Raw genomic sequence first — 288,358 nt, 5'->3', positions numbered from 1 at the left:
TCAAATACTTATTTCATGCAACAAAATGAAAATTAATTATTTAAAAATCATACAATGTGATTTTCTGGATTTTTTATTCTGCCTGATAGTTGGAGTGTATGTATGATAAAAACTACAGACCTCTGCATTCTTTGTAGATTGAAAAACTTGTAAAATCAGCAGTGTATCCAATACTGTATTTATTTTCCTCACTATATGTAACCATCTATCTATCCATCTATCCTTGTCGCCAGTGACTCGCCCACCCCAGGGCTATGGGACACCCGGTGCCGGGCCGGACTAGTCCGGTGGTAGTCAGTGGTGGCTGGGCCCGGCTCCGTGGCCCTGGTGGGTGTCAGTTGAATATGTGGCGGATGACTTTAAGTTTGTGTTCGTGACGCCACCTGTGGTCTGCGGCTATTAAGCCGCCGCTGCTGTGTGAGGCCACCGGGATGATGTTATAGCAGCAATGGTGGTACTGCTCCCCACAGGTGGAGCAATGCCCGGGGCACAGTTGGTGCTTGTGGAAGTCTATGGTGCTGTGTGACTAACACGGTGCAGGGCCGACAAGCAATGAAAGAAACAGGCACAAACAGTAGTCTCTTTACCTTCTCCTCTTTTACTCGGCAGAAACTTAGTCCAGGGAGACCGTCACAGATGGTAAAGATGGTCCGGCCGGCCTGGAAGTGCCTGGGGTGATCTTTGGCCAGTTGAGTATGAGGCCTACTCCTTAATCTTTCTCTGCTGTTTTAGGACACTGCACTTTAGGTTTGCAATTGCCCTCTTGCTGCTGGGACTTGTTGTTCGTCCCCTTTTCTGTGTGGTAGACTGCGCAGGCCCTCTCTGGTGCTTCTCTGCTGGAGCCCACACCAGACCCTTGGGATGCAGTTGTACCTTCAGATTGCTTCTGGGCCAGGGGCTTGCAGCTCTCCTGCCCTCCGGATTCAGCTACCAGGGATGGATTTTATGCCCTGGCAACTACAGACTCCGATGTCCGAGTCTCTGCTGTGCCTCTCTGCTCCCCTTGCTTCACTGGGCCAAGCTATCCAAGCTCTAGGCCCCAGTTTCACAAGGCAGCACTACCCTGCGTCTGCACTCTTTCACTCCTGTGTCCAGACTAACCACTACTTCCTCCCTTCAGCCAGACTTAAGGAATCCTCCCTGAAGTTCCAGGTTCAGAGCTCCCTCTGCTGGCCGGAGGGAGAATTGTGTTGAGTGTTAACTTACTGGCCAATAGATCTCCCAATTACCTCCAGGCTCAGCATTAACCCTTTGGGAGGGCAATGCTGTTGTGGCGACCAGGTCCTGGGGCGCCACACTCCCCCTTAGTTAAATTCAGTACTCCCGGACTGTAGAAACAAACATGACATGTTAGAACATTTCATCCCATTATGGGAGGCGCAAATACTTTAACGTTACAAACTTAAACATTACTATAAGAGTCCAGTGTGGCTCCCTGCCGGGTGTCAAAAGTACTCTTTAGCTTGGCCAGTATCTGGGCTGCTGTCCCTTTATCTGTATCAGGCCAGGACTTCGCTTCACGCTGGGCTGCGCCGGCTAGCTGTCCCATTATATGCCCACCTTCTGGCTCTCAGTCAGCGGATACACCCGGAATAAGCTGTGCAGGCTTTCTCTGAAGTCACTCAAGGTATGGGACTCCCCGGAGTACTGCGGCAGCCATTCTGCTCCCGGTATGTACGGCATTGTGATCGGCATTACCGGCGCTACAGCGGTGGCCGGGGCGACGGCGACTGGGACTGCTTCGGCCGGTGCTGCGGCGCCTTGGGCGATGGCAGCCACCTGCTCTCCCTCTGAGTCGGACATCTTCCTCCCCCTTAGTGAACCTCACCAGACTCCGTTCACTTTTCAAATTTCCTTCTGGGTCGCGCGGGGTTAACAGCGCTCTGCTCTGATGGCGCGCTCCCTTCGCGCTCTTTTTCAGGCACGCCCCCCTTCTTCCTGCGCTCGGCGAGGCTAATGGCGGCGGCGGTTTACAGACAGTACACAGTCTTTTAAGCACAATTCCTGCAGGCGCACAGTACCCGGTGTGACCGGGCACGAAATCCTGTTCGTGACGCCAAAAGTTGACTCGCCCACCCCAGGGCTATGGGACACCCGGTGCCGGGCCGGACTAGTCCGGTGGTAGTCAGTGGTGGCTGGGCCCGGCTCCGTGGCCCTGGTGGGTGTCAGTTGAATATGTGGCGGATGACTTTAAGTTTGTGTTCGTGACGCCACCTGTGGTCTGCGGCTATTAAGCCGCCGCTGCTGTGTGAGGCCACCGGGATGATGTTATAGCAGCAATGGTGGTACTGCTCCCCACAGGTGGAGCAATGCCCGGGGCACAGTTGGTGCTTGTGGAAGTCTATGGTGCTGTGTGACTAACACGGTGCAGGGCCGACAAGCAATGAAAGAAACAGGCACAAACAGTAGTCTCTTTACCTTCTCCTCTTTTACTCGGCAGAAACTTAGTCCAGGGAGACCGTCACAGATGGTAAAGATGGTCCGGCCGGCCTGGAAGTGCCTGGGGTGATCTTTGGCCAGTTGAGTATGAGGCCTACTCCTTAATCTTTCTCTGCTGTTTTAGGACACTGCACTTTAGGTTTGCAATTGCCCTCTTGCTGCTGGGACTTGTTGTTCGTCCCCTTTTCTGTGTGGTAGACTGCGCAGGCCCTCTCTGGTGCTTCTCTGCTGGAGCCCACACCAGACCCTTGGGATGCAGTTGTACCTTCAGATTGCTTCTGGGCCAGGGGCTTGCAGCTCTCCTGCCCTCCGGATTCAGCTACCAGGGATGGATTTTATGCCCTGGCAACTACAGACTCCGATGTCCGAGTCTCTGCTGTGCCTCTCTGCTCCCCTTGCTTCACTGGGCCAAGCTATCCAAGCTCTAGGCCCCAGTTTCACAAGGCAGCACTACCCTGCGTCTGCACTCTTTCACTCCTGTGTCCAGACTAACCACTACTTCCTCCCTTCAGCCAGACTTAAGGAATCCTCCCTGAAGTTCCAGGTTCAGAGCTCCCTCTGCTGGCCGGAGGGAGAATTGTGTTGAGTGTTAACTTACTGGCCAATAGATCTCCCAATTACCTCCAGGCTCAGCATTAACCCTTTGGGAGGGCAATGCTGTTGTGGCGACCAGGTCCTGGGGCGCCACACCAGTATGTGTGAGAAAGAACAGCACACGTACTGGAAACACGGACGTGTGAAGGGGGCTGAGGGTGGGAGCATATCAATGGGAACATGAAACTGATCTGGGTCTGAATGCAGAAACACATTGTTAAAAACCATTGTTATTGTATATAAGAAGATTACAGACTAAATCCCGCTTTACACGCTGCAATGTATCTTACAATGTGTCGGCGGGGTCACGTCGTAAGTGACGCACATCTGGCATCGTAAGGTACATTGCAGGGTGTGACAGGTACGTGCGATTGCGATTGAACAGTAAAACGTTCATCGCATACACATCGTACCTGTCTCTAGAATCGCACGTCAGATTGTTCATCGTACCCGGGGTAGCACACATTGCAGTGTGTGACACCCCGGGAACGATGAACAGATCTTACCATCGTCCTGCGGCTCCCGGCCCACAATGCGGAAGGGAGGAAGTGGGCGGGATGTTTGCGTCCTGCTCAGCTCCGCCCCTCCGCTTCTATTGGCCGGCTGCCTCGTGACGTCGATGTGACGCCGAATGTCCCTCCCACTCCAGGAAGTGGACGTTCGCCGCCCACAGCGAGGTCGTATGGAAGGTAAGTACGAGTGACGGGGGTTGATCGTTTGTGCGGCACGTTCAACAAATTGAATGTGCCGCACATACAATGGGGGCGTTGCAAATCGCATACGAAATTGCATGCAAAATTGCAACGTGTAAAGCAGGCTTAAAGATCCCATCATTTATAACACATGGACAGCAACGTAAAAGCAAACCCCAACAGACGTCCTGTCATTTCTGCTCCTCAGACCACCACCCAAAGTAGGATGAACTATATACAATACGGACCCCAAACTACCGTAGTGCGATCAAAGAATAGAAGTCCAGAAAAATCATAAGAATGTAACAAAATCCTGACCTAAATAATCTGCATTATTAAGCACCAGACTCAGAGGCTCCTGTTTTTGGGGGTGAAGTGCTCGCACACAGGGACCCTCTCTGAGCAGACCACAACTGTTAACTGCAGACAGACGGCAGACAGTGACAAGGGGTAAATAGAGACAGGCGGCAGAGAGAGACAGGCAGCAAAGAGAGACAGGCGGCAGACAGAGACAGGCGGCAGACAGAGACAAGGGGTAAATAGAGACAGGCGGCAGAGAGACAGGCAGCAGAGCGAGACAGGCGGCAGACAGAGACAAGTGGTAAATAGAGACCGGCGGCAGAGAGAGACAGGCGGCAGAGAGAGACAAGTGGTAAATAGAGACAGGCGGCAGAGAGAGACAGGCAGCAGAGAGAGACAGGCGGCAGAGAGAGACAAGTGGTAAATAGAGACAGGCGGCAGAGAGAGACAGGCGGCAGAGAGACAGGCGGCAGAGAGAGACAGGCGGCAGAGAGAGACAAGTGGTAAATAGAGACAGGCGGCAGAGAGACAGGCGGCAGAGAGAGACAGGCGGCAGAGAGAGACAAGTGGTAAATAGAGACAGGCGGCAGAGAGAGACAGGCGGCAGAGAGAGACAAGTGGTAAATAGAGACAGGCGGCAGAGAGACAGGCGGCAGAGAGAGACAGGCGGCAGAGAGAGACAAGTGGTAAATAGAGACAGGCGGCAGAGAGAGACAGGCGGCAGAGAGAGACAAGGGGTAAATAGAGACAGGCGGCAGAGAGACAGGCAGCAGAGCGAGACAGGCGGCAGACAGAGACAAGTGGTAAATAGAGACCGGCGGCAGAGAGAGACAGGCGGCAGAGAGAGACAAGTGGTAAATAGAGACAGGCGGCAGAGAGAGACAGGCAGCAGAGAGAGACAGGCGGCAGAGAGAGACAAGTGGTAAATAGAGACAGGCGGCAGAGAGAGACAGGCGGCAGAGAGAGACAGGCAGCAGAGAGACAGGCAGCAGAGAGAGACAAGTGGTAAATAGAGACCGGCGGCAGACATGCGACATACAGAGACAGGCTATAGACAGAGATAATCTGCAGACAGAGACAGGCGGCAGAGAGACAGGCGGCAGAGAGAGACAGGCGGCAGAGAGAGACAAGTGGTAAATAGAGACAGGCGGCAGAGAGACAGGCGGCAGAGAGAGACAGGTGGCAGAGAGAGACAAGTGGTAAATAGAGACAGGCGGCAGAGAGACAGGCGGCAGAGAGAGACAGGCGGCAGAGAGAGACAAGTGGTAAATAGAGACAGGCGGCAGAGAGACAGGCGGCAGAGAGAGACAGGCAGCAGAGAGACAGGCAGCAGAGAGAGACAAGTGGTAAATAGAGACCGGCGGCAGACATGCGACATACAGAGACAGGCTATAGACAGAGATAATCTGCAGACAGAGACAGAAGGCAGGCAGGGCGGCAGGCAGATAGACAGGAGACAGACTAACAGGCTGTAGACAGAGACAGGAGGCAGACAGACTGACAGAGGCGGCAGACAGATAGACAGGCTGCAGCCGGCGCGTCCCCGTTACCCGGCTGTGTGGGGACGCGCGGCCGTGGTTGCCATGGGGATCGTACAGCAGTGAGAAGCCGGCGGCTGGTAACAACATGCCGGAGAGAGCCTCGGTGACTGTGCGGTTCGGTCCGTATATGAACGGCGCTGGTATAGTGCAGCACGGCGTGTCACGGCTGCAGGGGCTGCGAGGTAGGTGGCGAGCAAACCGCAGGACTCCATGTGCTGGAAGCTATAGAAGGAAGAGTCCGGACTGCAGCGGGCGGCAGTGACACCAGACAGGTTATGGGTGCACACAGGTCAGGCGGCTTTAGTGCAGTTTGGCCTTAAAGGGGATGTCCACTACTTAGATAACCTCTTTTCAATCACTATGATCCAACCTTATAAAATAAGGCTAAAAAAATAATAGTTTCCCCCACTAACATTTGCGGTAACGTATTATGCTTGGTTCCAGTATCACTTTCTATAGTGTATGTGAGGACTCACTTTTTGCAGCACAATTTAGCAATGAAGCAGGACAAACAATTTCTATCCATGCAGTTTTCTTCTTCTCAGTCGCTCTATAAGTGACACCTGCACTTTACAATGAAACCTGTCTGCACCTTTCCTCCATACAGCGGATCACATGGCATTACAGGCTGCGCCAAGAGAAATGATCCCTTTCCTCCTTTGTGTAGTGATCGATGTGCCAGGTATGGGAGATCTACTATAGAGTCATATACAGATTAGGCTGAGAGACCACCGGTGAGTGTCCATGTACTGACCTGACCTCCAATGTCGCCCCTGTGCACTTCCAGCCTGATTTACAGTGCTGGACAAAAGTATTGGCGCCCCTGCAATTCTGTCAGAGAATACTCAGTTTCTTCCTGAAAATGATTGCAATCACAAATTCTTTGGCATTATTATCTTCATTTATTTTGCTTGCAATGAAAAAACACAAAAGAGAATGAAACAAAAATCAAATCATTGATCATTTCACACAAAACTCCAAAAATGGGCCAGACAAAAGTATCGGCACCCTTAAGGCTACTTTACACACTGCGATATCGGTCCCGATATCGCTAGTGTGGGTACCCGCCCCCATCTGTTGCGCGACACGGGCATATCGCTGCCCGTGCCGCACAACATCGCCCAGAGCCGTCACACATACTTACCTGTCCGGCGACGTCGCTGTGACCGGCGAACCGCCTCCTTTCTAAGGGGGCGGTCCGTGCGGCGTCACAGCGACGTCACTGAAACGTCACTGAACCGCCGCCCAATCGCAGCGGAGGGGCGGAGATGAGCGGGACGTAACATCCCGCCCACCTCCTTCCTTCCGCATAGCGGCCGGGAGGCAGGTAGGGAGAGCTTCCTCGCTCCTGCGGCGTCACACGCAGCGATGTGTGCTGCCGCAGGAACGACGAACAACCTCGTTACTGCTGAAGTAACGATAATTGGGAATGGACCCCCGTGTCGCCGATTAGCGATTTTGCACTGTTTTGCAACGATGCAAAATCGCTTATCGGTGTCACACGCAACGGCATCGCTAATGCGGCCGGATGTGCGTCACAAAATCCGTGACCCCAACGACTCCGCATTAGCGATGTCGCAGCGTGTAAAGCCCGCTTTAGCCTAAAGCCTGCTTTACACGCTGCAATTAATCGTGTGATCGCACCCGCCCCCATCGTTTGTGCGGTAAGGGCAATTTGTTGCCCGTGTCGCACAATGTTGTAACCCCCCGTCACACGTACTTACCTCCCAAACGACCTCGCTGTGGGCGCCGAACATCCACTTCCGGAAGGGGGAGGGACGTTCGGCGTCACAGCGACGTCACACAGCGGCTGGCCAATAGAAGTGGAGGAGCGGAGATGAGCGGGACGTAAACATCCCGCCCACCTCCTTCCTTCTCCATTGCCGGCGGGACGCAGGTAAGCTGTGTTCATCGTTCCCGGGGTGTCACACGGAGCGATGTGTGCTGCCATGGGAACGATGAACAACCTGAGCACAGAAGGACGTTCGATATTTTGAAAATGAGCGACGTGTCAACAAGCAACGATAAGGTGAGTATTGTTGCTCGTTCACACTCGCTCGTAGCTGTCACACGCTACGATATGTCAAATGATGCCGGATGTGCGTCACTTACGACGTGACCCCGACGACATATCGTATGATATATCGTAGCGTGTAAAGCCCGCTTAATACTTAGTTGCACAACCTTTAGCCAAAATAACTGCGAACAACCGCTTTTGGTAACCATCAATGAGTTTCTTACAATGCTCTGCTGGAATTTTAGACCATTCTTCTTTGGCAAACTGCTCCAGGTCCCTGAGATTTGAAGGGTGCCTTCTCCAAACTGCCATTTTGAGATCTCTCCACAGGTGTTCTATGGGATTCAGGTCTGGAATCATTGCTGGCCACTTTAGTAGTCTCCAGAGCTTTCTCTCAAACCATTTTCTAGTGCATTTTGAAGTGTGTTTTGGGTCATTGTCCTGCTGGAAGACCCATGACCTCTGAAGAAGACCCAGCTTTCTCACACTGGGCCCTATATTATGCTGCAAAATTTGTTGGTAGTCTTCAGACTTCATAATGCCATGCACACGATCAAGCAGTCTAGTGCCAGAGGCAGCAAAGCAACCCCAAAACATCAGGGAACCTCCGCCATGTTTGACTGTAGGGACCGTGTTCTTTTCTTTGAATGCCTCTTTTTTTTCCTGTAAACTCTATGTTGATGGCTTTTCCCAAAAAGCTCTACTTGTGTCTCATCTGACCAGAGAACATTCTTCCAAAACATTTAAGGCTTTCTCAGGTAAGTTTTGGCAAACTCCAGCCTGTCTTTTTTTATGTCTCGGGGTAAGAAGTGGGGTCTTCCTGGGTATCCTACCATACAGTCCCTTTTCATTCAGACGCTGACTGATAGTACGGGTTGACACTGTTGTACCCTCGGACTGCAGGGCAGCTTGCACTTGTTTGGATGTTAGTCGAGGTTCTTTATCCACCATCCGCACAATCTTGCGTTGAACTCTCTCGTCAATTTTTCTTTTCCTTCCACATCTAGGGAGGTTAGCCACAGTGCCATGGGCTTTAAACGTCTTGATGACATTGCGCACCGTAGACACAGGAACTTTCAGGTCTTTGGAGATGGACTTGTAGCCTTGAGATTGCTCATGCTTCCTCACAATTTGGATTCTCAAGTCCTCAGACAGTTCTTTGGTCTTCTTTCTTTTCTCCATGCTCAATGTGGTACACACAAGGACACAGGACAGAGGTTGAGTCAACTTTAATCCATGTCAACTGGCTGCAAGTGTGATTTAGTTATTGCCAACACCTGTTAGGTGCCACAGGTAAGTTACAGGTGCTGTTAATTACACAAATTAGAGAAGCATCACATGATTTTTCAAACAGTGCCAATACTTTTGTCCACCCCCTTTTTTATGCTTGCTGTGGAATTATATCCAATTTGGCTTTATGACAATTTTTTTTTTTCATTGAAGACAAATTAAATGAAGATAATAATACCAAAGAAATTGTGATTGCAATCATTTTCAAAAAGAAACTGAGTATTATCTGACAGCATTGCAGGGGTGCCAATACTTTTGGCCAGCACTGTACATGTGGCTTTTATACTAGAGTTTCCATGACTGGCATATCAGATCTCCACAATAAAGGATTTATTTCAATTTTAGGTACAAATGCTTAGAGTCATTCTCTTCTTTCTTTGATTGTGACCAGCATCTGGAAGTCACTGTGCGTCATAAGGTCGCATCATTTAACTTGCATCCTTATAATTTTCCGTAACCATAGGCATAACTAGAGTTTGATGGGCCCCGGTGCAAAGTTCAGACCTGGCCCCCCCACTCCATGTACACCGACACTTACGGTACAGGGTAATGACACTGACACTTACTGTACAGGATAATGACACTGACACTTACGGTACAGGATAATGACACTGACACTTGGCTCTTACCCACAGCACCCAGGTTTCCGATGATCTGAAATCCCTCTATCAGCACCCAGCTTTCCTATGTTCTGATATCCATCTTGTCCTCGGCACCCAGCTTCCCCATGCTCTGCTATACATATTTCCCTCAGCACCCAGCTTGCCCCTATCAGAGCATGGGAAAGCTGGGTGCTGAGAGAAGATGTATAGGAGAGCATGGGAAAGCTGGGTGCTGAGGGAAAGAGCCTTTTTCCCCTCAGCACAAAACGTTCCCATCCCATGCTTGTATCTTTGTCCCCCCTTGTATATAGTGCTCCAAATACTATAATGGCCCTCACATAGCCTTCTATATAGTATAAAGGATACTACATAACCCTTCATATATTAGAATGCACCTCCATAGTCCTCCATGTATTATAATGCATTTCCCATAGTTCTCCATGTATTATAATTCACACCATAGTCCTCCATATATTATACTGCACCACATAGTTCTCCATATATTATAATGCACCCCCATAATATTCTATGTATAAAGTAGCCCGCATAGCCCTCCAATTATTATAATGAATTTCTCATAGTTCTCCATGTATTATAATTCACCCCATAGTTCTCCATATATTATAATTCACTCCATCGTTCTCCATATATTATAATTCACCCCATAGTTCTCCATATATTATACTGCACCACATAGTCCTCCATGTTTTATAATGCACCCCCATAGTCCATGTATAAGGTAGGCTCCATAGTCCTCCATATATTATAATGTAGCCCCCATAGTCCTATATGTATTATAACGCAACCCCATTCATATTTTATTATGCAGCCCCATACTCCTCCATGTATAATGCACCCCTATATTCCATGTATAAGGTGACCTTCATTTTGTATTATGCAGCCCCATAGACCTCCATGTATAATGCAGCCCCATAGACCTCCATGTATAATACACCCCTAGTCCATTTATAAGATGTCCTTCATGTTTATTATGCAGACCTCCATGTATAATAATGCAGCCAGTCTCCCCAGGCCTCCATCTATAATAACGCAGCCAGCCTCCTCAGGCCTCAATGTATAATATAGCAGCCAGCCTCTCCAGGCCTTCATGTATAATAATGCAGCCAGCCTCTCCAGGCCTCATCTATAATAATGCAGCCAGCTTCCCCAGGCCTCCATCTATAATAATGCAGCCAGCCTCCCCAGGCTTCCATGTATAATAAAGCAGCCAGCCTCTCCAGGCCTCCATGTATAATAATGCACCCAGCCTCTCCAGGTCTCATCTATAATAATGCAGCCAGCTTCCCCAGGCCTCCATCTATAATAATGCAGCCAGCCTCCCCAGGCTTCCATGTATAATAAAGCAGCCAGCCTCTCCAGGCCTCCATGTATAATAATGCAGCCAGCCTCCCCAGGCCTCCATGTATAATAATGTAGCCAGCCTCCCCAGGCCTCCATGTATAATAATGCACCCAGCCTCTCTAGGCCTCCAAATATAATAATGCAGTTAGCCTCCCCAGGCCCCCATCTATAATAATGCAGCCAGCCTCCCCATGCCTCCACGTATAATATAGTAGCCAACCTCTCCAAGCCTCCATTTATAATAATGCACCCAGCCTCTCCAGGCCTCCATCTATAATAATGCATCCAGCCTCTCCAGGCCTCCATGTATAATATAGCAGCTAGCCTCTCTAGGCCTCCATGTATAATATAACAGTGAGCCTCTCCAAGCCTCCATGTATAATATAGCAGCCAGCCTCTCCAAGCCTCCATGTCTAATATAGCAGCCAGCCTCTCCAGGCCTCCTTGTATAATATAGCAGCTAACCTCTCCAGGCCTCCATGTACAGTATAATGCAACCTCCCCAGGCCTCTGGCCACCGTGTACTCACTAATTTATATAAAAAAACAAAAACAACAAGTACTCACCTCTCTCCTCCTTCCACCGCTGGTCTGTCCTCACGTCTCCTCGTTCCACCGCTGCTGTCCTCACCGCTCTCCTCTTCCACCACCGCTGCTTGTCCTCACCTGTGTCCTCCTTTTCCCCGCTGCTGCGGTCGATGTCCTCCTGTCCTGTGCTCTGTGCACTCAACACAGCAGTCGCACAGGAGTGACGTCACCGCGCAGGCACAGGGGGAGAATGATGATGCATTCAGCGGCGCCAGCCACTCTATGCCTCATTTTTACTATGTGCGGTGACGGGGGAGGGGGCGCAGTGATGGGGGAAATGGCGCGGTGACATGGGGAGGGGGGTCCGGTGCCGCCGACACCGGGCAGGTGGGCCCGGTGTCGGCGGCAGCGGGTCATATAGTGCCCGCGTGGCCTGTGACAGATCAGCGCAGCTCCTCTCTCACTGACAGGAGCTGGCTGCTGATCTGCCGGGCGGCCGCGGGCCCCTAACCTCCCCGGCTCGGTAGTTACACCCCTGGCCGCAAATATCCAGAAGTAAAAATCACTGCAGTGGATGGAAACAGCATGGGGAAGATGCCCGGACACATCTCTGACTCCTACATCACTGCTGGGAACAATGTTGCCAGAGTATTACATCACTTTTACAGACTGAAAATAAAACATACAAAACTGAAGATAAAATTGATGTTAAAGGAAAAAATGTTAAACATTTGTATAATTCTGTATAATGACTTGTATGTAAGGCAAAACTACAGACAGAAAAAAAAACACCTTCTCCACCCCTTAATAGCTGTCACACGCTCGCCGCTGGGAGATGGTACTTGCTGCTAGCTGAAAGTGGTCCTAATGGACCACAAGGGAACCCTGGGTCTTCCCTAACATGGGGTAGAGGACTGGGACTGAGGCAGCTGACCCCCAGGACAGGGGCGGACACAGGAGCCGGCGGGACACAGTCTCAAGTGCAGACGTGGACCAACAGGATGGCTCAAGGCAGGTAGATCAGGCTGGATGGACAAGGAGAGTGTCAGGCAGGGCAGGATGGACAGGCAGAGTCCAGGTATAGGCAAGACGGGACGGACAGAGTATGTAGTACCAACAGGGCAGGTAGAGTCCAGGTATGGGCAGAATGGGACTTGTACCAGGTGCTAACAGGCAGGACAAGCTGGTAGCCAGGTATGGGCAGGACCCAGGAGCCAACAGGCTGAACGGGCTGGGAACCAGGTACGAGACAAGGCAGGCTGGACCCAGGAGCCAACAGGCTGAATGGGCTGGGAACCAGGTATGGGACAGGACAGGCTGGACCCAGGAGCTAAAGGACTGAACAGGCTGGGAACCAGGTACGGGCAGGACATGCTGGACCAAGTAGCCAACAGGCTGAATGGGCTGGGAACCAGGTACAGGACAGGACCAGGACACAGGACTGGATACAGGACAGGACTGGACCAGACTGGACAGTTGACCTGACAACTGACTAGACAGAATGAACTGACTAACAGGAAATATGGTGTTGAACAGGCAACTCCCTTAGTAGGACATTGCCCTAAATACCCAGTGCCTCTCAGCGATAAGCTGAGAGACACTTCCTGGAAGTGGCGTACTGGCCCTGTAAAAGAGGGGTAGCAGCGCATGCGCACTCCTTAGGAGCACTCCTGGACAAGCTGTGACGCGCGGACAGACTTTGAGAGGCAGGGGAGGACAAACCACGTGGAGGACAGGCAGAGATGGCGGTCATCGTGGGGGTAAATGGCCGTGGCGGTGAATGACAGCGCATCCTTGCTTGCAAGGGACACAGTGTTACAGTACCCCCCCCCTCTTACGCCCCCTCTTCCTTAGCGCTGAAGAAGGTCCTTGAAGTCGATGGTAACTGGCAGGCAGGCGGAAATCAGGACAGGCTAGCAAGAAAAAGTCAAATCAAAGTTAATACTAGCTGGCAGGCAGGCGGAAATCAGTGCAGTCTGGCAAGCAAAGTCAAATAAAAGTTACCGGAAGCCGAAAAACAGGCAGAAATCAGGACAGTCAGGAAGGATGGAGTCACCCGGTTCCAAGGCAAACCTAGAATAAACAGACAAGACAAAACAATAAAGGATATTTTCCAATTGCGTTTCTCCTACAGGATCAGGAATGAGGCATCTGGGTTCAGACAGGAGTATTCCACCTATGCACGACACCAATCAAGGCTTCATAGGGCATCAGATAGGAGTTTGGAGATGTTCCACTGGTTCAGTAACGAGGCGACCAAGTTCGGATTGGACGACACCGATGAAGGCATGAGAAGGCATCGGATGGAGGTATCCATGCACGACACCGTCAAAGGCTTCAAAGGGCATCGGATACCAGTTTGGCGTTGCACCACCAGGATCAGATTGGACCAAGACCAGGATTCAGGAACAGGATCAGATTGGAGCATTCCACCTATGCACAACACCAATTAAGGCTTCAGAAGGCATCGGATAGGAGTATGGAGATGCACCACGGGTTCAGGAACAGGATTAGATTCAGACTGGAGCATTCCACCTACGCACGACACCAATAAAGGCATCAGAGGGTGTCAGATAGGAGTCTGGAGATGCACCACAGGTTTAGGAACAGGATCAGATTCAGGAGCAGGATTCCAGAAAACAAAAGGCCTCTTGAAAGATGGAGCCAAGCGGACAGGTTTCTTCAGACAAGGAACTTCCATGTCAAAGTTCAGGCTGGAGCAAAAAATCGGAGTCAGCGGAGTCCATGGCCTGCTCAAACTGTCACACACTCGCCGCTGGGGGATGGTACTTGCAGAGAGCTGAAAGTGGACCCACTGGACCATAGGGGAACCCCTGGTCTACCCTAAAGTGGGGTAGAGGATCGGGACTGTGCAGCTGACCCCCAGGACATGGGCGGTCACAGGAGCAGGCAGGACAGAGTCCCAAGTGCAGACGGGGACCAACAGGGTGGCTCAAGGCAGGTAGTACAGGCTGGACGGACAAGCAAAGTGTCAAGCACAGCAGGGCAGGACCGACAGGCAGGGTCCAGGTACAGGGAGGAAAGGACGGACAGATTCTCTACTACCAACAGAGTCCAGGTACGGGCAGGACAGGACTGGAAGAGTCTGTAGCACCAACAGGGCAGAGTCCAGGTACGGGCAGGATAGGACTGGTATCAGGTGCCAACAGGCAGGACGGGCTGGTAGCCAGATACAGGCAGGACTCAGGAGCCAACAGGCTGAATGGTTTGGAAACCAGGTACGAGACAGGATTGGCTGGACTCAGGAGCCAACCGGCTGAACTGGCTGGGAACCAGGTTTGGACAGGACAGGCTGGACCCAGGAGGCAACAGGCTGAACGGGCTGGGAACCAGGTATGAAAACAGTCGAGACAGAACAAACTGACTAACAGGAACTATGGTGTTGAACAGGCAACTCCCCTAGTGGGAGATTGCCCTAAATAACCAGTGACTCTCAGCGATAGGCTGAGAGACACTTCCTGGTAGTGGCGTACTGGCCCTTCAAGAGAGGGGCAGCGGCATGAGCGCGCACACTCCTTAGGGACTCTAGAAGGCAGGGGAGGGGAAACCACATGGAGAAGAGGCAGAGGCGTTGGGCAGCATGGAGGGACACGGCTGCAGCGGTGAGTGACAGTGCATCCTTGCACAAGAGCAAGGAGCGCAGGGATGCAGCTTTACAATAGCTGGACTAACCGTATTTCACTGACTATAGTAGATGGTATAGTAGTGAGGGAAATAAAACTACACCCTTCGGTAGTCACTGGCAGGGGCGTAACTACCGCGGTCGCAGAGGTCGCCATTGCAACCGGGCCCAGCAGCTTAGGAGCCCGCTCTACAGACCATGCGGCCGCTATATGTACCGTTGCCGCCGCCACTGACACTTAGCCCCCATGCCCCCGTGACATCGGCGGCGGCACCGGGCCCATGACCGGTGTCATCGGCAGCGGCACTGGCCCCCTCCCCTGTCATCGCGCACAGCAATGATGAAGCATGGAGCGGCGCTCCATGCTCCATCATTCTCCCCCTGTGCGCGGTGCCGTCACTGGGCTGAGAGCACAGAGCGCAGGACGGGAGGACAGTGACCGGAGCAGTAGGGGAACGGAGGACAGAGGTGAGGACAAAGCAGTAGTGAAACAAACGAGGTGAGTAATTTTTTTTTTTTTTTTTAATCGGTGAGTACACGGTGGCCAGAGGCCTGGGGGTGCTGCATTATACACAGGGAGGCCTGGGGGTGCTGCATTATACACAGTGAGCCCTGGGGGAGGCTGCATTATACACAGTGAGGCCTGGGGGAGGCTGCATTATACACAGGGAGGCCTGGGGGAGGTTGCATTATACACAGGGAGGCCTGGGGGAGGCTGTATTATACACAGGGAAGCCTGGGGGAGGCTGCATTATACACAGGGAAGCCTGGGGGAGACTGCATTATACACAGGGAGGCCTGGGGGAGGCTGCATTATACACAGGGAGGCCTGGGGGAGGCTGCATTATACACAGGGAGGCCTTGAGGAGGCTGCATTATACACAGGGAGGCCTGGGGGAGGCTGTGTTATACACAGGGAGGCCTGGGGGAGACTGCATTATACACAGGGAGGCCTGGGGGAGGCTGCATTATACACAGGGAGGCTGCATTATACACAGGGAGGTAGAGGTACAGGTGATGGTCTCTGACCACGTGGTGACTATCAGACTAATGAAAGATATGACTTCAGGTATGGACTGAATACTAATATTGCTAGTGTAGTGAAGGGTCACAACCTGTTTACTTAGCATACTATATATGTCTGAGGGGTATCTATGTGTGGCCTTGATTTATGCATGGTAACATTCTGGAAATAATAGTTTGAATATTATATGCACATGTATTGAATGGTATCCATTTGTAGCCCTCATGTAACCTGTGGTTATTATACTTACATCCCATTATACTCAGTCCCACTACCTGGACTGCAGTAGGTTACTGAGTGTCTGTGCATGGAGATATTCAGGCATGTTTGTACTTATCTTTCAGGCATTAATTTCTCTGCAAGTTCTTGTAATTTAGTCAGTACCGGTATCTAATGAATAAATGTACTATTGTTGGTCTGCCCAGAGATCGCTACCTTATGAATTGTAGTGCGGCTATACTATCTTTCCCCTATTCTTCACTAAACTGTTGTCCTATTGTCAAATGTAATTAATTAATATGGTTATGCACTTTGCTTATGAATAAAAATAATTTTCACTTTTGAAAGCAATTCTAGATTCCTGTATCATTATTGTAGGTAGTATATTATACACAGGGAGGCCTGGGGGAGGCTGCATTATACACAGGGAGGCCTGGGGGAGGGTGCATTATATACAGTGAGGCCTGGGGAGAGGCTGCATTGTACACAGGGAGGCCTGGGGGGCTGCATTATACACAGGGAGGCCTGGGGGAGGCTGTATTATACACAGGGAGGCCTGGGGGAGGCTGCATTATACACAGGGAGGCCTGGGGTGGCTGCATTATACACAGGGACGCCTGAGGGTGCTGCATTATACACAGGGAGGCCTGGGGGAGGCTGCATTATACACAGGAAAGGCCTGGGGGAGGCTGCATTATACACAGGGAGGCCTGGGGGGCTGCATTATACACACGGAGGCCTGGGGGGGCCTGCATTATACACAGGGAGGCCTGGGGTAGGCTGCATTATACGCAGGGAGGCCTAGGAGAGGCTACATTATACACAGGGAGACCTGGGGGAGGCTGCATTAAACACAGAAAGGCCTGGGGGAGGCAGCATTATACACAGGGATGCCTGGGGGGGCTGCATTATACACACGAAGGCCTGGGGGAGGCTGTATTATACACAGGGAGGCCTGGGGTAGGCTGCATTATACGCAGGGAGGCCTAGGAGAGGCTACATTATACACAGGGAGACCTGGGGGAGGCTGCATTATACACAGAAAGGCCTGGGGGAGGCTGCATTATACACAGGGATGCCTGGGGGGGCTGCATTATACACAGGGAGGCCTGGGGGAGGCTGCATTATACACAGAAAGGCCTGGGGGAGGCTGCATTATACACAGGGATGCCTGGGGGGCTGTATTATACACAGAGAGGCCTGGGGGAGGATGCATTATACACAGGGCGACCTGGTAGATGCTGCATTATACACAGGGAGGCCTGGGGTGGCTGCATTATACAAAATGAAGGACACCTTATACATGGACTATAGAGGTGCATTTACATGGAGGAGTATGGGGCTGCATAATACAATATGAAGGTTTATGGGACTGCATTATAATACATATAGGACTATGCGGGCTACATTATAATATATGGAGGACTATGGAGGCTACCTTATATATGGACTATGGGGGTGCATTATAAAACATTGAGGACTATGTGGTGCAGTGTAATATATGGAGAACTATGGGGTGAATAATAATACATGGAGAACTATGGGAAATGCATTATAATACATGGAGGACTATGGGGGTGCATTCTATTTATATATAGGGTTATGTGGGACCCTTTATACTATGTGGGGGCCATTATAGTATTTGAAGAACTATATACGAGGGGGAACAAAGATACAAGCATGGGATGCAAACGTTTTGTGCTGAGGGAAAAAGGCTCTTTCCCTCAGCACCCAGCTTTTGCCATGCTCTGATATGGGAAAGCTGGTTGCTGAGGGAAAGATGCATAGCAGAGCATGGGAAAGCTGGGTGCCGAGGACAAGATGGATATCAGAACATAGGAGAGCTGGGTGCCAATGACAAGATGCATATCAGAACATAGGAAAGCTGGGTGCTGATAGAGGGATTTTAGATCATGGGAAACCTGGGTGCTGGGGGTAAGAGCCAAGTGTCAGCATGATTATAATGTACCACAAATGTCAGTGTCATCCCGTATCCCAAGTGTCAGTGTACGTGGAGGGGGGGCCGTTTACGAACTTTGCACCGGGGCCCATCATTCTCTAGTTACGCCACTGGTCACTGGTAAATGTAACCTACCTTATCTAAGCATGTGGGGTGTGTGACATGGTCAGGGACATCCTGTTTAATTTATGAAGGAGAGACTCCGAAACTCACAAAGCCTATGCGAACAATGCAGAACTGGCAAAAATGAAAAGGAAGAGGGACTCCGATACACCCTATATTAGACATAAAGGAGGACCTCATACACATTCTGTTAAAACTGTTAGGCAGTGGGACTCCTAGACTCATAAAGCCTATCCATTAAGTGCAAGGACTGCCAAAAATGAAACGGAGGGACTGCAATACATCCTGAAAGACACGTAGAGGAGGGCCCCAGAATTTTTTTTTCACATATTTAAGGAGTAGGAATCCTGGTTGTGGCGAGCAGGAGTGGACCACAGGGGGGACAGAGGCTTAAGCCCCTTCTGGGTATATGCCAGAGCCTTTGATAGTGACAATGGGCTTGGCTGCTGGTAGACACCAGGTGCCACTCCCAGGGAAATGTCCATGACTGTGGCAGCTGACACCAAGGGCAGGGAGGAGCTCAGGGATGGACTGGTAGAGTTACTAGTGCAGGCAAGACAGGTGATGCGGACTGGACAAGCTAAGGCAGGCAGGCACGGAGGGTGTGGCAGGTATAGACAGGTTTGAGAAGGCAGCACAGGGACAGGTAACAGAAACAGGATACATGGACCTGACAACTAGCTAGGAAGTGGTGAACTGACTAAACTAAACACATTGCGCAGGCATCTCCTCTAAGGGTAGGATGCCTTAAGTATCTAGTGCCTCTAAGGCAGGAGGGGTAACCTCCAGCCTGCGGACTGTATGTGGCTCCCAATGACGTTTTCTGCGGTCCCCGGGCAGATTCACGAAGCCACAGTGCTTGGGCCAGCCGCGGCGTCTTGCTGGCTGCTGGCCCTTTAAATCCACATGTGCACTGCAAGGACGCACATTCAGCGTTCGCTACTGAACGCTGCATGCGTATATCATTGGGTCCTCACGCTGGCCAGTGTGCTCAAAACCTTTGTGGGTGGGGGCAATGAGGAAGGAAGGAGCAATGTACCTGCGGCTGCTGGCAATGAGGAAGGAAGGAGGTGGGAAGATTGTCACAGCCGCTCATCTCCACCCCTCCGCTTCTATTGGGCGGCCGCTTAGTGACGCCGCTGTGACGCCGAACGAACCTCCCCCTTAGAAAGGAAGCGGTTCGCCGGTCACAGCGACGTCGCTAGGCAGGTAAGTACGTATGACGGGTGTAAGCGATGTTTTGCGCCACAGGCAGCGATTTGCCCGTGACGCACAACTGACGGGGGCGGGTGCTTTCACCAGCGACATCGCTAGCGATGTCGCTGTGTGTAAAGCCCACTTTAATGTTTGGGACACCACCTGTGGGTTGCGGTTAGTAATGGAGAACCGCTGCTGCTTAACGTGGGTACTCCCAGGGATGGTAGTAGTGGCAGCTATGGTGGTAGGCCCTCCGCAGGTAGGGCTGTGCCTGGGAGATGTATGGTGTATAATGATGGAGACCACACCAGGTTAACTTTAACAGTCTCTACTCACATGGACCCTTGGCTTGCTGGTTCCAGTCCCAGGTGTATCAGTGCCAATGTAGTGATCCAGGTTGCTCTATCCCCGGCACTCTAGATTGAGTCCCCATAGCGTGGAACGTTTGGGAACCCCGACTGTCCCTTTTGGGGTACAGTCTCATTCTCCTTCGGGGAGGTAAGTGTCCGAACCCCGATCCTAGTTTACTGCTGATGCCCCCGCATTATTTGGTTCGATGAACTCTGTGAAGGTGTCCTCACTGTGCAGGTATTTGCAAAACCGTTTGAAAATTGACATTTGATCTAGGGCCCTGTGCCCCGTGCGTGCTCAGGTCCCAGCAGTATCTCGGTACCCGTCCTGGTGACTTCTCTCCTGTGCCCCCGGGGTCACGGTTACACGGACCCAGCTCAGGCACGTCCGCACACCTCTCCTGTGTGCTCCCCTCTTCTCGACTGCTCTTTGACTCTCTAACCTCTCCCACCAGGCTGGCTATACTCAGGGACTCGTTCCCTTAGCGACCATCCCCTTACACGGTTAACCCTTTATGCCCAGTGTGAAGAGGAGAACTAGAATATAAGATGTGTGTTGGTGGAATCAGCACTGCTACTCCAGGTCCCAGGGGGTAGGCCCTGCATCTCCTAGAGGATGCAGTTCCTCGTAGTGCCCTGAAGTTCTCAGCGGCGCTACGTTCCCCCTTGGTTAAACACAGCACGTCCTCAGGCTGTAACAAGAAGAGTTTTTATTTAACCGAAAGAAAGAAGTAAAATGTTACTGCATTTTAACAGTCTTCCCACGCAGGGGAGGCAATACACTTGAATGTTGCAATGAGCAATCCCCCACATCAACCCACCACCCAAAAAGGTCCTGGTTCCCCAAAACCCTTGAGGAGGCAGGCCACCGATCCCATTGGTGCCCAGGTCTGGGCCTTCTCTATCCCAGACCTTTCCTCCAACCTTCCTCTCAGTGGTGGTGGGATTAATGTCCTGATGTTGCAGAGGACTACTCTGGTAGGCACCTTAGGTGCAACTATATACAAAGAGCACAAGTTCGTGCTGCCTGCTACCAGTCCTGAAGCCATGGTCCATTTTTAATAACAATATTAACTGGTGGAAAATCAGGTTACTTTCCCGGAATGATTCAGCATTTTTCAAACATTTTTAAATGACTAGCAGCAATAACAATTATATCGTCAACATTAACAACTGTATATTTCACTTAGGGTTTTACTTTCTGTACCTAAGTGGGGGTTGGCCAAAATTGCTACGGACTGACCTGCATAACTCTGGGCCTTCATCTAACCCCTGTTGTGTTCTGATGTCTAAAGCAGCTGTTTCCCTACTATTTGCAGGTGGACTAGGCAGTTGTCTACGTGTTTTTCGTAAGCCTACTGGTGTATAGTCTGCAAGTTCTTCTGGAACTGGTTCCTCCTCCACTTGTGGAAATGTAAGGACTGGCACAATGACAGCTCCATTATACTGAGGCCAGTTTTCTGGAAAGTCTCCTAAGGTAGTACTGATCACCTTTTCCTTCTTTTCTTCGATTTGAGGTGGATCTGGTACATCTTCTCTTAGTTTCAGTGGTTTTGGATATTTCTTCAAGTGGTCACGTGAGACAGTAGATGTGGTTCTTCCCTGATCCTTGCTGATTAGGCAGGTCTTCTGGTTATCAAGATTTGAAGGTAGTACAACATAAGGTTCTTTTTCCCAGTGGTCATCAAGTTTGTGGAGTCTTCTTTTTCTTTTGAGAACTGTTTCTCCAGGCGTGAGAGGATTAGCTTGTGCTTTCTTGTTGAAGTCTTTTTCTTGTTTCTCTCGACTGCGGTTCAAGTTCTGCTCAACATAGTCTTGAATTTTTCTATATTGGGCTTGACAGTGAGCGTCCCAGTCTTCACTTGATGGGCTGATTTCTGGAATTTCGACCTCCATTTCGAGAGCTACTGGTAGCCTCCCAGGTCTCGCTCTCAAGAGGTATGCAGGGGTGCACTTTGTGGAACTTAATGGGATGTTGTTATGCATATCCACCAAATCAGGTAACTTCTCAGGCCACAAGTTTCTCTCCTCTAGTGGCAGGGTTTTCAGCAGATTGATGACAAGGTGGTTCATCTTCTCACACATCCCATTTGTTTGTGCATGGTAGGGTGTAGTACGTATCTTCTTGCACCCATACAGATTACAGAATTCTTTGAAGATGTCAGCTTCGAAAGCAGGGCCTCTGTCTGTCAACACTTGTTCTGGGTATCCAGGAGGTCTGCAAAAATGGGCTTGGAAGGCTTTGGCTGCGGTTCTTGCTGTTAAGTCTTTGAAAGGTACCACCACCAGGAATCTGGAGTAGTGATCCACTATTGTCAGAGCATAGGTGTAACCTGTTCTACTGGGTGCCAGCTTGACGTGATCCAGGGCAACAATTTCCAAGGGTTGCTTGGTGACTATGGACTGAAGCGGTGCCTTTTGACGGTTACTATCCTGTCTTCTCAGGGTACTGGGACCACAACTTCTGCACCATTTTTCTATGGTGGCTCTCATGTCAATCCAATTGAACCAATCACACAGTGAGGCTCCCAGCTTCTTCCAGCCAAAGTGGTGAGGTTTCGGCATGGCTTTCCCCGATGAAGATACAATCGACCTCTGTCTTTCCACATTTCTGAGTCTCTCGTGGGGCTCCAGGACCCAGATGTGAGCCTGGTTGGACTATCAGCTCTTTGATCAGCTTGATGGCAGGATCATCGTCTTGCATCTCTCTCCACCCGTGGTGAGGCAGGGGATCTAATGTGGCTTCTTGCCGCATGCTGTAGGGTTGATGGTCTCCTAAGTCACTAGGGCGGTGAAAGGCTGGCAACTCAATTTCTTCTAGTTCGTCTTCATCTGTCCCTTCATCAGACAGGTGAGGCATCCTGGATAATGCATCTGCATTGGCATTCTTGTGACCAGCTCCTTACTTGATGGTGAAGTTGTAATTCGCCAGTCTTGCCACCCAGCGTTGCTCCAGGGCACCCAGCTTTGCAGTTTCCAAATGGGACAGAGGATTGTTGTCAGTGTACACAGTGAATTTGGCGGTTGCCAGGTAGTGCTTGAACCTTCCAGCCACTGCCCAGACCAGTGCCAGGAACTCCAGCTTGAATGAGCTGTAATTTTCGGGATTCCTCTCAGTAGGACGGAGCTTCCTGCTTGCGTAGGCAATCACTCTTTCTTTGCCACTCTGTACTTGGGATAGTACAGCTCCCAATCCCACGTTACTGGCAGGTATTCAGGACACGCCAGAATCTCATCTCCTGTCAGGGCCACCTTCATCTGTATAAAGGAGTTCTCTTCCTCTTCACCCCCATGTGAATGGTGAGCTAGGAGTCTTGCCTTTCTGGGTCTGGCCTACCAAGAGCTCTTGCAAGGGTGCAACCATCTTTGTATACCCCTTCAGAAACCTCTGGTAGTACCCCACTAGGCCCAGGAACTGACGCACTTCCTTGACGGTAGTTGGTCTAGGCCAGTTCTTGATAGCTGTTATTTTTTCAGGGTCGGGGGCAACTCCCTCAGCGCTGACCACATGTCCCAGGTACTGGACCTTATTCTTCAGTAGATGACATGTGGACGGCTTTAGCTTGATCCCATACTTTGCCAAGGCTTCAAATACTTCTGCCAGGTGCTCCAGATGTTCTTCGTAAGTTTTTGAATACACGATCACATCATCAAGGTATAGCAGGATGGTCTCGAAGTTGCGATGGCCCAGGCAACATTCCATCAGCCTCGGGAACGTTCCTGGGGCGTTGCACAATCCAAACAGCATGCTGTTGAATTCACACAGGCCTATGGGAGTGGCGAAGGCAGTATTCTCCTGATCTTCTTCAGCAACTGAGACCTGCCAGTAGCCACTGGTTAAGTCTAGGGTAGAGAAATAGTTAGCAGCCTTCAATGCAGCCAGCAATTCTTCAAAACGGGGCAATGCATAGGCATCTTTATGAGTGATCTTGTTGATCTGTGTATAGTCCACACACATCCTCATGGTGCCATCTTTCTTCTTAACCACAACCAGTGGAGCTGCCCAGGGGCTGCAACTATCTCGGATGACCCCTGCCTCCTTCATGTTCCTCAACATTTCCTTGGCACATTGATAGTGTGTGGGTGGTATAGGCTTGTATCTCTCCTTGATGAGTGAATGGTTGGCTGTGGGTATGTGATGTTGTACCCCTTTTATTCTCCCAAAGTCTAGTGGATGTTTGCTGAAGACCTTCTCTTACTCTTGCACTACCCAGTAGACTCTCTGTTTATGATCTGAAGGTGTAGAGTCAGTACCTACATGCAGTTCTTGGCACCAACCCTCTAGCTGACCCTGGGGCTTGTCATGTTCTGTTTGCTCCCGTGAGATTGTGGATTCTGCTGCCTGGATAGACTCCTCAGTGACAATAATTTGGCAATGGTGGCATACCTGGGCAATTTGGTCTCTTCATCACCATAATTCAACACTCGCACGGGCACCCTCCCCTTACGGAAATCCACTACCCCCCTACCTGTCAAAACAGTGGGCCAATGCTCAGAATGTAGTGGCTCTACTACCGCCTGGTAGTCCTGTCAGCTAAGGCCTATGGCCACCCGACATCATATCATCATTTCTTTTCTCGGGTATATTACAAGATGACCAGCATCTATGACCCTTACACTGCCAATTTCACCACATGACAAGTTTACCTGTTGTCTTTGCAGGAGGGCTCGGATCTCTCTTTGCAGAACCCTCTGCTGCCCAGCGCCTGCAGTCTCAGCAATCTGTTGGAGCAAAAACAACACTTCTCCCAAGCAATTTTCAGTGTGCCCAGAATCATTTTAGGATTTTTATCACTAGCATCATTTTCTACAACAATCAGTCCTTGTTTTGCGGTTAAGAATGGAGAACCACCGCTGCTCAACGTGTGTACTCCCAAAGATGGTGGTAGGCCCTCCGCAGGTAGGGCTGTGCCTGGGAGATGTATGGTGTATGATGATGGAGACTACACCAGGTTAACTTTAACAGTCTCTACTCACATGGACCCTCGGCTTGCTGGTTCCGGTCCCAGGAGTATCAGTGCCAATGTAGTGACCCAGGTTGCTTTATCACCGGCACTCTCTGTACATTGAGTCCCCGTAGCATGGAGCGTTTGGGAAGCCCGACTGTACCTTTTGGGGTACAGTCTCCTCTGTACGGCGGGCAGTGCAGACCCTTAGGGGAGGTAAGTGTCCGAACCCCGATCCTAGTTTATTGCTCATGCTCCCGGGTTATTTGGTTCGATGAAGTCCGTGAAGGTGTCCTCACCGTGCAGGTATTTGCCAAACCATTTGAAACTTGACATTTGACCTAGGGCCCTGTGCACTGTGCGTGCTCAGGTCCCAGCGGTATCTCGGTACCCATCCTGGCGATCTCTCTGCTGTGCGCCGCGGTCACCGTTACACGGACCCAGCTCAGGCACGTCTGCACACCTCTCCTGTGTGCTCCCCTCTTCTCGACTGCTCTCTGACCCCTCCCACCAGGCTGGGTATACCCAGGGACTCGTTCCCATGGTGATCATCCCCTTACATGGTTAACCCTTTATGCCCAGTGTCGAGAGGAGAATTAGGATTTTAGATGTGTGTTGGTGGAATCGCCACTGCTACTCCAGGTCCCAGGGGGTAGGTACTGCATCCCCTAGAGGATGCAGTTCCTTGTAGTGCCCTGAGGTTCTCAGGGGCGCTACACAGAAACCCCCCCAGGTAGAAAGATAAGGTGCAAGAGTGAAATGAAAATTATTGCACTGTACCCAAAAAGCAGCAATGTTACACAAAAAGATCAATGTAAACAATATGTAATCAAGCTACACCAAAGTAATATCCTGCAGTAATTGACCTTAGGGCTATAATAACATAAGCTTCAAATGTAAACAAGCCATACCAGGGTACTACCGTGCACCAAATATAAACAATCACTATTGAGGTGCTGATGTGCAATGGTAAATAGTAAAGTCAGTGGAGCATTCTAACCAAACGGCCCCTGCTGTCAATTATAACTGGTATTACCTTATACTAGGCGGGGAGAGCACAACATGCCAACACATTACCCCAAAAATACCACTCTCTTCCTTCAATTTTCTGTTTTATTCTAAATGGCATTGTCTGTTTTTTCTGTGTGTAACCATCATTCAATGGAGAAAATAGGATCTGTGTCACATGGACGCTGCAAGTGCACAGTTTACTCTGTGTTTAAAAGCTGCCCTGCCTATATTTACTGTGGCCCGCCTAGATTTTCATTATTTATTTTATTTGCTTATTTGGTGTTATTCATTTTGTCAGTGCTTTACATCAGCATAATTGTGACAGTTGGGGCTTCTAATCTAAATTCCCTATCAATATGTCTTACAAGTTTGAGAAGAAACCAGAATGTTGGAAAAACCTGAGGAGAGCATAGATTTCTTGCAGATGTTGTCCTTTATGGGATTGAACCTAGGACCCTAATGCTGCAAGGCTTCATAGCAGACTCTGACCATTGTCCCACACTTAGGAGGGTGAATAACACAAGTCTATTCTTGCTATTTGAGACTAGAGATGAGCGAACACGTGGACGTTCAATTCGGCGAGTTCAGCTGAACTCTAGGCAAAGTTCTGTACTGGACCCAGGCTTGACCTGCACCCCGATTGAAGTCACTACTTGGGCAGTTCGGGTCTCCTCCCACATGCAACCAGCCATAAACAAATGACTTCCAGGGGCGGGTAGGTGAGATTTTTCCCTTTTTTTTTTGCTGCACACTCTAGCCAATAATGCTGTTGTTACTCCAGGGCGAGATGTTCTAACAATGCAAGTGGCTCACACTGGGTTCAGCACCAAGTGAACCTGAGCACAGTGATGCTTGCGCAAGTGGTTTGCATACGTAAAGCACCCGAACTATGTTTTATTTATAAAGTGAGTCTTTGGTTGGAACACCGAACTTCTGGTTAGCTTATCTCTAATTGAGACCAATGTAGTATGTGGTTATTAAACTGCAGCTTGTGCTGTTTCCGGGCATATACTGTTTGTGTGCTGTTGTGGTGTCCTGAGAGATGGAGCGTTGATTCTATAAATCAGGGGTGGGGAACCTTTTTAATGCCGAGGGCCATTTGGAATTTTCTACCAACCTTCGGGGGCCGCACAAAACTATCAACTTAAAATTACCCTGCTATACTTAGTCAAACAATTAACTCATCATGGCGGCTGAAGCTTCTTGTTTTTGGTGCGGCTATATTATTCAATATTGATCTTATTGCTTCTCACAACTGTTTTGCCACGTTTGTGTCAGCTGGGACTGCTGTAAATACATCACAGGAGATGCTGAGGGCATATACATCACAGGAGATGCTGAGGGCATATACATCACAGGAGATGCTGAGGGCATATACATCACAGGAGATGCTGAGGGCATATACATCACAGGAGATGCTGAGGGCATATACATCACAGGAGATGCTGAGGGCATATACATCACTGGGGAGGGCTGGAAGGAATATACATTGCTGGGAGGACTAGACATCACTGGGGAGGGCTGGGAGGACTAGACATCACTGGGGAGGGCTAGGAGGACTAGACATCACTGGGGAGGGCTGGGAGGACTAGACATCACTGTGGAGGGCTGGGAGGACTAGACATCACTGGGGAGGGCTGGGAGGACTAGACATCACTGGGGAGGGCTAGGAGGACTAGACATCACTGGGGAGGGCTGGGAGGACTAGACATCACTGTGGAGGGCTGGGAGGACTAGACATCACTGGGGAGGGCTGGGAGGACTAGACATCACTGTGGAGGGCTGGGAGGACTAGACATCACTGTGGAGGACTGGGAGGACTAGACATCACTGGGGAGGGCTGGGAGGACTAGACATCACTGGGGAGGGCTGGGAGGACTAGACATCACTGGGGAGGGCTGGGAAGACTAGACATCACTGGGGAGGGCTGGGAAGACTAGACATCACTGGGAAGGGCTGGGAGGACTAGACATCACTGGGGAGGGCTGGGAGGACTAGACATCACTGGGGAGGGCTTGGAGGACTAGACATCACTGGGGAGGGCTTGGAGGACTAGACATCACTGGGGAGGGCTGGGAGGACTAGACATCACTGGGGAGGGCTGCGAGGACTAGACATCACTGTGGAGGGCTGCGAGGACTAGACATCACTGGGGAGGGCTGCGAGGACTAGACATCACTGGGGAGGGCTGCGAGGACTAGACATCACTGGGGAGGGCTGCGAGGACTAGACATCACTGGGGAGGGCTGGGAGGACTAGACATCACTGGGGAGGGCTGGGAGGACTAGACATCACTGGGGAGGGCTGCGAGGACTAGACATCACTGGGGAGGGCTGGGAGGACTAGACATCACTGTGGAGGACTGGGAGGACTAGACATCACTGGGGAGGGCTGCGAGGACTAGACATCACTGGGGAGGGCTGGGAGGACTAGACATCACTGGGGAGGGCTGGGAGGACTAGACATCACTGGGGAGGGCTGCGAGGACTAGACATCACTGGGGAGGGCTGCGAGGACTAGACATCACTGGGGAGGGCTGCGAGGACTAGACATCACTGGGGAGGACTGCGAGGACTAGACATCACTGGGGAGGATTATATATCACTGGGGAGGATTATATATCACTGGGGAGGATTATATATCACTGGGGAGGATTATATATCACTGGGGAGGATTATATATCACTGGGGAGGATTATATATCACTTGGGAGGGCTGGGAGAAATATAAGGACATTGCTAGGGGTTCTGACATACCAGGGGGGCACAGGCAGCAGTGTGGAGGCCGCAGGGGCATAGGCAGCAGTGTGGAGGCGACAGGGGCACAGGCTGCCGTGGGGAGGCCACAGGGGGACAGGCTGCCGTGGGGAGGCCACAGGGGGACAGGCTGCCGTGGGGGAGAGTGAGGAGCACAGGCTGCCGTGGGGGAGAGTGAGGAGGATGAGACGCTGCACGGAGCACAGGCTGCAGTGGGGATGTGCAGGGGCACACACAGGCATGGGAGCACAAACACACCTGTCGGACGCTGAGGTAGTAGCTTCTCTTCTGTGGAAAAAGAGCGAGTTGAGCGCTTACTCCACCCACAAAGTACGTCCTCACGCTAGCATGAGGACGTAAGCCATACAGGGTTTAAAGGGCCAGCAGCAAGCAAGACGCTGCTGCCTCCCGAGCTCTGTGGACTGTGGAATGTGCCCGGGGGCCGCAGAAAAGGTCATGGCGGGCCGCATACGGCCCGCGGGCTGGAGGTTCCCCACCCCTGCTATAAATGATAGTATCTAGCTCTAGGCATTCAGCTCCTGGTGTAAACTCCTGGTAAGGAGCACGTCCTGGTTTCTCTTTCTGATTTCACTGCTGACTAAACATTTGTTTGCCCAAAATATCCTAATGATTCCATTATCAAAATTCTTCAAACCATGTAGTTCAATAATTTGGGGATATTCATTCAACTTGCTGCCGGTCTTGCTGATTTTGGCTTTGATGACCACAGCATGACCTAGCATGTTGTTATCAGTCATTCTCTTTTAGGCTATGTGCGCACGTTGCGTAAATTCATGCAGTTACGCTGCGCTTTGCAGCGCAGCGTAACTGCATGCGTCCTGCGTCCCCTGCACAGTCTATGGAGATTGTGCAGGGGCCGTGCGCACGTGGCGTCTCAGAGCGCAGCGCTTCGGCTACTGCCGAAGCGCTGCGCAAAAAGAAGTGACATGTCACTTCTTTCCTGCGCTTTGCCGGCAGCTCCTGCTCTGTCTATGGCAGGAGCTGCAGGCAGAGCGCATGGAATCGGCGCTCACTACGGACATTTCTGCAGCGATCTAAAGCGCACATGTGCTCTTCAGATCGCTGCAGAAATTTCTGCAGGGCTAGTACGCAACGTGCGCACATAGCCTTAGTTTGTAAAAATATATACGGTATGTTTTTTTATGTATACTTTCTGTCTCATTTTAACCAATAACCCTTTTGAATTTGGGATATCCTTTATAAAATGATTTAACGATCATCAGCAAAGTGAATATTCATTTATGAAGCATAAATATTTGTTCCAGATTCCATTCATAGTAAAAAAGAAATTGGACCCTAAGTGTATTTAATTACAATTTATGAAAGAATTATGTGGTGAGTCTCAGAGGGCATCATAGTTATGGTTAATCTAATGCAATGAGTACAAGGTAAAATATTTGAATTGCTACATGTAATTTGAAACTACATAATTGACATAATTAACATTGACATTGTCTAAACATACAGAACACATAAAGGAAAAAAGGCAAGTTCGAAGCATTGATTCTGTAATTTAAAGAGGACCTTGGCTTTCACCAGTGCTAGTATATTAAACTGGCCGCATGATGGAACGGTGGCTGCAGAGGTGAATAACATTTTTTGGGGTAATTTCTCGTCTCTATTGTGGAGATATTAGCTTATAAAGCTGAGAGAGTCTAATTTTCACTAAGGCCAAGAGGTATTCAGCAGAAATTAGTCTTTGGGAGCATTGACTTTTTCCCCTTCTTGACGTTGTTCAATCATAAGCAGAAGCTCATGCAGGGAAAAAGTTGAACACACATCCAATAATTCGAAGACCCGCTTTTACTGGGTAAGTCATTTAAAGTTAACCTGTCATTTCCCAAACACTATTAGCCTGCAGATAAGTGGTTAATTTGCCGTTTAAAGAGAACATATCACCAGATTTGTCCCCTGTAAGCTGCAGCCACCACCAATAAGTTCATATATAGCATTTTAGATTACTGTATATAAGTGCCCAGGCTGCTTTGTATAACATAAAAACATCTTTTATTATACTGTCATGGGTGTGTCACAGGTGACAGACAGTCCTGTGGTGTCCGGCTATAGAAGATCACAGCGTTTGGCTGCACAAACTACTCCCTGACCTTCTATCATTCCTGCTTGGTTTTCATCATTTTCCCTTTAGGACCCTGGGGTTTTGCTCAGCCTGTCAGCTGCTGTTCATCAGTACTTTCCTTATTTATATACACCATTACTTCCCATTACTCGGTGCTGGTGATATTTGATAAATCTTTATCAAGTCTTCAGTACAAGTAGAAGATCAGAGCTGTATCCTGAGCAAGCAATCTGCTCTAAGCTATGGTTGGAGTGTGTTCTTCCCTTTGAGCATTGTTGCCTGCTCATGACTGTTCAGCATTTTATAGAACACACCCCACTTGAACACACCCCATTGAAAGCTGTCTGCTATACCCACTTAAGCTGCTTTCACACATCCGGCTGTAGCAGTGCGGCACAATCCGGCGCTGCTGAAAAAACGAAACCGTTTTTTTTGCCGCCGGTTTCGTTTTTTTCCAGCATTGGTGCCGCATTGTGCCGCATGGGCTTGCATTCCATCTGTTTTTTGCCGCATGCGGCAGATTTAGCCGATGCGGCAGCCGGATGGAATGTTCCCTGGCACGTTTTTTGCTCCGGCAAAAAAAAACACATCGCGCCGCATCAAGCCAATGCGGCGCATTTTTCAATGCATCCCTATGGACGCCGGATGCGGCGTGATGTGGCAAACACCGCATCCGGCCGCCGCATGCGATTTTGTCCACTGCGCATGCTCAGTAGCATGCCACAAGCGGCAAAAACCGGACGGGACGCTTGTAAAAAGCTTATGCAAAGGATGCGGTGTTTTCACCGCATCCGTTGCATAGGTTTCACAGCCGGATTGAGCCGCACCGGATGTGTGAAAGCAGCCTTACACTTAACTTTAACTCATTAGATACCAAATATTTCATTACTCAACAAAGAGGCGTATTAAGAAAAAAAAAACCTTTATATTCCGCTCTGCAGCCACTATTACATTACCGTACCAGGTTCAACATGAAAAATGTGGTGAAATGTCTTCTTTAAATTCAGTGAACACCAAATGTGGGCATACTCAGGGTTGTCAGTTTATCACTTTTAGACATTACTACTGTACTTTACTCTACCTTTCTGTTGAGTGTTGACAGCATGTGTCTACTGCAGTCATTCCTAGAAGGGGTGGAGGACCCTTTTAGCTCAATATACATTTTTGATTTATCCTCCTGTCTGCTTTTCTAGCTAAATAGTATTTGAAATGTCTGTATACCTGGCCTTAGTTGTTTACCATGGGGAGCTTGTATCAGACACTGTCTGCTTTATTGCAGCTGTGTATGTTTTACTCCTAAAATTCTGCCGTTTTTCATTGGAAACCTGATTTGAAAGGATGGTCAGGGATTATGTGTCACCAATCACTGGTCTAAGGCAGGCTTTTCACGCTGCGACATCGGTAACAATGTGTTACCGATGCTGCAGCGATAGTCCCGCCCCCGTCGCACGTGCAATATCTAGTGAAAGCTGCCGTAGCGATTATTATCGCTACGGCAGTTTCACACACACATACCTGCCGTGCGACGTCCCTCTGGCCGGCGACCCGCCTCCTTCCTAAGGGGGCGGGTCGTGCGGCGTCACAGCGACGTCACACGGCAGGCGGCCAATTGAAGTGGAGGGGCAGAGATGAGCAGGATGTAAACATCCCGCCTACCTCCGTCCTTCTCATTGCAGCCGGGAGGCAGGTAAGGTGATGTTCCTCGCTCCTGCGGCTTTACACACAGAGATGTGTGCTGCCGCAGGAGCGAGGAACAACATCGCACCTGTCGCTGCACCGGCATTATGGAAATGTCAGAGGCTGCAGCGATGATACGATAACGACGCTTTTGCGCTCGTTCATCATATGAAAAAGGCTTTACACGTTGCGATATCGACTGCGACGCCGGATGCGCGTCACTTTCGATTTGACCCCATCGACATCGCACGTGCAATGTCGCAATGTGCAAAGCCGCCCTAAGGCTGGTCGCAGTTTACTTCTCCTTACCCTGCTTTCCTATATTAACAATACTCATTCTATACACAGACACAGGGAGAGATCTGTCAGTTTACGTGAGCAGGAGGCAGAGAACCACCATAGCCCTGCCGTGCTCTAGGTATCCAAGATGCATAGTCCCCAGCTGACTTAAAGTCAAAGTTAATTTGCTATGAAATCTGCAGTGTTTCAGAATAAAACATATATGGCGGCAATACCGCAGCCGGTATCTGATATGTGCGGCAGTGGTTCAGGCTGTATGAATCTACTGTTAGGGTCCCTTTAAGTCATCAAGCCAGTGTTACGGTTTCTAGAACCAGGTTCCATCGCCATTATTGTATGTTCTCTAATAGGAAGCATGTTCTGGAAATGTATGGAAAATTACCTTAATGAGAAGACTAGCTGAGACACAGTCTGTACAATTTACTTTACAAGTGATACTAAAAATTCTGCAATCATAATTTCACAGTTTGCGCTGACTTTGAAGAGCTAATTAAACGATAAGGAGTGGACACGTGCCAGTATTACAAAGGAACAAAGAGTAATTAGGCAAATTAGAAAGCCATTTTTCCTTTTTTTATTCTGTTATTATTGCTGATTAACAGCAGGCATTTTTCTTCTGTTTATTTACCTAACACTTATTAAAAGACTGATGCAGCACAGATACAGAAGTGTACAAGGTACAAGTTATTATATTGCAATACACTTAATATCATCTGTTTAGGGTGTATAGACTCGAGGGGGGAGGCACCTTTCAGTGAACTGCAAAAAAACAGTTTTTACATTGGCCGTTCAATTACATAGCTACAGACCATTGCAAATGCAATCACAGGCTGTAACTTAACAGTGAACGTTTATGTTTTCATACAATTTTGTTTGTTTTTTTATACAACTTAGATTAAAAATGTTATGCTTATTACACACTTTCTATCACACCCAGTGTATATACAGAGAAGTGGGCTGGCCTTCTGGATAAAATAAGTAGTCCGCTAATCCCCTTCACTCATTGCTCTGGTCACATGCAGAGAAATCTGTGTCCTGTCTCATGCACAGGCCAAGATGCATGATGACAATGTTACCGAGTGTTAGGGGTACCTGGTTTCTATGGAATCTGTCAGAAGGTTTTTTCTACCTCATCTGAGAACAGCATGATGTAGGAAAAGAGACTCTGAAACCAATGATGTATCACTTAGTTTACTTGGTGAAGCAGTTGTGAAACAATCAGTTTTTAGATTTAGCATCCAACAGAGCTGAGAAAGCTTATGTCACGTTATGTGACAGATTGGGAGGGTGACTGAACGGGAGGCCCCTGCGCTTACCCTCAAGCTAAGGGGTACCTTAGGCTATCCCTCAACCCAGAGGTACACTTGAAGGTAGCAAGGTCTGAGCCCCAAGCCTATTCCTGTCTCCTGTTCTATCCCTAATGGTATGAGCCTCTCCACACCCACCACCCAAGAGGTGGGGACAGGACAGAAGCTTCCAGATCCCACCAACAAGTAAAGACAGGGGGTATAACAGAAATGCATGCACAACAGCAACCAACAATAGGGGACTACGAATGTTGAACAGGAACAACAAAGGATAAAGGAAGGTGACAATACAACAAGTAACTTCTACTCAACCAAACAGCAGATGACAGCAGCAGCTCCCAGAACACATCCTTCCACCTTCAGACCAAGCTTCAGCTTGATCCCTGAATAACCGGCGCCCTCTGTTGGAAGAAGAGGGCTTTTATCCAGGCCGGAAGTGGTAATCAGTGGGAACAGCTGATAACCACTGTGGAGTCTGCTGCTGCAACACAAACTGACATTAACTCTATATGTGCCAAAGGAAAGAAAAAACATATTTAAACAACATTGTCTCAGAAGGCAAAGAAACAATGGCCCTGAGCCTGTCACAAGACACACAGCTAACCCCACCCACATCAGGCTTTCTATGTACAATGTCTATAGACAGTGAGCTGCTTATCACAGGAGGGGATGGAGACAGAGTAGGTCTCATGGGCTGATGTAGCTCATGTAGTCCAAGCAATGATAAGGTTCTGTTGCTACAACAGTCTTAGCAAGTAAACAGCACAGAGCTTGATAGGAGACACATCTCTCAATTCTGTATTTTTTACACTACAGCATGTTGTCTTCAGATTACATAGCAAAAACCTGCTGACAAATTCCATTTAATAAGTAATAGGTTTATTTAAGGTTAATTTCTGAATGGGGGTTTTCAAGTAAAAATAAAGTGCCTCACCTGTATATTTTAGTTGCAGAATGGCAAGCTGAGGATTGCTTATCCCCATGTCTGTATAACTGAATGTTAAATTAGGGTTAAATGGGATTTCCACTTATTTCCTTGACGACTATCAATGTGTGATCCGATTCCCCATGTTTATCCCCATTAAAATTTAAAAAGATGATACTCACCTCCCATGCCAGCATGGTTCCAGTGGTGATGGCGTTCACATTCCTGGGGCTCACATGAGGTTGTGCCATCACACGAGCCCCATGCACAATTACTGCCTTCTTCTATCTCCCCATATTCGGACGTATAAGTTAATCAACAGGAAATGATAGCTATAGCCGACCACTCACTTCCTCTTAATTGCTCATACATTCGAATGCGGGGAGACAGAAGCAGGCAGTGATTGGGTGCGAGGCTCGCGTGATGTCACTCGCAATTTGAAAAAATTTGTGAACACAATTTATGCACGCCTCTAAGGACTTGATCCAACAGTTAACAGATATGGAGATTGAGGCCACACATCCAGGGAAATTAACCTTTTATGAACCCCATGCAATGTTTCAGATCCAGTGAGCTTTGCTTGAGTTATGCTTGAGAAAAGAACACTGGAGCTGAAACATCACACAAGGTTCATAAAAGGTTAATTTCATTGGATGTGTTGCCTCACTCTACATATCCATAGAAAATGTCAATTCTGAAAGGAAACTAAAGTTTTTTGACAAATCTGGTACGGTGTACTCATTTATATGATGTATACATTATATATTGCAGCAGTTCTTGCATACGATGGACACAAAGTTTTCTTAGAAGAAATACCAGATCGGGACCATGTGGAACTTATGGTAAACGGAGAGATTGTATTTCACTGTAATATCAAGGAACTTGATTTTGGTAAGAATAGTAGGATATTTCCTTTCAAGTAATATTTTACCAACCTTTTAGCCAGATCATATATTGATATCAATCTGTCCTTGGGTTTTTTCTATATTAGTCTAAGAGCAGCATAGTGTAGGCATTGAGACCATGATTCCAGGTATGTGTCCCTTATAAGGCTGCATGCTGTAGTTTCAATACAATCAGTATTTTATCAGCAGGAGATCATTACTGCAAGACTAAGGTTTACTTCTCACATAGCGAGATCGCTGCTGAGTCACAGGTTTTGTGATGTACCAGTGACCTCATCAGCGATCTCGCTGTGTGTGACACTAAGCAGCGACCTGGCCCCTGCGGTGAAATCGCTAATCGTTACACACTGTTCTGGTTAATTTTTTGCTCGTTGGTCTCCCGCTGTGCAGCACACATCGGCGTGTTGGATGGCGGGAGACCAACGAGCACCGACTTTGTGTAAGCAGCGTGCGCTGGTAACCAGGGTAAATATCGGGTAACTAAACAAAGCGCTTTGCTTGGTTATCTGATATTTACCTTGGTTACCAGCGTACACTGCTTACAGGTTGCCAGTGCTGGCTCCCTGCACACGTAGCCAGGGTACACATCGGGGTACTAAGCAAAGCGCTTTGCTTAGTTACCCGATATTTACCCTGGCTACGTGTGCAGGGAGCCAGCTCTAAGCGGTGTACGCTGGTAACCAAGGTAAATATCGGGTAGCTAAGCAAAGCGCTTTGCTAAGTAACCCGATGTGTACCCTGGCTACGTGTGCAGGGAGCCAGCGCTAAGTGGTGTACGCTGGTAACCAAGGTAAATATCGGGTAACCAAGCAAAGCGCTTTGCTTAGTTACCCAATAGTTACTCTGGTTACCAAGCGCAGAGTCGCTGGTGGCTGGTCGCTGTTGAGATCTGCCTGATTGACAACTCACCAGGGACCATGTAGCGACGCACCAGCGATCCTGACCAGGTCGTATCGTGGTCGGAATCGCTGGTACATCGTTTAGAGAGACAGTACCCTTAGTGTCATGTGCAGGGCAGCCAGGCTAATCTGTGTAACTCTGTCCCCACCACTGATTGGCAGCATGCTTACAATGCACAGTTTTCTCAAGAAATTGCCAACTAGTGGTGTGGTCATAGTATATAGAGCTCAGCAATTTAAGCACTCCTACATCTACAGTGCCTTGCGAAAGTATTCGGCTCCTTTGAATTTTTCAACCTTTTCCCACATTTCAGGCTTCAAACATAAAGATAAAAATTTTTAATGTTCTGGTGAAGAATCAACAACAAGTGGGACACAATTTTGAAGTTGAACGAAATTTATTGCTTATTTTAAACTTTTATAAAAAAAATAATAAACTGAAAATTGGGGCGTTTAATATTATTCGGCCCCTTTAAGTTAATACTTTGTAGCGCCTTCTTTTGCTGCGATTACAGCTGCAAGTCGCTTGGGGTATGTGTCTATCAGTTTTGCACATCGAGAGACTGAAATTCTTGCCCGTTCTTCCTTTGCGAATAGCTCGAGCTGAGTGAGGTTGGACGGAGAGTGTTTGTGAACAGCAGTTTTCAGCTCTTTCCGCAGATTCTCGATTGGATTCAGGTCTGGACTGTGACTTGGCCATTCTAACACCTGGATATGTTTTATTTGTGAACCATGCCATTGTAGATTTTGCTTTATGTTTTGGATCATTGTCTTGTTGAAAGACAAATCTCCGTCCCAGTCTCAGGTCTTTTCCAGACTCCAATAGGTTTTCTTCAAGAATGGTCCTGTATTTGGCTCCATCCATCTTCCCATCAATTTTAACTATTTCCCTGTCCCTGCTGAAGAACAGCAGGCCCAAACCATGATGCTGCCACCACCATGTTTGACAGTGGGGATGGTGTGTTCAGGGTGATGAGCTGTGTTGCTTTTATGCCAAACATATCGTTTGGCATTGTGCCCAAAAAGTTTGATTTTGGTTTCATCTGACCAGAGCACCTTCTTCCACATGTTTGGTGTGTATCCCCGGTGGCTTGTGGCAAACTTTAAATGACATTTTTTACGGATATCTTTGAGAAATGGCTTTCTTCTTGCCACTCTTCCATAAAGGTCAGATTTGTGCAGTGTACGACTGAATGTTGTCCTATAGACAGACTCTTCCACCTCAGCTGTAGATCTCTGCAGTTCATCCAGAATGATCATGGGCCTCTTGGCTGCATCTCTGATCAGTCTTCTCCTTGTTTGAGATGACATTTTTGAGTAGATTTGCAGTGGTATGATACTCCTTCCATTCCAATATGATCGCTTGCACAGTGCTTCTTGGGATGTTTAAAGTTTTTTAAATCCTTTTGTAACTAAATCCAGCTTTAAACTTCTCCACAACAGTATCACGGACCTGCTTGTTGTGTTCCTTGGTCTTCATGATGCTATCTGGGCTTTAAACAGAACACTGAGACTATCACAGAGCAGGTGCATTTATACGGAGACTTGATTACACACAGGTGGCTTATATTTATCATTATCAGTCATTTAGGACAACATTGGATCATTCAGAGATCCTCAATGAACTTCTGGAATGAGTTTGCTGCACTGAAAGTAAAGGGGCCAAATAATATGGCACGCCCCAATTTCAGTTTCTTTTTTCTTACAAAAGTTTAAAATAAGCAATACATTTCATTCAATTTCTCAATTGTGTTCCACTTGTTGTAGCGTCATCACCTTAACAATAAAAATGTTATCTTTATGTTTGAAGCCTGGAATGTGGGAAAAGGTTTAAAAATTCAAGGGGGCCTAATACTTTTGCAAGGCACTGTACAGCATAGAAAACAAAGATCCTAGCAAAACTGCACCAAGCTGTTGTAGCGCAGCATCCCTTCCTCCTAGCCGTCCTGCCCGCAGGGACGCTTACTCACTGTCATGGCCTGGCATCCCCACGCTCCTCCACGTAGGTGCTTTCCCCTCCTGGTACTGAGCACGCAGCACAGGGCCCCTGAGAGTGCTCCTAGGGTATACGCCTTCTTTTAAAGCGCCAGCGCAACATTTCCCTTGAGTACTTCTCAGCCTATCGCTGAAAGGCACTAAGGCTCGCTCCCACTAGGGGAGGGGCTTGATCAAAAATCATGTTCAGTTAGTCATTCTGTGCCCTAGCCAGCTAGTTGTCATGTTCCCTTGTCTGTCCTGTCCTGCTTGTACCTGGTTCCAGCCCATTCTGCCCTGCTGGCACCTGTTTTGTGGATTTATACCTGGGTATGTTGTGGTAACAAAAAAAATAAAATAAAGGATTTTTCTCTGTGTGTGTGTTTCTTTCTTTTGACTTATAGGATTAGTGATGGGGATGGTCTCATAGACCTCTACCCATCACTAATTTTGGACTCAGTGACATCTGTGTTTTTAACCCCTATTACCCTGATTGCCACCGCATTAGGGCAATCGGGAAGAGCCCAAGTAAAGCGCCGGGATTGTTGCATCTAATGGATGCGACAATTCCGGGGCGGCTCAGGCTGCTATTCTTATACTGGGGAGGTCCCAATAAACTAACAAAACCTCAAAAAAGTGTTTTTTTCTCTTTTTTGATAGGGGTAAATAGACAATTTAAACCACAACAAACAACCCCTTAATTTCTTTATAAAAAAGTATAAATTTTATTCAGACTAAATCAACAAAGTGAAGGTTAAAAACCAATCTGTTGGTACATAGCTTATGGTCAGAGGAGAGTCCTTGGGCACCTTCCCTATTCTCCCCCTTCCTAATAGTGGGGGTCGGCACCCTAATAAATATTGTTTTGGTGCCCCCACTCCACGTTGACTGATCCTAATTGACCCTTTACTGTTCACTAGTACGTGCTGCTATTCTCAGTGGGGGGCCTTACCAAAATTACAGTGGTTCTCATTCATGCCTCTCACCATACAGTTATGATGGTATCAGTAAAGCCAATATTCCATTGTATTCCATCCAGGGTACAAAATTACTCAAATTCTTTAGGGTGCAGTCATATTACTATGTCACAATTTCATCAATAATTCATCAATATGCCAGCATAATAGCTCATCCTTTGCCGCCTTAGGCGGTTCTCTGCCCGACGCGTTTCCCCTCCAGGACTTTCAATCAGATGGAGGTTCCTCAGGGGCTGTCAAAACACTTGGAATCATATATATGGTGGACTGCAACAACAATATGTCCTTGTTAGTATAAAGCCCGATCAGAGTCTACTTATGTCTCAGTGATCCCTGCATTCCCAGACCAGTTAGTACTCACATTATATCCAGACAAAACTGGGACTTAAAACCATCCTTCAATGAGGAATCCTTAGTTGCTGAAATACATATTAAAGAGAAAAAGATGTTCTAAAATATCCCTACAATCTCCAAGGGATATTATTTAATCCCTCATAGTACTCACTTATGTGTAAGAGGCTTTATGGGAGCTGGTAGGCATCTGCCTGTAAGGCCAAGATAGAATAGTGCCTACTTATTAAATCCAACTACTAAGTATCATTGCTCCTCCAATGTGGAGTTCCTGGTCACTAGAATACATACAAACACATGGGTTTCTTTAGTATCCCTTTTTACATCATAAAGACCATCCATTTCCCCATAAAGTATAGTACTTACTTGTTGATGTTACTGTGTAGTTTAGTTGGACATCTGCCTATGTGGCAGGGGATGAACGCCTGCTGATTCTGGTCATTCATGGGGTTTAAATATCCCTCCATCTACCTGTCATTTCCGGTCCCACCTCCAAAGCAAATCTCCTATTCCCCCCTCATCCAATCGGGTGATTGATGCTCCGGGTGACAGATCATGTCATATCCGACCTGTCCATTCAGTTCTGCCGGAATATGGCGATACGTCATTTCCGGTTCTCAGGCTGCTCCTGTAATGCTTCTGTATCGTCACTTCCACTCCCAAAATGCAGTGAGGGAGTGGTGTGGGCGGGACCTCTCGGGACGTAACCAATGGTCAGGGGCGTTATCATACATCCCTTCCAGCCCGTATGTCTCATATTTAGTATAGAGTGTGGCAATATGTCACTCTCCATCATGGTAAGAGCTAGTGTCCCAGCAGATCCTCCGATCTGTCAATTTTAATTGTGCAGGAGTAGCGATACGTCATTTCCGGTTCACAATGTTTCTATGTGGGGAATGATAGATCGTCACTCCCTCTCCCAGCATGCATTAGGGGAGTAGTGTGAGAGGGACCTTCCAAAGCGTATCTAGAGGCCAGGGGCATCACCATCTACCCCCTCCAGCCCATATATATACAGAGTGTAATGATATGTCATTTTTTATGAGGGTCAAAGCTAGCGTTCCAGCAGGGGACGATGCTATGCGTCATCATATATCCCCACCGGCCCATATACATATAGAGTGTGGTGATGTGTCATTTTTTATCAGGGTCAGAGCTATCATTCCAGCAGGGGACGATGCTATGCATCACATCGGATCCCCACTGTCCTATGCAGACACCTATCTTATTTAGTCACAGGGGTGTTCTTTACACATTTTATCGATCTCCATACTGACACAGTTACATCACCCGACAGTGACGGGGGAAATCCTCATCAGTTATATGCCTAAGCTTTTTGATCCTAGGGCTCAGGGTATCCCCTTGCTCTACACCCACCAGTGGCCAGTCACTCCACCCCTAAGGAGGAGCCAAAGTCACCATCTATTAGTATATTCATGACACAGTAACCAAACACATAAAGTGATATCGTACCAGGGAAGGATTTTTTGAGGGATGACATTTACAGTGGAGAAAAATCAGGCCTATCGTGTATCTAGAAGTCCCAAGATGTCCCAGAAGTATAGGAGGTCCCAATAACCATGAGAATACCAGCCACGAGCTTTCGGCTTTGTATTGGCTGGGTATCAAAATGAGAGAGACCACTCATCGTTTTTTAAATTATTTATTTGTTTAAATAATTTAAAAAAAAAAAAAAAACCCGCATGTAGTTCCTCTTATTTTGATACACAGCCAAGATAGGCCGCAGCTGGGGGCGTCACCCTGTAGCCGTGGCTTTATCTGTGCTGGTATCCGTATACAGGGGGGACCCTACGCCTTTTTTTTAAATTTATTTATTTTACACAGTAAAAGGGTGCATGCCCATGATCAGGGTTCACAGTGTTTTGGACGCAGCATGTTTCAGCTGCATTCAGAATGTACAGTACAAGCACAGTGGATGGTATTTCTGGAAATCCCATGCCCACTGTGTGTATACTGCCCACAGCATAAACTGACCTGCGGTGCGGCTTTCCGACCCGCAAGCATGTCAATTCTTTGCTGCAGAGTCGCAAGCATTCTCCACAGGAAGAGCAAAAGAGAGAAACCACAACTGCCCGAGCCCGGATCATGGGCACGAGCAGCTGTAGTCTTCTGTGGAGGAGACTCGCGGCCCTGCAGGTCAGGATCCTCCACGTCCTGGACACAGCAGGTACTGATCATGTGCACATACCCTTAGGCCGCAAACAGCACCTGTGATGATTGCAGCCAATCTCATGCGCTGTTAGAGAGGGTGGAGGCATGGTCTACTGGCAGCCAATCAGAGCCGTTGGTGGTTGGGGAAAGCAGTGAATATGTATGACCATTGATGAGCGGTCCCATAAGTAGCGTTAAATTGATCCTGCTTTAACCCTTTTGGGGTTTTTTTTTAATTATCCGGGTGGCCAAACCCAAACTGTAACACAGACTTCCCATAGAAGTCTGTGTCCAGGACCTGAATATCTGCTGTTCAGTACGGACGTCGAGCTTTACAGTTCAGGTTTGCTCATCACTATTCATAACAGGATAAAACAACCATTTCTGTGGCAACACTTATATATAAGACTGGATTACATTATTGAAGTTGAGTAAAGCATTAGCTAACAAAAGAGCTACTCAGTAGTAAGTATTGCCATATACAGATTCACCCTACATACTAACTCCTGCAGAAATGTAAACAATTTTTGCTTGATGGTTAATCTATATCATTATGCTTGTGTTACAGGAGGTGATGGCAAATTGGACCCACTTTGTGAAGAAGCAAGACATGCTGTGCTAAAGGCATATTAATAAATGTTACATTGCCTTGAACTATTATAGCTTCCAATTATACTTATCCCACACATTTAATATAAAATACGTAATATGTAAAAGGGAAACTAAGCAAAATTGTAACTTAAATTAGATGGTAATATAAGTATTGGTAATTAAAACATGCAGCATAATAGTACCTAAAACCTTTCATCTATACAATAAACAGTCAAATGTAGATTTTACCAATTGTATGTTGGGTCATTCCGTGTCAAGTGGACCAGTGGTCCCCACTCGACGTTCTCCGATTTTGCTGAAAATTTATAAGGATGTACATGTATGTTTGAAAAGAGGTTCTGTAAATTTTTAGGGCCAGATCTCAAATATATTGGGCACTGTTGACCTTTCACTGGAGGCCCCCCCCCAAGCCTGCGGCTTCAGCGAAGAGAATTTTGCAAACTTTGGCACATAGCCATTAGAGTTCTATACTGGCTATGATGCTGAAATTTGGCATACTAGCTCAACTTTTGCTGCTAAACGCGATAAAATTATTACCGGCTATGACAAAACAATATTTCGGCCGCAATTTTGTGTCAAAGTAGCTTGCAAAACGCCTCGCATAAAATTTATGCCAAACTTTGCCCATATATAACTCAAGACCAAAAACCAATAGGAACTGGTGCTTTACCCTGTACAACAAACATCTTCATGACTTTGCATTGCTGCAATATCACGGTCAAAGCGTATGTATTTGTGGAAATATTCACACCCACATATGATGAAAAACTTAAAAAAAACGAATTTTACCTATTTTTAGGTCAAATTTCCCAAAAAGGGTACCCCTAAAATTTATTAATTCTGTTATCATTTGAAAGAGCACATTTTTCTCTACAAGGATCATTGGGGGTTTTTTTGGAGTCTCTCCATTTAAGAAAAGAAAAATGCCACTGAACAGGGTATTATTTATTAATACGCAATGAATGCTAACTGCACTATTCAAACCCTTGCGTTGGTCCATGGTGGTTATACCACAACCAATTCCCTAAGAATTGGTATTATAATCCTATTAAGAATTGTAATAATGCTATCTTTTGAGAATTGGCAGCCCCATCGCCTAGGAGCCATGGCCGATAGCCGTGCAAGGCAAGTCGCGGGTGGTCTCTTTATCGCAGGTTCCAAAGCCTGAGGGTGGGTGTCTTTGCCTAGGATCCCAAGCCTAATATTGGGTATCTTTTGTTGGTTCCCAAGCCATAATGTTCAGTCTAAGTAAGTGGTCTGGAATTGTTGCTGAATTTGCAATGAAAGATGAAGGGTCATTTGACACCCTTGAAATGCGAATCTTTTTGTCATCAATTGGCACAAACTGGTGATTTTCTCTTGTTCCAGCAATTGTATGTCCATCTTTGAACCTTTCTTCTTGAACTACCCGTATTTCGTCAATTTTTTCTTTTGGAACAAAAAAAAACTTGATTCCATGCAGTTGCTCGTTGCAAAAGTTGAATAAATCCACCGGGGTCAGTATTTGGTTTTCAGTTGGGCGTTGAAGACTGGCACGAGCTGCCAACCTCTTTGCTGTCCCTCCAATCCCATCACAGGGCGACTTTCCATGACTGGTACCAAAAAAATTCCATTCAGCGCTGATATTGAAATCAGCATTGTGGTGGCACAAGTTGAGAAAATTTTTGAAATTTTTGTACTGGGCTGCAGATCCATCACTGAAGTAGTGGATATGATGAATCCCATTGATGAGAGTCTTGAGATACTCCACAATTACTGTTAAGAAAGTGTGGACTGCAACAAGGGTGTCAAATGACCCTTCATCTTTCATTGCAAATTCAGCAACAATTCCAGACCACTTACTTAGCGAAATGAGAAACTGTGGAAAAGAGAAGCGCAATAGGGTCTTACCCGAGTAATGTTTAAGGTGAAATAATGAATATCACTCACCCAGAGAGTTGTGACAGTCACAACTACTATGCAGGCAGAAAAATCCCGGCCAAAGGCAGCAGCACCCAAAATGGCTGATAACAGAGAATGGTGAAGTAGGGCTTGCACGGCCGCGCCAGTGACCACTGGCGCGGCCGTGCAAGCCCTACTTCACCATTCTCTGTTATCAGACCACTTACTTAGACTGAACATTATGGCTTGGGAACCAACAAAAGATACTCAATATTAGGCTTGGGATCCTAGGCAAAGACACCCACCCTCAGGCTTTGGAACCTGCGATAAAGAGACCACCCGCGACTTGCCTTGCACGGCTATCGGCCATGGCTCCTAGGCGATGGGGCTGCCAATTCTCGAAAGACAGCATTATTACAATTCTTAATAGGATTATAATACCAATTCTTAGGGAATTGGTTGTGGTATAACCACCATGGACCAACGCAAGGGTTTGAATAGTGCAGTTAGCATTCATTGCGTATTTGTCACGCTCCCCGGGTCCCCTGCCTCGCTCCCCGGCTCCCCTGCCACGCTCCCCGGCTCCCCTGCCTCGCTCCCCGGCTCCCCTGCCTCGCTCCCCGGCTCCTCTGTCCGGCGTCCCCCGCTCCACAGCCTCCAGGCCCCATCACCTGCGGTCCCCAGGCGGCCCGGTCCCCGCTCCCGGAGCCCGTCGGCAGCTCTGCTCCAGCCCGGCTCTCCTGCCTCCTGTTCACCGCTCCCTGCTCTGGCTTCTGGCACCTGGGCCTCGCGCATGCGCATTAGGGCGCGCGCGCGGTCATTGACCCTCTCTTAAAGGGCCAGTGTCCTCCAACAGGATATTGAAGAATCAGGTACAGGGTATATAGGGAGATCCTTTCCAAGTGGGCGGGGCCTGTTCTTCGTGTTTTGCTAAGCTAGGAGTCAGGTCTCCTTGTGTTTTTGTGGTATACTTACCTATCTCTCTCCTAGAGCCGCTCCTGCCTCGCTAACCGGTTCTGACGATACCCGAACCCCGAACGGTGACTGTCTGCCATCCTGTCAAGTTCATACCATCTCCGATCCCTGTGGTGACCCGTCTTCTCGCTCCGTTGGTTCCGGACTCTGCCTGACGTCATCTCGGCCTCCGAACCTGAGCTCCGTCACCCGGACTACCTTCAGTGACTCCGTGGTCCCAGGGACTTCTACGCTCCTCTGAACGGACTGTCCTGCTACCTGTAGTGCTCCGGCTACCGGGCACCTTGCCCTCGGTGAGGTGTTCAGCCCAGTGGATCCACCTCCTGGGCCTGCCTTTCCACCTGGCCCTAACAGTATTAATAAATAACACCATGTTCAGTGGCATTTTTCTTTTCTTAAATGGAGAGACTCCAAAAATAACCCCAATGATCCTTGTAGAGAAAAATGTGCTCTTTCAAATGATAACAGAATTAATATATTTTAGGGGTACCCTTTTTGGAAAATTTGACCTAAAAATAGGTAAAATTCGTTTTTTTTAAGTTTTTCATCATATGTGGGTGTGAATATTTCCATAAATACATATGCTTTGACCGTGATATTGCAGCAATGCAAAGTCATGAAGATGTTTGTTGTACAGGGTAAAGCACCAGTTCCTATTGGTTTTTGGTCTTGAGTTATATATGGGCAAAGTTTGGCATAAATTTTATGCGAGGCGTTTTGCAAGCTACTTTGACACAAAATTGCGGCCGAAATATTGTTTTGTCATAGCCGGTAATAATTTTATTGCGTTTAGCAGCAAAAGTTGAGCTAGTATGCCAAATTTCAGCATCATAGCCAGTATAGAACTCTAATGGCTATGTGCCAAAGTTTTCAAAATCCTCTTAGCTGAAGCCGCAGGCTTGGGGGGGGGCCTCCAGTGAAAGGTCAACAGTGCCCAATATATTTGAGATCTGGCCCTAAAAATTTACAGAACCTCTTTTCAAACATACATGTACATCCTTATACATTTTCAGCAAAATCGGAGAACGTCGAGTGGGGACGATTTTTAAAACTGGTCCACTTGACACGGAATGACCCTGTTTAATTATCTTTACCATGTAAATTCTGTACAATTAAATCATTAAACTTGCTGACTTCTCTGCCTGTGTAATATTGTGACGTAGAAAAGGACTAAATGAGTTCTAGAAAAGAGCCAGTCATCCAGCCTCCTCCATAGGGAGCGGTCTAGTGCCGACACTGGAAGCTTACTCGTGTTAAATGCTAGCAAGTGTTGTTCAAGAAGCAGAACCTTGTTCTTCATCTTCAGCCTTCTCCAATCTGCTTTAGTAGAAATGTACTACCATATGTTAAGTTTATAGAAATGGAAACAAATGTTTTTTCAACTAGATGTAAAATAAGCAATTTTACTACTTAACACAAGCAACAGCGGTAAAAACGTTATAGGCCAATTCTTGAACATCCATCTCCATATTTCACAATACAAACTGCACATATTACTAAATAGATCTGTTGGGGTTTTTTTTTTGTAAGGATGCTGTATTTAGTATGAAAATATAGGTCTGAACTGCTGTATTCAATCCTTGGTGAAAGTTTAGCTGATTCTGTGCCCACCTCACCTGATTGACAGCTCCTCTTGAGGCGAGCGTCACACAATACCATCTATCGTGCGATCGCACGAGCGATTGTACCCGCCCCCGTCGTTTGTGCGTCACTGGCAAATCGCTGCTCGTGTCGCACAAAGTCGTTAAACCCCCATCACACGTACTTACCTGCTGAGCGATGTCGCTGTGGGCGGCGAACATCCACTTCCTGAAGGGGGTGGGTTGTTCGGCGATACAGCGACATCACACAGCGGCCACCCAATAGAACCGGAGGGGCGGAGGTGAGCGGGACGTAACATCCCGCCCACCAGCATTGCTGGCGGAACGCAGGTAAGCTGTGTTTATCGTTCCCGGGGTGTCACACGGAGCGATGTGTGCTGCCCCGGGTACGATGAACAATCTGCGCAAATAAGATGAAACGATTTTTTAAAAATGAGCGACGTGTACACAATACATGAGTTACAACCGATTAAGAGTCGCTTTTAGGTGTCACACGAGACGACGTCGTGAACGATGCCGGATGTGCGTCACGAAAACCGTGATCCTGACGACATATCGCACGATAGATCGTCTCGTGTGACGCCCGCATAACTCCTCTCACACTGCTCCACACAAGCTGCAGTCAGGCTGGGTTGGGTGAAGATTGAAGTCACTTGAACTCATGAGCTATTTTATTCTATAGCTGAACTTGTACACTTCTCATCAATTTCAAAATTATAGAGCCATTCAGACATACAATATTTTTCGGATTATAAGACGTACTTTCTTCCAAAAAATTTGGCAGTAGAGTGGAGGGTGCGTCTTATAGTCTGCATGAGCCTGGCTCGCCGTGGGCGGCCCGTGGCGGCCGTGGAGCGAACACACTGAGCACCCCAGCGTCTGACTTACTGGGGCGATCACGTGTGTCTGCTATTAAAAAAAAATGAATGTTCACTGCTCCAAAATGCCCATATTCCTGGGCGTGAATGTTCATTTTGGATTAGCCAGCAGCTAATGTCAACGTGTGACCGGGGTTGCATGGCAGTAACGTCATGCGCATGGATTGTACACTGATGCCATCTATGTGCTGTATGTGATTTTCATGGACTCATAAACTTGTATTGGAACTTTTTGTCCTTGAAGTCGGTAACAGATGAGTCCCTGTGACTTTTGCATGGACACACAATCTGCAAAAACAAAGCACAGACATAGACTATAGTGGGCACATGTTCTATGAAAAATATTGGATAGAACACGTACGTGTAACACAGATGTATAACAGAGGCCTTATAAAATTTTACAGGAACGTTTCAGTGCAGTAAATTTGGAGGTGATATGTATGATATAAATATTTATAAAGGTTTAACACCTTATTGCAGCTGCACGCACTGTTCAGCAATGTGGATAGCAACTGATTTAAATCATGCCTACACACAAACAAATGTATCAAGACACAAGAAGATTTACTACGCCTTTTTCTTCTGAAATCGTAGCTGTCCTGATTGTGCGGTAAGGGCATAATTAACATTGTTTCAGCAGTACAACACATTATAAAGCACATTTTCTTCAGAGTAATTTACAATTTGTCAGCAAGTAACACAAAGTATTATTAAACATATTCTTCACATTTCTTTTTTCCAGCAGGAAAATGTAAGTTTTCGGCCATGTAATCTTTCATGCTGGTGATTATTTAAAGCCTCCACAAAGTAATTACCCTATAAAAACGTGTTGATGTGACAAGGTTTCTCCTACCACGTATTACAGATTATTTCAAACAGCGGTATATAACAAATAATTTCACTACAAACTTTTCATGATAAAACAAAAACACATTATTAGAAGGGTTTGAGATTAATCCTTCACTGCAATTCTTTTCGCTGTACTTCTTCGTAGTTTATGAGATTCTTGAAAAACTGATTGCAAATGAAAGGGACATTTGGGAGCTCATTTTATCTGCAGTGGGTACGTCAGGAGAAATACAGTATTAGGCCATATTAACACATCCATACATCCATAATATTAGTGGTACCGGTGTCATCAGTGTTTTGAATCAGTATGTCATCAGTTTATGGTCAATCTTTCTGTTTTTACTATCACTGTGTCAGCAGAGTATTTCACAGATGGATCATTAACTGAATAAATTACAAAGTTTTCTCCTATACTTTTCAATGTTAAACACATACAGGCAGGGTCGGACTGGGCGGTCTGGGGCCCACCAGGCGAATTGACTCCAGCGGCCCACCCTACAGCTAAATATAAACACCCATTAGCGTTATCCCCATTATTGTGTTGCTTTGACTGCACATTTATATTGTGCACCATAGCTGGGATTTACAATTATAGTAGTTTGCAGTAATGGGGTCTTTGGACAAAGGAGAAATACCACACACTGTGACCAGACCACATATTACCACCAAACAGTAACCAAATACAACCACATATAAGAGAGAAATACCGCCACACCATGACCAGACCGCAAAGTGACCGAATACAACCACATACAAGGGAGAAATACCGTGACACTAAAACCACACCACATAATGACCAAATAATACCACACACGAGACAAATATCAGTACAACATGACCAGACCACATATTACTACCACAAAAGGACATATAATACTACAATAATGATCATGAATAAAAACTACAATGCTAAAAACACTAATATTATCATCAGTGCCATAATGCACAGGAGCTCTGTATATAGTGTATATGTAATACAGTGCTCACCAGTGACATTATACACAGGAGCTGTGTATACAGTGTATAGTATGTGTGTGTACATGTAATACATTGACTTACCAGTAACATCTCTAGTTGAAGTTATTCATCTTCGCTTTTTCTCTTCATCCGACACTGACCACTTCCTGCCATGACGCGACTCTGCAGAAAATAACAGTCACCTATAGCTGATTACTCCCCGAGCACATTCCTCACTATTTCCCTAATTTCTACACTGTCAAACTCTTGTTCCCCCATTGGCGACAGTATCCTCAAAAGTAACTTATATTTCATCAGTAATAATGTCCCCTAATTTGCCCCTACAGTAATTATGCCCCACATGAAACCATAAACTAATAATGTATGTCCCTCATTCTGGCCCCATATAGTAATTATGTCCCTGATCCTGGCCCCTTTTATGAAATAATGTCTGTGGAAACAAGTGGAATGAGAAGGGGTTGTTAATTGCTTCCTGCACAAAATATCCCCCCCCACACTGCTCCTCTCCAAAATAGCCCCACAAAGTGCCCCTTTCCATAATATCCCCCCAAAATTTGCCCTTTCTATAATATCTCCCACATACTACATCCCTGTATAAATTTCCCACCCCCACTCCTCATTATACTATGCTGCCTTCCACCATCTCCTTCCTAGATGCCTCATAATGTCCCCCATTGCCCTATAATGTCCCAATTTCTTTCATAACATCCCCCACTGACCTATAATGTCACAATTTACTTCATAATGTCCCCCACTGCCCTATTATGTCCCCCACTACCCTGTTATGTCCCTCACTTCCCTATAATGCCCCCCACTGGCCTATAATGTCCCCCACTGCCCTATAATGTCCCAATTTGCTTCATAATTTCCCCCACTGCTCTATAATGTCCCAATTTGCTTTGTAATATCCCCCACTGCCCTATAATGTCCCCCACTGCCCTATAATACCCCCCACTGACCCATTATGTCCCCCTCTGCCCCATTTTGTCCCCCACTGCCCCATTATGTCCCCCACTGCCCTATTATGTCCTCATTGCCCTATTATGTCACCAACTGCCCTATTATGTCCCCAATTGCCCTATTATGTCCCCCACTGCCTTATGTCCCCCCACTGCCCTATTATGTCCCCTACTGCCCTACAATGTCCCAATTTGCTTCATAACATCACCCACTGCCCTATAATGTCCCCTACTACCCTATAATGTCCCCCACTGCACTATAATATCCCCCACTGCCCCATTATGTCCCCCACTGCCCCATTATACCCCCACTGACGCATTATGTCCCCCACTGACCTATTATGTCCCCCCACTGACCCATTTTGTCCCCCACTGCCCCATTATGTCCCCCACTGCCCTATTATGTCCCCCACTGCCCTATTATGTCCCCAACTGCCCTATTATGTCCCCCACTGCCTTATTATGTCCCCCACTGCCCTATTATGTCCCCCACTGCTCTATAATGTCCCAATTTATTTCATAACATCCCCCACTGCCCTATAATGTCCCCCACTACCCTATAATGTCCCCCACTGCCCTATAATATCCCCCACTGCCCCATTATGTCCCCCACTGACCCATTATGTCCAACACTGCCCCATTATGTCCCTTTTGCCCTATTATGCCCCCCCACTGCCCTATTATGTCCCCAACTGCCCTATTATGTCCCCCACTGCCCTATTATGTCCCCTACTGCCCTATAATATCCCCCACTAACCCATAATATGCTCCATAAAGTCCCTCACCGCTTCTTAATGCCCCTTGTAAAATAAAACCGCTCCTCCCCCACCAAAGCCCGTCATGTAAAATTATTGTACATGTCCTCTATGGCTCCTCTGGAGTGCTTACCTGTTCCTGCGCTTCCTCCTCTTCATCTCTGCAGCTATGGCCCCGGTGATGACGGCATGTCGGTGTGGGCCTGCGGAGCTCTTCAGTCTCGGTCCTGTTGCGTCCTCCTCCTCTGCAGCCCTGGACTCAGTGATGATGGTGCATCGCGGGGCTGAGCAGCGTTGCTCTGCCTCCTGTCGCTGGCCGCACTGTACAAATGTATGCGCGCCTGAAAGACGCACATACATTTGAATAGCGGCACGGTCTCCAGGTCCTGCACACCTCATCTGTGCAGGCCTGGGGAGTTCTGCAGTGCAGCGTTAGGACCTTTGGTGAGTCACATGACACACACTAAAGGTCCTTCTGCAATTGAAAGGCTGGGGGCCCCTCAGAGCGTGGGTGTCCTGGATGAGCTGCCCAGTCTGCCCACCAATAAACACCGGCCCTGAAAAATAGGTGGCCCTGCAGCCCTGTACAGCCGCCCCGCACTATATAAGGCACGGGGGCCCACTGAGTCTGCGGGGCCTGCCGGGGGATTCCCGGCTACCCCCGTGGGCAAGTCCGACCCTGCATAAAGGACATGGATGGCACACAGATGCCGTCCGTGTGCTGTATGTGTTTTTCATGGACCCATAGACTTGTATTGGCCCTTGTCATCCGTGACACCAAAAAAAAACCCTGACATAATTGTGCGTATTTTACATGGACACCATGGTACAGGTAAAAACATGGACATGTTATTAGCACTATAGGTTATAAAAGATACGTGTTGTATCCATAAAAAAAAACTGCTGCAATCTGAACGTGGCAAATGAACATCTGAATGAGGCCTTAAATTCATTTGACGGGCATCTATTCATCATATGGGTTTACCAAACTGAGAGCCGCTGCTTGTTAGTGGCTCTCTGCTCTGGCTTGTAGAAAGTCTTAAGCCCCAATTCATTAAGACTGGCATTTCAATTGCCAGTCTTAAGCGGGCTTTACACACTGCGATATCGGTCCCGATATCGCTAGTGTGGGTACTCGCCCCGATCTGTTGCGCGACACGGGCAAATCGCTGCCCGTGCCGCACAACATCGCCCAGACCCGTCACACATACTTACCTGCCCGGCGACGTCGCTGTGACCGGTGAACCGCCTCCTTTCTAAGGGGGCGGTACGTGCGGCGTCACAGCGACGTCACTGAGCGGCCGCCCAATAGCAGTGGAGGGGCGGAGCTGAGCGGGACGTAACATCCCGCCCACCTCCTTCCTTCCGCATAGCGGCCGGGAGGCAGGTAAGGAGAGCTTCCTCGTTCCTGCGGTGTCACACGGAGCGATGTGTGCTGCCGCAGGAACGAGGAACAACCTCGTTACTGCTGCAGTAACGATTTTTGAGAATGGACCCCCATGTCACCGATGAGTGATTTTGCACGGTTTTGCAACAATGCAAAATCATCGGTGTCACATGCAACGACATCACTAATGCGGCCGGATGTGCGTCACCAATTCTGTGACCCCAACGAGTTCGCATTAGCGATGTCGTAGCGTGTAAAGCCCCCTTTAATGTTGGGCCTATAGGAATAAGACAAGACTAATTCATTAAGATACACACATCACTTAATCAGTGACGTGTACCTTGCCAGAGTAACGTTTTTGGTGTAAGGAATGCTTACTGCACTTTTAATTAATGTCAGGGCTCATTCAGCCCTTGTTACTCCCCATCTTGACCCATTTTGGCAGTGCTGCCAAAAACTGGCATGAAAGTACTAAAAGGCGCAAAATTTTTGCACAACTTTTTGTTACGCAAAAATAATTGTAACAATTGAAGATGTTTTAAACCAGAAACCTGGTGTAAACACTGTGATGAATCCGGGCCTATGTGTTTTATGTGTATATATATTTATCGGTAAATTGGTTTTCAATAGTTTTAACATTTTGAGAAATTAAGCTATTATGAGTTCTACGTAAGGATACTTAACTCCTTAATAGCCCTTCAAATGCCTTTTTACAATGAGCAACTTATCTTCAAGAAGACTCAGGGAGAGGAACAGTAACAAACGTTTCTTCAGATAAATACAAGCCGACTGCTTGTATCCAAGGTCTGTATAGGAATATAACTCTATCACTAGCAAACACCAAGGGGAAATATGGGTATTTAAGGACACAAAGGGAAGTGATGATGATTAACAGCTGAAAGATGAGGATATCTGCAGGTTCCTAAAATGAAATGGATTAAGTGCTATGGAATTAATAGCACTATATAAATGAATAAATTATTATTATTATTATTATTATTATTATTATTAACCCCAAGCAGAGAAAATACATAGGATACCATTTAGACCATAACAGGAAGAATAGAATGTCTGGGAGCAGTTTGTGTAGCCAAACGCTTCAAGATTCTACAACCGGACAACCGTGATACACTCGTGACAGTGAGCCCACGGAAATCAGACTGCACTCGGATGTCATCCAAGTGCAGCCTGATTATTTTTATGCACCCATAGACTTGAATAGGTATGCACCACCTGATTTGCATTGCCTCTCGCTATATGCTACCTTTTTTTTCTCATGCTGAACCTTCATGAGTGCCGATCGGCACTGTTCCACTGTATCACATTGGACTGAGTGCTGGTGGTGTCAGTGACAAGTCTGATGTACTACAATATACCGTATACAATATTGCGGTGTAGTACAACAGCAATCATACCTTTGAAAGTATAAGTCTGATATTGGAACACAGTAATAAAAAAAAAGTTAATGAAAATTTGTAAGGTAAACGAAAGCATGAAAACAATCACCATTAAAAGCATGGTTTGCCATTACTCCTTCCCGCAAATGGATGCACTGGTACATCCTAGAGATTATTTCCTCATGAACAGACGGATACCACTGAACATAGGCCAGACGAAGTCCAGAATAACTATGTTGTCTCAATATTGTGCATGGATTCATCGGAGGTATCATCTGAATCACTTCACTCGAAGATTCAGATGTAAACCCCAAAATAGCTCAGCATAGAGCAAAGGATAAATGTGATCCAAAATGTCGTTTAAAAATGTTCCCAATAATAGCTTCAACTCATTCTACGAAAACAAAAAACAACTTTCACTTAAGTCCATCATCTGGCAATGGAAATATAGGGGGCTTCCACATTACTGGTAACCCAAAGTCTCTGGAACAGCGTCACGGCTTCCCCTAAAAAGATGTTCAGCAAAATCTGTTCTCCTAAATGCAAATGACCACCCCCATTCTGAGACCAACAATGTGCCTAAACACCATCTAGTATTCAAATGTTTTGCATTTCTGGCTTGAGGAGAACCCGCTTAAATTTACTAGGTCTGTGTCTCCAGGAGCACAAGTTGGGCACATTCTATGTGCACTAAAATGGCAGATTTGCAGTTTTCACTCAGCAACATCCATTGCTGCTGGTTTCTGGAAAACACTCATGGAGTCAAAATAGTCACTACACCTGTGGATAAATTCACAGACAAGTGTAATTTCCAAAATGGGGATACTTGAGTGGGAATTCTGCTCTTCTGGTGCTTAGGGGCTCTGTATGTGGTGTCCGCAAATGACTCTAAGAAAATCTGTGCTCTAATGGTCTAATAGCGCTCCTTCACTCCCTCTCAAGTTTTTCCGTGTGGCTAAGCAATACTGTACAGCCATATATGGGGTATTGCCATGCTTAGCAGAAATTCTGTGACACATCTTGGTGCCAATGTTATCCATTTTCCCATGTGAAAATGCAAAATCTGGGGCTAGAACTAAATTTTTGTGGTAAAAATGTAATTATTTTTTGTTCCATGTCAAATGGTAGAACATTCTGTGACACACCTATGGTGTCAATATAATCACTGCACCCCTAAGTGAATTTATTGAGAGATGTATTTTGTAAAATGGGGTCACTTATGGGGGGACTTCTGTCATTCTGGCACCTGAGAGCCTAGGCCAATATTATATGGGACCCACATACCATAATAGCAAAATCTGCAAAATAATGTGGCACTCCTTCCTACTGTGCTTAAAAAGTAGTTCCTAAATTACATGTAGGATATTGGCGCATTCAGGAGAAATTGCAAAACAAACTGTGAGTTTCATTTTTTTCTATTAGCGATTATAAAAATGTAAAATTTTGAGCTAGCAACATTTCCATGTTAAAAGTGTAACTATTCTTTTTCACCACCACATGGTATAAAATTCTGTGAGGCACATGTGGTCTTTTAGACCTTTACTGGCCAGCCACGCTGTGGAGTAGTTGGATGCATATAATGGAGCATTGTCCTGCATGAAAATCATGTTTTTCTTGAACTATACTGACTTGTTCCTGTACCAATGCTTGAAGAAGTTGTCTTGCAGAAACTGGCAGTAGGTCTGGGAGTTGAGCTTCACTCCATCCTCAACCCGAAAAGTTCCAACAAGTTCATCTTTGATGATACCAGCCCATACCAGTACCCCACCTCCACCTTGCTGGCGTCTCAGTTGAAGTGGAGCTCTCTGCCCTTTAGTGATCCAGCCTCTGGCCCATCCATCTGGCCCATCAAGAGTCACTCTCATTTCATCAGTCCATAAAACCTTTGAAAAATCAGCCTTAAGATATTTCTTGGCCCAGTCTTGACGTTTTATGTTATGTTTCTTGTTAAAAGATGGTCGTTTTTCAGCCTTCCTTACCTTGGCCATGTCCCTGAGTATGGCACACCTTGTGATTTTTGATACTCCAGTAACGTTGAAGCTCTGAAATATGGCCAAACTGGTGGCAAATGGCATCTTGGCAGCTTCACACTTGATTTTCCTCAATTCATGGGCAGTTATTTTGCGCCTTTTTTGCCCAACACACTTCTTGCAACCCTGTTGGCTATTTGCCATGAAACGCTTGATTGTTTCGTGATCACACTTCAAAAGTTTGGCAATTTCAAGACTGCTACATCCTTCTGCAAGACATCTCACAATTTTGGACTTTTCAGAGCCCATCAAATATCTCTTCTGACCCATTTTGCCAAAGGAAAGGAAGTTGCCTAGTAATTAAGCACACCTTATATAGGGTGTTGATGTCATTACACCACACCCCTCCTCATTACAGAGATGCACATCACCTGATTAACTTAATTGATAGTTGGTTCTCAAGCCAATACAGCTTGGAGTAGGACAACATGTATAGAAATTATCATGTGATCAAAATACTAATTTGCCTAACAATTCTGCACACAGTGTACATTAAATGGATGTACCATATTTTTCGGACTATAAGGCGCATCGGTCCATAAGATGCACCTGAGTTTTGCAGGAGGATAATAGGAAAATATTTTCAAAAAATGTGGTCATGATGTACTATTATGGGTGGGATCTGCTGCTGACACTGTGATGGGTATAATGTTCACCAATTCTGTACTAAGGTCTCCAATCCTGGTATATACAATTGAAACCAGAGGTTTACATGCATTATCTAAAAAGACACATATGCATGTTTTTCTCACTATCTTGGGTCAAATGTTTTGGATATCCTTCCACAAGCTTCTCACAATAGTAGGTAGGAATTTGGGCCCATTTCTCTTGACAGAACTGGTGTAACTGAGCTATGTTTGTAAGTTGCCTTGCTCGTACTTGCCTTTTTCAGCTTTGCCCATAAATTTTTAATAGGTTTGAGATCAGGTCTTTCTGATGGACACTCCAACACATTGACTTTGTTATCTGTAAGCCACTTTGTAACAAGTTTGACAGTATGCTTTGGGTCATCGTCCATTTGGAAGACCTATTTCCGCCCAAGCTTTAAGTTCCTGGCTGATGTCTTGAGATGTTGCTTCAATATTGCCCCATAATCTTCTTTCCTCATGATGCAATATATTTTGTGAACTGCACTAGCTCCTCCAGCGGCAAACCAGCCTCACATCATGGTTCTTAGGCTTCAAAACTTCTCCCTTTCCCCTCCAAATGTAACGATGGTCATTATGGCCAAACAGTTCAATTTTAGTTTCGTCAAACCACAGGACATGTCTCCAAAAATTAAGGTCTTTGTTCCTGTGTGGATTTTCAAACATTAATCTGGCTTTTTTTATATTTCTTTTGGAGTAATGGCTTCTTCCTGGCAGAGTGGTCTTTCAGCCCATGTTAATACAGTACTTGGTTCATTGTGGATAATGACACAATCTTACCAACTTCCGCCAGCATCTTTACAAGGTCTTTTGCTTTTGTTCTTGGGTTGATATGTACGTCTGACCAAAGCACGTTCATCTCTCGTACACAGAACCCGTCTCTTTCCTGAACGGCATGATAGCTGGACATTCCCATCATGTTTGTGCTTGCGTACAATTCTTTGTACAGATGAACGAGGCACCTACAGGTATCTGAAATTGCACCCAAGGATGAACCAGACTTGTACATGTCCACAACCCTCTTCCTGAGATCTTGGCTGATTTATTTTTGACTTTCCCATGATACTACACAAAGAAGCAGTGTGTTTCAGGTGTGCATTATAATACATCCACACGTGTGTCTCTAATTAACTTAGATGTTGCCCATAAACCTATCACAAGCTTTCAAAGACATCACATCATCATATGGGCTGTCCCATATTGTTTAAAGGCATAGTACTCTTTGTGTATGTAAACTTTTGACTTTGCAGAAAGTAATAAAAATGACTTAAAACATTTTCTCTCATTATTCTGGCACTTGGCAAATATAAATAATTTTGGCAATGCTAATTGACCTAAAATGGGAAAGGTTGATTCTGATTTCATGTCAGATAGTGAGAAAAAAACATGCATATGGGTTGTTTTAGATAATGTATGTAAACTTCTGATTTCAACTGTATGTGGTCAATCCTGATATATAAGTCCACCATCCTGTGCCCATCTTAGTGTAGGTGTCTGATGACTTAAGGCTGCTTTACACCAGACAATCTATCGTGCGATAGATCGTCGGGGTCACGGATTTTGTGACGCACATCTGGCATCGCTGGCGATGCCGGCCTGTGTGACACCTCCTAGCGACGCAGTATCGCTCACAAATCGTGAGTCGGGTACTGCTCGCTAGGTTCCATAATATCGTTTAATTTAGTTGACCATCGTTTCCGTGGTAGCACACGCCACCCCGAGTGACACCACGGGAACGATGAGCAGCTCACCTGCCTCCCGCGGCCGCCGCCGGCTCTATGTGGAAGGAAGGAGGTGGGCGGGATGTTTACGTCCCGCTCATCTCCGCCCCTCCGCTCCTATTGGCCGGCGGCCGTGTGACGTCGCTGTGATGCCGAACGTCCCTCCCACTCCAGGAAGTGGACGTTCGCCGCCCACAGCGAGGTCGCATGAGAGGTAAGTATGTGTGACGGGGGTTACTAACTTTGTGCGACACGGGCAGCGATTTGCCCGTGAAATCGCACAATTGGTCGTACCGTGTAAAGCAGGCTTTATACCGCATGGCAATCAGCATAACAAAAAGAAATCCTGAACTGCTTCTTCTGAGCCTTGCCATGTGCCCAAACAGAAGTTTCCAACCACATATAGAGAATTGCTGCATTCGGGAGAAGCTGCATAACTAAGTGTTGTGTCCATTGCATCCCAACCCCACTTGTCAAAATGAAAGATTTGGTGCTCATATAATATGTTAAATGAAAAATATGTAATTTTTTTATTTTTACGACCCAATTCTTGAAAAGTCTTTCAAAATGCTCAACCTCTATATGATGTTAATGATAAGGTATAATTTCCAAAATTAGATAATTTGTGGTGGGATTCTACTGTTCTGGCACCAATGAAATTCTGCAAGTGGTGATCACAACCTATTCCAGCAAAATCCGCTTTCCAAAATTCATATAGCACTACTTTCCTTCCAAGCCCTCACAGGTGCTCAAAAAGTAATGTTTGATCACATTTGTGATTTTGCCGTACTTGGGAGATATTGTAAAACAAACTATGTTGTCCATTTTTTCCTACTACCCCTGGAGAAAATGAAAAATTTGGGGCTAACACAACATTTTACTGAAAATATTTTTTTCAAAATTGTGTTAATTCTTGTGAAGCACCTGAAGGGTTAATAAACTTTCTGACAGCAGTTTGAATACTTTTAGGGGTGTAGTTTTTAAAATGGTATTACTAGTATAGATTTTCAAATATATAGGCTTTTCAAAGTCACTTCAAGATTGAATACATTAAAACATACGTTTTCTACATTCCCTTAACCTCTTCACAACACATGACGTACGATCATGGATCGTGTCAAGTTATTCCTTGCCGGCTGCCACTGCTCTGATTTGAACAGCTGATATGTGCGGCTATCAGGCACGAGTGGATTTGCTACCCACTCGTGCCTGTTAACCCCTTATAGTGCGCTGTGAAAATGTCACAGCGCGTTACATGCCAGCTGCGGTAAACATTCACTTATCTGGCGCCATCAGAAGTCACGTGATGTGATCATGTGGCTCCGATGGTTGTCATGGTAGCACAGGGTCATGTGATGACTCCTGTAGCTATCATGAGTCAGGTCCTCTCACAGCTGGCAGAGCGCTGGGTATGAGAGAAGAGCAGCTTTTCTGGAAATCAGAGCAATGCTGCTCTGATTTACAGAAAAGAATGAGCGATCAGGCTGCTGATTCTTTTAGTCCCCTAGGGGGGCTAGTAAAATTAAAAAAGTTAAAAAATTGAAAAAAAATTGAAAAAAATTTAAAAAACATAAAAGTTCAAATCACCCATCATTTGCCCCACTGAAAATTAAAGGGTTAAAAAAATAAAAAAAATATACACATATTTGGTATCGCCACGTTCAGAAATGCCCAATTGATCAAAATATAAAATCAATTAATCTGATCAGTAAATGGCAAAAAAAATCCAAATGCCAAAATTACAATTTTTGGTACCCACATATTTTGCGCAAGATGCGATAACAGGCGATCAAGACATCTGCGCAAAAATGGTACCATTAAAAACGCCAACTCAAGACGCAAGCAAGCCATTACTGAGCCATAGATCTCCAAAAATAAGAACGCTATGGATCGCGAAAAATGATGCAAAAAGTGCGACTTTTTTTGGACAAACTTGTGATTTTTTTTAACCCCTTAGATAAAAGTAAACCTATACATGTTTGGTGTCTACAAACTTGTATCGACCTGAGGCATCACACTGACACATCAGTTATACCATATAGTGAACACGTGAATAAAATATCCCAAAAACAATCAGATAGTCGCACTATTTTAAAAAAAATTCGTACTTGGAATTTTTTTTGCTGTTTTCCAGTACACTATATGGCAAAACTAATGGTTTTATTCAACAGTACAACTCATCCTGCAAAAAATAAGCCCTTATGTGCCAAGATTAACAGAAAAATAAAAAAGTTATGGCTCTAAGATGAAGGAGAGGGAAAAAAAACGGAAAAAGGGAAAGTCGCCTGGGGTGAAGGGGTTAAAGAAATCAAAAATAGCTGCTAAACGTTTAAGGCTAGGTGCTCTCTGGATATGTGTTCCTAGCCTACAGTATATGTTAGGAGTTTTTCTCGACATCTACAGTAATGTTGACTTAGGTGACCATTAGCCAGATGGAGGCCAAAAGTGTATTATTTCACCCTCTGTCTGGTTGGTATTCCATCAAGGGTGTGCCCACTGTTGGTGTCATATGTCCTGCATCTCCATGCAGACGTGACGCTGAGAGCCCTTGTTCAAGACTTGTTTATGGGCCCTTGTCTAGTAAAGGTTTTTTTTCCATCTTTTTTCTTATGTCAGAAGGCTTGTGCTGGGGAAAAACAAGAAAATCAGTGTTATGCATGTGCCCCTTCTCCAGTGATGCCTCAATGCTGCTGCGCCTGGTCTTTGTTTACAAACTGCAGCATTGACCACTGACTACTACAGCAAATAACTATGCTCAGCAGTTTCTGCTATCTACTTCAGCATGACTACTTAGTCCAGTGATTACTTCATTGCTGTGGATTTTAAACAGGGTGTCCAAGCTGCGGCCTCTAATAATCCATTATCAAAAATCTTACTAATGCCAAGATTTTAAATATAGTTTATTTTATTTAAAGCTGCGCCGTTCTGGCAAGCTGTACAGGGCATGCACACACTGCTTTGCATACAGAGCTGAGTATGGTGTGGTGGTCTGTGTAGCTCTTCTTCCTGCTTGACTAGTACTCCCCTCACTTCGCTGGCCTAAATTGAATCCTGGTGTGACGAATCAGGAGAACCAATGGGAGCTCCTAGATGGCAGTTAGTGGAGATGTGGAACAAACTAAAAACAAATGAAACAAGTCAAGTAGATGAAATTGGAGGGGAAGTAACCTGAAAGAGGCAGGAATCAGGAGAGAGGCTGCTTAGGCTGTGAGCTACCTAGAGGGTGGGAAGGCAAAAGAAAGGTGAGGCTACAAGTGACAAACAGCCCCAATCACTCCCTTTGTTGTAACCTCACTCTTAGGGGCACTTTGCACACTACGACATCGCAGGTGCGATGTCGGCGGGGTCATGTCGAAAGTGAAGCACTTCCGGTGTCGCTCTCGACATCGTAGTGTGTAAATCCTAGATGATACGATTAACGAGCGCAAAATCATCGTAATCGTATCATTGGTGTAGTGTCTGGGAATTCCATAATTATGTGACTGCGACAGGTACGATGTTGTTCCTCGTTCCTGCGGCAGCACACATCGCTGTGTGTGAAGCCGCAGGAGCGAGGAACATCTCCTACCTGCGTCACCGTGTCTAACGCCGGCTATGCGGAAGGACAGAGGTGGGCGGGATCTTTACGTCCCGCTCATCTCCGCCCCTCCGCTTCAATAGGCCGCCTGCCGTGTGACGTCGCTAGGACGCTGCATGACCCGCCCCCTTAATAAGGAGGCGGGTCGCCGGCCAGATCGACGTCGCAAGGCAGGTGAGTCCATGTAAAGCTGCCGTAGCGATAATGTTTGCTACGGCTGCTATCACAAGATATCGCTGCTGCGACGGGGGCGGGGACTATCGCACTGGCATCGCAAGCATCGGCTTGCGATGTTGTTGTGTGCAAAGTGCCCCTTAGGTTCTTGCAGAAAAACTGTCAAACTGGAGGATTTTATGGCATGCCCAAACTGGGCCTGTTGTGGGCAGGGGGTATATTTAGTTACAAAAGTTCCTTATTCCCAACAGGGACTCTTGTGAGACCCTACATACACAGTGTCAGATGTGGTGGGATAGTTACTCCCTAGGCCGCCTGTCATAAAAATACAAAATCTGCACTGATAATGCCAGTTCTGCATCATTAGTGCAGTTTTTAAGTGAAGAATAACCTTTGCTGACATCATGGTCACGTGACCCAAGGTCCTTACTTGGCCCAATACAGCTCTTTTAATGTGGTCCAGATCGCTATAGCCGAAAAGTGTGCATATCTCTGATTTTATTATTTTTTCCCTAATGCAATCCTTTAGGCATAAAAATGTTAACTGGAAAATCCCTTTTAGTAACATATGTTATAAAACATATTCTGTTTGAACACATCAGAAAATCATGCATACACACATCAACTGAGCACCTCACACTGCACACCGCACACAACCATAGAGAATTACACATAAGCACTACACACAATAAGAGTATATAGCACAAACACATTGCACAATACACAACCACAGTGCACATCACACACTACACATAAGCACACTGCACACAACCACAAAGCACGTCACATAAGCACATCGTACACTACACATGACCACAGAGCACGTCACACAAGCACTCCACAAATACTACATCACTGAAGTAAATTGCACGGTTCACGCAAGTGCAGGACACACAGAACCTATACACTACTCACAAAAAGTTAAAGATATTTGGCTTTTGGGTGCAACTTCAGGATGATCCTAAAATGCACAGTAACCTTTTCAGGCAAACTTATTGTGGCCTTCTTTAAACTTTTGAATGCACATGTCCAACTGTTCAATGTTTCACTACTTTTTGCAGAACTTGCTGTTTTCTAACAAGGAGTTTGATAGATCAAGCGTTTCTAAACACGGCAATACCAAACATGTGGGGGGGGTTTTAACCCTTTAATTTTCAATGGGCCGAACGGGGATGATTTGAACTTTTATTTTTTTTTAATTTTTAAAAGGTTTCTTAACTTTTTTTTATTTTACTAGTACCCCTAGGGAACTATAAGAATCAGCAGCCTGATCGCTCTTCCATTTCTCCAGATCACAGCTACACAGCTGAGATGTGCAGAAACACTGCTCTCCTCTCACACACAGAAGTCTGCTGGCAGTGACTCATGATAACTACAGGAGTCATCACATGACTCTGCTACCATGGCAACACCGGAAGTCACATGATCATATTATGTGACTTCCGATGCTGCTGGGTAATTTAATGCTTACCACAGCATGCTGTTACATCTCGCTGTCAGATTTTGACAGCGAGATGTAAGGGGTTAATAGGCACAGGTGGAGCGTGATTCCATTCACGCCTGGCAGCTGTTGAAATCAGTTGACATGTGAGCAGATCGCCACAGACTGCCCACGGCAGGCAGCAGGGATTAACCTCACAAGATCCATGACGTACCAAGTATGTCATGTGTCGTGAAGAGGTTAATGGCAACCATCACAAAAGGAGTTTGATCTGTGAATCTTCCAATAAATTTCAGAATTCAAAAATTAAAATGATGCTCAGATTTTGACATCATGACTAGAGTTGAGCGCGGTTCGTGGTTCTCCAGTTCGCGGTTCGAGTGATTTTGGGGGTGTTCAAGTTAGAACTCGAACTCGAGCTTTTTGGTAAAAGTTCGGCAGTTCGAGTTACGTTCGAGAACGGTTCTATCAGCAAAAGCTTTTTACAGCTACAGTGTGCAGGGAGCCATCGCTGGCAGCCTGCGGTAAGCTAGTAACCAAGATAAATATCAGGTATCCAAGCAAAGTGCTTTGTTTAGTAACCCTATATTTATCCTAGTTAGTTGTGCAGGGAGCCGACACTTCCCCGCTGGGCTCCGCCCCCTCCTGCACTCGGCATGTACACACACACACACACACACACACACTCACAATCACCTGTCCCCAGCCATGCAGTCCCCGGCACTGACGTCCTCAGCGCACATGGCTCCACTAGGCTCCACCCACTTCGCACTTTGCCGTCCGCACACATGGCCCCGCTAGGCTCAACCCACTTGCACTCCGCAGACATTACCCCGCTTGGCTCCGCCCAGCTGGCACTCTGCACACATTACCCCGCTTGGCTACACCCACCTGGGACTTTGGACACATTACTCCGCTTGGCTCCACCCACCTGGGACTCTGCACACATTACCCCACTTGGCTCCGCCCATCTAGCACTCTGCACACATTACCCCGCTTGGCTCCACCCACCTGGGACTCTGCACACATTACCCCGCTTGGCTCCGCCCACCTGGCACTCTGCACATATTACCCCGCTTGGCTCCGCCCACCTGGCACTCCGCACACATGGCCTTGTTCGGCTCCGCCCACCTTGCACTCCGCACACATGGCCCCGCTCGGCTTACCTGCGGTGATGAAGTCCTGCCCTCCCGACCTCAGCGCTGTCACTGTCCTCCATGGCCGCCGCTTGTCACATCTCCTCTCGCTGCCGACCAGAGACTGTGACTAGTGGTGATGTCACAGGCTCCCGCGATACTTGGCTGTGAAGGTCATTGAAGTCAGTGACAGCTCTGCTATCAGCAGTGCAGGAGATCGTCATCCGCAGGTAATGTACCTCGCTCCTGACTTGTCATGCCCTGCAGTGACCTGGGCTGACCTATTGATGTTAGCTCAGGTCACTGCATTGTTCTCCCAGCCAATGGGGAACATTCTGTTCTTCATTGACTGGGACAGTGTGGATCGTCATGGGAACCCCTTGGATTACAGCAAACCTGGATTTGTTTTTCTTTCTAATAAATTGGTGAAAGAGGGAATGTTTTGGGCAGTGTTTTTTCAAATAAAAATGTGTTTGTCGTCTATTTTTTTTTTTATTACTGACTGGGTTGGTGATGTCGGGTATCTGATGGACGCCTGACCTCACGAACCCCAGGGCTTGATGCCAGGTGACATTACACATCTGGTATTAACCCCGTTTGCCACCGCACCAGGGCACGGGATGAGCTGGGGCGAAGCACCAGGATTGGCGCATCTAATGGATGCGCCACTTCTGGGGCGGCTGCGGCCTGCTATTTTTAGGCGGAGGAGAGACCAATAACCATGGACCTCCCTAGTCTGAGAATATCAGATCCCAGCTGTACGCTTTACCTTGGCTGGTGATCCAATTTTGAGGGGACCCCACGTGTTTTTTTTTAATTATTTATTTCATTTAAAATAACATCGTGGGGTACCCTCAGTTTTGGATTACCAGCCAAGGTGGAGCTGCCAGCTGTGGTCTGCAGGCTGCAGCCATCTGCTTTACCCTAGCTGGCTACAAAAATAGGGGGAACCCCACGTAATTTTTTTCATTTTTTTGGCTAAATACAAGGCTAAGCACCCCTTAGCGCCACATGAAAGGCACCAAAGGGTGCAAAATTACAAAATGCAGGAGAGTGGGACATTATGTGTCTTTCTACCATTATAATGAGAGAAAAGACTGATATGAAGTGTACAAGCAAAAGAAAATCACCAGAGCGCTCTACGCTGTGAAAAGCAGTCGAAAATGGCACTGGAGTGAACATGTGAATGCCTCATATAGGTTGAAGCTATGGATCTGTACCGCCCTGGGGGCTCGGCTGCTCTCCACCGAGCCGCTCGGATCCAGGCTCGGGTTGTCGGTGGCTCGAGCGCCTCTGGACTGGGGGCCACGTCGCTCTGGAAAGGGGGGGTGTTTGGTTGTTTGGTTTGGGGTGGACCGGTTTCACAGCCGGAGCCGTGGTGACCGGTAACAGTTCGTGACGCCACCCACGGGTCGTGGTGAGGTGATGGGCACCACCACTGCGGTGAGGGTGCGGGGGCTCGTCCGGGATCGGTGGTGGGTCGCAGCTTGGTCGGTAGGGGGTTTGTTGGTCCCGGGGACAGGTGGCAGGAGCGGGGGGTTGCAGGACGCAGGGGCTCGCTTGCGATGCGGTGCCTGATGGCACTGGTGTACTCACGATTAAACCACACAGAGTCAATGGTAAACCAAGTTCAGTGTAGATCGGTGCCCGCAGCCGGCTGCGTGTGTCCCCAGTGAGGTTGGTGATGTTGCCTTTCTCCTGCACCTTTAAATTTGCTATAGTGACTCCTATGCTTCAGCAACGGTAGTCCGCTCCCTGGCTTTTGGGTACCGGAGGAGCCCTTTTGCCCGCAGGCGCTGGCCCTTTGGATCTCTTGCCCTTGGCGGTGGCTCTTATCCGGAATTGGTGGGCTGTTGCCATCTATCGGGATTTTGGGTGGGAATGAACCCCTGAGGTCCAGACCGCAATCAGTAGATTTGTCTGAGCCCGGTTGCTTCTGGTCTAGAACGGGGTCTGAGTACCCTGCCTGGTGCTCCAGTTGACTTGTTAGCTCCCCGGTTCGGGTCCGAAGGGTCACCACCCTCTTCTCGATCCCTACGGTTCCGCAGTTCAGTCCCTGACTGGACTCCTGCAGACGGCCACCACCGCTGACTCTCAGCTCGCCACTTTTACTCCTCTCACTACTCCTCTTCCTACTCGACTCACTTGTCCTTTCCCTGCCTCAGGCCAGCAGACTCCTCGGAGGGCGTGCCTATCCGCCTGGCTCCGCCCACCTGGTGTGCCTGGCTAGACCTGAGGGAGGCGGTCAGGACTTGTTGGCTGCTGGTGCCTCACTGGGGTGGGGGTGTGTGTGGTGTTGTGTTGTTACCTGTGACCCCTGGGGTCCAGGGCGTCACAGATCCTGGGTAAATTTATGTATTTTCCCTACTTCAATTTTTTTGCAGTACACAAACAAACGGAAGGCACACGGATGACATACGGACCGTATATGGAACAGAAACAGATGCCACACGGATGCACCCGTAAAAAAAACGAACCGTTTTTTGCGGACCGCAAAAACGGATCGGTTGTGTGAATGAAGCGTTATTCTGGTCTGCCGTTTATAAACAGCAGGCAGAAAAAAGTGAATAGCGCCCCCCAGCGTCAGAAAATCTCCGGGTTTTCAGGGGGTAGCTGAGACCCTGGAGGTCATGATTTAGGCCGGTTTTTCCGGTCCCCGCTCACGTGATCACCGGTATACACCGTATACCGATGATCACGTTACAGTAAATGACAGCGTCGGTAAAAAATTATTTATCTCCCATCTGGCATGAACAAACATGATAAATCTCCTCCCCGGTACCCTCCGGTCCCCCGGTGTCGCCAAAGTGCCCCCCTGACCCCCTCCCAGAAATCCAAGATGGCCACGCGCACAGCATTCACCCTACTCCTCTGATTTCTGTTGCATATACCATGACACATGCGACAGAAAACTCCTCCCCAAGCCCTGCCAGGTCACCCCCTATAACCCCACCTGTGTTCCCCGGTGTCCCACGGTACCTGTGTCCCACGGTACCTGTGCAGCGTTGATCCCCCGCGGCCCCCTCCTTCACAATAGACGCTGCCGCATGCACAGAGCGGCTGTCAGCTCAGCTTCCTGTGTTCAGACACAGTGAGTGGTGGTTATGCATCTGTAAGCTAAATGGGCGGCACGGTGGCTCAGTGGTTAGCACTGCAGTCTGAGGTCCTGGTTTCAATTCCCACCAAGGACACCATCTGCAAGGAGTTTGTATGTTCTCCCCGTGTTTGCGTGGGTTTCCTCCGGGTTCTCCGGTTTCCTCCCACACTCCAAAGACATACAGATAGGGAAATTAGATTGTGAGCCCCAATGGGGACACTGTTCCCAATGTATGTAAAGCGTTATGGAATTAATAGCGCTATATAAATGAATAAATTATTATTACTGCAATGCCCTGCTCATGAGGTAAGGAACATAGTTGATCAGGAGAGCTATACTACATTTCCAAATGGAGGTATGTGCTATTTCTGTTGCCCTGCTGAACGACTACCAAACATGAGAGTCCGTTATATGCCCCAAGAAAACACATCTAAATAGCGAGCTCTGTTGTTTAGTATTCATTCAGCTGGATAACTGGACTTAAAGGGGTATTCCATCTCCAAGATCCTATCCCCAATATATAGTAGGTTGAATAGCAGTAATATCAGCAAATACCAATATTTGGAAATGTAGAATAGTTCTCCTCATTAGGCATGCCCTTACCTCATAAGCAGGGCATTGCAGCTTTGGTAGCAACCGTTACGACATGGACTATGCTGCTGTGGACCCGGGGAGAGTGGGTGCAGATTCATTGCACCCACACTCCTCACATGGAGGGTCCGCACTCCTAGAAAATGGGAGATACGTTCCCTGAGCGTGTCCCCCCATATTCTAGATGGTCCAGAGTCATCGTGGGACCCCCTTATTTTTTTTCCTTACAATAAATTGGTGAAAGAGGGAATGTTTTGGGGAGTGTTTTTTCAAATAAATTTTTTTTGTCTATTTTTTTGTTAGTACTGACAGCTTGTGATGTCGGGTATCTGACAGATGCCATGAGATCACAAATTACTGGGCTTGATGTCAGGTGACCTTACAGCTAGTATCAACCCCATTTATTACCCCGTTTGCCACTGCCACTGCACCAGGGCACGGGATGAGCTGGAGTGAAGCGCCAGGATTGGCGCATCTAGTGGATGCACCACTTCTGGGGCGCCTGCGGCCTGCTATTTTTAGGCTGTGAAGGGTAAATAACTATGGACCTTCCTACCCTGAGAATACCAGACCACAGCTGTCCGCTTTACCTTGGCTGGTGATCCAATTTGGGGGGGGACCCTACTTTTTTATTGGAATTATTATTATTTATAAAATAATTATAAAAAGAGCCTGGGGTGACCTCCACATTGGATCACCAACCACGGTAAAGCTGCCAGCTGTGGTTTTCAGGCTACAGCCGTCTGCTTTACCCTAGCTGGCTATCATAAATGGGGGGACCCCACGTCATTTTTTTTAAACTATTTTTTTAAATAAAAAAAATTAATGGGCTTCCCTGTATTTTAATTGCCAGCCAAGGTAACGCCAGGCAGATGGGGGTGGCATCCCGTAGCTGTCTGCTTTATCTGCGCTGAGAATCAAAAATACCGCGGGGCGCTACGTCATTTTTTTAATGATTTATTTTTACAGCACTGTCATGTCAGGCAATCAAAATACAGGGAAGCCCTTTTTTTTTTTTTTTAGTTATTTAAATAAATAATGAAAAAAAAAATATATGGGCTCCCGCGGCATTTTTTTATATTGCTAGCTATGGGTACGGCTGTCCCCAACCCCCAGCTGCCTATTTGTACCCGGCTGGGAACTAAAAATATAGGGAAGCCCTTTTTTTAATTATTTCATGAATTTCATGAAATAATTAAAAAACAAATGACGTGGGCTTCGCCATATTTTTGTGTCCAGCCAGGTACAACTAGGCAGCTGGGGATTGGTGTCCGCAGCACAGGTTAGCCCGAGGTTTCTGGGTGCCTCTGCTGCGAATTGCAGTCCGCAGCTGCCCCAGAAAATGGCGCTCTCATAGAAGCGCCATCATCTGGCGCTGTATCCCACTCTTCCAACAGCCCTGGTGACGGTGGCTTGCTGGGTAATAAGGGTTAATACTGGCTTTGTATTACTAGCTAGTATTAAGCCAGAGATTCTTAATGTCAGGCAAGTTTGACCCGGCCATTAACAATCTCCAATAAAGGGTTAAAAAAAGACACCACACACAGTTAAAATACTTTAATAGAAATAAATACACAGACACATTAGAGACTCCATGTGTATTACTCCCTCTCACCCCTCCACGATCCATGGTCTTCTGTCTTCTTTCTTCTTCAACACATTCAGCTCTGCTACATCAGCAGCGGTGCATGTGAGAAAGGACGCTGCTTCCCATGCATCCTGAGTGATCAGAGGCTCCATGCTGAATAGCGGTGACGTCACCACTGACAGGCGCGTTGCTATAGCAACAGTAATCTCCGTTAGGGACCGGCTGTATCAGCCGGTCACTAACGGAACGGGGAAGCAGAATGGGGAGACAACCATGTGCCAGAGCATGTCGCCGGTACACGGCGATACACAAATGATCACCGCGTACTGGGAGATGCACTGACAGGACCTAGGACTGGACATGACGTCTAGCCATGTGACCAGTCTGTAGCCAATGAGATAACAGACACGTGACTGGTCACATGCTATTTTGACGACGTCACAAAGGTCCTGTCAGTGCTGCTGGTTACCGGGTGGACGCAGCGATTATCGGGAGGAATAGCGGCAGGAGACAGAGTGCAGGACGCATCCCAGGGACCGGTGAGTGTTATGGCAATGTTTATTAACTGTATGTGTACATTTATAATGTGTTTTTATGTGTTTGTGATTGCCTCCCATTGTTTCCTATGGGTTCGAGTGGTTCGCCGAACTGGTTCGCCGAACCGAACTCGAACGAGACCTCCGTTCGGCGAACCAAGCTCGAGCCGAATCGCGACCGGTTTGCTCATCTCTAATCATGACACCAAGACAACATATAACAATTGATCAACAGAACCTTGCCATATGGAGACTTCAAGCAAGATGTTCTCAGATGGAAGTGGCCACTGAGCTTAGAGTGTCACCGACCGGTCATAAGCAGGTTGCAACAGAGATACATAGAGTCTGGAAGAGTCACAGAATGGCATAGAAGTGGACGTGCTTTGGCCACATCCCACACTGATAACCACTTCATTGTGAACAATGCCTTTCAGAATCAGGTGATGAATGCCATTCAACTCCAGGCACATTTAAGGGAGGTGAGAGGTACTCAAGTTTCACATCAGACCATTCAAACCCATCTACATCAGCATGGTCTTCATACTAGACAACCTGCAAGGATACCTGACCACACCACCAGGCAAATTTCTTCATCATCTTGCTGGATGAGGAACCAGTGGGCCTCAGTGTTGTTCACTGATGAAAGTCAATACACTCTGACCAGAAATGATGGCCACCAACGATGTTGGAGACGTCAAAGAGAGCACTTTGCATCAGCCACTGCTGTCACCAGATGAGCCTTTGGTAGTAGTGGTATTACATTATGGGCAGGTGTGTCTAGTCAATACAGAACTGCTCTACAGCTTCTAAATGGTACAGTGACAAGCCCCTACTACTTGAATAACATAATCCAGTCATTATGCCTCTGCATGAACAACACAGGCCTAATTTTATCTTCGTGGATGACAATGCTCAAGGTCGCATTAGGGAACAGCTGCTGGAGACTAGGAAACTTCACATGGCGTGACCTGCACTTTCTCCAGACCTGAATGCCATAGAAAACCTATGGGATCAGCTGAGTCGCTGTGTAGAGGCTCATAACTCTGCACCCCAAAAAAATCAATGACCTGAGGGCGGCTCTCCAAGAAGAGTGGGATGCCAAACCTCAGCAGACCGTAACTCAACTTGTGAACAGCATGAGAGGAAGCTATACCACCACTGTTTTTGTTTCAATAAATTGTTTGAGAAGAGGAAATCCCCATTGCATGCTTCTAGTTAAATGCCCTGCTTTAATGATAAAATATCACTGTAGTTTGAACTTTTTAGGTTTTCCATAAATTTCACCGAAAGGCAAATAACCCTAACGTTTTGTGAGTAGTGTACATAAGACAAGCTGAAACACAACATGTGCATAATTAGTGACATACACTGTGTGCAGAATTATTAGGCAAATGAGTATTTTGATCACAATATTTTTTATACATGTTGTCCTACTCTAAGCTGTATAGGCTTGAGAGCCAACTACCAATTAAGTAAATCAGGTGATGTGCATCTCTGTAATGAGCAGGGGTGTGGTGCAATGACATCAACACCCTATATAAGGTGTGCTTAATTATTAGGTAACTTCCTTTCCTTTGGCAAAATGGGTCAGAAGAGAGATTTGATGGGCTCTGAAAAGTCCACAATTGGGAGATGTTTTGCAGAGGGATGCAGCAGTCTTGAAATTGCCAAACTTTTGAAGCGTGACCGAACAATCAAGCGTTTCATGGCAAATAGCCAACAGGGTCGCAAGAAGCGTGTTGGGCAAAAAAGGCGGAAAGTAACTGCCCATGAATTGAGGAAAATCAAGCTTGAAGCTGCCAAGATGCCATTTGCCACCAGTTTGGCCATATTTCAGAGCTGCAACGTTACTGGAGTATCAAAAAGCACAAGGTGTGCCATACTCAGGAACTTGGTCAAGGTAAGGAAGGCTGAAAACCGACCACCTTTAAGCAAGAAACATAAGCTAAAATGTCAAGACTGGGCCAAGAAATATCTTACGACTGATTTTTCAAAGGTTTTATGGACTGATGAAATGAGGGTGACTCATGATGGGCCAGAGGCTGGATCAGTAAAGGGCAGAGAGCTCCACTCTGACTCAGACGCCAGCAAGGTGGAGGTGGGGTACTGGTATGGGCTGGTATCATCAAAGATGAACTTGTGGGACCTTTTCGGGTTGAGGATGGAGTGAAGCTCAACTCCCAGACCTACTGCCAGTTTCTGGAAGACAACTTCTTCAAGCAGTGGTACAGGAAGAAGTCGGTATCATTCAAGAAAAACATGATTTTCATGCAGGACAATGCTCCATCACATGCATCCAACTACTCCACAACGTGGCTGGCCGGTAAAAGTCTAAAAGATGAAAAAAAATTACATGGACCCCCTTGTTCACCTGATCTGAACCCCATAGAGAATCTGTGGTCCCTCATAAAATGTGAGATCTACAGGGAGGGAAAACAGTACACCTCTCGGAACAGTGTCTGGTAGACTGTGGTGGCTGCTGCACACAATGTTGATCATAAACAGATCAAGCAACTGACAGAATCTATGGATGGTAGGCTGTTGAGTGTCATCATAAAGAAAGGTGGTGATATTGGTCACTAATTTTTTGGGGTTTTGTTTTTGCATGTCAGAAATGTTTATTTCTACATTTTGTGCAGTTATATTGGTTTACCTGGTGAAAATAAACAAGTGAGATGGTAATATATTTGTTTTTTATTAAGTTGCCTAATAATTCTGCACAGTAATAGTTACCTGCACAAACAGATATCCTCCTAAGATAGCCAAATCTAAAAAAAAACCACTCCAACTTCGAAAAATATTAAAGTTTGATATTTATGAGTATTTTGGGTTGATTGAGAACATACAGTGCCTACAAGTAGTATTCAACCCCCTGCAGATTTAGCAGGTTTACACATTCGGAATTAACTTGGCATTGTGACATTTGGACTGTAGATCAGCCTGGAAGTGTGAAATGCACTGCAGCAAAAAAGAATGTTATTTCTTTTTTTATTTTTTTTTTTAAATTGTGAAAAGTTTATTCAGAGGGTCATTTATTATTCAACCCCTCAAACCACAAGAATTCTGTTTGGTTCCCCTAAAGTATTAAGAAGTATTTCAGGCACAAAGAACAATGAGCTTCACATGTTTGAATTAATTATCTCTTTTTCCAGCCTTTTCTGACTAATTAAGACCCTCCCCAAACTTGTGAACAGCACTCATACTTGGTCAACATGGGAAAGACAAAGGAGCATTCCAAGGCCATCAGAGACAAGATCGTGGAGGGTCACAAGGCTGGCAAGGGGTACAAAACCCTTTCCAAGGAGTTGGGCCTACCTGTCTCCACTGTTGGGAGCATCATCCGGAAGTGGAAGGCTTATGGAACTACTGTTAGCCTTCCACGGCCTGGACAGCCTTTGAACGTTTCCACCCGTGCCGAGGCCAGGCTTGTCCGAAGAGTCAAGGATAACCCAAGGACAACAAGGAAGGAGCTCCGGGAAGATCTCATGGCAGTGGGGACATTGGTTTCAGTCAATACCATAAGTAACGTACTCCACCGCAATGGTCTCCGTTCCAGACGAGCCCGTAAGGTACCTTTACTTTCAAAGCGTCATGTCAAGGCTCATCTACAGTTTGCTCATGATCACTTGGAGGACTCTGAGACAGACTGGTTCAAGGTTCTATGGTCTGATGAGACCAAGATCGAGATCTTTGGTGCCAACCACACACGTGACGTTTGGAGACTGGATGGCACTGCATACGACCCCAAGAATACCATCCCTACAGTCAAGCATGGTGGTGGCAGCATCATGCTGTGGGGCTGTTTCTCAGCCAAGGGGCCTGGCCATCTGGTCCGCATCCATGGGAAGATGGATAGCACGGCCTACCTGGAGATTTTGGCCAAGAACCTCCGCTCCTCCATCAAGGATCTTAAGATGGGTCATCATTTCATCTTCCAACAAGACAACGACCCAAAGCACACAGCCAAGAAAACCAAGGCCTGGTTCAAGAGGGAAAAAATCAAGGTGTTGCAGTGGCCTAGTCAGTCTCCTGACCTTAACCCAATTGAAAACTTGTGGAAGGAGCTCAAGATTAGAGTCCACATGAGACACCCAAAGAACCTAGATAACTTGGAGAAGATCTGCATGGAGGAGTGGGCCAAGATAACTCCAGAGACCTGTGCCGGCCTGATCAGGTCTTATAAAAGACGATTATTAGCTGTAATTGCAAACAAGGGTTATTCCACAAAATATTAAACCTAGGGGTTGAATAATAATTGACCCACACTTTTATGTTGAAAATTTATTAAAATTTAACTGAGCAACATAACTTGTTGGTTTGTAAGATTTATGCATCTGTTAATAAATCCTGCTCTTGTTTGAAGTTTGCAGGCTCTAACTTATTTGCATCTTATCAAACCTGCTAAATCTGCAGGGGGTTGAATACTACTTGTAGGCACTGTAGTTGTTGATCAATAATAAAAAAAATCCTCTACAATACCACTTGCCTAATAATTCTGCACCCGGTGTACAAACCACAACATACACATGTCAGTCACACAGGCACACAGTTGGGAATTCTTTTTACTTCCAGAGATCATCACCAACATTAAAAATCAGAAGATCCAAAGATCTAGCCAACAAGTACACCACTCCCTTTATAATACTCAATTGACTATAGAGTGTCTCAAGCACCTCAAAACTCGATCAAGTACCAAAGCACGTTCGCCCATCACTAATACAAACATTACAGCATGAGATCACAAATAATTCTTTCTTTGAGGTAAAACCTTTTTAAAAAAAAATAGGAAGGGAAATGTTTTACCTCGCAAAAAGAATCGGCTATGATCAGACTATGTCCCTATATGGTTAAACATGGCTATTACACAGTTCACAGTCGGGGCACTTTTATGAGATTATCGCAGCACGGGAACATTTTTTTTAAACACATCCAGTTGTGGAACGTATTGTTATTCTAAGGTCTGTGGATTAAACTTAACTGTGTGGGAAAACCCCTTTAATAGACCAATGAAGCAGAGTGAGGCGGTACATCAGAAAAGATTTGATGATATGGCAGATCTGACAAGACCAGGAAAATGACTGTAGGAATAGTGTAAGGCCCAGCAGGGTTAATTGTAGAGCAGAGTCTTGTGATGTAGTAAAGTTGATTAGATCAGGTGATGCACAGACGCAATGTAGCAATGCCCAGCAATGTAGTAGAGTTTAGTGGGATAGGAGACTTAATGTAGAGATTCCCAGCCATATAGCACAGTAGGGCATTGTAGCATATTCAAGTGGTGCAGAAGGGCTAAGTATGCCAGATGGCACTTTTGGAGAGATCAGTGGAACAGTGGTATGCAAAGTAATGGTGGTGACACCAAAGGAGCGTGCCAGATCATTTTGGGAACCTAATGCACAGAGCAAAAGAAGAGTCAGGAGATGAGTGGGGCAGATTGTACTGGAACTGGGACAGGTGAATAACAGATGTTCTTGTCTTAGTATCTATAGCCCTCAGAACACATTTTCTAGAAAGATTCATAGAAATGGTGAATACATTGATGACCTTCTACGAATCTGGTTGGGAAACATTGCATCGGTGCACCTAACGTACAGTATACTGGAAGTATACGGGAGCTATTCCTAACGTATACTGTAACTTTCCAACAGGCCCCCATTCACCAGATGAAGGCCAATAGTGTGTCTTTTTAGCCTATGTGTCTAGCCGACATACTGCTTATTTAGCTGTGTAGGAAAGCGCATCAGACTCTACAGAGGAATACTGCAAAGACATGTATCCCATTTGGTATGGGTTTCTTTACAATTGGTCCTTATGGTAGATGGATGCCTCAACAGCATTCATCCTTACTGACTGAACCCACTGTTGGACATATATTTCCTTACAATCCTAACAATGGCCACAACTGTAGTGCGAACTCAGCTTAAATGTCAGTCGCTGCAGTGTTCCTTGAATTAACAGTAATCTATACTCAACGTTGTAATCTTTGTTTTACCTATTTTTATTTTATACACATCTCATTTTCAAATCTATATTTCATGAGAGAATGTGGAAATTAGACAACTAAAAATAAAACCCATACAATTAAAAAAATGTCAGGACATAATATTCTTCATGACCAGAAATGATACCCCAAAAACTCAACACCAGTTGGGAAAATGATTAGCAATGATTTTGTTTGATCAGAAGTTGGAAACATCAGTTATTTATCTGCAACAGGATATTCTACGTAAATATTATCTGAAAGTGGGCATCAGTGAGGGTTCCTGTGGTGGAGCTCCAGCAAACACAAAGTTAGCTCTATCCCATTCATGCACTGAAAGTTATATTCTAGGGTAAGAAAGTGGAGGCATGTGAGGGAGAGAGCTTTTATTTTATTTTTATTTTTTAAACACCTTTGGAAAGCTTTTAAGATGCCTTTTTTTGCAGAAATTACCCACCAGGAGCAGTTTCACAATTCTGCTATGGAAATGGAAAGCGAATAGTATATGTGGGTCAATAATACTGTCTTCAGTGGCACATAAAATCAATTCAACAACTTTTTGGTAAAAGCAAATTTGTGGTGCATCCAAACAGCAAATTATGTCAATAAGGCTGGGGCCACAGGGGGATTACTGCGATCCCCTCGCATAACACTCGGCTCACGCTGGCAGTAGAGCAGAGCAGAGTGTCATGCGAGTGTCTCTGCGACTGAGGTCCGACCGTGCGAGCGGACCTCAGCTGCGGGGGACGGGCTGGCACTGAGGAGGAGAGGGATTTATCTCCCTATCTTCTCCGTAGCTGGCTATTGCCATTCTCGCACTGCACTTGCGCTACACCGGTGTACCGCGAGTGCAGTGCGATTTTTCACTCGCCCCATACACTTTAATGGGTGCGAGAGAAAGAGTCTCGCATTATAGTCGCAGCATGCTACGATTGTTTTCTCGGTCCGATTAGGGCTGAGAAAATAATCGCTCATGTGTGCTGACACACATGGTAATATTGGTCTGAGTGGAATGCGATTTTTTTATCGCACTCCACTCGCACCGATATTCATGTCGTGTTGCTTAGGATTTTTGAGCAGAGTACTAAATTGGAGATTTTACTTTTCTTTGGGTTAGGATGAACCCAAGAGAGCACAATCGCATACGTAGATCCACAGTCAGCGACAATCCAAGGCACAGCTGCTCCCAAAAGTTTATTATGTAATAAAAGGCATCAATGAGGCATAAAAACGGCCTTTGTCAAGAAAATATAACATGAAAATAAAATAGGTAATACCTTAACACGGGATTGAAGAACTAGAAAGAATAATGCTCCTAGCAGACAAGAGAAAGCGAGATTGTAAGCTGAAATAAAATGATTATTTTGTCAGATGAACATACAGTATAAAGCTATGCATCATTATACGACCGCTTGTGTTAGTACGTAAATGTAATTAGAAAGAGAAAAACAAAACAATTCTACTAATTACTGTTGTGCACTAGTACATTAGCCCCATTATACATTTCTAGCTCAACATTAAAACAAATAATCTAATATGAAGCAGCGGGTAATAGCTTTCTTCAAAACGTAAGAAGTTCAAATACAAAGCAGCAATAGTGATGATGTCAGATCAGTCACTGGTAACTTACAATATCATTTTTCTAGTCTACAAATGTACACTGACCATTAGATTACCCAGGCTTTGACGGCACATTATTTTCTTAGGATATTGTTATCAAATACATGTAACTTGGACATTGTACAGCAACAAAGGGAAATTACAGATTTTGACTAAGACAAGCCTACGTAGCAAAAAACTATTGCATCAATTAATTAACTTAGTAGCTACCCATTAAGATTAAAGCAGCTGGTTAAAGGGGTTGTCCAGGACTTTAACATTGATGGTCTATCCTTAGGATAGCTCATCAATGTCTGATTGCTGGAGATGCGACACCCGACATTCCTATCAATCTGCTGTTCCAGTACCAGATCTACTCAGTGGCTGAGCATCAACTGTATAGAGGCCGCGGATGGGTTCTGCACATTGGCCTCCTATTGTTTCAAATTGGGGCGGATATCCAGTATCCAACCATGGCCACTATACATTTGATGGAGCTGTGCAGCTCCTTAACTGAGTAGTTACAGCCGGTGCTGGTATCCCTACAGCTGATTGTCGGGGAGCCGAGTGTCGCAACCCAACCAATCAGATATTGATGAGCTATCCTAAGGGTAGGCCATCAGTATTAAAGTCCCGAACAATCCGTTGGGCTACATGCACACATTAAGTATTTGGTGAGTTTTTTTTATCTCAGCATTTATCTCAAAATCAAGAGTGGGAAAAAAATGGAAAAGTGGAGCTAGTCTTTCTATTACACTTTTCCTCTGATTGTTCTACTCCTGGTTTTGGCTTATAAATACTAAGGTAAGAAACTCACCAAATACTCAACATCTGCCCGTGGCCTAAAAGTAATCCATTTCCACATCATACAGTATTACGTGCCTGCATCAGCCAGCCTTGTATTCAAGGTGTTTCACTTCAGAGGAATGCTCCGGTTTCTAAAACATTTAGGGGAATGGGTGACCCTTTTTTTGCTTCTTACCGATTATTTAGGAAGGCTGCTCTCATCAATGGGACTGTATATAATTTTTATTGCTGACCTTAATTGTTTTACACTTATCTGACTTGCGGTTCCTGTGGGTTTATGAAACTATACAAACATTTATATTGTTGGGAAGCATAAATCCGTGCCAGGGACAGCTTCTGTTAGGCCTAGCAAGTGAGGTTATTTCTCTTTTACAGTGCCTTGCGAAAGTATTCGGCCCCCTTGAATTTTTCAAACTTTTCCCACATTTCAGGCTTCAAACAAAGATAAAAATGTTAATATGGGACACAATTGTGAAGTTGAATGAAATTTATTGCTTATGTTAAACTTTTATAAAAAATAATAAACTGAAAACTGGGACGTGCAATATTATTCGTTCCCTTTACGTTAAAACTATGTAGCGCCACCTTTTGCTGCAATAACAGATGCAAGTAACTTGGGGTATGTCTCTATCAGTTTTGCACATTGAGAGACTGAAATTCTTGCCCATTCTTCCTTTACAAACAGGTAGTGCTGAGTGAGGTTGGATGGAGAGTGTTTGTGAACAGCAGTTTTCAGCTCTTTCCACAGATTCTCGATTGCATTCGGGTCTGGACTTTGACTTGGCCATTCTAACACTTGGAAACGTTTATTTGTGAATCATTCCATTGTAGATTTTGCTTTATGTTTTGGATCATTGTCTTGTTGAAAGACAAATCTCCGTCCCAGTCTCAGGTCTTTTGCAGACTCCAACAGGTTTTCTTCAAGAATGGTCCTGTATTTGGCCCCATCCATCTTCCCATCAATTTTAACCATCTTCCCTGTCCCTGCTAAAGAAAAGCAGGCCCAAACCATGATGCTGCTACCACCATGTTTGACAGTGGGGATGGTGTGTTCAGGGTGATGGGCTGTGTTCCTTTTACACCAAACATACCGTTTGGCATTGTGCCCAAAAAGTTCGAGTTTGGTTTCATCTGACCAGAGCACCTTCTTCCACATGTTTGGTGTGTCTCCTAAGTGGCTTGTGGCAAACTTTAAACAACAGTTTTTATGGATACCTTTGAGAAATGGCTTTCTTCTTGCCACTCTTTCATAAAGGCCAGATTTGTGCAGTGTACGACTGATTGTTGTCTTATTGACAGACTCTCCCACCTCAGCTGTAGATCTCTGCAGTTCATCCAGAGTGATCATGGGCTTCTTGGCTGCATTTCTGATCAGTCTTCTCCTGGTTTGAGATGAAATTTTTGAGGGACAGCCGGGTCTTGGTAAATTTGCAATGGTATGATACTCCTTCCATTTCAATATGATCACTTGCACAGTGCTTCTTGGGGTGTGTCAAGTTGTTGAAATCTTTTTGTAACCAAATCCGGCTTTAAACGTCTCCACAACAGTATCACGGACCTGCCTGTTGTGTTCCTTAGTCTTCATGATGCTCTCTGTGCTTTAAATAGAACACTGAGACTATCACATAGCAGGTGCATTTATACGGACACTTGATTACACACAGGTGGATTATATTTATCATCATCATCAGTCATTTAGGAAAACATTGGATCATTCAGAGATTCTCAATGAATTTCTGGAGTGCGTTTGCTGCACTGAAAGTAAAGGGGCCGAATAATATTGCACGCCCCAATCTTTAGTTTATTATTTTTTTACAAAAGTTTAAAATAAGCAATATATTTCGTTCAACTTCACAATTGTGTCCCACTTGTTGTTGATTCATTATCATAAAATTTATTTTTTTTATCTTTATATTTGAAGCCTGAAATGTGGGAAAAGGTTGAAAAAGTGTGCAAAGCAGTAAAAGGTGGCTACTTTGAAGAACCTAGAATATAAGACATATCAGTTGTTTCACACTTTTAATTCATAGTTTTGATGCCTTCAATGTGAATCTACAATTTTCAGTCATGAAAATAAAGAAAACTCTTTGAATGAGGTGTGTCCAAACATTTGGTCTGTACTGTATATATCCTTACTGAATATTGCTGTAAATATGGCATGGAGAGCAATCTGGCCTAAACCTTGGTCAGGTGACTTTCTATAAATGCTCTGCCTTTTCAACCAGGTAGCTTGTGTGGATCAGAGTAAAAGTCACTACAATCTAAGAAAAATAAAAAAAAAGGTCAGCATTACCAGAAAACATCAAAAAACTAAAGCTAATTTCAAACAACGTTTTTATGTGGTTTCTAAAGCAGATCCGCTTTTAAATCCACATCAAGAAATGATTAAAGAGCATACAAAGCATTTTTTTTATGTGGATTTTTAAGCGGATATGCTTCAAAAGCCATTTCTAAAAAGCTCTGGGTGAACCTAAGCTAAGGCAAGTCCTTCATTCTGGATGGAAGATACTCAGGAGGTGACAGAAGTAGATTCAAAAAGGTCTCTGGAAAATCAGGAGCTCCACCACAACCAGAATCTAGTCATGTTTCTCAACTGCAGTAATGGAGACTTCTGGCTACAAGAACATGATCCATTGCTGTACTGTACCAAAATATTTTGAAAAAAAAATAAATCTTGGAGTTTCCAGTCCTGCTCTTGCCAATGTGATATGGTTCCTCAAGCATGACCTTCAGAAAGTGTACCTTTCAGGTATTAATGCAAGATCTCAGGGTATTTTCTTGCTCTTAACCTTTGGTGAGACGATATTTTAAGGTTTTAAAAACGGATTTTTGTGTACTCACCGTAAAATCGTTTTCTCTTAGCCATCATTGGGGGACACAGGACCATGGGTGTTATGCTGCCTATCCATAGGAGGACACTAAGTAGATGCAAAAGCATAGCTCCTCCTCTGCAGTATACACCCCCAGGCCAGGCAGCCTCAGTTTTAGTACACAAGCAGTAGGAGAACAAAACCAGTAAAAACTTCTCAACAGAGGAACAAGAGAAAAGAAGAGTCATAACCAAATAAGGTACTGAGAGAACCAAGGCCCAACAGGGCAACAGGGTGGGTGCTGTGTCCCCCAATGATGGCTAAGAGAAAACGATTTTACGGTGAGTACACAAAAATCCGTTTTTCTCTGACGCCTCATTGGGGGACACAGGACCATGGGACGTCCTAAAGCAGTCCATGGGTGGGAAAAGTAAAAAACAAGATAACGCAACCCAAGGACTAGGAACCAGTCCCAGACAGCCTGGAGCGCCTACTGAGAGAGGTGCTCTACTGCCGTTTGCAGAATTTTCCTACCCAGATTTGCCTCAGCTGAAAACTGGGTAGGGACTCTGTAATGCTTTGAAAAAGTATGTAGGCTAGACCAGGTCGCAGCCTTACACACCTGTTCCACTGAAGCCTGATGCCGAATGGCCCATGAAGCGCCAACTGCTCACGTGGAATGAGCCCGCAGCCCACTAGGAATGGGCTTGAGTTGCAAGCGGTAGACTTCCTGGATCGCAGAGCGAATCCAGCGAGCCAGAGTTGCCTTTGAAGCTGCCTGTCCCTTCTTAGGCCCCTCAGGAATGACGAACAAAGAGTCCGTTTTCCTAAAGGGGGCTGTCCTGGATATGTAATATCTGAGAGCTCTGACGAGGTCCAACAAATGCAGAGACCTTTCCACCCTATGAACTGGGTGTGGACGAAAGGAAGGCAGAACAATGTCCTCGTTCAAATGAAATGGGGTAGGAACCTTTAGAAGAAAATCCAGAAGGGGGCGTAGAACCACCTTGTCCTGGTGAAAGAGCAGAAAAGGATCGCGGCAAGAGAGTGCTGCCAGCTCCGAAACCCGTCTGATGGACGTAATTGCCACCAGGAATGTTACCTTCCAGGACAGAAGAGCAAGGGAGGATTCCTTGAGAGGTTCAAAGGGAGACTTCTGGAGACCGTCCAGAACGAGATTGAGGTCCCATGGGTCCAGCGGCCGTTTGTACGGGGGAACTAGATGGGAAACGCACTGGAGGAAGGTCTTGACTTGCGGGTTTTTGAGCCAGGCGGCATTGGTAGAAGATTGAGAGCGCTGAGACCTGCCCTTTAAGGGAACTGAGAGCCAACCCTGCTTGCAAGCCAGACTGTACAAAGTCGAGAATTCTAGGGATGGCCAGAGGAATAGGCTGGACGTTAGTTTCTCTGCACCATGAAAGGAAGATGTTCCACGTACGGTGGTAAATGTGGGATGAAGCAGGCTTTCGGGCGCTGATCATGGTGGAAAAAAATGCGGGGGAGAATCCCGCTCTTGTTAATATCCAGGTCTCAATGGCCATGCCGTCAGCTTCAGGGCTCTGGAGTTCTGATGGGAAATGGGCCCTTGGGTCAGCAAGACTGGGATGTCTGGAAGGCGCCGCAGTACGTTTGCGAGCATTTGTACAAATTCGGCGTACCAGGCACGCCTGGGCCAGTCCGGTGCTATCAGTATCACCGGGACTCCCTCTGCCTTGATCTTCCTGATTACCCGCGGCAGCAGGGGTAGAGGTGGAAATATGTAAGGCAGGCGGGAGTGGTGCCAGGAGCAGACTAGAGCATCCGCGCCGATGGACTGTGGGTCGCATGACCTGGCTATGAACGCGGGTACCTTTGCGTTCAACCTTGAGGCCATTAGATCCACGTCTGGTGTGCCCCAGCGAGTGCAGATGTGTAGAAACACTTCTGGGTGGAGAGACCATTCTCCGGCGGCCAGGCCTTGGCGACTTAGAAAGTCTGCTGCCCAGTTCTCTACCCCCAGTATGTGTACCGCTGATATCACTGACCTCGTCGTATGGGCCCAACTGAGGATCTTGTGGGCCTCGAGATAAGCCGCTTTGCCCCCCTGCCGATTGATATAGGTTACAGCTGTCGCATTGTCCGATTGGACTCGAATCTGACGACCCGCTACCAGAGGGCAGAACGCCCTGAGCGCGAGGAAGATCATGAGGATTTCCAGGATGTTTATGGGTAGGGAAGATTCCTGGGGCGTCCAACGTCCTTGAGCAGTGTGATGCCGGTACACTGCTCCGTTGGCCAGGACCAGCCAGTTCACTGGGAGAAAAGATCTCCCCTTTGATAGGGATGAGGACCGAAGCCACCAGCGGAGTGCATACCTGACTGAAGGTGTCAGGTGAAGATGTTTGTCCATGGAGAAGGGGCTCTTGTCCCAGGCAGCTACAAGGACTAGCTGCAGTGGGCGGAGGTGCAGTTGAGCAAAAATGTACTGCCTCCATAGCCGCCACCATCCTGCCGAGCACCTTCATGCTGAATCGAATGGAGCGAGACGGAGGACGTAGAAGGCAGCGTACCGCTTGTCAAAGAGTGATCGCCTTGTCCTGAGGGAGATAGATCAAGCCCCAATGGGTGTCCAGGGACATGCCAAGGAAGGTGATGGATCGTGCTGGGACCGGGGATGATTTGCCTAGAATCAGTAGCCACCCTAAGCGGGATAGGGTGTCCAAGGTGATCTGTATGCTGGTTGAGCAGTCGCGTAAGGAGGGGCCTTGATGAGGAAGTCGTCCAAGGGAGAACGACTAGTCCCCCAGCGTGAAGGATGCTCATGGTGGCCGCCATGACTTTGTGGTGCGGTGGCAATGCCGAAGGGTAGGGCTACGAATTGAAAATGGGAGTCCTGAACTGCGAAGCGGAGGAACTTTTGGTGATCTGGAGCGATGGGTATGTGCAGGTACGCGTCCTTGATATCTATGGAGGCAAGGAACTCCCCTTCGACCATGGATGCAATAATGGACCTTAGGGACTCCATTCTGAATCTCTGTACGTGCACATGTTTGTTCAGGTGTTTGAGGTCCAGGATGGGTCGAACTGACCCCATCCTTTTTGGGGACCACAAAGAGGCTGGAATAAAAACACCTGAACTTCTCGTTGTCCGGGACGGGTATTATCACTCCTGCTGTTTGGAGCGAGTGGATTGCTGAGAAAAAGGCCTCGCGTCGTTTTCGAGTCTTTGGGGGGTTTGAGAGAAGGAACCGACTCGGGGGTCTGGTCCGAAATTCTATGTGGTAACCGGAAGACACAAGGTCTTGCACCCATTTGTCGTCTGAGGCGGCAGCCCAGATGTGTTGAAAAGAGCCGCAGTCGACCCTCTTACAATGAGTGTGTCTTCCGGGGCGCCAAAGGAGTCATGAGGGGGGGAAACGTCGTGGACGAGTCTCCCTAGTCCTGGACTGTTTCGGTCTAGGCTGCCATGACGAAGTGGGTTTCGGGGAGAGCTGAGAAGGTTGGTCCCTGCGTAGTCCCGCGGCTAGTGGCAGGGGCAGAGCGGGATGTCGACCAACCAAATGAGTTCCGAAAGGAGCGGAACGAGGACTGTGGACGTCTGGTGAAGGTTGTCCTGGGCTTCAGCTGGGGAAGGGAGGTACTTTTTCCTCCCGTGGCGTCAGAAATGAGCTTGTCCAGACGTTCGCCAAACAATCGGTCTGGAAAAAAAGGGAAGGCCCGTGAGAGACTTCTTGGAAGCAGAGTCCGCTCACCATTGTCGGAGCCAGAGAGCTCTATGGATGGCTATGGTATTTGAGGTGGCAAAAGCTGCGCAGGTAGCAGCATCAATGGAGGCCTGCATGAGGTACTCCGCCGCAGCGGCAATTTGAGCTGTTACCTCTGTGACGGAATGAGGGAACTGGGATTCCTCAAGCGAAGTGTTAAGGGATTCTGCCCAGACCGAGATCGCCTTTGCAACCCACACAGAGGCAAAGGAGGGCGAGAGGGCGGAACCCGCAGCCTCAAAGGCAGAGCGGGCGAGGTGCTCCACCTGTCTGTCGGGTTCTTGATGGAGGAACCATCGGGTGACGACAGGAGCGTTTTTGTGGCAAGGCGGGAGACCGGGGGGGTCGACCGAGGACAGATCAGCCCAGCCCTTAGGGGCAGGTGGGGCAAAAGGGTACCGGGAGTCCATGAGTTTATGGTTACCGAAGCGCCTGTCAGGCTTCTCCCTTTGCTTTGTGAGGATATCCTGAAACTCTGGGTGATCAGCGAAAACCTTTTGGGGTTTCCTTGCCCTCTTAAAGGAGACCACATGGTCAGTGGTAGTGCATGGGGGATCCTCCACATGCAGAGCTTGGTTGATTGCTGCTATAAGGGAGTCTATTGCAGTTTGATCATCTGGGAAGGGTGAAACCAAGGAATCATCCTGGTACAAACAGCATTCTCCCTCCTCTATCTCTTCAGAAGCCGTAAAGCGTGTGGGAGAGCCTGCCCTGTGTGCTCCCGAGAGAGAGCCCGCTGGAGACACCCGGCTGTGTGCTCTTTTCCTGATCCCTGCAACCGGTGAAGCATGTGCCCGGATTACCTCAGAAGGATCCTCCATAGGGGTATCCTCAGGCTGCGTTCCGTCCAGGGACCCAGAAGGGTGTGGAGGACGCCATTGCATAGCCAGCACCAGGTTCTGTGACAGTTTTTCCATGGATTGGGACAGAAACTGTGCCCATTCCGGTGGGCTGGGAGCCCTAGGCTCTGGGCTGACGGTTGCGGCTGTGGTGGCAGGGGTACTAACAAAGGGGGGATTGCTCGTCACCACCTGAATTATTAGACAAATCATGTGCCATGTACCTATCAAATCACCTGAACACACACAATATGGCACAAAAAGGCACCAGACTTATGAATAATAAATAATTAATATGGAATAGACCTTGATGTGTGCAAAAAATACAATATTTATTTATTTATAAAGGGTGGCAAAACACTCACAATTTTAAAATCATTTAAAATCAGACAAACACTAAACACTGCCTCCAACATGGGACATATGAATTGCATAGACAAGCATATTGAGGGTAAACACAACAATACTGCCCCCTATCTGGGTATTCTTATACAAAATCAAGTATATACTCCATCTATGCTGAAAATGTGCTTGTATTGCATCAAGTTGTTACTGGATATCCTGAGACTGTCACCAAATGGTATATAATAAAGGCTAAACTAGCCAAAAATAAAAAAAAATAACAATGAGCCCAAACAGTCACTAAGGAAGGTTACCAAAAACTGCAATACAAGGTCCCGGAGTCACAGTGTGAGAGCCCCTCACCGGAGCTGCAGAAGACACCGCCGCTCCTCTCAGCTCCATGCAGCAACTGAGATGAGTATCGCGATCAGCTGAGCCGTCACTGAGGTTACCCGCTGTCACTGTTGGAGGATCCAGCGGTGGCCGCGGGTAACCTCATTGACAGCTCAGCTGATCGCGATACTCACCTCAGTTGCTGCATGGAGCTGACAGGAGCGGCGGTGTCTTCTGCAGCTCCGGTCACCTTCATGCAGCAGAGCTGGAAGCGACGCTGGACCATCCTGGATTATGCCGGACATGGAGGGCTTTTTGGGGCTTATTAAATTGGTGAACCAGGGAATTTGTTAGTGTTTTTTATTTCTAATAAAGGATTTTTTCGGGTGTGTGTGTTTATTTACTGTAACTTACAGATTAATCATGGAAGGTATCTCGTGGAGACGCCTGACATGATTAATCTAGGATTTAGTGGCAGCTATAGGCTGCCATTAACTCCTTATTACCCCGATTTGCCAACGCACCAGGGCAAATCGGGAAGAGCCGGGTACAGTCCCAGAACTGTCGCATCTAATGTATGCAGCAATTCTGGGCGGCTGCTGACTGATATTGTTAGGCAGGGGGGCTCCCCATAACGTGGAGCTCCCCATCCTGAGAATACCAGCCTTCAGCCGTATGGCTTTATCTGGCTGGTATTAAAATTGGGGGGGACTGCACGCCGTTTTTTTAAATTATTTAATTATTTATTTCACTGCACAGTATAGACCCGCCCACCGGCTGCTGTGATTGGGTGCAGTGAGACACCTGTCACTCAGCATGGAGGCGTGTCTCACTGCAACCAATCATAGGCGCCTGTGGGCGGGTAAAGCAGGGAATACGAGATTGTTTAATGAGCGGCCGGCTTTTTCAAAATAGTAAAAGCCGCCGCAGCAGTGTGAACGCCGTGCAGCGCCGCGCCGGGGATCGGTGAGTATGAGAGAGGGCTGCTAACTTCACTCACTCAGGGGATTAGCGGTCACCGGTGAGCCCTTCACAGGTGGCCGCTAATCAGGACGCAGCACAGACAGAGCCGCAGCATGACAATGAAGTCGGGTGAAGTTCACCCGAGTTCATTCTGATCGTGCGGCTCTTTCTGTGTCTGCTGTCATCTGCCATTCAGCTCTGCTACATGGCTGTCTGTGTCTGCTGTCAGCGGCCATGTAGCAGAGCTGAATGGCAGATGACATAGTAAAAAATACGCATTACACACGCATTACACACGCTAGTAAAATCATTAATTTATTCAGAAAAAGCATCGCACTTGCGTTGCACTTGGACCTAACGTGAACTAAAATCAGCCGAGTTTTTTTCAGCCCAGTCGGACCGATTTTACTCGCATAGATGTGTTTACAGCCTTAGGCAGACTCCACAGCCCATCCACTCCAACACTGAGAAGGCGGACAAAAGCCTTCTTGGACTAAAAGGTGACCCATATGGTCAGGATGTAACGCCGGATGGCAACATCCACCAGATCAATAATTCTTCAGCTATTATAGTATCTGATTCATTTGTACCTCTCACAAATCCCGCCTGATTGGGATTTAGATTGATCAGATTTTCTACCTACTATTCATATCTTCAAAAGGGTTGTGAATCTCCCATCTTCTTTAAGAGCACATTCCATAAGATCAGTTTTTACCTCCTTGGTTGAAAAAAGTAACAGTCTACTTACAAAACATTTGTAGTGCAGCTTTTTGGTCATCCCTGCACACCTTTATTCAACATTATAGGCTTGATAATTTATCCTTTGAAATCTCAACCTTCGACACAGAAGTGTTAAATGCTGTCTCTTAGAATTGCCACCTTTAATTATTTTGCTATCCTGTTGACACAGGATAAAAAAGGAAAGCTAAAAAATTTTCTTTACTTTTTAATCTGAAGGTAGCACCAGTTTTCGTCCAATATAACAACAGCCAATATAACCTGTTTGCATCTATATTTGGCTATTTTATTCCCATATGAGTGTAACTAAAGAGGATCTGTCATGAAATCTAACAATATAATCTGTATGTATCATGAAATAGATCACCTAGCCCTGATGAAGATGATGTACTTTGCAAATCCAATCTCAGAATAACTCTACAAGTTATTCTGCAAGCTTGGAATAAGTCTAGCTATACACTTAATAAAATAAACCATGGAGCACACAATTCTCTTTAATGCACAATTCTCTTCAGAAAATAATATTCAACTTTTATGTATAAATCTTCACTGATAAAGTACAAATATAACATTCAGCATCATAATCACAATCCTGCAGTAAATCAGTAAATCCAGATATGAGGTTCACGAGTTATTTAGTCCAAGCTCTGGCCAGCAGAGATGGTGCACAGCGTCCATGCGTACTGCGACGTTTCAAGGACCTACCATTTCTCAGGCATACTAGAAGCTGCAGTCTACACAGCGGTACAGTAACAAAAGGCCCAGCAGCACTGTCCATGTGTAAATTTGGATATCACCTACTGCAAGAATCAAGTTCATTGAGAGTAAGTCTGAATAAAGGGCACTTTACACGCAGCGATATTGCTATTGATATCACTAGCGAGCGTACCCGCCCCCGTCGGTTGTGCGTAACGGGCAAATCGCTGCCCGTGGCGCACATCGCTTACACCCGTCACACTATACTTACCTGCCTAGCGATGTCGCTGTGGCCGGCGAACCGCCTCCTTTCTAAGGGGGAGGTTCGTGCGGCGTCACAGCGACGTCACTAAGCGGCCGCCCAATAGAAGCGAAGGGGCGGAGATGAGCGGGCGGACACATCCCGCCCACCTCCTTCCTTCCTCATTGCCGGTGGCCGCAGGTACGGTGATGTTCCTCGTTCAAACAACCTGCGTCCTGCAACAGCAACAATAATTGGGAATAGAACGACGCGTCAGCGATCAACGATAAGGTAAGTAATTTTGATTGTTAACAGTCGTTTGCGCGTTTCACACGCAACAACGTCGCGAACGAGGCCGGATGAGCGTCACGAATTCCGTGACCCCAACGACATCTCGTTAGCGATATCGTTGCGTGTAAAGCGGCCTTTAGTGTGTATCTATTGCAGAATATGGTAGATTTGCACAGATTACAGGAAGCTTTTGGTTGTCAATTAGCATCATCCCCTTTAAAGGATTTCAATATTTGCCAGGAAAATGGGAATACGGTAAATGTTTTTAAAGAATGGAGTCTATAAATATTGCACTGCAAGTAGTGTTTAATAGCTATGACTCTGTGACACAGAGTTGCACACAATTTTTTAATTGACAGATCTGCCTTAAGTGTCAAGGATCATCCTGTTATTGCTCAGCTGGTGAGGTGGTTTTTCTAATCCATAGATCAGGGTGACTACCACAGACTGGAAACAATGAGGCAGCGGAGCACGTCTTGCGGTACAGTACATGATTCAGAGAGGACTAGGACAGCGGGGTATGCAGTCGACAAGAGGAGAAGGAGACATCAGAAGAAACTGAGCCAGGTGTGTGGTTATACACAGAAACATTAGATGTTTGGTCAATCTGGGGCTTGGAGCAGACAAATGGTTGACAGCAGCACAGCAGTGATGAATTGGCAAACGGTATACTTGCTTACAAAGATTAGACACTTGCAGGAGGATTTTGTGAACAGCATCAGTAATAGCAGAGAAGAGTTTATCATCAGAAATCTGTAGTAGCATAGTTGAGAGTACGGTAGCACCAGAACTCACAGGTGTGAGCTAGGAAGGAGTTACAGATGGCCACATAGCAAGGTGGAGTTTTCTGAAGAATTGATTAGACATGAGACAAACTCCTGTAGTACACATGGCAAATGAATGCTATACACAAGGCTCAGCCTTGAAAAGCATTTGGTAATTATGTCAAAGGTGTTTGGCAAGACCACTCCGAGTTACTGTACTACACTGGCAGAGTGGAAACCAGTCCAAGAAAAAGAAACCAAAATCCAGAACTGGAGTTAGTATAGGGGAGTAACTCCCAATTGGCAGCTACTTAAATTGTGTTTAGGTAATATATAATATAAATGTTTGATAGGTTAAGGTCCCATTGTTTAAGCTCAGGACTGGGTCTCATGCATTTCTATCAAACAAAAGAAAGTTTAAGCACTTTCTATTATTTGCATAACACAACACGAATAACAAAACCCTATTTCCTTTTTCTGGTTTATACAGGGTAATGCTTACTAGGTCTTCTAAATTACAACTGACAAACAGTAAAACAGTGCCCATAGTGACCAATCAGAGCTTAGTTTTCATTTTACCAGAGTAGTTTAAGAAATGAATGAGTCCCAATGTGTCACCAAACCAAGAATTATGGTAGTGGAGGCCTAAGTACATACAGGCAGATTTACATTAAAGTGAACCTGTCATCAGAAATTTAGCTATAAAGCTAAAAGTTCCCCCCTCTGCAGCTCCTGGGCTGCATTCTAGGAAGCTTCCTATAGTTTTTGTGGCCCCTTTTATACCAAAATAAATACTTTATAAACTTGTACCTTTTCGTATGCAAATTTCGTAAATCTTCCATGGGGATGGGCTGCCTGATGTCCCTTGCTGTTCCTCCTGCCGATTTACGCCGCCCCCGAACGCTGAATTTCAAACCTCAGGACGCCGCCCCTGGGCGCCCGTGGTCCCGCGCATGCGCTGTGCGACTGTAGCGGTGCCGTGCACTGTGTGCACGTGTGACCGCTGGTGACGCTTTGCGCGGGCACGAGGTTATGGGCGGCGCTGTGAGTGTCATCAGCAAGTGCCGCCCATAACCTCGTACCCGCACTTTCCCCTATTCCTCCAGCGTTCTGCGCAAACGGTCGCTGGCCAGATGACCGGACGTCACCTCCTTCCCATCCTGCTGAGCAGCAGGAAATAGATGGGAGGAGCGGACGGAGCAGGAGAGCATAGGTTACGGGGAGACACGGCGAGCATCTGAGCGACGTACACAGTAAAAAAAACATGTAAAATCAGTCACACATTGTCTTCTGCAACGTCAAAAGCACTAAACGTTATTTTTTTTTTGTCTCCAACTCGCTGACTCTCCCTCTGTGTCTATATCTCTACCTTCACAGTCTTTTTTTTTTCTGTTTTTCTCACTCCGTTTGACTCTTTGTATTTGTCTATTTCTCTTTATATATCCCTCTCTTTCTCTCTATCCCTCTATATTTCTATTTCTTTCTCTGTCTTTTTCTCTCTCTGTTTCACTGTTTGCATTTCTCTGTTTATTTCTCTCTCTTTCTCTATCCCTCTCTCTCTATCCCTCTCTCTTTTTCTTTCCCCCTCTTTTTCCCCCTCTTCCCCCCCTCTTTCCCCCCCTCTCCCCCCCTCTTTCACGCCCTCTCCCCCCCTCTTCCCCCCCCCCTCTTTTCTCCCCCCTCTTTTTCCCCTTTCTTTCTCTATCCACCTTTTTTCCCCACTCTTTTTTCCCCTCTCATTTTTTTCCATATCACTCTGTTGCACTCTTTGCATTTCTCTGTTTATTTCTCCTCTTTCACTCTATTTCTCTCTCTTTCTATTTCTCTCTATCCTTCTCTCTCTTTTTTTCTCTTTCTCTATCCCTCTCTAACACCTCTCTTTTTACCTCTCTTTATCACTCTGTTTCACTATTTGCATTTATTTCTATGTCTATTTCTCTCTCTCTTTTTCTCTCTATCCCTCTCTCTCTATCCCTCTCTTTTTCTCTCTATCCCTCTATTTTGCTATCTTACTCTATCCCTCTCTTTCTATTTCTCTTTCTTTTTCTCTCACTCCATTTCACTCTTTGTATTTCACTGTCTATTTCTCTTTCTCTGTCTTTCAATCTATCCCTCTCTTTCTATATTTTTTTTCTTTCTTTGTCCCTCTCTATATATATCCCTCTATCTCTCTCTCATTCTGGTTTTCTCTCTCTTTTTCTCTCTTTCTCACTCTGTTTCACTCTTTGTATTTATGTCTGTTTATTTCGTTCTCAATCTATTCGTCTGTTTCGTGCAATTTCTCTTTCTCTCTTTTTTCCTGTCTCTTTTTTTCTTTCTTTCTCTTTTTCTCTCTCCCTCTGTTTCACTCTGTTTGTATTTCTTTGTTTTTTTCTCTCTCTCTGTCTATCCCTCGCTTTCTGTATATCTTGCCCTTTATATGTCTGTCTCTCTCTTTGTCTCTATTTCTCTCTTTATCTCACTATTTTCTCTTTATTTATTTCTCTGTCACTTTCTTTGTCTCTCTCTCTCTTTTCCCCTCTCTCTGTCTCTCTCTATTTCTATATCTATTTCTATCTCTCTTTCTCTCTGTGCATCTCTCTATCTCAATGTTTCTGTGTGTGTCTCTCTGTGTGTCTCTTTCTCTCTATCATTTTATCTGTCCATTGACGGCAAAGTAGTGGAAGGCAAGTTTGTTACATTGCAAGCAGAAGAGAAGAACAGAAGAGAAGAAAAGAGAAAAGTAAAATAAAAATAAATACACAACTATAAGCACATATACGCCAAGAAATAGAATATTAATGTTATGGCACATCTCTCCTTTTTGTTATATCTATCCTTCAGATTTATCCCTCTCTATTAAATCTCTACACCGATATGTCTCTCTACCTCTGTCTATATCTCTCACTCCCGATATATGTCTCTGTTACCTTCTATATTTCTTTCTTTCTCTGTCGCACTCTGTCTTTCTCCCTCTCTATACATTTTTAAATTCATGTCTCTTTTTCTCTTTCTCTATTACTCTCGCTCTTTCTCTCTGTCACTCTCTTTGTCTCTTTCTCCATCTCTCTGTCTATATCTCTCTCTGTCTCTATTTCTCTTTCTCTGTCGCTCTCTATTTCTTTCTCTCTGTCGCTCTGTCTCTTTCTCCCTCTCTTTTTATATTCCTGTCTCTCTATTTATCTCTTTTCCTATATCCCTCCTCTCTATTTCTCTTTCTTTCTCTCTCTGTCTCTTTCAGCCTCTCTATCTCTGTCTACATCTTTCTCTCTTTCTCTATTTTTCTCTCACTATTTCTCTCTATTTCTCTCTCTTTGTCTCGCTCTCTCTCTTTCTGTCTCTTTCTCTATTTTTCTCTCACTATTTCTCTCTATTTCTCTCTCTTTGTCGCGCTCTCTCTATTTCTGACTCTCTTTCTCTGTCGCTCTCTTTTTCTCTCGCTCTCTTTCTATATTTCTCTGTCTATCACTATTTCTCTCTTTCTATTTCACTTTCTCTATGTCGCTCTATCTTTCTCTCTTTCTGTTTTTCTCTCTCTGTCTCTCTGTCTCTGTCTCTGTGTCTGTCTCTCTTTCTCTCTATAATTTTATCTGTATATTGACGGCAAAGTAGCGGAAGGCAAGTTTGTTACATTGCAAGCAGAAGACAAGAACAGAAGAGAAGAAAAGAGAAAAGTAAAAGAAAAATAAATACACAACTATAAGCACATATACACCAAGAAATAATAAAATATTAATGTTATTGCACATCTCTCCTTTTTGTTAGATCTATCCTTCATATTTATCCCTCTCTATTAACCTGTATCTACACCGATATGTCTCTCTACATCTGTCTATATTTCTCGCTCTCTATATATGTCTCTGTTACCTTCTATATTTCTTTCTATCTTTCTCTCTCTGTTGCGCTCTCTTTCTCCCTCTCTATCTATCTTTATATTCATGTCTCTTTTTCTCTCTTTCTTTCTCTCTATCTTTCTCTATTTCTCTTTCTCTATTTCTCTGTCGCTCTTTCTCTATCGCTCTCTCTCTTTCTCTCGCTTCTTGTCTCTCTGTCTGTCTCTCTTTCTCCCTCTCTCTCTCCGTCTCAATTTATCTCTCTCTTTCTCTCTCTTTTTCTCTGTCTCTCACTATTTCTCTCTCTCTCTCTATTTCTCTTTCTCCATCTTTCTTTATCTTTGTTGCTCTCTCTCTATTTCTTTCTCTATCGCTCTCTGTCGCTTTCTCCCTCTCTTTGTATATTCATTTCTCTTTCTCTCTATTGCTCTCTCTCTTTCTCTCGCTCCTCTCTCTGTCTATCTTTCTCTCTTTTTCTCTGTCGCTCACTATTTCTCTTTCTTTCTCTTTGTCAATCTTTCTTTATCTTTGTCGCTCTTTCTATTTCCCTCTCTCTATTTATCTCACTCTCTCTCTCTCTTTCTACCTCGATCTCTTTTTATATTGATTTCTCTTTCTCTATCTTTCTCTCTTTTCGCGCATTTTGATAGAAACCAAAGTAAAGGCATAAGGCTGGTATTCTCACACTGGGGAGCCCCACGTTATGGGGAGCCACCCACCCTGATAATTTCAGCCATCAGGCGCACGGAATTGCCGCATCCATTAGATGCGACAGTCCTGGGACTTTACCAGGCTCATCCCCAATTGCCCTGTTGCGGTGGCAAGAACGGAAATAAGGAGTTAATGGAAGTAGACCATAGCTGCCATCAAGTCCTAGGTTAATCATGGCAGGCGTCTTCCCGAGATAACTTTCATGATTAACCTGTAAGTTACATAAAATAAAAACACACATCCCAAGAAAAACTTCATTTTGAGTAAAAAACAAAAACAAATCCAACCCTCTTTAACCACTTTATTAACAACCAAAAACCCTGCCAGGTCTGGCGTAATCCACACGACGTTACACGACGCTCTCAGCTATGTTACATGAAGCTGACAGGAGCGTTCACACACCATACCACTCTGTCAGCTTCACGCAGCAACTTAAGTGAGCCGCACGATCAACGTTGACGTCAGTCACGTGACACGCGTCCACTGCTTCATCCTCCAACTGTGACAGCAAGTCGCCCGAGTGACTTAAGTGAGCTGCGCGATTGGCGATGATGTCACAGTTGAGTTGCGGTTTCGGGTGGAGGACTCCAGCTGGCCTCGGGTAAGCTGAGCAACGGCATCGCTGATCACGCTGCTCACTTATGGGGATCTGCGGCCAGCGTTGATTATTTTACGGGTGACCGATAATCAGGACGCGACACACAAACTGAGCTTGGGGATGACAATGAAGTCGGGTGAAGTTCATCCCAGTTCATTCTCATCGCGTGACTCTGTCTGCTGTCAGCGGGCATGTAGCAGAGCTCAATGCCGTCGGACCGCACTGTCAAAAATGATAGCAAAATGCATGCACAACGTATGCAAAATGTTTCCAAAATGCATGCATTTTAAATACATTTGTTTTTTTTAAAACGCAGTGTTTACAGTTCTGATAGTACGTTATTTTTCGCCCTGCTCAGAACGTAAGGTGCCCACATACCCTAAGGGGTACTTTACACGTTGCGACATCAATAGCATTTGCTATCGATGTCCAGCGCGATAGCACCCGCCCCCATCGTACATGCAATTTCTTGTGATTGCTGCCGTAGCAAAAAAAACTATCGCTACGGCACCATCACACGCACATACCTGGTCGGCGAAGACGCTGTGACTGCCGACAAATACCTCCTTCAAGGGGGAGATGCGTTTGGCGTCACATCAACGTCACCGCGATGTCCCTAGGCGGCCGCCCAATAGAAGTGGAGGGGAGGATATGAAAGGGACATTACATCCCGCCCACCTCGTTCCTTCCGCATTGATGGTGGATGCAGGTAAGGAGATGTTTGTCGTTACTGCGGTGTCACACACAGCGATGTGTGACACCGCAGGAGCGCCAAACAACATCATATCTCCTGATGTAGCGACATTATTGAAATGTACGACGTTACACAGATCAGCGATTTTGAACGCTTCTGTGCTCGTTCATCATCGAACTTAGGATTTACACCTTGCTATGTCGCTACCGGTGCCGGATGTGCCTCACTAACGCCGTGACCCCGACGATATATCGGTAGGGATGGCGCAACATGTAAAGTAGCCCTAAAGCCCGCTTTACACGATACGATATCGCTACAGCGATGTCGTTGGGGTCACGCAATTTGTGACGCACATCCGTCCGCTTTAGCGATCTCGTTGTGTGTGACTCCTGTGAGCAATTTTGAATCTTCGCAAAAAAATTCAATATCGCTCATCGGTGACATGGGGGTCCTCTGCCAATTATCGTTTCTATGGCTTGGGCGAAGTTGTTCCTTGTTCCTGCGGCAGCACACATCGCTACGTGTGATGACGCAGAAACGAGGAACCTCACCTTACCTGCGTCCCGCCAGCAATGATGAAGGAAGATTGTTGGGTGGGATGTTCGTCCCGCTCATCTCCGCCCCTCCGCTTTGATTTGGCGGCTGCTTCGTGACGTCGCGGTGACGCCGATCGAAGCGTCCCCTTAGAAAGGAGGCGGTTCGACAGTCATAGCGACGTCGCTAGGCAGGTATGTGCGTGTGACGCTGCCGTAGCGATATTGTTCACTACGGCAGCGATCACAACATATCGGCCTTACGATGGGGGAGGATGCTATCACGCTACACATCGCTAGCATCTGCTAGCGATGTCGCAGCGTGTAAAGCGGCCTTAACTCTCTGTTTCTGTGTGTCTCTCTCTGTCCCTCTATCTCTATATCTAGCTCTTTCTCTGTCTGTATCTCTCTCTTTATTTGTTTGTCTTTATATCGATCTCATAATATATGTCTCTCTCTATATCTAACTCTTTTTATATGTATTTCTCTACATCTATCTTTCTCTATATCTCTCTTTATCTATCTGTTCATAACTAACTATCTCACTCGCTCTATTTATCTCTGTATAGCTATCGTTTTATCTGCCTATAGCTGAGAAATGACCAGAACACAAGCTTAGAAAATACCAGCATAACATAGGAATAGTTAAAAGTAAACTATAAATAAATACAAAAGGTATTATCACATATACGTAAGACACCCTAAAAACATAATTATTTTTAACCATCTGTTTAATTTTGTGATATCCCTTGTAAAAAGTTTTTGATATTTTTTTTTTAATAAATAATTGATATATCCATTCTAAGTTTAAAATATTTTTTTTCATTCTATAATTGTAGAAATAGAATGGCTAACATTCGAAAGGATGACATACAGAACGTGGCAAGTAGTCATTACCGGACCCGTTGTAGTTTTTTTTGGTTGTGTTTAGGCAAACTTTGGATTAAAGGCCATGTCTCATTAAGCAACATCGATAGCAACATCGCTGCTGAGGCACGATTTTTGCTGTGTGTGACATCCAACAACAACCTGGCCCCTGCTGTGAGGTCGCCGGTTGTTGCTGAATGTCCTGGAGCATTTTTTAGTTGTTGCTCTCCCGCTGTGAAGCACACATCGCTGTGTGTGACAGCAAGAGAGCAACAACTGAATGTGCAGGCAGCAGGGAGCTGGCTTCTTCGGTCGCTGGTAACCAAGGTAAACATCGGGTAACCATCCTGGTTACCCGATATTTACCTTGGTTACTAGCGTCCGCCGCTCTCACGCTGCCTGTGCTGGCTGCCTGCTCCCTGCACACGTATAGCCGTAGTACACATCTGGTAATTAACCTGATGTGTACTCTGGCTAGGAGTGCAGAGAGCCAGCGCTAAGCAGTGTGCTCTTACGCTACCAGTGCCGGCTCCCTGTTCTCTGCACAAGTAGCTGGAGTACACATCGGGTAATTAACCCGATGTGTACTCTGGCTAGGAGTGCAGGGAGCAGAGACCCGGCACTGGCAGCGTTAGAGCGGCGGACATTAGTAACTAAGGTAAATATCGGGTAACCAAGATAAGTGCTATCCTTGGTTACCCAATATTTACCTTAGTTACCAAGCGCAGCATCGCTTCCACGCGTCGCTGCTGGCTGGGGGCTGGTCACTGGTCGCTGGTGAGATCTGCCTGTTTGACAGCTCACCAGCGACCATGTAACGACGCTGCAGCGATCCTGATAAGGTGAGGTCGACCGTCGTGATCGCTGCTGCGTCGCTATGTGTGACCGTAGCTTAACTTTCTTTATTGAACCAGACTCCATATGAACTATATCTGTGATCCCAATTCATACGTAACATTCCGCCCACCTCCTTCCTTCCTCATTGCCGGCGGCCGCAGGTAAGGTGAGGTTCCTCGTTCCTGCGTTGTCACACATAGCGATGTGTGCTGGCGCTGGAACGATGAACAACATCGTACATTCACCAACGAACATTGAGAATAGGGGGGCATGTCAACGATGAGTGAATTTGAACTTTTTGTCTACGATTCAAAATAGCTCATAGGTGTCACACGCAACGACATTGCTAAAGCGGCCGGATGTGAGTCGCAAATTCCGTGACCCCAACGAGATCGCTTTAGCGATGTCGTAGCGTGTAAAGCGGCAAATACTTTCTTACATTGTGGAAATGGAATTCAGTTATGATTGGTTTCAGGTTTGCCTGTAATTTCAATGTAACGTGAGAACCATGAAATAATTGTGATATTGATGGCACTGTACCAGCAGCGGACGTGAGTTTAGGCTTTTTTTTTTTTTTAAGTGTATCAACTAGTGTTATGAGATGGGGTTGTTCCTACATTGTCCAATTATACTGTGATCTTATTAAAAATTAAATTATATTATTCTCATTTACAAATGCATACTGGTAGACAAATATTGTTATTCTAATTTGTTTAAAAAAATAATATATATATTTCACTACAATAATTAAAATTACATTTATCATAGGTACAGGAAGAACATGTAATTACCGATGTTGACGACCTAATGATTCAAATTTCAAGTAGAGCAGATAATGAGTTGGTGGTGGAAACAAACTACAACGTTTTGGGCTGTATAGTTGATGATCACTATTACAATCTACAGGTAGTTTTACTTGTAAAGTTTATTTGACTTTGTTAGGTAACAAAATTTCAAACAAGAGTCTGCTTCATTATACCTTTTAACAATTTTCATCTAAATCACTTTGATTTAAGTTTTATTTAATTTACAACAACTAAACAAATCAGCGTAAACATAAATTACAAGACGTTAAGCCAGATAATTTTTAGTGTTTGTTTGTTCTTTCTAGTTCAAATTTTCATTGACGGAATTATTATTGCTGACCTGAATCACTGAATTAGGGTTGTTGTCTCGTACAAATTTAGTCACCCAAACACCCATGGGTTCCATGATCACACAGTGGTCATTGGGAAAACATGTAGTTGTGAAAATTATAATGTAATTGTATTAGGAGGTGTGTCAACGGACCCAACACCAAGCGGACAAGCTTAGTTGTTATGGAGACCTTGCTTTGATTATTTAACAGTACTAAATCTTATTAATTTTTTTAACTTTTTTATGATTTTTAAGAGTTTATTTGAGGATGTGCAAGATCAAGACAATGATACCTCGCCCACTAATACTCATTCTACTAATGATGTGACTGATCCAGTCATACTGTATGTTCAACGGCGCAAAGCAACACTCATGATTCTGACAGTGATGATGAGGTACTTAATTAAAAAATTATTTACGAGACGGGCGGAGCTAGCCGATGGCACACTGAGACGCTGTAAGAAGGAGCTCCCACACACCAGTGGTGAATTCTCACACTTCAAAGGCACTCACCGGGTCCAGGAACAGTAATGGCACGCAGGAGAGGACGGGCGACGAGTGTACAGACTCCAGAGGGGGAAGGTACAGATATCACCCGCTTTTTCAGGACCTCAGCCTCCCAGCCTGATACCTCTGCTCTCTCCAACATGGCGCTGGCAGACACTGAGGCAGGAGATAAAGCTCAGCAAACATGCAGTGGAGCGACCTCATTGTCTCCTCACATAACAGCAGCCAGCTCAGCTATAAACATAGATAAGGCACAGCAGGACACTACAGAAGGGAGTGTTGAAAACCCCCTGTCCCAGCCACAAAAGCGACTGCCAGATGAACTGCAGGCAGAGCAGGGCCCCAGCTCTGTGATACAGCAGACCCCAGCAGCCATGGGAAGCAGATCTGTGACACCCGGTGAGGAGCCTGTAATACCACAACAACAGCACACATCACCTAAAGAACAAAGATCCCCCACCTCCACCCGCAGAAACAAGGGAGATAAGAATAAATCAGACCAGACACAGGAGCAAGAAGAAGATTGGGATTGGAAAGCACATATCAGATCAATTCCAACCAGGCAGGAAATGGACTCTTTGCTGGGGAAATTGAGGGAATCCCATAAGCAAGACATGGCTGCTATACAGTCAGAGATCAAACAAATTGGCCAGCGTGTAGCAGCTACAGAAGAGGTGCAGGAACAGGTATTTTCCCATATAGAATCACATCAACAAGTCCTATCAGAGCACACAGCCCAGATACAGGACATTCTGACCCACTTAGACGATATTGAAAACAGACATCGCCGTAATAACTTAAGGATTAGAGGCCTCACAGAAGCAGTGGCACCACCACAGCTGGATGAATGGGCACAAAAATTCTTTACCCGTCTCCTCCAACGTGACCCAGAACAACGCATAGAACTGGACCGCATCCACAGATCCCGAGGCCCCAAATCTCCTGATCCGGCCAGACCAAGAGATGTGATATGTCGGGTCCACTTCTATAAAGAAAAGGAGGCCATACTACAAAGATGCAGAGAGAAAGGAGCGGGTACATATAAAGGGACACCTCTGATTGTCCTACCAGACCTAGCACGGAGGACACTGCAACTACGCAAGGCCTTAAGACCACTACTCCAATCCCTCAAAGATAAGGATGTTCCATATCGCTGGGGATATCCGTTCCAACTCACAACAAAGAAAAATGGGAAGTCGGCGGTCTTCCGGTCCTTGGGAGACCTCCCCGACTTCCTAGGGACTTTTGAACTGCCTATGATCAGCCTGCCAGATTGGCCAACCCCGGGAGGCCCTGCACCCTTACCACCAAGAGAGCACTGGCGACAAGTCCAGAAGAGAAGGGGTGGAGGATCCCCCCGTGATATACACCGCTGAATATCGCTGACCATCCAAAGAAAAGGACAAAAACTTCTTGGAAAACCAGGAGGCGAGATATAAATTGATTGTATTGGACTGCTTACCTGTTCATAGAGCGTCATGTATCAGTATCTTCTCTCCTCACGCTTACTTTCCTAGTCCCCCCTTTGTTTTGTTTTTTTTCTTCTTTTCTTCTCTTTCCTTCTCTCTCTCCCTACTCCCCTCCACTCGCCCCCTCTCCCCTCCCCTTATACCTCTTCCTTCGTATCATTCCCACCTTGCGTCTTCCTCTTCACACACCTTCTATGAGCGCACTACTTCCTACAAACTAACTCTACTCAACCCATCTTCCCTCCCCAGCACACATACTTACAAAGGACACATGCCCTACACTAATTTCTACCCCCTTCCTCTGCTCCCCTCTTAGACATGCTCTCTACATACACCCCTCCATACACCTCCTACACTCCGTCCTCCCACTTCTCCCCACGTCCTCCCCCCTGGTCCTTTGCCCTACACCACTTCATATTTTTTTTTTGTATTGTCTCACTCAATCTGTTGCTCCCCCTTTCATTCTTTACATCTGGATCTGATACTGAGCTCTGGTTTAATGGCATTTTATATTGAGTTGATAGCCTCGTGTTCTCCTGCCGATGTGCGATCCATACCCAAAACACACCAAGTAATTGGGGGTGTGGGGGAGGGGAATGGAAAAGTGATTAATCACTACTAGACTGTATACGTTGATTGTTATTCATATTACTTGTGGGCGTTCGCCGCAGAGGGGAGTTCCTGAAAGACCGTAGGCTTTCCCGCACCTCTATTAGGGACGTGGCAGAGTGCCACATTAGACAATAGTCTACCAGTAGATACCTAAGATCAGTAGGCACCCTAGTCCTACTTAGCTTATCTAATTTTACCTTTCACCACTATCTTATCTCTGCTCTTTCTCTTCTCCCCTTGGTTTTCCCTATACTCTGCCTACCCTTTTCTGTGATGTCGCACTTCACCTTTTGCACTTACAATACTAAAGGCTTAAATAAACCCGAAAAGAGAAGTCAGATCCTATATCGCCTGCACAGGAAGGGAGTTAAAATAGCCCTATTTCAAGAGACACACTTCATAGCCTCCAACACTCCCAACTGTAAAACCAAGAATTACCCGACATGGTTCCATGGCCCACACCCCAACAAGAAGGCATGTGGGGTTTCCATTGCTTTTCACAAGACATTCCAGCCAACAGTTCTCGACACGCTCACTAGCCCGGAGGGACGCTGGCTATTTCTTAAAATATCTTTCCTGAATAATACTTATACAATCGCTAACATCTATTTCCCAAATCAGGACCAGGTATCCTTTGGAGTGGAGACTCTGGAGAAGCTGGCAGAGTTTGCGGGTGGCACCTGTATCATCTTGGGAGGAGACTTCAACCTTGTGCTGGATCCAGCCATGGATTCGTCCTCTGGTAGGTCTGCAATCCCTTCCTCGGCACTACGCAGATTAAAACGAGAACTAACATCCCTTAAACTAGTCGATCTTTGGAGGGTCTTACATCCCGGAGTCAGAGACTACAGTTTTCATTCCACAGTTCATAATAGCTACACCAGACTAGACCACATTTTCATATCCCACGACCTGCTAGACAAATCCCCGGGTTGTTCAATGGATGTTTTTCTCTGATCGGACCACGCACCAGTATATGGGGAAATTGGGGTGAGAGATATGGGGGGGGGTGGGACACACATGGAGACTGAACGACAACCTGCTCAAGAATGAGCAATGCCTGGAGGATATTCATAAAACCATTGCAAACTTCAAAATAGATCATATGGCAGATCCCACACCTGCCCCGGTCAAATGGGAAGCGTTGAAATGTATGATCAGGGGGGTCTGCATATCCCATGGATCCAGAATTAAAAAAGAAAGTGCAAGGGAACTAAAAGAACTGTTAGCACAACTAGGCCATAAAGAAACGATAAACAAAACCAAATCCAGTGACACCATTAAAACGGAAATTTCTACTATCCGCCACCAAATATTATCTATCCTTGACCGAAAATCACTGTGTATCAGAGATAAATTTCGTAGGAATATCTTTGAGTTTGGAGATAAAAGTGGACGATTGTTAGCCAGGACCCTTCACCCCAGACAGGCACAAACCCCAATATTAGCGTTAAACTCACAGACAGGTATCCAGATACATTCCACCCCTGACATATTAGAAGAATTCAGAAACTACTATACAAAACTTTATAACATCCCATCCCCACATACCCCATCACCTGATGCGAGACATCGCGACATTTGGGAATACTTAAACAAATATGCCCCAGACCCCCTTGAAGATGCGGTAGCTGAAGACATAGACGAGGATTTCTCAGACACAGAGCTAAGCGATGCCATTAAAACCCTTAAAGTGGGTAAAAGCCCTGGTCCTGATGGGTTCACCCCCCGGTTTTACAAAATATGTGGAGGCGCCTGCAGCCCTATAATGCTGAAAGCCTTCAATTCCATAACCAACACATGCCAGTTCCCTAAACAGACACTCCAAGCCCGAATAACTGTAATCCCCAAGCCTGGCAGGGACCCACTGACCTGCTCTAATTACAGACCTATCTCACTAATAAATGTGGATATTAAATTGTACTCTAAAATGATAGCCCTGAGACTAGGCCCCCTCATACCCAAACTAATCCACAAAAAGACCAGGTGGGATTTGTCCCAGGGAGGGAGGCACGGGACAACACTATTAGAACCCTGTCCCTAGTGGCCCAGGCACGTCAGCGTCAAATCCCAATGTGCCTCTTGACAGTAGATGCTGAAAAGGCATTTGACAGAGTCCATTGGTTTTTTTTAGAAGCCACGATGCAGGCAATCGGCGTCCGTTCGCGCTTACTACAATGGATAAAAGCATTATATCACGAACCAACGGCACAAGTGGGCGTGAACGGACGCCTGTCAGCTCCATTTAATATTAGAAACGGTACCAGACAGGGATGCCCCCTATCGCCATACCTATACATCCTGGTAATGTAATCCCTAGCAAATGCACTCAGGGAAAATCCTTCGATAAAAGGGATACAGATAGGACAAACATCTCATAAATTAGCACTATTTGCGGACGATCTCTTGATATATGTGACACAGCCGAAGACTAGTTTGCCCAACATACTGCAGGAGTTTGAGATCTTTGGCAGACTCTCCAATTTTAAAGTAAACCTACAAAAAACAGAGATCTTAAATGTATCGCTACCATCCGTAGAAGAGAATACTCTCAAACCCGCCTTCCCCTTTAAGTGGGCCAGCAATTACATTAAATATCTGGGGATCAGGGTTTCTCCCAACCACCAAGATCTATATAATTACAATTTCCCAGACCTTTTAAAAAATATCCACAAAGACCTCATAGCATGGCATAACCTCCCCATTTCCTGGTTCGGCAGGGTCAATACAATTAAAATGGATGTCCTACCTAAAATACTATACCTGTTTCAAACTATCCCACTGAACCTAGGAGAAAATGTCTTCCTCAAGTTAAAGAAGATGATCAGCAATTTTATATGGCGTGGCACCAAACCCCGACTGAAATACTCAATGCTGATTAAATCTCGCTGGGACGGAGGGGCGGGGCTCCCGGATCTTAAAGCTTATCATGCAGCAGCGGTGGGTGGTTGCATATTGGATCTCCTGCACAGTAAAGACAGAAAATTGTGGGTGGAGATTGAATGTGACCTATGCCCGAATATGGCACACGGAATCTTCTGGTTGTCATCTAGAACTAACCTTGGGACCCTGGGAGTTTCCCCGATCCTCTTGTCCCTAGCTACAGCGTGGAGGACAGCCAATAGACGATATAGATTGACAGGAGAACCGGGTCCTATGACGCCTCTGGTGGGCAACCCCGCGTTTCAATGCTGGTTTCACGAACCTCATCCCAGACTGATTTCAACGCCAATGGGAAGGATTCCACGAGTTAAAGACGTAATTACCCAACAGGGATGCAAACCACTGATATCCCTGCTTGGAGACCGGCCACGGTAACCAGGCTACTGGTTCCAATATCTACAACTACGTAGTTTCATAGATTCTCTGGCTCCGGGATCTGAGATACATAGGGATCTGACTCCATTTGAAAAACTATGCTTCCTTAGAGAAACACCCCCTCACATAGTCTCAATAATCTACAACATAGCAGTGCCCGAGGGGGATGGAGGAGACGACTTGCCTGACTACGTTAGACATTGGCAAACAGAATTGTGCCAGACTTTTCCCAAGGCACAATGGTGTAAGTCATTTAACCTAACACATAAATCCACCATTTCTTGTAGAATGCAGGAACTCAATTATAAAATCCTCTCACGGTGGTATAGGACACCCGCCAGACTACATAAAATGTTCCCAGAGGTATCTGACGCCTGTTGGAGGTGCAAGACCTCAGTGGGCACAATGCTACATATCTGGTGGACCTGCCCAGGGATACAGGGTCTTTGGAAAGATGTCTTTGCTCTCTATAACCATTTACATCACACGGAAGTGACACCCTCACCGGAAGTGGCCCTCTTATCAATGTATACAGGGGCAGTCTCCAAGGCGAAGAAAGGCTTGCTCTCGTACTTTATGATTTCAATGAGGCAAATCATACCGAGGCATTGGAGATCCCCCTGTACATTGAGGAGAGCAGACTGGGTAGAGGCTATGGATGGCCTGCGGCGTCTGGAGGAGTTGAGAGCGTTTGACGAAGGGAAAGACTCCTTGTGTTTCTCGGTTTGGTACCCGTGGCTTCAGTATAGAGAAACACAGCAATTTCAAACCTGGTTACTCACAGGCGCTCTATCACAATAAATATTCAAGAAGCCGGGATGGGCTCCCGAACACAGAAGTTGGGCGGCATCACAATACAGACCTTCTCTCCTCCCCCCCATTTCCTCATGTCTTCCCCTCCTTCCCTTTTTCTCTACCTATCTTTCTCTACCTCTCTCTATATCTCTTTCTCACCTAATTGATATACATAGGGTCATGTTTTCATACCTATTGAACCAGACTATACAGAAGGAAGTTGCCTTTAACACTTTACACGGAATAAATATAAAGATAGAAGATTATTACATGTTAAAATTAAGATGTTCTATAGGATGTTATACAGATTTTACCTTCCACATGATTTGCGATACATTTCATAGTACCATACGTTTTACGAGACTTAAAGACATAGGTTATTTTATAATCTTCATATGCTGTAACATTGGGTAACATGAAAGACCCTTATACATTTCTTATCTTCTGTTATATGAAAACTTTTGAAATAATAAAGAAATATTAAACGAAAAAATTATTTACAATAGCAATATTTATAGTTACATTTACATAATCGCTGTGATTTCTCAAAGAAATTCAACGCCTTCATATTTTGTTATCTTTCCACCAACATCCACCCTATCATCATGGGTGACTTTAATATCACCATTGTCAATTCACACTCACCTTTCACAAAATGTATAACACTCACTTCCTTATTCGGCCTCACCGAATGTTCCTCCACAGCAGTCAGAGAGATAGCTTGACCTCATCTTCACTCGGCTATGTTCCCCATCCAACCTATCAAAATCAAAACTACTACTGTCTCTCCCAAACCTACTAACTTTATATTCACCCTCTTCTACAAGTACAGAACAACGCCACCACAAACATTCATACCAACGCAAACCTGACAAATACCTCAAAATAAGTTGCCTTTATCAGACCCTTGTCACTCTTGCAGACACTGCTTCTTCACTATATTGAGATGCTGCTGTGTCTTTATAGAACAGCACACTCTCTGCAGCTCTTGAATCGTCCACCACCCTTACAGCAAACAAAACACACACGCTAAACATGTAACCTTGGTACACGAGCCAGAGTAAAGAACTGAGACGTGTTTCATGTATTGCTGATCGCAGAGAGAAAAGCACTTCATCACATACAAACACAGTATCTCGTCTATCTACATCACAGACGTTGCGCTACCTTTCATCTCATCAGACCTAGCCTACGTCACTTTCAGTGACTCAAACTCTAACACCACTTGATCATCTCTCACCCTGCTGCTGTGCCCCAGCACATTGTCCATGAATAGAAAGACAAATGTAAATTAAAACCATTTATGACATATCGTAGTGCATATGTTATATTTCAAAACACAAGAACAATGTTATTTCATTATTTATTATGTTTCTACTGATTATAGCTAGAAATAATCAAACTATGTAATATTTTTAATACAAACATTGTATGCTGAACAAAACTAAAATAAATTTAAATAACATTAACAGTTCGGTAGATATTATCTATAACAATTAACTCTTCATATTTATTTATCCACAGATGAAAACACTTCTTTCCCAATTAAAAATAAAATTTGGTGGCGACAATGCAAATGAAGAGTGCTTTCCATCCAACCCTTTGCGTATTGATAATGCTAAATTTATAGAATTCAATGAAGATCATGATGAGAAACGAATTGGAATAATAGATTGGTGCAAATGTGGAAAATGTATAGCAATGCCAACAGTTATAGAATCTATATGCTGTAAAGAAGTGGATAATGTTGAGCCATACATGGATAACTTGGCTTGTATTACGGAGCACGATTTTTTTTTTACTTTCTGTGAGCGAGAGGAAACGGTTCACATACTTCAAAGGATAGAGGGTCTGAATATAGGTCCTTCTACAACCAAGGAACAAAATTGGTAATATTTTTAAACTAATTACATTTCAGATAAAATGCCTTACGTAACAATAGTAGATTTAATAAGATACCAAAGGGAGAAAAAGAAGTGTGCATATAGGAGGGATACACCAAATTTGTATATTTGTATCCCTCCTTTATGCACACTTCTTTTTCTCCCTTTGGTATATAATGTAAAAAGTGTGCTGAGGTGAACCCATCTACTGGTATTGGGTAAAAATATCCCTGCAGGTGGTGCCCTCCCCCCCCCTTTTTCTCAGATTTAATAAGAAATACATTGTACAGATCAATTTACAAACGTTACAGTAGATTTTAGAAAGGTATTTGTGGAGTCTACCTGAGGCAGTCAGGGCCAAACATGCAACATTATGTAATGCATCACTGGTGCAGCATAAGGTGCTACTCTAGTTTTAAAAAACTGCAATCTGGTTAGATTTTCTCTGTAAATAATTAATTAATATTGATGAATTCAACAAGCATGCAAGGGCAGACTCCATGCTTCATACTCCATTGCTTCGCCATTGGTAACAAAATCATAAAAACATTAGGATTCACTAATTTTTAATGAAATGATTATTTAGAAAATGTGAAAAAAAAAATGTCGAACTAATACAAAAGTTTTATGTAATACAAGAATGAGTTAAGGTGGCTTTACACGCTACAAGATCGCTAAAGCGATCTTGTTGGGGGTCACGGGATTTGTGTCGAACATCCGTCCACTGTAGCAATGTTGTTGTGTGTGACCCCTATTGAGCGATTGAGAATTGTCGCAAAAACGTTCAAAATAGCTTATCAGTGACATGCCCCCCTCTTCACAATTATCGTTGCTGCTGCAGTTGCCGCTGGAACGGCAAACATCTCCTTACCTGCGTCCACCGTAAAAGGATGAAGTAAGGAGGTGGGCGGCATGTACTGGCCGCTCATCACCTCCCCTCGTTTTCTATTGGGCGGTGGTTCAGTGACGTTGCTGTGACGCTGAACGAACCGCACCTTTAGAAAGGAGGCGGATCACATTTCACAGTGACGTAGCTGCACAGGTATGTGCGTGTGACGCTGCCATAGCAATAATGTTTGCTACGGCAGCGATTACCACATATAGTGCCACCGACGGGGGCGGGTACTATCGCACAAGACATTGATAGCCGATGCTAGCAATGTCACAGCGTGTAAAGCGCTTTAATCATAACCTGCTTTTTCAGCCAGCTTTTTCACATCTTACACAAAAAGTATCAAAGTTAATTTATATTTAAATTTTTTGTTACAGTAAATCACGGAAGACTTCATATAGAAGCTTCACAGGTTGGATACATGGCCCTCTAGGCCGAGGCAACAGACGACCAATACCATCGTGTGTAGTCAACAAAGTCCGTGAAGCTTTTCCAGATGCTGATGATTCTTACATGGGATTTAAGGCAACTAATGAGAAACCAGCGGAATTCCTGTGTTTAGAGTGAATTTGTTTCCGATGTTTTTTGAATACTTATAGTTATATAAAATCTAAATTTTGTGTATTTTAATTGATCGATTATTTAATTTTTGTTGAACAGGAATGCATACATGTATTACAAAAATCAGATATGATTAGATAACAGTTCGTTATTTTTCTTGTTACTGATGTAAGCAGATAACAGTATTTTAGATTTCTTAGAACATCTAATTTAAAACAAACAACTACCGCTGATTTGCGTTTATTTTATTTTGTACATTTATGTGCACTATTTAAAAATGTTTTTTTGTGCCTTAATTATTTTTTTTTACAATAAATATGTTTTAAAGTATCAAAACTCATCATTATTTCATTACACTACATCGTGCAATAAAATCAATATTCAATATACAGTGGTACCTCGCTTAACGAGTAACCCACATAACGAGATTTTCGCTATACAAGCAAAGCTTTCTGTAAATTTGTAACCCGCTTTACGAGAAAGCTTTGCTGTATGAGCGAAATTCTCACCGCACACACTTCCGGTTTCGTCCATCCACCACACTCTGACCCGCACTTGCAGTCCACACAAGCACACACATGTACGCACAAACACACACGCATGCACGCACATACAGTATTATGCTCACCTTACCTTCCGTTCCACCGGCGGTCTCATGGATCTTGTAGTTCCCGGGTACATGGCGACGTCCTCGCGGCGAACTACAAGACCCAGGAGGCCGGCGGTGGAAAGGAAGGTAAGGTGAGCATATAACATAGTGTACCTTACGTTTCATCGCCGGCCTCCTGGGTGCTGTAGTGCGCCGCTCTGCTCCGTTCCACGCTGGGATTCTGCCTCCATAGCGACGAGGGAGGAACTTCCTGTCACCGCTGCTGAATGGCAGAGCGCTGGCCAATCAGAGGCAAGCAGCTCTGCCTTGACGTCAGCGCTCTAGCAGGGAAGTTCCTGCCTCCTCGTTATGGAAACGCGATACACAGCCCGGCCCTGTACCAGAGAACAGCAAGTCCCAGGAGACCGGCGATGGAGCGGAAGGTAAGGTGAGCATGTAATATGTGCGTGTGCATGCGTGCATGTGTGTTTGTGTGTGTTAGTGTGTGTTTGTGCATGTGTGGAATGACAGAATAGGGGACCAGGAGGGACATTTAACCCGTTGTGGAACGGATCGTCAGCACTGCAATGATTTCCTATGGGAAATCTTGCTTTGCTGAACTAGTACCTTGTTTAACAAGCACAGTCCCAGAACGGATTGTTCTCGTTAAGCAAGGTACTACTGTATATAGATATTACAAATGAAATTTGTAGCCAATCTGTCCACATGGTTTCCACAAATAATGTTGACGCCCTCGTAACACTCTTGGTTAATGGATAATATAATATATCTGTCATCAAAGTTATAGGCATAATGCCAAAAATACATTTTACTTTACTCATGAAGGTACAATAGGCGCTGTAAACTTGATCTGGCACCCCTCACAGTTCTTGTCAATCACAGTCTTCTTAACCTGCTTTGAGTGTATCCTGCTGGTCACTTCATCTAAACATTATATAACAACTTGATTACCGTATTTTTAGCTTTATAAGACGCACCTGATTCTAAGACGCACACCCAAATTTGGTGAAGGAATAGAGTTTTTTTTTTTTAATAAATGGGGTCTGTCCATGCCAGTGTCCGTCTAACAAATCATTTAGGGTATATGTCTCTTATAGCCCCCCATCCTAAAATTATCCCCCTTAATCTGGATATGGCCACCTTATATTGAATAGCCCCCTTGTGCTGGCACACGTCCCCCAGTGATGCAACATGTCCCCTATGGCTGGCACACATCACCTTGTGTTAGATATCGCCCCATGCTGCTGCTTTTAGTAAAATAAACTCCTTACCTTCTCCAGCACTGTGCTCCCTCGTGTCCCCCTCCTTGGTGTTGAGCTCCGGCCTCCTGCATTTCATGGTTCTCGGCCGGTCATGTGATCGGCACTGCAGAGTGACATCTCTGCGTGCATGATCACAGCACCAGGAGGGAGACTGGGGAGACACGCTGGAGGGGGTAAGTAAAGATTTTTTTTTTTTATTTTACTATGGGCAGTAGCATGGGGGCCATACGTAACACAGGGGAGGCATGTGCGATCAAAAGGAAGCACAGGCACATATAATATGCGCTGCTGCCCCCGCCCATCGGCGCGGTGCGATTTCAGCACCACGGTGATGGACAGCGGCTGTGCATATTATATGAGCGGGAGCAGGAGATCAAAGGCTTCCTCCCGCAGCTTCACAAGCCTCTACCAGCCCCCCCCAGCACCGCTCCATAGCTGGCCCCACCTCCCCTGCACCCTGCAGTATATAATCCGTATATTTGCTTTAAAAGACGCACCCCCTACTTTTCCACAAAATTTGGGGGAACAAAAGTGCGTCTTATAAAGCGAAAAATACGGTAAGTTTAGGCGTAAAGGCCCCATCACACACCAAGATAAATCTTTGGCAGATCTGTGGTTGCAGTTAAATCATGGACATATTGTTCCATTTGTACACAGCCACAAACCTGGCACTGATTGGCCACAATTTCCCTGCAACCACAGATCTGCCGAAGATTTATCTCTGTGTGACAGGGCCTTAAGTCTCTCTTCTGTGATTTAATTTTGAGTGTTACACTGTTCTGGCGTCTTGGTGGCGTTACACAACTATTATTTTTATTATTAATTACACGTATTAATAGTTTTTGTTTATTGCGTGGTGGCGTGTAAGAAATTTTGCTTTTGGAATGGTGCACTGTGAGACCACAACGGTGAAAAGAAGGGGTTGTAGGCTACATTCCCATTAGCTTTCTCCATTGGCCGTGCCTTTGGTGACAGCGGTAAGGGTATCTATGGCATGTTTCCTATGCTCCGGGGTGTATAATGAATGGCTGGATGAGGAAGATATTTTCAGTGTTGACGCCACCTGTGTTGTTGGGCCAGGTTGAAGTCCGCCGGTTCCGATTTTCTTATCAGCTTGTCTGATGGCAGGGCTGCATCAATGGATGTTATCGCTCCCCACTCAGTTCAAGGCTCAATATCGCACACAAAGTACTGTCCATGATTGTGGTGGACTTTGGTCATGCCCTGTTGTCTACAGTGTATTGTAGTGTGTTTCATCGAGCCTCAGGGTTGTTCTATATTGTAAACTGTAATGTTTTTTTTTAGAGCCAGACATTACGTAAGTTACCCATCAAAGGACTCTGCACAGTTAATTAGCGGCGTTCACGGTACACCAATGTAGCTCACCTGCACGGACCGGGTAGAAAACGGTTCTCCCACAGAGCTCCAAAGCGCACGTCAGAACAGCTCGACTGCCTGATTCTGAATCCCTGTTACTATTGTCATTTGTGGGGTACACTCTAGTACCCAAGATGGATCCCTTGACCTGACAAGGTACCTGCGACCATTGAACAGGGAAACACGTAACTGGCAGCGTCAAGTACGCACCTGTATCCACTATGTGTAGTGGCCCACAGGCATATATGGAACCGGTACAAGAACATGAACAGGGGCTGCTTTACTGAATTGTCTGTGTTGGGTGTGAGAGGGCCGAACAACAAACAACCGTATACCAGGGTTTTGCGCTGCACACTAAGTTGCATGGTCTTCCTGTGCAGACCATGAGCCTCTGGGGCGTCACAGCAAGATGATGTACTGTATATGTTCGCCCATGATAGCAGTGTAGATGTAATCTATGTAACAATTTATCCATCTCCTCAAATAGTTGTGACATGGACAGTACAGGGTGTCGGGAACAGTTGTCACATGGATGTGACCACCTGACATCTCCTTTGTATATTGTGTGCCATATATTACGGGGCTAATTGATGTGCTCAGACAAATAGACATCCCATATTAAAAAGTGTGTAATTCAACCGTTCGCTAAATTAAATAATAAAGTTTTAAAAAAAAACATGTTATGATCACCCCACATTTATATAACTTGGTATAACATTGTTTATTCTCTATACTAATATCAAACAAAATTAGAATTACTTGTGATGGAGGTACTTAGTAATCTTGCGATTCAAGGTAGCAACAGGAAAAATTTTCATTAATTAGTCAAAAAAGGTGTATTCCAAAAAAACCCCCCCGTACTTACAAAAATTCCTTTGAGTTTTCAGGGCACTGAACATGTAGATAGTATAGTACCGACGACACAGCAGACACTTTGCCCAGGAGGCCTTATAAACTGAACATACTGGCCATGTGCAAAAACCAAATTAAAACATTGTAACATTAGCCATCAACCATGGTAAGGCTGCTTTCACACCTCCGTTTTTTGCAATGCGGCACAATCCTGCACTTTGCAGGAAAAACTGAACCGGTTTTTTTTTGCTGCCGGTTGCGTTTTTCCTGCATAGACTTTAATTAGTGCCGCATTGTGCCGCATGGGCTTGCGTTCCGTCCGTTTTTTGCCGAATGCGGCAGATTTAGCCGATGTGGTGGCCGGATGGAACGTTGCCTGGCACGTTTTTTTTGAGCGGCAAAAAAAAAAAAAGCATCGCGCCGCATCCGGCCGATGCGGTGCATTTTCCAAGGCATCCCTATGGATGCCGGATGCGGCGCGATGCGTCAAAAAACGCATTCGGCCGCCGCATGCGGTTTTTGCCACTGCGCATGCTCAGTAGCATGCCGCAACCGGCAAACAACGGACGGGCCGCATTTAAAAAACATATGCAAAGGATGCAGTGTTTTCACCGCATCCGTTGCATAGGTTGCACAGCCGGATTGAGCCGCACCGCTCAAACCGGATGTGTGAAAGCAGCCTAAAGCGGGCTTTACACGCTACGACATCGCTAATGCGGAGTCGTTGGGGTCACGGAATTCGTGACGCACATCCGGCCGCATTAGCGATGCCGTTGCGTGTGACATCGATTAGCGATTTTGCATCGTTGCAAAACAGTGAAAAATCGCTAATCGGCGACACTGGGGTCCATTCCCAATTATCGTTACTTCAGCAGTAACGAGGTTGTTCCTCGTTCCTGCGGCATCACACATCGCTGCGTGTGACGCCGCAGGAGCGAGGAACGTCTCCCTACCTGCCTCCCGGCCGCTATGCAGAAGGAAGGAGGTGGGCGGGATGTTACGTCCCGCTCATCTCCGCCCCTCCGCTGCGATTGGGCGGCGGTTCAGTGACGTCGCTGTGACGTCGCACGGACCGCCCCCTTAGAAAGGAGGCGGTTCGCCGGTCACAGCGACGTCGCCGGACAGGTAAGTATGTGTGACGGCTCTGGGCGATGTTGTGCGGCACGGGCAGCGATATGCCCGTGTCGTGCAACAGATGGGGGCGGGTACGCACACTAGCGATATCGGGACCGATATCGCAGTGTGTAAAGTAGCCTTTAGGGGTATTTTTATATCCGACCCACCCATCTCTCCAACTATCTGTAAACATAGCCCTTTCAATGCCCAAAAGGCAACTTAAGAAAATATTTTACCCTTATAAGGTATGGTCTCCACCGGTAAGCGCTTATATACAGCATTCTGTCTTAGTGTTTAAAAAAATTGAGGTCAAGCGGTATAACATGCAATGACATTTTATTATTATACTCATCTGCGGGGCGGTAGAATATGTTAGGCGGATTTATTCTGTGTCGTGGGCCTCCTATCATATGTAAATTGAAATACTCCTTTACAGACATATATGGATGACGTGTGCAATGTCATACAAACAGAGTGTGGAACTGTGCAACAATTTCGCTGTTTGATCTGGCCTTATGAGTGAAAAGCAAAGTACTGTAATGCAAAAGTGCATGAAAAGGTGGGAGACAAGATCAATAAAATACATTGATCACACGTTAGCAGGGCAGATGATAATTGCATTCCTGTGCATCATGCGCACTAAGTCCTCGGTGTCAATGACGTGGGATGCCTCATCTGACTCACAGCTGCATTTGTATAAATTGGTAGACTGAGCTATATGTTGATGAGTAATATTATACACATTTCTGACTCAATAATTAAACTAAAGAGAAATAAATTAAAAAACATGAAAACAAAGCTTACACATAATTCTTTACACACAATACTATAGTTTGCTATACATACATTGATGGAATTGTAATTGAGTTACAATTAATAGTATCTGTTAAAGGAACATATCAGTTAAACTTATTTGAGAATCGGCAGATTCGTTGTTTTTTAATGTCCTCTTTTTGGGGCCGCTCTTTGTTGCTGATGTTAGGTGGAAGACTTGGAGCTCTGGAGATCCAATGTGAAGATATTTCTCCTTTGATAAGCTTCAGAACATTGACTGACATTTCTTCCATGAATTCCACACTGACTTTTTCTAAAACATCACGAACAATCCATCGTGATCTTCCTTTTGGAAACACTACTTTTGTGCGGTTTGTGCCAATTGGCTCTGTATTTTTTTTCACTACTTTCACAGTGGCAATTGGTCTCCCAACATTAAAATTGTGCGTCAAGGCTACAAGTTTTGTTCTAGCCTCCATGGAATCGATACCAAAATGTATTCGCTTTGTACGATATTTCAAGGCGAGGCTGTGGAAGTTTTCTAGAGCACCAGTGTGGCAGTTATGCACTAAGTGCGGTAAGTCCTTCAGTACTTGTGGACTGGAAACAATATTCTCAATTTTAGTGAAAGGTGGAGTTTCTTGTTTGAGCCACAATATCTTTTCACTTTCAGAGTCTTCAAACAATGGACCATGAGTGCATTGGTGGTACAAGGTGCCTTCCCATTGATGTTGATTGGTTATATGGTGTAAGCATGACAACCACTTCTCCTTTAGTAAGTCAACATTATTGTCACATGTTTTTATGGACCACCAGAAATGTAGAGCAATTTTGTCAATCCATGGAGTTATTTTCTTGCATAATGTAAAATGGCTGGCTTTGTTTAGTTTTTTTTTAATTGATTTTGCGTAGTGCCAAATGTCAAATTGGTGGTTTATGTTTGCATATTCTTGACCCATTTTCTTGCGTATGCCCACATGCCCATCTGATGCAAAGATCTTTATTTTAAGCCCTGAGTTAATCAATGTGTCCATGCAAATACCGAAACCGTGTTTTTCCATCGCAGCTGATGAGGTACATTGTGTTTTCTGCACTACTTCAAAGTCAATGATTTTTTCGGTGAGTCTGTCCATGATGGTGTACACACAGTATTTCGCACTGTGCCCAGGGCTATCACATTGTCCATCACCGGAAACTGCAATTTTTTTAAATCTAATTTGCTGGTACAGTTTTTCCTGTTCTTGCTTCCATGCAATATCTATTGCTGGGAACAAAAAGTTATTTTGATTCCTGTAGTAAGATTTTTCCGCTATAGTTAACAATCACAAAATTTGACATAGTTCACTGACTTTTTGGTAATTTAGTCCACTAAAAAGAATGGCAGAAGCCATCAACATGTTTCCTGCTGCATAACTACCAATTTTGGGTTGAGATTCAAAAATGGTGAACTTGTGACCGAGGCGGCACTTTCCAACAACTCTAATGCAACTGCCATCTACAATCTTCTGTACAGAGTGAACTAAGTATTTGCATCCCAGTTCATGCTGACATTGCACTTTGTTAATTAGCTGATCCAAACACGATTCAAACACCAAAAACTTCCTTTCCTTCACTGTTTGATTTAGAGATGGTGCAGTCAGCAGAAAGGACAGGTTCTCCGTCAGCAACACTTAAAGATGACAAACCAAAGAGATCAGATTCATTTGCAGTTGGCAACTCAGGAACATAATGTGAATGTTCTTCTTTACTAATATTTTGGTCCATTTCTTGTGAGCATTATTCGGAAAATGAAAGAATAGTTGGGGTACGATGAGTTAATGGTGAGATTGGTTTTAACCCATCAAAAAATTGTTTTTCAAATGAAAGCCATTTTACTTTTGGATGTTGTCAGATTTGGTCTTTTCTTCATAGGTGAATTGCAATCATTTGATTCATGTGGGGTTGAAACTAATTGCTGTTGATCACACCTGTTAGGAGTGGTAGGATGAACAATTCTTTCTTCCGCCATCTGATATTCGCTCTCTTCACTTACTGTGTAGCTTATCGATGAATTTTGCATTGTAAAGTCAGTTTGTATTCCAATACTAAAAAGGAATAGGACCCTGCTTCACCATATAGGTGCTCAGGAGAAAAAAGGGGAGAATAATAAAGAGAGAACTCCGGCACACTACCTCAATGTTGTCAGACACGAAAAGGTTTCTTTTTGTATATATTATTTTATTTTTGAAAAAAGGAATTCATGCATAATGATGTCCAAAATTAACGTTTCAACCATATTATGGTCTTCATCAAAAGGACCATCTAAATACAAGTGTAGATACAAATTAATACATAAATAAACAGTAGATGGACAAAAATTATATGTTGTCAATACAAGATTTCAGGTTTGATTGGGGTGGGAGAGGAAGAGATCCATTAGGAGATGTGATCATTGTTAATAGAACATAGGAGGTGTGTCTTGACCAGAACACCATCACCCTGACACAGATTTAGAGGTGCCCGTATAGTGAGGATAATAGTCTATGGAGTGCAACGGATGAAGCTAACATTACCTGTGATAACCAGGCAAGGTGAGCTGTTACTAGGCGATGCGATGCGGCGAGTACCAAGGAGAATATAAAGTCTATGAAGGTAAAAGACAGAGATAGGTCTAAACAACTGAATATATAAGTGCAAATTATTAGTCTGTATGAGCCTAATACTGATACCTTAGAGCTATTGATCGCAAGTATATGTAAGACCGCTATATTGGTATAGCCCAGTCATATTCTATACTCAGGTATAGCCACAGTTTTATCTACATGGAGAAAAAGACACAATAAACCAATGGATCCATAAACTTGGTCATAATGTAAAGGGGACCACTCACATATAATCGTCCTGTTATTGGGTCTGATTATGCAGTGGAAAAGGGGCAATACTTTGCTCCAGTATCCTATAATAAAATATATAGTATACTGTGACTGAAGTAATCGTGTGTCCGAGGATATTGTAGCCATATGGTGAGACCTACCTATACAGTATAGCAGAGTAGTGTCTGTATCCAGGTTTAAACTCGTGCCTGTATACTATAATAATGTTGCGATAGTATATCCTTTAAGTAATATTTACTGCATTATACAGGGATACATGCTACTGTGTATACACACGGGTAAGGAGTTTCTAGTATAAAAAGAGAGTCACAATGAGGATACTTAACTTAATCATTAGAATATAGGGATCAAAACATAGATGATAGACCTGCTCAGGTTCCTAAGTAGTTAATGGATATCACCTAATGGGTGCCGGACTATCTAGAAAAGATAGAGGGAGGACATAAGTAAAGTCATAGCTAAACAGCCGCAAGGCATCACCCTGTAACTCACCTGAACCTGTGTGGTAAGGCAATAGGACCTGCTCCCTCTGCATGGCGGTGATAAATGCCAGACAGAGGGGGTTTATAAAGGGAGACCTATGTAGATTACTTCCTGTGATCGTAATGAGGAAGTGAGGGGGTGGAACGCTGTGACGCTTGCGTTTCAGAAGTCATGTGACCCTCCGATACGTCACTTCCGGTTTCGTGTGATCGTCCGATACGTCACTTCCGGTTTCCATTCGCCGGTGTCAGATGCCCATAGTGAAGAGAGGAAGACCAGGTGGTGTGTCACAGGGATGACGCTAGTGTAGGGGGCGTCCCTAATCCAAAATGGGTGGATAGTTAATGACGTTCCTATGACTGTAAGCTTCTGTGTATATGGGCAACATTTAACAGGGATAGTGCCCTAAATCTGTGTCAGGGTGATGGTGTCCTGGTCAAGACACACCTCCTATGTTCTATTAACAATGATCACATCTCCTAATGGATCTCTTCCTCTCCCACCCCAATCTAACCTGAAATCTTGTATTGACAACATATAATTTTTGTCCATCTGCTGTTTATTTATGTATTAATTTGTATCTACACTTGTATTTAGATGGTCCTTTTGATGAAGACTATAATATGGTTGAAACGTTAATTTTGGACATCATTATGCATGAATTCCTTTTTTCAAAAATAAAATAATATATACAAAAAGAAACCTTTTCGTGTCTGACTACATTGAGGTATTGTGCCGGAGTTCTCTCTTCATTATTGTATTCCAATACTGACATATCTTGTGCTGGTGGCTTCAGAACAGTGTTGATTTTCAGTCATGGTTAAATTATCCATTTGAATTGCTCCCGCAACTTCAGAACGTGGAAGTGGTCTCTTCCTTCTGCGACCCCCTTTTTTTTTTCAAATTTTCATTTATTACACATTCTCCGTCTGGTACGCAATTAAATATTGAAGGTGTTGCGTTTGGTCGCAATATTCTTCGTCCTACATTCTGAATATAGCAATCAGAAGCAAAGTGGCAAGAACATAAACGATAGTTTGTTTTTACCCGCATCAATACTAATTTCTGAACTAATTCATCAATAGTGGAATATTCTTGAGCCATTGCTAGAAGCCAATCCTTAATTCTGTTGACATCTTTGGGAAAGGGGTGGAATATGACATCAGAGCTATGACTCAATTGGCCACTGCTGCTCAAGCAGTCCTTTAGTAAGTGGGCATAATATTTGAAAACCGTTTCCTGAATTTTTTTTGGAAAGAAAAAAAAAAATAGGTTTCTATATAATTATTTCTTTAGCACTGACTAAATTTCTTTAAAGGAAATCTTGTAGCAAATTGGTCAACTATAAACTGTGCTCGATATATACAGCATTGTATAATAATGTATATAAGATCCCATGACAATCTGATTGAAATAACCAAAAAGATTGAGTATAGTCAGTTGAGGTGTCAGCCCGTTAGGCTGTGCATCACTAATGCCGTGTCGTAGAACTACACTGTACAGCATTTTTCATCAGCCTTTTTAGATACGTATGGATGAAGCGACCTACGTAATCCACCCAGGCAGACATTATGGTCCTGCGGAGATGCACGCTGGAGTGCCCTTCTGATGGCAGATCGCATTACTGCAGTGCGCATTTTTTTTTAAAAATAGGATAAACAGCGCCATCGCAAAGTGAAAGCCTGTGTGGATGATGTAGGATTCGTCATCCGCAGTGTCCTTTGCAGAAGGACGCCAAATGCAGCACTGAGCAGGCGTTGGACTGAGAGCAGAGTACAAGAAAACTTTTGTTTTGGTGTAACGATTTTTTGGGGCTATTATATACAGTATTCAAGGATGCCATAAATAAGGTTTCAATGATTATGGTGGCGGTCGCGCCGTCCCCCATGATCACCGCACACACCGACACTACTGGGCCCCATCACCACACCAACACACACACTGAGTGACTTCAGCGCTGATAGCGCAACTCACTTCAGTTGCTGCGTGAAGATGACAAACAGCGGTCATGGTCTGTTAACGCTCTCTGTCAGCTGCATGTAGCAGAGCTGGATGCGTTGTGGGACGTAATGTGTATTATGCCGGAACTGGTCTGGTGTTTGTGTAGTAATACATTTTTTTAAATAGGGTTTTTTTTGTTTTTTAATTCAAATAAAGGATTTTTCCGGTGTATGTGTTAATTTACTTTCACTTACAGGTTAATCATTGGGGGTGTCTCATAGTCACCTGCCATGATTAATCTAGGACTTTGTGGCAGCTATGGGCTGCCATTAACTCATTATTATCACGATTGCCATTGCACCAGGGAAATTCATGATGAGCCGGGTATAGTCACGTGACTGTCGCATCTAATGGATGCGGCAATTCAGGGCGGCTGCGGTCTGAAATTTTGAGGCTGGGTGGCTACCCATAATGTGGGGCTCCCCATACTGAGAATACTAGCCTTCAGCCGTATGGCTTTACTTTGGCAGTTATCCAAGTTGGGGGTGACCGCACGTGTTTTCTTTCAATTATTTATTTATTGTATGGCACGTTATTGCGCCACCCACCGTCGGCTGGGATTGGTTGTAGTGAGACAGCTGTCACTCTGCGTGAGGGCAACTCAGACTGAAACCAATCATATGCGACGTTGGACGGGGGGAAGCGTTGATTACTCGATCAAATACTGAGCGGACGGCATTTTCAAAATACAAGCCGCCAGACCAGTGTGACTGCTGTGCATCGCCGCGCCGACAATTGATGAGTATGACAAAGGGGAGAGAGGGGGGAAAGAGGGGAGAGAGGGGAGAGATACAGAGATAGAGAGAGTGATTGATGTAAAGAGTAGATCTAAAAAAAAAAAAAAGGAGATAAAAGATGTGCAATCAAACTATTGTTTTGTTATATTTCCTATATCTGCTTATAATACTGCATTTATTTATAAATAAATAGAAATAGAGAGCAAAAAAGAAAAAGTGAAATAGAAAGAGAAATAGTAATAAACAGAGCAAAATATAGAGAGAGAGATAGAAATAAATATATAGACAGAAAGAGATAGATAGAGAGCGCGACAAAGAGAAATAGAAATAGTCAGAGACAGAAAGAAATATAGAAAGAGAAAGAATGACGGAGAGAGAGAAATAGAGATAGAGAGAGAGGGTGAAAGAGATACAGAGAGAGAGAGGGAGAAAGAGAAACAGAGAGAAAGAGTGAGAGAAAAAGAGAGCGAGATAAAGATAGAAAGACAGAGAGAGACAGACAGACAGAGACAGAGAGAGAGAGACACACAGAGAGACACAAACACAAAGAGAGGCACAAACAGAGAGGCACAAACACAGAGAGAGGCACACAGAGAGAGGCACACAGAGACATATAGACAGAGACACACACAGAGACACACAGACAGACACAGAGAGAGACACACAGACACACAGAGACAGACATAGAGAGACACACATATAGAGAGACAGAGACACAGAGACAGAGAGAGAGAGAGAGAGAGACAGACAGACAAAGAGAGAGAGAGACACAGAGAGACACACACACACAGACAGAGAGACCGAGAGACAGACATAGAGAGACAGACACACACATAGAGAGACAGACACACAGAGACAGAGACCCAGAGAGACAGACATAGAGAGACAGAGACACACAGAGAGACAGACACACAGAGACAGAGACACCTAGAGAGACAGACATAGAGAGACAGAGACACACAGACAGACATAGAGAGACAGAGACACACATAGAGAGACACACAGAGAGACAGACACACAGAGACAGAGACACAGAGAGACAGACATTGAGAGACACAGACACACAGAGAGACACAGAGACACACACAGATACACACACAGAGACACACAGAGACAGACACACAGACAGATAGAGCGCCAAAGAGAAAGTGAAATAGAAAGAAATAGTGATAGCCATAGATAAATATAGAAATAGAGAAAGAGAGAGCGAGAGAAAGACAGAGAGTGACAAAGAGAAAGAGAGAAAGAGTGAGATAGTGAGAGAAAAATAGAGAAAGAGCGAGAAAGATATAGACAGCGATAGAGAGGGAGAAAGAAAGAGATAGACAGAGAAAGAGAGAGGAGGGATATGAATATAAAAAGAGGGAGGGAGAAAGAGACACAGAGTGACAGAGAGAAAGAAATACAGACAGAGAGAGCGACAGAGAAAGAGAAATAGAGCCAGGGAGAGATATAGACAGATAGAGAGGGAAAGAGACAGAGAGAGCGAGAGAAATAGAGATAGAGAGAAAGAGAGAGAAAATAAGAGACCTGAATTTAAAAATAGATAGAGAGGGAGAAAGAGTGCAACAGAGAGAGAAAGATAGAAAGAAATATAGAAGGTAACAGAGACATATATAGAGAGCGAGCGATATAGACAGAGGTAGAGAGACATATCGGTGTAGAGATTTAATAGAGAGGGATAAATCTGAAGGATAGATATAACAAAAAGGAGAGATGTGCCATAACATTAATATTCTATTTCTTGGCGTATATGTGCTTATAGTTGTTTATTTATTTTTATTTTACTTTTCTCTTTTCTTCTCTTCTGTTCTTCTCTTCTGCTTGCAATGTAACAAACTTGCCTTCCGCTACTTTGCCGTCAATAGACAGATAAAATGATAAAGAGAGACACAGAGAGACACACACAGAAACATTGAGATAGAGAGATACACAGAGAGAAAGAGAGAGAAATAGAGATACAAATAGAGAGAGACAGAGAGAGGGGAAAAGAGAGACAAAGAGCGACAGAGAAAGAAATAGAGAAAATAGTGAGATAAAGAGAGAAATAGAGACAAAGAGAGAGACAAAGAAAGGGAAATATTTACAGAAAGCGAGGGATAGACAGAAAGAGAAAAAGAGAGAAAAAGACAAAGACATACAAAGAGAGTGAAACGGAGAGAGAAAAAGAGAAAGAAAAAAAAGAGAAAGAGAAATAGCACAAAACAGAGGGATAGATCGAGAAAGAGATAAATAGACATAAATATAAAGAGTGAAACAGAGAGAGAAAGAGAGTAAAAGAGAAAATGAGAAAGTGATAGAGTAATAGAGAGAAAGATAGAGAGAGAGAGAGGGATAGAGAAAGAGCAAAAAATATAGAGAGGGATAGAGAGAAAGACAAAGAAAGAGAAATATACACAGTAATACAAAGTGAAACGGAGTGAGAAAAAGAAAGAAAAAGAAAGAGAAATACAGAGAGAGAGGGATAGAGTAAGATAGAGAAAAAGAGGGATAGAGAGAGAAAGAGGGATAAAGAGAAATAGAGAGCGGGAGAAAGAGATAGAAATAAAGAGATACACAGGGAAAGAGAGGCATAGAGAGAGAGAGAAATAGACATAGAAAAAAATCCAAATAGTGAAACAGAGTGATAAAGAGAGAGAAAGAGTGATAGAGAGAAAAATAGTGAGAGAGAGAGGGGAAAAAAAGAGGGAAAAAGAGGGAGAAAGAGGGGAAAAAAAGAGAGGGAAAAAGAGGGGAAAAAAAGAGAGGGAAAAAGAGAGGGAACAAGAGAGGGGAAAAAAAAGGGAAAAAGAGAGGGAGAAAGAGGGGAAAATAGGGGGGGGGAGAGGGGGAGAAAGGGGGATAGAGAAAGACAAAAAAGAGAAGGAGAGAGAAATAGAGAGAAAAAGGAGAGATAGAGAAATAAACAGAGAAATGCAAAGAGTTAAACCGAGTGATAAAAAAAAAAAAAGACAGAAAAAGAGAAAGAAATAGAGAGAAATACAGGGATAGAGAGGGATAGAGTAAGATAAAGAGGGATAGAGAGAGAGAGGGATAGAGAGAGAGAAAGAGGGATAGAGAGAGAGAGAAAGAGGGATAGAGAGAGAAAGAGGGATAGAGAGAGGGAGAAAGAGAGGGATAGAGAGAGAAAGAGAGGGATAGAGAGAGAAAGAGAGGTATAGAGAGAGAGGGGGATAGAGGAGAAATAGAGAGCGGGAGAGAGATAGAAATAAAGAGCGGGAGAGAGATAGAAATAAAGAGATAGACAGGGATAGAGAGGCATAGAGAGATAGACATAGAAAGAAATGCAAATAGTGAAACAGAGTGATAAAGAGAGAAAAATAGCGAAAGACCGAGGGAAATAAGAGGGAAAAAGAGAGGGAGAAAGGGGGGGGGGGGAAGAGAGGGAAAAAAAAAAGAGGGAAAAAGAGGGGGAAATAGGAGGGGAAAAAAAGGTGGAAAAAATAGGGGGGAAAAGAGGGGGATAAAGAAAGAGGGGGGAAAAAAGAGGGGGAAAGAAAAAGAGAGGGAAAGAAAAAGAGGGATAGAGAGAGAGGGATAGAGAAAGAGATAGAGAAAAATAATAGAGAAAGAGAGAGAAATAAACAGAGAAATGCAAACAGTGAAACAGAGAGAGAAAAAGACAGAGAAAGAAATAGAAATATAGAGGGATAGAGAGAAAGAGAGGGATATATAAAGAGAAATAGACAAATACAAAGAGTCAAACGGAGTGAGCAAAACAGAAAAAAAAAAAAGTGTGAAGGTAGAGATATAGACACAGAGGGAGAGTCAGCGAGTTGGAGACAAAAAAAAAATAACGTTTAGTGCTTTTGACGTTGCAGAAGACAATGTGTGACTGATTTTACATGTTTTTGTTTTGCTGTGTACGTCGCTCAGATGCTCGCCGTGTCTCCCCGTAACCTATGCTCTCCTGCTCCGTCCGCTCCTCCCATCTATTTCCTGCTGCTGAGCAGGATGGGAAGGAGGTGACGTCCGGTCATCTGGCCAGCGAGCGTTTGCGCAGAACGCTGGAGGAATAGGGGAAAGTGCGGGTACGAGGTTATGGGCGGGACTTGCTGACACTCACAGTCACACGTGCACACAGTGCACGGCACCGCTACAGTCGCACAGCGCATGCGCGGGACCACGGGCGGCGTCCTGAGGTTTGAAATTCAGCGTTCGGGGGCGGCGAAAATCGGCCGGAGGAACAGCAAGGGACATCAGGCAGCCCGCCCCCATGGAAGATTTACGAAATTTGCATACGAAAAGGTACAAGTTTATAAAGTATTTATTTTGGTATAAAAGGGGCCACAAAAACTATAGGAAGCTTGCTAGAATGCAGCCCAGGAGCTGCAGAGGGGGAAACGTTTAGGTTTAAAGCTAAATTACTGATGACAGGTTCCCTTTAAGGGTGTGCACACATTATATTCTGCAGACCAGTGTTGGCAGGTATTTTTACGTATTTTTTCCTATTTATTTGAATAGATGAAAAACGCTTACTATAATATGCTACAGGTTTGAAGAAACAAAAACAAAAAACACTTTGATGGTTCAAATCTGTAGGTAAAAAATAAGCATATATGTGAGATTTCAGAAAGGCCATTCACTTTGTGGATTACTGTAAACGTTTTACCCTTTTAGAATATGTGAAAAAACTCACTGTGTAAACAAACCCTAACACTGGACTGTATTGCTTGTCAATTTCTTGACATTCATGTTTCAGGAGAAATAGGTGCACTGGAGTAACAGAACTTGTGGTTGGTGCTTTAAAAAAAAAAAAAAAAGGTGAATAAAATTTGTCAACCCATACGTCACTTGAAGTCATATTGAGTGTGAAATGTGCAAGAGATAAAATAGGGGGACAAACAATGTGGAATATAAGCAATTGGCTTTTGTATAGCCATTTTAACCTATTTTTACACATCATATCTGATGATGCACGGTTCTTTTTAAACAGATGAGCCAATTTGCAGACTAGGTATCGACGTGCAAAAAATTTCCAACAAACACCCAGCTTAAAGATCTAAAAATCAGCATGTAGTGAATGGATATGGTACATGGATTGCGGGTCCAATATTCTCTGGAGAAAGGGTTTACAGATGTGTAAATGAATATATTTGAGAAATTCTATGCACAGGTATCTGATCACACACAAGAGTATTGTTTATTAATGAACAGAACCAAGTTCCTGATGGAGGCCCTATAGAGATCTGCACAATATGGCAACAGAAGTAAGTCAAAACTGGACATGTAAGCGGGAAGACTGAACAACTACTTCAGAATGGCTGAGCAGTTACAAGTATGATCCCAGCTGTTTGTCAGTATTCCAAAGCAAAACTTCACAGCTTCTATTCCTCTAGTGAGATTTTTTGTAAAATTGTTTTTTTTTTGCAAATATAAGTTATTATATATATATATATATATATATATATATATATATATATATATATATATATATATATATATATATATATATATATATTTTTTTTTTTTTTTACAGTGTTCATTGTGTGGTAAAAATGTCATGTTAACTTTAGTCATTTAGTTCAATTAGAGATATCAAGTTTCTTTTGTTTCTTTGTAAGTTGTCCTAATTTTGCGCTATAGAACGTTTTCTGTCACCAGAGCTATTTTTCTGTCAGCCAGTTTATAGCTGGATGAGTTCACATTTTTATTGGCGACAATCTGGCATACAACATTCTGGCATTTTTACCAAATTCTCAGGCATGTACTGAGCAAACACATGAAAATTACAGAATTATGGCAAGACCCAGGGAATTCTCCTTCATTTACAAGTATGTTTTCAACCAAGAGGTCGGTTTTCAAAAAATAAATCCAATCTAGACAACAGCAGTTTGAAATAGATCTAGATTTTATTAACTGAAAAACATTTGATATAAGGATTAATATTAAAAAAAAGATGAACTTTCTGCCCGAATAGGCACTTATACGTTTTACAAGTTATATAGAATGTCTACTATAAAGTACAGAACTGTCGTCATTGAGCTGATCAGTTAACAGATTGGATGTAGTAAACCGTCTATCAACATCCAAAAGCCATATCACATACACTAGGCTACCAATATCTAGAATTCAACAGAATAAGTAAATGTCCAGTGCAAATATACTGATCAGGTTTTTAATATTTAGCTTTTTTCTCATTAGAATGACCCAACACCTAGTGTAACGCTCATATTTCATATACATAACCAATTAATGGTATGGGGGTGGGCAGTGTCGATGACATTATGACCCCACACACCTGCCTAGAAAAGTTTATGCCTCTAAAAGGACCTGTCGGAGGTCCATGCCACTGAACAAATATCCAAAAATCCTGCATTTAAAGAGAAAAGCAGGCTTGTTAAAATGTGAACTAAAGAAATAAAAAGGAGCAAATAAATGACACCTGTATGGTTTGATACAGCAAGAATCAAACTAAATGTCTTCTTTAGGGCATAGTGGTATTCACATCCTAAATTACTATAATACTGGAATATTACTAGTGATTTAATGTATTAAAAGGTCATTCCTTCAAAACATTGCAGATTGAAAGCACTATCCAAAAATCTTCGTAGCTCCACATGATGGGTGTTTTTATTGCCTGTGGCGGGTGCAGCAGCTGGGTCACGACCCACGTACCTAGAAATAGAGATTGCATTAAAATCAAAGATTGAAATGATATTCAGCTACTAAAATTATTTTATTGACACGTTCGACAAAAATTAAACTCGAGAAATGATCCTTTTAATTCCTCCATTTACAAAAGACATAAAAACCCATCTTACCTTTATATATGTTGTAAAACTTGAATAAACAAGTGGCATTTATGCTGCTAAGATATACCTGTCCTCCTATAACTCAACCTATAAAAATGCCTTTAAAGAGAAGTCTACAAGCCAGTTTGACACTTAAGTTCTGTTTTCAAGCCAGTTTTACCCATCTGTGCCAAAACAGGCAAGCTGGGGCAGGACGGTGGGGGTGCAACACCACAACTCATTTAAAGGCCACTTTATACACAGCGACATCGCTAGCGATGTTGCTGGTGAAAGCACCCGCCCCTGTCGGTTGTGCGTCACGGGCAAATCGCTGCCCGTGGCGCACAACATAGTTAGTCCCTGTCACACATACTTACCTGCCTAGCGACGTCGCTGTGGCCGGCGAACTGCCTCCATTCTAAGGGGGAGGTTCGTTCGGCGTCACTAAGTGGCCGCCCAATAGAAGCGGAGGGGCGGAGATGAGCGGCTGGAACATCCTGCCCACCTCCTTCATTCCTCATTGCCTAGCGGTGTCACATATAACGATGTGTGCTGCCGCAGAAACGACAAACAACCTGCGTCCTGCAACAGCAATGATATTTGAGATTAGAACTACATGTCAACGATCAACGATATGGTGAGTAATTTTGATCGTTAGCGGTCGTTCGTGCGTTTCACACGCAACGACGTCGCTAACAAGGCCGGATGTGCATCATGAATTCCGTGACCCCAACGACATCTCGTTAGCGATGTCATTGCGTGTAAAGCCCCCTTAAGTCATGAGAGAAGATCCTTACGGTATAAATCTAACGCCAGTATAATTGGAATAAGGTTTATGGTGTGGTACCCACCACACTTCAGACGTGTCAGATTCATTTAGAGGTGTGCGCCGCTCAAGAAATCAGAAGTGTCAGAGTCCACAAGGTCCCCTCATCAAGATTGTGATTTTTATGCCAGTCTTGGTGTATTGGACCTTAGTGTAGATGAGAGGTTCTGCTACAACAGCATGATACATGGTTTAATAATAGAACCTTCAAAAAATGGTAAAAAGCAGCTAGAATTATCTAAACCCATTGGGAAGGGTTAATAACTCACACAAATTATACTCCTATCTCTACACCACAACAACCCTTTAAAGTAAGAGACAGGATTTTGTAATTTTTGTAAGCCTCACAAAGAAAAAAAACCAAAAAAAAACCAAAGTGTTTTTGTTTTTCCCCAATCAGGTTATGGTAACTGCACAGTGGTAATGTAAGGATTCTAGCAGTGATCTATAGTCTGTAGCGGGGTGGGGGTCCCCCAGGACGACAAAGAGGTAGTGACCCAAAACAGTCCGATCCAAACAGCTTTATTGTCCTCGCTGTACAGGTAAAGTCATCCGGAACACAGCCGGGTTGTGCACCGTCCATACGGGTCCCCGTCACACAGGCACCCCTTGCCGTAGGAGACGGTCTTACCATACCCCGTTCTGCTCTTCCCGGGGGGTCCACAGACCTGTGTTATAGTTCCACACAGGTCTGAACTCTCAACAGCTTCCTGCTCTGCAGCTTACAAAAACAACTCTGCCCCACCCAGGCCTTTTCAAAGAGCTTTTAAACGAGAACTGTGGCCATGAGCCACCTGAATAACCCGGCCTGGAGGTTACTGGACTGACCATTATGTAGGGCTCTAATATATTTCTGTACACATTCTGGGAGATACGTACCGTCCGTCACATATCCATGGCCCAACTATCTCACATAACCCCCCCACCTCCGTTCAAATCCGAGGGGATGAACGGATGCTCCCAAACAGGCCGCCCGAGACAGGGCATCGGCATTGCCCTGGGACGAACCGGCCCGATGTTCTACCGTAAAACTGAAATTCTGAAGGGACAGGAACCAGCGGGTGACCCGGGCATTCCGTTCCTTCGCATTTCTCATCCAGACGAGGGGCGCGTGGTCCGTTATCAACCGAAACGGTCGCCCGAGCAAATAATAGCGCAGGGACTCCAAGGCCCATTTAATAGCCAAGCACTCCTTCTCCACTACGCTATAATTCTTTTCTGCCGGGGTAAGTTTCCGGCTCAAATAGGTAACCGGATGCTCAGTTCCGTTCACCTCTTGCGAGAGTACGGCCCCCAGACCCACCTCGGAGGCATCTGTTTGCACCAGGAAAGTGTTACCGAAATCGGGGCTAATGAGGACCGGTTGACCACACAAGGCCGTCTTCATGGACTGAAACGCTTCCTCAGCCTGAGGGGTCCAGCGTACCATAGCCGCCTTCTTACCCTTCATCAGCTCGGTCAAAGCCGCTGTTCTCCCGGCAAAGTCTGGTATAACCCGCCGGTAATACCCGACAATGCCGAGGAACGCTCTCACCTGTTTAGTGGACACTGGTCTTGGCCACTTTTGGATGGCCTCTATTTTATTTACTTGAGACTTGATCACCCCGCGGCCAATCACGTACCCCAAATAGCGGGCTTCCTCATGACCGATTGCACATTTTTTTGGGTTTGCGGTCAATCCTGCCGCCCGCAGGGAGTTAATGACAGCCTGGACCTGGGACAAGTGGGCCTGCCAATCGGTACTGAAGATGATGATGTCATCTAGATAGGCGGATGCGTACTTCTGATGGGGTTCCAACACTATGTCCATCAGTCTTTGGAAAGTAGCCGGGGCTCCATGTAAACCGAAAGGCAAGACAACATAGTGATAGAGCCCCTCTGGTGTAATAAAGACCGTTTTTTCCTTGGCTGACTGTCAGCGGCACCTGCCAATAGCCTTTGGTAAAGTCAAGCGTCGTGAAATATTGAGCCTTTCCCAACCGCTCAATAAGTTTGTCCACCCGGGGCATAGGGTAAAGGTCGAACTTGGAAACCTCATTCAATCTCCGGAAGTCATTGCAGAAACGTAGCGACCCATCGGGTTTTGGAATCAGCACAATGGGACTAGCCCAATCACTCTTTGATTCCTCGATCACCCCTAGGGTAAGCATCTGTTTCACCTCTGCTGCAATGGCTTGTCTCCGAGCCTCGGGCACCTGGTACGGTTTCATATGCACCTTTACCCGAGGCTCGGTGACCATGTCATGTTGGATAACCGAAGTACGGCCGGGCAACTCGGAAAACACATCCGAGTTCTGCTGTACTAACTTCAGAACTTCACGACGCTGCGGTTTAGTGAGGGTGTCACCTAAGTGTACCCCCCCTTCGGTTCCCAGGATGGGTGGCACTACAGGTTCCCCACAGGGCCCCACCGGTGTTACTCCCGTCACCATATAGTCACGGTCTTTCCAGGCTTTAAGCAAGTTAACATGATACAATTGTTCTGGCTTCCTCCTCCCCGGCTGGTATATTCGGTAGTTCACCTCCCCCACCTTTTCCCGAACCTCATACGGCCCCTGCCATTTGGCCAACAGTTTACTCTCGGCAGTGGGCACCAAAACCAAGACCCGATCCCCTACATTAAAAGATCTGATGGTGGCTCGAGTGTTATAAGTGCGCCTTTGTGCCCCTTGTTAAATGTTCTTTTACAATAGGCAAAACCGCTGCAATGCGGTCCTGCATTAGAGCCACATGTTCAATCACACTTTTATATGGGGTAGGCTCCTGTTCCCATGTTTCCTTGGCTACGTCCAGCAAGCCCCTAGGGTGTCTGCCATAAAGCAACTCGAATGGTGAAAAACCCGTAGACGCCTGCGGCACCTCTCGGAGCGCAAACATAAGATAGGGCAACAGCATGTCCCAGTCCCTCCCGTCCTTGGCAACCACTTTTTTTTAGCATGGACTTCAGGGTTTTGTTGCACCGCTCGACCAGCCCATCGGTTTACGGATGATACACCAATGTGCGCAGGTGCTTTATTTTCAACAGTTTACATAATTCTTTTGTCACCTTGGACATAAACGGGGTCCCCTGGTCAGTAAGGATCTCCTTTGGTAACCCAAGACGACAAAACATGGCAAATAACTCTCGAGCAATAAGCTTCGCGGAGGTATGGCGCAGCGGAATGGCCTCTGGATAGCGTGTGGCGTAATCCACAACCACCAAAATGTGTTGGTGACTGCGTACCGATTTTACCAGGGGCCCTACCAGATCCATTGCAATCCGTTCAAAAGGTTCCTCAATAATTGGAAGAGGCACCAATGGACTCCGGAAACTCGCAATGGGCGAGGTCAGTTGGCAGTCCGGGCAGCATTCACAGAATTTCCGTACATCTGCGTACACTCCTGGCCAAAAAAACCTCTGTAAAATACGCTCTTGTGTCTTGGTAACCCCTAAGTGTCCCCCGAGTGGGTGGGTGTGAGCCATGTTAAGCACGGCCTGACGATGGGATTGTGGCACGACCAGTTGTTCTACTATCTCTTCCCTGCTTTTGTCTATTCGGTAGAGTAAATCATTATAAACCGCCATGCGGGGAAAGACAACTTCTGCCCCTGGTTGTTGGGCCACCCCATTCACCTCTTTTACATTCCCCCACGCCTGGGAGAGGGTAGGATCCCTTAGCTGTGCCGTCCCAAAGGCCTCCCGGGACGTTTCCAGCTCCAGGATCGCTACAGTCTCTTCACTTTCTCCTGCCAACACCTCTAGTGGACCCCTGTCAGGTTCTCCCCCTGTCAAAAGGTTGGCGATCCCTAGAGCAGGTATCCCCGACTCGGGATCATCGGGTTCCGCACCCAGATTCATTTTTGCCTGGGAAAAAGTATTATTTCTCTCCCACAGGTACCAAAACAACGGAAAATCCCTTCCCATCACTACCCCGTATGGTAGAGTCTTCACCACTCCTACCACATGCGTCACGTCTCCACACAGAGTGGAGAGGTATACTTCGGCTGTTGGATATTTGCGGAGCTCCCCATGTATACACACAATCCCAACCTCCCTCTCCGTGGACTCCGACCCCGCAATCAGCGCCCCATGAACGAGGGTCACTATACTGCCCGAGTCCAAAAGGGCCTCTGCCCGATGTCCATTAACATACACATGACAGAGAGGAGGTTCAAGAATAGGGCGTGCAGCATACACCGTATAAGCATACATTGACAGGGCAATAAGGGGCGATATGGCCGGGCCCTTGACATCTCCAGCACTTCATAGCGGTGGCCCCATCAGTTTTTGTTACTATTCTTGGGGGAACTGGTCTTTTGCCTCTCTCAGGGTGGGTTGCCCCCTCGATATGGGCTTGGTTTTTGTTGTTCACCAGCGCCGTACGTGTCTCTCGGCCAGGGTCCAATGGCCGCCGGGCCTGACGCACTGGGGCAGAATCTCGTATAAAGTCCTGTGTGGCGGTATATTGTTCAACTAAACTCACCACCTGGTCCAGGTTACCTGGGTCTCCTTGCCCCACCCAACGTTGAATAGCGACTGGCAGAGTCCGCACCAACCGGTCGACCACCACCCTTTCCACCATCTGGGCTGGAGACAACACCTCCGGCTGTAACCACTTTTTAACCAGTTGTAGTAAGTCATATGCCTGAGACCTGGCTGGACAGGTCTCCACATAGGCCCATGAAAAGACTCGCTGAGCCCTCACGTAGGTATTGACCCCCAGACGTGCAAGGATCTCACCTTTCAATTTCTTGTAGTCCAAGGCATCCTCCCGGCTGAGGTCGAAGTAGGCTTTCTGGGCGTACCCTTTCAGAAACGGAGCCACCACTTCCGCCCACTGGTGTGCCGGCAGTTTTTCCTGCTCCGCTGTGCGTTCAAAAACCGTAAGGAAAACCTCCACGTCATCCTCCCGGCTTAGTTTCCGCAGGGCAGAGCGGACCCTGTCCCGGGGCACCCGTCGGTCGGAGTCAGTTGCTGCCGGTGTCTCACGCAGGGCCGCAATCTGCTGCCGTAGCAATGCATTCGCCTCTTGTTGTTGTCGCTGGGTCTCCTGATGCTGCCGCCGGGATTCCTGATGCTGCCGCTGGGATTCCTGGTGCTGCCGCTGGGACAGACCCAATTGCTCCTGTTGCTTTTGCTGAATTGTTACCAACTGCCGCAGAAGCTCCTCCATGTTATCAGCCGGTTTATACTGTAGTGTAGCCAGCCTAATTATGGACATGCAGAGCAGTCACAGTCTTCAGCTGGTAGTCAGGCCTGCTTCCCGTGGTGCAGCGGTGGGGTATGCCTCAACGCTCCATGCCCGCATTTTCCACCATAATGTAGCGGGGTGGGGGTCCCCCAGGACGACAAAGAGGCAGTGACCCAAAAGAGTCCGATCCAAACAGCTTTATTGTCCTCGCTGTATAGGTAAAGTAATCCGGAACACAGCCGGGTTGTGCACCGTCCATACGGGTCCCCGTCACACAGGCACCCCTTGCCGTAGGAGACGGTCTTACGATACCCCATTCTGCTCTTCCCGGGGGGTCCACAGACCTGTGTTATAGTTCCACACAGGTCTGAACTCTCAACAGCTTCCTGCTCTGCAGCTTACAAAAACAACTCTGCCCCACCCAGGCCTTTACAAAGAGCTTTTAAACGAGAACTGTGGCCATGAGCCACCTGCATAACCCGGCCTGGAGGTTACTGGACTGACCATTATGTAGGGCTCTAATATGTTTCTGTACGCATTCTGGGAGATACGTACCGTCCTTCACATATCCATGGCCCCACTATCTCACAAGTCCTAGAATAACAATCTGTGTCGAATAAGTGAAAATTCTTACTATGGTTTGCAAGTGTTTAACCAAGTAAAAAGTGTTATTATCATATACAATACATACCATATTGGTCTAGTATGATTCAAAATGGTGAGGAACCGAGGTTGGATGTAATCATAGTAACCCATATTTTTGTGCTCTTCTTGACACCACACCAATTCTGCTTTGTGATATTTCTCAACTTCTTGATTCACCAAATCAAATGGAAAGGGAGCTATCTGCAATATAAAAGTTAAAGAAATAAACATTAAAAGGAGTGTTTTAATCTTCTGTCTTGAAAATTGACAAGTCAGACCAGTGGCAGGGCTGCACCACTGGTCTGACGAGAGTGCTCTCCCATGCAGCCAGCAGATTCAAGGGGACTGAGGCTGACCGGATCCACTGATCAGGCCAGCTTCCGAAAGGTGCTTGCAGGCGCACTTCTAAAGCCTAGAACCTGCAAGTTGAGTGCGCTCCACTAGCCACTCAGACTACAGGTTGGCCAATAACCTCGGGAATGAGCTGTAAATGTTCATATGATCTCGAGAACAAAGAGGATTTTTAATAAGCAATAAATTGCAACATTGTTTGTTACACTCACTTTGTAATATAAGCAATTTAAGAACGTGAGACAACTACTTTAAATTAGACTGCACACTGCCATCTCCAGCACTTCCATAGATAATGAATGGTGCGGTGAGGCACATACTGTACCTCCATTCAGCAGGGCACTGCAAGATCCCCGTTCTCAGGATCAGTAGGGGTCCCAGTGGTGGGAACCCCCAGCAATAAAAAAAGTTATCAATCATCCTATGTAGGTGATAATTTTCCAACTTGCTACAAACATTTTAAGGGTATATTACCATGTGGCAGATTGCCATATGCACATGAATGAAACAATCAGAAATCCATGTGAAGCATAGACACCCGCAGTTAAATGAATAGAATGAAATCAGCTACATTTGAGTTTATGGTCAGATACATTGCATGACTCGACATCTATCCAGGCCATGCAGCTTTACACACGTGGCTAACCAACAAAGATCTCTCTCAGGGTTAGGAGCTCTCCTACAATTCCCTACTACTGTATTTAGGACAAAGGACAGTAACACAATCTGAACCACATCAAATATGACACGCAGACATCTTATAACTTCTCTTCAAACTATTTTTTCCATAGGTTACCATTGCATCCGCTTCCCTTTACTGTTCCTCTATTTTTTTTTTCTAATTTTTAGCTCTTTCATAAGTATATCTTTGCTGACAGGCCATCCACCTAATAAAAAATTAAGTTTCTGATTTGCGTATTCCTGACTTGTAGCTAATCGGGGTCGATACATCCAGTACGTAATTGTATTAGCATGACAGGAGAAATATCCCATTTTCTTGTCACATGTGGCCCAATAATTCATTTGTAACAAATCTTGCTGTCAAAATATTCTGTGCCAAACAGATTAAGGCCGAGAAATATGTTACCTGCTCCAGCCTTGTGATTGCTACTTGGCTTTCCAACTGTTTTTGATGTCTTTCCTTGACAAGCTCATAATAAACCTTCCCGGTGCAGAAAATGACCCGTCTCACATTCTGAGGATTCTGACAAGCTGTTCCACTTTCAGGAATCACACGGCGGAAGACGGTGCCTTCACATTAAATAATGAAACTAATAGTTAATGCTCCAGAATAAGCAAACATATCGGCACATTGGAAAACAGAGTAAAAGCAGCGTCATGTCCGACAATAAGCAGAGTATACGGCATTTTCCGTGTAGACACTCGCGCTGCTCCCCACAGTGGAGATCTTTTTGTTAACTATATGCTGCATGGAAGAGTCAAAAATTTGTTCAAATTAATAGGACCTAAACCACTTTTATTGGAAACTCTTCCATTAATACTTTAACACTTTTAAGGACTAGGGAAGTTTTCAATTTTGCACTTTCATTTTTGGAAACAATACAATTCCGCCATTACTTTTTTTTTTTTACACCATTAATTGTGTGGTAAAAATTACCTGGACATATAATTGTTTAGGTCCGTCCAATTACGCAGAACCCAAACATGCATCAATTTTTTTTATTCATTTAAGTGATGAAAAAAATTAAGAATATTGTAAAAGAAAATGTTTTTCTTTGCTTTTTGTTATAATTTTACAAGACCCCCAATATACAGGGTGGTCCATAAGTATGGATACACCCTGATAAAATGGAAGTGGTTGCTGATATCACCTTACCGTTTGTGGCATATTAGTACATGGGAAAGGCAAAACATTTGAGGCCGGGTGATGCCCATGGCAGCCATATGCAAAGCCACCATTTTGAATAACAACTTTACTTTTTCAATGGGAAGGAGGTCATGTGACATCCAACACAGACAATTGCACAAGAAAAACAATGGTGTGCTCATTTTTAATGTAGCTTTATTCATTATTGAGTTATTGACACGTTTGTGACATGGAGCAACGACAGAAACCCACTAAAGGATGTGCACACAGTGCTGCCCATTGTGTTGAATTGTCAACGCGATTCTCTTCTCCCACTCTTGACCCATGAGAGCAATACTGCAGATCCAGGATCCAGAATGTGGGGCACCTGAAACAACAGATAAAGGAGGCCTGTGGTAGCATTTCTTCTGCGTGAGTGAGAGAAGAGATGCGCGTTGACAACTAAACACAATGGGCAGCACTTTGAGCATCCTTTAGTGGGTTACGGTCATTGCTCCATGTCACAAACATGTAAATAACTCGATAATGTTCCCATTGAAGAAAATAAAGTTGAATTCAAAATGGCGGCATTGCAGATGGCCGCCATGGGCGTCACCCGGCCTCAAATGTTTTGCCCCTCCCATGTACTAATATGCCACAAACGTTAAAGGTGATATCAGCAACCACTTCCATTTTATCAAGGTGTATCTATACTTATGGCCCACCCTGTATATACACTTTTCTGTTGATAAGACTGATTAACTGAGTACGGCGAATAAAATGGAGAGAGTGGTATGCGATTATTTTAAAAATAAAAAAAAAATATCGCATTACACTCGGACCAATGTTACTCTATGGAGTCGTTCCTATGAGCGATTTTTTTTCTCAGCCTTAATCGGACAGAGAGAACAATCACAGCATGCTGCGAGTGGAATCCGATTCGTTTTCTCTCACACCCATACAAGTCTATGTATGGGTGGGAGAGAAACATCACACAGCACTCGCATGACATCTGAGTTCAGTGCGATAATCACATCAGCTAATAATTGAGGAGATATGGAGATTAGTCCCTTCCTCTTCTCCACAGCTGTGATCCGATTGCAGGATCACATTACAGTATAATGACACTCTGCTTACACTCGCAACAAAGCGGGAGCCGAGGGTCACTAGCATAACCAGTAGTGTAGCTACCAGGGGGCCCCGGGCCCCGCACTCAGGGGGGCCCACCTGTAGCTGCGGTACAGAAGGCAAAAGTAGTTAATAAATCCAGCATTTGCTGGAGGGGGTTGGGCGTTGTGAGGGCACATAGATTAGGCTGCAGTAAAGGTACCGTCACACTAAGCAACTTACCAGCGATCCCAACAACGATAGGGATCGCTGGTAAGTTGCTAGGAGGTTGCTGGTGAGATGTCACACTGCGACGCTCCAGCGATCCCACCAGCAACCTGACCTGGCAGGGATCGCTGGAGCGTCACTACACGAGTTGCTGGTGAGCTCACCAGCAACCAGTGACAAGCCCCCAGCGCCACGTGGAAGATGCTGCGCTTGGTAACTAAGGTAAATATCGGTAACCAACCCGATATTTACCTTGGTTACCACCGCACGGAGCTACACGTGCAGAGAGCAGGGAGCAGCGCACACTGAGCGCTGGCTCCTTGCTCTCCTAGCTACAGCACACATCGGGTTAATTACCCGATGTATGCTGCAGCTAAATGTGCACAGAGCAGGGAGCAGCGCACACCGCTTAGCGCTGGCTCCCTGCTCTCCTACTTACAGCACACATCGGGTTAATTACCCGATGTGTGCTGCAGCTACATGTGCACAGAGCAGGGAGCAGCGCACAATGCTTAGCGCTGGCTCCCTGCTCTCCTACTTACAGCACACATCGGGTTAATTACCTGATGTGTGCTGCAGCTACATGTGCACAGAGCAGGGAGCAGCGCACAATGCTTAGCACTGGCTCCCTGCTCTCCTACTTACAGCACACATCGGGTTAATTAACCCGATGTGTCCTGCAGCTACATGTGCACAGAGCAGGAGCCGGCACTGACAGTGAGAGCGGCGGAGGCTGGTAACGAAGGTAAATATCGGGTAACCAAGGACAGGGCTTCTTGGTTACCCGATGTTTACATTGGTTACCAGCCTCCGCAGAAGCCGGCTCCTGCTGCCTGCACATTTAGTTGTTGCTGTCTCGCTGTCACACACAGCGATCTGTGCTTCACAGCGGGACAGCAACAACTAAAAAATGGCCCAGGACATTCAGCAACAACCAACGAACTCACAGCAGGGGCCAGGTTGTTGCTGGATGTCACACACAGCAACATCGCTAGCAACGTCACAAAAGTTGTTCGTTAGCAGCGATGTTGCTAGCGATGTTGCTTAGTGTGACGGGGCCTTAAGAGAGCAGGATAAATTAAAGCAAAGGGCTGATGATTGCTGTTTCACCTGTCAGCAGAGGGCTGCTGTGGGAGGCTCCTCCAATCGAAATGCAGATTTCTCTCACACAGGAATCTTAAAGGAGAATGGCAGCGTTAAGGAGGAAGCTCTGCGCCTGCAGTCAGCATCTGCAGGTCAGTGACATGTGCGATTGCCAGACAGAAGAGTACAGCAGCTCTGCACACACACTGCATGCTGTGCTTCTGGTGAATGGAGGTCAGGGCAGGAAACTCAGGACAACACTTCTCTTGGAGGGGGAGGGCAGGAGACTCAGGACAGCTCTTCTCTGGGGAGGTGATTGTTTTATGTGAACACTGGAGAACTTCTGTCCTGTTCTCCATTTCATATCTGTGATATAATCCCCCTCCCTCTCTGTGCAGTGCAAACGGCTTCAGGATCCTGAAAGTCAGAAATATTGTGACCCCTGACCTGTGTCTGGACCTGACAGGGGGGGAGAGGGAGTTCAGAGATTTGCACGTCTGTGACATTGCCTCTCTGTCCCATTAATCCGGCCTATCACTTTGTCCTGTCAGCTCCTCCGGCTCATGGACTGTGCAGTATCTGTATACAGATACCTGCTGCACGGTGCTGCTGTCCTGACACTGTACTGAACTGTAACCATAGGACAATACTACCAGTCATAGTGACCCCTATGAAAACCTTAAAGGGGTTTTTCCACTTTCAGTTAATCTTCGTGTAAGAGTGCACTTCAGTATGTAATTATCTATATATACAGTGCCTACAAGTAGTATTCAACCCCCTGCAGATTTAGCAGGTTTGATAAGATGCAAATAAGTTAGAGCCTGCAAACTTCAAACAAGAGCAGGATTTATTAACAGATGCATAAATCTTACAAACCAACAAGTTATGTTGTTCAGTTAAATTTTAATAAATTTTCAACATAAAAGTGTGGGTCAATTATTATTCAACCCCTAGGTTTAATATTTTGTGGAATAACCCTTGTTTGCAATGACAGCTAATAATCGTCTTTTATAAGACCTGATCAGGCTGGCACAGGTCTCTGGAGTTATCTTGGCCCACTCCTCCATGCAGATCTTCTCCAAATTATCTAGGTTCTTTGGGTGTCTCATGTGGACTTTAATCTTGAGCTCCTTCCACAAGTTTTCAATTGGGTCAGGAGACTGACTAGGCCACTGCAACATCTTGATTTTTTCCCTCTTGAACCAGGCCTTGGTTTTCTTGGCTGTGTGCTTTGGGTCGTTGTCTTGTTGGAAGATGAAATGACGACCCATCTTAAGATCCTTGATGGAGGAGCGGAGGTTCTTGGCCAAAATCTCCAGGTAGGCCATGCTATCCATCTTCCCATGGATGCGGACCAGATGGCCAGGCCCCTTGGCTGAGAAACAGCCCCACAGCATGATGCTGCCACCACCATGCTTGACTGTAGGGATGGTATTCTTGGGGTCGTATGCAGTGCCATCCAGTCTCCAAACGTCACGTGTATGGTTGGCACCAAAGATGTCGATCTTGGTCTCATCAGACCAGAGAACCTTGAACCAGTATGTCTCAGAGTTCTCCAAGTGATCATGAGCAAACTGTAGACGAGCCTTGACATGACGCTTTGAAAGTAAAGGTACCTTACGGGCTCGTCTGGAACGGAGACCATTGCGGTGGAGTACGTTACTTATGGTATTGACTGAAACCAATGTCCCCACTGCCATGAGATCTCCCCGGAGCTCCTTCCTTGTTGTCCTTGGGTTAGCCTTGACTCTTCGGACAAGCCTGGCCTCGGCACGGGTGGAAACTTTCAAAGGCTGTCCAGGCCACGGAAGGCTAACAGTAGTTCCATAAGCCTTCCACTTCCGGATGATGCTCCCAACAGTGGAGACAGGTAGGCCCAACTCCTTGGAAAGAGTTTTGTACCCCTTGCCAGCCTTGTGACCCTCCACGATCTTGTCTCTGATGGCCTTGGAATGCTCCTTTGTCTTTCCCATGTTGACCAAGTATGAGTGCTGTTCACAAGTTTGGGGAGGGTCTTAATTAGTCAGAAAAGGCCGGAAAAAGAGATAATTAATCCAAACATGTGAAGCTCATTGTTCTTTGTGGCTGAAATACTTCTTAATACTTTAGGGGAACCAAACAGAATTCTGGTGGATTGAGGGGTTGAATAATAAATGACCCTCTGAATAAACTTTTCACAATTTAAAAAAATAAAAAAAAAAAAAAAAAAGAAATAACATTCTTTTTTGCTGCAGTGCATTTCACACTTCCAGGCTGATCTACAGTCCAAATGTCACAATGCCAAGTTAATTCTGAATGTGTAAACCTGCTAAATCTGCAGGGGGTTGAATACTACTTGTAGGCACTGTATATATAATTGCCTTATTCTGTCTGTCTTGCTACAAAATTGTGTCGTTACAGTGACATTGTGTCCTTACAGTGACAACCGTTGGATTGGCCGCTGGGCTCAGCCTGGCTCCGCCCCCCCACACGGATTGGTCGCTTGGCTCGCCCTGGCCCCACCTCCCGCATGGATTGGCCGTTTGACCAGGCCCCGCCCCCCACACACTATGTCACGCCCCACACGCGGTGCCGCCAGGCCACTCCCCCACACGCGGTGCCCGCTAGGCCATGCCCTTCCCCTCTCCGCACGCGATGCCCGCTCGGCCACGCCCCCCGCACACTATGCCCGCTCGGCCATGCCCCCCGCACACTATGCCCGCTCGGCCACGCCCCCCACGCACATTGGGCACCTGTACACCTCCCCCCCAGGACAACTCCTCCCATTATACTCCTCTTTCGCCAGGACTAGTCCTCCCATTATATTCCTCCTATTATAATCCTCCTATTATACTCCTCTCTGAGGGGTTCGCAGCAAGGGGGATGGAGCACGATGGGGGGTGCAGCATGGGGGATGGAGCACGATGGGGGGTGCCCAGAATGGGGGATGGAGCACGATGGGGGTCTGCAGTATGGGGGATGGAGCATGATGGGGGTGTACACCTCCCCCCAAAACACATGCACCACACACACACACACACACATACACACACACACTAGGAACCAAAAACACCCCCCTACACAGACACCCACAGACAGCGCCGCACACACACAACACACAAACACTGCAGCACACACAAATATACACACATACCGCGCAACACACACACATTGCACAAAACATACCTCCCCCCCAAAAACACACACGCACACAAACTGCGCAACACACACAGCACCACACACACACAACGCTGCAGACACACAGCGCTCCACATACACTGCAACACACACAACGCGACACACAAACAACACTGCTCTCACACACCCCCACACCCAGAACATTTACAGTGCCCTACACAAACACTTGGCAACTACACACAACAACATCTATATAACAAAAATCATACATTAACTACACAATAAATTCTAGAATACCCGATGCGTTAGAATCGGGCCACCTTCTAGTATATATATATATATATATATATATATATATATATATATATATATATATATATATATATATATATATATATATATATATATATATATATATATCAACTATCAATACAAGACACCAACGGCACAGTCTAGCCAGTAGACGCAGGGATGGGGAGGACAGCATGGTTTCTATATATTTTTATTTATTTATATATATAATATTTTATGTATGTATGTATATGTGTATATATATATATATATATATATATATATATATATATATATATATATATATATATACATACACACACATATACATACATACATAAAATATTATATATATAAATAAATAAAAATATATAGAAACCATGCTGTCCTCCCCATCCCTGCGTCTACTGGCTAGACTGTGCCGTTGGTGTCTTGTATTGATAGTTTCGCTGATGTCACGTGACAGTGCAGCAGCCAGTGAGCTCTGCCAGTGTAGAGTGACCACTTCGCTCAGAGCTGCTGAGCTCACCGATTGGCTGCTGTATTGTCCTCGTGATCACTGAAAAACACAGTCACTGCCAGACTCATCAGTTGTTTCCCAGTCTGTACCTCACATGGATAAATCTGTAAGGATAAAATTACATGAGTTATTACACCTCATCATGTGGATGGTGGTCTGTATGGGGCACTAAGGGTCACTCTAGCGGAGTGTGTGCTGGGTGTGCAGCTCAATAAGTGGGGACAGCATTAGACGTTACACAGATCCTCACTGTACACACCCAGCTTTTCTGCTTGCTGCCATCTTCTGAGGCCTCATTCTGATGTCAATTTTTCTCATCTGAGTTTTATCCGTGTTTCTCACAGATAGAACTTGTACCTATGAGAGTCTACGGGGCTGATCACAGATAGAATTTGTTCCTATGAGAGTCTAAGGGGCTGATCACAGGTCCGTGTAATTTTGAAGACTTCGTGGTTCACACAAAATCACAGAGGCTTGTCTGATTTTGATCCAAATAATGTAATAAATAAAGTCTATAAATCCGTGAAGAAATTAAACAGCACTGGGATGCCATCTGTCTGCTGTCTGTTTTTTAAAAGAGTGATAGTAGAACCTGGAGAAATCTCCTCCCATATTTTTTTTTTCTTTCAGCCAAGAAAAAAAACTGCTGAAACTGATAGCAAAAATTGACACGGATCAAACTGATGAAACGCGGACTGTTATTTGTGTACACGAAGACTTACAGACATGTGAATGAGCCCTTTATTAGGCCGGGTTAACACCAGTGTATTTTCGTCCTAGGTGCTGTCTGTGAAAAACTAGAGCTCACTGACAGCACACGGAGTAATGTTATTCAGTGGGGCCCTGCAGATGAGCATTTTTTATTTTTTTTTTAATCTGTGTGAGAAAAATCCCAGCATGCACTTGTTTCTTCTGTATGTCAGGTCAGATTCGCTTATTCGAGTCTAAGGCCGGGGTCAGACGAGCGCATAGCATTAGATACGAGAGCTGATGACACTAGGCTGAGGAAAAACTCGCAGATCAGACTTGCAATATCGACGCACATTGGGTCAAGTGCAAAGCGAGATTTTCTCATTTCTCACTCGTAAGATATAAACTCTAATGTAAGCAAGCCCTAAGGCTGTGTAGAAAAAGGGGATCCCATACAGAACATCCATATAGCATGCATTTTATTATGGATACACTGCAACTCTTTATATGGTGTTCTAAATTATAATATCAGTGTTGGGCTTTTATGCAGAGATTTATTTTCAGTAACATCGCAGTCATCTGCTCGGGTTCCTCTGTACCCACAATTGGGCTCCACCATCGTAGTTGTAATCAGGGTTAGTGGTTAGGGGCCCACTCAGATTTTTTTTGCCCCCCCTCCCCCACCACCACACAGAGCTGAACCCACAGCTACGCCTCTGAGCATAACGCATCCGATACTCTCGCAACAGATGCTAAATGGCTGTGTGTCCATAGCCTAAGGTCCTTTTTTTCCCACTGACGTTTTTTATTGATCCCAATTTCATTCACATATACAATGGTTTGGTTACTATGTTTTGTTTTTACGTAGGTGAGGTGAATAAAGAAAACCACAGTTCTGGATTATTTTTTTTTTTGTGGTGGTTACTGTATGGCTTAAAAGGGAACCTGTCACCCCTTTTTTGGATATAAGCTGCGGCCACCACCACCGGACTCTTATATACAGCATTCTAACATGCTTGTATATAAGAGCCCAGGGGTATACCATAAAAACCACTTTATAATACTTGCCTAACAGTCGCTCAGTTGGCCATATGGGCGTCTCCGTTCTCCGGTGCCGGCGCCAGCTCTTTCGGCCATCTTCGTCCTCCTTCTCTAGCCGTGGTGCATGACACGTCCGACGTCATCCACACTCACCGGCATTCAGGTCCTGAGCAGGGCAGATCAAAGTATTGTAGTGCACCTGTGCAGGATCGGCGAGTGTGTATGACGTAGACGCGTCACATAGGCTTCAGAAAGAGGACGAAGATGGCTGAAAGAGGCGTCGCCAGCACCGGAGAACGGAGACGCCCATCCGAGCAACCGTTCGGTAAGTATTATAAAGTGTTTTTTATGTTAACACAGCAGCCTGGGCTCTTATATACAGCATGTTAGAATGCTGTATATAACATCTCGGTGGTGGTGGCCGCACCTTATACGTCAAAACACTGGTGACAGGATCCCTTTAATTCCATATTTTTATAGATCACACATTTTTACAAATGAGGCAGTGCCAAATATGTATTTATTTTCCTTTTAGTTTTAACAGGGGAAAAGGAAAATTTGAGTTGTTTTTTTATATTTTTAAAAACTTTTTTCTTCCTTTTTAAAAAAAAACCAAAAAAAAACACCTTTTCAAGACTACAAAAATATGAAAATCATAACTTAGAAAATATCCCCACATTTTCTCTTTCACCACACCCAGATCCACTGGAGTACTGTAAAAATTGCATAGTCCATTTTCTTCTTATTTTTTAGTTCCCTTAGGGGACATGAAGCTGTGATCATTTGAGCACTTGTAGCAGAGTATTGTACTTGTACTTGCATACCAGAGTATTGCAGTATGTACTGAAAATCTTGGTTTATGGATTGCAGTCTATGGGCTCGCTCACACGAGTGTATAACATAGACGAGTGCTATCTGATGTTTTATCGGATAGCATTCACTCCAATGTTATTCTATGGGGCAGTACCAATTAGCGCTTCTTTTGTCATACCGTTCCGGCATGAGACAGAAATAGCACCATGCTGCAATTGGCAGCGTCTCTCAGATGACACACATCCATACAACTCTATGGGTGCATGTGAAACATCTGACTGCAATCGGATGTCATCTGAGTGCAGGGCGATGTACGCAGAGACAGGCAATGGAGATGATGGAGAGATTAAGCGCTCCATCTTCTCTGCACCTGTGCTCTGATTCTCGCATGCTAAAGACTCTGAGCACAGTAAAATGACACCCAGCCGAGTGTCATTAGTATATCGCATCTGACTCTTTTGCATGAGAGAATCATCGGATGCTATAAGCTTGTGTGACCCCGGGGTATGGCTGAGCTTAACAATAGGACCAAGATGACAATGACAGACGGGGACTTCGGCAGGCCCCTGGCTGTCCTAATAACCAATCTGTTTCCCGGGATCGTTTGTGCCTATGGAAGCCAATGTGCGTGACTACTGGTACAAGTAACATTTATATACTGCTGTCAGAGATTAATAGTGTTTAAATAGTTAACAGTCACAGCCAAAGCTCAGCTCTAGCCATGGCTGTTAGAGACAGAAGGCGGATATGTATATAGTGGGCATCAGCTGCTTATCAGCTCCTGACCCCCTCCACACATGCGGACTCCTTCCCAGGATGTTAATTCACATCCTAATACAGGAAGCGATCAGTTTATTAGATGGAAATGATCCATTTAACTTTTTCAATTAAGAATTTTTTTTAATTTTTTTTTTTATTATTTGCTTATGCATCCACATGGAAAAGTTTATGCTACACACCGATCTGAATCTCAATGCAGTTTAACCCCGAAACGTAAGTGGTTAGACAGAAGGGGCATCCCTCTTTCATGCGGTCATGGCAGTCTGCTTGGAAAAGACCATTTAATGCTTAATTGCATTTTTTTTTCAATACATTATGTGGAATCCAGAAAAATCAAAGTTCTCCAATAAAAACAAGCCTTTACAAAGCTAAACGGACAGAAATTAAAAAAAATAAAAACAAAGAAAAAGTAGTATGGCTCTTTTGAAAGCACGCATGGAGGTGTGGTTGGGAAGAAAAAAAAAACAGTTCATGAAGGACGACAAAAAAAAATAAATGGCTGTGATATTTTGCGGTAGAGCAGATGGATATTTATAGCACAGAAACAGGTAAAGTTCAGACAGACTGAACTGCAGACGCACCTGAAGGACTGGGGTTACTGGGAACAGAGCACTTATTCCTATTTATCTTTTATGGTAATATTTTTAGCTGCAGATTATTAAAAATGTTAACTTTTTACCAACCGGTTTTCATTTCTTGAAAACTTGATTTCGCCTCTGGATGCCTCAGCAAAGACTTTGGTGTAAAAACAATGAGCTGAAAATAGAATTCATAATATTGATGATCACTAAACACTTCTACAATTATCTTCTGATCGTTAATCACAGATTGTACAATTACCGGCTTGCGAAAGGGCAGTAAAATTTGGCGCCTGAGGACATGAAAGTAGCTGGCAGGTGTGGAACAGTTCACCACAATCCAATTGCAGTCATACAGTTGGGTCACCTCATAATCCTTGGTAAATACCTACCAAAAGAAACCAAAAGCAAATAACTACTTACTGTAAATGCCTATACACAGACACATTTAATGGAATAGGTTTCTCTAAGGTAATACCTGCCTGCGCCTCAATTTTACATTAGACTGAATAACAGCACGTAGAAGTAAAATGATAAAGATATATTTCATTATACAACAACCAAAGTTATATTAGAAAAGTACCGAGCAAACACAATGTAACAAAGCCTAAAAATAATGAAATTTGGAGGTTGGTACAATCAGAAAGTGAGGTCACATTGGAATACAGAATAGCAATGGACAAATCAACTTACAGGATAAGCATCACAGTCATCATTGCTCATCTGCAGGAACCTTTCGGGTCTGGCTGAAGAATGCTCTGGCCCCTGGTAATAGTATTAAGCAGAAGCGTTTAAGAATGCTTGTCTCAGAATCACATTATTGAAAGCAAGGGAAAAGCAGCAGCATTAAAGGTTCCTAGGAAGCAATTTATTCTGGTGCAATAGGATATGTCCCTCAAGAAATATGAACTACCAGCTGGAAAGGGTAGCCAAGGTTATCATTAGAAAAAATGAAACTCAATTTGTATACCATGGAAATTCACTAGACTGGTTAATACATTGGAGAATCACTTTAGGATGAATCATATGTACTCAAGTGACATTAATGTATTGAGAGGTGAGAAGAGAACATGAAGGGTAATATATGCACTGGTCGTAATGAAAGAAATGTAACACGCATTTACAAAATACTTTAATGCAAATCTGATGTCTAGTGGTCAATGAAAGGCCAGTGATATGGAGAGAGTAGGCGAGTGCACTAGTGTGCATAGCTTTCATAACCAGAGGGTGTCTTATCAGGACAATGCGTGCATGACAAAGCCTCATCTGCATTTTGCAGTGGTTTCTATTCCAAGGGGCCAGCTTGAAAAGGCAAATGGTGTAAAGGGTGTTGAACGCGGTAGCCACGTACTGGGATCAGTATGATTTATCATGGCAATACTGTAATTACCTGTATACTGTATCTGTAGTGGCTTGTATGCCTCATTTAGGTGTTAACAGCAATTGCACTTTGTATTCAATCTTTACAAAATCCCTTATGCCACATGCACACACTGAGTATTTGGTCATTTTTTTCTCTCAGTATCTGTAAGCCACAACCAGGAGTGGATCAATCAGAGTAAAAGTATAATAGAAACTTGTGTTTTTTCTGTGTGACATGCTGTACTTTATGTTAGTGATAATTTTGGTTGATATTGGAATAAAATTGTTGAAATTGTCTGGAATAAATAGTGGACGCCATGTTGCTTCTGCAGAGCCCTTCATGCGCTAAATAGTGGAAACACTCCACAAGTCACCCCATTTTGGAAACTACACCCCTCAAGGAATTTATTTATTTATTTTAATCAAAATGTTTTTATTGAGTTATAAACATAGCAGTATAACAAGCACCAGATCCAAATAGTTCAGTGGCATGTGTGGAAACGAAAGAACATATGCAATTAACATCCGAGAAGAGCATTTACATCAGATCTGGTTGCAGATGAAACCCCCCCTTTATCTCTACCAGTGTGTCCCAACCCCAACATCCCCCCACCCTCATTTTGGAATGCCGTACAATAAAAGCACATACAGGTATACGCCAATACTTGCAATAATTAAATTGAGTGAAATTGTCATTTATTTCCCCCCACTGCTTCCTAAACATGGTGGCTGCTCCCTTGTTAATGTAAACTGTTTTCTCAACTGACAGTGTTATTTAAGCACTGAACCACTTCTTCCAATGTAGGTACGGTACTGGACTAGCTTGAATAACATAATCCAATAGTCTGTTATGAGAGATAGTAAAGTTGGATATACTTTCCAGGGCCCTTATAGCAGGTTTTAAAAGGGGTTGTCTACTACTTTTACATTGATTCCCAAGGATAGGTCATTAATGTCTAATTGGCGTGTCCAATACCCTGCACCCCCGCCGATTAGCTGTTCTTGGTCCTGGCGGTAGCAGCCGGAAATACTCCGTTCCGGTGCTGCTCCATCTTCTGATAGCTGCCAAGGCTGGGTACTGCACATCCACCTCCAATCGATTAGAATGGGAGGTGGATGTGCAGTACATGGCTGCAGCCGTTGTCAGAAGACTGAACAGCGCCGGAACTGATAATTTCGGGCTGCCTGCCGCCGCCGCTGGGACCATAAACAGCTGATTGGTGGGGGTGCAGGATGTCGGACCCCGGTCGATCAGACATTGATGACATTCTAAGGATAGGCCATCAATGTAAAAGAAGTGAACAACCCCTTTAATTGTAAGTATTTATAAAAGTCAGAGTACAGAAATGCCCATCTACATACAACTGCCTGCAGGTTAAAAAACAAAACAAAAAAAATCCTTACATAGGTTAACAACAGCTGGTTTGGATGGCATGAAGCCAGCTTTGTCAGGATAAATTTCTGACCCTATTCACAAGGATTTTGGCCAGAATCTTAACATCAGATGTAAGTAGTGAGATGGGTCTGTAGTAGCCGAATAAAGAATTATCTTTCCCTTCCTTTGGTAGGACACCTATTATAGCCTCATATTGTAACCTTGGCAATTTTCCCTCAACAAACACATTGTTAACCATTTCCAGATAGTGAGGTAGCAGCTCCTCCTCAAAAGTTTTAAAAATTTCTATTGGAAGGCTCTCAAGGGATTAATTTACAGTGATGGTGAACCTCTTGAATCCACAGGTGCTTCACAGAATTTATAATGTTGAGCTGTGGGAATTAGAAAAGACATTTTTCCCACAAAAAAATGTTGTTTAAGCACTAAATTTTTGATTTTCACAAGGGTAACAAGAGAAATTGTACAGTCCATTTTTCTAGAGTAGACAGATACCCTATATGTAATGGAAACTACATTTTTGTCATACTGCTTGGAAGTGAAAGGTCGCGATTTGAATTTTGGAGACCCATTTTGGCTAGAATAGATTATGCACACCATGTCACATTTGAAAAGTCCCTGACACAAGTGATTTCAAAGAAACCAGTTAGATAATTCTTGGGCATCGTGGGCTACTACTGTCGCTTCATCCCAACCTTTGCCATAGTAGCCACACCTCTGACTGACTTCCTTAAAAACACAAAGTCAGCTATGGCCAAGTGGTTTCCAAAAGTTGGGACAGCCTTCCAAGATGGCTAACCCTGAGTGAATAGCCTGTGTTTAAGGCACCGATCTTCAATAAGAAATTTGTGCTCCAGTCGGATGCGTCATTGGGTTAGGTGCCGTCTTGTACCAACAAGTGAATGGTGAAGAACCCCCAATAATGTATCTGAGTAACAAACTATCTTCCAGCGAGAAGAATTAATCCATTGTTAAAAAGGAGTGTTTAGCCTTCAAGTGGGCGTTTGACACCTTAAGATACTATCTGTTAGGCAGGAAATATAGGTTGGTGTCAGATCAAGCCTCGCTGAGATGGATGAGGGAAAAGAAAGGAAATAATGCCCGAGTGACCAGGCGGTTCCTGGCATGTCAGGACTTTAACTTCCATGTAGAACATAGGCCCATATAAATATATGGCAATGCGGACGTGCTGTCAAGGGTCCACTGCTTAATGGTGGAAGATGCCAAGCCCATCGGCTATGGGCAGAGGGGTGGGAGGTATATAAGATGGCCGCCTTACAAGTCATGTAGGGGAGATTTTATCACATAAGTGGATATTTGCTGGGATTTAAGCCAGGAAGCTAGCCCCAGTACGTATAGTACTGAGAAAGTTAATAGGGCTTACAAGGGCTAGATTTATGAGCAGTCAGAGTGATCGATGGGAATGGCTGCTCATATAATCCCCAACCCGGGGTGTTGGATGGTGAACATACAGAAGTCCAGGTTGATTCATTAGCTGTCTATGTGTGTAGGTAAGAAGTCCTCCTGTGTGAAATCTCCACGCTAGGACTTGTGTGCTTGTTTAACACTGTAGTGCCTGCCTTTGCTAGGACTGTGTATCCTGTTTCCCTGCAAAAAAAGGCCGCTTATTTCTTTAGTTTGTGGCGTACTTTATGGAGTTTAAATAAAGCAGCCTGGAAGTTCTAGTTTGCTGCCTCCCAGGTCTACTAATGATGAGCGAGCGTGCTTGGCACCACTCGATCAAGCATCGATACGCTCAGTCTCGGTCAAGTATCACAGATGCTCGGATGTGTGTCATTCGAGAAACAATGAACACAAAGCACTGCCTCTCTTCACTGAAAGATCTGAGCCAGCACCCCAGTGAGAGCCTCATGCAGTCTCTGTATGGCTCTAACTGGGGGTAAAAACAATGTTTTCGGATGTAGTGTATATAAAAAACACCCGGCCATGCCTTCCCTGGAAATGCTCAGTTTATGGTTGGCTATATGTAGGCGGGGAGCCGAACTGCCCAATCATTGACTTCCAATATACTCGTTACTCAAGCCCGTCCGAGAGTCCGACATGCTCGGTTCGAGTAAAGAGCACTCAAGCACTTTTGTACTCGCTCATCATTAGGGTGTACCTCAGATGTCGCCAAGTGAGCCGTATTTCTATAGTTGGTGTAGAAGCATGAGCACGGATCCCTATGGGCGCACGTGTGATTGTAGCAGGGAAACTGCAGGTTTTGGGTAAAAACAGCTGCGAGACTGAAAGCAGACAACATGGAGGAGCTAATCAAGCAGATGGTACAGACCAATATTCAGCAAGAGTAGTTAGCATTAGCAAACAGTAAGCCCGGCAGGAAACTAATAAACTGTTGATGCAACAGTTCCAGCTGCAACAGAAGTATTAGAAATAACAACGGCAGCAACAACAGCAGCAGCAGCAAATTACACGGTTTGCAGAGACACTTCGGACCAGGAAAGTGGTGCGGTACTGTTGATCAACTGTTAGGTGTCGTTTTGGTCTTATGATGTTAAAATGTAAACTGCATGATGAGGAGGACTGTTTATATACCAATTCTAATTGAACTCCGAAGTTTATTGGGCAATTCATGGATCAAACATCAGTTGTTAATTTTGCCATTAAGCTCCTTGTTTGAGATCAGCAAGTTGTGCAAAAAGTAGTGAAACATTGAACAGATGGACATATGCATTCAAAGATTTAAAGAAGGTTACATTAAGTTCCCCTGCAAAGGTTAGAGGGCATTTTAGGATCATTCTGAAATTTCACTTGAAAACCAATAGCATTATATTTTTGTGAGTAGTGTACAGATTTTGGATTAAAGTGCCACAAAGATATATTTTCTGTAGCACAAGCCACATAAGATTTAAGTGATAGGAAAAATAGTGGCAACAAGGGAGTAACAGGCTCACGCCCCAAACACTTGACGCACTTTTGACAAATGCTTAGTCAGGGGTTAGATGTTTACCTTATTTTTAACTTTATTGTGTTCTTAGATAATTTAATATCTCATTGTTCTGGGAAAAGAAAAAAAAAAGGTGGAACTACACAGAGCCATGATAAAAAGCAACTGCGGATTTATAAATTATTAATGAGTTTACCCTCCTGGGGCACTTGGCCTTTATTAACTTCCCCACTGTGTAAATCAGTCAGCGGCTATGTATGATTAACAGATATAAGACCAGCATTTCCTCACCATTCCTTCCATGCCATGAGGTAGCAGCAGGACGATTCCATTGTGACGCACCCACTTGGCCTGTCCAGAGCTGATAAACTGGTCAATTATACATTGTGCAGTGTTGTGAAAGTCTCCAAACTGAGCTTCCCACAATACCAAGGCATTAGGACTAGCCATGGCAAAACCAAGCTCAAAGCCTAAAAGAAAAACAAAAACCTTGTTAGAAATTTACATGGTTATGTGCAGTTCCGGTACTTGTGTGATTTTACACTAAAGCTTTTGATAGAACATCTTTCATGTTATTTGCCATTCTTTTTCTTGCATCTGATCAAATGATATGATTGCCTTTATAATGGACTGCACCATGCCTGGAGACCCCAGGGAAAGCTTAACAAGTATTTCTTTTCTTTTTTTTTTTTTTTTAAAGTAACCCCTTCACTCCCAGGCAATTATTTCTTTGCACTTCCATTTTTTCTTCCGTCTCCTAGGAGCCATACCTTTATTTTTCCACCAGCTTAGCCAAATGTGGGCTGGTTTTTGCAGTACAAATGGTAGTTTTAAATGACACCAATTCATTTTACAAGACAATGTACTGTATGACACTGAAATGGCAATAAAAAAAAAAAAGAAGTGTGATTCTGAAATTGTTTTTGGGTTCCATTTTTACTGTGCTTATTAAGTGATAATAGTTATCTGGAAAAACAATTTTCCATGTCAGTAGGATTGCAGAAATACAAACATATAGAGTTTTCATATAGACATATATTTGGGTTGTCTCACCATTTTTGGAGACCAGTACTGTAGCATTTTGATTTTACACTCTTGATAGAGTTGTTTGATGACCCGCTTTATTTTTTGGGGTTTTTTTTACATGAAATCTGTCATTTTTAGTCTGTGCCTGTTTTCTTTCCCTTCCGGACACGTCCAATTTCCGTTTTTGTTTTTTTCTGCCTCTTCTTCCAAGAGCTAACACTTTTTTTTTTCTGTCCACATCTACATATGAGTGTTGTGTTTTTTGCGGGACGAGTTGTATATTTCAATGAAACCATTTATTTTACCACATAGTGTACTAGAAAACTGGGAAAAGAATTTAAAATGGAGAAATAGTGGAAATCCCTCCCCCCAATTCTGACATTGTTTTTTTGAGAACTGAACGGAGTACATTATGTGGTAAAAATGATCTTGAAATACGATTCTCCCCATCAAGTTTTTTTTATTATTATTATTTTAGTGGTGAAAAAAAAAATTCAGAACTTCAAAAATGTTGTCAATTTCCCCCCCCCAGAGACTAGTAACATTTTCACTTTTTATGGAACTGTGTGATGACTTATTTTCTGCGGTGTGAGATGCATCTTTTATTAATACCATTTAAAGATCGTTATGATATTTTAATAGCTTGTTATAGCATTTTTTGTGGTATTGGGGCAACCCCAAAAACCTAATTTTGGATTTTTTTTTTCTGGTTACAGTGTTTAGGAATCAGGTTCTTTTCTTTTTTTTATTTTAAGATAGATCAGACTTTTCTTTACACAGTGATGATACACACACACACACACACACACACACACAGTAAGGCTATGTGCGCACTAGAGCTTTTTACCCGCGGATTTACCCACGGATTTGCCGCGGAAATTTCTTGAGAAATGTCTGCAATCTTTGTGCAGACATTTCCCAGCAAATTCTATGGAAAAAAAAAAAGCTGTGCGCACTGGTGCGGATTTTTCTCAAGAAATTTCCGCGAGAAGAATTTCTCGAGAAACTTTCTTGAGAAAATGAACATGTCCATTATTTCCGCAGGTACCCTGCGGATTTCGTTAGTACAGCCTGCAGAAATCCGCAGGGAACCACCCGCGGGAAAATCGCGGCAATTCCGCGGCTAATCCGCGTCAAATCCGCATGCGGATTTGGTGCGGATTTTTTCCGGAGGTCCGGAAATCTTTCACTCCCAGAAGTTTCTCGAGAAATTTTCTTGAGAAACTTCACATTTCTAGTGCGCACATAGCCTTAAAGTCACTCTCTTATTTGAAGCTCAACCACAAACAGATTTCAAGGGAGCTCCATAAGAACAAGCACAGGAAGAATGAGGTTTTTTTTATTACTTTTTATTTCTTATTAATGGAGAAAATGGGTGAGGGAAGTGATTCTAATTCTTTTCCTTCTTCCCCTTGGGCCTCCTTCACACGCACGTGCCTCCGGTTCGTGCTAGGTCCGTGCCCGCATGTACCGGAGACACGGGCACAAGTAAACCCATTAAAGTCAATAGGTTTATGCGCACGCACGTGTTCAGCCATTGGCCCATGCCTCCGTGTGTAGCAGGCGTGAGCCCATGTGCTCTATACAGAGGCATGTCCGTTTTTCTCCGGCAGCACGGGTGTCACGCGGCCCGCACACGTACCAGACGGATGTAGTGTGGATGCGGGCCTACGTGACACGCGCCAGAGAAACACACAGGTCATTGTAAAAATAAAAAAAAACACATACTCACCCCCACCAGCCCTGCAGTGTCTGCCGCGGCTGTCACCTGCATCCGACACCCAGGGAATTTGAACAACACATCTTCTTCACTGGGGGCCGGAAGCAGAGTCAGCGGGGGCATGGCCTGTGCCGGACACTGTCATTCAGCACCACAGACAGCTCCGGAAGAAAAAGGCAAGACGGGGCTTTCCATTCTCCGTGTGTCATTACGTATAACACACGGAGAACACGCATGTGCCACAAACACGGCACACAGGGAGCAAACCACCCCTTTAATACGTACGTGAAAAAAACGATACGCTGTTTTCACGTGCGTGTGAAGGGGGCCTTACAAAATAAAGTTCCTACCCGCGTTTTTTTAGCGTTTTTGCTGCAGAAATTTCTTGAGAAAATGGTTGTAACCTTTCTGCAGACATTCACCAGCAAAACCTATGGAAAAAAAAAAAATAGCTGTGCGCACAATGCATTTTTGTTCTCAAGAACATTCTGAAGAATTTCTTGAGAAAAGAATGTGCATGTCACTTATTTTCTGCAGATACCTGCGTTTTTTGCCATAGATAAATGGTAAAAAGCGCAAGGATCAACCAGCGGAAAAAATGCATCAAAAACGCGGTAAAAACGAATGCGGTTTTCGGTGGTTTATTGGTGCGTTTTTTGACCGCAATTGCCCTAATCTTTCAGACTCTTGAAATTTCTTGAGAAAAATCCTTTTTCTAGTGTGAACAGAGCCTTATAAAGCCCATCCACTGGCTTCACCAGAGCAAAGATTGAAGTCCTTCAGTAGGCCCCCAGCTGTCAGAACAATCCAGTTCCCCTTGTGATTGCTTCAGAGGGCCGATGCGAGCTGATGTACAAGAACGACTTTAATAGCGCTGTCAGTGATTGACAGAGGCATTTAAATGACTAAACAGTGACTTGCGCAATCCATGATAACTGCTGTTGCAGCAAGATGTCAGCTGTCTATCACAGCCAGCATCTCCTAAGAATAATGAGCCATCTCCACACATCCACACACTAGTACCCAATCACAAGACACTATTTGCTATATCGGTAATCCTGCACACATTGCAAATTTAAAGGAGTGGTCCAAAGTCAAATTAGATCTAACTCTAAGGGCATGTGCGCACTTTGCATTTTTTCATGCGTTTCAGCAGCGTTTTGAACTGCAATGTTTCAATGTCAACTTCCAAGCAAAGTCTAAGGGAATTTAGCAAAATTCGTCCGCACGATGCTTTTTTAAATGCAGCGTTTTGAGTGACAAAATTTTGTCAAAATCTCTGCATTTATAAAAGCAGCATGTCAATTCTTTTTTACATTTTGGCAGCGTTTAGCTAACATTGAAGTCAATGACAGTTGTGAAAACGCATCCAAAATCAAAATCCAAGCGTTTTACCTGCATTTTTTATGCTAAACGTATGCTTTTTTTCCCCAAAAAAAGAGAATTTTGTTTACTTACCGTAAATTCTTTTTCTTATAGTTCCGTATTGGGAGACCCAGACCTTGGGTGTTTAGCTTCTGCCTCCGGAGGACACACAAAGTACTACACTTAAAAGTGTAGCTCCTCCCTCTGAGGTTATACACCCCCTGGTGAGCCAGTCCCAGCCAGTTTAGTGCAAAAGCTGAAGGAGAATAGCCACCCACAAGTAGAACAGAGCAAGAGCCGGAACAACCGGAGACTCTGTCCACGACAACAGTCGGTGATAACACGCGTAACAAGAATTTGCCAACAGGCAACAAGGAGGGTGCTGGGTCTCCCAATACGGAACTATAAGAAAAAGAATTTACGGTAAGTAAACAAAATTCTCTTTTTCTTTATCGTTCCTTTGGGAGACCCAGACCTTGGGACGTTCCAAAGCAGTCCCTGGGTGGGAAATAAACAGAAAAACTAAGAAGTAGGCAGAACCTAACTTCACAAATGGGCGACAGCCGCCTGAAGGATGCGTCTGCCCAAGCTCGCATCTGCCGAAGCATGAGCATGCACTTTGTAGTGCTTCGAGAAGGTATGCAGGCTAGCCCAAGTGGTAGCCTGACAGACTTGTTGAGCCGTAGCCTGGTGCCTAAAAGCCCAAGAGGCACCGACAGCTCTGGTCGAGTGTGCCTTGATCCCCGGCGGGGGAGGCACCTGAGTACTCTGGTAGGCGTCCGAAATAGTCAATCTAATCCAACGGGCTAAGGTCGGCTTAGAAGCAGGGAGGCCCTTGCGCCGACCTGAGGTTAGCACAAAAAGAGAGGTGCACCGCCTGAGCGCAGCGGTGCGAGACACATAGATCCGGAGAGCACGCACCAGATCTAGAGTATGCAGCGCTTTTTCAAAGCGATGAACCGGGGCCGGACAGAAGGAAGGTAAGGTAATGTCCTGGTTAAGGTGGAAGGGAGAGACCACCTTAGGAAGAAAGTCCGGAGTCGGACGGAGAACCACCTTGTCTTGATGAAAAACTAAAAAAGGTGACTCCGAGGAGAGCGCAGCCAAATCAGAGACTCTCCTGAGAGAAGTTATGGCAACCAGAAAGGCCACTTTCTGAGAAAGACGATACAAAGAAACCTCCCTAAGAGGCTCAAAAGGGGGGTTTCTGCAATACCGTGAGGACCAAGTTAAGGTCCCAGGGATCCAAGGGCCGCCGATAAGGCGGAATGATGTGAGACGCGCCTTGCATGAAGGTGCGGACCTGAGCCAGCCGAGCGAGACGCCACTGGAACATAACTGACAGAGCTGAGACTTGTCCCTTGAGAGAGTTGAGGGACAGTCCTAGCTGCAGACCGGACTGTAGAAAAGACAGAAGGGTCGGCAAAGAGAATGGCTAAGGAGGATGGCCGGTAGAGCGACACCAGGACAGGAAAATTTTCCAAGTCCTGTGATAGATCTTAGCGGAGGAAGACTTACGGGCCCGAGTCATAGTGGAGATGACTTCAGGAGGAATACCAGAAGCCGTCAAAATCCAGGACTCAAGAGCCATGCCGTCAATTTGAGGGCCGCAGAATTCAGGTGGAAAAACGGACCTTGCGAGAGTAGATCTGGACGGTCCGGGAGATGCCACGGCATCTCTACGGACAGTTGGAGCAGGTCCGGATACCAAGCTCGCCTGGGCCAGTCCGGTGCAATGAGGATGACTCGACGGCCCTCCATTCTGATCTTGCACAGGACTCTGGGCAAGAGAGCTAGAGGGGGAAACACGTAGGACAGACGAAACTGGGACCAGTCTTGAACCAAAGCGTCCGCGGCGAAGGCCTGAGGATCGTGGGAGCGAGCCACGTAAACAGGAACTTTGTTGTTGTGATGGGATGCCATTAGGTCCACGTCCGGAGTGCCCCATTTGCGGCAGATTGACTGAAATACTGCCGGGTGCAGGGACCACTCGCCACCATCCACGCTTTGACGGCTGAGATAATCTGCCTCCCAGTTTTCCACGCCTGGGATGTGGACTGCGGATATGGTGGACTTGGAGTCCTCCGCCCATTGAAGGATGCGTTGTACCTCCATCATTGCCAGGCGGCTGCGTGTCCCGCCTTGGTGATTGATGTAGGCAACCGCTGTCGCGTTGTCTGACTGGACTCGAATGTGCCTGCCCGCCAACAGGTGGTGAAATGCTAGGAGAGCTAGAAGCACGGCTCTGGTTTCCAGCACATTGATTGAAAGGGCTGACTCGGACGGAGTCCAAGTGCCCTGCGCTCTGTGGTGGAGACATACCGCTCCCCAGCCGAATAGACTGGCATCCGTGGTGAGAATCACCCAGGACGGGGCCAGGAAGGAGCGCCCTTGGGACAGGGAGAGGGGCCGAAGCCACCACTGAAGAGAGCTCCTGGTCCGTGGCGACAGAGCCACTAACCTGTGTAAGGAGGAAGGCCGCTTGTCCCAACAGCGGAGAATGTCCAGCTGCAGGGGGCACAGATGGAACTGGGCAAAGAGAACAGCCTCCATGGACGCCACCATTTGACCCAGCACCTGCATCAGACGCCTGAGGGTATAACGGCGGGGCCTCAGCAGAGAGCGCACCGCTAGCTGGAGTGACTGCTGTTTGATTAAGGGCAGCTTCACAAGTGCCGGCAAAGTCTCGAACTGCATCCCTAGGTACGTGAGACTCTGGGTCGGAGTCAGAGTGGATTTGGGAAGATTGACAAGCCACCTGAATTGGGCTAGAGTGGCGAGAGTGAGCGAGACACTCCGCTGACAGTCTGCGCTGGATGGAGCCTTGACTAGAAGGTCGTCCAGGTAAGGGAGCGCTGCCAACCCCTGGAGGTGCAGAACGGCAATCACTGCTGCCATGACCTTGGTGAATACCCGAGGAGCCGTGGCTAACCCGAAGGGGAGAGCCACGAATTGGAAATGATCCTCTCCTATTGGAGAGCGGGAACTGGAGGGCCATAGAGACCTGCAGGGGAGGAGACACGCCCCAGCAGTGGGGAGTGTCCCTCCCCTGTGCAGGACGGCCGCCGGGAGGAGCCGTGCCTGTCCCTCTGCATGAGTCACATGCGAGGGTAGTTAACAGAAACTAGGCCTCCGGCAAAGCCGGGGCCTAAATTTAAGCGGCGAGGCCGAAGCGCAGGCACCATTGGCGCGGTTCTCGGGCGAAAGCTAGAGAACCTGCCGGAAATGCCAAAATAAATACATTCAGCATACTCTCCCCATACAATAAAGAACAGGGACCCCCAACATATAAACGTCTCAGGTACTTAGCTGCTGAGACACAGGGCCAGGTCCCTTGGGATGAGTGCTCCGGTCCAGCAGAATCCTCAAGGGGCTGTGGATGGAGACCGGTCTCCTGCCAGGCATGGAGACCGTGCTGGCTCCCACTTCAAGCCAGAGCCCAGGAGGGATGGTGAAGGAGCACGGCATGTAAGGCTCCAGCCTTGGAAATCAACCTTACAACACCGCCGACACAGTGGGGTGAGAAGGGACATGCCGGGGGTCCAGACGTGGACCTGCACTTCTTCAATCTCTTCCAAAAAAGGAAAAAAATCATGAGAATGCATGTGTGGATGTATGCCTCCTGAACACAAAGCGATAAACTGGCTGGGACTGGCTCACCAGGGGGTGTATAAGCTCAGAGGGAGGAGCTACACTTTTAAGTGTAGTACTTTGTGTGTCCTCCGGAGGCAGAAGCTAAACACCCAAGGTCTGGGTCTCCCAAAGGAACGATAATGAAAATTAAATTATGCGTTTTTGGCATTATAGTGAGGTCAAGAGGTTTCCTTTTGCCCTCACATCCAGCCCGACTAAAAAAAAAAGAAAAAGAAAAAGAAAAAAAAAAAAAAAGAGTCAAACAATAAGTTCCATTTATTTTTTACATAAATATTAAATCTCAATCTTTTTAGGAAAATTATCATAGTGTATGATTTAAAACATGACGTTTTTTTAAAAATTTTTCCTAGTGTTTGAATGTTCAAACTTTATTTAGTAGGGTCTTTGTATTGAAAATGCATCCCATTTTAAGAACTGAAAATGCATATAAAACGTGGTCAAAACGTGGCAAAAACGCAAGAAAAACGCATGCGTATTTCCTGCGTTTATGTGGTCAAAACCAAATTTGACAATGACAAATTCTGCCAGAGAATGCGTTCATTTCTGCAAGGTACTGAATGCAACGTGCGCACATGCCCTAAATCTCTATCTCTTTAGTGCCATAAACTAAGCTTGTTTCTAATATTCTTGTATAAAAAAAATTCCCTGCAGTTGCTTAAACACACTAAGTCACATTAAATTTTTTTCCTATTACCTCTGTAATGACGCTTCATTTGAGAATCCCAGTGCATAATGAGATACTCAAACAAAACATCATCAGAACACAATCACTGTCACAGCCTCTGCCCCGAGCCCGAAATGAAATGTCATGAGTGACTCTTGTTTTAGGGAATGTGATCATCCCTGCCATGTCCCTCCCTTCAAGGATGATCTGCACAATGACAGCTTCCACTCTGTGGCCAGCTCAGAGTAGTAATAATCAGACGTCAACTGAGCGGAGTCAGAATACCCGACATTCAGTAGACCAATGACGCCACTAGCAGGGGTGGGGGATCAAAAAGTGGAAAATATGTTTACATGATAAACATGCTACAGTGTCCTGGTTATTCAGATAAGCGTCGGATTATTTGTAATATATATATGTAGAACTCATTTTTTTAAGCACTCAGTCTGTTTTACTTTTTTATCTTGACAAAGAGTTTATCTCCTTAATATCTGTTCAGTTCAGCCCACTCCATATAAGTCAGGTGCCGGCTGTGTTGGTTAAGCCACAGTTAAAAATGCATAAAGTTAATAGATATAAATCAGGTTTTTTTAATGACATGCTTTAGATAAAAAAAAAAAAAAGGATTGCTCAGAAATATCAAATATTAGATAAACTTTACTGTATCAGCAAGTGTGTGGTGTCTTATTTAATTAGTCGTCTCCTGCTAAGTATACTGTGCATCCTGGAAAGGATGACAGGCAGGCTCAGGCTTCTTGTTATTCTATCCACGTAGAGACAAGCAGAAGCCACCACTAAGCTTTCAGTGGCAGGTGTCATGTATCTGTCATTTCTACTATTACCCAGGTCAGATTCCCTCTGGAAAAGAAAACAGTTTTTACCTTCTCATTGTGCTGATAAATCTTGTGAAATCTCAAAGGCTAGCTTTGATGAATAGAATTAATAATAAGGAATAGAAAAAAACCCCGAAATACTAAATTTTAGGCGACAGCAATATTATGCCTTAATTAAACAAAATCTAAAATGTGTAAGGCTAAGACCCCACTTTGCGTTCTCCTACTTGCATTTCTAAACGCACGTTTTGGGCTTAATTGATTTGACCAAAGTTGCCTTTTTCAAAAATTTAGCGCTGAAAACGCATGCGTATTTACTGCGTTTTAGATTAGTTTTCAGCGCTTTTTACATGGTTCATGGTTTTTCACCTGCGTTTTGACAGATCTGTTTTGAACATCAAGACACTGCTAAATAAAGTTTAATCTGTCAAACACAATGAAAAAAAGAGAAAAAAAAGAAAACATAGATCTTTAGAAATAAAGAAAATAGAAATATTGAATAAAATTATAGCGGTAATATACTATTTATTGCAAAAATAGCAATAAATTATATATTTTTTTAAATGTAATTGTCGGACTATGTGTATGTGTAAAGTGACATATTAAATCATTAATTTAATGTCCAAAAAGCATGCATTTTGGTAGTCCACAACGCATGTTTTCTGCACATAAGCAGATAAAAACGCAGGAATTTGTAGTAATCTTGGTTTTTGCCATTTCTCATTGACTTCAATGTTAGCAAAACGCACCCAAAATGGCAAACACAATTGACATGCTGCTTCTTTGAACGCATGGTTTTTGCCACAAAATATGCAAATTAAACGCAGCGTTTTAAAACGCAAAGTGCGGTCTGAAAATGACCATTTTCCATTGATTTTGCTGGAAAATCAAAACGCATGCATTTTGACATGAAAAAGGTGCTTCTCAAAACGGACCTAAAAAGCACCTGAAACGCAGGTGGAAACGCAAAGTGCGGTCTTAGCCTTATAGATTTTGCATCCAAAAGCAAAAAAAGAAAAATAATATATCTGTATTTTGCTGCTGGATCTACCAAAGGATCTACCAAAAGTAGCTATGGGCAAGGGTTGACAGCTGGCTTTCAACTGCACTGACATTCGCCTAATACCAGACTAAGGCTATGTGCGCACTTTGCTTTTTTCATGCGTTTCCGCAGCGTTTTGAACTGCAGCATTTTAATGCCAAAATGCATGCGTTTTGATGTTCAAGCAAAGTCTATGGGAAATTGGGATTTCTTGTGCGCACTTTGCTGTTAAATGCTATCAGTCTATATTGACAGGCTGCAGGTAAGATGTCACAACTATTGCAGCAGTGACTGCTGCAGACAACAAATGGGCTTAGCGGCTCGTGTCATCTACATTGGCCATTTCGGAGACCTGACCTCTTCTGGCCAGCACATGGACATGGCATACACAAGTCCCTCTCAGCCATGAATAGTCAAGATGGAAATACCCCACTAAAAGCATTGCTGTTAAGATTTGCCATAATTTAAGATTTGACGCTTCACAACTAGTGCAGCCGTAAGTGCTGGGATTTGTTTGTTTTTTTTATTATTATTATAGCTACTTTTGAATTTATTACGTAGAACGAATGTCATGTATTGCACTTGCAATGCCTGAAAGTTTTCTGACTGTAGTGTTCTTACCTGAAAGGAAAGACAGAAAAAAAAAAAATAGTGTGGTCCCATGACTATGCCTCTTATCTCATGTTATGGTTTAGAGCGCCTTTAATTGGTGTCCAAAACTCCACCTTACATTAATGTTACTCCCATTATACACTATAATTGTCACAGGTATGAGGATGAGCTTGTCTTGTTGGACACCTATGAGGGCAAACAGACATCCGTGAATTTTTTATGTGAGCAAAAAAAAAAAAAAAAAGAAAAATCATCAAAATTTTCATCTGCATTTTCTCAGTGTGTCAGTGTTTACGATCAGTGATTTTTACGTATGGGAAAAAAAAAAATAGAATTGCAAAGTTTCTCCTATACATTTAGAGCAATGTCGATGTTAAGCATGAAAATATTACAAGCCCGGGAAGAAGCTGTGAAAGTGAAACCCAGGGTCAGGCAAAAATCTAGCGTGTCACTAGAACTCTATACTTTTGTATACCACACGTTTTTTTAATTATTGTTTGTGAGAATATAAGAGAAAATTGGCTTGATGGGTAAGGCCTGCAGCACTATGGTATTACACTAATATACAGTCATTGCTGAATGTGTTGGCACCTTTAAAATTGTGTCAGAAAATGAAGTATTTCTCCAAGAAAATTCTTGCAGTTACACATGTTTTCTAATACACGTTTATTTCCTTTGTGTGTATTGAAACAACACAAAAATATTATCAGAAAACTGCCTGAGAACTTGAGATCCACAATTGTTGAAAGATATCAGCAAGATCAAGATTACAAGTCCATCTACAGATATTTTGATGTTCTTTTATCCACAGTGAGAAACATAAATCAAGAAGTTTACAACCCATAGCGCTGTAGCTGATCTCCCTGGATGGAATGATGAAAGGTTGCAACAGAGGATAGTACAGATGGTTGATAAACAGCCCCAATCAAGTTCCAAAAGAAGTTCCAGCTGTCCTGCAGGCTCAGGGTGAATCAGTGTCAGCATGAACTATCCATCGTCATTTGAATGATATGAAACGCTATGATACAAAGCAATCACTGATCTCGGGGAGACCAGCCAGAGAAAACACTGCCAGCAGCCAACGAGGGTGCTCAACACAGTGGAATCCTAGGTGCATTGCCCCCTGGGAAATATGCAAATCAAAAAAGTCCGTGGAGTCTCTGTTAGGAGTCTCGACACAGAAACTAGCCAGATATCCCTCCGGGAAGGACATAGCCAAGGAGTGTCTCTTTTTAGGAGACCACCATAACCACCATATTAAGTGGCCCTTTTAGTCAATATCCAACTTTTTGACAAGTTTAAAGATATGACAAGGGAAATACCAAGACCAGGTATCCATCCACAGACAGCTGTTTAGGGATATTACCCCTCATCAGTGTTGAGTAGGATTCTGGCCAGGTGGGAGCAATGCCTAGTAGACCAACAAAACAAAACAATCACTGATCTCGGGGAGACCAGCCAGAGAAAACACTGCCAGCAGCCAATGAGGGCCCTCAACACAGTGGAATCCTAGGTACATTGCCCCCTGGGAAATATGCAAATCAAAAAAATCAGTATACACTCATATGAAAAAGTTTGGGCACCCCTATTAATGTTAACCTTTTTTCTTTATAACAAATTGGGTTTTTGCAACAGCTATTTCAGTTTCATATATCTAATAACTGATGGACTCAGTAATATTTCTAGATTGAAATGAGGTTTATTGTACTAACAGAAAATGTGCAATCTGCATTTAAACAAAATTTGACCGGTGCAAAAGTATGGCCACCCTTATCAATTTCTTGATTTGAACACTCCTAACTACTTTTTACTGACTTACTAAAGCACTAAATTGGTTTTGTAACCTCATTGAGCCTTGAACTTCATAGGCAGGTGTATCCAATCATGAGAAAAGATATTTAGGGTGGCCACTTGCAAGTTGTTCTCCTATTTGAATCTCCTATGAAGAGTGGCATCATGGGCTCCGCAAAACAACTCAAATGATCTGAAAACAAAGATTATTCAACATAGTTGTTCAGGGGAAGGATACAAAAAGTTGTCTCAGAGATTTAAACTGTCAGTTTCCACTGTAAGGAACATAGTAAGGAAATGGAAGAACACAGGTACAGTTCTTGTTAAGCCCAGAAGTGGCAGGCCAAGAAAAATATCAGAAAGGCAGAGAAGAAGAATGGTGAGAACAGTCAAGGACAATCCACAGACCACCTCCAAAGACCTGCAGCTTCATCTTGCTGCAGATTGTATCAATGTGCATCAGTCAACAATACAACGCACGTTGCACAAGGAGAAGCTGTATGGGAGAGTGATGCGAAAGAAGCAGTTTCTGCAAGCACGTCACAAACAGAGTCGCCTGAGGTATGCAAAAGCACATTTGGACAAGCCAGTTACATTTTGGAAGAAGGTCCTGTGGACTGATGAAACACAGATTGAGTTATTTGGTCATACAAAAAGGCATTACGCATGGAGGCAAAAAAACACGGCATTCCAAGAAAAGCACTGGCTACCCACAGTAAAATTTGGTGGAGGTTCCATCATGCTTTGGGGCTGTGTGGCCAATGCCGGCACCGGGAATCTTGTTAAAGTTGAGGGTCGCATGGATTCAACTCAGCATCAGCAGATTCTTGACAATAATGTGCAGGAATCAGTGACGAAGTTGAAGTTATGCAGGAGATGGATATTTCAGCAAGACAATGATCCAAAACACCGCTCCACATTTTCTCAGGCAGTCAAGCAGAGGAACAATTACAATATTCTGGAATGACCATCCCAGTCCCCAGACCTGAATATCATTGAAAATCTGTGGGATGATTTGAAGCGTGCTGTCCATGCTCGGCGACCATCAAACTTAACTGAACTAGAATTGTTTTGTAAGCAGGAATGGCCAAATATACCTTCATCCAGGATCCAGGAACTCATTAAAAGCTACAGGAAGCGACTAGAGGCTGTTATTTTTGCAAAAGGAGGATCTACAAAATATTAATGTCACTTTTATGTTGAGGTGCCCATACTTTTGCACTGGTCAAATTTTGTTTAAATGCGGATTGCACATTTTCTGTTAGTACAATAAATCTCATTTCAATCCAGAAATATTACTTAGTCCATCAGTTATTAGATATATGACACTGAAATAGCTGTTGCAAAAACCCAAATTGTTATAAAGAAAAAAGTTAACATTAATAGGGGTGCCCAAACTTTTTCATATGACTGTATATGTCATATCTATAAACTTCTCAAAAAGTTGGATATTGACTAAAAGGGCCACTTAATATGGTGGTTATGGTGGTCTCCTAAAAAGAGCCACTCCTTGGTTAGGTCCTTCCCAGAGGGATATCTGGCTAGTTTCTGTGTCGCGACTCCTAACAGAGGCTCCACGGACTTTTTTGATTTGCATATTTCCCAGGAGGCAATGCACCTAGGATTCCACTGTGTTGCGCGCCCTTGTTGGCTGCTGGAAGTGTTTTCTCTGGCTGGTCTCCCCAAGATCAGTGATTGTTTTGTCTTGTTGGTCTACTAGGCATTGCTCCCACCTAGCCAGAATCCTACTCCACACTGATGTGGGGCAATATCCCAAAACAGCTGTCTGTGGATGGATACCTGGCCTTGGTATTACCCTTGTCATATCTTTAAACTTGTCAAAAAGTTGGATAATTGACTAAAAGGGCCACTTAATATGGTGGTTATGGTGGTCTCCTAAAAAGAGCCACTCCTTGGCTAGGTCCTTCTTGGAGGGATATCTGGCTAGCTTCTGTGTCGAGACTCCTAACAGAGGCTCGACGGACCTTTTTGATTTGCATGAAACGCTATGATAGGAGACCCAGGAGAACCCCACTGCTGACACAGACACCTAAAAAAGGAAGTCTGGAGATTGCCAAAATATAAGCAAGTAAGCCAAAATCCTCCTGGGAAAGTGTCTTGTGGAGAAAGGAGACCAAAATAGAGCTTTTGGTTCAGCACATCATTCTACTGTTTACTGAATACAAAATGAGACCAACAAAGAAAATATCTCAATACCTACAGTCAAAATATTGTGGAGGTTCAAAGATGTATAGGGTTTTTTTTTGCTGCCTCTAGCACTGGGTGCCTTGACTGTGTGTAAGGTATCTTGAACTCTGAAAATTACCAGAAAAGTTTGGGTCAATGTGGTGCCCAGTGTTAGAAAGCTGGGTTTGTGTCCTAGGTCATCCTACAGGACAATGACCCCAAACATATTTAAAGAAGCACCCAGAACTGGATGGAAATAAAGTGCTTCAGAATTCTAAAGTGGCAGCAAGGAGTCTAGATCTAAATCCCATGGAACACCCGTGGAGAGATCTTAAAATTGCTGTCGGGAGAAGGCACCCTTCAGATATGAGACGCCTTGAGCAGTTTGCAAAAGAAGAGTGGTCTAAAATTCCATTTGAGAAATATAAGAAGCTTGTTTATGGTATGAGAAGTGATTGACTGTAGTTATTTATTCCAAAGGCTGTGCAACCTGAGGGTACCAACAATTCTGTCCAGGCCATTTTGAGGGGTTTGTGTGAAATTAGGTCCAATTTGCCTTTTTTTCTGGTGGATTTTTTTGTTTTGTTTTATTCCAATAGACACATAGGAAATAAACATGTGTATGACAAAACATGTGTAATTGCATTCTTTTTCTTGGAGGAATTCTTCATTTTCTGGAACAATTTCAATTTTGCCAACACTTTTAGCCATGATTGTATCCCTAAGGCTATCAGGATTAAAATTGGAATTGTATTGGAGAACTACAAGTACCAGTGGGAAATCATCGTCATGAAAACCAGTTTGTAGGACCTCACTTGTCAGATGTTACCTGTTCAATAACCAGTAACAAATGTTAACGAACATTTATTTGGGTAATCATTGCCCCATGTGAAATTGTCTTACCATCTTCAGACGAATGCAAAAAAGAAGTAGTGACTGAGGGATACATTATTCTAATATGGGAAGATCTATATATTTGGATAGAGTCTGGACCTCTTACCTACTTTTGTTTTATATACAGTTAGGTCCAGAAATATTTGGACAGTGACACAAGTTTTGTTATTTTAGCTGTTTACAAAAACATGTTCAGAAATACAATTATATATATAATATGGGCTGAAAGTGCACACTCCCAGCTGCAATATGAGAGTTTTCACATCCAAATCGGAGAAAGGGTTTAGGAATCATAGCTCTGTAATGCATAGCCTCCTCTTTTTCAAGGGACCAAAAGTAATTGGACAAGGGACTCTAAGGGCTGCAATTAACTCTGAAGGCGTCTCCCTCGTTAACCTGTAATCAATGAAGTAGGTAAAAGGTCTGGGGTTGATTACAGGTGTGTGGTTTTGCATTTGGAAGCTGTTGCTGTGACCAGACAACATGCGGTCTAAGGAACTCTCAATTGAGGTGAAGCAGAACATCCTGAGGCTGAAAAAAAAAGAAAAAATCCATCAGAGAGATAGCAGACATGCTTGGAGTAGCAAAATCAATAGTCGGGTACATTCTGAGAAAAAAGGAATTGACTGGGGAGCTTGGGAACTCAAAAAGGCCTGGGCGTCCACAGATGACAACAGTGGTGGATGATCGCCGCATACTTTCTTTGGTGAAGAACCCGTTCACAACATCAACTGAACTTCAGAACACTCTCAGTGAAGTAGGTGTATCTGTCTCTAAGTCAACAGTAAAGAGAAGACTCCATGAAAGTAAATACAAAAGGGTTCACATCTAGATGCAAACCATTCATCAATTCCAAAAATAGACAGGCCATAGTTAAATTTGCTGAAAAACACCTCATGAAGCCAGCTCAGTTCTGGAAAAGTATTCTATGGACAGATGAGACCAAGATCAACCTGTACCAGAATGATGGGAAGAAAAAAGTTTGGAGAAGAAAGGGAATGGCACATGATCCAAGGCACACCACATCCTCTGTAAAACATGGTGGAGGCAACATGATGGCATGGGCATGCATGGCTTTCAATGGCACCGGGTCACTTGTGTTTATTGATGACATAACAGCAGACAAGAGTAGCCGGATGAATTCTGAAGTGTACCGGGATATACTTTCAGCCCAGATTCAGCCAAATGCCGCAAAGTTGATCGGACGGCGCTTCATAGTACAGATGGACAATGACCCCAAGCATACAGCCAAAGCTACCCAGGAGTTCATGAGTGCAAAAAAGTGGAACATTCTGCAATGGCCAAGTCAATCACCAGATCTTAACCCAATTGAGCATGCATTTCACTTGCTCAAATCCAGACTTAAGACGGAAAGACCCACAAACAAGCAAGACCTGAAGGCTGCGGCTGTAAAGGCCTGGCAAAGCATTAAGAAGGAGGAAACCCAGCGTTTGGTGATGTCCATGGGTTCCAGACTTAAGGCAGTGATTGCCTCCAAAGGATTCGCAACAAAATATTGAAAATAATTTATTTTTTTTTGGGTTTGGTTTATTTGTCCAATTACTTTTGACCTCCTAAAATGTGGAGTGTTTGTAAAGAAATGTGTACAATTCCTACAATTTCTATCAGATATTTTTGTTCAAACCTTCAAATTAAACGTTACAATCTGCACTTGAATTCTGTTGTAGAGGTTTCATTTCAAATCCAATGTGGTGGCATGCAGAGCCCAACTCGCGAAAATTGTGTCACTGTCCAAATATTTCTGGACCTAACTGTATGTATACAAGAAATGCAGAACTTTCTGGAATATACAGAGAGACATTTCCCCTGGCAGCTCTTAATCCAAGTCTAATTTTATCTTCAGCATTGTGAGCCCATTTGTGGTGATTGGAAGACATGGCTGGGAAGCTTGCAACATGACAGATTTGCCTAGGCTTTTCAGCACATATGTTGCTTATCATTTATGCGCAGGTATAACTGTAATAATTTCTAGCTGATCATTTAGTCCTGTGGTCTCTTTTTGTGTAGAGAAGGCAAGTAGAAGAATTGTGACAATATTCCTGATTACTGAAATATATAACAGGCTTGATGTGATTACAGACCAGGTTTGCTTAGTTTTCTTTTAAAAAAAAAACAAAAAATAAAAAAACAAAAAAAACAAACTAAAGACATTGTTAATAGGGATGATCGAATACTTCAAATATTCGGCTTCGCGAGTATTTGCCGAATAGGTCAACGCTATTCGAGAATATTCGATGCGCAATGTAAGTCTATGGGAAACCCAAACAACAACTATTCGGGCTTCCCATAGACTTACATTGCGCATCGAATATTCGCATGGCGGCGACCTATTCGTCGGATATTCGCGAAGCCGAATATTTGAGGTATTCGATCATCCCTAATTGTTAACTATATTGGGATTAGTTCTTTACGTGATCTGCTATTTTTGAGAGAAAAAAAAATAATATTGCAAATTTAAAAATAGTGGAACGTTAAATGGATCTGCAGTAACTCAGTAGGCCATCAGGTTTGACTTACCCAGGACACCGTACTCCGAAAGAGAGCTGTTACACACAGTATATGGAGCTTGGTCCGGCCAGAGATGATTCATTGGAACGCAGGTTCGCCGATCAACATCCTGGTCATGTAAAACATGATGACGATGGCTTTCGGGGAAGAAAATAATTACTTTACTTAACCTTATTGACATTGGAAGTCATTTTCAAATTAAAAGAGCAGAGTAGTCTTAAGGATACAGCACACATCCAAGATTCAGCTACTTCCAGTTTAGTTAGTGCTCAAGTAACCCCTTCACACCTAAGCCTTCTTTCACCTACTAGGCAAGGCCAATTTTTTCAAATCTGACCAGTTTCAATTTATGTGGTAATAACGCTGAATATTTCCACACATCACAATGATTCCAAGATTGGTTTTTTTTGTTTGTTTTTTTTGTGACACGTACTTTACATTAGTGCAACATTTCATTGATTTAAAAAAATTATCAAAACATTTGTCAAACATTTGGAGAAAAATAAGCAAGTTTAAAACTTTCCATTTAGTCAAACTGAACAAAATAGTAAATAAATAAAATTTACCATGTTTACTTTACATCAGCATGATTTTTGAAAATCCGATTTTTCATTGGAATGTTACAGGTTTAAATGTTTAGCAACAATTTCACTCATACTCAAGGAGCTAAAAAAACCCTCATAATGTCAACATATTAATAAAAAATAAAAAAGACATGATTTGGAAAACAGGGCACAGGACCTCCGGGAGTGCTCCTAGGACGTGCACCACTGCCCTTCTCTGAGAGGCACTGGGTATTTAAGGTTCACTCCCACTAGGAGAGGTGCCTGTTCAACACCCTCAGCTTTTCTAGTCATTCGTGCTCTGTCTAGTTAGTTGTCAGGTCACCTGCCCGTCCTGTCCTGTTTGCCCTGTCTGGCCCTGCCCTGCCCTGTTGACACGTGGTTCCAGTCTCATCCTGACTGTTCCTGGTTGCAGCCCTATTGGCACCTGATTCCAGTCCTGTCCTGCCTGTACCCTACAAGTCCATCCTGCCCTGTTGGTACTAGTGACTTTGTTCTTCCTGGCTGTGCCATCTGAAATGCTAGAGATTCTGCCTGCCTGTTCTGGTCGTGCAACCTGCCTTGCTAATGACTCTGCCTGTTCGTCCTACCCTGTTGGTGCTAGGGACTCTTCCTGTCAGTCACTGCCTGTGCTGCCTGCCTGCCTGAAGCTACCCTGGTGGCCCCTGTCTACACTTGTGACTCAGCCCTGTCTGCTCTTGTGTCCGTCTCTGCCCTGGGGGTCAATTGCCACAGTCCCAGTCTTTACCTCACAGAAAGGGTAGGCCGGGGTCTCCCTGTGGTCCAATGGGTCCTTATAAAATCTTAGAGCTCCATCTCCTTACTAATAACAGACATTAAAATTTTGACCAAAGTTCTGGTGCAATGCCTTATTAAAGTTGTCTCCTTAGTAGAGGAGGACCAGACTTGCTTTATGCCTGCAAAATCTACTGCAATAAATTTGAAGAGGCTGTCCCTAAATTTGCAACTTTCTCTTGATGAAGAGGGTGGCCGGGCAGTGTTGTCTTTGGATGTGGCAAAGCTTTTGATAGCGTTCAAAGGAATTACCTTTGGATAGTTTTGCGTAAGATGGGCTGCAGGTGTCAGCATTGACATATAACCACTACCATCCTTACTCTACTGACCTGAGCTACAGCTGTTAACATTGCGATATAACCACCATTATCCTCACTCTGTTTACAGATTTCTACTTCTGGTTTTAGTTTTTGTGAATGGGATTAGCGCAGTAACCCTTTGTTACATTTCAAACGCAATTATTCACACTGACACAATTGGACAGGTATGTCTCCGAGCTCTCTCCAGTGTTCCTTGCAATTGAAATGTATTTATTTAGGGCGCTAGTATTTAATGATTTAGTCTATTATAGTAACATTAGAAACTCCTGGCTCACATGCCTAATTAAAGATTTCTGAATATATAAGGAAGGGTATTCTGTTCAGGATCCTATCTCTCGGCCAGAATGGAGAGCAGCTACAAAGACCTGTTCTGTTCTGCATTGCACAAATAAAAAGTAAAATGTTCCCTCTGGCAGCACTGCAGGGTAACTGTGCGTTTAATGTCCCCAAAAATTAGGAGATCACCATGGCTATGATACTTTGTGACTAGCTTACTGTAATGGGGCCTTTCTGAAAAGTAGACACAACACATTACATTTTCTCTGCAAGTGGGTTGGCTTCTAACGCATCGGGTATTCTAGAATTTATTGTGTAGTTAATGTATGATTTGTGTGTGTATATATATATATATATATATATATATATGAGAGAGGTTGTTGTGTGTAGTTACCAAGTGCGTGTAGGGCGCTGTAAATGTTCTGGGTGTTGTCTTGGTGTGGGGGGTGTGAGAGCGGTGTTGTTTGGGTGTTGCGTTGTGTGTTTTGCGTTGTTTGTGGAGCGCTGTGTGTCTGCAGCGTTGTGTGTGTGTGTGTGTGTGTGTGTGTGTGTGGTGCTGTGTGTGTTGTGCGGTTTGTGTGGGTATGTGTTTTGGGGGGAGGTATATTTTGTGCAGTGTGTGTGTATTGGAGGAGTAGTCCTGGGGAGAGAGGAGTATAATAGGAGGAGTAGTTCTGGGGGGAGAGGAGGATAATAGAAGGAGTAGTCCTGGGGGGAGAGGAGGATAATAGGAGGAGTAGTCCTGAGGGGAGAGGAGTATAATAGGAGGAGTAGTCCTGGGGGGAGAGGAGTATAATAGGAGGAGTAGTCCTGGGGGGAGAGGAGGATAATAGGAGAAGTAGTCCTGGGGAGAGAGGAGGATAATAGGAGGAGTAGTCCTGGGGAGAGAGGAGGATAATATGAGTAGTCCTGGGGAGAGAGGAGGATAATAAGAGGAGCAGTACTGGGGAGAGAGGAGGATAATAGGAGTAGTCCTGGGGGGAAGGAGTATAATAGATGTAGTCCTGGGGGGAGGTGTCTAATAGGTGGAGTAGTCCTGGAGGGGAGGTGTCTAATAGGTGGAGTAGTGCTGGGGGGATGTGTATAGGTGCCCAATGTGTGTGGGGGGCGTGGCCGGGCCGAGCCGAGCGGCCAATGCAACAGTTGTCATGCAAATAGGCTGGGAAAAGCTGGGAAAGTTATATCTGGCTCAGCAATAAGTTAGTCACTGAAGCCTGTTTGAGTGTAATTTTGGGCTCGGTTTTTCCTGGAGTAATCAGTAGGAATGGCAGTGGAACTGGTTGCTCCCTTCTCCACATTCAATCCAGGTTTTGATTCCTCACTGGATCAGCTGAAATAATCAGGAGACATTCATTACAAGGAGACTGCTGAGGAGAGCAGTACAGGCTCATGGCTGCTGGTGCTGAGACTCCATACCTCCGCTTGCTGTGCTGAGGAACCGACACAGTAAGAGAATACCGTTTTGTTTGTTACATAGGTTTATTTTTTAGTTAGCATTCTGTTGTTACCGTATTTTTCGGACTATAAGACGCACCTGACCATAAGACGCACCCTGGTTTTAGAGCAGGAAAATAAAATTTTAAGCAAAAAATGGAGTCATGACACACTATGGGGCGAGGATCTGCTGCTGACACTGTTATGGGGGTAATGTCCCCAAATTCTCTACTAAGATACCTCCTCATGCCTTGTATATACAGTATATACCCCCAACCTGCTCATATACCCCCATCCTTGCTCATAATATACCCCCATCCTGCTCATAATATACCGCCATTCTGCTCATAATATACCCCCATCCTTCTCATAATATACCCCCATCCTGCTATACACCCCCATCCTTCTATACACCCCCAGGCTGGTTTACGGGCCCGCATCCTGTGGCACATAGAAAAAAAAATAAACGTTCATACTCACCTTACCTCACCTCACTCCCTGCAGCATCGCTCCTCCTCCCGTCTGTGTCAGCGGCAGCGCCGCTGAGTGGAGCCGTCCCCATTCCCCTGCAGTACCGCGATGTCCTCCTGGCTGCCGGCGGCTGCGTGTGGACATGTGCGCACAGCGATGACGTAATCGCTGTGCGCACCGCTAGTCTCCACTCAGCGGTCACCGGCACAGACAGGAGGACATCGCGGTGCTGCAAGGGAACGGGGACGGCTCCACTCAGCAGCCGCCGGCAGCCAGGAGGAGATCGTGGTACTGCAGGGGAACGGTGACAGGTGAGTGTACTGATTCACTGCACCCAACGCTGATGATGATGCACGGGGGACAGTGAATACAACCGCACATGATCACTCCAGGCTGCAGTTGCCAGGGGTGATCATGTGGGCCGGCTGTTTATCCCTCGCCGTGGGCGTGCATATTAAATGAGCGGGTCCACGTGGTCACGGCAGGCGCTGCTGCAGCCTGCTCATGCCCCTGATGACCCGCTCCACCGCAGCACCCTCAATCCCCGCAGCCACATTCAGACCATAAGACGCACCCCCCACTTTCCCCCAACATTTGGTGGGGAAAAAAGTGTGTCTTATGGTCTGAAAAATACGGTAGTTAGTGGCCAGATGGCCTTAGATGTTTATTTTCCTGTTTTTTGAATGTGTAACACTGAGAGATAAGTGTACACAATAAACACGGCAGTGGCCATATCTGTGTGGAACCTGCCAGTCTGCCGCTGTCATCTGTGAATCCATAGCCACTCGCTTCGACCAAAGCAAAGATCCCAGCTGAGCTATATCCCCTGTCCCACAATATATATATAGTGTGTTTCCTAACTAGGATGTTTGTGAATGAGAATATTAAAAGTTATATTTAATACCAACTCTATTGCTAAAATATCTATGAAAGAATTGACATGCAGCAGATTTTAAACTGCTTCAAATCGTCAAGAAAAAAAAAAAAGCAGCGTCTGCAAGAGACTTCAGGAATCCTTTGCGGGTACTAGGAGATGCTTGAGTCTTTGTGATAAAGCTGCATAGAAAAAATGCAACAAAAATGCAGCAATTATGTAGGCTATGTTTATATGTGGTGTTATTTTGCAGCTTTTTTTATGCAAATTAAAATCTGCCTTTTATTATACCAGCAAAACCTAGGAGATTTCAGAGCACGGTGCTTCCAACTTCACACGGATGATGGTTTACAAAATAATACAACAGGAAAAAAAAAATCAAGCAAAATATATTGGATGTAGTCACACAGTGGTATAAAATAAAAACCATTAAAAAGAACAGAACCCTCAAAAGAATACTAAAATCGCTAAATATTGTCAGCTCATTAAGACCTAAAATATCCCAGACACTAAAGGGCAGATCAAGCATGTAATTAGCTCTGAATAGAAATATTGTAACCCCAAAAGGAAAAGATTCAAAATCATTAGGATTTTTCTATGAAACATTTTTTTGCAGCTATTAGCTAAATAAACAAGGCTCCCTTTCGTGTCATTTCATGTTTGAAAGCTGGAACTTGTGCTTTATTGCGATATTGAGATTCATGTCTGGCATAACATTTCTGACCTCGTGTTGAGGAAAAGTTGTATGAAAACTAGGTAAAGGCAGTAGTGTGGGTGGAAGAGGATTATAAAAACACGACCCAGACAACATGTGTATGCTAATGTCTGTAGAAATGGGATCAGTTAGGATTGATTGCAAACATTGGCAATGAGATAGGTAAATCATAGCAGGACAACCTCTGCTCTACTCCATATATATTATAATGAACAGAGCATATCAAAAAGATCATTTTTTTAAATTTCATCTATTTTTTTTGCTTTATTCATTGAACTACAGATGGAGCAAGGTCTTTACCCTGTCTCAAAGAGCATCATCTTGATGACTAAAAAGAGGTTGTCTGGTCTAAAACCATGTCTGCATTCACTCTGACTGCAGACTTATGAATCTTCACATCGCAGGCACTGTGTGCTGTGGGGAATTGCCAGTTTCAGAGGCGAGAACAGTGGTCACGTGGCCGCAATTATGCAATATGCTTACTCCCGGCCCAAATCCGACTGGAAGGATGTGGCCTTGATCAATGCATTTGGATTGAAAGAGGGCATTCCCCTCCAAGTCAGATTCTGGCAAGTAAGCATATCACATAATCACGGCCACGTGACCACCGTTCACAACTCTAAAACTGGTAATTCCTCACAGCACAAAGTGCCTACGAACTGAGAATTCATTAGTCTGCAGTCTCAGAGTGAATGCAAACCTATGATTTTAGACTGGACAACCTCTTTAAATGTCAGTCAATAGTGTTCTGCAATGTTAATTAAGCACTCCCATTAAACTTTTTATTGGGTAAACCTGTGAAAATATGTATGTAATGTAGTGTAGGTGCATCAATACACTCACGGTTCGCGGTCTTCCCGTTTACAGAGCTGCTACAGTTCTCTTCTGAGTCCCGTAACTTCTGTTTCAGCCTGCCAACTCACTCTATGCTGTGTGTGTGAGGTGGAAGTCTGTTTTGTAATGTAAGTCTATGAAACCTTATTCTGATGCTCTACAGCCTTACATTGTAAAAGCCAATTCTGGGTTAAATAAAGCATAGAGTGAATCGGAAGGGTGGAATAGAAGTCACATGACTTAGAAGAGGACTGGAGCGGCGCTGGAAACCATGGGAGACTGATCAGTGAGTATATTAATAAATTAAATTTCAGTGAGTATATTAACAAACTAATTTTTTTTTAGGCACCACTCCAGTATTCTTTAAATCTAAGTCCCCTGCCCCCAGTCTCAAAAGCAACTTCCTGCGGATTCAACTTATATCACTACAGCTTGGGTCAGTCTACAGCGTTTTGTGACTTGCTGGAAGCTCCAGGGTTTCATGGAGCACGGTAGAGGTCACTCTTCAATACACCAGTATGAGAGCCTTGTTCTGGCTTTCAAAGATTTGTATTGAGCACTTGTGGTGTAACTTCTGGCCACTCAGACGTTACAGGCACAAGATGCCACCATGGGACCGGGGTGACACAGAAAAAAGGTGAAGCAGCTGGAGGGTGAGTGTAAGACCGGGGGCAGGGGACTTACATTTAAAGCCCCACTCCAGTGGTGAAAATAAAAATAAAACGATGGAGCGTGATCTGGCACCGACTATGAAGAGGCACACTTCAAGAGGCGAATTGGGTAGAAAATCTTCAAAACTGTGCTACTGATTAAAGGCTTTCTCTCATTCTGCAGATAACCAAGGTACAGCAAGGACAGTAATGAAAAAGTATTTTCTTATTGATTTTTACTAGTATGTTTTTATTACTTCGAATTTACTTTTTACTATTAAAACTTGACATTTCAGAATTGTACAAACTATATTTTGGCAACAATATAGTATCACTTCTGATGTATTATTTATGAAGAATTACACTGTTTGCAAACATTTCCATGACCTTTAATTCCTGTTTGCAAAATAAATCTCAATATTGTATTTTGTGACATGTACAGTGTGCGTCAGACGCTTGGTCTGCACGATTACTAATAAATCTAGTGAATGAAATAAACCGTAGCCCTATTACAGGAGAAGCTGTAGTCCTATATTACAACCATATTGCATGGCCTTTTAAAGTGCCTGGTGGGGATATATTGGAGCGGTGGAGATTTCCACTCCACCTCCTTTCTGCAGATCTTGGAGGGTTCATTAATCAGCATTAGAATGGGAGGCAGAGGCACATTATGAAAACAGAGATGACTGAAGCAATTACTGTAATCCATTAACTCCCTGAGTAATGAGTGAGGCTAACTGACTGAATCACACCAATATGTTCAGCTCCGCACGCGCCCAGCAAAATGGACTATTACACTGATAATACCTATTATGTGTATTACTTGCTAGCTAGCTGCCAGTGTCAAACACAGTGAAAGCGATGCCCCCTCCTCTGCCATAATGTGTATCAGGGACAAATTGCCCTCTTAAACACTTGTGAATTACCAGCATAAGTAAAGACAGGTGGGTTGCTACAGGGTTAAGTACATTTCACTTAGAGCTGTACAAATCGGGCTCATCGGAGATAAACAAATGGATTTGTAATTCAGAATATCAATGTAACCAGCGCTGACTCCACTCCATCGTGTACTGAGGAACGCTCCAAACCCCCCAGCGTGAGTACAGAGAATATCACGGGGGACCCGTATGACTGGGCAGAAAGCATGAGCGAATAATGTCCTCCAAATTTACTGATATCATTCTACAGTCTTCCGAAGAATCAGCAGCAAGGGCAAGTTATTTCCAAGCAACATGTTCTCCAGCCAATTAGTTTATGATGGCTTAGTGCATGAAGATGAATGTTCCTGGGCAGCTAATAAAAGCAGTGTGTGCAGATATACACCGCCGCCAAAATCTTGTGCAAAACCTTCCCAGAAGTGTGAAAGCTGTTTAGCTGCAAAGGGAAAACTGACTCCATATTAATGCATGTGGATGTAGAATGGGAGCTCATAAAAGCTCCTGGAGGTGAAATGTGCGGATGTCCCAATACTTATGTCCTTATAGTGTGCAGAATATGGAGCTGCTCCTCTCCGAAGCTATTACAATTTCCATTCTTCTAGGTACAGTGGTGTCCAAACTATTGACCAGAACTGTACATACATAAATACATACATACATACACATTTATTCTATGCTAGCTGTACTAGCCGGCGTTGCCTGGGATAGTAACTATCTCCCTGTCGCCGTCGCTCTGTGCGAGTCTCCGTCGCTCTGTGCGAGTCTCCGTCGCTCTGTGCGAGTCTCCGTCGCTCAGTGCGAGTCTCCGTCGCTCTGTGCGAGTCTCCGTCGCTCTGTGCGAGTCTCCGTCGCTCTGTGCGAGTCTCCGTCGCTCTGTGCGAGTCTCCGTCGCTCTGTGCGAGTCTCCGTCTCTCTGTGCGAGTCTCCGTCTCTCTGTGCGAGTCTCCGTCTCTACAAAGATCATATTAAGTCACACATAAGCTGTCATATACTAAGAATGTTCTTTGTTGCCTATAGCAATCAGAGCTCCTATTAATGACTTGTAGCTCCCAGCTCCATTGACTTTATTGTAAGCAGGTTTGTTGGCGAATAATTGTAAAGTGCGGGTTTAAATTTTCCCTTCAAAACATAGTCTGACATTCCCGGAGTCAAATGAGGTGTCTGTGCAATTTTTCTGATTGTAAATGCAACGATGCAGATTCCTTTGGAGGGAGGACATACACACACACACAGCTTTATATATTAGTTGTAAATTAACAACTCCCACCCTTCTTAATAAAAATAATAATAATAATATGGCAATTAAGTTCATGAGATTGCCCTTTTTACAGGAGTTAAACTAATGTAGCTATGGCCTTGGCTGGAAATAGGGCTGGGCAATCAGTTTGATTAATTCGCTTTCTGTCTTCTTCACTATTTTTATCAGAATCAAAAATTTGATTTTAGCTCCATCCCTGAAGGTGGAGTTACTATTGGTGACCAGTGTGACCTGCAGCAGCATGTGGAGAACACCATCCGATGCGACAGTGCTGCAGAGAATGACAGAACTCAGGAGGAAGCTTCTCCACCTTTGGAGGGTTCTGTACGGTCTGGTATACAGTCGCTCTGACGAGGCTGTGTGTGACTTGCCACAGATTGAAACCTCGCAGAGATCAGGTCGCATTGTCTGTGCAAGGTCATCAGCTGCAGTACAGGTTTGAGATTTGCCAACTTGACTCCTACTTTTCAGAATAGTTTATCAAAAAAAAAATCACAGACAGCCAATTTTTATGGACACATTGGAAAACCATAATAAATCATTATGATTATAAATGATCCATGTCTGCAGCCCATAATTCTGATCTGAAGACATTAGCTGCTCTAACTCTAAACTGTAAAGTTATGATAATTACAGTCAAAATAATCTGTACACATTTTTACAGCTTAAAAAAAAAAAAAAAGACAGGTCAAAAAAGTGCACTATTTACAGACTGTTGTGGAATTTCTGGATGGTTGACAACCCAGCTGCAAGTCACCCGATGTGTATGAAAATCAAGTCTGCTGCCATAAATCACACTGCGCCTTGGCACAGCAACCGCAGACTACGCTGTACAGACTCATCCACAGGACTGATCAGGATCCTGAACCTGGATACATCACTTATATACAGGATAATGTGATTGCTACATATTAGGAGTATCCGGTATTGGACCACTCATATATAATCCTGTACTTAATATCGGATATCCTGTGAATGTATGTACCTGGTGTATATTCTACAAAGAGTGCAGAACATTGCATATACCAGTCACATATCATCCTGTATAGTATGTGGTATCTGTAGTGATTATATCATATTCCAGTCACATATCATACTACATGTAATATACTGTGAGCAAAGACATCAGATGATATATACAAGAGAATATGTGACTGGTGCAATATGTGATGGCTACAGCCATAGTATAAATTACACCATCACGTATTATCCTGTGTAGACCATTTGGATGTAGACCAGAGGTCTCAAACACGCGACTCGCAGGCCGCATGCAGCCCCATAGGTTGCCTCTTGTGGCCCGCATACCCTGTGATGATCGCGGCTCGATGCAGGGGGCCAGCGCTGGCAGTGCTTTCCTTCCTTTGAATCATTTGCGGTGCCACAGAGCTCTAAGCACTATACCAGTAGCAAGCAGCAGGCCATAGCGCTTAGAGCTCTGCGGCGCCGCAAATGATTCAAAGGAATTAAAGCCCTGCCAGCGCCGGAACCCTGCATCGAGCCACGATCATAACGGGGTCTGCGGGTCACAAGAGGCTGGAACATGCTCACGATCAAGACCCGCTGTGTCCTGGATGTGGCGGGTCCTGATCTGCGGGGCCGTGAGTCTCCTCCGCAGGACACCGCAGCTGCTTGTACCCACGATCAGTGTTCGGTGCGCTCTCTCTCTGTGTTCTCCCTGCAGAGGACACTTGCTGTGGCTCGGAAAGGCATAGACTATGTTTTGAAGGGAAAATTTAAACCCGCACTTTACAATTATTCGCCAACAAACCTGCTTACAATAAAGTCAATGGAGCGGGGAGCTACAGGTCATTAATAGGAGCTCTGATTGCTATAGGCAACGAAGAACATTCTTAGTATATGACAGCTTATGTGTGAGTTAATATGATCTTGGTAGAGGCGGAGACTCGCACAGACGAAGAAACACACAGGTCAGTGTTTGCTTAGGAAAAAAAAGAGCACAGTGGGCATGGTATTTCTAGAAATCTATTCACTGTGCGTGTACTATATATTGCATCATTTTGGATGCAGCTGAAGCGCGCTGCTTCCAAAATTCTGTTAACACTGATCATGGGCACATACGAGGGCACTGAGAAAATTGAGGACAGGTGAAAATAATCTTTTTTTTGTGGATGTGAAGAGAGGCATAATAGGGGACTAGGATGAGGACATTACTAAAGGATGGGGGACATTACTGCAGGGCACAAGGATGGGGCACATTGCTACAGGGAACAATCATGGACACATTACTACAGGGCACAAGGATGGGGCACATTACTACAGGGCACAATGATGGGGCACATTACTACAGGGCACAATGATGGGGCACATTACTACAAGGCACAAGGATGGGGCACATTACTACAGGGCACAAGGATGGAGCACATTATTACAGGGCACAAGGATGGGGAACATTGCTACAAGATGTTTGCCAAGATTACTATATGATGCTGCAAATTGTAAAACAATATTACCTTCAATAAAGGGATACAAAAAATGCTTTTTATACATAAACGTAAACAAAAAGTGCACATTTGTTATAATAAACAAGCAAAAAATGTTTAATAAAGTGATCCAAAGATGTATAGAAAAAAATATAGTATCACTAAAAGTGTCACTTTGTCTTGCAAAGAATGCGGCCCCTGCAATTTTTTTTTTCTATATGTAGCCCTTATACCCAGCTGAGTTTGAGACCCCTAATGTAAATATAGTATATTATACACCACTATATTATATTATACACTAAAGTTCAGCCCACAGGCCACACCTGGCCCTCTCGCTTTGCCAATCCAGCCAGCGGACAGACAGCCGAAGGGCTTAAAACACTGGCCTATGGGCCACACCAAAAACCTCTGCATTTGTTGGAAGTAATGAAGTATAGATATACAGTATTAGACTAGGTTCACATATGTACTGTGCCCAAACTTTTCACCTTTCACACAGCTGCTACTTAAACCCCCACTCCCAACTTTTTTTTTTTCTTTCACAGATGGAGTGGCACTTTAAAGGGAACTTGTCACCTAGAATATGTGTTCTGACCTATCAGCAGAAGCATGTGTGCCCTAATTACACCTCCCTACCCATCCTTGTGTTGTAAAATTGTATAATATGAAAGTAATAAACATTTTATGTTTTCCCCTGTGGGCGTGATACCATGGAGTCACATGAGCGACGTTCCAGTCGCTCATTCTATCCTGCGCGCGTTTATACTTACCATTGTGGCAGACTTCCCTTCCGGGTTCTCCTTGTCAGTTTCAGACGGCCACTGCGCATGCGCTGTGCGAGTCTGAAGCCGGCGAGTGAACACCCGGAAAAGAAGCCTGCCACAATGCGCGCAGGATAGAATGAGCGACGGGGACGTCGTTCATGTGACTCCATGGTATCACACCCACATGGGCGTGATACCACGGGAAGTATGCAGACGTCCATAGGGCAAGGCGCCGCCCATGTGGCCAGCAGCTCTCTAATTTACATAGGAAATATGAAGGTAATAAAACGTTTTTTAATTACTTTCATATTATGCAAATTTACAACACAAGGATGGATAGGGAGGTGTAATTAGGGCACACATGCGTCTGCTGATAGGTCAGAACGCATATTCTAGGTGACCGGTTCCCTTTAAATCGATGCCCCCTATCCCTGGTCTTACACTCACACTTCAATGTCTTCACCTTTTTTTAAGTCTTGCTCTGGTCCCATGGTGCCATCTTGTGACGGTAAGGTCTGACTGGCCGGAAGTGATAAGTTATGTCACAAGCTCTTAATACAAGCCTATGAGAGCCAGATCGAAGCCAGAATGAGGCTCTCATACAATTGTCTTGAAGAGTGACCTCCGAAGCGCTCCATGAAACACTGAGCAGCATGCAGGTCACAAACTGCCGGAGACAGACAGGAGTGACATGGATAACAGATTAAGACAGCGAAGGTGGTGCAATAAAAAAAAAGAAAGAAAAAACACTGGAGTGGTTCTTTAAAAATGTAACATTTTACAAGCACATAGATGTAAAAAAAAAAAAAAAGTACCTAAATGTTCCCCTCTCCACGTCTTGGCCGCTAAGACGGACATGAATTCCTTCTTTTAGTAATGAACCAAATGCCATATATTCAGCCAACGCCCAATCTACTAGACAATTCTTTGTCATTTCCAATCTGCCCTTCAAGATCCTGGAGAGTCCTAAAACACAAGAATGAGTTAGTTTCTACTGAATATATCTATATCTATCTATCTATCTATCTATCTATCTTTGCCTTATTCTGTCTGTCTTGCTCCAAAATGACGTCATTACAGTGACAACCGTCGCATTGGCCGCTCTGCCCGGCCCCGCTCCTCGCACACATTGGCCGCTCGGCTCCGCCCCCGCACACAGTCCACTCGGCCCCGCCCCCCGCGCACACAGCCATCTCGGCCCCGCCCCCCGCGCACACAGCCATCTCGGCCCCGCCCACTGCACACACAACCCGCTCGGCCCCGTACCCCCGCACACATTGGGCACCTATACACCTCCTCCCCAGGACTACTCCACCTATTATCCTCCTCTCCCCCCAGGACTACTACTCCTATTCTACTGCTCTCCCCCCAGGACTACTCCTCCTATTATCCTCCTCTCCCCCCAGGACTACTACTCCTATTCTACTCCTCTCCCCCCAGGACTACTCCTCCTATTATACTCCTCTCCCCCCAGGACTACTCCTCCTATTATACTCCTCTCCCCCCAGGACTACTCCTATTATTATACTCCTCTCCCCCCCCCAGGGCTACTCCTCCTATTATCCTCCTCTCCCCCCAAGACGACTCCTCCTATTCTACTGCTCTCCCCCCAGGACTACTACTCCTATTATCCTCCTCTCCCCCCAGGACTACTCCTCCTATTCTACTGCTCTCCCCCCAGGACTACTCCTCCTATTATCCTCCTCTCCCCCCAGGACTACTCCTCCTATTCTACTCCTCTCCCCCCAGGACTACTCCTCCTATTATACTCCTCTCCCCCCAGGACTACTCCTCCTATTATACTCCTCTCCCCCCAGGACTACTCCTATTATTATACTCCTCCTATTATAGTCCTCCTATTATACTCCTCTCTGAGGGGTATGCAGCATAGGGGGATGGCGCACGATGGGGAGGGTGCGTAGCATAGGGGGATGGCGCACGATGGGGGGGGTGCGTAGCATAGGGGGATGAAGCACGATGAGTGTGCACACCTCCCCCAAAAACACACACACCGCACAACACAGCACACACACACTGGGAACCACAAACACCGCCCTACACAGACACACACACACACAGACAACGCCGCACACACACAACACCCAACATACAAACACCGTGGCACACACAAATATACGCACACACCGCGCAACACACACACACACTGCACAAAACATACCTCCCCCTACACACATACAACGCTGCAGACACACAGCGCTCCACAAACAACGCAACACACACAACGCAACACACAAACAACACCGCTCTCACACACACCCACACCCAGACCATTTACAGCGCCCTACACAAACACTTGGCAACTACCCACAACAACATCTATCTATCTCTCTCTATATTATATATATATATATATATATCTCAAAAATCATACATTAACTACACAATAAATTCTGGAATACCCGATGCGTTAGAATCGGGCCACCTTCTAGTATATATATATATCATCATTGTCCATTGTAGTAAATAAAAATATTAACATTCTGGACTTTGTAGAGTCATACGAGATTACAACATAGATCCAAGGGCAGCTACAAACGACACTTGTATAAGTATGCATGTATGTACAGGATGTATGTATGTGGTCCTAGTGGTCCTGTAATAAATCTATATTACTAGATCATTCACGGGTCCAGGATATACTCACAGAAATATAAAAAAAATTATAAATTATTATTAAATTAACTTAAAATTAAAAAGGTAAAATAATTCTACCCCAAAATTAAAAAAAGAAAAAAAAAAAGGGAATAAGTGTTCAAAAATACAATTATAAAATTCACACCAGGAATAGCCCCATGGACCATGTCATTATCCTACCTCTTTCTACTTAAATGAGAGGAGCTACAGTATATGACGTACCTGTTAATAGTGGTGTCCACAAACCTACGTGGCTATCCTTATGATTTTCTACCCTATTTAGATTTTCTACCCTATTTATTCTTAGGGGAAGCGCGGACCACCATCAAACAGACGACTTCTTTCACAATTTATCCCAAATTAATGGGTATAATACTCCATTAACATAAGGAAAAAACGATATCCAGTGACTGCATGGAAAGGCAGACGTCACAGTTATACGTGGAAAACTGTTAATCAATGAGTAGGATCACCCACTGCATTTATATACAAACAATAGAACTACCAAAGAATAAAATGCAGATTGGATTGAAACTTCTCCCACATAAATGTATATTAATCTGATCAGCTTCTCCTGCTTTATAATATCCTGCAGGTCAGACACCATTTTCAACATGACCATTTTAACTTTCCCCTTCACACACGAGTAGGGCTAAGCAGATCCGAACTGTAAAAATCCGGATCCGCAAGGTTTCAACGCTCTCTGGGTGCCGGACCTGAGCCACAATCCGGATTCGGCAATTAAAATAAAAATAAACAAAAGAAGAAATAAGTGAGCGTTTCATACTTACCGAGACTCGGTGTCATGGCGGCACACTGCTTCCGGGTCGCGCATTCACTTCCTGTACTGTGCATCACATACACACAGCTACATGTGCTTGTTTACATTCATTTACAGGTTTGTGATGCAGGTATCTGAGACGCCTGTGCCATCACAAACCTAGGGTTTAGCAGCAGCTGTGCGCTGCTATTAACCCCTTATTACCCCAATTGGCACCGAATCAGGCCAACGAGAAGGGCCGGTATCGCATCGGAATTATCACATCTAATAAATGTGGCAATACCGGGCGGCTGCAGGCTGGAATATACCAGCCCCCAGCCGGCGTTATCATGGCTGGGGATTAAAATTAGGGGGGACCGCACGCCTGTGATTGGTTGCACTCAGCTGACACGCTGCCACTCAGGGTGAGGGCGCGTCTAACTGCAACCAATTACACACGCCGGTGGGCAGGAAAAACAAAAAATATTGAATTGTTGGCTCCGGAAGGGAAAAAAAGTGTGACCCGGAAGCAGTGTGCCTCCATGACACCGCCTCACTCCTAACCCTGTATCCCTTCCACAAACGTTTTTAATCTCCGGATTCCGGTCCCCATTGATTTATTTGGGCACCGTATTCCGGAGAAGATCAGACTCGTTAAAACCTGGCTGTGATCCGCCGGTTCCCGGTTTTTGGCGTGTTCGATCAACTCTACACACGAGGCTTTTATCCTAATCAGAGATTAAAAGTGGTAGTTAAAATAGGCCCATGTTTTATAAACTAATACACTGCTGTTGGTCTATTGGACCCAAACGTTTTTGGGTAGGCATGCTTTTCCCTCTATGGTTACATGCATATCCAATGAAAGATTGTGATTAAGAATAAAAAAGGGAAGTGCCCTTATTTTCTGGATAAAAGATGCAAGACTATGTGGAGGAAGCAAAGTTGGACCACAAATTGAAATTACTGACTACTTCATTTATAATAAACCTCAAACGTGGTGTGTAACGCCACCGAGATAGGCATATAAATTACACCTCATCACTAGGAAAAGGCCACAGCTGTTAAAAGGTTCATAAACCTTACACCGTTTATAATTAACAGCAAAAGGGAACCTTCCATTTAATAAACATGTATCGTGATTTCCAGTCTATTACTCAGAAACCTCAGGACATCCCTGATAAAAGGGGACAGCAGATTTGTATTGCATAAATTTTAATGTATTTACAACAATTGAATCATAATTCACTTTTCAGATCTACATATGTAATAATATATTTTCCTACCAAACACTTATCCCATGCGAAGCGCATAGAATAATATCTTTATAGAAAATCTGCAGAATTTACAGTACCAGTCCCATGTTTATAATAAGGAGTAAAGAGCCATGTGAGGCAAATCAGAATAAGTGCTACAAGTCCCCCTGTAAGTCTGGTGACAGCTTTCCTTCCACTTGGCATTCTCTCAGGAAGCCTCATCAGAAGTTTTTAGTGAGCAGATATGCCTGATCAAGAGTTCACTTATATGAGGGGCTGCTGGTAAGTCTTTGGCTTTGTGATCTTTTTTTGTTTCTATGGTAATGAATGTTACATCACATGAAAGCCTTATGTGTCTAATGTATGGTTTTCAAAAATTTGTGTTTATTGCTTATGGCAACAGTGTTCTACGCATGCGGGAAAACAAAATGGCGGCGTCTGATGTGATATTCACAGCAACTGAGAGCAGAGGAGTGATAAAATTCTTGTTTCTGCAAGGAAAGTCCACAAAGGATATTCATGGTGATATGTCGCAGACATTGGGGGATCAATGCTCTTCATATTCCACAGTTAAGAACTGGGTTGCCAAATTTAAAACAGGCCACTTCAGCACCAATGATGAGGAACGTCCTGGACGAACAAGAGTGGTTGTTGTTCCGTAGATTGTCAATGCTGCGCACTATGTCATACTGGAGAACTGACGAATTTCAGCTAAAGCCATAGCAGACATCATGGGGCTTTCCCGTTAACGTGTTTGTGTCATTATCCATGAACATTTGGACATGAGGAAGTGATCTGCAAAGTGGGTCCCCAAATGTTTGACAACAGATCAGAGAAGCATGCAAGTGAAAACTTCCCGGTCCATTCAGCGTTTCAGGACTGATAAGAGCTTCATGGATGGACTGGTCACTATAGATGAGACCTGGATTTATATGTATGACCCTGAAAACAAGGAGCAGTCAAAAGAGTGGAGGTACAGTGGTTCTCCTCATCCAAAGAAGTTCAGGGTGCAAAAATCAGCCACTAATGTGATGGCATTTGTGTTCTGGGATAAGGAGGGCGTGCTGCTAGTGGACTACCTTCAAAAGGGTTCCACCATCAATACAAGGTATTAAATTTAACTTTTGGACTAACTGAAGGCAGCTCTGAAGGCCAAAAGGGGTGGCAAACTGTCCAAAGGGAATTTTGTTCCTGCAAGACAACGCTTTTGCTGCACAAGCGACCACGGCAAAAGTGGCAGAACTAGGCTCCCAGCTGGTTGACTACTAAACTTATTCACCAGATCTAGCTCCCTCCAGCTATCATCTGTTTCCAAACCTGAAGAAACACCTCAAGGGTACTAAATTTCACACCATTTCTAATGCCATGGCTGCTTCGGATGCCTGGTTTGAGGCACAACCGGAATCCTTCTTTTTACTAGGCTTACAGAACTTGGAATACAGATGTACTATGTGTGTTTGCATCAGTGGAGAGTATGTGGAATAAAGTTTCATCATCCTCTCTCGTTTCTTTCTGGGTAAAGCCAAAGACTTAGCAGCCCCTCCTAGAATCACCTTACTTCAAAAAGTGTTTGCAACCATGGCTTGTGTTTTCCAGAGGAGACGTTGCTACACAGATACATGCACTGCTGAGACTTATAACAGAACTGTTTTAAGTCAGAATATGGCAAGAATCACTCAACTGAGTTAAGAGATCTCATAATCAATTACTGGCATGAAAGTCGGTCAATCCAGAAGAATACGTTCTCTAACTATTCCAGTTGGAGTGATATTATTAAAATATATATTCTTTATTATTTCCTTAGAAGAATATAAAGTGAGAAGTATTACACTGCCAATTTTGCAAGTTTAGCACCTACAAAGAAATAAGAGGTCTGCAATTTTTATTGTGGGTACATGTCAACTGTGACAGACAGAATAAAAAAAAATAATAATCCAGAAAACCACATTGTATGATTTTTAAGTAGTTAATTTGCTTTTTATTGCATAAAATAAGTATTTCATGCAATAGAAAAACAGATCTAAATATTTGGTACAGAAACTTTTATTTAAAATTACAGAGGTCAGACATTTACTGTAGTTCTTGACCAAGTTTGCACACACTGCAGAGGGGATTTTGGCCCACTCCGCTATACAGATGTCCTTCAGATCTTTCAGGTTTCGGGGCTGTCCTTGGGCAACGTTGAGTCTCAGCTCCCTCCAAACATTTTCTATTTGGTTCAGGTCTGGAGACTGGCTACGGCACTTCAGGACCTGGAAATGATTCTTACGGAGCCACTCCTTAGTTGTCCTGGCTGTGTTTTTTTGGGTCATTACCATGCTGGAAAAATCCACCACGACCCATCTCAATGCTCTTACTGAGGGAAGGAGGTTGTTGGCCAAAATCTCAAGATACATGACATCCTACATCCGCTCTTCAATACGGTGCAGTCGTCTTGGGACATAACCTTCTCTCATGCCTCCTCTGGATCATCCAGATGGTCACTGGCAAACTTCAAACATACCTGGAGAGGTCCTGGATTGAGCAGGGGAACCTTGCATGCCTTGCAGGATTTTAATCAAATGATGGCATAGTGTGTTACTAACTGTAATCTTTGATACTGTAGTCCCAGCTCTATTCAGGTCATTGACCAGGTCTTCCCATGTAGTTCTGGGCTGATTCCTGACCTGTTTCAGAATCATCCTTACTCCACAAGGCGACATCTTGAATGGAACCTCAGACTGCATGAGGTTGACAGTCAATTTCTGTTTCTTCCATCTTCTAATAATTGTGCCAACAGTTGTTGCCTTATGAGCAAGCTGCTTGCCTATTGTCATGTAGCTCAGACACAGCCTTGTGCAGGTCTACAATTTTGTCCATAGTGTACTTAAACAGCTCTTTGGTCTTTGCCATGGTGGAGAGGCTGGAGTGTGATTGATTGAGCATGTGGACAACTATTTTTTTATACATGTAACGGGTTTCAAACCCTATTCTTAAAGAATAAATAACAGGTCTGTGAAAGCCAGAATTCTTGCTGGTTGTTAGGTGATCAAATACTTATTTCATCCAATAAAATGCAAATTAGTTATTTAAAAATCACACAATGTGATTTCCTGGATTTTTTTTATTGTCTGTCTGTCTCAGTTGAAGTGTAGCTACAATAAAAATTACAGACCTCTCCATTTTTTGTAGGTGGGAGAACTTGCAAAATCGGCAGTGTATGAAATACTTCTTTTCCTCACTGTACATATATCTGAAACAACTATTACAAAATATATAAAATCTCACAGGGTGAGATTTATAATGAATTAGTCAGCCTAGCATAGTTAGTATTCAATCATAATCTATTCAGATTTATTAGTGTTAGTCCACTTGTATTACTTAGCATTGATTAATGTGTAATCCTTCCTGAACTAGAGTATTCGTAATTATTTCATAGTAAATATTGGTATTTAATCAACATAACAGTCCACTAATGAGAATTAGGACTAATTATTTTATAAGCTCTCTTCCAATAAAATATTTATAACCAACTACTTGATAACTACCTGGTACATATTGATATCTAGTGACCAGTAGAAAATAGTTATTAATTTCACTTCATAAATGGTGGAAAATTAACTTATTGAAAGCTCTAAATATTATCCTGACACTATTTTGTAAGGACCTAGCGACTGAGACTGACTAATAACCTGGAGAATAATCCCTACGCATGTTTTCAATCACTGATCACTGCTTGGAGTCATCATGGGTTGGCAGTATGTAACTAAAGTGAATAAGATACATCTTATCTTAAGGATAATGTATCAGCATAATTGCTGGCTGAGTTTGGCGGCCAAACCTATATCCTTATAAAGGCAGGGGATTCCCTCCTCATTTACCTCCGGAAATGCTCATGGCGAATCATGGACCGATGGTACAAGCACATAACCTAGTACCAGTAGAAAGAAAGGGAGCAAAAGAGGCTCGCCTGTATCGTCCAATGAGAGAGCAAAAAGGATCATTTGCGTCACGGCCACACTTCTCACAAGGATTCGCCAAACGGTCTCTATTCAATCAGTGACATTGCGTGATTCTGTTACTATGTGTTAAAAGAAAAAGGTTTTGGTACTGTGTTAGCCAGTTGAAAAATGATTGATTGCTCTCAGTGAGAGAAACAAAATTAAAATTTTGTAGTGGTGATACCTTTTAATGGCTAACTAAAATAAAATATAGCAGAGCAGAGGGATGGCACTGTTTGTGCATATATTTGTGTGTCTTCAGATATTTTGTTATACCATGCCTGAGGAAGAGACCTGAGATGTCTCGAAAGCTTGCTTTATAACATCATCATATATTTTATTTTAGTTAGCCATCAAAAGGTATCACAACTCCAAAATTTTAATTTTGTTTCTCTCACTGAGAGCAATCAATATCTGTTACTATGGTGACGTCAGCTCAAGCATGTAAAGAGTCAAAATCATACGGGTCACAACCACGCCTATTGTATAAATACGACCAATCCGTCTCTCTATTTAATCAGACAGAGTGTGTAAGGTGAAAGGCATAAGGAACTTATCATTCAATGATCGCACCCCTCACACAGTAGAAAGCATAATGTAGTTCACCCAGAGCAAATCGATAATGCAGATGGATAATACACATGAATAGTGACAGTGATTCTCCAGGTCAGTATGATAACATAGATAACAAACATGTATTTTTCTTTTTATTTAAGTGGTAAAATAAAAAAAAAAATGTGCTTATGTCGCCATTTTCCAAGATTGTAATGCTTTAAATTTTCAGAAGCACAAGGCTGGGATATCTGACCACTGTACAGATTTGGGGGGGCGGGGGGTTACCAAACGCTATGTCTTTGGGAGATGCAGAAAAGGTAAAACGGATGTATTTTACAGGTGTGGTGTCCACCATGATTCATGGTGGGGAAGATTTGCTAATGACAATGTTGGTGATTTATTCCAAATTCAAAGACACACACTCATAACTACCACAGCATTCTGCAGAGACATGCCATCCCATCACTTCTGCACTTGCTCGGACCCCCATTTGTGTTGCAACACAATCAGAGGCCCCAAAAACCTCCAGGTTAGAAGGGTTATGTAACCAAGGAAGATGAAGTGCTGCTTCAGATGTCATGGCCTCTTAATCCACATGAGATGGTTTTAGATTTGTTCGAACCCATTGTGTAGGCACGGCAGGCAACAAGTGTGCAGCCCCCTCTGGGAATGCCTTCAAAAACTGTTGGAAGCCATTCCAAGTGACTACCTAATAAAGCTGCGTGACAGTTTGCCAAGGATCTGTAAAACTGTGCTCACAGTAAAATGTGCATCCTTTGAGGAACCTGAGGTTTAAAACACTCATTCTGGTTTGTTATATACTTGTTTATTTACTCCTTGTGTCCATATAATGTGTTTCAACACTAAGGTCAACAAATCCATAATGTGCACATTCCAATAAAAACTGTTCAAATTGTAACATAATTGTACATATTTTAAAACCTTTTGAAATACTAAGTTTTGACACTAGCCATTGACACGCAAACCATAAGCTGATACTAACAGTCTGAAGGTCATTTGTTAGCTTTGCTGTGTAAAACGAGACAAACGGAGCAGAGCCATATTGTTATTATTAATGAAAAGACGAGCAAGAAAGTCACCCTCGAGTAATGGACAACGGAGACTGCTCAGGTACTACTGACCACAGCGTGGGCTGGGATTGTTAAATACAGACTTATTATATTTGGAGTAAAAACTATATGTTCAGGATGTTTTCTTATTGCAAGCTTTGCCTTTGCAGAATAGATTACCTGGCTATGAGGTACTAGAGGCACAGATATATGAAAGACAGAGAAAGTACAAGTCAAGAAAGAAAAATAAATCGTCTAGATACAATGATACATCAAGTGTCATATATCAAAGGATACATACAGTGTCAAATAAAAAAATAAAAATAAAGGACAACGCAAGAAAAGAGGATCAGGTGGTTGAATGAAAAACTGGACAATTAATAAAACTGGCATGATCCAAAAGTGCAGAAGCTGTTTTTCCGATCAGGCGCAGTGCACCCAGGAAGCAAACACCTGCATTTTGAGGCATGCTTAGGCTGCTTTCACACATCAGTTTTTTGCAATCAGACACAATCCGGCGCTTTGCAGAAAAAACGCATCCGGTTTTTTTTTGCCGCCGGATACGTTTTTTCCTCATAGACTTGCATTAGCGCCGGATTGTGCCGCATGGCCTTGCGTTGCGTCAGTTTTTTTGCCGGATGTGGCATATTTAGCCAATGCGGCGGCCGGATGGAACGTTGCTTGCAGCGTTTTTTGTCTATGGCGAAAAAATGCATCGCGCTGGATCCGGCGCGATTTACAATGCAAGCCTATGGACGCCGGATGCGGTGTCCTGTGGCAAAAAAACGCATCCGGCGGCCAGATGTGGTTTTTTGAACTGCGCATGCTCAGTATCAAACCGGATCCGTCAAAAAATGGACGGACCGCATGGAAAACCGTATGCAACGGATCCGTTTTCTTCGCCGCATCCGTTGCATAGATTTTTGAGCTGGATTGTGCCCGATGCAAAAAAACTGATGTGTGAAAGCAGCCTTACGCTGCCAACATGAGCTGCGTGCATGCCCAAGAATTTCAGGAGCTGTAATTACGCCAACTCCTGAAAATGGAGAAATTTCGAAAAATAAATAATCCACCAAACTTGGTGGAAAAAATTAAAAACTAACATTTTATTGCAAAAAAATGTTTAAAATTGCATACACAAGGTATCAGTTTTGTCAAGTAGTGTGAAAAAGAGGTATATAAAAGGTCTATATGAGACGCGTTTCGGCAGGCTATATAACTAAGAAGAAGGTGCTTGACGAAACGCATCTCATCTACACCTTTATATACCTTTTTTTCACACTACTTTTCGACAAAACTGATACCTAGTGTATGCAATTTTAAAAAATTTTTTAATAAAATGTTAGTTTTTAATCTTTTTCCACCAAGTTTGCTTGATTTTTTTTTTCAAAATTCCTCCTTAGCCATGTGCAGCTGCATCTTGTACTGATCTCTCGTTGAACTACAAGTGGAATAATCACACACCTGGTTTTCTCATCAAGAAGTAAGCTGGATAATTTTTCTTTTCCGACTCCTGGAAATCATGCTATCAGACTCACAGGGCATGATAACATAGAAAGAAGGCTGACTAGCCTGGGGAACTTACACCCCATTGAATAATCACAGGCCTGTATAGTTAAATTTCATTGTGCAATTACAATTCACGTGGATATATTGAATTCCAAAGAACAGCAATGCTGCTCCAATGCTATATTATAGACTCTTACACAAACAAAGTGAATGTCGATAAGACATATAAAGTGCATTTCTTGATGCCAGCTTACCTGCATGGATCTTAAAGTTGTCTACTGGCACAGAGCTGGCTACGTTTCCAATATGAGAAAGCATATCCTCAGGAATCCCAGTGGGGGGACAGGTCATACTTTTAGGTTCACCCTCCAAAGTGAAAAAACCTGTAAGTAACACAGCGAATGTTCAGCACTGTGTTAAGTCAATTATTGCTTATGCCAATATTCAGATTGGAAAATTTCTCCTACCAGGCCATGGAGAGTCCAACCAATGTTTTATGTTAAGTATTTTCTTGTCTTTGGACTGTGTATACGACTCTTCGCAGATCTTGTCATACTTGGCAATCTCCTCCTGGGACATAAACGTATTTTAAAAGAGTATACAAATATACTTTGTTAGATATTCAAGACTCCATACACAATATCTATACAATGACACCAGATGACAAGGATAGCTATTCAAACCATTCACACATATTCAGACTGGTAAAGAAACACAAAATGAACTGAAAAATGGACTTTGACCAGATTAAAGCGTACGGTCCACGTGATAATCAAGCATGGTACAGTCAGCAATTTACAGCTCTACAAGCACTACCACCACTAAATAGGATGTCTACAGGAGGCGTTATGGTAGAAGTATGGGAAGCAGTCAATTAGGAAATGGCCACATGGTCATCACATCTGCTCCCATGTGCAGTTAGCTGAGAGATTATGAATGAATGTTCTTCCTCTTAGAAACTGGGAAGAAAGGCCATAAAAGTGATTGATAGCATATCGTTAGCGTAAGACATCACTTCATGATCAGCCAGAGTCTGACCTCTGGGACCCCCACTACTCCACAGGAAGAAGGGGCTGCAGGTCTTCGGAGTTTTTCCCTCTGTATAGGGGTGATCGGAGTCACCAAATGCACAGAGGCGCTATTGAATATTGTTTTTGAATCAGCACTCCTCCCATTTGGCACATGCGTTTTTAATTAGCACAAGACTGCAAAGAGGGGTTCTGCCTTTTCTGCTCTCAGTTCACACACAGAGCTTGAGGAAGGGGAGCGTACAGCTCCTTCCACAGAGTGCTGGTGCTGTGTGGTGGCCGCTGTTGTGGTGGTTTTGTGCCAGTGGGGTGGCGGGGCCTTGCAGCATGGTGTTGTGAGGCACCAGGTCACCTGCCCTGCTGGTGCATTGCTGCTGTGACTCACTCAGAGGGTCGCCGTGACGTGGCAGTGGGCTTCACACAGTCTGATCAAAATGTTAAACCAACAAACTCATGTTCAGGTATTTCATTTTTGCCTAGTGACTTTAGATCAATGTGTGATTTTGAGATGTGCAATTCATGTCTTTTTCTACAGTTGTTTGCTATTGAATGGAGACAACTGGTTTGTGGTGGGAAACACAGCTTTGTGGCTCCTCCTCAGGGATGTTGGGGTCTTTGACGTGAGATCCCTAGATCCTAGTGATATGACGGCTTATGCTATTAGTATGTCCTCACTAAGATGGGATTTCCTCTCCATCTAATTTTAGACATGCAGGCATTACTGGGCACAACATAATGAGATTTAGACTGCATCACTGATTTCTACCATCAAACACAGGCTAGGCGGTATGTATTAGGGTACACCATTTTAGTCACACGTGCCTCTTATTTCTCCATCCTGGGCTCTGGTAAAAATATATTAGGCGAGTTTCGTATCATATCATATAACCTTTGAAACCTCATAATGGATGATTACAGCTTTATGTACCATAACTGATGGCCACGCTCACTAGATTTATAGAGCAGCCTATAAATCTGCCTCCTGCATGTGACTTCACCGCCAGCTGACGTAACTGTAAATGTACCATCAACCATTACACACAACTACTTGTCTGACAAAGATCTTTGTAGTTAAATATAGCATGAAAGATCAATGGCCAATTCATTTCCAAAATGAACAAAAAAAAAAGATTAATTAAATTAGTTGCAAGGGAACTAGATAATACTTAATGAGATCAAATGCTTGTTTCCCCATTACATTCTGTAACAAGCTTAGTTTTATACATTTGTATGGTCAATGCTACTTTGTAATCATGTAAAAAAAGAAAAAAAAAAAAAAAAGGAAAAAACCTGTTTGAAGCATACCTCCGCATTCACAAACCTTTACAGTGCATGATTATATATGCTTACAACATATTTTTAGGGACCACCAGTATATTCAATAATATTTGGCCCCCTGTCGCTGGTTGAGACGCTTTTTTTCCCCCAGTGTACTCATTGTTTTTGTTTACTATTTTTTTTAATACATTACTAAAATTATATTTTATCATCATTTGGCTGATGATTACTTGTGTGTTTTGAGAGTTTTGTTGATCATTAAGCCTGTTATATACTACCATACTAGGGAAATGTAGTACTGTGCTATTTAATATAAATTACTCATTGATACTTTGATATTTCCCTTTGCTGGCTGCTCCCTGAAGAATGTGCGCTTCTGATGCTGCTCCTCTGTCAGTTGAGTCAGGTCTAGGAAGTGTTTCTTCAGACTGTAGTCTGTTCCGACATGCGAGTAGGACGGGCTACAGTTACAATTACATGACCGGGACTATGTTAGCACACTCTTGGAGAACTCCTTTAATATATTGGCTCTCTACATTCGGAGGATTGACAACTTCGAATTGTTGTGGGTTTAATCATTGTGGTCCAGCAAATCGCTAGAGAAAAGTGGATGTGATTCCAGGAAAGCTCTGTGCACCACTCTGTGTTCAGTTGTTGCCCTCAGCTTTTAAACAGGGAAGAAAAGAGTAAGGGTGGATAAGCCTAAAGGAGAGTGAATACGGATATTAATTGCTTATAGTTGGGTATTTTCTTTACACTACAATATAGTGTCCTGCACCTCAAACTCCTGAAGAGAAACGATGCCCTCAGAAATCAACCTGTCAGCATATTTCTTCAAAACTGGAACCTGCTTGTGGATCTGCTTGTACATGAGCGGTTGAGTGAACATGGGCTCATCCATTTCATTGTGTCCGCTACGACGGTAGCATACCTATAAAGAATAGGGGTCAGATATAAGGTTAGAATGAGAGGTATGTAGCACACTGCTGATAAATCCATTGGAAGAAGTTAGCAACGGTGATTATTATAAAGACATCAGCAAAAAAACTTACCAAATCCACCACTACATCTTTATTAAAGGTGTTCCTCCACTCTGCTGCTACACTGCACACATACATTACAGCTTCAGGATCATCTGCATTCACATGGAATATGGGAGCATTAACAACCCGAGCCACATCAGTAGGGTATGGAGAAGAGCGAGCCATCCGAGGGTCAGTGGTGAATCCAATCTAGAATGGTCACAGTCACAAAATGTAAATGGAATATATATTTCATATTTAGAAGTTGTATACAGGGTGGATACTAAGAAACATTACCTGGTTATTCACTACTACATGAATGGTTCCATTAGTGGTGTAAGAAGGAAGATCACTAAGGTGGAAGGTTTCATACACGACACCCTGTCCTGCAAATGCTGCATCCCCATGAACGAGGATAGACATTACCTAAAAAAAAGTAAAAAAAATTATATCATAAATTAATATGTATGTGTGTGATAGTATTATGTCACAAAACGTCAGCACTACAGACAGGACATAGTGAAAAAACTGTGATATTATTCACTCATGTATGTGTGACTTTTTGGATCTTTGGATCTTTGTGAGCCTTTCCCAAGCCATATTTACACATACACTTTGGTTAACTTCTATACCCGAGAACTCACCTTTTTACCTTCGTTGTCACCCCTATAGAACTGCTCTGCTTTGGTCTTTCCCTGTACAACAGGATCTGCTGCCTCGAGATGAGAAGGATTTGCAACCAAAGATAAGGTAATTTTCTTGTTTGTGGCTCGGTTAATACGCTCGTGGTACATACCCAAATGATATTTTACATCCCCAGAACCCTAGGAAAAGAACACTTTTGTAAATGCTACAAAATTTATAACATATCATTAAAAATACACACATAAAATGCACATCAAATATTTATCATTAAAAATATAGAAAGAAAAAAAAAAAATCCGACCATTACCTCATCTGAAGCCTCCAGCTTAGGGTCAAACTGGCAAAAGATCTGTTCTAAATCTTTCCGGATTACGTTTGCCAAGACATTTAGTCTGCCTCTGTGGGAGAAAACAAATCACAGAATCAATAGAGAAGGAAATGATGAATAAATGTATGATCCCTGCGATCCCCACTGATCACTACAAATGAAATCTCAAGCCCTTGTTCCTCGTTAAATGACCTCTGCGTTCCACTCCCTCAGTCAGCCCAGAGACTTCATAAGGAGCAGCATTGTCCATACGCCACAGAGCGGAGGTCATATTCCTCCTTACCGTGGTCATGTATTCAGGTGCACAGGGAACTCTGCACCCTTGGTTTATCGGCTTATGTACCCCCACATTTGTCCCCTATTTTGATTACTGGTACTAGGGAAAGTCCTAGAGGTTTTTAGTACTTAATAGAAAACATTTAAAAGGTTTTTATTTTTTTACCCCATTTTATAAAGTTATGGCATCTCACCAAAATATGCCGTCACATTTTGATCCTGAGAAAGAAGAGGATGAAGCCCAGAGTTACCCGCTGCATCAGTCTCTCTTCTGGTCACCCACCCGCATTGCAGGGAACTGCTGGACAGCTCCATTTAAATGGCATAATGCAGGAGAGGGCTTCCAGAAGAAGAGAACCCAATCTACACTCTGGCCAAGAGGTGATCAAAATAGAGGACTCCTTAATTGAGAACTCCTCAACAGTGTGTATAAAAAGTGGGATTTTTTCCTAAACTGGACAACCCCTTAATTTCTAGGCAAAACAATAATAATTATAATCTGAGTAATACCCGCTATGGTAAATCTCCAATAAATTTCAGATATTTTTAGGTTTCATACAGTCATTTCCATACCTATGAGGCATTCCCAGGATGACGTACTCCAGTCCCATGTCACTGGACTTATCAATGATGGCTTTCAATGCTGGGATCATCACTTCGCAGCCTTCCAAGCCAAACCTCTTCTCTGATGACCACTTGCGAGCTAGAAAGTCTTCAAACCTAAAGAAAATAGGGTGAAACAGTCGGAATAGTCTACATATTAAAAATAGCAATGCATAGAGACACTTCAGGGTGACAAAGGAAGCAGCTTTAAAACCCTATTCATCCCATTTGCTCCCATGCACGATATTATCCATATTATAGGCTTGGACACTTTAGGACATGGCGGTGATTTTTCTTCGCCGCACTGAAGTCTTCTTCTTGTCCCTACCTGGGTGTTCACCTCCAATTCCCATAGCACTGTCAGTAAAATATTAATACACTGTACATGCCTACATAATGTACAGACCAACACCTTATTCAGCAGACAGATTCCTCCCAGGGTAGTCTATAGTTACAGGAAATCCAGTTCTTCTAAAGGCCAACACCTAATGAAAAATATGGATAGACAAAGTATGCAACCAATACCTTGTTGAGCGCACTAGTCTTGCTAAAAGTGTTCTTTTTTCATCATTTGTAAATTTCATGATGCCTGGGGTCTCAAACTTTTGTCTGATCCACTGGCACTGTTCTACATCATTGATGAACATAAACTCCAACCCGATGTGCTGGCAATATGAATGCTGAAAGACACAATCCCAGGCATAGCAAGAAAGTCATAACTATCGGTCACAAGTTGGTTAATAGGCAACTTTATAAATGTACACATATTAATAGAAAAGAAATTGATTAAATTACTGTAACACGGATAAAGTGGAGATTGGGACGTAAAATAACTTACCTCCAGTCGTTTTATAATTTCTCTCAAGGATAGGGATGTTTCACTCCCTCCAATGTAGGTGGTTGTTGGAAGGCGGAAAACCTTATCTAGATCTCCCTCGTGCAAGCCATAAAAACCTAAAATGTTTTTTTAAATAAAGACAAGATTTAAAGAAGTAAAAGATACAAAAAGTAGCATGAATTGGAAGAAAGATATCTAAAGAGATCTAGAATAAGCCATGCAAATCTGGGGTATTGATCCGAATAGAGCAGGAAACATGCTCATAACAGACATGCTTGTTATAGGTGGTTATAAACATAAGAAAAAACAGATATGAACATGACATTGGAACGGAAGAAAACAATGCACAAAAACACATCACGCGAGACATCACAGTAGGAGTTTTTTCTGACAAAAATCTGTCAAATGTTTAATTTCAAAGTAAATTTCTGGAGAATTGGAAGATGCTAAACATCTGTCTCCGTGGATGTTCTCCATCTGACTGCACAGACTTAGCACACTGATATATTGGTGGTAGAAGATACTGAAGAAAATGCCTGACCCCGGACAGCTCCTGCTTAGAATACTAATGTGTATTGCAACATAAAGTGATACAGAGAGGATGAAGGGCATGGAGGAATTCCAGAAGTACAGACTCGGGCTTTCTAGATTAATAAATTACTGGCATGGATATGAAAAGAAAAAAAAAAAACAGCATAAGGTCACCGCTTAATGGAAACTAACTTGACAGGTTAAATACACTATGAGTTACTGTCTTCTTAAAACCCGGCACACAATGATCAATATGTGGACGACGTCGCTCACAGCTGCTGTACTTAATGTAATGAAGATAAGCGAAGATGACGAGGTCCTTATTCCACGTCAAGTGAAATGAAGAAATCAAAACATCTTAACATTTAGAAGGTTTTAGATGCAAAGAACTATACAGAAAATCTAGGGTGTTTCAAAAAGTGTTAGCACCTGTTCTACAACATCTTCTGGGGCACAAAGTAAAAATGCGTGCAACAAAGGAAAAGCTATAATTGACCTTTTTCATGGAATTCAATTAAAATGTCAGATTCTAGATCTGTACGACAGCAATGTACAAAAAAAAAAATCATAAATCAGCTCCTTAAAATAAAAATAAATAAGAATGAAGTGGGTAAAATGAAAAACAACAAAGCTTCTTGAAGCGTTGTAAGCAGCTGGAGTTCATTAATCCAGAGCTTTATTATGCACAATACTATTCAGCCGCTACAGATCATCCACCTCTTTATGACAGATGCAATACCTTACACTCAAAAACACAGCCATCAATCACTCACACAGACTTTGGAGAGCGAGACAGTTCATAGCCCTGAGAAATAATACAAGGAAGGCGATGGAAACACAAAAGCTTTTGAGACATTCTGAATAACTAATCCTGAAAAAAAAACATTCCGTAAGTACAACAGGCTTCTTGGTGTCAGCTCTAAAACACCAGATACACAGTATAAATACAGACAAGGACAGACAAGGAATTGTTGGAAACCCTTCTGATAAACTAAGAAAAGTCACAATGGTTGCTAAAATAAATTGAAGCTGACAAAAATAATCAACTAATGAAAAATGATGGTAGCTTAGAAAAGATGGAAAATAATTTGACTATAGAATCATGTTAAACTAAGGTGTGCTGTAATCAGCATTGAAGGTATCTACAAACTTGAAATGAGACAGTCTGCCTATTTAAAGTTAGAAAAGTAGTCACTGTGCTGTTTGGCATCATCGTGTGTACACTGAACACAGACCAAAGTAAGCTAAGGCTACAAGTGACATGCGCACGCTGCGTTTTTTTGTCGCGTTTTTTGGTGCAGTTTTGTTGTCAGAACTTTCTGACATTTGACTTCCCAGCAAAGTCTATGAGAAGTCAGATTTGCTATGCGTACATTGCAGTTTGTCAGCGTTTTTTTTTTTTTTTAAGTTTATGACAAAAAAGCAGCAGCATGTTCATTCTTTCTTGCGTTTTTGGCAACATTTGTCATGAAAATGCAAGGAAAAATGCATCAAATTGGTGCATTTTTGATGCTTTTTTGTCACCAAAAATGAACTAAAAAAAAGCACCAAAAAAACGCACCTACATTACAAGCGTTTTTTTGACATTTCCAGGCTCTCTGTGACAAGGTGCAGTTTTGGTTGCAGTTTGTGTGCAGAAAAAAAACTACAGCATGCGCATGTAATGTAGCCTAAGGGGAGAGTTGTTTCAGGAGATTACTAAGAAAATTATAGACAAACATGTTAAATGTAAAGGATAAAAGACCATCTCCATACAGCTTGATGTTCATGATCATATTATATATCAGTGTGTGTATAATATATATGTGTATAAATATATATATATATATATATATATATATATATATACACATATATATACACACACGTACATACATACATACATACATACATACATACACACACACACATATATATATATATATATATATATATATATATATATATATATATATATATATATATATATATATATATATATATATATATATATATATATATATATATATATATATATATATATATATATACACACACACACACACCGTATATATGTAGTCATCCTCCCTGGATATAGCTGCAAAAATTGATGTCAAATTGAAAAAAATGGAGAATATGAATAGTAACCAGAGAGTCCAGAACAGCTTCCAAAGAGATTAGAGATGAACTACAAGGCCAAGTAACATCAGTGTCAAATCACACCATCTGTTGCTGGTTGCTGTTTTGGCCAAATGGGATTTCATGGAAGACTACCAAGAAGGAAGCTATTGTTGAAAGCAAATCATAAAAAAGTGAGACTGGAAATTGCCAAGATGCAAATTGACAAGCTACAAAGTTTCGGAAGAAAGGGTTTTGTCCAGATGAGATGACATATAATTGGAGCTTTTTGACACATCAGCGCTTTGTTCACAGATGCAAAAAAGAGAATTTTGTTTACTTACCATAAATTCTTTATCTTATAGTTCCGACATGGGAGACCCAGACCATGGGTGTATAGCTTCTGCCTCCGGAGGACACACAAAGTACTACACCAAAAGTGTAGCTCCTCGCTCCGGGCATATACACCCCCTGGATGACAAATCCAACCAGTTTAGAGCAGAAGCTGAAGGAGGACATCCACCCATAAGTAGAGATAGAGTAAAACACGGAATAACCGGAACCTCTGTCTACAACAACAGCCGGTGAAAACACACGGAACAAGAACTGCCAACAGGCAACAGGGAGGGTGCTGGGTCTCCCATGTCGGAACTATAAGAAAAAGAATTTACGGTAAGTAAACAAAATTCTCTTTTTCTTCATCGTTCCTTATGGGAGACCCAGACCATGGGACGTCTCAAAGCAGTCCATGGGTGGGAAATAAACAGAAACTGAGAAGTAGGCAAAACCTAACTTCACAAATGGGCGACAGCCGCCTGAAGGATGCGTCTGCCCAAGATCGCATCTGCCGAAGCATGAGCATGCACTTGGTAGTGCTTCGAAAAGGTGTGCAGACTAGACCAAGTGGCAGCCTGACAAACCTGCTGAGCCGTAGCCTGGTGCCTGAAAGCCCAAGAGGCACCGACAGCTCTGGTCGAGTGCGCCTTAATCCCCGGCGGGGGAGGCACCTGAGAACATTGGTAGGCATCGGATATGGCCGACCTAATCCAACGAGCCAGAGTCGGTTTAGAAGCAGAGAGACCCTTGCGCTGACCTGTGGTTAGCACAAAAAGAGAGGTGCACCGCCTGAGAGCGGCGGTGCGTGACACATAGATCTGGAGCGCTCGCACCAGATCTAAAGTATGCAACGCTTTCTCAAAGCGATGCACAGGGGCCGGACAAAGGGAAGGCAATGAAATGTCCTGGTTAAGGTGGAAAGGAGACACCACCTTAGGGAGAAAGTCCGGAGTTGGACGGAGAACCACCTTGTCTTGGTGAAAAACCAAAAAGGGTGATTTCGAAGAGAGCGCAGCCAAATCAGAGACTCTCCTGAGAGAAGTTATGGCCACCAGAAAGACCACTTTCTGTGAAAGTCGAAACAAAGAAACCTCCCTAAGAGGCTCAAAGGGGGGTTTCTGTAAGGCCGTGAGGACCAGATTAAGGTCCCAGGGATCCAAAGGTCGCCGGTAAGGAGGAATGATGTGAGATGCGCCCTGCATGAAGGTGCGCACCTGAGCCAGTCGGGCGATACACCGCTGGAACAACACTGACAGAGCCGAGACCTGTCCCTTGAGGGAATTGAGGGATAGTCCTAGCTGCAGACCGGACTGTAGAAAGGACAGGATGGTCGGCAAGGAAAACGGCCAAGGAGCATGGCCGGAAGAGCGACACCAGGACAGGAAAATTCTCCAAGTCCTGTGGTAAATCCTGGCCGAGGAAGACTTCCGAGCCTGAGTCATAGTGGAGATGACCTCAGAAGGAATGCCTGAAGCCGTCAGGATCCAGGACTCAAGAGCCACGCCGTCAATCTGAGAGCCGCAGAATTCTGGCGGAAAAACGGACCTTGAGAGAGAAGGTCTGGGCGGTCCGGGAGATGCCACGGCACCTCTCCGGACAGACGGAGCAGGTCTGGGTACCAAGCTCGCCTGGGCCAGTCTGGAGCAATGAGGATGACCCGACGGACCTCCATTCTGATCTTGCGCAGGACTCTGGGCAAGAGAGCTAGAGGGGGAAACACGTAGGCCAGACGGAACTGGGACCAATCCTGAACCAGCGCGTCCGCTGCCAAGGCCTGAGGATCGTGGGAGTGAGCCACGTAAACCGGGACCTTGTTGTTGTGCCGGGATGCCATTAGATCCACTTCCGGAGTGCCCCACTTGCGGCAGATTGACCGGAACACTGCCGGATGCAGGGACCACTCGCCGCTGTCCACGGTTTGACGGCTGAGATAATCTGCTTCCCAGTTTTCTACGCCTGGAATGTGGACTGCGGAAATGGTGGACTTGGAGTCCTCTGTCCACTGAAGGATTCGTTGAACCTCCAACATCGCCAGGCGGCTGCGAGTCCCGCCCTGGTGATAGATGTAGGCAACTGCTGTCGCGTTGTCCGACTGGACTCGAATGTGCTTGCCCGCCAACAGATGGTGAAAGGCTACGAGAGCTAGGAGCACAGCTCTGATTTCCAGCACATTGATCGAGAGGGCTGATTCGGACGGAGTCCAAGTGCCCTGTGCTCGGTGGTGGAGAAATACTGCTCTCCAGCTGGAGAGACTGGCGTCCGTGGTGAGGATCACCCAGGACGGAGACAGGAAGGAGGCGTCCCAACTGAAGAGTGACCGAGGACGAGGCGGATCGAGCCAGCACGAGCCTGTCAGAGCGACCTGCTCAGCTGTGCCAGCGACGAGATGCCGGACAGGAACAGAGGCAAGCTGTGCAACGGAGAGACCGAGGAGAGCCTGTCCAGCTTGCAGAGAGAAGCCAGTCAGGAACAGGGCACTGAGCGAAGGGGAGTGACACCCTTCTTGACGCCACCAGCTGAGAGCCCAGCGAGTCAGCTGCAGAGGCGCAGATGGAACTGGGACAAGGGACGTCATGACCCAGCACCTGCATGAGGTGCCTGATGGAATGACGGCGGGGCTTCAATAGAGAACGCACCGCCAGATGAAGGGACTGCTGTTTGACTAAGGGCAGCTTCACAAGTGCCGGCAGAGTCTCGAATTGCATCCCTAGGTACGTAAGTTTCTGGGTCGGGGTCAGAGCGGACTTGGGCAGATTGACAAGCCACCCGAATTGAACAAGCGTGGCGAGAGTGAGCGAGACACTCCGCTGACAGTCTGCACTGGACGAAGCCTTGACTAGAAGGTCGTCCAGGTAAGGAATCACTGCCAACCCCTGGAGGTGCAGAACCGCAACCACTGCTGCCATGACCTTGGTGAATACACGAGGGGCCGTGGCTAACCCGAAGGGGAGAGCCACGAATTGGAAATGTTCCTCTCCGATTGCAAATCGTAGCCAACGCTGGTGTGAAACTGCAATTGGCACATGCATTGGCATCTCTGATGTCGATGGATGCTAGAAAATCTCCTTGGGTCATTGAGGCAATGACCGATCGCAGAGATTCCATGCGAAAGTGCCGCACCTGAACATGCCTGTTGAGAAGCTTGAGATCCAGGATGGGCCGGAAGGAACCGTCCTTCTTGGGGACTAGGAAGAGGTTTGAGTAGAAACCTCTGAACCGTTCCCGGGCGGGAACCGGAACAATTACTCCGTTGGCCTGCAAGGATGCCACGGCCTGAGAGAAGGCGGCGGCCTTGGAGCAGGGGGGAGTGGACAGAAAAAATCTGTTTGGCGGGCTGGAAGAAAATTCTATCCTGTAGCCGTGGGAGATGATATCCCGCACCCACTGATCGGAGACGTGTTGAAACCACACGTCGCCAAAGTGGGAGAGCCTGCCACCGACCAAGGACGTTGCTGGCTCGGCCAGATAGTCAAGAGGAGGCTGCCTTAGTGGCAGCGGCTCCTCCGTTCTTTTGAGGACGCGGCTTCGCGCGCCAGCTGGGTTTTCGATCCTTGGCTGAGTTAGTGGACGAGGCTGAGGGCTTAGAGGATGACCAGTTAGAGCAGGGGTGGGGAACCTCCGGCCCGCGGGCCGCATGCGGCCCGCCAAGACCTTTTGTGCGGCCCCCGGGCAGATTCCCGGGGGTGGCAGTGCTCCGGCCACTGCTGTGATCTTATCGGGCGCCGGCCCTTTAAGGCTTCACAGGCGCTGCTAGCGCGAACCAATGAGCTCTTTCCCTGCATGCTCAGCACAGACTTTGTGGGCGGGTTTAGTCCCACAGCAGCTTCATCGTTTCCTGCATTGTGCCGCCCGCTCTACACCCCTTCTCCCATGCAGCGTGCCTCAATCAGTGCTGTCGCTCTCTGCCCCTTCTCCGGTGCAGCTCCACGTGCTGTGTGCTGCCCGCTCTCTGCCCCTTCTCCGGTGCAGCGTGCAGCTCCACGTCCTGTGTGCTGCCGCTCCCCGGCGCTGTGTGCCGCCCGCTTTCTGCCACTTCTCCGGAGCAGCGTGCAGCTCCACGTGCTGTGTGCTGCCCGCTCTCTGCCCCTTGTCCGGTGCAGCGTGCCCCCTGCAGTGCTGTGTGCAGACTCCCCAGCGATGTGGATCACCCCCACTGTTGAGTTCTCTCCAGTGCTCCTTCCCACCCCAAGTGCAGTGTACCCCCTACTGAAGTCTGTGCTCTGCAAGTTCTGTCTGTGCCTCCCAGTCTCCTCCTAGTGATGTCTGTGTCCCCCTTCCCCCTCCTTAGTGATGTCTGTGTGCCCCCCCCTTAGTGATGTCTGTGTGCCCCCCCCTTAGTGATGTCTGTGTGCCCCCCCTTAGTGATGTCTGTGTGCCCCCCCTTAGTGATGTCTGTGTGCCCCCCCTTAGTGATGTCTGTGTGCCCCCCCTTAGTGATGTCTGTGTGCCCCCCCCCTTAGTGATGTCTCTGTGCCCCCCTTAGTGGTGTCTCTGTGCCCCCCTTAGTGATGTCTGTGTGCCCCCCCCTTAGTGATGCCTGTGCCCCCCTAGTGCTCTCTGTGCCGCCCTACTGATGTGTGTGCCCCACAGCAATGCTTATGCCTCCCTGTGACCTAGTAATGTGTGTTCCCCAGCATCTCCTGTTATGTATATGCTCCCAGCCCCTCCTGTCATGGATATGCCTCAGTGTCTCCTGTGATGTGTATGCCCCAACCCCTCCTGTGATATATACATCACACACTCGGGTATATACATCACATTGGAGATGCTGGGGCTGTACATATCACAGGAGGGGCTGGGGGCATATACCTCTCAGGAGGGGCTGGGAGCATATACCTCACAGGAGGGGCTGAAAGCATATACATCATAGGAGGGAGCATATAAATGTCCCCAGCCCCTTGTGTGATGTATGTGCCCCCAGTGTCTTCTGTGATGTAGGTGTCTCTTGTGATGTATATACAGCAGTCCCAGCGTCTCCTATATGATGTATATACAGCAGACCCAGCGTCTCCTATGTGATGTATATACAGCAGTCCCTGCGTCTCCTATGTGATGTATATGCCAACAGCCCCTTCAGTGATGTATGTGTCCTGGGATTTATATACTCCAGTCCCTGTGTCTGTTGTGTGATGTATATAGTCTACCAATATTATTATCACAAAGAGTTGCCTGCGCTCCAGACCGAGACAAACCTGGAAAAGATAGAAGCAACATAAGTATCACCGAACATCACAGCCGCACCAAAGAGAAGCCGCTCCGGCCACCACAATAGGGGTGAGTTAATTAACTGTTTGACCAAATATAGTTGGTTCATTTTCACATTGATAATTTTGTGCGGCCCCCGAAGGTTGGCAGAAATTTCCAAATGGCCCCCGGCAGCAAAAAGGTTCCCCACCCCTGAGTTAGAGGAACGAAAGGAACGAAAGGAACGAAACCTCAACTGGTTCCTGCCCTGGACAGGTTTCCTGGTTTTAGTTTGTGGCAAGGAAGTACTCTTCCCGCCAGTAGCTTCCTTAATAATTTCATCCAGTTGTTCACCGAACAGCCGGGACCCAGCAAAGGGGAGCCCAGCAAGGTACTTCTTGGAAGAAGCGTCTGCTTTCCACTCTCGAAGCCACAAGATCCTGCGGATCGCGAGGGAATTAGCGGAAGCCACCGCCGTGCGGTGAGAAGCCTCCAGAATGGCAGACATGGCATAGGATGAAAAAGCCGAAGCCTGGGAAATTAAGGCAACCATTTCGGGCATAGAGTCCCTGGCGAGGGAATGTATCTCCGCCAGAGAAGCAGAGACTGCCTTAAGAGCCCACACTGCTGCAAAAGACGGGGAGAACGAGGCCCCTGCCGCCTCATATACAGATTTGGCCAGAAGGTCAACCTGGCGGTCAGTGGGATCCTTAAGTGAGGTGCCATCGGCCACCGATACGACTGTCCGGGCTGAGATTCTAGACACCGGAGGATCTACCTTTGGTGAATGAGCCCACTCCTTGACCACCTCAGGTGGAAAGGGAAAACGGTCATCAGAACTACGCTTTGGGAAGCGTTTGTCAGGACAGGCCCTGGGCTTAGTCACAGTGGCCTGAAAGCTGGAGTGGTTAAAAAAACATACTCCTTGCTCTCTTAGGTGAGGTAAACTGGTGTTTTTCTACCAGAGAAGCTTGTTCCTCTGACACTGGAGGATTGAGGTCCAGTACGGAATTAATGGACGCAATCAAGTCACTAATATCCGCATCACCCTAAGATAGATCAATGGGGTACATAGAGGTAGCGTCCGAGCCCACAGTAAAGGCATCCTCCTCGCCCTGTAATTCAGCTCGTGAATCAGAGCCGTGGGACGAGGAAGGAGAAGAGTCCCTGCGTCTCCGTTTAGGAGGACGGGGTCCGGGAACAGATAAAAAATCCTCTGTGAGCTCTGCAGAGCGAGTCGGAGCAGCAGAGGCGCCCTGAGAAGGGGGCTGATGCATGGTCAGCAGAGTCCGGGACAGCTGTCCCATGGAGTCGGCAAAGGACTGGGAGATAGCTTTAGAGAACGATGCTACCCAAGCCGGGGGTTCAGCCACCGGGGCTGGAGCAGCCGGAGGGACCCCTGAGGAGACTCCAGGCCGAGGCACCACCATGTTAGAGCAGGCATCACAATGTGGATAGGTGCTCGGTTCAGGCAGTATGAGCTGACATGCAGTGCATATAGAGTAAAGCCTTGCAGCCTTGCTCCTAATGAGAGACATGCTGCTGAGGTGGAGGCTCTGCAGTAAAGAATACACTCCGTCAGAATGACCCCCAGAGAGTGTATAATAAAGTCCACAACCAGAGGTTGTGGCTTACCAGACCGCTTTTGTGTGCCCTCCGGTTCCACAGCTTGGACCCCCAGACAGATGCAGTAGCTGCAGCAGCCAGCGCCGATCAGTGTGTAAACGCTGATAAAATGGCGCCGGAGTGAGGAGGGGGGGCGGGGTTAGGTCCAAGAGCGGGAACCGGAGGGCCAAGGGGATATACAGGGGAGGGAAACATCTCCTCAGAGAGGAGTGTCCTCCCCTCTGCTGAACGGCCAGTGGGCGGCGCCGCACTGTCCCTCTGCATGACTGACATGCAGGGGCAGTGAAATCGAAACTAGGCCGCATCTGAAGCCGGGGCCTAGATTTTCACATGCGGCCGACGAGCAGGCACCCTCGGCGCGGTTCTCAGGAAAAAAACAGAGAACCGGCCGGAAATCACAGCACAGTGACATAACACACTCTCCCCACAATAAATGTACAAGGGACCCCTGAATAACGTCTCAATACTTAGCTTATGAGACGCAGGGCCAGGTCCCTGGGGGGTGAGCGCTCCGTCCGGCAGAATCCTGAAAGGGCTGCGGATGGAGACCGGTATCCTGCAAAGCAGTGAGAACCGTGATGGCTCCCACTTCAAGCCAGAGCCTCAGGGGATGGTGAAGGAGCACGGCATGTGAAGGCTCCAGCCTTGTAAAATCAACCTTAACAGCACCGCCGACACAGTGGGGTGAGAAGGGACATGCCGGGAGTCCAGATTGGACCCGCTTTTCTTCCAAATCTTTGAAATCAAAAATCAGAGAATGCATGTGTGTGTGTGACCTCCTGAACACAAAGCATTGAACTGGTTGGATTTGTCATCCAGGGGGTGTACACTTTTGGTGTAGTACTTTGTGTGTCCTCCGGAGGCAGAAGCTATACACCCATGGTCTGGGTCTCCCATAAGGAACGATGAAGAAAATGAACTATTCAAGGAAGAAAACATTGTACCTACTGTGAAACATCAAGGAGGCTTGGTTATGTTTTGGAGCTGCTTTGCTGCATCTGGCACCAGGTGGCTTCACCTGGGCAGGGTACAATTAAATCAAGGCACTCTGGAGCAAAACGTGTCCAGTGTCTAAAAATTTAGTCTGAGTCACAGGTCTTCCAACAGGAAAATGACCCAAAATGCACAAAACATCCAAGAATGTCTAAGAGCAAATGTCTTCTTCTGGAATGGCATCTATGAGCCATGATCAAAATCCTATTAAACATTTGTGGAAGGAGCTAAAACCTGCAGTCTATAGAAGGTACCCTACACACCTAAGACACAAGGGGCAGTTTACTCATGAGAGGGCTGAAATACCTGCACGCAGGTGCAGAACAGAGATTGTAGGTTTTGCCTCAAAAGGCTGCAAACAAAATATTAAATTAAGTGTACAATCATTTTGGTCCTGGCAATTCTCATATTTTTCTGTTGAACCACAATTCAGAAGTAATGTCTGATTCACAGTTGAAAAATCAGTAAATTTACATTAAAAATTACCTTTGTCAGTTTCAAGTTACTTCAGTGCCCATAGTGGGTTTTTCTCATTTTAACAGAAGGGTACCAACAATTTTGTCCAGGTCTATATAGAAGGAAATAAATGATCTTGGTATTTGGGAGAAGTTAAAGTTAGGGCTCCAAATGTTATTGCTTGGGAGGCCACAATTTAATGAGGACCGGTCACCAGATCAAAAAGGGAAAAGCTTTTGTCATATTATTCCTGTTAATCTGATTAATTCATTTTTTTCTCCAAATCAGTATGGAAATATGGAAAGATATAGGCCTTTTTATTTAGCACTCATTTTTATGATTTTACATGGGAGTTGGGGCTCACAGGATTATAATGCAGAGTAAGACTAAAGTCATGCCCCGAGAATCCTGCGAGAATACTCAGGGGGCAGTAGGAATAACATAAGAGCAAAAACTGTCCAAGTGTGACCGAATCACGGGTCCTCTTTAAATTACATCTGTAATGACCGGGTCCATGGAAGAAAGGGGCCATAACTATATTCAGCTGGATGTGCCCCCTCATCCTTTTATCCACTGGGACTCTGGTTACATCTGTGCTTTTCACCCATTTCTAGAAAATGTTAAATGGATATATTGTGTTTGCCTCAGCAGCAGTCTGATCTTCATTGTGCACAGATGTTCATGTAAAGGTTATACTGACAAGCTTTCCAATGTCAGCATGTTGACCAAGCTGCTAAATAATGAATCACAGGAGAGCGGAATATGCATGCAATCCCTAATAAATATTCAACAAAGCTCAGACACATACAGGAGAAATCCAGCAGTCTGCTACACATATATACACACACGCATACTAAAGTAGACCTGTCAAAAACTTTAACCACCCCCAAACCATTAAATATGACTATGTAGCCCTTTTAGAGAAAGATAGTAAGGCCCAATGCGCTTCCAGACATCTTTAAAACACCATTTCTCTCTGCTGATGCAGCACTTTGTGGTCATAAACGGATTGTCTGGCTTCTGTTTTAAAGAGGTACCCCATAATATTAATGGCATTGGGGTGGTTAAAGTTTGACAAGTTCCTTTTAAAAAAAACGGTTCTCTGGAAAAAGATGTTATCACCTGAGACCTGTAAATCGGCAGAAGAAGGAGCTTTTATCCCTGTTAGGCTGCTTTCACACATCCGGTTTTTCCTGTGCGGCACAATCCGGCACTTTGCAGGAAAAACGCAACCGTTTTTTTTTTGCTGCCGGTTGCGTTTTTCCTGCATAGACTTTAATTAGTGCCGCATTGTGCCGCATGGGCTTGTGTTCCGTCCGGTTTTTGACGCATGCGGCAGATTTAGCCGATGCGGCGGCCGAATGGAACGTTGCCTGGCACGTTTTCTTGTGCGGTAAAAAAAACCGCATCGCGCCGCATCCGGCCGATGCGGCGCATTTTTCAATGCATGCCTATGGACGCCGGATGCGGCAAAAACCGCATCCGGCCGCCGCATGCGGTTTTTGCCACTGCGCATGCTCAGTAGCATGCCGCAAGCGGCAGAAAACGGACGGGCCGCATTTAAAAAAACTTATGCAAAGGATGCGGCTTTTTCGCCGCATCCGTTGCATAGGTTTTAGAGCCGGATTGGCCGGCTCTGCACCTATCGGATGTGTGAAAGCAGCCTTAGAATGAAGGAGCAGTATGCATGCTTGATTGCCATCCATACTCCATAGTATATAAATGGAGTAGCGATTAGCAAATGTGTAGAGAACACGATTTTGTGGCCCTTACTACTACTACATAGCGTCTGTTTGTTGGTGCAGTCTTCCTTACACAGTACACAGCGTTTCGCAGTTTTCATAGTGATCTAGTCATCTGCGGTTGACCACTGCACATAGGAAAGCTGCTTTCCAATTGGAGGAGGCTGCTGTGCATGCAATAAGGAGGGCTGACTGACCAGTGCAGGAAGAGCCCATCTGTAAGTGCCACAAAATCACATCACATTTGCTGACACACAGATAAGTCAATCTTCACACAGTGCATCTGTTACTGCGTTTTTGTGCATTTTTGAGGTCACAAACATACACCCAAATGCATGCATTTCCTTCTCCCAGCAAAGTCTATGAGATTTCTATTTTGCTGTCCACACAGTACATCTTTTTTGAAGATGTAGCATGTCAATTCTTTTTGAGCCCTTCTAGTCAATAGAATTGACTCAAAAATTGCAATAGGCAAAATGCGGTAAAAAGTCAAAACGTGGTTTTTTTAATGTGTTTTTTGCTGCGAGTGCGTTTTTTTGGGGGCCAAAAACGCTGCATCTATGTGTTCAAGAAAAGCTGCAGTGTGTGAACATAGTCTACAGGGGACAGCCACATTAATCTTTGTTAACTGCACTAGCTTTGGAGGAAGAGGAGGGAAATCCAGCTATTTATAAATTTCCTTACATTTAATGTCTGCCCAAGGAGCTTTGCGACATAAAAGACTAGAGAGTATACAAGTCAGACACCTAACCCTACTACAGGCAGTCACAGGGTTTGCCCTTTATCAGTGTAGAACAGAAATTGGCTGCAGTGAGGAGCCTTTATAGGGGCTATCCAGGACTAGATTTATTTTTCAGTGTGGGCCGAAGAACTAACAGTCAGGTAGCTGTCATCTACCTGCCTGTTCTGCCCAGTGCAGATCTCCACCAGCACAGAGCAGTCACAGCCTGCCGGCGATAATACAGCAGCCCTGAAGAGGAAGAACTGCTCTATGGACTGTTTCAGCTCCTATAGATCTAGCAGTTCTCTAAATGCTCTGTATAACCACCCCCCCACCCCACAACCACACTGACAGCTTTCTATATACACTGTGTATAGGCAGAAAGCTTCCTATCGGTGGGGGTAGGCTCATACAGAGCTCTTGAATATGGAGGACTACATGGCAGCAGAATTACTAGTCCTCTAGTGATAAACTCATGCAGACAAAGCAGCGATTTTATTACAATGACAGCAAGTAGCCCAGAAAGGGACATCACTGGAATCAGGATCTCTGTCTCTATATTATACTACATTGTACTTTTGTTACACTAATTGAAGAGCAGGTGTAAATAAAATTACATCTGTGAACCAGTGAGTGGTTCTGCCCATTCATTAAAATCCCATTTATTTTTTCGAAGGTGGTAATGATGGCATGATATCAAAAAGTCCTTCATTTTTGTTCCAAATGTGTTGTTTAGGGGGTGGGGGGGTAGTATCATTCAAGTGTTATTTTGTGACTTTTATGCTACATTTTGAACATGCATAAGCAGTAGAAAAAAAAATAAATAAAAATCCATATCCAGAACACACTGCCCAATGACTCAGAAGTTTAAAAAAATAAAAAACACAAATAGAACAGATTTAAACAGAAACTAACATTAGGCCTATAAAAAAGTGCAAATCAAAACACTGCTAGGAACTCCACCAAAATATGGTGTTTCCGGAGAACGGTGTTACACATTAAACCAGAATAAACAGTGTATTGCACACTCCTCTGTGACAGGACAACATGGGGGACATAAAGCATAGGCCTTGTTACCTATAGATGTAGCCATTATTCATTTCAAATAAATTGTTACACTATTTTCTCAATGAATACAGTTGATAGATTTGATATTTACAATACATATACATTTTTTTTATTTATGGCTACAGCTATAAGAAAAAAGACAAAAGTATAGATATAAATCACTAAACAAAGCAAAATCATACACATAGCATGAGTGCATAATCCACGCCATCATCTACATCACTATGCAGTAGAAGCACATAAAGCTAAAACATAGCAAAGCCACAGAGAAGGCAGAGCACTAAGAACAGCACTCACGTCACTACCTGCTACACAATCTACAGGCCTGAACTCTCACCAAGTTTATCAAGTGTAGTGATAAGATCAGACGGGACAAAAGAGTCCAAGTCGGCATCCAAAATTCCAAGAGGGTCCAGCTGAGCCACATGATGTCCACGGATCTGTCCAATTTGAAGAGGTAAGCCAAAGAAAACAAAAACCACAAAATAAGGTCATCAAGTGGCCTAGTGTGCTGCTTACCAATGTCTGTGTGTCCCACCGAGTCTTCATCCACAGAATCACCAAAAAAGACTTGATTAATTCCTAAAGGATCCAAACTTGCAGCATGGTGTCCTCTAATCTGCAAGTAAGGACAAGACTGCTGGCTGAAACCACCGCTTTCTTCCACGCCACTGCACCCGTCACCAGGCCGATAAAACTCCATTTTATAGATTTTTATATTATTTACATCCACTATATATTAGCGTATGTATGAAATATTCCTTCCAGAAATTTAAAGAACATTTCTACCGTTATCTAGAACGCAGTCATTTCTGTTAATATAGGTTTGGAACAGAAAAGAGGTCTCCTTAAGGCTATGTGCGCACGTTGCGTAATTACATGCAGTTACGCTGCGCTTTGTAGCGCAGCGTAACTGCATGCGTCCTGCGTCCCCTGCATAATCTATGGAGATTGTGCAGGAGCCGTGCGCACGTGGCGTATTAGAGCCACGTGCGCTTCTAAGAAGTGACATGTCACTTCTTTCCTGCGCTTTGCCGGCAGCCCCTGCTCTGTCTATGGCAGGAGTTGCAGGCAGAGCGCATGGAATCAGCTTTTTTTTTTTTCACTACAGACATTTTCGGCAGGGATTTGAAGCGCACGTGTGCTCTTCAGATCGCTGCAGAAATTTCTGCAGTGAAGTACGCAACGTGCGCACATAGCCTAAGGAAGCCACAGAGTTGTATTGACAATAGTCATTGGTAATAACATGCAAATTAGCTCTCTGCAAGAAGAACCGTCTCAGAGATGCCCTCATGGGAGCTAGAAACCCTGTACGTCAATGTATTACCCATTAAGAAGTCCTGCAACATGACTAGTGCCAGTGCTCGGCATGGATGCGGTAAAAGTAGCCCAAAACAGTTGTCTGCAGATAGCAGTCTGGCTTGGCTAATTATTCTAGTCATATTGCAAGGTTTCTTAAATGCTCAGACATTGACTTACAGGGTGACAACCCCTCTAGGTGGAATATCCGAGATAGTGGTCAGATGGCTCAGTGTTTAGCACTGAAGACCTGAACTTGAATCTGACCAGGTTTCAGAAGGTTTTCTCCTGCTCAATACCATGCCTATGATTATGCAGCCAAGTTGCACTCAATAATAAAGCAGTGTACAGTAATCTTATAAACTCTCGTTGTTGCATATTTTTTTATCTCTTGGTTATGTACACAAAAAACAGAGATTTGGAACTATAAGAAAAACTGAGCACCAACCGATACAAAAAGTATACTCGAAAGTAAAGTAGTTGAGAAACTTTGATCTAAAATGTAATTTGGTGGAAATTAAGTGCCCTAGCTAAGGAGGAGGGTCGCTTTAGGGCAACTAATAGACAATCTTACAAACATGTGTGTGGTGGACACCTGGAAATTGAAACTCTTGGTTAAAGTATATAACCTAACAAAAGAATTATTTTGTAGGGAGGTCATTTAGTTATAAGGAGCTTACCTGGTATGCCCTGATTAATGACTGCACGGCAAGATGGTCCTCCACCAGTTTCTCTGCTTTGGCCGGAGCCATAGCAAGACCTTGGCTGCGAATCAGCAATGCTTTATTTTGCATATCTGCTGCATTTGCCATCTGATGGGTTTCATGTGGTGAAGCACCAGCATCAGCATTGCGGAAGAAAGCATCCCATGACTGTTCAAAAAAAAAAAAAAATTTTGAGACTTTGTGAATGTTATTAAGAAACCGAATTTACAAATTAGAATATACTGAATGCGGATTAGAGAATATCCAATAGTACATACTGTACATCCACGAAGGCATTTCAATGGGTTATAAAATATAATAAAGTACATTATGTTTTTCTCTGAGGAGCCGCAGTGTTCGGTTAAACACGTGTAGGTGAAATCATGTAGCTGTGGTCTGATAGTGGACGGACAGCACGTATGAGCTATCAGGTTCCCTTAAAATGCCACATCAATGTATGAAAATAATACATGTCTATGCATACAAATGTAATACTGTTTCTTTTTATCTTATCATTGTGCCCACAACAACACAGCATACAGAGCTCCTGTGGATTCACACTATGAAGCCGATCGGAGCTTGTGAGCTGCCACATGGGGCTTTGTATTTTTTAAATTACGTCCTGTATATGGTTTAAAAAAAAAAAAGGAACATGGCACCATTTTTTCTGAAAAGATTTAAAAGGAATTTTTACAGAAAAATGCTCTATATGCCTTAGGTCGAATTAGGCTAGGTTCACATTTCCGTTAAAATGTATCAGTCACAATCCGTGGCTATGGTAAACAACGGCATCCGTTTAGCGGATTCCGTTGTGTCCCATAGACTTGTATTAGTGGCGGATTGCGACTGATGACCTAACGTTGCATCCGCTGCGTCGCGGTCAGTCGTTTTTTGACTGACCACCGGGCGGGAGCAACGCAGAATGTAACGTTTTTCTGGTCGTCAAAATTAACGCACCGCACAGGAATCAGTCGCCATCCGTCAAGCTTGTAATGGATGTCTATGGTGCTGGATTCCGTCATGCTCTACTGAGCATGCCCAGCATGTTTGGCACACCCACTGGGCTGTCCCAAACACAAACGGATCATGACTGATCCGTCAAAAAACGGACGCATAGCGGATGTAACGGACGCGAGGGATCAGTTTTTTCACAGGATTCCCGTGAAAGGAATCCTGTGAAAAACACATCCATTGCGTCAGTTGACATCTAAAAAACAACTGATCCGTTGCTGACTGACCTGACAGATTTAAAACAACGGAATGTGAACCTAGCCTTAACCAACATTGAAAGTACAGACTAGCTACAAGTCTCCTGACCTGACCTTGACAGCTTCATATGCATCTATAAGATAAGGCTAAAAATCGGGTCTGAAGACCCACAGCCAGCAATGAACTATGCACCGTGAACCCCTACTCAGATGTGCCAATGTGTGAATGTGGGCTTAGAATGAACTGGGATTATGTGATATCTCCTAATTAAGATATGGGTTACACTACACGCAACTAACATCTGATGAGTGGTCTCTCCCTCAAGAGTCCGGGAGTAAGAAGTTGTATTAACAATTCAGAATAGTGCAAATACTTTTGAATAGCAGATATTGTTATTTAATTAGATGTTGCTGTGTATAGATGTATAAGTTGTCCAACAGACAAAAGCGCATCGATTTATAAGTTCAACGTGCGCATGGAGCAAATTCAGAAGATGAGCCTACATTCATAGCTCAGTGCTGACCAACGGGAAAAAACTACTTGATAAGAAGCCAAAGTCTCACAGGACTTACCTGGCTCACATCCGAGTCAGTCTTCTCATCTACTGTAACCAACTACAGAAGGCAGTCACATATCAGACATTTTTAACTTAACACAGACTCATCTGGAGAACAGGTATCGTTTTCCACCCCAACACGCTGCAAACACAGTTAAGACATAATTTAATGGCAAACGGCTTAAAATAAGGCTGTGCGCACGTTGTGTTTTTTCCCGCGTTAACGCTACATTTCAAACTACAGTGTTTCAGTGCCAAATTGCATGCGTTCTGCTTCCCCAGCAAAATCTATGAGAAGTCCGAAAATTCAATGCGCACGCTGCTTTTTTAAATGCAGCGTTTTGGATGCCAAAAATCGAAGCGGAAAAAAAAGCAGCATGTCACTTTTGTGCGTTGTAGCTGAGTTCTCCACCCATTGAAATCAATGATGTGGGTCAAAACGCAATCAAAATGCACTTGGACTGCATTTTTATTGCGTTCCGCATGCTTTTTTGACAAACAAAACGCAGGTCTTTCAGTCTCTCTCTGTCAATGTCGGTCACTCTGTCTGTCTGTCTGTCTCTTTCTCTGTCAGTTGGTCGCAGTCTGTTTCTCTCTCTGTCCGTTGGTCGGTGTCTCCCTCTCTCTCATACTCCCCGATCACTGGCGCGGCGCTGCACGGCTGTCACAAAGCTCCGTCGGCTTTTCCCCTTTTGAAAATTCCGGAAACTCATTATTCCATCTCGTATTCACTGCTTTCCCCGCCCACCGGCACCTATGATTGGTTGCAGTCAGACACGCCCCCACGGTGAGTGCCAGCTGTCTCACTGCAACCAATCACAGCCGCCAGTGGACGGATCTATATCGTACAGTAAAATAAATGAATAAATTTAAAAAAAAAAAAAAAAAAAAAAAAAAAAAGGACGTGCAGTCCCCCCCAATTTTGATACCAGCCAAGGTAAAGCCCCACGGCTGAAGGCTGGTATTCTCAGGATGGGGAGCCCCCCAGCCTAACAATATCAGCCAGCAGCTGCCCGGAATAGCCGCATCCATTAGATGCAACAGTACTGGGACTCTACCCGGCTCATCCCAAATTGCCCTGGTGCAGTGGCAATCGGGGTAATAAGGAGTTAATGGCAGCCCATAGCTGCCACCAAGTCCTAGGTTAATCATGGCAGGTGTCTCCCCGAGATACCTTCCATGATTAGCCTGTAAGTAAGTTAAAGAAAATAAACACACACATCCAAAAAATCCTTTATTTGGAATAAAAAACAAAAAAACCCCCAAAAAAACACCCTCTTTCACTACTTTATTAATCCCCAAACACTCATCCAGGTCCGGCCGGCGTAATCCACACAAAGTCTCACGACACTTTCAGCTCAGCTGACAGGAGTGGCCACAGACCATGACCGCCCTCTGTCAGCTCCACGCAGCAACTGAAGTTAGCCGCGCGATCAGTGATGCGTCTCTCAGGTTACCCGCGGCCACCGCTCTCAGGTGGAGGACTCCAGCTGTGGCCGCGGGTAACCTAAGTGACAGCACTTCAATCACTCAGGGGATTTGCGGTCACCGGTGAGTCCTTCACAGGTGACCGCAAATAAGGACGCGACACACAGAGGCACGGGATGACAATGAAGTAAAGTGAAGTTCATCAGAGTTCATTTTTATCGCGCAACTCTGTCTGATGTCAGCGGGCATGTAGCAAAGTTTAATTGCCGTAGGACCACACTGTCAAATATGCATGCGTTTTGGATGCATTTTTTTTTTGACAATTGCAGGGTTTACAGTTGTCCAGTCTGCCAGAGGGTGCGTTTTTTTCTGCACTTGACAGAACACAGCGTGCGCACATATTCTTAGGCATCTTTCACATGTGCATGTTTCTTGCGACATCTTGCGACATCTGTTTTTTTCACGGATGCCACCCGTACCCATGTTATTCTATGATCTAATTCACATGTGTTTTGACATGGACCGTGTGGCCCCACATCGACACATGCCCATGTTTTCTCTCCAGCAGCACTGATATCACACAGCCCACACACCGATGTGACCCGTGTGACATCAGTGTGACATGTACCGGAGAAAACAGGTGTCTTTGAAATAAAAAGATTTTCTATCCTCACCTGTCTCCAGCACTGCTGTCTTTTGCGCTCCTGTCACTTGCTTCTGGGCTCGGACATTATGCTCATTGCATATTCACTGCACTCACCGTGGACCAAGAAGCAACAGCAGCGCCATTGACCGCATCACTGGAGACAGCATCGCCGGGGACAGGTGAGTATCCAGCAGTGAGTATGCAGTGATGTCATGGTTTCATTGGAGTATCCAATGAACTTGGATGACCTCCTGACATTACTGCCAAGCGACCCACGCTACCGCCGTTGTCACGGCAGTGACTTCACGGGTCCAGAGTTTATTGGGAACTCTGATGAAACCGTGATATCACTGCCGCACACACTGCTAAGGGCGCCCTTGGGGTCACCTTGGCTCACCTTATGAGGTCATCTCCAGTCACTGCAGGGAAGCACACACAGCAGTGTGTGAGAGCCTGCAGGTGCTGCTCTCGCAATCAATGAAGAACGTTTGGTTCTCCATTGAATGTGCCAGTCAGTATGGGATTGACGTGGGCCCCCTAATTGGATTACGGCGGATCAGATTAGGGCTTTGATAACAAAAAGAGTGTCTCTCGTCTTTATTTAATAATTTTCTCTTTTTATGTCTTTTCAGGTTCGCCTTTGGGGAACATCATGGGACCTCACAATGGATGATGGCGGACCTTTTGTATTTTTTTAACAATGAAGAAATAAATTGGTGAATGAGGCCTGGAGTTGGAGGTTTTGTTGTTCAAATAATTTTTATTCTGCTTTCAACAACTTGATTAGTAATGGGAATGTCGACAAGACACCCACCCATTAGTAATATAAGGGTTTGATGCCCGCTGGCAATTCACAGCTGGCACCAACCCCACAAATATTACCCTACTTTCCACTACAACAGGGCAACGGGAAGAGCTAGATCCAATGCCAGAATTAGCACATCTAATGGATGCGCCACTTCTGGGGTGGCTGCAGACTGCTATTGTTAGGCTGGAAAGGGCCAAATAACCATGGCCCTTCCCTCCCTAACATTATCAGCTGCCAGTTGTCTGCTATACGTTGGCTGGTTTTAGAAAATGGAGAGGATCCCACGTCTTATTTTTGAAAATTAGTTGATAAAAAAAAAAAAGTGGGATCCCCTCTACTTTTAATTACCAGCTAAGGTACAGCAAAGAGTTGAGGGTTGCTCGCAGCTGCTGCTGTTCCTGTGCTGGATATGAAAATTGGGGAGGGAACTACTTTTTTTATTTTTTAACTAAACAAATATGCTGCAAAACAGCTGGCCAAGTTAGCTATCTTTTTATCTATTGAGCTATTCTGGGTTTTTTTTATATGTTCATTCTTATTGTCTTTCTTTATATCCATCCCTCTAGCTAGCTATCCATCCCTCCACCGTGTTTTTCCAAAAATAAGACCTCCCTCAAAAATAAGCCCTAGCAGGGATTTTCAGCATTTTCGGAGCAAGGCTTAAATATAAGCCCTCCCCCGAAAATAAGCCCTAGTTGCGGTTCAATAATGAAGTGTCCAAAAAAAGTTAAAGATACTGCGGACACCCCGCAATCATTCTCATCAGATGTTGAGCAGAAGACCTGCAGTGATTGCACCACCGCACACATCCGATCTCTCACACACACACACACAAACATCGGTTCACACACACACACACACACACACACACACACACACACACATCGGAACACACACACACACACACACACACACACACACACAAAATCACCACATCCAGCGACAGATTTCTTCTCACCTGCAAATGGGAAGTGGGGGGGGGGTTGTCTGCTTTTTTGGGGGGGTAAACTTACCCCCAACCATGTTTCTCCAAGAATAAGACCTCCTCCAGAAATAAGCCCCAGTGCTTTTTTGGGGGAGCAAAAAAAAAAAAGTATACGACAGTGTCTTATTTTTGTAAAAACATGGTAGCTGGCTATCCATCCCTCTAGCTAGCTAGATAGCTATCCAAAACTGCAGCAACCCCCCCATATGTAACCTCATTTTGGAAACTACAGCATCACATAAGACCCATTATTTTTATTATACGTTCTGTGTGATATTTTAGGGTGTTTATATTGCTACACTACATTTTTGGTTCGGGTTAACACTCACGGATAATAATATTGTACAACTGCCCTCACTTTGACTACTACTAACTCCAAACATTATTGCCAGTCCTGTATGCAAATAAAGGATTTAAACAGATATTAAACTTGGAAGTTAAAGAGCTTTCTTCAAGCTTTCAAATTGCTTTAATTAGTTATGTAGCATGAAAGTAAGCAAGTTAGCAATTGACTTGCTTTTTCTATCTGTTCTCATTCCCTGCAAGGAGAGCTTTTTTCTTTTATTGTGTATAGCTACTTTTCATGGAGCTTGCCTCCAAACTCTGGTAAGACCAGGACTGTGGCGTCAGTAAGGAAAACCTCTGACTCCAATGCCTCAATTTCCCTGATTCCGACTAACTCCGACTCAACAACTCCCTCATACAGTTAAGACCAGAAGTTTCCATCCACAATCTAAAAAGAGACATGCATGTTTTTCTCACTGACATGAAATCAGAATAAACCTTTCCAGTTTTAGGTCAATTTGGAACCAAATATATTTCTTTTTGCCAAATCCCAGAATAATGAGAGAGATTGTTTTAAGGCATTTCTATTACTTTCTGCAAACTCAAAGGTATCCATGCATTTCATTAGTATTTGGTACTATTGCCCTTACACTGTATGACTTGAGTGAAACGTTTTGGATCTCCTTCCACAAGCTTCTCTCAATAGTTGGTAGGCATTTGGGTCCATTCCTCTTGACACAACTGGTGTAACTGAGCAAGGTTTGTAGGTCGCCTTGCTTGCACCTGCTTTTGCAGCTTTGTCCATAAATTTTCAATGGGATTGAGATCAGGCCTTTGTGATGGCCACTCCAAAACATTGACTGTTATCCTTAAGCCACTTTGTAACCGGTTTGGCAGTATGCTTCGGGTCATTGTCCATTTGGAAGACCGATTTCAGCCCAAGCTTTACGTTCCTGGCTGATGTCTTGATATTTTGCTTCAGTATTGCCACATAATCTTCTTTCCTCAAGATGCCATCTATTTGGTGAAGTACACCAGTCCCTTCTGCAGCAAAACAACCCCACAACTTGATGCTGCCACCCCTGTGTTTCACAGTTGGGATGGTGTTCTTAGGTTTCAAAACTTGTCCCTTTTTCTTCAAACTATAACGATAGTCATTATGGGCAAACAGTTCAATTTTAGTTCCGTCAGACCACAGGACATGTCTCAAAAAGTTAAAGGTCTTTGTTCCTGTGTGCAATTGCAAACATTAATCTGGCTTTTTTTATGTTTCTTTTGGAGTAATGGCTTCTTCCTGACAAAGTGGCCTTTCAGCCCATGTTGATACAGTATGTGGATAATGACACAATTTTACCAGTTTCTGCGAGCATCTTCACAAGGTCTTTTGCTTTTGTTCTTGGGTTGATATGCCCATGCCTGACCAAAAAAATCTCTCCCTCTCTGGGTTGATATGCACATGTCTGACCATAGAATCTCTTTCTCTCTCTGGGTTGATATGCATGTCATATTTTAACTTGCGCCATATATAAAACATAAAAATAAAAAAAAAAACCACAACAATAATAGTAATTAAAAAAACTAGTATTTGGAGACATGTGGCAAACATAGGTAAGGCTAAGTTCACATTTCCGCTAAAATGTATCAGTCGAAATCCACCGCTATGGTAAACAACGGAATCCGTTTAGCGGATTCCGTTGTGTCCCATAGACCTGCATTAGTGGCGGATTGCGACTGATGACCCTGCGTTGCGTCCGCTGCTTCGCGGTCCGTCATTTTTTGACTGACCGCCGGGCGGGGAGCAACGCAGAATGTAACGTTTTTCGGGCCGTCGAAAACAACGCACCACGCAGGAATCCGACGCAGTCAGTCACGCTTGTAATGTAGGTCTATGGTGCTAGATTCCGTCGTAATCCATCTTACGACGGAATCCAGCGCTGGATTCCGTCATGCTCTACTGAGCATGCCCAGCATGTTTGGCACGCCCACTGGGCTGTCCGAAACACAAATGGATCATGACTGATCCGTCAAAAAACGGACGCACAGCGGATGTAACGGACGCAACTGATCCCTTTTTTTCACAGGATTCCTGTGAAAGGAATCCTGTGAAAAACACATCAGTTGCATCAGTTGACATCTAAAAAACAACTGATCCGTTGCTGACGGACCTGACGGATTGAAAACAACGGAAGTGTGAACTTAGCCTAAAGCATACAGGAGCAGATCTAATATCTCATTACATGTTTCTCAAGTTTGTGTATCTGACATTTCTAATATGAAAATTAAAGCCATTGAAAGAGCTATTAACCTCATAGCGGTGACGAAATGTGTAGGAAGCTTCTAAATAAATTCTATTGGAAGTGGAGCTCTGTCTAAATAGATTAGACAGAAAAATGAATTACTAGAGGCCCATTTATGTGCAGCCAAACGACAACCAATACGCCCAACATTTGGCATAAAAGTAAACGATGCACCTTCAAAGGTTTTAGAACAGGTTTCAGCTCTCTCAGACATATTGTTTTCAAGATATTAACCAAAAACATAATACAAAAAGGAAATGTTAATTTACAGCCAAATGAGTAAACCAATCTGTCTCAAATTTGGCACATAAGTAAAATTCAGGCAAAATTTTAATTTAGGTATTCACTCTTTTACCATTTTAGCGCTACTAACAAAAAACAAAAAAAAGAACACAAAAAGCAAACATTCATTTATGGCCATGCAACTGGACAAATTTGCCACAAAGATAAAATCAGGCACATTGGAAGTTTTATTACTAGGTTTCAGCTCTCTCTTAAATGAATGCTCTAGTTACTCGTAAAAAAAGAAAAAAACAAAATGGAACAGAAACGCAAATATTAATATATGCTCAAAAGTAATGAATCAATCTCCTCCAAATAGAGCACTAAGGTCCCAGAGAGATGACACCCAGTCTATAATGTTCTGAAGGACCGGAATTACTTATTGCTCTCAACGTATTAACAAACCAACCAAACACAAAAGCAGACATTAATTTAAATCTCTCTGGGACACTACTAGAGACTAAAGGCCACTTTACACACAGAGAAAAACCTTTGGCAGATCTGTGGTTGCAGTGAAATAATGGACATATTGTTCCATTTGTACACAGCCACAAACCTGGCACGGATTCTCCACAATTTCACTGCAACCACAGATCTACCACAGATCTGCCACAGATTTATCTCTGTGTGTAAAGTGGCCTTTACACTTTCTGCATATAACATCTCCGATATGGTGGCTTCATATCAGAAGCAAACAAAGTTCTTAACTACACACAAAACAACAGTTAAACCAAAGTAAACCAGAGCAACTAGCATTACATACATACAGCGACATCCAAAAGTTTGGGCACCACTGGTCAAAATTACTGTTATTGTGAACAGTTAAGCAAGTTGAAGATGAAATGATATCTTTACTTTGATTGCATCAAGCCATTGGGTTGCTGGTCTTCCTTTTTGACTTGTTCTTTCTGACCATGATATCCTACGAAGAGGGCAATCACTGGAGAAAAAGGTGTCCAAAAAAGGCAAGTAGTAGCTTGGTGATCATAGCTTCGAGTGACACATCTGGCTTGATTTCCTCAAAAATTGATTTGGTTTGTTCTTCTTGCCCTCCATGCTTTTGATATGATCCTACTTCAGCACCACATTTCAAAGGCGTTGATTCTTCTTCTGTTTTGTTTCTTTATCATCCACCTTTCACATCCATATGTTACCACAGAAAACGACGAACCTATGTACGAGTTTTGTACGAATCATGTCTTGGTCGCCAGTGAAATGTTCCTTGATTTGAAGATCTTGTCAACTGACTTCATAGTTGATTTACCCATAGCTATCCTCCTATTGACTTGTGTCAACGTTGGAACGTGAGTGATCTACAGTACGAGTTTGTTGCAGTCTATCTCAAATGTGTCTACGTCGTACCTGGTAGTCTATATGTTGGTCTTCTTTTTATAGAGTAGCAGTCCCATATTCAAGCTTTCCAGCTCGACACTCTGTAATAGGTCCTTCATTCCATCTACGTTTTTGCTATCAATGCTCTATTGTCGGCGTATTTAAGATTGTTGATGGGATTAAATACTAGACGTGAAATATCTATTGAAACTTACAGAGAGCGTTACAAACGCGTAACGTAGTAGCACTGTCTATGGTGTAGGTCTATGCCCCATTATTTACAAGAAAATAAAATTGGAGCTATATTTTACTACATAGTGGAAACTGGCTCAACCATTCTTTTGGCCTCGCTGGGGCAGAACCTTGCTGCTTATGTAAACTTAATGGGGTGAACTAACAATTTTGAAATGTGTTTATATGGAATTATCTTGTGTCCACCTCCATTAATTTTTGTCCAGCCACATATTTACCCTTCAGAATTTACAGTGGGTACGGAAAGTATTCAGACCGCTCTAAATTGTTCACTCTTTGTTTCATTGCAGCCATTTGGTAAATTAAAAAAAGTTCATTTTTTTTCCTTCTCATTAATGTACACTCTGCACCCCATCTTAACAGAAATGTAGAAATTTTTACAAATTTATTAAACAAGACTAGAAGACATAAAAAAAGCAACAATAAGAGGATAATGTCCTCCAAAAATCAAGTATTACTCACAGCAAGTTGGGCTGCAGTGTGTACATCGCCCTGGCCAAAAACTGATGCTCTAGCAGGATACAGCTAAACCCCCACTAAGTGGAGGCACCACAGGTGCAGGAGAAGCAGATCACACACACACCTTCATGGAATGGAGGGGAGGTGACTGCTAGATGATAAAACTGCACACAAGTGGCTTGCATAGAGCGCTGTTCACATGCAGATGACACAGTCACAAACCCGCAGCCTATTAGGTAACGCCCTTCTATTAGATCAGGCGGGCTGCCAAGCCGTACTCCACTGTATATCATGCACGGACAGACACTCTACAATGCAAGGCCCAACAGAAAGGGGCCTGGCTGTATCCTGTACAAACAAAAAAATGAGGTTTTTGTTGGTATTTATGGCCATAAAACGTAAGCCTACACCCTCGTCAAGGGACCTCATGTCTGTAGGTCCCTACACTAAATATAAAAAAAGCAACAATAAGAGGATAATGTCCTCCAAAAATCAAGTATTACTCACAGCAAGTTGGGCTGGAGTGTGTACATCGCCCTGGCCAAAAACTGATGCTCTAGCAGGATACAGCTAAACCCCCACTAAGTGGAGGCACCACAGGTGCAGGAGAAGCAGATCACACACACACCTTCATGGAATGGAGGGGAGGTGACTGCTAGATGATAAAACTGCACACAAGTGGCTTGCATAGAGCGCTGTTCACATGCAGATGACACAGTCACAAACCCGCAGCCTATTAGGTAACGCCCTTCTATTAGATCAGGCGGGCTGCCAAGCCGTACTCCACTGTATATCATGCACGGACAGACACTCTACAATGCAAGGCCCAACAGAAAGGGGCCTGGCTGTATCCTGTACAAACAAAAAAATGAGGTTTTTGTTGGTATTTATGGCCATAAAACGTAAGCCTACACCCTCGTCAAGGGACCTCATGTCTGTAGGTCCCTACACTAAATATAAAAAAAGCAACAATAAGAGGATAATGTCCTCCAAAAATCAAGTATTACTCACAGCAAGTTGGGCTGCAGTGTGTACATCGCCCTGGCCAAAAACTGATGCTCTAGCAGGATACAGCTAAACCCCCACTAAGTGGAGGCACCACAGGTGCAGGAGAAGCAGATCACACACACACCTTCATGGAATGGAGGGGAGGTGACTGCTAGATGATAAAACTGCACACAAGTGGCTTGCATAGAGCGCTGTTCACATGCAGATGACACAGTCACAAACCCGCAGCCTATTAGGTAACGCCCTTCTATTAGATCAGGCGGGCTGCCAAGCCGTACTCCACTGTATATCATGCACGGACAGACACTCTACAATGCAAGGCCCAACAGAAAGGGGCCTGGCTGTATCCTGTACAAACAAAAAAATGAGGTTTTTGTTGGTATTTATGGCCATAAAACGTAAGCCTACACCCTCGTCAAGGGACCTCATGTCTGTAGGTCCCTACACTAAATATCTGTTGGGCCTTGCATTGTAGAGTGTCTGTCCGTGCATGATATACAGTGGAGTACGGCTTGGCAGCCCGCCTGATCTAATAGAAGGGCGTTACCTAATAGGCTGCGGGTTTGTGACTGTGTCATCTGCATGTGAACAGCGCTCTATGCAAGCCACTTGTGTGCAGTTTTATCATCTAGCAGTCACCTCCCCTCCATTCCATGAAGGTGTGTGTGTGATCTGCTTCTCCTGCACCTGTGGTGCCTCCACTTAGTGGGGGTTTAGCTGTATCCTGCTAGAGCATCAGTTTTTGGCCAGGGCGATGTACACACTGCAGCCCAACTTGCTGTGAGTAAGACTAGAAGACACTAAAAAGTAGACTTGCGTTTCATATTACAGTGAGTACGGAAAGTATTCAGACCCCTTTTAAATGTTTCACTCTGTTTCATTGCCGATAATTGGAAAATTAAAAAAAAGTTGATTTTTTTTTCTCTCATTAATGTACACTGTGCACCCCATCTTGCCAGTAATAAACAAATGTAGAGATTTTTGGGAATTTATTAAATAAGAAAAACTGAAATATCACATGGTCATAAGTATTCAGACCCTTTGCTCAGTCACTCATATTTAAGTCACATGCTATCCATTTCCTTCTGATCGTCCTTGAGATGGTTCTACTCCTTCATTGGAGTCCAGTTGTGTTTAATTAAACTGACAGGACTTGATTTGGAAAGGCGCACACCTGTCTATATAACACCTCACAGCTCACAGTGCATATCAAACCAAACGAGAATCATGAGGTCAAAAGGAACTACCTAAGGAGCTCAGAGACAAATGTGGCAAGGCACAGATCTGGCCAAGGTTACAAAATAATTTCCGCAGTACTCAAGGTTCCTAAAAGCACAGTGGCCTCCATAATCCTTAAATGGAAGAAGTTTGGGACCACAAGAACTCTTCCTAGACCTGGCCGTTCAGCCAAACTGAGCAATCATGGGAGATGAGCTCTGGTGAGAGAGGTAAAGAAGAACCATAAGATCACTGTGGCTGAACTCCAGAGATGCAGTAGGGAGATGGGAGAAAGTTCCACAAAGTCAACTATCACTGCAGCCCTCCACCAGTCGGGCCTTTATAGCAGAGTGGCCATATGAGAAATAAGATTCTCTGATCTGAAGAGACGAAGATAGAACTTTTTGGTGATAATTCTAAGTGGTATGTGTGTAGAAAACCAGGCACTGTTCATCACCTGCCCAATACAATCCCAACAGTGAAACATAGTGGCGGCAGCATCATGCTATGGGGGTGTTTTTCAGATGCAGGGACAGGATGATTGGTTGCAATTGAAGGAAAGATGAATGCGGCTAAGTACAAAGATATCCTTGAAGAAAACCCTCTTTCAGAGTGCTCTGGTCCCCAGACTTGGCCGAAGGTTCACCTTCCGACAAGACAATGACCCTAAGTACACAGCTAAAATAACAAAAGGAGTGGCTTCAGAACAACTCTAACCATTCTTGACCGGCCCAGCCAGAGCCTTGACCTAAACCCAATTGAGCATCTCTGGAGAGACGTGAAAAAGACAGTCCACCAACGTTCACCATCCAACCTGAGAGAACTGAGAGGATCTGCAAGGAAGAATGGCAGAGGATCCCCAAATCCAGGTGTGAAAGACTTGATGCATCAGTCCCAAGAGGAATCATGGCTGTGCTAGCTCCAAAGGGTGCTTCTACTCAATACTGAGCAAACGGTCTGAATACTTATGACCAAGTGATATTTCAGTTTTTCTTGTTTAATAAATTCCCAAAAATCTCTACGTTTGTTTTTTTACTGTCAAGATGGGGTGCACAGTGTACATTAATGAGAAAAAAAAATCAACTTTTTTGAATTTTCCAATTATCGGCAATGAAACAAAGAGTGAAAAATTTAAAAGGGGTCTGAATACTTTCCGTACTCACTGTAATATGAAACGCAAGTCTACTTTTTAGTGTCTTCTAGCCTAGCTAATAGTCCTGAGCAGGGGTCCTGTATATGATATCTATGTGCCTTAATACAATAGACAGGAGATGTTTTATGATCTAAACTGCTTTATTTTATCTAGCTATAAAGTTTACCAATAGAATAAATGATAATATTATATCTGGAAAATGAAATGTTTGAATAAAACTGGTTGTGGTGAAAGGATCAAGTTGTAGGATGCACAATAAATAATTCAGACGAATGGGGGAATTTACTGAGCTGCAAAGATTGATTCCTGGTCTGAATCATGTCTCCAAATAGAATTAATAAGCCCCAGACAAAGGACCGCTGGAATAAAACTGTTTAAAGTCACATTGAGCAGCTTAAAATGCTGGAGTATCATTCAGACAGAAATACATCAATGTCATAAAGAGAGTTAATGGAAGATTTTGCCATCAGGCTTAAAATACTTTATAAAACAGGCTTTTAGGAGAAGAATGTCAATGCTGGAGAAGCCTCTGGAATAAAACAGAGATCCTCAATACAAAATAAGAAGACGGTAAACTCATTTCACAGGAGGTCAAAAACAGATTTTGACTAAAGGAAGCCGAAAAGTAAAACGAACAATAATGCACATGGGCATCAGGGGGCACAAAATCTAGTAAAGAGGCCGCCCAATCACATACAGGTTTGTACAAACAGCTCACAATGGAGTAAAATAACAAAAAAGAACAATACCAAACCCTTGTGCCTCTAGTGCAGACGCTCCTATGTTGACCTACTAGTCTATTTACTTGATTTAAGCAATGATGTTTTGCTTCAACACATGAACGCTGCTGCCAATCACTGACTATAGCAGTCAAATGAGGACACCAGGTCACCACTATGACTACAGTATCATATGTTTTATCAAAGCATCTTCACTGGACTTGGGTGAGCAGAAACCTGTGGGAGACCAGAGAAGAGTCAGCATATATGAGTGGCAGGTAATAAGTGAGGTCCTAAATCATTAAAAGGAAATCTGTCACCATGAAAATACAGTCCAGGGTATAGTTCAGCACTTTTATTGGAATAAAATCAGGTTAGAAGGCTACGTGTTTCAGCATCACACTGATTACTTCTCGGGCCTAAGATATACAGGATTACATAGGATGAAGTTTTCCTGCATATTTAAACTGTTCCTAACAGGCATGGGTACAGTGCCTACAAGTAGTATTCAACCCTCTGCAGATTTAGCAGGTTTGATAAGATGCAAATAAGTTAGAGCCTGCAAACTTCAAACAAGAGCAGGATTTATGAACAGATGCATAAATCTTACAAACCAACAAGTTATGTTGCTCAGTTAAATTTTAATACATTTTCAACATAAAAGTGTGGGTCAATTATTATTCAACCCCTAGGTTTAATATTTTGTGGAATAACCCTTGTTTGCAATTACAGCTAATAATCGTCTTTTATAAGACCTGATCAGGCCGGCACAGGTCTCTGCAGTTATCTTGGCCCACTCCTCCATGCAGATCTTCTCCAAGTTATCTAGGTTCTTTGGGTGTCTCATGTGGACTTTAATCTTGAGCTCCTTCCACAAGTTTTCAATTGGGATAAAGTCAGGAGACTGACTAGGCCACAGCAACACCTTGATTTTTTCCCTCTTGAACCAGGCCTTGGTTTTCTTGGCTGTGTGCTTTGGGTCGTTGTCTTGTTGGAAGATGAAATGACGACCCATCTTAAGATCCTTGATGGAGGAGCGGAGGTTCTTGGCCAAAATCTCCAGGTAGGCTGTGCTATCCATCTTCCCATGGATGCGGACCAGATGGCCAGGCCCCTTGCCTGAGAAACAGCCCCACAACATGATGCTGCCACCACCATGCTTGACTGTAGGGATGGTATTCTTGGGGTCGTATGCAGTGCCATCCAGTCTCCAAACGTCACGTGTGTGGTTGGCACCAAAGATCTCGATCTTGGTCTCATCAGACCAGAGAACCTTGAACCAGTCTGTCTCAGAGTCCTCCAAGTGATCATGAGCAAACTGTAGACGAGCCTTGACAGGACGCTTTGAAAGTAAAAAGGTACCTTACGGGCTCGTCTGGAACGGAGACCATTGCGGTGGAGTACGTTACTTATGGTATTGACTGAAACCAATGTCCCCACTGCCATGAGATCTTCCCGGAGCTCCTTCCTTGTTGTCCTTGGGTTAGCCTTGACTCTTCGGACAAGCCTGGCCTCGGCACGGGTGGAAACTTTCAAAGGCTGTCCAGGCCGTGGAAGGCTAACAGTAGTTCCATAAGCCTTCCACTTCCGGATGATGCTCCCAACAGTGGAGACAGGTAGGCCCAACTCCTTGGAAAGGGTTTTGTACCCCTTGCCAGCCTTGTGACCCTCCACGATCTTGTCTCTGATGGCCTTGGAATGCTCCTTTGTCTTTCCCATGTTGACCAAGTATGAGTGCTGTTCAAAAGTTTGGGGAGGGTCTTAATTAGTGAGAAAAGGCTGGAAAAAAGAGATAATTAATCCAAACATGTGAAGCTCATTGTTCTTTGTGCCTGAAATACTTCTTAATACTTTAGGGGAACCAAACAGAATTCTTGTGATTTGAGGGGTTGAATAATAAATGAGCCTCTGAATAAACTTTTCACAATTTAAAAAAAAAAAAATAAAAAAAAGAGAAATAACATTCTTTTTTGCTGCAGTGCATTTCACACTTCCAGGCTGATCTACAGTCCAAATGTCACAATGCCAAGTTAATTCCGAATGTGTAAACCTGCTAAATCTGCAGGGGGTTGAATACTACTTGTAGGCACTGTATATGGTAGACATGGATGACTGGTAGATTTATCCTTCATACAATGCTCCTCTCCATAATATAACACGCACACGCGCACACACACACTGCTCTTCTCCATAATATACCCTACACACACACTGCTCCTCTCCATAATATACCACACACACACAGCTCTTCTCCATAATATACCCCCATTCACACACACTGCTCTTCTCCATAATATACCCCCATTCACACACACTGCTCCTCTCCATAATATACCCCCATTCACACACACTGCTCCTCTCCATAATATACCCCCATTCACACACACTGCTCCTCTCCATAATACACCCCCATTCACACACACTGCTCCTCTCCATAATATACCCCCATTCACACACACTGCTCCTCTCCATAATATACCCCCATTCACACACACTGCTCCTCTCCATAATATACCCCCACTCACACACACTGCTCCTCTCCATAATATAACCTCCCCACACACTGCTCCTCTCCATAATATAACCTCCACACACAGTGCTCCTCTCCAAAATATATCCCCAAAACACAATGCCCCTCTCCGTAACATACCACACACACACATTGCGCTCCTCCATAATATATCACCCACCGAGACAAAATTCTCTACAAAATATACCCGTCTACACACCGCTCCTCGCCAAAATATACTCCCCACACAGTGTTACTCTCCATATGCCCCTCATGCACTGCTCCTCTCTATTATACAACACACACACACACACACACACACACACACTTGCTAGACTGTGTGCAGAATTGTTAGGCAAGTTGTATTTTAGAGGATTTTTTTTATTATTGATAAACAACTATGTTCTCAATCAACCCAAAAGACTCAAATATCAAAGCTTAATATTTTTGGAAGTTGGAGTGGTTTTTTTTAGATTTGGCTATCTTAGGCTGCTTTCACACCTCCGGTTTTTCCTGTGCGGCACAATCCGGCACTTTGCATAAAAAACGCAACCGTTTTTTTTGCTGCCGGTTGCGTTTTTTTTTTGCATAGACTAACATTAGTGCCGCATTGTGCCGCATGGGCTTGCATTCCGTCCGTTTTTTGCCACATGCGGCAGATTTAGCCGATGCAGCGGCCGGATGGAATGTTGCCTGGCACGTTTTTTTTTTTGTGCGGCAAAAAAAAAAAAAACGCATCACGCTGCATCCGGCCGCTGTCGCGCATTTTCTCATGCATGCCTATGGGCGCCGGATGCGGCAAAAAAACGCATCCGGCCGCCACATGCGGTTTTTGCCACTGTGCATGCTCAGTAGCCTGCCGCAAGCGGCAAAAAACGGACGGACCGCATGTAAAAAACTTATGCAAAGGATGCGGTGTTTTCGCCGCATCCGTTGCATAGGTTTCACAGCCGGATTGAGCCGCACTGCTCAAACCGGATGTGTGAAAGCAGCCTTAGGAGGATATCTGTTTGTGCAGGTAACTATTACTGTGCAGAATTATTAGGCAACTTAATAAAAAACAAATATATTCCCATCTCACTTGTTTATTTTCACCAGGTAAAACCTATATAACTCCACAAAATTTAGAAATAAACATTTCTGACATGCAAAAACAAAACCCCCAAAAATTAGTGACCAATATAGCCACCTTTATTTATGATGACAGTCAACAGCCTACCATCAATAGATTCTTGATCTGTTTACGATTAACATTGCGTGCAGCAGCCACCACAGCCTCACAGACACTGTTCCGAGAGGTGTACTGTTTTCCCTCCCTGTAGATCTTACATTTTATGAGGGACCACAGGTTCTCTAAGGGGTTCAGTTCAGGTGAACAAGGGGTCCATGTCATTATTTTTTCATCTTTTAGACCTTTACTGGCCAGCCACGCTGTGGAGTAGTTGGATGCATGTGATGGAGCATTGTCCTGCATGAAAATCATGTTTTTCTTGAACGATACCGACTTCTTCCTGTACCACTGCTTGAAGAAGTTGTCTTCCAGAAACTTGCAGTAGGTCTGGGAGTTGAGCTTCACTCCATCCTCAACCCGAAAAGGTCCCACAAGTTCATCTTTGATGATACCAGTACCCCACCCTCACCTTGCTGGCGTCTGAGTCGGAGAAGAGCTCTCTGCCTTTACTGATCCAGCCTCTGGCCCATCCATCTGTCCCATCAAGAGTCACTAATTTCCTTAGTCCATAAAACCTTTGAAAAATCAGTCTTAAGATATTTCTTGGCCCAGTCTTGATGTTTTATCTTAGGTTTCTTGTTCAAAGGTGGATGTTTTTCAGCCTTCCTTACCTTGGCCATGTCCCCGAATATGGCACACCTTGTGCTTTTTGATACTCCAGTAACGTTGCAGCTCTGAAATATGGCCAAACTGGTGGCAAATGGCATCTTGGCAGCTTCATGCGTGATTTTCCCTCAATTCATGGGCAGTTATTTTGTGCCTTTTTTGCCCAACACACTTCTTGCGACCCTGTTGGCTATTTGCCATGAAACGCTTGATTGTTCGGAGATCACGCTTCAAAAGTTTGGCAATTTCAAAACTGCTGCATCCCTCTGCAAGACATCTCACAATTTTGGACTTTTCAGAGCCTGTCAAATCTCTCTTCTGACTCATTTTGCCAAAGGAAAGGAAGTTGCCTAATAATTAAGCACACCTTATATAGGGTGTTGACGTCATTACACCACACCCCTCCTCATCACAGAGATGCACATCACCTGATTTACTTAATTGGTAGTTGGATCTCAGCCTATACAGCTTGGAGTAGGACAACATGTATAAAAAGTATCATGTGATCAGAATACTCATTTTCCTAATAATTCTACACACCATGTATATTGTGCCCCATTATACAATTTTCCACCCTATAATGTGCGATCTTAGTAACACTCTGCCCCACACCCCCTTCCCTGCCCCACTAAATGTCATGTCAGAATATGTAAACATCTCCTCCACGGAGCGCCTACCATTCACCACTGCGTCCTGGTGTATTCGCCTACTCTGCACGTCACTCAGCACCGCGTTGACAGCAGCAGTGTCATGAGGTCAGCAGCGTGATGTCCTCCTCACACTGTTGCACGTCGGTGTAGGTGAGCGCTCCTCTCTGCCACTATCCTGGTGCTCATGTGTACAAGTCTTAAAGACGCGAATAAATGTAAATGAAAATGACAACTGGAATACCCCAGCTCTCTGCAGGCTGCAAGGGAGCCTTTGGTTGGCCGCATGTAGCCCGTGGGCCATATGTTGTGCAGGCCTCAACCACCGTGTTTCCCCGAAAATAAGACCTAGCAGGATTTTTCAGGGAGGCTTAAATATAAGACATCCCCCGAAAATAAGACCTAGTCGCGGTCAATAATGAAGTGTCAATGCAGTGGTAAAAAAGTTAAAAAGACACTGCATTATAGACAGCAGACACCCCCAGAAGAGAGAACACAGAAGAAAGAAGACCCAGCAGTCATACTCGCCAGATGCCGACCGGAAGCGCATCAAGGTCTTGCGGCGGACCACACACACACACACACACACACACACACACACACACACACACATCCAGCGATATCGCTTGCTTCTCAGCGCGTGTAAGGACTTGCGACGCTGTGCAGTGGATCTTGCAAGACATGCCGAAGGATCACATGGCCGGAAGCACGTGGTATCTCCGGATGTTGTGAGTGTGTGCGCGTGATTGTACAGGTATGTGCGATATTGTGAGTGTATGCGATCGGCTATGTGAGAGTGTTGGCCGGACGCAGGGGAGGATCGTGTGCAGCACATATGCCTGGAGCGCCCACCGGCAATCACAGGGAGGAATGATGTGGAGTGTGTTTGTGTGTGTTATTTGATGTGTGAGTGTGTGTTCTGATGTATGTGTTGTGGCAAGACGCAGGGGAGGGCGACGTGCTGGGAGATCTGGGAGCCACACATACGCCTGGGGCTGGTAAGTATGATGATCATGGGAGGGAGGGGGTGGGGGTCTGCTTTTTGTGGGGGGTAAACTTACCCCCAACCATGTCCTCGAGAAAAAGACACCCTCTGAAAATAAGTTAAATGAAGTGAAGTGAAAATAATGATTTTTCCCGAAAAAAGCACTAAGACAGTGTCTTATTTTTGGGGAAACAGGGTATGATACTTTGTATTGTCTGTACATGTCCCTGTAATTGTAAAGTACTGTGGAATATGTTGGTGCTATATGAAATTATTTTTTTTAATTATTATAATAATCCACAACCAATTCACCAAAAGGTGCAAGGAGCAGGACACTCCCATTTTCACGATTGCTTTTCGAGATTTGGAAACCCACTAAATGGAGATTTCCAGCAGTTATGATGTAAAGGTTAAATATAAGAAAACTTAATTTTGATATACAAGATGCACCCTTTCAAATGCAAAATAAGAAAACGCCCACAACACTACTTTGTAATGAGGCTCCAATAAGGGTAATTGACAAAGAAATACATTGTGGGTGAATAACTACACTAATTGTGTCAGAATTCTGGCTTAATCGGAGGCAACACAGAAAAAAAAACAAAACAAAAATGCAAACCTGTATCCATCTGCCAAGCACCACATTTGTTATGTCTTACACTCTAGAAGGTATGGCATATCAGGAAGGATGTGACATATATTGTGATTCTGTGTGCAAAAATCGGCGTACATTATTGGACAAAAGTCAACTAATACAGTGACAAGCAAAATGGTAACAATGTTTTGAACTTTTTAATTTCAAGCACCATATCTCACCATCCGTTATATCTTTGAGCTTCAGACTACCTTCATTTTGTAGACAATCATCTTGGCTATCTTGTACATAAATTTGGCTTGCAACTAATTAGCAGATGATTAGTTATGAAGGTTCTTGTCATGTCACTGCATTGTTACTGTTTTGCGCCTAAAAATCTACATTTTCATTTGTATTATTTTGTAATTTTTTTGTAAATCACCATTTGGCTTTCAAAACTGCCTGAATCCCTCTGGGCATGCTCTCTATCAAATTCAAGCACGTCTCGACCGAAATTTGATACCAGGTGGTGCATACTGGTCAACTCACTTGGTTATGTATACAACTTTTTATTCAACTCTACTCACAAATGTTCAATTGGTTGAGGTCTGTGGGGTGGGGTGGGGGTGGGGTGTCAATCCAGCCCCTCTACTTCACTATCATTGCACTCTTTCTTCGCCAATCTCGACATATGCTTCAGGTCGATGTCCTGCTGGAACACTGTCGTCCTTTTGGTACCCATAACACTCAAGTATACAAAAGTAACTTGTCTTGCAGGATCTCACAATAGATCTCAGCATTGAGACCACCATCAATCCTGGTCAAGTATGAAACAACCCCATATTATAAGGCTTCCTCAATTGAACTTGGCAGTTCCTTTAATTTCTCGATCCGATTGCCCCATTTCCTATGTTTTTCCAGACCCATGTGCATCCATCAGAGTCGAGTCTATTGACTTACGTCTCATTGCTCCAAATCACCCATTTCAAATCTTCTATTGTCAACTTTTTGTACTTTTTGTAAACCTGAGGAGACGCTTCTGATGACGATAATGAAGTCGACGCTTAACTTTTTTTTGGACCACCATTCCAGACTTGTGTAGCATGCATCACTCAGTGCTTGCATGGATGTCCATGATATCAGTATTACGAGCCACCTCCACTGTTGTGCTTTGTCGTGCGAGAACTGATAGACCTTGTGAGGAGCCGACGTGTTGACTCCAATATTTTGCATCTACATCCACAGGTTGACTTTTGAATGGATGGACAGACTTCACTTTGTATTCTTCCAACTACTTTGGCACTCATGATGGCAGTTTGGCAATTTTCTTGGCTGAGAGACCACTATCAATGCGTTCTCTTTTTTCTTAGGAAATCTTCCTCATAGCTGCGCCTCGATTCAAACAAATGACCTTTTCACTTGGGAATCAGCCTAATAACACACTGAACTATTAGGGAATGTGAGAACAATTTATGTATATCAGCTCACCGTGTACAAGCTCACTCCTGGCCTCTCCCTGGAGCACGGACAGGCACTGCCACAGCCCGATATTGCAAATAGAAGAAAGAAGGAACATCCAGCTCTTCAGGCGAGGAAAGCCACGGTCTTTATTTTAGCATGCAGACAACGGATGACATGACCAGCACATCACTATGCGTTTCGGGTGAAACAATCACTCTTAATCATCCATTGTCTACATGCTAAAATAAAGACCGTGGCTTTCCTCGCCTGAAGAGCTGAATGTTCCTTCTTTCTTCAATGTGAGAACAGGTTGTGATTTGTAGTATACAGGAACACCAGAAGGAAAACAATGCAGTAATATAAAAAAATCTGCATAACCAATAATATGCTAAATAGTTGCAAGTCAAATTTGTCTATGATATAACCAAGATGATTGTCTATAAAATGAAGGTAGATTCAAGCTCAAAGCTGTAGTGGATGATGAGATATAGAGCTGAAAGTCAAAAGTTCAAATAATTGTTATCCTTTTGCTTGTTCCTGTTGGTGGTGTAAACTCCGAAATAACCGTAAAGATGTGCAAAACTATGAGTCATTTTTCATAAATTTCAGGAATTTTAAGACTGTCTAGTCTAAGGGTGGCTTTACACGCTACGATATCGGTACCGATATCTCTAGCATGCAACCCGCCCCCATCGTTTGTGCCAAACGGGCATAATCGCTGCCCGTCGCGCACAAAATCCGACACCCCCGTCACACATACTTGACTGCATAGCGACGTCGCTGTGACCGGCGTACCGCCTCCTTTATAAGGGGGCGGTCCATTCGGCGTCACAGCGACGTCACTAAGCGGCCGCCCAATGAAAGCGGAGGGGCGGAGATGAGCGGGACGAACTTCCCGCTCATCTCCTTCCTTCTGCATTGTGGCCGGCGGCAGGTAAGGAGATGTTCCTCGTTCCTACGGGGGTCACACACAGCGATGTGCACTGCCGCAGGAACGAGGAACAACTTCGGCAAAGCGATAGCATCGATACTTGGGAGCGGACACCCATGTCAACGAGCAGCGATTTTGGACGTTTTTGCAACGATCCAAAATCGCTCCTAGTGGTCACACACAACGAGATTGCTACAGCGATCGGATGTGCGTCACAAATTCCGTGACCCCAACGAGATCGCTGTAGCAAAATCGTAGTGTGTAAAGCCCGCTTTAGTTTGCACTGTCTATAAATTAACTTTTGTAAATCAGAACAATTATTTTTTGGCATGTAGCAAGTAAAGATAAGGCTGTAGTTATGTGCTTCTGTCTGCAACTATTTTACAGATTTGATTTTGCTGTAAAAAGAAAATCTCCAAATCACAGTGTTTGAACAGCTAGCACGGTGAAATATTTATATTTAGTCTGGTTATATATTGTAGCCACTAAGAATACTACCCTGTTTCCCCAAAAATAAGACAGTGTCTTAAGGCCGCTTTACACGCTGCGATCTCGCTAGCGAGATCGCTAGCGTGCGTACCAGCCCCCATCGTTTGTGCGTCAAAGGCAAATCGCTGCCCGTGGCGCACAAAATCATGCGGACCCGTCACACTACTTACCTGTCTAGCGACGTCGCTGTGACGGGCAAACCGCCTTCTTTCTAAGGGGGCGGTTCGTTCTGCGTCACAGCAACGTCACTAGGCGGCCGCCCAATAGAAGCGGAGGGGCGGATATGAGCGAGACGAATATCCCGCCCACCTCCTTCCTACCTCATTGCGAGCGGCCGCAGGTAAGGTGAGGTTCCTCGTTCCTGCGGTGTCATACGGAGCAATGTGTGCTGCCGCAAGAACGACGAACAACATCGTACCTGCAGCAGCAACGATAATTGGGAATAGGGGACTGTGTCACCAATTAGCGATTTTGCAACGATTCAAAATTGCTCATAGGTGTCACACGCAACAACATCGCTAACGCGGCCGGATGTGCGTCACAAATTCCGTGACCCCCAACGACATCGCTTTAGCGATGTTGTAGCGTGTAAAGCGGCCTTTAGATGAATTTTTGTTTTCAAAGATGCGCTAGATCTTACTTTCAGAGGACGTCCTATTTTTCCATGAAGTAGAACGCACATTTATTGTTGAACAAAAAAAAAGAAGGGAATTTTGTTTACTTACCGTAAATTCCTTTTCTTCTAGCTCCTATTGGGAGACCCAGACAATTGGGTGTATAGCTTCTGCCTCCAGAGGCCACACAAAGTATTACACTTAAAAGTGTAAACCCCTCCCCTTTGCCTATACACCCCCCCGTGCATCACGGGCTCCTCAGTTTTGGTGCAAAAGCAGGAAGGAGGAAACTTATAAATTGGTCTAAGGTAAATTCAATCCGAAGGATGTTCGGAGAACTGAAAACCATGAACCAAGAACAATTCAACATGAACAACATGTGTACACAAAAGAACAACAGCCCGAAGGGAACAGGGGCGGGTGCTGGGTCTCCCAATAGGAGCTAGAAGAAAAGGAATTTACGGTAAGTAAACAAAATTCCCTTCTTCTTTGTCGCTCCATTGGGAGACCCAGACAATTGGGACGCCCAAAAGCAGTCCCTGGGTGGGTAAAAGAATACCTCGGTAAAAGAGCCGTAAAACGGCCCCTTCCTACAGGTGGGCAACCGCCGCCTGAAGGACTCGCCTACCTAGGCTGGCATCTGCCGAAGCGTAGGTATGCACCTGATAGTGTTTCGTGAAAGTGTGCAGACTCGACCAGGTAGCCGCCTGACACACCTGCTGAGCCGTAGCCTGGTGCCGCAATGCCCAGGACGCACCCACGGCTCTGGTAGAATGGGCTTTCAGCCCTGAAGGAACCGGAAGCCCAGAAGAACGGTAGGCTTCAAGAATTGGTTCCTTGATCCACCGAGCCAAGGTTGACTTGGAAGCCTGCGACCCTTTACGCTGGCCAGCAACAAGAACAAAGAGCGCGTCCGAGCGGCGCAGGGGCGCCGTACGAGAAACGTAGAGTCTGAGTGCTCTCACAAGATCTAACAAGTGCAAATCCTTTTCACATTGGTGAACTGGATGAGGGTAAAAAGAAGGTAAGGAGATATCCTGATTGAGATGAAAAGGGGATACCACCTTAGGGAGAAATTCCGGAACCGGACGCAGAACCACCTTGTCCTGGTGAAACACCAGGAAGGGGGCTTTGCATGACAGTGCAGCTAGCTCGGACACTCTCCGAAGTGATGTGACTGCCACTAGGAAGACCATCTTCTGCAAAAGGCGTGAAAGAGAAATATCCCTCATTGGCTCGAAAGGTGGTTTCTGAAGGGCCGTTAGCACCCTGTTCAGATCCCAGGGTTCTAGCGGACGCTTGTAAGGAGGGACTATGTGGCAAACCCCCTGCAGGAACGTGCGTACCTGCGGAAGCCTGGCTAGACGCTTTTGAAAAAACACAGAGAGCGCCGAGACTTGTCCCTTAAGAGAGCCGAGAGACAAACCCTTTTCCATTCCGGATTGAAGGAAGGATAGAAAAGTGGGCAAGGCAAATGGCCAGGGAGTAAAACCCTGATCAGAGCACCAGGATAAGAAGATCCTCCACGTCCTGTGGTAGATCTTGGCGGACGTTGGTTTCCTGGCCTGTCTCATAGTGGCAATGACCTCTTGAGATAACCCTGAAGACGCTAGGATCCAGGACTCAATGGCCACACAGTCAGGTTGAGGGCCGCAGAATTCAGATGGAAAAATGGCCCTTGAGACAGCAAGTCTGGTCGGTCTGGTAGTGCCCACGGTTGACCCACCGTGAGATGCCACAGATCCGGGTACCACGACCTCCTCGGCCAGTCTGGGGCGATGAGGATGGCGCGGCGGCAGTCGGACCTGATCTTGCGTAACACTCTGGGCAGCAGTGCCAGAGGAGGAAAGACATAAGGCAGTCGAAACTGCGACCAATCCTGAACTAATGCGTCTGCCGCCAGAGCTCTGTGATCTTGAGACCGTGCCATGAATGCCGGGACCTTGTTGTTGTGCCGGGACGCCATGAGGTCGACGTCCGGCTTCCCCCAGCGGCAACAGATCTCTTGAAACACGTCCGGGTGAAGAGACCATTCCCCTGCGTCCATGCCCTGGCGACTGAGAAAGTCTGCTTCCCAGTTTTCTACGCCCGGGATGTAAACTGCGGAGATGGTGGAGGCTGTGGCTTCCACCCATAGCAGAATCCGCCGAACTTCCTGGAAGGCTTGCCGACTGCGTGTGCCGCCTTGGTGGTTGATGTATGCCACCGCCGTGGCGTTGTCTGACTGAATTCGGATCTGCCTGCCTTCCAGCCACGGCTGGAATGCTTTTAGGGCTAGATACACTGCCCTTATCTCCAGAACATTGATCTGAAGGGAGGACTCTGGCTGAGTCCAGGTACCCTGAGCCCTGTGGTGGAGGAAGACCGCTCCCCACCCTGACAGACTCGCGTCCGTCGTGACCACAGCCCAGGATGGGGGCAGGAATGATTTCCCCTTCGACAAAGAAGTGGGGAGAAGCCACCACTGAAGGGAGGCCTTGGCTGCCCGAGAAAGGGAGACGTTCCTGTCGAGGGACGCCGACTTCCTGTCCCATTTGCGGAGAATGTCCCATTGAAGTGGACGCAGATGAAACTGCGCAAATGGAACTGCCTCCATTGCTGCCACCATCTTCCCTAGGAAGTGCATGAGGCGCCTCAAGGGGTGCGACTGGGCTCGAAGGAGAGATTGCACCCCTGTCCGTAGTGAACGCTGTTTGTCCAGCGGAAGTTTCACTATCGCTGAGAGAGTATGAAACTCCATCCCGAGATATGTCAGCAATTGGGTCGGTGTCAATTTTGACTTTGGGAAATTGATGATCCACCCGAATCTCTGGAGAGTCTCCAGAGCAATGTTCAGGCTGTGTTGGCATGCCACCCGAGAGGGGGCCTTGACAAGAAGATCGTCTAAGTAAGGGATCACCGAGTGTCCCTGAGAGTGTAGGACTGCTACCACTGTTGCCATGACCTTGGTGAAGACCCGTGGGGCTGTCGCCAGGCCGAAAGGCAGTGCCACGAACTGAAGGTGTTCGTCCCCGATGGCGAAACGCAGGAAGCGCTGATGCTCTGGTGCAATCGGCACGTGGAGATAAGCATCCCTGATGTCGATTGATGCTAGGAAGTCTCCTTGGGACATCGAGGCGATGACGGAGCGGAGAGATTCCATCCGGAACCGCCTGGTTTTCACGTGTCTGTTGAGCAGTTTGAGGTCCAGAACGGGACGGAAAGATCCGTCCTTTTTTGGCACCACAAACAAGTTGGAGTAAAAACCGTGGCCCCATTGCTGAAGGGGGACAGGGATCACCACTCCTTCTGCCTTCAGAGTGCTCACCGCCTGAAGAAGAGCATCGGCTCGCTCGGGGGGCGGAGATGTTCTGAAGAATCGAGTCAGAGGACGAGAGCTGAACTCTATCCTGTAACCGTGAGACAGAATGTCTCTCACCCATCGGTCTTGGACATGTGGCAACCAGGCGTCGCAAAAGCGGGAGAGCCTGCCACCGACCGAGGATGCGGTTTGGGGAGACCGAAAGTCATGAGGAGGCCGCCTTGGTAGCGGTTCCTCCGGCGGTCTTTTTAGGACGTGACTTAGACCGCCATGAATCAGAGTTCCTCTGACCCTTCTGTGGCCTGTTGGACGAGGAGAATTGAGACCTGGCTGAGGGCCGAAAGGACCGAAACCTCGATTGTACCTTCCGTTGTTGAGGTCTGTTTGGTTTGGACTGGGGCAAGGACGAGTCCTTTCCCTTGGATTGTTTAATGATTTCATCCAATTGCTCGCCAAACAGGCGGTCGCCAGAAAATGGCAAACCGGTTAAGAACTTTTTGGAAGCAGAGTCTGCCTTCCATTCACGTAGCCACATGGCCCTGCAGACTGCCACTGAATTGGCGGATGCTACCGCCGTACGGCTCGCAGAGTCCAGGACAGCATTCATGGCGTAGGACGCAAACGCCGACGCCTGAGAGGTTAAGGACACAACCTGCGGAGTAGAGGTACGTGTGACTGCATTAATCTCAGACTGACAAGCTGAGATAGCTTGGAGTGCCCATACGGCTGCGAATGCCGGAGCAAAGGACACGCCTATAGCTTCATAGATGGATTTCATCAGGAGCTCTATCTGCCTGTCAGTGGCATCCTTGAGTGATGAGCCATCTGCCACCGCAACTATGGATCTAGCCGCCAGTCTAGAGACTGGAGGATCCACCTTGGGACACTGAGCCCAACCCTTGACTACGTCAGGGGGGAAGGGATAACGTGTGTCATTAAGGCGCTTAGTAAAGCGCTTATCCGGAAAAACTCGGTGTTTCTGGACTGTATCTCTGAAGTTGGAGTGATCAAGAAACGCACTCCGTGTACGTTTGGGAAACCTAAATTGGAATTTCTCCTGCTGAGAAGCTGACTCCTCAAATCGGAGGAGCTGGAGGAGAAAGTTCTAACACCTGATTGATGGACGCTATAAGGTCGTTTACTATGGCGTCCCCTTCAGGTGTATCAAGGTTGAGAGCGGCGTCAGGATCAGAGCCCTGATCTGCCACCTCCGCTTCATCCTCCAGAGAGTCCTCATGCTGAGACCCTGAGCAGTGTGATGAAGTCGAGGGAAGTTCCCAGCGAGCCCGCTTAGCCGGTCTGGGACTGCGGTCCGTGTCGGAGTCCTCACCGTGGGACTTATGAGTCGCCCCAGGAGCACTTTGCTGCGCCGACCGAGGGGGGTCTGAGAGCAATGATTCAACAGTGCCCGGGGCCTGTGTTACCGGTCTGGACTGCAAAGCTTCTAGTATCTTAGCAGACCATCTATCCATAGACTCAGAAATTTTGTCAGCAAATACTGCAAACTCTGTGACTGTCACCTGGACAGTGGCAGCAGGTGGTTCCACCTGGGCCGAGGGTCCCACCGGTGGCTGAGGCTCCGGCTGAGTGAGTGTCACAGGGGCCGAGCATTGCACACAATGAGGGTAGGTGGAACCTGCAGGTAGCATAGCCGCACATGAGGTACAGGTTGCAAAATAAGCCTGTGCCTTGACACCCTTGCTTTTTGCGGACGACATGCTGTTGTCTCCTCTTAGAGCAATCAGTGAGGGTATATAGCCAAAAGCAAATAGTGCGGCCGTACAGAGTAAATTTATACAATATAAGCATATAAATATACACTTCGGCACCCAGGGGGGCCAGCACCTAGTAACAGGTGCGGCTTACCGACCGCTCTCAGCGGTTGTGTGACCACCAGATTCCCTGCCTGGGCCTCCCAGAGCTGTGGAGCTCGGTGTTGTCTCCCCTCTGAAGTTCTCCAGTGTCAGAAGTGCTGATAGGAATGGCTGCCAGCGTTCTGAGAGGAGGAGGGGGCCGTGGGCGTGCCTCAGAAAGTGCGGGAATCTGGTGCCCCACGGTGCTCAGTGAGGGGGGAGGAGGATACTAAGTATGCTCCAGCCCTCAGCGCTGACGTCCAGTGCAGCGTCCCGCCCTTACCCCTGACTGGCAGGCCCGGGGGCGGGAGTATGCGGTACTAGGCCGCAAAAGCCGGGGACTAAAGTTATAAGCGCGGCCGGCAAACAAGCGCGGTCAGCGCGGTAGTCCCGGCGCACAAACACACCCAGCAGCTGCTGCAGCGTCCATTACACAGGCGCTCTATGCGCCGTCCCCAAGGGGACACAGAGTACCTCAGAGGAGCAGGGCCTGTCCCTGACGATACCCGGTCTCCTGTCCAGCAGATTCCCCCAGGGGCTGCGGAGGGAGCACGGTCCCAGTGCATGGTGACCGGTTAGGATCCCACTTCACCCAGAGCCCCTAAGGGATGGGGAAGGAAAACAGCATGTGGCTCCAGCCTTTGTACCCGCAATGGGTACCTCAACCTTAACAGCACCGCCGACCAGAGTGGGGTGAGAGGGGGGCATGCCGGGGGCCCTGTTATGGGCCCTCTTTTCTTCCATCCGATATAGTCAGCAGCTGCTGATGACTAAATTGTGGAGCTTGCGTGCATGTGTGCCTCCTTCAACACAAAGCATAAAAACTGAGGAGCACGTGATGCACGGGGGGGTGTATAGGCAGAGGGGAGGGGTTTACACTTTTAAGTGTAATACTTTGTGTGGCCTCCGGAGGCAGAAGCTATACACCCAATTGTCTGGGTCTCCCAATAGAGCGACAAAGAAAAATAAAAAAATGAATATTTATTATACTGTACAGTAGTGGTCATCAAAAACCAGCATAAACAGAGAAACTGTGAATTCTATCAAGAATTTCTTGTTATTACGATTATTTCCATGTGCAACATGCCCTGGTGTTCTGTTCGGTAGGCATGCTTCCAAACAAAAACTTTGCTAGGTCTTAAGGCTGCTTTACACCAGACAATCTATCGTGCGATAGATCGTCGGGGTCACGGTTTTTGTGACGCACATCCGGCATCGCTGGCGATGCCGGCCTGTGTGACACCTCCTAGCGACGCAGTATCGCTCACAAATCGTGAGTTGGGTACTGCTCGCTAGGTTCCATAATATCGTTTAAATTTAGTTGATCATCGTTTCCGTGGTAGCACACGCCACTCCGTGTGACACCACGGGAACGATGAGCAGCTCACCTGCCTCCCGCGGCCGGCTCTATGTGGAAGGAAGGAGGTGGGTGGGATGTTTACGTCCCGCTCATCTCCGCCCCTCCGCTTCTATTGGCCGGCGGCCGTGTGACGTCGCTGTGACGCCGAACGTCCCTCCCACTCCAGGAAGAGGACGTTCGCCGCCCACAGCGAGGTCGCACGAGAGGTAAGTATGTGTGACGGGGATTACTAACTTTGTGCGACACGGGCAGCGATTTGCCCGTGACGCAAAAAGGACGGGGGCGGGTACGATCGATTGTGAAATCGCACAATCGGTCGTACCGTGTAAAGCAGCCTTTATTTTCTGGGAAACAGGTTTTGATTGTTGGTAGAGAAGAACAATAATGAACAATTATATTCATGGCACCCAATTGTGACCTTAGGTCCGGCCCTCTGTTGAGCAGTTCTTCACCTCTGTAGCCGGTATCCACTGCCTGGTATCTCCTGGCCGTGTCTGACACTTTCTAAGCCCCATGATGTTATGAGCTGTAGGATGCGACTCAGGCCCCAAGAAATACCACTGAAGTGAAATCGGTCTGCAACAGAGCTTGAAACTGGGTAACGAAAACCTTTTTGCTTATTTCTACTCATTTCTGCTTTTAGTATAAAATCTCAGATGCATAACAAGAATGGAAATCATTGCCTTCCTCTTACTAGTCAATTTCTTGTCCAGGAACAAGTAAGAAGTGCTGTCCTAGGCAACTTACTTTATGGACACTTTTTGGATTCTCCAGCCATGCATAATACATCTCTTCCACATAACTTGAGTTGATTCCACTTAGGAACGGCTCTTTGGCTCCAGATGATTGTACATAGCAAGTTTGCATCAAGGACGTCTTGGAGAGGACATTCTGTTTTGCCATCAAGCCAATGCAGCATGGTTTTAACTTAACAGCGAATGTCCTGATCATTTTCGGTTATTTAGGGATTTACCTAGAAAAAAGAAAAATCAAACAATCATAATTAAATATAACTAATTATAGAGGCATAGAGGACTCTTAAGATTCAACTCCATGCTTTGTCTTGTGTTATATATTTAAGTATTCCTCCCACATTGAGCTGCGGCCATCACATTAGTTACCCTCAGGACACATCTCCATGGGTTTGGTAGAAGGACTAGTCCAAAATATAAAAAAACTGACTAGTATTTTTATTTTTTATGATATTGAAATCTCAGCTTCCACCTGTTCACACTTGTCTTATACTGTTTAGAGGTTGTGGTCAGTGTTTTATATTAGTAGTGCACTTTCTTCTGACTGAGCACTCATCCCATCAGCCTAGGCATTTTTAAATAGTCTGAGTTTACTTGCCATTTAGTCATCCGTTATTCTTGCATTTGTATTTTTTTCTTACAGGATCCATTACAAACGGAAGATGAATAGCAAGCCATTAATGGATCCATTATCCATAGACTCCAATGTTAAAAAAATAAATAAATAAATCAACAGATCTAGTAGAAATAATTTTGCCAACGGATCTCTGCAGGATCCGTTCTAATGGATGGCTACAGGACATGTGAACTCAGACTTAAGAGTGCTTTACACACTGCGACATCACTAGCGATGTCGTGCGCGATAGCACCTGCCACCGTCGTTCGTTCGACATTTGGTGATCGCTGCTGTAGCGAACATTATCGCTACGGCAGCGTCACACGCACAAACCTTTTCTGAGTCGTCGCTGTAACCGTCGAACAATCCCTCCTTCAAGGGGAGGCGCATTCAGCGTCATATCGACGTAACTAAGCGGCCGCCCAATAGCAGAGGAGCATCCCGCCCACCTCCTTCCTTCCTCATTGCCAGTGGACGCAGGTAAGGAGATGTTCGTCGTTCCTGCGGTGTCACACATAGCGATGTGTGCTGACACAGGAACGACGAACAACCAGCGGCATGCACCACCAACGATATTATGAAAAGGAGCGACGTGTCAACGATCAACGATTTTTGACGCTTTTGCGATCGTTGATCGTCGCTCCTAGCTGTCACACGCTGCGATGTCGCTAACGGAGCCGGATGTGCGTCACTAATGACGTGACCCCGACGATATATCGTTAGCGATGTCGCAGCGTGTAAAGCACCCTAAGGCCGGCTTCTCACTTGCGATTTTGTCGCAGTGGTGCAATGCACCTTGCCCTATGGACGTCTGCATATTTCCGTGGTATCACGCCCCTGTGGGCATGATACTATGGAGTCACATGAGCGACGTCACAGTCAGTCACTCATTCTATCAGGCATTGCGGCAGGCTTCTCTCCCGGGTTCTCATTGTTAGTTTCAAACGCGCACTGCGTCTGAAGCTGGCGAGTGAACACCCGGAAAAGAAGCCTGCTGCAATGCACGCAGGATAGAATGGGGATGTCCCTCCATGGTATCATGTCCCCGTCGCTCATTTTATCCTGTGCGCATTGCAGAAGGATTCTTTTCCGGGTGTTCAATTGCCGGCTTCAGACGCGCACTGCGCGTCTGCAACTGACAAGGAGAACCCGGAAGAGAAGCCTGCCGCAATGCTCGCAGGATAGAATGAGCGACTGTGACGTTGCTCATGTGACTGCATAGTATCATGCCCACAGGGGCGTGATACCACGGAAATATGCAGACGTCCATAGGGCAAGGCGCTGCCCCTGTGACCATATTCCCTGCTATTTACATACGAAATATGAAGGTAATAAAACGTTTACTACTTTCATATTATAGAATTTTACAGCACAGGGATGGGTAGAGAGGTGTAATTAGGGCACACATGCGTCTACTGATAGGTCAGAGCGCATATTCTAGGTGACAGGTTCCCTTTAAGTGGGGGAATTCAGCAGTTTTCACATCAGAAACAAATTAACGATGCATGCGCTTTTTTTATCTTTTTATTTTTTCTTCATCCAATGTAAGTCTATGAGGAAAATCTGCACATAAAACTGCATACCAGTCAGAGAAATGGACATGTTGCAGATTTGACAACACACACCACAGGCTGAGTTAGCCAAGGTAAAAAGAAGGATGGTGGACTTGACATTTCTAGAAATCTTCCACTTTGCAGGAACTTTAATACACAGTGTCTTTGACTTAGCAAATTAAAATGCAAAGTCACCAAAAACTCATCATGAGCACACAGCCTAATAATATATTTAGTGAGAAAGCAGGTTAGGTATGGATGTGTCACTGAGGTAGCACTTGTGTGTGTCTTGTGTGAGGATCACACCATATCTCCCGGACCGTCCGCCAGCTCTCAGGTCAGGAGTGCGCAACTGCTTAGAAATACAAGAAGCTGACCCGCTCGTGTCCTGAGAGCAGCCGGCCAGACCGGGAGATGCGATGCTCGCACCAGTCACAGCCTTAGGCTGGAAACACACTTATGCGTGTAAAATCGGTCCGACTAGGCTGAAATAAACTCGGCTGATTTTAGTTCACGTTAGGTCCGAGTGCAACGCAAGTGCTTGTTTTGAATAATTTAATGATTTGACTCGCGTGTGTGATGCGATTGAGATGCATGTTTCCTGCAACATCTTAAAATTAATTTGATTACACATTGTCAGATAATTAACCTTTGGAAATGTGATGTCACATTCATCTGTTGAATAATGAATGAGCGAAGTTACTGCCACACTCGCAAATTGGAACGCTGGTGTGCGTGTGTGATCCTTCTTTAAACACGCTTCCATAGGAAATCATTGAGAAAAATGGTGTGAGAAACGCGCAAAAAGGCAGCTGCGATTTTTTTTCTCAGTCCGATTTAGACTGAGAAAAATCGCTAAGGCGAGCTGAATCATTCACTAACATGTGTCCGATTCCAATGCGAGATTTTCTCGCATTGCACTACTGCGAGAAACTCGCAAGTGAGAAGCCGGCCTTACTGAGAGGGTTTAATGTGACTGGATTTTGATTCAGGGTGTTTGGAGTAATAAGGGTATGTGCGCACGTGTGCGTATTGCATGCAGTTACGCTGTGTCCTGCGTCCCCTGCACAGCCTATGGAGATTGTGCAGGGGCCGTGCGCACGTGGCATATTAGAACGCAGCGATTCGGCTGCTGCCCGAATCGCTGCGTTCTAAGAAGTGACATGTCACTTCTTTCGTGCGCTCTGCATGCTGTCTATAGGGAGAGGCAGCATGCAGAGCGCACGTTCTCTGCCGGCACCATGCGCTTCAGAACGCAGCTTTTCAGCTGCGCTCTGAAGCGCACCTTTTAGGTGCGGTGCAGAGCACACACGTGCGCACATAGCCTAAAAGAGCCTGGCTGAATCCCATAATATAGTCTGGGGCTTACAGGCCTTATTAACAGCAGCTGGGTCAGGTCCGCAGTGTGGAGTGTGTTGAGAATGGAGAAGGGCAGAGGTGCTGCTTAGTTTGCTCTGCAAGGTGAACACAAGTAACACAAGTAACACAAGTGGGAGCTTCTGCTGGGAATAGAGATTGATGAGGCTGCTACATTTACCTTAGTTCATTATACCTATGGAAAGGCCATTTTTATTGTGGACCTGTACAGTTAAGATGGACAATAGCCTACATGCCGTTTTGACATAAAACCCTGTGCTACATGTATCCAAGCAGATCCCAGACGTAGAAATCTTCTCCAGTATAAAACTTAAGATCAAACCTCCACTCACAGATTTTTTTTTTCTCACTAAAGATGGGGGAAAAGCACAGGGAGTTTTAGCCTCATATAGACGTCCGTTTTTCATGAACATGTTCTATCCTTCTTTCTCAGAAACAAAACATGACATATACCCATTGTAATGTTACAAAACAACTTTGGCACTTTGTGTTAATTTGAAGATTTTAATAGCAACCCAAAAAAAAAATTGGGGACGTTTCGGTCACATATGGCTGACCTTCATCACAATAAATATGAACTAATTTGCTGGATGTAGCAGGAAAACAACACAGGGTAAAGTGATAATTGTCCTACATGAGCCGGTTGTCGCATTACCCTGCAGCGTCCATGTTTTCCTTTCCTGCTACATAGATTTCATAACAATATATGGACTGGAACCCAAACTAGACCACCATGATTGCAAGCGGAGTGATGTATTGTTCCATATACCCACTAGTTTCTGGAGCTGTTTGCAAGTCAGTGCTTTTGTGACATTTTCTGGGAAAAAAACAAAAAACAAAACACAAGTCACAGTTCAGAATTGCCCAGACGGAACAGCACACAGATGTGCTGTAAATGTGTTGTCCATTGTCATCATTGTAATGGGCAGGAGACGCTGCAATTTTGTTTGGCAGAATAGAAAAATCATTGGTGGCAAAAACAGATAAAATGACTAATCATTACATCTTTACTAATATAAGAAAAAAAACGTACCTATGAATGAAGAGTAAGGCTGCTGCTACACGGCAACATGTGTCGCTCCACATCGCACCTAATGATTTGCAACTAGAAACATTTGAGACTGTGCTGTTAAGAGTTTGGATTTTATTGTTGGTGTCGCAAGTCACACGTGCCTCACTTGTCAATTAGTCCACAGCTTTATTTCATTTTTTTTTACAGCACAAATCACCATCTTCTGACAGCAGTTTGCAGACAAGTTGTGCAGATGTTTGGTGGCCGGGTATTCATAGCCTGATGCTGACAATTCTCCTGTGACATGCAGTGACAGGCTTGTACTTTTTGAACTGCAGTAATGCAAAGACTCATTCACTTTAGATAAACTTTAGGTTTTATGCTCTCAGATATATACGGAACCTCATGTTTTCAGACGTCACAGACCATGATATACTCCACCAACTTATTTAAAAAAAAAAAAACCACAAGTCTATAGCTGGAAACACATCTATGCGAGTAAAATCGGTCCAACTGGGCTGAAAAAAACTCGACTGCTTTTAGTTCACGTTAGGTCCGAGTGCAACGCAAGTGCGATGCTTTTTATGAATAAATTAATGATTTTACTAGCGTGTGTAATGCGTGTGTAATGCGTATTTTTTACTATGTCATCTGCCATTCAGCTCTGCTACATGGCCGCTGACAGCAGACACAGACAGCCATGTAGCAGAGCTGAATGGCAGATGACAGCAGACACAGACAGAGCCGCACGATCAGAATGAACTCGGGTGAACTTCACCCGACTTCATCGTCATGCTGTGGCTCTGTCTGTGCCGCGTCCTAATTAGCGGTCACCTGTGAAGGGCTCACCGGTAACCGCAAATCTCTAATCCCTGAGTGACTGAAGTTAGCAGCCCTCTCTCATACTCACCGATCCCCGGCGCGGCGCTGCACGGCGTTCACACTGCTGCGGCGGCTTTTACTATTTTGAAAAAGCCGGCAGATCATTAAACAATCTCGTATTCCCTGCTTTCCCCGCCCACCGGCGCCTATGATTGGTTGCAGTGAGACACCTGTCGCTCAGCGTGGGGGCGTGTCTCACTGCAACCAATCACAGCAGCCGGTGGGCGGGTCTATACTGTGCAGTGAAATAAATAATTAAATAATTTAAAAAAACGGCGTGCGGTCCCCCCCAATTTTAATGCCAGCCAGATAAAGCCATACGGCTGAAGGCTGGTATTCTCAGGATGGGGAGCCCCACGTTAATGGGGAGCCCCCCAGCCTAACAATATCAGTCAGCAGCCGCCCAGAATTGCCGCATACATTAGATGCAACAGTTCTGGGACTGTACCCGGCTCTTCCTGATTTGCCCTGGTGCGTTGGCAAATCGGGGTAATAAGGAGTTAATGGCAGCCCATAGCTGCCACTAAATCCTAGATTAATCATGTCAGGCGTCTCCACGAAATACCTTCCATGATTAATCTGTAAATTACAGTAAATAAACACACACACCAAAAAATCCTTTATTAGAAATAAAAAACACTAACAAATTCCCTGGTTCACCAATTTAATAAGCCCCAAAAAGCCCTCCATGTCCGGCGCAATCCAGGATGGTCCAGCGTCGCTTCCAGCTCTGCTGCATGGAGGTGACCGGAGCTGCAGAAGACACCACCGCTCCTGTCAGCTCCACGCAGCAACTGAGGTGAGTATCACGATCAGCTGAGCTGTCACTGAGGTTACCCGCGGCAACCGCTGGATCCTCCAACAGTGACAGCTCAGCTGATCGCGCTACTCACCTCAGTTGCTGCATGGAGCTGACAGGAGCAGCGGTGTCTTCTGAAGCTCCAGTCACCTCCATGCAGCAGAGCTGGAAGCGACGCTGGACCATCCTGAATTACGCCGGACATGGAGGGCTTTTTGGGGCTTATTAAATTGGTGATGAGGGAATTTGTTAGTGTTTTTTATTTCTAATAAAGGATTTTTTTCGTGTGTGTGTGTGTGTGTTTATTTACTGTAACTTACAGATTAATCATGGAAGGTATCTCGTGGAGACACCTGACATGATTAATCTAGGATTTAGTGGCAGCTATGGGCTGCCATTACCTCCTTATTACCCCGATTTGCTAACGCACCAGGGCAAATCGGGAAGAGCCGGGTACAGTCCCAGAACTGTCGCATCTAATGTATGCGGCAATTCTGGGCGGCTGCTGACTGATATTGTTAGGCTGGGGGGCTCCCCATAACGTGGAGCTCCCCATCCGGAGAATACCAGCCTTCAGCCGTATGGCTTTATCTGGCTGGAATTAAAATTGGGGGGACCGCACGCCGTTTTTTTAAATTAATTATTTATTTCACTGCACAGTATAGACTCGCCCACCGGCTGCTGTGATTGGGTGGAGTGAGACACCTGTCACTCAGCGTGGGGGCGTGTCTCACTGCAACCAATCATAGGCGCCTGTGGGCGGGTAAAGCAGGGAATACGAGATTGTTTAATGAGCGGCCGGCTTTTTCAAAATAGTAAAAGCCGCCACAGCAGTGTGAATGCCGTGCAGCGCCGCGCCGGGGATCGGGGAACAGTGAGTATGAGAGAGGAGGGGAAAATGACCGACAGACAGAGAGGGACAGAGATAGTGACGGACCGCAGAGAGAGAATAGAGACCGAGAGGGAGAGACCGACTGACAGAGAATAGTGATTGACAGACATTGTGACACATCACTCGTTTCCAGTGTTTTAGGAAACATGCGAGAAATGTATTTATAAAATCAAATGTCACTAGGATGGTGTGAGCGCCGCCCCGTGACATCCGATTATTTACACGCTCCCATAGACTTGCATTGGAGAGACTCGCAGTAGAAACTCGCAAAAAAGCAGCATGCTGCAATTTTTTTTCTCAGTCCTATTTGGACTGAAAGAAAAAAAAAAAATGCGAGCTGAATCATTCACTAACATGTGTCAGATTCCAATGCTAGTTTTTCTCGCATTGCTCTACTGCGAGAAACTCGCAAGTGAGAAGCAGCCCTATAAATGATGCCGCTTCTTACAGCATGACCCAACTGCAGTAATTAAACGTCTGATTTATAGATGTGGTGCCGCTCTGCCAACATAGCCATTTTCACAATTTTAATTCTATTAAACCACTTTTTGGCAAAGCTCAATATTTCTCAGCAGCAGTGTTCCCAAAATAATAAAGTGGCACATTCATTATATGATTAAAAAAAAAATAGCAGCTCAATTCTCAGTGCAGCGAAACTTTATGTGATTTCATTAGCTAAATGGAGCCCAGAGACAGCTCAGGTAAGTCCGAGTAAATTTATATTCTTTAGGATAAATGGAAACTAAGTGAAGGTGTCATCGTTCTCAAGGCCATGCAATAATGCCAGAAAACATACTCGAAGCAAAACTTGTATTAAAAAAAAACACAGTCAGCAGGATTTTCCCCTTAAAGATGTATTCCCATGTCTGTAAAAGGTGCTTAAATGGGTTATCTGGCTTATTTTGCCTTTTTATGTAATTACACTATTGGGCTACATTGGGGCTTGTAAGTACATAGTAACTACCTACCTGCGCTGCCGTCAGCCCCTCTCCTCGACTCAGAGCAGTCATGTGACCACTCCTGCCGGGATTTTGCTGCTTCCTGTGATGTCACGACGACAAGTGCAGGAGCTTATGTCCGCCTTGTCAACGGGCATCACAGCCGACGTCACGTAGCCACCCTGCTGGGCAGGTACAGTGCGTGGCGTCCCCGCCCCCCTTCCCTGCACCCTCCAACACATCCCATAGTGCAGTGGTCTCGCTGCCCGTAGGCTAATGACCCCCTTTGCTGATCGCTGCCTGTGCTAGGGGCCCGTGCAGTCAGCACTGTATATGAGAGGACAGATGTCCGGGCGCTGTGCAGATTGGAGCACTTTATATCAGATGACAGATTCCTGGGAGCTCTGTATACAGCTATGATCAGCCGCCGGCCAATCAGAAACTAGCAGCGGATCACTGGAGAAGCTGTATACAAAGCTTTTTTTTTTGTATGTGTGAAGACTGGCAGACTAGGGGGCAATTCTACAGGACAGAGCATTACTACAAGAAGAGGACCCCAAGGGGACATTACTACAGGATGGGCAGAAGGATAGGGACATTACTATAAGATGGGCACATTACTATAGGATGGGGACATTACTATATTATGAGTACAGGAATGGGCATATTACTATAGGATGGGCATATTACTATATCACGGGGACAGGGATGGGCACATTACTATATAATGGGGACAGGGATGGGCACATTACTACATTATATGTGCAGTGGATGTGAGGTGATTGTGCGGTCACAGATGAGAGAAGCAGGATCACTGCTCTGTACTACCAATGATTGGAAATACAGAGCAGTGATCTCTCATCTGTGCAGCACAATCACCTCACATCCACCACACATACAGTGGAACCTTGGTTTACGAGAACAATCCGTTCTGTGAGTGTGCTCGTAAAGGAAATAACGGAAGCTCAGACAATTCGTTCCAAAACTTGTGCAATGTCCCATCCTGGTCCCCTATTGAGCCATTCCACACACGCACAAACACACACAGATATTATGCTCACCTTACCTTCCGTTACCTCGCCGGCCTCCTGGTTCTTGTAGTCCGCAGGTATGTGTATCAGGTAACCATCGTGACTATGCAGGAGCTTCCGCTGTCAACGTCATACGCTTGAGCCACTTGCCTCAGATTGGTCAGCGCGCTTCGTTTGAGAAGCGCTGACAGCGGAAGTTCCTCCATCATTGCGATGGTTACCCGATACACATACTGTACCTGTGGACTACAAGAACCAGGAGGCCGCCGAGGGAACGGAAGGTAAGGTGAGCATAGTGTGTGTGTGTGTGTGTGTGTGTGTGTGTGTGTGTGTGTGTGTGTGTGTGTGTGTGTGTGTGTGTGTGTGTGTGTGTGTGTCAGAGCACGGTGATAGTACAGAACCGGAACAGTGTGCGGTGAGTATTTGTTCATACAGCAAAGACTGCTTGTAAACTGAGTTACAAATTTACAGCAAGCTTTGCTCGTATAGCAAAATACTTGAACACCAAGTTACTCGTGAACCGAGTATAATGTAGTAATGTGCCCATCTTTGCTGGAGCGATGAGAGGTCAGTGTTGGGGCAGAATACTTACAATCAATGAGTGTGCAGAGGGCAGGGCTGGACTGTGAGGCCGGGAGGTGCCAGTTCTGACTGTGAAGTTCGGCAGTCAAGCATGTCATGTTTGGTTGAGCTACATGTAAACAAAGATTTGCAGGGAATAAAGGGATAATTCCAAAAGGAACAAAAGTCAGAAAACAAAAACAAAAAAAAAATGTAGGGATGTTTTATATGACAATACAGCACAGATTAGCTTTAAAAAAAATTTGGAGTTTATTTCGGACAATTCCTTTAATCTCAACCAAGTTGCAGTCCTACAAATTTGGTCTACAGCGGCCCCTGCTCTTTTTTTTTTTTGACCTGGAAGTAGAGACTGCTCTCATCAAGTGCGCCTTAATGACTTCTGATGGGGATCTTCCTTCTGAAGAGTATGCTGAGCAAATTGTGGATCTTATCCATCCAGCTAAAGTTAATTCTGAAGCTTTCTTCCTTCTGTTCTTGCCGTAAACTGAACAAAAAGATTTGAGGCCAAACTCCAGTCCTAAGTTGCTTCCAGATATGCCAGCACCATCTGTCTTACATCCAGTGAATCAAGATAACATTCAGATTTTTAGGCTTCTGAAAGAAGGCTGATAAAACAATCTCCTGATTTATGTTAAAGCGCACCAATCACCATGATTTTCCCATATAACCTAAAGCCAGTGCTATACTGGGACTATCATGCTGATTCTATACATACCTTTAGTTGGCAGCTAGGATGTATAGGTTTTGAAACACATCAAGTAAAGTTTCTAAAATCATCAGTTTTCTGAATGCCAGCAGCTGTAGCAGCTGATAGCTGGGGTGGGTATTCATAGTTATCCCCTCCTCCTGTTATTTATGCTAATTCTATTATAGAATCTATTTACTTTGTGACTAAGGCCCTGTGCGCACTGGAAAACGGAATTTTCTTAAGAAAATTCCGCAGGGTCTGAAAGATTACCGCACCTGCAGTAAAAAAAAACGCGGCAAACCGCACCCGAAAACCGCATGTGGTTTGCCGCGGTATTGTTCGCGGTATTGCCGCGTGCGGGTTGGTACATGTGTTTTATTGCATTCAATGCAATAAAGCACATTGAAGAAAAAAAAAAATAATTTCCTTCTGAGATAGATAGTAGATAGATAAATAGACAAATAGAGGGATAGATAGAGGACAGATCCTGCATTTCACCCGAGCAGTAATGTGTTGTTCGCATTACCGGCCGTGGGAAATGCGCGGCTGGATGCTTGCATCGCAGGACGTGGATTACGTCTGAGCTTTGTTTTGGGGGGGGTTGATAAAAGGGTGAACGAGGCTTATTTGTGTTTTATTTAAAATAAAGGATTTTTCGGTGTGTGTGTGTTTTTTCACTTTACTTACGGGTTGATCATGTCAGCTGTCTCATAGACGCTGCCATGATCAAGCCTGGACTTAGTGGCAGCGATCCGCCGCCATTAACTCCTTATATTACCCTGACTGCCACCGCATCACGGTAGCAGGAAGAGCTGGGGACACTCCGGTACTGCCGCATAATGGATGCGACAGTCCTGGGGCAGCGGCGGGCTGATATTCTCGGCTGCGGGAGGGGGAGGGCATTAACCCGGTCCCTCGCCCTCCCCAGCCTGAGAATACCGGGCCGCCGCTATGTGCTTACCTCGGCTGGACGGTAAAAATACAGCAGAGCCCACGTGTTTTTTTTTTTGTCTATATTTCCGTTTGCTTGCTATGTGTATTCTATGTCTGTGTGTGAGTGCGATCTGTGTTTATGCTATGTCTGTGTCTGTGATGTGTGTGTGTTTACTCTCTGCTCCGCTTCCTCTTCCTGTCATAACGACATCACTTCTCTGCAAACCGCAGACAGCAATGTACATTACCGCAGGTAAACCGCGAAATACCGGAGGGAATAACGCAGGAAAACGCAATGAACCGCACAGAATTTGCTGCCTGCGTTATTCCCTGCTGGATTTCACGATTACATTGCAGTCAATGGAGTGAAATCCAGCAGCGACGTGCGGAAAAGAAGTGACATGCAATTGTTTTTGCTGCGGGAATCCCGCAGCAAAACATGCAGTTGTCCAAATCCGCCTAATGCGCACGGCATTTTTTTTCCCATAGGTTTTGCTGGTGATTCACTGCAGAGATGTTATGAACATTTTCTGCAGCGAAACATGCAACAAAACCGCAGGAAATCCGCAGAAAAAAACGGCAAGTGCGCACAGGGCCTTAAGGACCTGTGCTGGTGTCATACCGATGTGACCAGAAGGGGCAGTGCCTCAGCAAACAGGAAAATATTGCTTCCATGTATCAGCTCTGTTGGCTGAGGCCTGCCCCTTCTGGTCATCCTGTGGTAAGCCTTCTTAAGCAAGGCTTACCACAGGAAGTTCAGGCATGCCTGTATTATCACAGTCCGTTCTTTTGTTTATTTGCCATGTTTATTTTAACAGCAGGACCCCTATTACAGGACTACTGTGTTTCCCTGAAAATAAGACCGTCATTTTGTTTTTTCCCTCGGAAAAAGCGCTGGGGCTTATTTTGGGGGTATGGTTTATTTTCGGAGAAAGTTCGCCCCTCAAGAAACTGCAGCTCTTCCTTCCCAGGAGAGTCATACTTACCAGACCCCAGGCACCTGCGTGGCTCCCAGGTCCTCCCGGTGATCTCCAGTGGGCACTCCCAGCAGGTATGCTGCACGCCACCCTCCCCTGCTTCTGGCCGACACACACCCACACACCACATCCAGTTATACCGATTGCTTCCGGCCGGGCAAAGAATCCTGGGATGCAGTTCAGTGGAGCGCGAGGACTTGCAGGTATAACGCATAGAGGACCTGCGGGTGGAACGCATTGATGCGTTCCACCGCCGGGTCCTCCATGTATTCCACCTGCAGGTCCTCGTGCTCCACTGCACTGCGTCCCAGGTTCTTATGTCAGCCACAAGCAATTGATATCTCTGGATGTGATGTGAATGTGTGCGATCAGATGTGTGCGACCTGATGTGTGCGCTCCACTGATCGGCGTCTGATGAGTATGATCATGGGGTCTGCTCTCTTCTTTGGGTGTCTGCTTTCTATAATGAAGTGTCCTGCAGTAACTTTTTTAGCTGCATGGACACTTCATTATTGAATCACAACTATGACTTCTTTTCGGGGTAGGGCTTATATTTAAGCCTTACGCCATAAACTCCTGCTAGAGCTTATTTTCAAGGTAGGGTTTATTTTCGGAGAAGCACGGTAGAAATACAAAATTACTTACCACTAATGCGTTTTACTGAACCCATGACAGCACCACAAGAAAGGGGATCCGCCCTTCAAGGACAGGAAACCTACAGGCTAAAAAATGGCGGTAACTCTACCCGCATCAGTTGGTTACACAGCATGAAAGGACCTCCGGTAAAAGGAACATTGTTATCACATAAAACCACAACTATTATACGTCCACGTGAAGAGGAGTGAAAAACAAAGTACTGGCAATACACCCAGGTGCAGGGAGGGAATGTAAGGGTGCTGTCATGGGTTCAGAAAAAAACACATTACCGGAAAGTAATTTTGTATTTTTCCAGCATCCATTACAGCACCACGAGAGAATTACAGCAATAGGAAAAAAAAACGTGGGGGGTGGGGGGTGACTATAGCCTGCAGAACCCTTTTCTCATAGTGGTGGTAGAAAGTGGAAGGTGAATGCTACGTGGCCGCCTTACAGACCTGCTCAATGGTGACCTCCAATCTTTCAGCCCAGGAAGGTGTCATCGCCTTTGTGTAGTGCGCTTTCAGCCCCGCAGGCACCTGCCTATCACTAGCTGAGTTAGTGACAGAAATGGCTTCTCTGATCCACCTAGCAAAAGTAGATTTAGAAGCTTTAAGCCCTGTCCTATTACTTTAAAAAAGTTCAAACAAGGACTTTTCTTTCCTCCAGGTACTGGTGACTTACAGGTATACTTTAAAGGCAACGTCTAACATCCAAGCAATGCCACCCTTCCTCCTCCTGATCTTTCTGACTATCATTAATGGATGAAAGAACAATATCTTGAGACTTATGCAAGCTAGAAACTACTTTTGGGAGATAAACAGGGTCAGGATTCAGGATCACTCTATCCTCTATGGATACGGCTTCGATGTCACTAAACTTGTGTGATGATGTTAAGGCTGTCAGGATGATAGTCTATCAGGGATAGATTTTTTTTTTTTTTTTAAGTGATATGGATTTTAAAGGCTCAATTGGGGGCTTTGTCATGGCTGACAGGACGAAGTCAAGGTCCCATGGAGATAAAGCAATAAAGCTATACGGTGCTTGGGTCTGGCTCTAGAATATACCCACAGAAAACCGGGAAATAAAGCAGTCTCCTGCTAGGTCATAGTTGTACTAGGCAGTCAAGGCCAACATCTGAACCTTTAGTGTGGTAACTGACAGGCTCTGCCCTAAACCTTTTTTGAAGGAACTCTAAAGGCCATCTGAACTTGACCCTGTGGACGATAAGGATTCCATCCAGGTTCTACCGTAGATCTCTATCGTAACTGCTTTTCTGCACTGCATAAGGGTAGTGATTAGACCGGGAGAGAATTCCTTGTTTTTTAAAAAACGACCTTCCAGTTTCCACACCGTCAGATGTAACCTGCTTGTCAGAGGGTGAAGAGCTGGGCTTTGGGAGAGAAGGTCTGGCAGTTCCAGCAGAAACCATGGCATGGTGATTGACATTTGATTTAGCCAATAAAACCACAGTCTCTATGGCCAAAAAGGATTTATCAAGATAACTGTTGCCCTGTTCCCCGAACTGCTGGAATCAGAGCTTTAGGAAATAAGGCGTAAGCAAGGCCAAGGTTCTATTTGATAAATAGAGCGTCCACCGTGTGAGGTTGACCCCTAGGATCTAGAGAACAGAACCGGTGGACCCTCCTGTTTGTTATGCTCGCGAAGAGAACTTTCGACGAGATATCCCACATTTCTGGAATCTGATCGAAAATGGACTGTTTCAATGCCCATTCTCCTAGCCTCAACCTGCTGTAACTGAGAAGTCTGCTGTACATGGACTTCAGATGACCCTGTGCTAGAAGTAAAGTCCTGCTTGTTATCTCCATTAGTAATGTGGAACAAGTACCCCTTTGGTGATCCAATATGCTCCTGCCGACTGATTGCCTGAGAGGATTTTCACATAATGACTAGTCAGAGAGGGCTGGAACTGACCTACTGCTTTTTATACAGTGAGCAAGTCCTTGGTATTTGAGGAAATACGAGCTTCTCATCCAGAACACACTCCTTGGACCAGATAACTCTGCAGGTGAGCCCCCCAACTTTGCAGACTTGCATCAGTGGTAAGTACCATGGACACCAGGTTCATCCAAGGCATGTCTTTACTTGAGTTCTCTAGAATCAGCCACCAATGCAGGGATATGACTGACGGGCTGCAGTATAATTTTCTCGTCCAGCTGACATCCAAATATGGCCTGCTTTCCCAGGCTGTCCCTGTTATGTGCCTGGTCCCAAAGAACTACCAGGTTGGTGGACATAAGAGAGTCAAGCCGGGACATGGCTCCTCAGAGACAATCCTGGGGCTTTTGTCGCTCGTTCCACTTAGACCTGGAGATTCTTCAGTTTGGATTCAGGAAGGTGACACACTTTAGTATCCAAATCCAAAGAGAACTCTAGAAAAATGTGAATCGTACTTGGAGATCACCGCAATCTTTCTAGGTTTATAAGCCATCCCAATCCCATCAGGGCAGAGTACACCTCTCGTAAAGAGCTGGCACAATGTTTGAGCAAACTTGTCGATGACCAGGAAGTCATCCAGATATGGAATGAGGAGGACTTCCTTCTGTTTTAGATATGCTGTTACCTCCGATAGTATTTTCGTAAGACTCTGGGCGCTACGGCCAGGCCAACTTGGAGGGTCCTGTATTAGAAATGCCTGATCTTCTCTTAAAAGTACAGGGCTACAGGGAACTTTTGACACTTGTCATAGGGACATGGTAATACGCGTCCCTCAGATCCACTACTGTCATGTGACAATGTGGAAATAGATATTTCCCTGTGGATTCCATTGACTCCATCTTGGAGCTCTCTATGTGGAGATGACTGTTTAAGTCTTTCGGGTTTATTATTGTCCAATGAGTCGTCAGCCATTTTCACCAACAAAAGGGGTGGAATAGAATGCCCCCCCCCTCTTCTCGGGGAACAACCAATAGAACCGCCTTTCGCAACAGGTTTCGGATTTCTAAGGTAAGCCATTTCCTTAGTGAAGTTCTTGGAGGTGTGACTAAAGAATTGTGAGGAGGGAACCATTGGAACGGTAGTTTGAGGCGAGATCTCAAATGGCCTAGAATCCACTGCTTGAGAATGTCCTCTCCCAGGATGGAAGGAAACAAGACAGTCTCCCTCCCAACCTGGGGGAACAAGTGACTTGGAGGATCTTTTACTATCTTTAGAAGGTCCCGAAACAAACCCTTTCCATCCCTTTTTTCGGTCCGACAAATTACTCCGATATCTGGTAGGGGCCCTTCGGCCAAATCTTTCCCAAAAAGACTTTCTGTAGGCAGGAAAGGAAGGGTTTAGAAATCCTTTTTTATACATCTTTGGCTAAATGGGGCTTTACACGCTACGATATCGTTAATGTTTTATCGTCGGGGTCAAGTTGTTAGTGACGCACATCCGGCGTAATTAACGATATCGCAGCGTGTGACACTGACCAGTGACCTTAAGCGACCTCAAAAATGGTGAAAATCGTTCACCATGGAGAGGTCGTCCCAAACTCAAAAATCGGTAAGGGTTGTTTTTCGTTGTGGTTCGTCGCTGCTGCGGCAGCACACATCGCTGTGTGTGACACCGCAGGAGCGAGGAACGTCTCCTTACCTGCCGCCGGCCACAATGCGGAAGGAAGAGGTGGGCGGGATGTTTACATCACGCTCAGCTCCGCCCCTCCGCTTTGACTGGCCGGCCGCTTAGTGACGTTGCTGTGATGCCGAACGTCCCTCCCCCTTGAAGGAGGGATTGTTCAGCAGTCACAGCGCCGACGCCGACCAGGTAAGTACGTGTGACGCTGCCATAGCGATAATGTTCGCTACGGCAGCGATCACAAACAATGGCATGCGCGACGGTGGCGGGTACTTACATGCTTTATATCGCTAGAAATTGCTAGCGATATCGCTACCGTGCAAAAGCCCCCTTTAGTCTTTTAGACAGCTATCGGGGACCTCTTGTCTACACACCTTTTTTTCGGATTGGGCATTTTCTAGGTTTTTTCTGATTCTTAGAAAAGACCACAAAAAAACAAAAACAAAAAAAAAACTACTTACAAAGTGAGCTTACACGAAGGTCACTTATCACTCTGATGTAAAGAGATGTCACAGGATCAGGAGGAGGAATCATGTTGCCTGCAAATCTCCTCTGGAGGCTTCTCATTCGCCAGGTCTGCTGGAGCTGCGGCTCTGCTGCCAGACAATGCTGGAGCGGCTGCTGGATCTTCCTCTACTGCCGCTTCTGATATTTAGGGATGGCCTGTAGTACAGGCCAAAGCTACTGCTGTCATCCATCCTGCTGGAAAGGTCAGACTGGAGCTAACCGCTACTCCTGCAGTCTCACTGAAATCCCGGGAACGCTCAACAGCCTCATCCAGCATGCCTCTTCTGGACCCCCAACTTCTGGGTTGAAACGTCACCGGCGTGCAGAGTCATAAGGGCGCGGTGGCAGTGGTCACCCCATTCAAGATGGCGCCGCTGCACACTGTGGCGTATGACTAGGGGTGAGCATGATGGTGCTGTTACCCACGGACAGCACCCTCAGCCTCCCCGCCAGGCGCGGAAGGACCCGTGTTGCTGCCCTACAACCGGCTGCAGGGTGATGCTGTTGCACACAGATACAGCCCCCATGGGCTTGCTGTGGCGATCCCTCAGCACCTCTGCTGGCTACAGCAAGACCCGTGTTGCTGTCAGAACCGACCGGCCAGGGCTGGGTTAACTTGAAGGCTTCAGCCCCTAAGCATCATCTTGAAGGGTAGATACCCTCTCTCATGGTGCTGTCATGGGTGCTGGAAAAACTCATATGTATGCCTGTCCGACATGCTCCCTGTTGTGATTGGTATCTGGTTGTCAATGTACATTGAAAGCCTGTTGTGAGTGAGACAGCTCTCTTAGCTCAGCTACATGACTAAAGCTAAAAATTCTGGTTGTGTCAGAACGGCTACAGCTAGTGATATAAGTGATACACCTTTGGATTCAGGATCTCTCTATCTACATTATGCTGCTCTCAGATGAAGTACCACAAACCTGGTGACAGATTACCTTTAAGTACTTAAGCATATTGGCTAATTTGCAGTAAATTGATTAATTTGCCGGTGTGCAATGATCGTTTAATAAAGTGGAGTTATTGTTATTAAACATCTTTAATCAACAGTTATTTTGCCCATGTGCACAATTTGACGTATGCATTTTTCTGGTCACCGCTTTGAAGGACTCCTTTAAAGCACCACTCAGGTGGAGGTTTTTTTGGGAAGGGGGGGGGGGTGAGCGTGGGGATGTTCAGCGCTGCAGTGGTATTTTAAGTCTAAAGGCACTGTCACACACAGAGATAAATCTGCGGCAGATCTGTGGTTGCAGTGCAATTGTGGACAATCAGTGCCAGGTTTGTGGCTGTGTACCAATGGAACAATATGTCCATGATTTCACTGCAACCACAGATCTGCCAAAGATTTATCTGTGTGTGTGACGGGGCCTTAAGTCCCCTGCCCCCGGTCTGATACTCGCCCTCCAACATTTTCAAATTATTTCACATGTGCTCAATGCAAGTCTGTTGGAATGTGCGAACGATTAGTTTTACTTGTGTGTCTGGCGCTGTGTACTTTTGTTGGGTCAAAAACACCGTTTTGCAGTACTAGCAAAGTGGTTAGAATTTATAGGAATTTCATGCCCAGCATTTTTACATTGTAAAGTAACCTGCGGTGTTTTTTCCAATCCGCAGCATGTCAATTTCTCTTGCGGGTACGCTATTTTCTGTGTGGAATTTCCCCGTAGACTTGCATTGGATGTGGAAAATCCGCAGGTAAAAACCACACGGGTTTAGTGGGTTTCCGTAAGGAAATGTATCAAAAACGTATGTAACCTGTACCTAAGAATGTCAATACCAGGAACGTTCAAAAACAAGGCAGCTTTATATAACGGATGAAACACCAAACAGAGACAAACATCTCAGCATCAAAAACGTGAAAAACACAGGGTCAAAGACTAAACAAACAGTGATCATGGGAGCGAAGCCTATGGGAGCCAGAATGAAACGCTCATAGACTTTCATGGAGCAAGCCAGAGATCACAACTCAATGTAACACGAGCGGTTGGCAGGTCACAAATCGCTGGAGAGTGACGGGAGCAGCGGGGATAATAGAAGAAGACAGTGGCAGGAGAGTATAAAACAGAGGACTTAGATTTAAAGCACCAATTTAGTGGTGAAAAATTATAAAAAAAAAAAAAAGAAAAAGCTAGAGTGGCGCGTTAAGGGTCTGCTACATCAAAGCATATGCAAGCATTTACTGATTTACCAGTTTTGTCTATATACCAAGCACAGAATAAATACATTCAATCCGCCAAAACACACGGATCTGCTCCCTCTAAGGCTATGTGTCCACGGGAGAATGTAGCTGCGGATTTTTCTGCATCAAAATCCACAGCTTTCCCGCAAAATCCGCACCTTTTCAAAGGTGCGGATTTGCCGCGGATTTGATGCAGATTTTTTTTTTTCCCCCCAATTTTAAAGCCAAAATCCGGATGAAAATCCGCAACAATAATTGACATGTTGCAGATTTTTCCGGATCAAAATCCGCACGAAATCTGCTGCGGAAAAATTCACAGCGTGGGCACAGCATTTCCAAAATGCCATAGAAATGGCTGGGAAGTGCCTGAGCTGCAAATTTTCGGGAAATCCGCGGCTTTTCCGTGAGAAATCTGCGGCAAAATCCGCGCATTTTCCGCAGCGTGGGCACATAGCCTAACTGTACCAGGGTATGGTTGTAGCAGGTTGTACTTTGTTTCTACTGATTACATCTACTTTTTTTTCAGTCACCCATGCACTGAGATCTACTAGCTCTCTACAGTGGATCAGCATATGCACAATTTCGACAATCTGACTGAAAGAGGTGAGAATGTGCAGTGTAAGGCTACTTTCACACATCAGGTTTTTGCCATCAGGTACAATCCGGAAAAAAACGGGTAAATCGGATCCGGTACCGCATCCGGTTTATCCTCAGACTTGCATTGTAACCGGATTGTACCTGATGGCTTTGCGTTGCATCCGTTTCTTTCCGGATGCGGCAAAATTTATCAAAGCGGCGGCCGGAGGCAACGTGTCTTGCAACGTTTTTTTGTCCGGCAAAAAAAACCGCATCGCGCCGGATCCGGCGCGATACGGCGTGTTTTACAATGAAAGCCTATGGACGCCGGATCCGGCGCAATGCGGTAAAAAATGGATGCGGCTACCGGATCCGTTTTTGTAAACTGCGCATGCACCAAATTAATTAAAAAAGCTGATCCTTCAAAAAAAAAAAAAAAGGACAAACCTGATGCAAAAACGGATGCAAACCGTATCCACCGGATCCGGTTTTGTACGCATCCGGCATAACGGATCCGTTAAAAACCGGATCCGGTGGATACGGTTTTACATTTTTTTGCCGGATCCTTTGGATCAGGAAAAAAAAGGATTGTGCCTGAATGCAGAAAACTGATGTGTGAAAGTAGCCTAAACGACAGATGACAATAACACTGCAGATCATCCGCTTCCATTAGGTGCATCATAGGGTTAGATTTTAATACGTAAATAGGTAGTCACAATTTTTTAAGTGCTCTCAAATCTTTATATGCGAGTTTAAAAATAAATGGAGGATATGGAGAAAACCCCTTTTAAATAATATAAATTCTGGCCTCCTACAGTCCAGTAAGTGGCTCTACAGTGCACCACCTGACAGAGGCAGAGGTGTGCGTACTCTCTCTGCTCTATCATCTATAGCGCTGGTGTTAATAGAAGAGTGTAGTCAGCTTTATCCAGCAGTCCTATACACTATGGGACCAGGGATTGGCCATGAGCATCTCCGCTCCACTCAGGGGTGATCGCAGAGCTGTTTCCGAGTACCAGAATCCAGAGACCTCCAGAAGCTCGCAAGCGATAACTTACTAGCTTGAAAATTACCCTTTAAATACACACTTTCCAAATAAAAAAATGAGCTCTAATTGAGCTGTACTAAGACAGCCACCACTAGCTTAGGCCGGTTTCAGACGTCCGTGTTACACGTGTGACATGTGTGTTTGCATACGTGTGACACGAACCGGAGAAAACACGGGTCTTTGAAATAAAAAGATTTTCCATATTTACCTGTATCCAGTGCTGTTTTCTTCAGCTCTGCTGCCTCCCATTATATTCATTGATTATTCACCGCGCACTCAGGACCTGGAAGTAGGAGCATCACGTGGACAGCGCTGGGTACAGCACCGCTGAGAACAGTATCGTGGGGACAGCATTGCGGGGACAGGTGAGTATTCACAAAACAAGCAGTGTCATCCATGAGGTCATTGGTGTTAATGACATCCTGATGACACCCACGCGACACCTGCGCTACAGCTTCATCAGAGTTCATTAGGAACTCTCAGTCCCCAAGATGTTCCAGCTTCCAGGTCCTCGCTATACACACACTGTCTCTGCAAAATACTCACCTGTCACCGGCGATGCTGTCCATGGCAATACTGTCCCCGCAATGCTCCGGCTTCCAGGTTCTGCACGCACGCACGCATGCACGCACGTCCCCAGCACTGAAGCCCCCAGCGATACTCCTGCTTCCAGCTCCTCAGTGGAGTGAATATTCTATGAGTATAATGAGCGAGGGTCAGGAGCGGGAGACGGCAGAGCCGAAGACATCAGTGTTGGATACAGGTGAATATAGAAAATCTTTTTATTTAAAGGAACAGTGTTTTCTGCGATACGTGTCACACTGATGTCACATCAGTGTGTGATCTTGGTGACATCCGTGCTGCTGGAGGAAAAACTGACATGTCTCCGTGTGTGCATGCGGGGTCATCAGAGGTCACACGTTTAAGTACCAGTATAGAATAACATGGGTACGTGTGGCATCCGTGTTAAAAACCGATGTCACACGGATGTCTGAAACCAGCCTTACATAAACAAAAGGACACAGCTCCAGTCTACAGCTTCCTACACAGTATAGAAAGCAGAGGTCAGACATTGCTTAAAGGGAACCTGTCAGGTCCAATATGCACCCAGAACCACGAGCAGTTCTCGGTGCAACCCGTCTAACATTCCCTGCATCTAGTAGCACACATAAAGAGATCTTTAGAAAAAGTATTTCTAAAGATCGTTTACGATATGTTAAAGAGCGCAGGGACTAGTCGCAAGGCTGCCCCCCCCACCAGGTCTCCCTCTTAGCATGTTAGTACACCCACAGGGGTGTGCCAACACGCTATTCAAAGCCCACTGCCCAGCGTCATCAGCGGTGATGCACGTACCCGTCCATTGTCACCGCTTCAGACGCCAAGTTTAGGGTCAGTGACATGATCAGAAGTCCCCGCACTTCCGCCCCTGTGGGTGTGCTAACATGCTAAGAGGGTGGACTAGTCGCGGGGAGGGGGGGTTGGGGGGCGTCCTTGCAACTAGTCCCTGCGCTCATTAGCATATTATAAAGGATCTTTAGAAATACTTTTTCTAAAGATCTCTGTATGTATGCTACTAGAAGTTAGGACAGTTGGACAGGGCTGACAAATATGCACCTAGAACTGCTTGTGGTTCCGGGTGCATATTGCACCTGACAGGTTCCCTTTAAAAGGACCTCCATCAGCACAGAATGACTGTGCAAACCAAGTACAGACACTCAGTGCTTCATGGTGTGGCCAAGCACTTAAATACAGCTTCCCACCAGCTTGTTTTACCTCTATCTCCCCCCCACCTTCTTTGATGGAAACCTTTAGCTTCATAGAGCAAGGGATGAGCCGAGAGAGAGGGACAACCAGCAGGTGGGAAGGTGCACTTGAATGTTTGTCCATTCCATGACACACCGAGCGCTTGTACTTGGTTTGGACAGTAATCCTGTGCTAAGAAAGTCCATTTAATCTATCAGACCAAGGTGTCTGTCTCATCAGTCATGTAATCACAGGCAACCCCATCTAGGGCTATGTGCCCACGTTGCGTTTTTACATGCAATTCCGCAGCGTTTTAATGCCAAAATGCATGCATTTTGATTTACAAGCAAAGTCTATGAGAAATAGGGATTTCTTGTGCGCACTTTGCAGTTCAAAACGCTGCTTTTAATTTGCATATTTTTGGGCAAAAACTCGAACTTAAAGAAGCAGCATGTAATTGTTTTTGCCATTTGAGCTGCGTTTTGATATCAGAGTCAATGAGAAGAAGCAAAACGCATTCTACATCAAAATCCTAGCGTTTTACATGCTTTTTGGATGCAGAAAACAAGCGTTTTTGACAATTTAATTGCCTGCGTTTTTGACATTATATTAAAGGCATGATATGTCCCTTTACACACACACATAGTCCGACAATTAAAATTAAGATAATTAATTTAACGTTATTTTATACATAAATATTAACAAACATTTATCATTTTAATAAAATCAGCTATTTTGTTTATGATTATAATCTTGATATTTGTTATCTTTTTTTCCATTTTTTCATAGTGTTTGAATGTTAAAACTTTATTCAGCAGTGTATTTGTCATCAAAATGCATCTGATTTTGAAATGAAAAAGCATGTAAAAAGTGCTAAAAACGAGGCTAAAACGTAGTAAAAACGCACCCGGATTTATAGTGTTTTTATCATCAAAAGCAATTTTGGCAGAAAACATTTCTGCCAAAGGGTGCGTTTAGGACTGCAACTACCTCGACGCAACGTGGGCACACAGCCTAAAGCTTGTATACACACAGCATTTATCAGTGGAATTTTTTTTATTTTTGTAAGATTCTGTATGAACACAAGAGCAGGGAAACAAAAAATGTGCCCTATTCCATCAGACGCATTACTGTTGTATTCTCCCCTAAAGTATGCCATCGTATTACTCCATTGATGTGCCATACGGTGACACATGGAGCAGCCGTGCTTCCACAAGAACACAATGGGGTTGTCTGATATAAAATGATATACGACTCTACACTTATGAATCCTCCCAGCGCAGACACTGTGTGCTGTAAGGATTCACCGGTTTCTAACCTGGGAATGGCAGTCACATGACCGCAATTGTTCGATATGCAGACTCCCGGCTTGAACGTAACTAGTGGGCACAGCCTCACTCAACATAAGTGTAATGAGCAAGGCCGTGCCCACTAGAAGGAGGTGTCCATGCCATATTGAGTGAGGCTGTGACCACTAATCGGGTTCTAGCCAGGAACATACATAGTGCACAATTGTGGTCACGTGACCACCGGCTCAGAAACCGGTGAATCCTCACTACGCAGTGTCAGTGCTGGGAGGATTCATAAGTCTGCAGTCACATAGCGTGACACAGAGTGGCTGCAGACTTATTTTAGACTGGACAACCCATTTAAAGGGGTTTCCTAGTTCAAATAACTGCTTTATGCTAGGGTAGAGTACCATAGGGTGATTTTTTTTTTGTGGTCTAGCATTGGGGATGCCCAAGATCCAGAGAGTAATTTAAGGACCCCTCCAGCAGTTTTTAATTTCCCCATCCGTTAGTCACCAGTAATGCATCTTCTGCCGTTTCCAGCGTAGCTCCGATCCTCTTCTGCGTCACATGACCACTGCTCTGTCAGGCTCACACTGTGGCCTGTTACTTCCTTTCTCTATATACGTCTACAAGAGCCTCATGTAGAGTCTCAGACTTAGGCCACGTTTACACATCCAGTATTTTGCCTCAGTATTTGTTAAGCCAGAAAAAGGAGTGGATGAGAGGAAAGTATAATAGGGACAAGTCACCACTTCTGCATTATTCACCCACGCCTGGTTTTGGCTACAAATACTGGAGGTACAAAACTCCCCAATTACTCACTGTGTGAATGTGGCCTTGCAGTGAGAAAGTGACCTCCATCCACAGTCGTAGTGTGAGGCGGTGGGAGACATGATGCAGGAGAGGCCCTGAGTGACACTGGAAATGGCAGTAAACGGAGACGCCGAAAATGGCACACGGCAACTCCGTCTGCTGTTATAGGCAGTGGCCGAGTCGCTGCATATGTCCAGATCCCATTTTGCAGGGCAGTTCAGACATAAACCACGATGGGACCACTGAATGGGAGGAAGACCACAATTCGGAAGGAGCCTAAGGCCTTGTGCGCACGCTGCGTGTTTTTGCCGTGTTTTTGCACATTTTTTTGCGTGCAGTTTTGGTCCCATCCTGCATACACTTCTTTCCCCAGCAAAGTCTATGAGATTTCATTCTTGGGCTATGTGCCCATGTGAGCTCATACCTGTGGATATATCCGCAGGTACGGCCGTAGGTTTCCCGCAGCACCTCCCCAGAATCCGCAGCTATACATAGCTGCAGGATTCCAGCGGAATTGTTGCGGTAAACCTGCGGATATTCATGCGATTTACCTGCGGAAGTCCCGGCCTCTCTCCATAGTGGAGCGCCGGGATTTCCGCAGGTAATTCCACAGGAATAATTGACATGCAGTTATGTGCGGCTGCGGGACATCCGCAGCATATTCCGCAGTCGCACATTCCGCAGCGTGGACACAGACACTCCCCATGTCCCATAGGGTAACATGGGGAGTGTCTGTACTTGCTGAAACCTGCGGATTTACCTAGAAAATCCAGATAAATCCGCAGGTTTTCCCGCAGCAAAACCCGCAGGAGCAAGCTCCGGTGGGCACATAGCCTTGCTGTCCGCACGTTGCAGCTTTTTTTTGGCTGTGTCTTTGTGGTGACCATAAAGATGCAGCATGTCAATTCTTTCTGCGTTTTTACCAGCGTTTTTGAACCTTTCCAATCAATAGATTTGACTTAAAAACGCACTGGGCGGTAAACGCAGCAAAAATGCTTGCCGAGAGGCGTTTTTTTCAGGACCAAAAATGTGCATCTTCGTGGTCACTATTAAGATGCAACCATTGCTTAGATGAGAGCCCCCAGCACACAAGGAGCCTTATCAAAGGGATGTGTGGCCACAAAACACGTGACACCTGCCATGACTAGTCCTGGCACAAACAGGGGCCATGGCAACCAGCTCACTGATCTGCCCCAACTGCAACCCTCCACCACAGGCCATGTACAGCTCTGGGCCACAGACCTACACCCGGCAGGTGGCGTCTACAGAACTATGGCTGGAGGTCCAGAGCCCACAATGGGGACGTGCGGCGGGCAGCCCTCACCACAGCCAACAGCTCAGGCTCCTCACATGCCGCCATCATTACACGCACCACACAAGGGCGCGGCTGCCACTACACTGATACGTTTCCGGGTGACACCGTTACCTGAGGTCGGCTCACGTGACAACACAGCCAGAATCCCGGCGGAGCTCCGTACTGCGGCCAGGAACGCCACATAGGCGGGCGCACGGCGTAAGACACGGGGTGGGCGGGGCGACAGGGGGCGGAGCCTGAGCAGAGAACATAAGTAGCGCTGTCCTTAGTGCTGAAGCGCTAATAGACACAACGGTGGCAGCCGCAGCGCCCCCCCCCTCCCTACCCCCTGTACCCCGTACTCTCTCTGCTCTGTGCGTGCCCTGTGCGCGCTCTCTGCCCTGTGCCCACTGTCCTGTATGCACTTCCTACCCTGTGTGCGCTCTGTCTGCCCTGTGTGCGGTCTCTCTGCCCTGTGTGCGCTCTCTCTGCCCTGTGTGCACTCTCTGCTCTGTGCCCTGTGCGCGCTCTCTGCCCTGTGTCCTGTGCGCGCTCTCTGCCCTGTGCCCACTGTCCTGTATGCACTTCCTACCCTGTGTGCGCTCTCTCTACCCTGTGTGCGCTCTCTCTGCCCTGTGTGCGCTCTCTCTGCCCTGTGTGCGCTCTCTCTGCCCTGTGTGCGCTCTCTCTACCCTGTGTGCGCTCTCTCTGCCCTGTGTGCGCTCTCTCTGCCCTGTGTGCGCTCTCTCTGCCCTGTGTGCGCTCTCTCTGCCCTGTGTGCGCTCTCTCTACCCTGTGTGCGCTCTCTCTGCCCTGTGTGCGCTCTCTCTGCCCTGTGTGCGCTCTCTCTGCCCTGTGTGCGCTCTCTGCTCTGTGCCCTGTGCGCTCTCTCTGCCCTGTGTGTGCTCTCTGCTCTGTGCCCTGTGCGCGCTCTCTGCCCTGTGTCCTGTGCACGCTCTCTGCCCTGTGCACGCTCTCTGCCCTGTGCGCGCTCTCTGCCCTGTGCCCACTGTCCTGTATGCACTTCCTACCCTGTGCGCGCTCTCTGCCCTGTGTCCTGTGCGCGCTCTCTGCCCTGTGTCCTGTGCGCGCTCTCTGCCCTGTGCGCGCTCTCTGCCCTGTGCGCGCTCTCTGCCCTGTGCCCACTGTCCTGTATACACTTTCTGCCCTGTGTGCGCTCTCTGCCCTGTGTGTGCTCTCTGCTCTGTGCCCTGTGCACGCTCTCTGCCCTGTGCGCGCTCTCTGCCCTGTGCCCACTGTCCTGTATGCACTTCCTACCCTGTGCGCGCTCTCTGCCCTGTGTCCTGTGCGCGCTCTTTGCCCTGTGTCCTCTGCGCTCTCTCTGCCCTGTGCGCGCTCTCTGCCCTGTGCGCGCTCTCTGCCCTGTGCCCACTGTCCTGTATACACTTTCTGCCCTGTGTGCGCTCTCTGCCCTGTGTGTGCTCTCTGCTCTGTGCCCTGTGCACGCTCTCTGCCCTGTGCGCGCTCTCTGCCCTGTGCCCACTGTCCTGTATGCACTTCCTACCCTGTGCGCGCTCTCTGCCCTGTGTCCTGTGCGCGCTCTCTGCCCTGTGTCCTGTGCGCTCTCTCTGCCCTGTGCGCGCTCTCTGCCCTGTGCGCGCTCTCTGCCCTGTGCCCACTGTCCTGTATACACTTTCTGCCCTGTGTGCGCTCTCTGCCCTGTGTGCGCTCTCTGCTCTGTGCCCTGTGCCCGCTCTCTGCCCTGTGTCCTGTGCGCGCTCTCTGCCCTGTGCGCGCTCTCTGCTCTGTGCCCTGTGCGCTCTCTCTGCCATGTGCTCTCTCTGCCCTGTGTGTGCTCTCTGCTCTGTGCCCTGTGTGCGCTCTCTGCCCTGTGTCCTGTGCGCGCTCTCTGCCCTGTGCGCGCTCTCTGCCCTGTGCGCGCTCTCTGCCCTGTGCGCGCTCTCTGCCCTGTGCCCACTGTCCTGTATGCACTTTCTGCCCTGTGTGCGCTCTCTCTGCCCTGTGTGCGCTCTCTGCTCTGTCCCTGTGCGCGCTCTCTGCCCTGTGCGCGCTCTCTGCCCTGTGCCCACTGTCCTGTATGCACTTCCTACCCTGTGTGCGCTCTCTCTACCCTGTGTGCGCTCTCTCTGCCCTGTGTGCGCTCTCTCTGCCCTGTGTGCGCTCTCTCTGCCCTGTGTGCACTCTCTGCTCTGTGCCCTGTGCGCGCTCTCTGCCCTGTGTCCTGTGCGCGCTCTCTGCCCTGTGCGCGCTCTCTGCCCTGTGCCCACTGTCCTGTATGCACTTCCTACCCTGTGTGCGCTCTCTCTGCCCTGTGTGCGCTCTCTCTGCCCTGTGTGCGCTCTCTCTGCCCTGTGTGCGCTCTCTCTGCCCTGTGTGCGCTCTCTCTGCCCTGTGTGCGCTCTCTCTGCCCTGTGTGCGCTCTCTGCTCTGTGCCCTGTGCGCTCTCTCTGCCATGTGCTCTCTCTGCCCTGTGTGTGCTCTCTGCTCTGTGCCCTGTGCGCTCTCTCTGCCCTGTGTCCTGTGCACGCTCTCTGCCCTGTGCACGCTCTCTGCCCTGTGCGCGCTCTCTGCCCTGTGCCCACTGTCCTGTATGCACTTCCTACCCTGTGCGCGCTCTCTGCCCTGTGTCCTGTGCGCGCTCTCTGCCCTGTGTCCTGTGCGCTCTCTCTGCCCTGTGCGCGCTCTCTGCCCTGTGCGCGCTCTCTGCCCTGTGCCCACTGTCCTGTATACACTTTCTGCCCTGTGTGCGCTCTCTGCCCTGTGTGCGCTCTCTGCTCTGTGCCCTGTGCCCGCTCTCTGCCCTGTGTCCTGTGCGCGCTCTCTGCCCTGTGCGCGCTCTCTGCTCTGTGCCCTGTGCGCTCTCTTTGCCATGTGCTCTCTCTGCCCTGTGTGTGCTCTCTGCTCTGTGCCCTGTGCGCGCTCTCTGCCCTGTGTCCTGTGCACGCTCTCTGCCCTGTGCACGCTCTCTGCCCTGTGCGTGCTCTCTGCCCTGTGCCCACTGTCCTGTATGCACTTCCTACCCTGTGTGCGCTCTCTCTGCCCTGTGTGCGCTCTCTCTGCCCTGTGTGCGCTCTCTCTGCCCTGTGTGCGCTCTCTGCTCTGTGCCCTGTGCGCGCTCTCTGCCCTGTGTCCTGTGCGCGCTCTCTGCCCTGTGCGCGCTCTCTGCCCTGTGCCCACTGTCCTATATGCACTTCCTACCCTGTGTGCGCTCTCTCTGCCCTGTGTGCGCTCTCTCTGCCCTGTGTGCGCTCTCTCTGCCCTGTGTGCGCTCTCTGCTCTGTGCCCTGTGTGCGCTCTCTGCCCTGTGTCCTGTGCGCGCTCTCTGCCCTGTGCGCGCTCTCTGCCCTGTGCCCACTGTCCTGTATGCACTTCCTACCCTGTGTGCGCTCTCTCTGCTCTGTGTGCGCTCTCTCTGCCCTGTGTGCGCTCTCTCTGCCCTGTGTGCGCTCTCTCTGCCCTGTGTGTGCTCTCTGCTCTGTGCCCTGTGCGCGCTCTCTGCCCTGTGTCCTGTGCACGCTCTCTGCCCTGTGCACGCTCTCTGCCCTGTGCACGCTCTCTGCCCTGTGCGCGCTCTCTGCCCTGTGCCCACTGTCCTGTATACACTTTCTGCCCTGTGTGCGCTCTCTGCCCTGTGTGCGCTCTCTGCTCTGTGCCCTGTGCCCGCTCTCTGCCCTGTGTCCTGTGCGCGCTCTCTGCTCTGTGCGCGCTCTCTGCCCTGTGCGCGCTCTCTGCCCTGTGCCCACTGTCCTGTATGCACTTCCTACCCTGTGTGCGCTCTCTCTGCCCTGTGTGCGCTCTCTCTGCCCTGTGTGCGCTCTCTCTGCCCTGTGTGCGCTCTCTCTGCCCTGTGTGCGCTCTCTCTGCCCTGTGTGCGCTCTCTCTGCCCTGTGTGCGCACTCTACTCTGTGCCCTGTGCGCTCTCTCTGCCATGTGCTCTCTCTGCCCTGTGTGTGCTCTCTGCTCTGTGCCCTGTGCGCGCTCTCTGCCCTGTGTCCTGTGCGCGCTCTCTGCCCTGTGCGCACTCTCTGCCCTGTGCGCGCTCTCTGCCCTGTGCCTACTGTCCTGTATGCACTTCCTACCCTGTGCGCACTCTCTGCCCTGTGCCCACTGTCCTGTATGCACTTCCTACCCTGTGTGCGCTCTCTCTGCCCTGTGTGCACTCTCTCTGCCCTGTGTGCGCACTCTGCTCTGTGCCCTGTGCGCTCTCTCTGCCATGTGCTCTCTCTGCCCTGTGTGTGCTCTCTGCCCTGTGTCCTGTGCGCGCTCTCTGCCCTGTGTCCTGTGCGCGCTCTCTGCCCTGTGCGCACTCTCTGCCCTGTGCGCGCTCTCTGCCCTGTGCCCACTGTCCTGTATGCACTTCCTACCCTGTGCGCACTCTCTGCCCTGTGCCCACTGTCCTGTATGCACTTCCTACCCTGTGTGCGCTCTCTCTGCCCTGTGTGCGCTCTCTCTGCCCTGTGTGCGCTCTCTGTGCCCTGTGTGCGCTCTCTGCTCTGTGCCCTGTGTGCGCTCTCTGCCCTGTGCACTCTCTGCCCTGTGCTCTCTCTGCCCTGTGTGTGATCTCTGCTCTGTGCCCTGTGCGCGCTCTCTGCCCTGTGCGCGCTCTCTGCCCTGTGCGCGCTCTCTGCCCTGTATGCACTTTCTGCCCTGTGTGCGCTCTCTGTGCCCTTTATGCATTCTGTGCCCTGTATGCTCTCTATGCCCTGTGTGCGCTCTCTACAGTATGTGCATTGAGCCTTCTGTGCGCTTTATGCCCTGTGTGCGCACTCTGCAGTGTGCTCTGTGCCCCGTGTGCGCTTTGTGCCCGGTGGGCACTCTCTACCCTGTGTGTACTCTCTGCCCTGTACGCGTTCTCTGCTGTGTACGCGCTCTCTGCACGCTCTCTGCCCTCTGCGCGCTTTCTTCCCTGTTCGCACTCACTGCCCTGTGCGTTCTCTCTGCCCTATGTCCTTTGTTCCTCTGCCCTGTGTACGCTCTCTGCCCTGTGTGCGCTCTCTGCCCTGTGTACGCTCTCTGCTCTGTGCATGTTCTCTGCCCTGTGCGTGCTCTGTGCCCTGTGCTCTCTGCCCTGTGTGCACTCTCTACCCTGTGATCTCTGTGCCCTTTATGCACTCTGTGCCCTGTATGCGCTCTATGCCCTGTGTGTGATCTCTGCAGTGTGTGCATTGTGTCTTTTGTGCGCTCTGTGGCCTGTGTGCGCTCTCTGCCCCGTGTGCTCTGTGCCCTGTGTGCGCTCTGTGCCCTGTGTGCGCTCTGTGCCCTGTGTGCGCTCTGTGCCCTGTGTGCGCGCTCTGTGCCCTGTGCGCGCTCTGTGCCTGTTCGCGCTCTCTGCCCTGTACACTCTCTCTACCCTGTGTGCGCTCTCTGCTCTGTACACTCTGTGCGCGCTCTCTGCCTTGTGCGTGCTCTCTGCCCTGTGCGCGCTCTCTGCCCTGTGCGCGCTCTGTGCCCTGTGCGCGCTCTGTGCCCTGTGCACTCTCTCTACCCTGTGTGCGCTCTCTGCTCTGTACACTCTGTGCGCGCTCTGTGCCCTGTGCGTGCTCTGTGCCCTGTGCGTGCTCTGTGCCCTGTGCGTGCTCTGTGCCCTGTGCGCGCTCTGTGCCCTGTGTGCGCTCTGTGCCCTGTGTGCGCTCTGTGCCCTGTGCGCGCTCTGTGCCCTGTTTGCGCTCTCTGCCCTGTGCACTCTCTCTACCCTGTGTGCGCTCTCTGCTCTGTACACTCTGTGCGCGCTCTCTGCCTTGTGCACTCTGTGCCCTGTGTGCGCTCTCTGCCCTGTGCGCTATCAACACTGTGTGTGTTCTGTGCTGTGTGTGCTCTGTGCTGCGTAACGTTACAGCCATGGGCACAGCATCACTGTATACTGCTGTACTGGGATGTGTGACTAATGCAGAACTTTGTGGTCACTTAATTGTTAAATAGTGATCACTTTTAATCATTTTATGTGGGGCAGAATCAAAGTGTAAAATGTAAAGCGGTAAAATATTCCCATGTCTGTCACTAAACATCATCAAAAAGATGGAATTCCCTTGGGAAAGTAGGAAAAAATGTGATGCTACCTGAGTGTAGTAGGTATGTTATGGACAGTATTCAGTGCTATGGAAGATATCCAAAACAGGCCTCAGTATGGCGTTTGAACTGTACTCAGACATGGGACTTGAATTGCATCACCCCCAAATTATGACCCCCTTATCAGGTATGGTGTCAAACAGGTGTAAAACAAGAGTATTGCTCACCTGAAAGGGTTTTTTAAAAATTAAAAACATACATAGTGTTTCAGCTAGTAGCAGCTTTCCTCAGGTGACTGATCACCTGAGGAAGGCTGTTCCTAGCCAAAACGCGTTTTGAGTTGTATTTTTTTTTTATGTAAAATAAAACATTTTATATTAGAGACAAAAACTGTCCACTACTTCTGAAACGTTCCTATGTGGGAGCGAAAATCGCCTGCTTCACCCATTCACTTAAAGAGCGCGTATGCCTAAAAAATAATGAAAACACCCAGTAGCAACAAGTAGAAGATGATTGATACGTAAAACTGAGTTTTATAGTAATACTAGCTGTAGTACCCGGCATTACATGGGATACTAACTAAGTGTCTCTCTCCCACTCTCCCTCTCTGTCTGCCTGTCTCCCTCTCTGTCTTTCTCCCTCTCTGTCTACCTCTCTGTTTCTGCCTGCCTCTCTCTCTCTGTGTGTGTGTGTGTGTGTGTGTGTGTGTGTGTGTGTGTGTGTGTGTGTGTGTCTCTGTCTCTGTGTGTCTCTGTCTTTGTGTACCTTTCTCTGTGTGTGTCTCTGTGTGTGTGTGTATCTCTGTGTGTGTGTGTCTTTGTGTCTCTGTGTGTTGCTGTCTGTGTGTCTCTGTCTGTGTCAATTCCAATGGATGCTCAGTAGAATCTTGTAACTGTGCAGAATTCCTTTTAGTGCACAATGGCAGCGCAGTCACTTGCCGGCTCTGATTACAAGTGACAATCTGGCAGCAGACTGCACTGTCAGTGCACATGGTAAGTAAAGAATGATCAAGCAGAGACCAGCGCCATTCCCGCAAGTGACATCATATCTGACCACAGTACAGTGACAAAATTCTACTAAGTACAGTATCTGCTGGAATTGACAGCTGGTGCATGCTAAGTAGAACAGGGATTAGCCTGGCCCTGAAATGGATGTCACTGATGATGCTTTGTTTCAGCGAGAGGGCAGAGGCTGCAGATTGACCGCAGTCTCTGCCTCTTAATGACGCTTGAGAATCCCTGGGTGCTTGGGGGATTTTCAAATAAAATGTCATCAGAGAGGAAGTAGTGAAAAAAAATAAAATAAAGCGAAATAATTAGGGAAGGAGAGGGAATTTTTCATTAACGTATGTAAGAAAAAAGATTGGGTTACGACCAGCGCTTTTTTTGTAAAAAAATATTTGCCGGTACGCATCTCTGAGGCGAGGACCGGGGGGAGGGGGTTCTGTCGTGCTGTCGGGCGGCCGGGAGATCCTGTGCACGGTTTGCCTGTTGAGGCACTGGGCAGCGGAAAACGCCCCCCCTGAATATAGTGCCGCCTGAGCAAACTGCTCAACTTGTCCAATGGACGGTGCAGCCCTGTTTCTCATCATTCAGTTTTGTAGTCTGTACACTAATTTCAATCAAAAACTATGTAATTCAGATTTCAAAAGAAAAATAAAAAATGACTAATACTGTATAATCGTTTTTTTTTTCACTTGCAAAATATGGTTTTCGACTTACCTAGGCTGTATTCTATAAGAAACGCCAAATTTCAACCAAATTCATCAGAATCATTAACACTAGCTGATGCAGGTTCGATAGTTGCACACAGTCACAAAACAGGAGCACAGGCACACAGCAGTGCCTAGACTGGTCCTCTGCAGACTGAGCCGGGCCCGGTAATAGTCTCTGATAATTGTCTACTTACTGGACTGGTAGATGTATAGCCTGGCTAGAATAAAGATTATATAATATGCCCCCTAGTAACTTGTATGCCGGCCCCAGTAACGTGTATGTGTAGCGCCCCTGAAACCATCAGGGTGCTACAAGGTTCTGCCTCCCCACCAGGATGCAGATCCTACACTCTTAGGGACCCAGAACCCCAGTGCCAGTAACACCAAAAACCCAGGTAATCCCAGTTTTCCCCGACAATCCCCTATACAATGGTACACAGCTAAGGTGGGACCATGGGTGGCCGCCTAGAGGTGGAGCCACTCCAGTCCACTAGTTGTCCAGGTGGGAGGGAAGGACAGACTGTGGACAGAGGAAGTGAGTAGTCAGTCTAAGAGAGAGTTGACAGAGGAGACATCCTGACTTGGATTAACGGTGACCTGGTACCCAGGAGAAGTAGTTGCCGGTGGAGTACTCCCGGAACTACGCACTGTCGGGGCACAGGAACCTAGGACAGGAAAGACCTTCAAGCCAACCTGTTAAGACCTGCACAGCAAGGGGACCATCAAGGACCTTACTGATCCTAAAGAATCCGAAGACTCAGTAGCAAAGTGAGAAATCGGGGACAGGATCAGAGACTCCAACCCCACAGGGTTCACGCTACCGTCCGGCGGACAGAAGTGGACAAACCACAGAACTGGGACCCCCAGTGTTCTATACCACGGGGACCTACTTACCAGAGACAGGTGCAGGGGAAGAAGATACCAGAGAAACCAGACTGGCACTGGGACTAAGGGGACCTGGAGGTGAAACCAGTTTGCCTCGGGCCCCCCAGTTACCATCTCAAGAAAAGTGAGTAAACCAGTTGCAATGAATACCTGTGTGGACTCCCTTTTTCTGACACCCACTGCACCATACACCCGCTGGGGCAAAACCCTACTTGCGGAGGGACTACCATACTAGCTGCCAATACCACCAGCCCCAATAGAGACATTCTTCAGCGGCGGCTCCCTACACTTAGCCGCAACACCGCAAGTGGCGTCAAGTATAAACTTTATTCAACAATACCCTGTAAATATCCCCATTACAAAAAGAGCCCAGGGCATGGAACCGGGTAACGGCCACCACCGTGACATTCCCAAGATGTACATTGCCCGGAGAAGAGTACCCCATATCCCTGGGTGCTACATATGTTGCCCCCAGTAACTTTTATGTCCCCCCAGTAACATTTAAGCCGCCCCCAGTACCTTGTAAGTACCTCCAGTAACATGTAAGCCGCCCCCAGTAACGTGTATGCCACCGCCAGTAACATGTATGCTGGTCCCCAGTTACGTGTATGCTGTTTATTATGTTAGTATTTTATTGTATTATGTCGTGGGGGTGGGGGGGCATTCAGACTTTTGCTATGGCGCCCACATTTTGCACCTCCTACAAGTCCTCGTCTTTGGACTTCTTTCATTGATGCATCTGATGCTTTGTATATCATCAGCACTTCTGTATACTGATTTTTCAAAATGGATTAAACAAATCATATATACTGTACAGTTGAAACCAGAAGTTTATATAGATTGTCTAAAAAGATACATATGCATGTTTTTCTCACTATCTGACATGAAATCAGAATAAACCTTTCCTGTTTTAGGTCAGTTAGGATTAACAAAATTATATTTGCCAAATGCCAGAATAATGAGAGAGAGAATGTTTTAATACATTTTTATTACTTTCTGCAAAGTCAAACGTTTACATACATTTCATTAGTATTTGGTATCATTGCCCTTAAGCTGTATGACTTGGGTCAAAAGTTCTGGATATCCTTCCACAAGCTTCTCCCAATAGTTGGTAGGAATTTGGGCCCATTACAACCAACAGAACTGGTGGAACTAAGCCATGTTTGTAGGTTGCCTTGCTTGCACCTGCCTTTTCAGCTTTGCACATAAATCTTCAATAGGATTGAGATCATGATTTGTGATGGCCACTCCAAAACACTGACTTTGTTATCCTTAAGCCCTTTTGTAACCAGTTTGGCAGTATGCTTTGAGTCATTGTCCATTTGGAAGACAAATTTCTGCTCATGCTTTAAGTTCCTGGCTGATGTCTTGAGATGTTGCTTCAGTATTGCTACATAATCTTCTTTCCTCATGATGCTATCTATTATGTGAAGTGCTCCAGTCCCTCCTGTATCACAGTAGGGATGGTGTTCTTAGGCTTCAAAGCTTTTCCTTTTTTCCTCCAAATTTAATGATGTTCATTATGGCCACACAGTTCAATTTTAGTTTCATTAGACCACAGGACATGTCTCTAACCACAAATTAAGGTCTACAAATTAAGGTCTTTGTTCCTGTGTGCATTTGCAAACATTAATCTTGCTTTTTTATGTTACTTTTGGAGTAATGTCTTCCTCCTGGCATAGTGGCATCTTAGCCCATGTTGATACAGCACTGGTTTCACTGGGGATAATGACACAATCTTACCAGCTTCCCCCAGCATCTTCAGAAGGTCTGACCAAAGCACGTTCATCTCTGGTACACAGAACCTGTCTTCTTCCTGAGTGGTATGATGGCTGGACATCCTCATCTTGTTTGTACTTGCGTATAATTGTTTGTACAGATGAACGAGGCCCCTTTAAGTATCTGGAAATTGCACCCAAGGATGAACCAGACTTGTGCAAGTCCACAATTCTCTTCCTGAGATCTTGGCTGATTTCTTTTGAATTTCCCATGATGCTACACAATGAAGCAGTGTGTTTTAGGTGTGTATTAAAATACATTAACAGGTGTATATCTAATTAACTCAAATCAAAAACTTCCAAAGACATGACATCATCATATGGGCTGTCCCATATCGTTTAAAGACAGTACTCTCAATGTACGTAAACTTTTGACTTTGCAGAAAGTAATAAAAATGACTTAAAACATTCTCACTCTCATTATTCTGGCATTTGGCAAATATAAATAATTTTGGTTTCTAATTGACTTAAAACAGGATAGATTTATTCTGATTTTATGTCAGATATTGAGGAAAAACATGCATATATGTCTTTTTAGATAGTGTATAGAAACTACTAGTTTCAACTTTATGAAATAAATAATATGGATGTTTACAATAATATAGACACCCTGCTGAATATGAATTAGAATGGGAGGCTCATTATTTACTGGAGTTTTCTTCTGAACTGTGTAAATGAAAATTAAAATTAACCATTCAGTCACACTTACCAACAAAATTACAATTAGGTTGGCATTGCTTTACTTTGGTTCAGTTTTAGAATCAACAAAAATATAGATTTCTATGTATTGGAAAGCATGGCTACCAATAACACTTTACATCAACAACAGATTTAATTTCACAAAACCTATGGTATAAAGGAAGCCACTCCTTAATAATTTTCAGAGCATAAATTTATACAAAAAATGAGGTGACAATTCAGGTTCCCATTATAATGTAAATTCTACAAATAATCCCTTTATTCCCGCCACTAACTGGGGAATGAGCGCCTAAATTTACAATTA

At 45.4% G+C, this 288,358-nt stretch overlaps 2 protein-coding genes across 2 annotated transcripts; one reads left to right on the top strand and one right to left on the bottom strand.

The window, feature by feature from the left end:
* Positions 1–5,549: 5,549 nt before the first annotated feature.
* C5H10orf53 (chromosome 5 C10orf53 homolog) lies at positions 5,550–43,082 on the top strand. The gene is made up of 3 exons (XM_075347293.1): positions 5,550–5,748; positions 35,671–35,790; positions 42,746–43,082. The coding sequence occupies exons 1-3, from the start codon at positions 5,652–5,654 to the stop codon at positions 42,808–42,810; spliced, it is 282 nt and encodes a 93-aa protein (XP_075203408.1). The 5' UTR covers positions 5,550–5,651; the 3' UTR covers positions 42,811–43,082.
* Positions 43,083–128,274: 85,192 nt separating this feature from the next.
* On the bottom strand, positions 128,275–277,219 carry OGDHL (oxoglutarate dehydrogenase L). Its single transcript, XM_075349014.1, has 23 exons — positions 277,123–277,219; positions 251,039–251,264; positions 219,070–219,261; positions 217,428–217,530; positions 202,337–202,452; positions 202,024–202,178; positions 201,469–201,615; positions 200,599–200,689; positions 200,291–200,470; positions 199,944–200,072; positions 199,677–199,856; positions 199,403–199,555; positions 196,786–196,888; positions 196,573–196,701; positions 185,352–185,502; positions 172,213–172,340; positions 154,178–154,356; positions 148,917–148,988; positions 148,486–148,611; positions 148,329–148,401; positions 137,256–137,419; positions 135,864–136,018; positions 128,275–129,059 (listed from the first exon to the last, which is right to left on the bottom strand). Exons 2-23 carry the CDS (start codon positions 251,240–251,242, stop codon positions 128,936–128,938), a joined length of 3,054 nt encoding a protein of 1,017 aa, XP_075205129.1. The 5' UTR covers positions 251,243–251,264; positions 277,123–277,219; the 3' UTR covers positions 128,275–128,935.
* Between the last annotated feature and the right edge of the window lie 11,139 nt (positions 277,220–288,358).

The sequence above is a fragment of the Anomaloglossus baeobatrachus genome, chromosome 5 (genome assembly GCF_048569485.1).
Source record: "Anomaloglossus baeobatrachus isolate aAnoBae1 chromosome 5, aAnoBae1.hap1, whole genome shotgun sequence".
NCBI classification, from domain to species: Eukaryota; Metazoa; Chordata; class Amphibia; order Anura; family Aromobatidae; genus Anomaloglossus; species Anomaloglossus baeobatrachus.
This window is presented reverse-complemented; position numbering and strand designations above follow the sequence as displayed.

Excerpts from the sequence above, each read along its gene's own strand:
- C5H10orf53 (XM_075347293.1), top strand. The coding sequence starts at position 5,652 with ATGCCGGAGAGAGCCTCGGTGACTGTGCGGTTCGGTCCGTATATGAAC. Across the intron at positions 5,749-35,670 it reads ACGGCTGCAGGGGCTGCGAG|CAGTTCTTGCATACGATGGA; the intron begins GTAGGTGGCGAG and ends TATATATTGCAG. Across the intron at positions 35,791-42,745 it reads TATCAAGGAACTTGATTTTG|GAGGTGATGGCAAATTGGAC; the intron begins GTAAGAATAGTA and ends CTTGTGTTACAG.
- OGDHL (XM_075349014.1), bottom strand. The coding sequence starts at position 251,242 with ATGATCAGGACATTCGCTGTTAAGTTAAAACCATGCTGCATTGGCTTG. Across the intron at positions 200,690-201,468 it reads ATCCTGGGAATGCCTCATAG|AGGCAGACTAAATGTCTTGG; the intron begins GTATGGAAATGA and ends TTTCTCCCACAG. Across the intron at positions 148,402-148,485 it reads TACTGCCCTTTCGCAAGCCG|CTCATTGTTTTTACACCAAA; the intron begins GTAATTGTACAA and ends TTCTATTTTCAG.